Source organism: Natrix helvetica (genome assembly GCF_964273705.1).
Source record: "Natrix helvetica genome assembly, chromosome: 2".
NCBI lineage: Eukaryota > Metazoa > Chordata > Lepidosauria > Squamata > Natricidae > Natrix > Natrix helvetica.
The window spans coordinates 211,878,036-212,099,230 of NC_138552.1; the positions used below are offsets into that span (position 1 = coordinate 211,878,036).

General features: G+C 41.8%; 2 protein-coding genes across 10 annotated transcripts; one reads left to right on the forward strand and one right to left on the reverse strand.

Annotated features, from left to right (window-relative positions):
* Nucleotides 1-20,927: 20,927 nt before the first annotated feature.
* Nucleotides 20,928-141,223, forward strand: MAP3K4 (mitogen-activated protein kinase kinase kinase 4). Of its 5 annotated transcripts, none has more exons than XM_081943457.1 (27): nt 20,928-21,336; nt 78,620-78,810; nt 82,684-84,071; nt 93,724-93,966; nt 104,216-104,359; nt 106,180-106,337; nt 107,671-107,787; nt 108,441-108,540; nt 108,627-108,710; nt 109,445-109,711; nt 110,604-110,753; nt 112,327-112,488; nt 114,042-114,175; nt 116,119-116,197; nt 116,993-117,071; nt 119,032-119,128; nt 120,630-120,746; nt 121,952-122,052; nt 127,208-127,288; nt 129,510-129,701; nt 130,750-130,820; nt 131,201-131,317; nt 132,850-133,009; nt 134,364-134,486; nt 138,043-138,149; nt 139,642-139,821; nt 140,660-141,223. In XM_081943457.1, exons 2-27 carry the CDS (start codon nt 78,741-78,743, stop codon nt 140,678-140,680), a joined length of 4,542 nt encoding a protein of 1,513 aa, XP_081799583.1. In that variant the 5' UTR covers nt 20,928-21,336; nt 78,620-78,740; the 3' UTR covers nt 140,681-141,223. The 5 variants fall into 5 exon arrangements, with proteins under 5 accessions (XP_081799583.1, XP_081799579.1, XP_081799580.1 ...); XM_081943453.1 differs by lacking the exon at nt 20,928-21,336 and adding an exon at nt 43,099-43,733; XM_081943454.1 differs by lacking the exon at nt 20,928-21,336 and adding an exon at nt 43,099-43,733 and having other exon boundaries at nt 116,993-117,059.
* A 3,483-nt stretch (nt 141,224-144,706) lies between these two features.
* Nucleotides 144,707-212,143, reverse strand: AGPAT4 (1-acylglycerol-3-phosphate O-acyltransferase 4). 5 transcript variants are annotated; one of them, XM_081943370.1, is made up of 10 exons: nt 211,732-211,870; nt 210,683-210,861; nt 189,299-189,541; nt 177,600-177,763; nt 167,458-167,619; nt 161,717-161,870; nt 160,860-160,962; nt 160,297-160,372; nt 159,707-159,905; nt 144,707-145,142 (listed from the first exon to the last, which is right to left on the reverse strand). In XM_081943370.1, the coding sequence occupies exons 3-10, from the start codon at nt 189,474-189,476 to the stop codon at nt 145,051-145,053; spliced, it is 1,128 nt and encodes a 375-aa protein (XP_081799496.1). In that variant the 5' UTR covers nt 189,477-189,541; nt 210,683-210,861; nt 211,732-211,870; the 3' UTR covers nt 144,707-145,050. The 5 variants fall into 5 exon arrangements, with proteins under 5 accessions (XP_081799496.1, XP_081799498.1, XP_081799497.1 ...); XM_081943374.1 differs by lacking the exon at nt 144,707-145,142 and adding an exon at nt 154,942-155,065; XM_081943372.1 differs by lacking the exon at nt 210,683-210,861 and having other exon boundaries at nt 211,858-212,143.
* Nucleotides 212,144-221,195: the final 9,052 nt, after the last annotated feature.

A 221,195-nucleotide genomic window follows, 5' to 3' on the forward strand; every position in this document is an offset into this window, starting at 1 on the left:
CCTAGTACAGAAAAGATTAAATCATGATTGTTAGCCATTGTTGAAATTCCCCCTTTAAGAAACCATGTCTTCTCATAGAATCTTTTCAGCTAAACATATATCTAACTTTTCTTAACAATCAAAACTTGATTTTCAATCCCCAATGTAATCCTGAACATTCCATTAGAAAGCGGTTCTCTGAGGATGGGCTCCAGCACATTCAGAAGCTCAGAAGACTAAACTTCTGGTCCTAGGGACCGACCCAGATTGGATCTTGCAACATTATCCTGGGATATATATATTTGCCTTCATTCATAATCCCAGACTCCCTAAGTATAAGATTTTCTCTAAGTGGGTTTCTCTAAAGTTGTATAGATATCTAGGAAAGGATTAACCTCGATAGAGCAGAAGAGACTAGAATACTTAACATCTTATTCAGAGTACAGAACAACAGAGTTGGAAGAGACCTTGGAGATCTTCTAATCCAACCCCCTGCTCAGGCAGGAAATCCTATACTATTTCAGACAAATCTCTTGTTAACAATGTCCAATGTTGGAGCAATCACAACTTCTGGAGGCAAGTTGCTCAGGCAGGAAATCCTATACCATTTCAGACAAATCTCTTGTTAACAATGTCCAATGTTGGAGCAATCACAACTTCTGGAGGCAAGTTGTTCCACTCATTAATTGTTCTAATTCTCAGGAAATTTCTCCTTAGTTCTTGGTTGCTTCTCTCCTAGATTATTTATTTATTTATTTATTATTCATATTTATAGACCGCCCCCTCTCCCGAAAGGGACTCGGGGCGGTGTACAGTCACTAAAATACGTTATAAAATACATGCAAAACAGTTAAATAATTAAATAAGTAGGTAGGTGGAGGAGGTTGCAGACTGTACATGGAATAATAAATATTAAATATAATATATAGTATAATAAAAACTTTTAAAACCCCAAACCCAATTAAAATGAATAAATCCCCGGGAGGTAAAACTAAGAAAGTGCCAGGCCAGCTGATTGAAATAGGTGAGTCTTTAACTTTTGCCGGAAGGAACGGAGGTCGGTGGTAGTTCGAATGTCAGGGGGGAGGTCATTCCAGAGGGTTGGGCCCATCACAGAGAAGGATCTACTCCTAGGTGTCGCCCGCTGGCATTGACCAGCAGACGGCACCAGGAGGAGCCCCTCTCTGTGTGAGCGGATAGGCCGCAGGGACGTGTGTGGTAGGATGCGATCCTGCAGGTAACTAGGCCCACTGCCATGGAGCGCTTTAAAGATGGTGATCAATACCTTGAAACGCACCCGAAAGGCCACAGGTAGCCAGTGCAGCTCGCGCAGGAGAGGTGTTACGTGGGAGTAACGTGTACTTCCCATAATAACCCGCGCGGCTGCGTTCTGAACTAGCTGCAGTCTCCGGATGCGTCCCAAGGGAAGCCCCATGTAGAGAGCATTGCAGTAGTCCAGGCGAGACGTCACCAGCGCATGAGTGACCGTGCGCAGGGCACTCCGGTCCAGTAGGGGGCGCAATTGGCGCACCAGGCGAACCTGGTGGAACGCCCCCCTCGCCACGGCTGCCACATGGTCCTCCATTGACAGCCGGGCATCAAGGAGGACGCCCAAATTGCGCGCCCGCTCCACAGGGGACAATTGTTCGCCCCCTATGGCCAGCGATGGAGTCAGCTGGCTGAACCGAGGCGCCTGTAACCACAGCCACTCGGTCTTGGAGGGGTTGAGTTTAAGTCTGTTGTCCCCCATCCAGACCCCGACGGCTTCCAAACACCGGGACATCACTTCGACAGCCTCGTTGGGGTGGTTTGGGGTTGAAATATACAGCTGAGTATCATCAGCGTAGAGATGGTACTCAACCCCAAAACCACGGATGATCTCACTCAGCGGCTTCACATATGCGTTGAACAGGAGAGGCGAGAGAACAGACCCCTGTGGCACCCCACAAGTGAGTGGCCTCAGGGACGATCTCTGCCCCCCTGTCAACACACATTGCTTCCGGTCGGAGAGGTAGGAGCCGAACCACCGCAAAACGGTGCCTCCGACTCCCATCCCCTCCAACCGGCGCAATAGGATACCATGGTCGATGGTATCAAAAGCCGCCGAGAGGTCTAATAGGACCAGGATAGAGGAGCAGCCCCTATCTCTGGCCCTCCAGAGATCATCGACCAACGCGACCAAGGCTGTCTCAGTGCTGTGCCCGGGTCGGAAGCCGGACTGGCGTGGGTCTAGATAGTCGGATTCGTCTAGGTGTCGCGGGAGCTGCTGCGCCACCACATTCTCGACAACCTTCGCCAGAAAGGGAAGGTTGGAGACTGGACGATAGTTAGCTAGCTCCGTTGGGTCGAGCGCAGGCCTCTTGAGCAAGGGTCTCACCACCGCCTCTTTCAAGGCGGTTGGTAAGTATCCCTCGCTCAGTGAGGCGCTCACCAGGCCCAGGAGCCAGCCTCGTGTCACCTCCCAGGCTGCCAGTACCAGCCAGGAGGGGCACGGGTCCGTTAAACAAGTGGTGGGTCGCAGCCGTCCACGCAGCCTGTCCAAATCCTCGGGGGCAACAGAGTCAAACTCCTCCCAGAATGGTCTCTCAAGACTCGCTGTTGGCGGCTCGTCTGGTCCACTGACGGAGGTCCACCCGCTCCGGATCTGATCGATTTTGTCCTGAAGATATTCCCCAAACTCCTCTGCTCTACCCTGTAAGGGTGTCTCCCGCGCCCCCTGCGATAAGAGGGAGCGAGTCACCCTAAACAGGGCGGCAGGGCGGTTATCCGCGGACGCAATAAGAGCAGCACAATATCTACGTTTGGCCGCTCTTATTGCCACAAGGTAAGTCCGCAAATAGGCTCTTACCTGTGTTCGGTCAGATTCGGAGCGCGAGGATCTCCACCTGCTCTCTAGACGTCTCCTGTGGCGCTTCATCACCCTGAGCTCCTCAGTGAACCAAGGAGCCCGGGTGGGTCGATGCCGCAGGAGAGGTCGCAACGGCGCAACCCGGTCCAAGGCCCCAGTCGTCGCCCTATTCCAGGCAGTCACTAGGTCCTCGGAACGGGAGCGGGACAAGGCTACAGGTATTGGCCCAAGCTTCGTCAGGAATCTATCAGATTCCATCAGGTGCCTGGGGCGGTACCAGTTTATAGAGTCTGGTTCCGCCTCCTCGCGGTGGGGGATAGCGCCAGGGAAGTCCAGCCGGAGGGATGAGTGGTCTGACCATGACAGGGGCGTGATAACTAAATCCCCTATTCCCAGATCACTCGTCCACTGTTCAGATACAAAAATGAGGTCCAGTGTGTGGCCCCCTTCGTGAGTGGGGCCCTGAACTAATTGGGTCAGGTCCATGGCCGTCATGGAAGCCATGAACTCCCGAGCCACCTCGGAAGCCGCTCCCGTTGACGGCAAGTTGAAGTCCCCCATGACCAGAAGTCTGGGAGTCTCAACTGCCGTCGCTGAGATTAGCTCGAGGAGCTCGGGCAGGGCTGCTGATGCATAGCGAGGAGCCAAGTATACAATCAGCAAGCCCCACTTTAGTTTTCATTCATTGCTTCTTGTCCTACCTTCAGATGCTTTGGAGAATAGTTTGACTCCCTCTTCTTTGTGGCAACCCCTTAGATATTGGAACACTGCTATCATGTACCCCTAGTCCTTCTTTTCATTAAACTAGACATACATGATCCCTGCAACCGTTCTTTATATATTTTAGCCTCCAGTCCCTTAATCATCTTTGTTGTTAGCTTCTTTCTAAGACCTCTTTGCATGCTATCTTTTTATTTAACAACACATCAATGTTCATCTGAAGTCTGGAACTAGTAACATGCTAACAGTGCACTGCACGTTAAGGATGCTTTGGCTTGTAAATAGGAAGGAGCTCATACTAATGCTGCCTTTGTGGACCTGTTGATCTGGTCATGTTTGCCCTCTTTGGTACACAGAGATTTACCTAGAATAGTGTGTTTATTGGAGATCGCTCAAGGTGTCCCTTTAGTTAGCATAGTGATTAAATTGTAATCGGCCACAGAACACATTTAAGCAGCAGTGTACCACTGAAGTTTTCCTCTCATGTGACCACATGTTACCTACTAGCATAAAAGCATTTTGGTTAATGCTTTTTTCTATAAATTTTGATCATTCTTGAATGTTGGGGCAAGTCGCAAAATTGCAACTTTGAAATCATTGACAAAATTATTTACAAAACTGATGAAACACCCAGAAGCAAGGAGTGATATAGAAAGGATTGGACAAAGGCCAAACTCCTGATCATTCCTGTGTCTTTCTCTGAAGCTTTTCCTACTTGAATCCATTTTGTCACTTGATAAAAAGTGGACAAATTGCTTGAATCTGATCACAATAGAATAAAATGGAGCGATTTCTTTCTGCAATTTAAAATTATATTTCTAATAATGAATTGATAAACCCAAAGATGGAAATTCTTTGCTGTCACAATATGCTGATGGCTCATGTCCAGCTTACAATCAACTATTAATCCAAGGCCTGTTTTAGGCATGCTATTGCCAAGCCAAGGATCCCCCCATGATTTCAGTGTCCTAAGTGAATAATTTTGCATTTGCATGGTGCGTTTTAGTCTGTTGACTTCAAGTTTTATTTCTGACTTGGCAACCCATTTTTATCATTTGTAAGTTTGAGAGGCATTCCCTCCCCATTTCATCCCAGCTGTTAATAAAAAAAAAAGGAGTAGTTCAGAGCCAAGGATTGAACTTCATGGAAGTCCATTATTCTCTACATCTTTTCCACTTGGTTAAGGATAGACTCTGTTGCAGTTCTATAGCTGCATTAATGCACAATCCGCTAGTCCTTAAGTGGGTAGAAAAGTATACTAGCCTAAAATTTACTGTTCAAATTAGCCAAATCTCAGTAATAAAGCTGGCCTTAAAGATATTAATACAGGATAAGTTAACAAAAGTGACTGGTAGATTCTCCTAGATTCATTTTCCCTTCTCACCAAACAATACTTGCCAATTGGAAAGATAATCACCAATTGCTCAGGGGAGAAGAGGCAGGAATAGGTTGAGATGGGCAAATAAAGGAAGGTACTTAGGATGGCTGATTTAGAAACCCTCAAAGGTTCTTTTGGACTAAGAAATATAAAGTGGTGAGGGAAGATCAGGAGGAAGATACAGCCCTGTTGTAGGGGGGAGGGGGTATCTGAGGTGATACTGATAATTGTCTCTTGCTTGTCTGTCCTTCTGGGGCAGCTGGCTGCAGTAAAGTCTTGGGGTGGCTTATGTGGGTCCAAGGAAGGCAAGATGGATAACAAAGGGAATCAAGGGAACAAAAGGCTGCCTCTCTCCATCTTTGGTCTTTCGTCTACTCAGGAATGCAGGGAATATAGCCTGCCAGTTCTATGTGGAATCCAAGTTATATTGGGGAGGTGAGTGAAACCAAGTCACAAAGCATCCTCGCTGGTAGCTGATCCTCATTAAGGGACAACCCATGTCAAGAACATATTTGTGGGGCCTGCCTGTCTGGTGCAGTGACCTGCCAGCCACATTTCTTCCATGGTCCAATTAATCCAGTGCACTTGCACATCGGGCCATTAATTATTAAAGCACTTCCATGGGGCTTTGCAGTCAGAAGTAGGCTTGATTGGCATTGCACTCAATGGGTCTTGCTTCCCAACAAGGACAGGCTGCCTGAGGCTGCATTCTGTTACATGTTTATCTAGCAGTAAGCTTGGTGAAAGAACTGGAGCTACCTGTTCAATAGGTGTTTTCCTTCCCCTTACACAATTGTTGCCAACGATATGTGAATGTATGTCACGCACAACTTCTCTCTCCCCCTCACTCTTACACACAGAAATGCAGAATACTAGTGTGCTAATGGCAGTTCACTCAAAAGTTTTCTCTCTCTCTCTCTTTCCAAATTCACGATGCTTATTTGCTGCATCAAGGAAGCAAACTGGGTGTGGATTTTTAGTTCAGGCTTTTTTTCATCTTCAGCAAGTACTGTGTCCTGTTTCGTTTCCTGGGATTACTGGATTCCTCAGAAAGATTCTTTTCTACTTCTTTCATAGCCTTGGCTAAAGAACTGTAGTCTTCTGCAGAATTGTACAATCAAGGAAATGGAAAACATTTGCAGATTGCTGGGAGTATTTTCTTCACACAGAAACAAAATCGAGGTGTGCTCCAGAATAACAGAAGTCAGCATTGGAAGGGACCTTGGAGGTCTTCTAGTCCAATCCCCTGCTCAAGCAGGAGACCCTATACATTTAAGAGAAGTGGCTGTCCAGTCTCTTCTTAAAAGCTTCCAGTGATGGAGCACCCACAACGTTTGGAGGTAAGCCATTCCATTGGTTAATTGTTCTCACTGTTAGGAAATTTCTCCTTAGTTCTAGGTTCCTTCTCTCCACTACATATTTAGGGATGGAAGGGAATACAGATATTTGCCATTTTTAAAAAATCAATATCACCTTGAAAACAAATGTAGAATGGTGTTTAGTTTCCATCCGTTGTTTCTTATCTTGACTTCTGGGTTTCTTTCTTACCCCTCCTTCTTTCCCGCTGTTTAACTTAATGCTTCTTGTGTTCCTTCTTCAAGGTCACCTCTGTATTGTATTCTACAGAGGCTAGGCCTTTTGTAATCTATTAGGAGGGAAATTGCTTGAAAATACTTATGCTAGAGAAAATATATTAAAAATATGTTTATGAGGAGAAGTTGAAATAGTGATTTCGGTCCAGTTACAACTTCTTTCAGCTCAAGCTACCCCACAACCTTGATGATGTGAGGAAAAGTAGAAGGAATGACCATTGTCTTACCTGAAGGGTCGTTTTCAGGGCGCTGCGAAGGAGAGTCCAAGCAAGGGTTAAATACAGCCAATCTGCCCAGAACTGAATTGAAACTTTAAACCACGCCTCTGGTGCTGATTATCTTCAGATTTTTTCAATGAAGACGTGGAACTGTTGTGCGCTGAAAAGTCCAACAATGTAAACAAGTCAATAAGAAAAACCAAACCAACTGGAACCGTAAACGTTCGAACTGTCACCAGCGGAGCCAGACCCCTGGGGGGGTGGACTCTCCTTCGCAGCGCCCTGAAAACGACCCTTCGGGTAAGACAATGGTCATTTTCCAGGGCACTGCTCTGGGAGTCCAAGCGAGTGACATGCCCAAGCTAATTGTCACTAGGGCGGGAAGCAGCAGCATTCAGAGTCTCTCCGCTGGTGTGAATGCCTTGGAGAACTCGCCTCCCAAATGCCCCTTCCACTGATGCAAAACTGTCCAACTTATAATTTTGGACAAATGGAGACAAAGAAGTCCAGGTAGCCGCCTTGCAAATTTCCTCAATCGGTGCCTGGGTCGCCCAGGCTGCCGTGGTGGTGGCGCTCCTAGTAGAATGTGCTGTAATGTGGTGAGGCACAGGTTTGGACTGCAGGACATGAGCAAGGGTGATGCAGGCCCTCAGCCACCCTCCGATCGTAGAGGAGGACACTTTCCTGCCCAGGGAAGCCGGCTGGAATGATATAAAGAGTGATTCAGATCGTCGAAACCCTGCCGTGTGCTTGATGTACCTGCGAAGCATCCTACGCACATCTAGCAAGTGCCAGCGTTTCTCCCTCGGATGTCTAGGATGCGGACAAAAGTCCGGGAGAACAACCTCCTGGGCTTGGTGGAACCAGGAGTTGATTTTGGGGATGAACGACGGGTCCAGCCTGAGAATTACCCTGTCTTGTCGAATCAAGCATAAGTCCTCTCTGACGGACAGGGCAGCGAACTCCGAAATACGTCGAGCTGAGGTGATGGCGACCAAAAATGCTGTCTTAAATGTCAGATGTTTGAGACTGGCAGTTCTGAGTGGTTCAAATGTGGGGCCAATAAGGGCACGTAGAACTACATTGAGGTCCCAGGATGGATATCTGTGAACCACTGGGGGGCTCAGGTTAGTTGCGCCCCTGAGGAAACTGCGAATGGTAGGATGCCGGCCGAGCGAGGAATGTCCATCAGGAACCAGAATGGTTGAAATTGCCACCGCCTGATGCCATAGAGTGTTAGGCACCAGGCCTTTGTCCAAACCATCTTGTAGGAAGTCCAGGATGACAGGGACCGAGGCTGAGGAGGCTGAAGATCCACGAGCAGTGCACCAGCTGGTGAAGGCTCTCCAGGTAGCGTCATAGATCCGGGTCGTGGATGGACGCCTGGAGGCTTGGATGGTGCAGATCACTTTGGCTGAGAAACTGCCTCTGCTCTCAGGAGATCCCTCTCAAGTGCCAGATGGCTAGTTGCAGCCACTGGGGCTCCGGATGTTGAAGAGCCCCCTGGCTGAGGGAGGTCTCCTGCGGAAGGATCCGCCATGGTGGTTCGACAGAGGCTCACCAGGTCCGCAAACCAGGTTCTCCTGGGCCAGAACGGTGCCACCAGCAGTACCTCCGCTGCCTCCGACAGGATCTTCCGGATGACTCTGGGAAGTAGAAGTAACGGAGGGAAGGCGTACAGTAGTCCCCGTGGCCAAGGGCAGTGCAAGGCATTGGCTCCTTTGGCATGCAGGTCGTGGAACCTCGTGAAAAACCTGCATGTTGGATGCGGTGGCGAACAGGTCTACCTGCGGACGGGCAAACCTCTGGGACAATTGCTGGAACAAGTGCGGATGCAGGGGCCACTCCGAGTGGTCGACCGTGGCCTTGCTCAGCCAGTCCGCCTGTAGGGACAGGAGGTGTTTCTCCACCCACCGTCCTAGGATTTCAGCCTCTGACATCAAGGATTTGGAGCGAGTGCCCCCTTGGTGGATGATGTGCGCCTTTGTCGCAACGTTGTTGGTCAGTATCCACACGTGGCGCCCTTGTATGCTGGTCTGGAACTGGCGGAGGGCCAACCTGATTGCCCTCAGCTCCAGCCAGTTGATGCTGTGAGCAGCCTCGGAAGGAGACCACCTGCCCTGCACCAATTGACTGTGGCAATGAGCTCCCCAGCCGTAAAGGCTGGCATCCGTCGTGATGGTGAGATGGACGGGTTCTTTGAAGGGGAACCCCTTTGTCAGGGCAGGGGACAACTACCACCTGAGGGAACGCCGTACCTCTAAGGAGACCGGGATTAGCCTCGTCGAGCTGCTTTCGTTGGCCCTTTGGTAAGGGAGCAGGAGCCACTGGAGCGGCCAGGAGTGGAGTCTTGCCCAAGGCAGGATGGACAGGCACGAGATCATCTAGCCTAGAAGCTGAGACAGCTGAACCACCTTGGCCAGGGGTGACCGCTGCACTTGTGCGACCCTCTCCCTGAGGCTGGTCACCCTCTCCGGAGATAGGAAGACCCAGCAGGAGATGGTGTCGATGATGGCCCCTAGATGTTGTAGTCTGGTTGTCGGAAGAAGATGACTTTTCTCCAGGTTTATGGAGAACCTGTGGTCTTGAAGCACCTGGATGGTGTACTCCAGGTCTCTGGTTGCCTGTTGGTGGGAGGACGACTGGATGAGGACATCGTCCAGGTAGCAGTGCAGTCTTATTGGATGGGATCTGAGGAAGGCCACCACCGCCGCGAGGATCTTTGTAAATGTCCTGGGCGCCGATGATAGCCCGAACGACAAGGCTCAATACTGGTAGTGGCGGCCTGCATAAGTGAATCTCAGGTATCGGCGGTGGGCTTTGCGGATGGGTATGTGGAGGTAGGCCTCTTTGAGGTCTATGGATGTCAATATATCCCCCGGCCTGATGCATCCCAGGATGGACTGGAGGGATTGCATTTTGAACCTCCGATAGGTTACATGATAGTTTAATCTTTTTAGGTCCAATATTCCCATCCACCCCGGAATTTTTGGGAACCATGAACAGGATTGAGTAAAATCCTGTCCCCTCCTGACCCGCCGGAACAGCCTCTAGGGCCCTGATATCTGTGAGATGCCTGATTTCCTGTTCCATGAGGGACCGTTTGACTGGGCATGAAGGGGAGGGGGAGGGAGAGGAACTCCAAGGTGAGGCCCATGTGGATCGTTTGCAGGACCCACTGGTCCGACGTGATCTGCTCCCACTTGGCGTGAAATAACTGGAGACGCCCTCCTAAGGGAGCTGATCATTGATAGTAATTTGTATCTCCTGAAGGGGCGTGAACCAGACCCCCCCTAAAGGGGCGTTTGGAGTAGTGTTGCTGGCAACCTCTGTCACGAAAGGACTGATGGTCTTGGGACCGATCGGATTGCTGGGGATATGCCCGATGAAATGGGGCAGAGCTAGTGGAAGGCTCAGTGTTCTGAAAGGGCTGCCTCCTGTAGGAGTTGAGACCCTTCCAATCGGACTTCTCGTTGACCGATGGCATCACCTTCTTCTTGCCCTTGTTTTCTACTAGGACAGGATCCAGGACCTCCCCGAAGAGCTTGTCCCCTTTAAAGGGGGCTGTGACAAGCTTCCACTTGGAGCGCATATCCACGTTCCAGTGTCTCAGCCACAAGAGGTGTTTGGTGGTGACATTAGACGCTAGGGCTCGAGAGACAAACTTGGGAGCTCTCAGGGTGGCATCGGCAGTGTACTCCGTGGCTGCCATGATCTTGAGGATATCCTGCCTCAACTTGGTGTCCTTGGCCGGAATTTTTCTCAGCAACTGCCTCAACCAAAGCAGGGCTGCCCTGGAAAGGAAGGAGGCTGAGGCAGATGACTTAATCGCCCATGCTGCCGCCTGGTGAGTTTTGTGGCAAGCAGTCTCGGACCTCTTGTCCTCAGCTTGAGCCCCTCTAATAAGTCAGGGGGGAGAACAGACGTAGAGGTGAGTGCCGCCACAGGGGGATCAATTGGAGATAGCTTAAGCAAATCCTCCAGGCTGGGATCTACCGTATAAAGCTTCTTATCATTGTTGCTGGGGGTAGCCATGGTAGCAGGCTGCGCCCATTGCTTTTGAACCATGTTGAGGAATAGTTTGGGAACTGGGACTATCTCCTGGGCCGACACAGTTTCTTCAAAAAGGTCCCCAGATAGATCATCTGGGTCTTGGGCCGTCGGAGCCGAGGGGGTAGACCCCATGTGGGTCGCTACCTTAGCTTTATCCAGGATGGTTTTGAAGTTGGTCAATTTAAATAGACCCGAAAAGGTAGGCTTTTCGGAATTACCACCTTCATCCCCCGAGAACTCGGGTTCCTGCCTAGGTAATAAGTCTTCCTCCTCTTCCCAGGCCGAATCCTCCAATGCTAGGGAGGAATGGGGGGACTGAGGAGGCTGGGAGATGGATGTAATACTGGGAGCTGCCTGGGGCTCCAGATGGCAGGTCTTGCGAGTGCGTTTGCCTCTCTGATGCATGCCCGCTTCAATGCCCTGGGAAATAGCCCTGTTGATGACCTCTTGCATTTCCACTGAAAGGTTGGGCCCTTGGTCCTCAACTGGGCAAAGCCTGGGGCCGGGCCTGGGTGGTGGCAGTTGCGGTGCCAAGGGCTCCACGGGAGCTGGCCCCTCCTCCAGGTCCCGAGGACAGGCGAAGGTCGGCCTGATCCGCCATCGAGGGGCCTGGTGAAACTGCCATGGGCGAGAATTCCTGGCCTTCCCCTTTGCTATTGGAGATAGGTTGAGCCTGGGCAAGGGCAACCTCTCCGGAGGATTCCTGAGAGTCCACCAACTGGGAAGCTTGGGCCTGTTGCTGGGCCTTGGAAAATTGTTTTTCTAGGGCCTTCTGACGGCGTATGGCATCCTTATCCTGCCCTGATCCCTGCTTAGGCCCGGGTTTGGAATAAGGTTTGTTGCCTCTGATGGCCTCCGTGGCAGCCTTGCCAGCCTGCCTAGTGAATGCTTTGGAGGAAACCCCCATTGGTTCAGAGTTTTCTGGGGTCTGATCTGCCATGGCGTTAATAAAGGGCCTTAAACAAGACAGGTAGGGAGCCACATCCACTCACCACCTCACAGTAGCCCACCGCAAGCCAAAATGATCAGGAAGAGACACAGAAGGTTGCAGGAAGAGATTCAGCCAGGCAGGGTTATGGCGTGAGCAAATCCAGCTCCCAGCGCCTGCAGGAAGTAAGGGTTGCGATCCGGGCTACCACAAGCACTTGCCGCTTCAGTCCGAAAGGCTAGGGGCCCAGATCGCCGGTCTAACCGGTCAATGAGGTCTCCAAACGGCTCCTGCTATGAGTCAGGCATCAGCAGCTGCAGTCATGCGGTTAAATCGAAATCTAAAATGAAATAGGCAGCTCCAAATGGAGGTTGGAACTCCCTGCCGCCTCTCCAGATGTTTTAAAGTTGCCGCTAATGCTTAGGAGAGCCCTGAGGGGCCGCGCCGAATGCCGGCTTGTAAAAAGCACAGATGACGACAACGGAGCTCTCAGCGGAGATTTCCTCCCACAGCAGGGTTGCTGTGGCGGCGCTGGCGTCGGCAGTCCGACCCACGCGCTTCCCCAACAGCTGTCTGTGACCCTGCGGGGCCCGTGCAAGATCGGGACACCGGGAGGACCAAGGGGTGAGAGAGAAGCCAAATTGGGATTTAAAGTAAATTTCTCTCAACAAGCCTGCTCCAAAGTAAAGAACACGATATTTTCCTTTCAGTAATATAATTGAGAGTCCAAGCAATCTATCTAGAATTGAAGAGAAACTCAAAGCTTGTCCACTGGGCTAACTGAATTGAAAAAAAACTGAAGATAATCAGCACTAGAGGCGTGGTTTAAAGTTTCAATTCAGTTCTGGGCAGATTGGCTGTATTTAACCCTTGCTTGGACTCTCCAGAGCAGCGCCCTGGAAAAGGAGTATTACATGTGCTGTCTTGAGTTCCTGTGCAGCAGTTGGAATATAAATCTAATAAAACCAATAAAGCAATGTACTTGAAGATTGATACAAATTTTCATGTGTGTATTTTCTTTGCTGGCTTTGCAAATTAATGAAGGAAAGACGTAAAGCCTAAACAATGGATTCACCCATCCACAATGTGAGCCATTTGGGTAATTACAGTATGTTATTGTGATTCTAAACAAGTGACATGCAGAGAACGATTTAAGAGCATATCTATTTGTGCATCACACTAGTTCATTGAGAATTTTAGAATGGAGTTTGCCAGCATTCATCTAACTTAGGGAGGAGTTAAGTTTTACATAAGCTGAAAATATCACTATTGTACGTACATGACACATTTTTGAATACCAGTCATCCACAACATATATTTTGACATGAATGAAATTCCTCCCATTTTTAGGGAATAATCAAACTTAAGAGTTAACTGGGAAGGCTTTGACTCAAGTCTTATTCATTCTCCTTGAGTGATCTTGGGCACATCGAAACTCATTCTGAAGATGATCATGGAAGTCAAAAGAGACATTTTGCACCTTAAGCCTGAAATTTATGATTATAATTATACATGACATTTTAGTCATTCCTTAGGTAAGCTTTCATTCAACATACAGTGTCCATTTGGATAATTTATTCTCTATTATATAAAATGTATTATGGATCTAATTGCACAATATGTTTTTAAAATCAAGTATTACTTGATTTGGGAAAGCTACTATGTAAACTAATTATATAATTCATATATATTTAATTATGAACATGAGTATTGAAGTCCCACTCCAAAATTCAGATTCTGTAATTCTGCATATTACATTAGAGCAATTCATTTTTTTTCTATACTATCTTTGCAATTAACATTTCATATTATGATATATTATAATCTTCACCATTTAAGCAAGAAAAGAAAACCAATTTACTCAATTAAATGGTCAAAAAGTGTAAATCTTATTAAGATACCTTCTGGGTTGAGATTGGACAATTGAAACAGCACTTTTACTCACTTTATTTATCAAAGAGTTTTCTTTTTACCTTTTTGTTCTTCACTCTAGGTTGAATTATTGATCAATTATTGATATTGCTGTTCTTTATCTCCACTCAAATTCTAATTCAGTTTTATACACTACCAACTCAAATGAATAACAAAAGAAAGAACACAAGTATTTGGACTTGACGTTGTTATTAAAACTTGGTCTTTTTGATCGTCTAAAATTACATTTAATTTACACAAAAGTAGATAAGTTATCACTCTCCAAATTGTTTAATAATTTGTATAGATGTCAACCAAACAGGTCTATAACTTCCTGGGTCCTTATGCTTTCCTTTCTTGAAAGTGGGTGGCAGTGGTGATGATCAATATTTGCTCTGGTCAGGTTTTCTGACACCTCCCAGTCTTTTACAAGTGTTCAAAATTTTCCAAGAGCTGTTCTGTAATATGCTAGGCTTGTTAAATGCCCTCGGATGTAACCTATTTGCCCCTATAGATACAATACAATACAATAACATAGCAGAGTTGGAAGGGACCTTGGAGGTCTTCTAGTCCAACCCCCTGCCTAGGCAGGAAACCCTATACTGTTTCAGACAAATGGCTATCCAACATCTTCTTAAAGACTTCCAGTGTTGGGGCATTCACAACTTCCGGAGGCAAGCTGTCTCACTGATTAATTGTTCTAACTGTCAGAAAATTTCTCATCAGTTCTAAGTTGCTTCTCTCCTTGATTAGTTTCCACCCATTGCTTCTTGTTCTACCCTCAGGTGCCTTGGAGAATAGTTTGACTCCCTCTTCTTTGTGGCAACCCCTGAGATATTGGAACACTGCTATCATGTCTCCCCTAGTCCTTCTTTTCCACATTTTTTTTATTTTTAAAGATAAAAGACAACATTAACTTTTTTTCATCCATTACATACAGCATGTCTTTTGGTTACAAGTGTTTTTGCATCCATATTTTCAATTACATATACAATCACAGATTTTCCATCTAATATAACCAAAAACCACACTTTCATTGTACAGCATATATTCAATTACGATTAATATTTCTTTCTTTTCAATAAACTTAATTCTCTTACATTTTGATTGTCTGCTTAATAACAACGTACCTTTATGTAATCATTATCTCATTTTAAATATTTTTACAGTATAAAATAATTTACCAAGTGTTTATATTTATATATCTATCACTATTTTCAACAGGATATCTATAGTATGCACTTAGAGTTATACATTATATTACCAATCCTCTATCAAATGTACATAAATTCGTTATTATCTTTGTCCTTCATTTTATAACAAAAGATTCTAAATTATTCATATATCTGTCAGTGTTTCATTGTATCATTATTAGGCTATTTAACAACTTTGTTGTATTCTCACTTTTCTCCTTCAATTAAAACATAAGTAAAACATTTTTCATTTCCAGGTACTTTTTTCCAGCCACTGATAAAACAAATCCCATATCTTATAAAATTGCTCATCTTCTTGTTCTCTAATTTCAAATGTCAATTTGCTCATTTCAGCACACTCCATTATCTTTCAAATAACTTCTTCCTGTTTTGGTATCATTTCATTTTTCCAGTTTTTTTGCAAATACAATTCTAGCTGCTGTTAAAATGTTTACAATTAAATATTTTAAGTCTTTGTTATAAATTTCTGGTATGATTCCCAATAAAAAGAACTCTGGTTTAAGGCCTATGTGTTTGTGTATCATTTTCTCCAACCACAGGTGGATTTTAGTCCAGTATCTTTTAGCTTCAATACAAGTCCACCATATGTGGTAGTATGAACCCGGTATCTGATGACATTTCCAACACTTTTCCGATTTATTCTTGGACATTCTTGCAATTCTCGTTGGGGATAGATGCCACCTGTAAAACATCTTATACAAATTTTCTCTATATGCAGTTGACATTGTCATTTTATAATTTTGAGACCACAATTTCTGCCATTTCTCCAAATCTAGCCCATGCCCAAAGTTTTCCCCCCAAGCTATCATAGTTTCTTTAACTTGTTCCTCTTGTAATTTAGTCTCTAATAAATATCCATATAGTTTTTAAATTACTTTTTCATCAGTACCTGTTAAAATTTTATCTAACTCAGTCATTTCATTGTAAAGACCTTTTGATTTTCTATCTTCATTATATCTAAATTGTATCTGTAGATATGAATACCAATTCATTTCTATTCCTTCTTGTTTCAACTCTTGAATAGATTTGAGTTCACCCTCTGTATTCAATATTTCAACATATCTAACTGTTTGTTCCTTTTTATATATTATTGGATATGAAAATGTTTCAATAGTTGATATCCAGGCTGGAGTTTTTAAGTAGTGTAATCTTTTAACCTTTCCCCAATTTAATAACAAGACCTCCCTTATATAACCCTAGTCCTTCTTTTCATTAAACTAGATATACCCAGTTCCTGCAACCGTTCTTCATATGTTTTGGTCTCCAGTCCCCTAATCATCTTTGTTGCTCTTCTCTACACTCTTTCCAGAATCTCCACATCCTTTCTACATCGTGGCGACCAAAACTGAATGCAGTATTCCAAGTGTGGCCTTACCAAGGCATTATAAAGTGGTATTAACACTTCACGTGATCTTGATTCTATCCCTCTGTTGATGCAGCCTAGAACCGTGTTGGCTTTTTTGGCAGCTGCTGCACACTGCTGATTACATACTAGTTGGCATTTTAATTCTGAAATGTGCTGTTTGCCATTAACCATCTCCTGAAAGACCTAAAAACTGGGATAAATGACCATCCCCAAATAGCAAACCTATTGGGGAGAACAACTCTATCCAAAATAGGTTCCACACTGTTCCCAAGTTTTCCTTTCCACAGCCCTTCTCGCTTTCCTGGATTTAATTTCAACATTCCTCCTCACCCAGTCCTTAATGAGTTTAATCAGATGCCATGGTTGACTACACTTTAAAAAATAGCAAATTGCATTATTCCAACCCATAGCGTCTGGACTGTTTGTCTCCTAGAGTATCTACAACATATGCGTGGCCCCATCTGGTAAAGTTGGGGTGGTCCAGATTCCATCTATTAAAGAATGCCACATATCAGGACCTCCTCTATAGCAGCTCCTCCTGTCTGAAATGACATTCTCCAAAACTGAAACTGCCCAATCATACAGACATTTCTAAGAGCCCTAAAACCTGGTTTTGGTGAGGATAACTGATATCTCGTACTTCTTTCTCTTGTCGCCCTCTAGATTTCTTTCCTGTTCCATCATTGTTTTTTTTGTCTTCTGCTGTTTTTGTGTTTTCAACCACATGGACAAGTCTGTGCAGTTTCTTGGCAACATTACAGAAGTGGTTTGCCACTTCCTTTTTCCATAACTTTTTATTTTTTATTTTCCCATAGTCTTGGAATATCTTGTGGTCTCCCAACTGGTAATGCTTTTTCAGGATTATCGAGTGCTAAATAGTGTTACTTTTGTGCTTTTGTATTGTTCTGGCTAGTAATTTCTATATTCTACTGCCTGCATTGTACTTTATTGCACAATATTTGCCTATTTTAGGCTGTGTTGATCTTTAGATCTATTGCAGAAGTTTAATAGCAGTGTTATGATGTTTATCAAATCTGCAACATTAGAATATTTGTTTTATAATGCATCTAGTATAATAATTAAAGAAATTTCAAGATAACACAGTTCCGGTATTATATATCTACTAGTATCCGTGTATATACAAGAAAACTGGTGGTAATTTTAATTACCTTCTAACATTTTGGATTCTGATTTGACCAGAGGAAATAAGGCTAACATGTTTCAAAATATATGCAAAAATCTAGTAACTAAACCAAAATGGCACCTTAGTAGTGAATTTTTGAAGCAACATGCCAATTGTCTCACATTCATTCATGTTCCTACCCATGAAGATGTCATTGCCAAATGTCCATTATAAGTTCCACCTGTTCGTACTTGCATCATGGCATTGCACATAAATACATATGTTTGTCACAATCCATGTTTTGTCACTTGCCCTGCCAGGGTAAAGCTGCAGACATAGTGAATTTACATGAACAATTTGTCTCATTTCCATGCAAATGTGCAGAGGCAAGCCTACATTGGTTACATACTGTTCAACTCTGGATTCTGAAATATATTTTTTTTCTAGAACTGCTCAGCATTCTCCAGTAAAACTGCTCTTGGAAGGAAAAATTCTCTTGCAAGGATGGCTTTAAACCAATTTAATGAAATGTGCGGCTGACAAGCCACAAAAGTCTCTAAAATACCAGCAGATGGAAAGCTGTTCTTAACTGCAGTCATTTTTATGTGAAAGCCAGACTGTAATCCACAAGTATACAAATAGCAGGTTTGCAATGAGAAAATAGAGCTTGGTCATATAAGAGAATGTTCACTTAGCCAGAGGCAGATTAGTGGTATCATTGCTTTATCATTTTACCAGACATAACGTTGCCTAGAGGTCTCCTGAAAGTCAATCCTCAGTTGATCTTACTTTAAATTACAGCTAGTGCTTAAATCAGAAAACTCAAAAACCTTTAACAACTCCAATGGTAAATGGCAAATAAACACATAACCCAGATCCAATTGGACAATCTCAAATTACAACTGGGTGGAAGCCATTCTATCAAAATGCAATTCCAAGAAAGTGTTAATGTTTTCCGCAAATTCTCCAGGGATCCAAAGAATAGAATAGAATTCTTTATTGGCCAAGTGTGATTGGACACACAAGGAATTTGTCTTTGGTGCATATACTCTCAATGTACTCTCAATGTACATAAGGAGAATAAAATACATTTATCAAGAATAAAAAGATACAACACTTAGTGATAGTCAAGGTTATTAATAAGCTATCAAATCATACTAGAAAACAAATAAAACAATATAAATTGAAAGATACAAGCAACATGGTTATAGTCATAAGTGGAGAGAGATAGATACTAGGAAGGAAGAGAAGAATAATAGCAATACATTCTTAGTAAATTATTGACAATGTTGTGGAAATTATTTGTTTAAAAGAGTGATGGCATTAGGGAAAAACTGTCCTTGTGTCTAGTTGTTCTGGTGTGCAGTGCCCTATAGCGTCATTTTGAGAAGTTGAAACAATTTATGTCCAGGATGTAAGGGTTCAAGCATTCTTGAAGAGTAAAAGAAAATTATTCCACATTCACTGAAACATTTTATTTGCAGCAAGTTATTTTTCCCATTGTGCCAAAGAACCAAAAAATTGCAAAGTGAGCTCTATCAGTGTCACATGTAAAAAAGAGTGACTCCCCCCCCCCCCACCATATCCTGTGGGTGGCTCTGATTAACAGAAGAACAGGGAACACAGTGGTCCCCAAATATTAAAGTAAGTAGATGCAGTCTGCAGATGGTCCCTCCAGACTGAGTGGGTCTAAAATCCAAGGGACCATTTTTGATCATATTCCTGTCTGTGGGAGGTGGCTTAATGGAAAGTACCTGGCTTAGTATTGGTTCTTGCAATGAGTCATAAAACAAAATAAGTCTATAAGCCATTCTACTGAAGTGATGACATTCTCAGCCATTATTTCTATGGCTCCCTTCCCCCTTCAGGCTAACAATGTTGCCAATATCAATAACTGAATAGTACCGGTAATGAATGATGATTTATAATCCTTAAATGCCTGGTTCATGCAATAAGCTAACCCAAAACCATATATTAGCTTAGCTGCTTGTAGAAATGAGATCATAATTCAACACTACTCAAGATCATTAAACTCAACTAGTGACTAACCTGTATAATATCAGGATCTATTCACAAGTTATCTACTCCTAATACCTTTTGGGCATTAAACACAAGCATTTATTTAATCATTTATAAAATGTAGGTCCCATGTTTTCAGTTTTTTCCTTTTAATCAATTTTGGTATATTTCACATCAAGCCAGCCCCATCTTGGCACATGTTCCATAATCCTAGAAACCATGTCCAATGTCTTTGGCGATTATGGTAGAGTACAGGTAGTCCTTGACTTATGACCACAATTGAGCTCAAAATTTATTTTGCTAGGCGGAAAATTTGTTAAGTGAGTTTTCCTCATTTTACTACTTTTCTTGCCATTTTTGTTAAGTCAATCACTGCAGTTGTATGCCAAGATGTATATGGCTTGGTGTGAAATGTACTAAGATTGATTCGAAGGGGAAAAAATGAAAATGGTGAGAATTACATTTTATAAATTAGTAACGTTGTTACTAATCAAATCTGGCTTCTTTATTGACTTTGCTGGTCAGAAGGTCACAAAATGTGATTCCATAACCCCAGGACGCTGCGACCGTCATAAATAGGAACTCGTTTTCAAGCATCTGAATGTAAATCACATGACCATGGGGATGCTGTAATGGTCATAAGTGTGAAAAATCGCCATAAGGTACTTTTTTTAGTGCTGTTGTAAGTTTGAACGGTCACTAAATGAACTGTTGTAAGTTGAAGACTACCTATAGCAAGCTGTAGAATGTTACCCCTGTTGTACAATCTGAGGCTTTGGCAAGGTGACTTATCGTGGATCTACTGCATTAAAAAATATGGTTTCCAAACTGTCTAGAAAAACGTATTAAATACTCCACTCAATTACTACATTACCTTCTGCTAGAGAAGCAGCTCAGGTCAATCACAGGTAAAGGTAGTCCTCAACTTGTGATCACAATTGAGCCCAAAATTTATGTTGCTCTGTGAAAAATTTGCTAAGTGAATTTGTCCCCTTTTACGACTTTTCTTGCCACACTTGTTAAGCGAATCAATCATTAAATTAGTAACATGGTTGTTAAACGAATCTGGGTTCTCCATTGACTTTGCGTGTCAGAAGGTTGCAAAATGACTCTTGAACACTGCAGCCGTCATAACTGGGAGTCAGTTGGCAAGCACCTGAATGTAAATCGTGTGTCCATGGAGATGCTGCAACGGTCGTACGTGCGAAAGATGGTCACAAGTCACTCTTTTCAGTGCGGGTGTAACTTCGAATGGTCACTAAATGAACTGTTGTAAGTCGAGGCCTGCCTGTATTTAGATCCAACCTCCGTCCGTCTGTCTGTCCGTCCGTCCATCCATCCCTCTGCAACAGGGCTGCGCTTTGAAGAGCGCCCAAAAGAGGGCAGCCTTCTCTAAGCGCCCGTTGGCCTCTTTTTCCAAAATCATCCCATCGGCGGGAGATGCTACGATTTGGAGAAGCCTCTCCCTCGGGGCCGCGCCTTCTCCAGCGGCGCCTCACGCTGGCAACCCGGTTGCTCGATCGCCTCCTTTCCGCCAAAACAAGAAGCGGAAGGAAAAGGAAGGAGCCCCAAAGTGGCCGCGGCTTTTCTCCCGCCCTGGAAGACGCGAGGTAGGAGGTGCTGAATTGCGCAACCCCTCGGCTCAGCCAGAGAAGCCGCTGCCTTCCGACCGAGGCCGCATGGAAACATCGCGGGCGACTTTTCTCCATTGTTCTCCGGTCTTTCCCGAACGGGAAGACTATGGGTGTAAAGCCAACGCGGCAGCGGGTTTCCAGCAGCTCTTCTGATCCTCGGTGGAAAACTGGATGATTAATGGATGCAAGTTAAGGCGTATTTTACTTTCGTCATCCCTCTGTAATTGGTTTCTTGGGAAGAAGCGGCCCGCAAGAAAAGTTTTTTACTCTTTTAATACTCCGGGGATCCTCGCCGTCCCGTAAAGACTTGGGCTGCTACCCTAAACGCGCTGGATTTGCAACTTTCGAGGAAGGTAGGCAAAGGAGATTTGGCTGCTTGTAATGTAGGCAGCAATCCCGTGGAGATACCCCATTGCGTCCAGTGACACATTCCTGTATATATATATATATATATTTATTTATTAAGAATTTGGAACAGAAGTTAAAGCGAACAAGAACTAATGCAAAGTTTAAAATGAAAGAGTCAAGGAAAAAGTCGCAAAAAGACAAATTAGAAGTCACTTTGGATTTCGTTTACAGCAGGTATAATTTACAAATACAAAACTACCTCTAACTATGGTTATGAAAACAAACACCCTTTTTTTTCTATTGATTTTTTGACTAATCATCAAAAATGCAAGTTGTCAATTCATCTCTTTCCCCTTGCATCTGTCTACTTTCAAGGAAGAGGGCTCCTTGCTCTGTCCATCAACAGGCATTTTAGCCATGCCACTTTTCTTGGCATTACTGTTTTCCTCCTTCCTTCCTTCCTTCCTTCCTTCCTTCCTTCCTTCCTTCCTTCCTTCCTTCCTTCCTTCCTTCCTTCCTTCTTTCTTTCTTTGGAAAAATTGTTGTGTTGGGGAATAGGTAAGAGTTCACAGGTGAAAGGGAATATCCCTTAGGCCAATTGTCAGGTAAAAGCTTTTTCTGGCATACCCTCCCCATCATGTACTTGTCACTTTATGCCATGACTCATCCCTTATGATGGCTCTTGGCAACAGAATAGTTTCTGCAGAGGCCATTGTAGGAAAACCTTTGTTTTAATAGGTAATGAATGTATCAGCCCTTAAATACAGAAAGGGCATAGCAACAGCTTCAATTTGATTTTCCAGAAATATGTTATCTGTAAAGCTGCTTATATATATGTATGTTTGTGTGTGTGTTTGTGTGTATTTCATAAGGGAAGCATTTGCATATCAAACGTTGCTGAACTAAAACCCATAAGCTAATTATGAACCATTTTGAGTAAGTATGCTGTGAATTTAGTCCAAACCTAGGTACCTTTTTTCTGGGAGTTCCTGGGGTTTATTTTAAGATTATTTGCTCCAAAAGTAGACTTGCACTTTAAAGATAAATTGTTGTGGATTTGCTGAGGATTTGGTGCTATTTTTATTTGGCTGCTGAGCATATTAAAATCTAGCTTGACTTTCTTTTGTGTAAGCATAACACATATAAGCAGTATTGTAGGTGTAGAGCAGGGGTGTCAAACACACATCGTCACAGCGGCATCACGTGACTTATAGGGCCTTTCCCCCCTTTGCTAAATCGGGCGGGGGCATGGCCACCATGTGACGCATCCGGCCTGTGGGGCGTGAGTTTGACAGCCCTTGTGTAGAGTCTTTTTTTCATAAAGATAATTGAATGGAGTTTCTAACAATGTGCAGGATTATAGTCTGGTCCCATTGATACTTTTTTCAGTAAAGTTCCACTTTGTTCAATAAAACTTGCTTCTTGGTAAATGGGAATGTCCATAGGACTGAAACTGTACTGTGCACAAATATTTTAGAAGTTGCAGAATTTAAATCTTATTTTAAACACAGAGAGAGCTGGTTAAGGATATGATGCTTCTAATAGTCAGTTCTAGCATACAGATGTTATCAGCAAAGTTAAATTACCTTTACATAAACACATATTTACATGTCCAGATTAGATTGCTAGGTGCCTGGATTACTTTGAGAACAAAGGAAGGCTGGGCTGTGTATTTGGTATTAAATCTTGTTTGGCACTTGGAAGAAGTGATAGGTAATTGTTAAGATGATGAATTTGGATCATTATACATTTTATACCTAGGTTTGCTGCATTTAATTCTATTTATCACATTTGTAACCATCCAACTACTGAGTTTCTAGAAGATGCACGTTTTGAATTGGATGTCTTCTAATCCATATGTCATTCTTGTTATGCTCTGTCTTTACATTGCAAAGATAATTTGCTGTGGCTGGCTGTGATCATTTGCTGCGGCTAATAGGATCTCGTATATCACTCAAGAGTTCTTAGGAAAGGGTCAAAAAGTCATATGCAGCTGACAGGAGGTCTTGAAGATTGATCTCCTGGCATACTCAAAAGCCCACTGTTCATTTACTCCAGCACATCATATAGTTTACTCTAATTGGACAAGATCTGTGTATATGTGCTGGATTCAAAGATCATGCTAAGCTGTGGTTTGTTTTAACCATGGTTTTATGAAAAACTCCAGTTTATATATACTGCCCCATGATAAACAGAGGTTCACAAATCATGCTGAGCCCAAACCAAAAGTCCACGTAACAGTTCAGCATGAAACCAGCTACTGCTGCAACCATGGTGGAACTATATTATGTATTCAAGAACTATGGTTGCTGAAAATTTGTGGTTAATACACATACTGGAATACCACATTAAGTGGAGCAATATTTGCTTCTGATGGGTTGGGAGGTGTTTCTGCAGAAAAGCTGTCATTTACCATAACTCAGGTATGTATGAACTTTATGTAACAATTGTTGAATAATTTTCTAAAGCAGCCTAATTATGGACTAGATAGCTGAAACTGAACAATGTTCTATTAATTCAACTCATACTTTAGTATGATTTAGTGTGATGGCTTCGTCAAAAAACCATTGTTAGCAAATAAATGTATTAAATTCCTGGTGACCAAGTTCTCATCCTCTGAGGAAAAGTTGAAAGTGTTAGATATAATTAGCTAGGACAAAAAGGCAGTGTGATAAGTTTATGTTGAAGATAGCACAGATTTTATTTTTCCCACATTTTGGTAATAAAGCCCAAGCCAGTCTGATGAGAGAAAACTTGATTTGTTGAGTTTCTATCTTATTTTGGTAGCACAAATATATTGCTATAGTAACCTAGGAGACTCAGGTCGGTGAGTAAATTAACATACCTTGTACTACATAGCATGTGAGAAAGATAAGATATGGCAATGAAGTAGTACTGAATGTAAAAAAAAAAAAGCTAGCCAGAACATAACTGTTAAAAGGAAAATAAAAATCTATATGTAGACTTATATTTTTGTCCCATGAAATAAATATGAAGCAATCATTGGACATGTAAAAATGCAATCCTCCACATTCTCTGAAGCAAGTATAGTATGTTATCAGGATGTAAATGAATAAAGGCTTTCTTGAATCAAGCTGAATTCCTGGCGACATTTATGTTGGTTTCTCAGCTGCAGTATAGAAAATGTTCCATTCATTGCAAATTAGATGTCCTTCATCACATGAACTTAAAACTATTTCCCATTCTTTCCCCAAATAGCTGACATTTTATTCTACTCAGTGGAAAGAACCCTGGGTTCTTTGTAGGAGGTGGAAAAATGCAAAGGGAAACTAGAGAAATTGGACTTTAAGACCACAAGACTGATTTCCTCTCGCTTGCAGAAACCCAGATGTAATGTTTTTGAAAAGGTTTTTTAAAACATATCCTCCTCTCTGCCTGTTTTCAAGCATCACAATTATTGCTAAACAGTACAATATTGACCCTTTTGAAGATTAACGGATACTTCTCAAAGTGGGTTAAACCACAAAGAAGTCACTGTTTCATTCTTGCAGATTTCCAAATTGCAGCCTCTTCTTTGTGGATGTATACTCTGTTAAATACAAGAACAGAACAAGATAAAGGATTTGTGTCTGTAATTAAGCTTATTGTACAAGCTCATGCCTGTTATGAAACTGCTAGTCCTTGGTTTTTTAGTCTTCATCCTGTTTTTGACTACTGCACTGTGCGTCCTGCACCTCCTTCCCCTTTCTTTAATTTTCCTGACATCTGGAACAGCTTTTTCTTCATGTTGTTTAGTTCTTGTGTTGTTTAGTTCTTTTTCCATTTTTATAAAAGCTGTGTTAGTTCCCTTAGACTCAGTAATTGAGCAAAGGCTCAAAGATACAAGCAGCCTAAAATTCCACATCTTAATACAAATACATCCAGTAGAATATCCTAAGAAACAAAGCATAAATGAAAAATTAATATATACACATGTTGTTTCTATGCAGTCTAAATTTATTAGCACTTCTACAGGATTTGTAGATTGATTACAGAGAAAAACAAGCCTCTTCAATTTGGATGTCATTTTGTAGCAGCTTAATTAAAAATCCTGATTGCCGTTTAGAGCCCCGTCCCCTGAATATGAAGTTGGTAAAGAGGAACAGCTTCTTGCCTGTGATAGTACCAAAGTCCCGCTAAAATTAAACTTGTGTTTTGCTTCTGCCCAATTTCTTCCCTTATTTCCAACTAGTGTATTCTGTGATTTCTGAAGTTTCAGGATATCGATTTTTAAAATGGGATCCTTCTGAGGCTGAGTTCACTTGAACCCACCTTATTACCTTAATATATGGGTTCTTGTTGCCTAATGTTGCACAAAAATATTGATTGTAATCTTTTCCCCTACTTCAGATCATATTCATGTTTTAAGTTTTCAGCATTAAAATGATTACAATATGAACCTCGAGAACTGAGGTTTGGAAACAGAGACATGCTTGTTTATATTCACGGGATTTGGGAATTGGATTGATAACACATTCGGCATGTAGAGCATGCAACTGGATTCATAGTATACTTCACTTGGTATGTAGAGTTCAAGCACCCTTTCCATTCCATTTTAAGTGAGAAATTTTCAGTGAGATAGGCCTGCAGCATAGGATTTCATTTAACATTAGTCTTCAATCACACAACGGGAGATCTTGGTACTTAGACCCAGCCGAGACACCTACCTAATATGGAGCCAGCATTTGTGAGCCATACTGTCAGTGGTGCCCTTGAAACAAATGCTCTTTAAATTACTTTTGTAAGTCGCCTAGAGGCACTGAGAGTGAGTTGGGCGGCCGTATAAATGTTCTTAAATAAATAAACTTTGGACAGTTGTTCCTGAGTCCTGTTCTACCTCTTATGGGGCGCAGTGGTTAGAATGCATTATTGCAGGCTACTTCTGCTGCCTGCCTGCTGTTTAACAGTTCGATTCTCACCGGATCAAAGCTGACTCATCCTTTCGAGATTGGTAAAATGAGGAGCCAGATTGTTGGGGGCAATAGGCTGACTCTGTAAACTGCTTAGAGAGGGCTGTAAAGCACTGTGAAGCTATATATATATAAGTCTAAGTGCTATTGCTGCGTACCCACTCCAGGTCAGGAACAGATGAACCTGTCTTGTACAACATTGGACAATTTAGCTCAGGTTCTCCCTGACCCTGCCTTCCATCCATCTCATATTAATGTTCTCCATCAGTGGTCAGGTTGGGTATTGGTGACAGGAGCTGTAGAGTCCATGGTGGTCTCTTGAGTTTGCTTGCTTGCTTGCAGGCATTTCATTACGCAAACGAAATGCACTAATGCGTGTGCATTTCCTCAGAAAAGAAAAAAAGTCTAAACCTAATTGCTGAACTGAAAAGTAATGCTCTGAAAATAAATAATAATAATAATAATATCCAAGCAATGCACACAATATGGTAAAGCTATTCATGAAACAATGTGAAGTTTAGACAATTTGTTTCCTTTAAGACATTGTATTGTATTGTTACAGTCCTGTATATTTTATCCTTTCTAAAATGTAAACATCAATGTAAATTGATGTTTACATTTTAGAAAGGATAAAATATACAGGATAGTTATAGTTATTTTCAGGTGGCTCAAACAAGAACACACCAATCACTCAAATTTGCTTTTACTTGTGATTATTTGTACAGGTAGCCCCTAACTTACGATCACAATTGAGCTCAAAACGTCTGTTGCTAAGTGAAATAGTCTGCCCTGATAGTCTTCTGATATATTGATATTGTAACACCAAGAATTCCCAACCAGCATGACTATCTGTTAACAGTCCCAAAACAACTGGAAAATACCAGATAGGTGCAGGCTAAGCTAGAAATATGGGAAATCTGTCAGGGAGGGAAGAGGATACACCAGTTGTTAATGTTATGGCAATACAACTGCATGAGCTGTTCTTTTCTTATGTAGGTTGCCTCTTTGGTGTTTGCATGAGTCATTACTCTAGACTTGCCTTCTTCCAGTCAGGAGGCATGCCCAGATCAGTGATTCATCCCAACATGTTGGAGGTAAGAACATGGGAAGCTGAACTGGAGTTGTTCAGACAAACTCTCTATTTAATCCATAATTTGTTTTATCTGACTGACAAAAGCTTTTTGCATTAACTGTTTGGAGAAAAAGTGAAGAGTAGGTGTATCTCCCCAAATTTCACCATTGCTGAGGGTCTTGGATTGTTTGCTTGAGGTTCCTAAAGCAATAATTCATCTTGCTCTAAGTAGTAAGATGCATATGTTCCTTTTGCCTATATTCTTCGCATACAGAGCCTGTCATTAGGTACTAGATTCTTTTTGTTTGGTTTATATTTTGTACAGGGAAGAGAACTTCTAAGAAAGTTGATGTAATGTTACAGACCTCTGTCTGTTTGTGATTAGGTATTCCCACATAATTTCTTTTGAGAAAGAGAGAGGTAGGGATTGCATAAAGACAGGGTTTGTTTAACTGGGGTTTGTTGAATAAACCGTGACTGGCTGTAATCACACATTATGTTAAACCATAAATTTTGGTTAGCAGTGCGCAAAATGGCTGGGTTCACCCAAACCAGTCTCTCTTTCCCCTCCCCACCCTCTCTCATACAGCCACCCATATCCCCAAGGCCAACTCTAGGGAGCACAAAACAAAATAGTTTACAATAGAATAGAATATCAGTGGCTTACGGTTGAACTAGGGTTGAATCCTTAGTGCTCTCTGAGTTTGGTTATTTGCTTGCAGATGTTACGTTATCCAACTAGATAACTTCATCAGTGCTAGTGAGTGTGGAGTTTGCTCGCTGTTTATATACAGTCGTCAGTGTTGATGGAAGTGTGGTTTTGCTCCTTAGTAGTTCCCTGATTGGGATATTGTTTTCTGCTTGATGGTCTAAGCTACAATATAGCTTAATATGTGAATCCAGTGGTATTTGTAACTACTTTTTATTTAATATAAATCATAGCAGCTGGAGTATTTAGAAAGTATTGTCCTTATTGTATTTGTTTTCCTTTCTTTAATAAAGAGGCGAGGAACATATACTGGTCATTAAAAGAAGAGCTTGATCTTCAAGTTGATACCTATTTAACTGGAAGCCTTAACTCTTAACTCTTGGTTGGTGGCTTTTTAGAAATGAAATAAACTTGCCCTGCATGTGATGCCTTTTGCCCAGAAAAGGAATAAAGGAAAGCAAGGAAATGAGAGAGCAAAGTGTGTATCTGGATGTGACTCTAGCTGGTAGGAGGAAACATTCAGATCAATCCATGTTTTATATCTATGACAGCCATTTTATGAATGGGCAGGTTTCCTTCCATAAGCTATTTTATGAAAGCACCACAACTTGATCCCAAAATATCAAATATTCCCATTAGTCGAGAAAGGTCTGGAGCCCTAGTGGAAGCTTCTACTGCTCCAGATTTCTCTTATTTATAAACACATTTCCTTCTGCTTTTAAAACTCGTTCAAAAATGTACTATTATGATAAAAGCTACTGCTTCTAGAGTTGGACTAGAAAGATACAATCATATTAGCATCCTGGAAAATAGCGTTGAACAGAGGTGAGGAAAAGCTGGTCTGCAAAGCAGGAAGACCAAATTTAAATCCTTTCCCAATCCACATGGAAGCTTTGATAGCTTCTGCCTCTAAGGTTGGAAGGATCAAATAAGGGGGCAGATTCAGATCCCTTCTAGTAGTCCCCAAACATCTGCTTAACTAGTTGCGAGAGGAGGGAAATTCTACATGGCACCAAAGACAGAATAAGCTCCCCCCCCCCCCCCAATTTCAGCAGCACAAGCCCAATAAGACTCTGAATGTGGTGGCATCTCCGTTTTTCAGCTGCCGACCGAATCACTTAAGTCCAAGTAAAATCAGTGGTGTTTTAGTAGCAAAATTGTGACCAGGGCTTCAGTCTTTGGGTGGAATTGGGTTCCTTGAAGTCTACCCTTCCTGGAAGAAAAGTTAGAATGCTTATGCCCTAAATAAAATATGGAATTTTAGACTTTGTATAATCTTTTCAATTTATATAGATTTTAATCAGATTTTAAGAAATTTGGGGGAAAAAAGTATAATTTCTGTTCTGTTGTTTAGAGCTGAGCAGTTTGTCATAAAGAGGTTGATCCAAAGGTTAGGGCAGCTAAACTTAGACTGACTCTATCTTAAAATCCCTAATTAGGGAGTTGGATGATAAATAGTTGCATGACCTCATGCAGCCATGAAATAGTTATGTAACTTTGGCACAGAACTTTGCAACCAATCATATCTTATGCCTATTATAGACAGGTTTGTCAGCAATCTTTTTCTCACTGCTAGAAGGATAACACTGGTCCTCTTTAAAATGGTTGTTGAACCCAAGTGAGTATGAATGATGAATGAGTGATGAATGTACATGGAGACTCCTCAAGAGTTTGGTGAGATTTTCCAGAATAATTAGACCAGCTTCTTTTAAATTAGGGTTTCTGTCACTACCATTCTCTCAACTGATTTAATTTTATTGCTCATTTATATACAGATAGATTATTACTGATATTATTTGCCTTTCCACTAAATGTCCATGGTGATTTATAAAACTGTTAAAATGTATTCTTTTTTTAAAAAGAGGAAATTAAAATAAGTTTATCTTTCTCAGACTCTGAAATCAGTTTTATTTGTTTTTGAGAGATAATGAGTGGTTTAGATAGTTTACTCATGGTATGTATCATTGTAAGATCTCAGTTGGAAAGTTTGAAGCTTTGTTTCAAAAACTTCAGCTTTTCTGAATTGGATTCTTCATTGTAGTGATTGTATTTCTGAAATCTCAGCTTTGATGGTCTGAGGTGTAGGAAGAACAGTAGTTTTATGAAGTCAATTCTCAAATGATAGAAATTAGTGTCTTCTGTTCACTGGCTTTTATGACTGAGATCCACAAAGCTCCATTTTAGCTCCAATCTTGCTTAGCATCCTTTGGAAATGATTGCCTAGATTTGATCTTCAATGATGTAAGGATGCTGGTAATAAAAGGTGAGAGAGGCATGCTTAGTTATCCTACAATGGGACATTTCAATTATCCTGGCATCTGGTGAAAATCTAATTCTGATAAGACTTATGTGTCCAATAAATTCTTATCCTCTCTCGTCAGAAAAGGCAAGAAAAAAACAGAATCTGCTATCTTTTTTAAAGTAAATTTGGTAATGGTCAGTGGTGATAAGACAGAGCTTCTTTATTCTTATTGTTTATCTGTCTTTTCTCAGTAGGGAAAATAGTGCCTAGTTCACTGTTGTGCCCTTGAGGAAAGGAAGGATATTGAGCTTAAGCTAAACAAGGAAGAGGGTAAGAGAGATTTTTGCTAATTTAAACTAATTTATCTTTCTCAGACTCTGAAATCAGTTTTATTTGTTTCAACCCAGGATATTGAATGAACTAGCAGACGTGATTATAGAATTGCTGTTAGGAATTGTTGAGAATGTGTTAGATTGGCAAGGTCCCAGAAGGTTGGGAAGAGCAAATGTTGTCCACATTTTCAAGAAAGGAAAATATAGACCCATGATTTTATATCTATACTGGGCAAGATCCTCAAACGGATTATTAAAAAGCATTTGTGAGCTCTTGTGTAGGCATGCTGCAATTAACAGAAGACAGTCTGGGTTTCTCATAAACAAATCTTGCCAGACTAACTTCACCTCTTTATTTGTTAAGTACAGTAATTTAGTAGAGCATGAAATCCATGGACACAATACATCTAGATCTCAGTAAAGCCTTTGACAGTCTTTTGCAAAACTCTTTGTTAATAAAATGGGAAAATAAGAGCTAGAGAGAAGATTCAGAAAGATCCAAAACAGGTTGGAACAGTGTGCTGAAATGAAGACCTTGCTGACCACAAATTAAACATGAGCCAATGGTATAAAGCAGCTGCCAGGAAGACAAATATTATTGCAGGATATATTAATAGGAGCATAATGTCCAGATCATGGAAGAAATTGTTCAGTTCAATTGCTCAATCTGCCCTTATCAGACCCTATTTGAAACATTTTGCTCAATTCTGGGCACCACAATTTAATAATAACCATGATAGATTAAAACAAGTTCCGAAAAGGACAGTCAAAATGGATCTTGAAAATAAATCTTAGGCGAAATTGTGAAAGAGTCTGAAGATGTTTAACTTACAGAAAGGACTAAGGGCCGATATGATAGTAGTCTTCAAATACCTGAAGGATTACCACACAGATGAGGTAGTGGATTTATTCTCTATTGCCCCTAGAGAGTTGAACCAGAGACCACAAGGAAGGAGTTTCAGGCTAGATATCAGGAGGAACTTCCTGCCTCTACAAGCTGTTAACCAGTTGGACACACTGACATATGAAGTGGTGAGTTCTCCTTCATTGGAAGTTTTCAATCTATTATAGCTTTATATTGTTTATGTTTTATATTAAATATATTGTAAGCCACCAAGAGTCCAGTTAGAATGAGGTGGTGTATTCATTGCAAATAAATGAATAAAGATGTTGTAGTGCAGTGGTGGGAAATGATGGCCCCTTTATAACTTGTGGACTTCAACTCCCTTCCACTCGAGTGGATCCTACAGAGAAGAGACAATAACCACCAAGGTTCCTTCCGTACTCATATTTGTCTGTCTGTCTGTCTGTCTGTCTGTCTGTCTGTCTCTCCCCTCTCTCCCTCTCATATTTCTGAGTCTAGACATTTGGTGGACATCCTGTTAGCTTACCAGGATCAGTGGGAAGACTAAAAACCCAAACTTAGATTATTCAATTTACTAAATGTTCTCTTAGGATTTATAGCCAACCTGGAAATGAATTTTCAGTTTGTTGTGGCTTCAGTTTGCACTTCTCCCTAAATAAAAGGTTTACAGAGTGGAAATGTGCCAGTGTCTAGCTTTGCCCTTGCATAACCATGTAGCAGCAATTTCCCATTACTTTTGCATAAATTCAGTTACTGTGTTGACTATTTTCCTGGTAAAACAGAGGTTGCCTTGGTAACTTCTTGCTTAAATGACTTCAATACATTCTCTGTAAAGATGCATTGGAAAAAAGCTGATATTTTTGGTGGGAGCTTCTTTTGAACTTCAATTGATGCAAAATGAAGATTTGCATCTTCACAGCACTAAATCTTTCTGGATGACCTTTTGAATTTAGGCAGTTTTCTCATAGTGATTTTGCGTCAATGGCAGGAAACTCTTCTGCCCCAGGAGTTGTTTCCTTTCTTGATTTTTAATAGAAAATTTGTCAAAACGGAAGGATTTGCTCCATCTTTTTGCTCTCACTGAAAACTTCTTAATTCTCTTTTAATCATCTTCAGTGCTGTGAAAAAGCGCTGTGCAATTAAGAAGGTAGACAGACTCTCCCTATCCCAGATTTTAGCATGGTTGCTGACTACCAACATCCAATAATTCCTTGAGCTGACAGTGGAATTAATATGTGATTTAAGACATCGTGTTATGGTGCTGAATAATCTTACAGCTGAGCTGCACAGCCTGCTTATCATGATTTGTAACATTCAAATCAAAGACAAAATATTTTGGTAGTCTCTTATGTTTTTTCTCCCTAGACATTTATTGCATATTTATTCTTTCTTAGAATTTGTCAAGGGATCTAGAGTTCGTAATTTTCCACATAGAGTCTTTCCAACTTTTTTCATGTTCCGAGAGTGGAAAGTGGGGGATGCTAAACAGAATATGTGTTCAGTAAGTTTGGACAGTCATCTTTTGAAAATACTCCTTATATCCCTTCCTGTTATTCCCTTGTGCGGATTTTGACCTTAATAAGCTCACAGTGGTTATCAAATCAGTATGTCAAGGTTTAAGGAAGGTCCCAAATCAGCGAACAGACAACAAATGACTATGTGAATACAAAAATAAAAGCAAACTGTACTGTTATAGATGAACATGCAGGTCCTTTTAATATAAAGAAACCTTAGCCACTTTCAGCAGTTCATACATAGACTGGCAAATGCTGTGATAAGTAACTCTTGTTAAATGAATTAGTTACAATGAGTGGAGCTTCATCCTTTCTGGATATGCCTTCCTGTACTGAAGCCAGTGTGAGCTGTGAGTGTGGTATTTGGATTCAAATGTTTTTCAGGTACGAATCTTATAGAGGATCTAGGACCAATTACAGGTAGTCTGTGACTTACCATCACAATTGAGTTTTCTGTTGCTAAGCAAAGCAGTTAAGTGACTTTGGCTAATTTTACAATCTTTCTTGCTGTTGCCACAGTGAATCATGGCGGTTGTTATATTAACAACACGGTTGTTAAGTGAATCTATCTTCCCCATTGACTTGGCTTGTCAGAAGGTCGCAAAAGGTGATCACATGACCCTGGGACACTGCAACCATCATAAATACATGCCAGTTGCCAAGCAAGCGAATTTTGATCGCTTGACCATGGAGATGCGGCAATAATTGTAAGTGTGAAAAACAGTCATAAGTTACTTTTCTCCATAGTGAGGGGGAGGAGAATCCGGACTGGGTTAACCTTGTCCTCTCATTGATTGGACTGAGTCAGATAAGCTCTTTGGGCATGCCTACTGGTACCCAGTTTGTTTGCTTGTTTTGTTTGTTTGCTTTTATTGGATTTATATGCCGCCCTTCTCCCAAAGGACTCAGGGCGGCGTACAACATTAAAAAACACACATCCCCAAAGTTAAAAAGAAATTAAATACATATCCAAAAAAAACCAAACCGAATTTATAAGACAATACATTTAAAAATGAGTTAAAATTAACAGGCCAGGCCGGCTTGCTGGAAAAGCCAACTTTTTAGGGCGCGTCGGAAGGACCGGAGGTCAGGGATTATGCAAAGCTCCGGGGGCAGCTCATTCCAGAGGGAAGGCGCTCCCACAGAGAAGGCTCTCCCCCTGGGGGTCACCAGCCGACGGCACCCTGAGGAGGCCAACTCTGTGGGATCATACTGGACGGTGGGAGGCTACTGGTGGCAGAAGGTGGTCTCGCAGGTACCCTGGGCCTAAGCCATGGAGCGCTTTAAAGGTCATAATTAATACCTTGAATCGCACCTGGAAAACAACCGGCAACCAGTGCAGGCCGCCTAAAAGGGGTGTAACATGGGAGCACCTAGGTACCCCCATGACAACCCATGCGGCCGCATTCTGGACCAGCTGAAGCCTCTGGGTGCTCTTCAAGGGCAGCCCCATGTAGAGAGCATTGCAGTAGTCCAGGCGAGAAAGGACGAGGGCACGAGTGACTGTGCACAGAGCATCCCCATCCAGGAAGGGGCGCAACTGACGTACCAGGCAAACCTGGTAAAAGGCCCCCCTGGTCACAGCCGTCAGGTGTTCTTCTAAACTAAGCCGCGTATCCAGGGAGGAGAGAACAGAAAAGGAATTCTGTTTATATTTAGTTATAAATAGAATTTTACCCACCTCTTTCAATTATCTGGCCTGGCTCAATCGTAATTATTCTTATTCCTCCTAACTGTTTTTAAATTGTATTTTAAACGTTAAATCTTAATTTTATATCGGGTTTTTACAATTGGGGTATCTTAATGCGGGTCTTTTAACTGTCTATATGATGTAAATTGTTTACCTCCTCCGAGTCCGTGTTTTGTGTATCTGTATGTATGTTCTGTATGTACGCCTATGTGTTTTATATATTTTCTGTGTCTTATATGCCCCATTGTACGCCGCCCCGAGTCCTACTTGGAAAGGGAGCGGCTAATAAATTCAAATTTATTATTATTATTATTACTGTATTTTTTGGAGTATAGGAAGCACCTATACTTATACACTTATCCGTCTTATACACTGTATACAGCATTTTTTGTCTCCCAAAACCCTGCCACCTTCACCAAAATGGCCGTGCATAGCCTTTAGGAGGCTTCCAGAGTGCTCCTGGGGGCTGGGGAGGGGAGAAATTAGTGAAAAATGGGCCGTTTTTTGCTCAATTTTGCCGCCCAGCCCCAAGGAGCACTCTATAAGCCTCCTAAAGGCTATATATGCCTCTTTTTTGACAAAAAAACAGGCTGTTTTTTGCTCGTTTTGGGGGGCCCCAATCAAAAGAGCACTCTACAAGCCTCCTAAAGGCTATTCATGCCATTGGGGGGGGGGGGGAAACGGGCCCGTTTTGTGAAAAACTGGCTGTTTTTGGGAGGTCTGCAGAGTTGAACAACTTTTTTTTTTAATTTGACTCTTTAAAATCTTGGTGCATCTTATACTCCAGTGCATCTTATACTACGAAAAATATGGTACCTATCTCCATCCATTGAACTATCCATTTTTTTCCTTCCTCTTTATCTCAACTCATTCATGCTTCTTATTCTCTCTCTCTCTCTCTCTCTCTCTCCTAAAAGTTTAAGGTCTTGTCAGCAAAGCTTTGGAATCAGATCTTTGATATTTATAGCATAACGTTTACATGACTTTATCTGCCAATAAAAATTAGAAACAGCTATTATATAAGAAGGCAAGATGTACTGTAATTTATAATAGCTTTTCAAGACAGGAAGTAGAGGCAAATTCTTCAGCTGGCAGAAGAGAAAATGAAGCTCAAGAATTCTCTGACCTTATGGTACTATGTTTTAAAGTCTCCCAGAATAGCAGTGACTTAATAGCACCCAGATTTGAAGTGGAGTAAGGTGAAGGTGTTAAGACAAAAATATCTTTTCTGTCAAAGGTTTTTAATGTAGGCTGAGATAAAATTTTGCAGGTATGGCAACAATAAGCTTTCAGAAAGAATGTGTTACAGCAGAAATGCCTAATTGAAGAAAGATGTATTTATTCATTGAGAGAGAGACAGAGAGAGACAGAGACAGAGACAGAGAGAGCGAGAGACAGAGACAGAGACAGAGAGAATAGCTTAAATAACTGCAGGTGTTTAATAAATAGAAAGGACTATTAAAAATAATAATACAGGTTGTCCTTGACTTACATCCATTCATTTGTAAGTGTTAGAACAGCATTGAAAAAAATGACATGACCAATTCTTGCAATTTCGACTGTTGTTAACATCCCCATAGTCGTATGATCAAAATTTGGGCACTTAGCAACCGGTATTTATTTACAATGGATGCAGAGTCCTGGACCACGTGATCTCCATTTGCCACCTTCCCAGCAGACTTCCAACAAGCAAAAATCAGTGGGGGAAGCTGGATTTACTTAATGACCATGTGGATTCATATAACAACTGCAGTGATTTGTTTAGCAACTGTGGCAAAAAAATAGTAAAACCAGGTACGACTCACTAAGTCGTAACAATTGTAAAACGATTTTATGACTTTGCAGTGGCCATTAAGCAAACCCATTGTTTGCCATAGTGCAGTTTTGCTGGAAACCAGAAGTAAGTGTAAAACACAGTCGTGAGACCGGGGGTGGTGATGGTGGTGGACGACACGACGACACTGCAGCCAGCCATAAATGTAGCCATGTTGCTGATGTCTGAAGTGGGGTCATGTGACTGTGATGGGGGTGTGGCTGTCAGAATTTGGATCCTGGTCATAGGTCTGCCTTTTCAGGTAAGTCATACCTGAGTGGTCATAAATCAAGGACTACTTTGTATATGATATTGCTTTATAGAATGGACCTGCAGAATGTCTATTTTGCTGGATCTAGTAGGATGGACAAGATTACAGTTAATCCTTGACTTGCATCCATTGGGGTAGTGACAACTTGAAGTTACAGTGGCAAGGAAAAACGTGACCTATGACTGGTTTTCACACTTTAGGACTCTTGCAGCATCCTCATGGTCACCTGGATCAAAATTCAGATGCTTAGCAAGGGGTTCATTTTTTATGTCGGTTGCAATGTCCCGAGGTCATGTTGGTCATCTTTTGCGGCCTGACAAGCAAAGTCCATGGGGAAGCCGATTCACTTAACAACCATGTTACTAACGTAACAACTGCAGTGATCCACTTAACAACTGTAGCAACGAAGTTCATAAAATGAGACAAAATTCACTTAACTGTCACACTTAACAATAGAACATTTGGGCTCAATTGTGGCCTTTGGTGACTACCTGTATTGAAAAGAAGAGGTAACCTGGCTATGTGCCATGTGGATAATAACAAGCAGATAGAATTGTATCTGGAAGGCTACTGGAAGCCAGGGCAGCTGGATGGTAGTGTCACATGGGTGAACCTTGCCCAATGGTGCGTATGTCACGGCTTTCTGCTGAAGAAGCTTCTGAATGTTTTAGGTCATTCCCACGTAGAGTCCATTGCTGAAGGGCAAATGGGAAGTGACTAAGCATCATATATTGTTAAATGATTTTAATGATAGGTAAATTTGTTTTAATTATATTAAGTTTTATATCATATTCTGCAGTTCGCATTTTGTTGTAAAACGCTTGGTGGGTTCGGAAAAGCAGAAAAGTGGGTTATCTATTTAATAATAAATAAATACATTGAGGCGGCAGTTTATGGTATTCCAGATATTTCTGGACTGCAATTTCCGTACTTCTTAACCTAGTTGCAATGCTGACTGAACTTTAGAAGAGTCAAAGGCCAATTATATCCTGAGGGCAACTCATCAGCTGTCCCTGCTGATTACATACACACACACATGGCTTGCCACCAAAACCAATGTGAACTGTTGCTATCTGGTCAGAGAACATTGTGTGACACTGAGCATAGTCGGTCCTTGGGCTTACTTGCCTTTTTTATTTAAAAAAAAAAAGAATAGTGCCATTTGAACCGTTTCAAAACATGCATTGGATGTATTATCTTGCTATTCCACCAAGTCAAAATGATACATTTATTTCCAAAATTGAAGAAAGAACTGGGACCTCACAACAAAACAACACACCAATCACTAGTGTCTATGGAGATTCTCAGGTATCCAGGCCATGGTTGTCCCTAAGGTGCTTTTGAAAAGGCAACTGGACTTTGTTTTTTTCCTTTGAAGACATTTCACTTCTCATCCAAGCAGCTTCTTCAGTTCTTGACTGAATGGTGGAGGATGGAAGGATTTATATTCCTTGCAGTCATCTGGAAAACTTGAAGATTTATCTGTGCCCTCAGGGTCACCTGAATGGTGCAAATGGGTGTGGAATCTTCTTGGAACTGTGGAAAGGACTGTGTTGCAAACAGGAGATAGGAGGTGTCATATCCCCCCCCCCCTCTGTTGAGAGAGGGTTGTCAGGGCTACACATGCGTGTTGAGATAATTGAAAAAACAAAGGGTACCTTCACAAGTCTGCATGTGATGTTTGTGGTGTTCCTAGACCTGTCCCGCTTCTATGAGGTCTCCCAATATAGTATCTGCTACACAGGCAAGCCCCTTGAGATACAGTTCAAGATGAAGAAAACTCATGGAGGACAAGGAAACTCGCTTTTGATTTCTTCAGAGTTTAAGGATGGACCTGTTTTCTACTGGTGGGAAACACTGTTTTACTGCCCCCAGTGGTTAAGTCGCTGTTACATTATTTTTCTGTTCTGCTGTTTTAATACTGTACTCTGAGCAGTCATATATAGTGCTTAGACTACGTTGCAGTTAACTGTGATGACAAAACACCTTTTAAATGCCAATGGTTCAATGCCATTGTCAACCTCTGTTATGTCGGTGGCTAAGAGTGCCTGCGCACCTTTTCGCGGTTGCCACACATGGGGAAGGGGGAAAAGCCCTGTCACTTGAGAGGGCCTGTCATGAAAGGGATGGTGGGGAGGGACTCAAGGGAAAGGGACCCAAATCCAACAAGAGACATCGGAGGAGCGACGGCTAAGGCGTGAATACTGAAGACACGAAGGGTGATTGCCGGTGTTCCAGAACACCTGAGAGGGTGGGAAGTTCTGGTCCTTCATAATCTGCTGGATGGCAGACGCTCATAGCACCAACGTAGACTCACTTCGTGCTGAGATTCTGTGCCGGAATAAAGGAATGTGACTCTGCTTGCTGTGTGGCCTCCTAATTCGGTGAGGCTCAAGAGCTTGGAACCGTGACAGCTATTTCTTTGAAGTGTCTTAGGCAGCTGGAGGCTGCATTGATTGTCCCATCTGTTTTTCAGGCCCGCTGTGGGGAACATGACTGGGGATTGAAACTGTTTCTCAGAATGGTGGCAGAATTGGATGAGAACAAAAACAGGATTTCTTTTTTTCCTTCTTCAGGTAGTTGTTGACTTACGGCCACAATTAAACCCAAAATTTCTCTTCCTAAGTGAAACATTTGTTAAGTGAACGTTGCCCTATTTTACAACCTTTCTTGCCACAGTTGTTAAGTGAATCATTTCAGTTATTAAGTTAGTAATATCATTAAGTGAAACTAGCTTCCCCATTGACTGCTTGTCAGGAGGTCGCAAAAGGTGATCACCTGACCCAAGGACACTGCAACGGTCATAAATATGAGTCGGTTGCCAAGCATTTGAATTTCGATCATGTGACCATGGGGATGCTGCAATGGTCGTGTGAAAAATGGTCATAAGTCACTTTTTTCAGTGTCATCGTAACTTTGAACGGTCACTAAATGAATTGTTTTAAGTTGAGGACTGTATTTTTGATGGCTCTGGCCAGAGTCGAGGAGTACCTGAATTCAATTATCTCCAATTCTCCGAGATAAATCCCTGCAGTTTTCTTGGCGAGATTTTTCAGAAATGTTTGCTATTTCCTTCTTCCTAAGACTGAGAGAAAGTGATTGGCACAATCACCTAGCTGGCTTAGTGCCTAAGGCAAAACTAGAATCACAGTCTCCCAGATTCCAGTCTGATGCCTTAACCACTACACCAAATTGATAGGAATATCTACTCTTAAATTTAATGTTAAAAAAGATGAGAATTTTAGAAATAAAAGGGCAACCGGTCTGCATGCAAATTAAAGAGCATGTCCATTATCTCTTTCCTGTTCTCCCAATACACAATTGGCATGTTATGTTGAAACCTGATTCATCAGGTTTAATCACTACTGTTGGGGATTCCCCAGAACCACCCTTTTACTTTTTTCTAACTTTTTTTTTGAACTTCTGAAAGCAATGAGTGGATGTCCCACCTCTTTTTGCTGCTTTGCATTGCTTCAGTAGAGCTTTCTACCTCAAGTGATTTTGGTCAGTCACTTTGCATCCAGGATTGTTGCTGTGGGGAAAATTAAAAAGAGGAAGAGTACTTATACTTATACTACCTTGTGCTTAGGACAGAAAGACAGGATATTCTTCTAAAAAAATTCATTAAAATGAAATAGAATAATCTGTCAATTGCTGTAGTGACTAGAATATTGATCATAAATCATGGTTCACTTAGTTGAAATCCATGTTTATCTTTAAGCTTTTTGAATAACCCAACTACCATTTATTTTCCCTAAATTCAATTTACACACACCCATTTTGCTCATTTGTCTAACCCTGTAGTTCTTTCTAAGAATGTTTGATGGATTTTAAAATGTCAGCACTGCTTTAATATGTTTGCGTAGAGCAGTAATTGTTTACTGATTTGTTTTTAGATACCAAACTGCCAGAATAACACACGACATAGATTTTTTCCAAAATAACTATGTGTTGACCTATAACAACATTACACTTTATTTTATAATTAACTGCTGGCACAGAGAAGTACATTGAAGCTCACTACACAACTGTTTCATAATGACACATTAGGAAGGCATGAAATGTTAGTGGCTGATATAGTGTTTGAACCTTGGCAGAAAGCAGGCATACCATGAGCTAATCCCTGGATAAAACTTCTGATCAATGGTTTTACTAGCAAAGAATAACTTCGGTCTAGAGTCTTTTTAGTTTTACAACTTTGTATCCACCTTTCACTTTCATCTTGTCCTCAGCTGAACTTCCTGTGTTTTAGAGTAACTTACCTATGAGTATTTGGCATTTCCTCTCCAAGACGGAGCAGCTACGAGGTCCCTTCTGGGAGTGATAGTAAATCTTAATCCTTTGATTTTAGCATCAACTGGAAACAGCTTCTGATCTAATAATTTGTTTAATGAGCCATTACCCTGGTAGGGTATTCACAGTGGTTTATACAAAAATAATAACTATAATGAGTTACTACAATAGGAACTTCTTTCCCTGCCTTTTGAAGCTACCCTTCAGGAAAACAGGAAGCTCCTTATACCAATGGATTTTGGTAAACCATAATATGGCTTGGACAGTTATAGCTAAGCATATAGTTTGGTTAATGACTTAGTAGTTATGAACTAAGCTATTGTCTTGTTCAACAAATTATGATTAAAATAAACGATGTCTTTATATGCTGTATACATTAATAATGTTATGTAATTCAGTTTAGCTAACATGAACAGACATAATTTTGCAGGGATGCTGGCTAAAGTTGCTCTTATTCTCCCCAATCCTTCTTACAAATAATACATTTGAGAATCTGATTATAGTAGTAGATTTGCGTAAGCTTAGACAGTACGTGTACACACGTATTTTGTTTGTTTGTTTCAGGTTTATTTATATTTATATGAACATTCAATCCTTGCTGTGCAATAAGGATGAAAGACTGAAAGTTTCCATTAGTTTGACTTTTCTAATGTAAAATGAAAGTAATAAAATTAATAATTGCATTGATGTAAATAAAGAGGCAGTCATGCTTTTTTGCAAAAGATTTGTGAATTACTTTTTTCTACTGCCTATAAAAAGGGACACTTTTTTCATTAGAAAGATTATTATGATCTACTTAATGGATTTCACATTAAACCAAATTTCAATCTCAACTGATAGACATGCCATATAGTAAGTTTTTTTTTAAAAGCCCAAACTTGTAGAAATTGAGAGTACAAGGCAATATTCTTAAAGGTGAGATGAATACAAGGCAAAGGAAATACAATACAAGGAAAAAGGCATTTGATTGGATCCTATTAGAGAGCCAATTTATTGTAGTGTAGTGTTTTGGCATTTGGGATTAGAAATAGAGACTCGGGTTCTAGTTTAATCTCAGTTACAGGCACTCATTGGGTGACTTTTGGCCAATTATACTATCTTTGTCCAGCCTACCTCATAGGATTGCAATTGTGGAATAAAAGGGACACAGCCTTTCCCTACCTTGACTTAAAATATAAAAATAATAGTGGTGGGATAAAAAGTCTTTTAAAAAGAATGCATTAGTAACATTAACTAAGAAGTATTCCTTTGCATAAAAACAAAAATTTCCCATTTCACCATTATATCAAAGGTGTTAATCATGTATGCACTGCACTTCTGTTTATAGTTTACACTTCTGTTTACAGAAAAAGGCTTTTGAAAAAAGCAAGGATAAAAAACCTCATTGTATGCTCATTCCAAGGATTGCATGATTTCATTTGTATTCATCTTGAGGCCAATACTTTGTGTGTTCCTGTGCATAAAGAGATTTTTAATCCCTGTTGGACTATATATGCACTTTACTTTTTCTCTGTCTGGTTAAATTTAGTGTCTGCAATACGATTTTTAAATCCGGGGCCAAGATTGGGTTTACAGTTCCAATATATTCGAAGGATATCAGGTTGGGAAAGTGCAATAACTCCTGCAGTAACAGGATAAATTTTCATGATCACAAGAGATAACCAGGGACTGTTTGCTTGTTCAATATAAATTTTATACTTGTGCAGTATTAAAAAAGCCTTAAATGTGCATTTATTTTTTGAAACATCAAACATGGGATGTTTGATGGTAGTTTAGATCCGATAATCGAATGGGAATCATAAGACACAGATCTACGTAATATTGAGCGGCGTTTTTCGGTTTTACACTAAAAAGAAAACCCCACTGCGTCCAAGCAGGTAACTTATCCAGCGGGATCAATGAGTAAGCCTTGCTGAGGTCAGTGACGCTGCCTCCGAGTAAATGAGGCAAGCATTGATTTGCAAGGATATGACGCTTACCTGATTTTTTCTCCCCCACTGCTGTCCTCCAATAAATGAATAATTAAAGTCCCCATCTCCTGTCTATGCCACTTATTCTACTTTTAGCCTTACCTGGCTCTCCTTATCCCTGAGATAAGGAAAGCCTTCCCGGACAGGAGCCCAGCCAGCAAGCAGCACGCGGCTGCAACAGCAATCCTTCGGTAGGCATTGCGCACGGCGGAGCTGCAATCCGGGATTTGCAAAAGGAAGGAATTCCGAGCGAAGAAGAGAGGTCCGGTCCTCCTCCTCCTCCTAGACGCGCGCCTCCTCGTCTCCACTCCTGCATGGGACGTTCCCTTCCTCTTCCTTCCGGGTGGCGTCCCGTTCCACTTGCCGCTCCGAGGAGCGAATGAGAGCGCCTGTGGAGGGCTTTGTCCCTAGACGCTCTCCGTACGAGCGATGCTCCCGGCTTCGCTCCTCTTGGAGCCTCTTTCCAAGATGGCGGCTGCACGGCCAGCTCGGCGCGGTTGGGTCTCTGCAGCCGGGTCGTGAGTGAGCGAGTGGGTGACATCGCTTCTTTTTGTCGGTCGGCTGCCCCCCCGCGCTCCTTCGCTCTGGTCGCCTGGCCGGGCTGCGGAAGAGCTCCTGCGGGTTGCCATGCCTGCCCTGGTGCACGCATGAAAGACGCCGTCGCCGCCTCCGTCAGAGCCATGGAGGAGCCAAAGCCGGAGTGCAGCTGCTCGGCAAGCAGGTCAGATTCGGACGGGGCTGCCAAAAATTAATGCATTAGCAAGAGAGAAAGTTGCTCGGGTTTTTCCCCCTCCTCCCTTTCCTACAGCTGCCTCGCCTGCCTTTTCAGTAACTTTTTCTTTCTGTGGCTTCCGCCTGTCTTGCTGTTTCTGCAAGAGGGGTTGCTTTTTTTAGATGCTCTTTTTTGGTAGAGTAGACTAGCCCTTTTGCCAACCCAAAAGCACCCTGTTACCATTGCTCTGCGTTCAGCCAAGAGGGTTGCTGTGAGTCGGTTTTTGCAGAACGTAAAATCTTATTTTTGCCTTTGCAGAACAGGAATTCCAAAATAGGCAGTTACTTATTACCCTCTTGCAACGAATATTGGCTGTATGCATTGAAATGCATTGAAACCAGTACTTTTTACCTTCCCCGGAAGATCTTTTTCAGGCTCGTTTTTGCATTGTTCATACGGTAAATAACATTTCAACATGCCACAGCCCCATCCTGTGTGAGCTTATTCAGAAGTTCAGTGGGTCATAGTCTAAAGGCAGCATGCAACAGATCAAGGGTGTAGTTCTTGTGCTCTTTTAGCATGAAAATCCCTCAATCTCTCCTCTATTTTTTCTTTACAAGGGGAAATTTTGAAGCCAATATATTTTCTAGCGGTTGTTGCAGGCATGCTGCAACAGGGATAATTATACCAAGGGAAGGGGGTGCAGGTTTCCTTTAAAAATATGAAATGTGTGTTGCAGTATAGATTGCATAAATGCATTTAAATGAATTCTTCAGCCCAAAATGCTACTGAGGAAATAGATTCAGATGTGAACATTTGGACAAAGGAAAAAGGTCTTCGTTATTTTGAAATTCATTTCATTGATGCAATAAATTGGATGCTTATGTTACAAAAACTCAAATGTACTAAATTTAGTAGTACTAAAAATATACTACTTTGTGCACAGCCACATGTGTAATGATTAAGGATAGGAATAGTGGCTTGTCATAGGCAGCTTAGGGAATTTCCATGAGTGGCTAGGTAAATTAACATGAGTCTGTAGTATTTAATCTTAGAATCAGTTATTTGTACCAAAAATTGATAAGATAACCTTTTGTTACATCACAAACCAGAACTTCAGTAACATTAAGATATGGATTATGGATTCTGGAATCTAATTGTGAACTCCATGTGATCATTTCTTTGTACTGTACTGTACTGCATTGCATAACTAATGTACATTAGTGGGAATTGGTCTTGGGAAGTGAGAATGAAAATTATTTCATGGCTCTGATACTTCCAGTTGACTGTTAAAGTGCTACATTAATCTTTGTAATTCCCAAGCAATTATTTTTCTCACTTGGATAACATCCTGTTGATTCATGTTACTTCTCACCAGCAGGTACTCAGGAAATGCCTTCTTTTAAGAATCCAGCATTGTATGTACACTGTCAGTACAGGATGGATTATAAAATAAGTAGTTACATTTTGACAAAAGAAAGAAAGATGAACCCCTTGTATGTATGGCTTATCTGTGTATCTCTTCATCAGAGAGCCGTTGCTGCACTCAATTTTGGACAATTTTCATCCACTTGTCCAATCTTCCCTTAGTTATTGTGAAGGTGACTGTGCATGCAGCATGCACAGGAGTTTGAAGGAAATAGATTGTCTGAACCCATTTCAGTTGGGTTTCAGACTAGCATATCTTACAAACACAGCATCAGTCCTATTTGCTGATATCCTTTGATGGAGCTGGGATGAGGATGATGCATCTTTCCTGACTATCTGCTTTCTCAGTGGTTTTTGATACTATCAATCGCAGTATGCTTCTGGACTGTCCAAGTGGAATGGGTGTGGGGAGAGGTCTCTTGCACCAGAGGGTGTGTATTCATTATCCCTTTGATTAAACAGTAAACATTTATCAGGACCCAGGAAACATTCTTTTTCTATCAAAGCATCTGCCCTCTGGAACTGCAATGTCCTCCCCTTCAATTTACCTGAATTCCACCTTGATTATGTTCAAGAGATCTTTAAAAACCTGGCTGTTTTCCCAGACCTTGGGTTAGTGTGGATTTTGGAAGAAGGATTTTGTCTGAGGAACTGTTTTTTTTTTTCTTGATTCACATAGCTTGTGTTCTTTTTGTTTGATTGCTGCATTGCCTTTTAACATTTGCAAACCACATAAAGTCCTTTGGAGTTAGGCAGCGTGTCAACCAATCAGTTTAATGCTAGCTCAGTGCTGGTGTCCTACTTTATCAAGTGCTGAAAAGGAAGCATTTTTTTCTGATAGATTGGATCTACTTAGCCTGTTGCTGCTGAAATTTCTGATGTTGAGTGATTGAAAGAGATGCAAATATTTAATCTGTCGAGAATAGTACGTCAGGTTGTTTTCAAATCTATCTTCTTATGAGGGAAGGAAATGTTGTTGTGCCAAAGTTTCACAAACCTATGAGAAAGAATGTGTAATGTATGCCCAGCACTGCATGCAGTCCAATAAATCCATATGTGGAGATTCCCTGAACCTCTCCCCCAGTTCTCTGCAAACTGTAATCTCTATCATGATTGTAAAAACAGCCAGCTACATAAGGAATGACAATGTTAACTGTAATCAGATAATTTAATTTCATTCCATTTGAATAGAAATTAAATTGTATTAACTTATTACCTTGTTCCATTCACCTTTTTTTGTCTTAACTCTTATCATGTTTTGATTAACCCTCACCCCAAGCACACTAAAGAGGAATTTGCATATCCTTATTTTATGATTGTGCTTTTATTTTTATTAATCACAACGGGAATTAAAAATAGGTAGAAGAGAAATAGCTGTAGGGTTTTCAGACCTAATATTCAGCAGCTGTGGCATTGTTTATTTTGCTTGGGTTTTGCTTTGGAAGGGGCACTTTAGAGTGTTTGTGAGTACAAATACAGCACCTGGCTGCACCTTGTTAAAGGAGACTTCTCTGTTTCAAGAATTTCACAGCAGTAGACAATCCTGTAGAGAGACTATTTCAGTGAGTCACAAAAGAGTGCTATGGTCATGATTCTGCACATGCTGAAGCATTACACAGCCTATTAGACAGTGCAATCTTGCATATTGTGCTTCAGAAACAAATTTCACTGAAATACTCTTAGTTACTAACACAGAGAATCCCAACTTTAGTGAGGTGAGTGAAGTAGGACAGTATTTTCATATAAAAATTTATATAGTATTGGATCACTTTGCAGACTTTTGCTAAACCAGGATTCTTATTTTCATTGTAGATCAGGCAAGTTCTGAGAAACTCATAAGCGTGTGAAAAGCCCATAAGAGAATATGAGGGCAGCAGGACAAAATTCAACAATGTTTATTGACATATTGTCTCACAATATGGATTGGCCACAATTATCATCGCCAGGAACCATTGATAAACCTTTGTGAACTAAATTCAGCTTATGACATATTTTGTGCGAGTAATTTCCATAGATTAATCAGTTGTTGTGTGAAGAAGTGTTTTTTGTCCATGACTATTATACATCAGTTGGATAGGATGATTCAGGATTCTAATATTAGTGCACCTGGTCCACAAAAGATTTGTGCAACAGTGCTTACTTTTTCAGAGAAGCTGGCTGGTAAGAGAGCAAGATGCTATTGCTTAGAAACTTCCTAGCAGTTACTCAATGATTATTTCGCAGATGAGAAAGACTAGTCTTGGAAACTAATTTCATGTTTCTCAACTGGCTTAGTTCCTAAACATTTGGAGCCTGATAAATCATGAAACTATAATCGATGCTTGTGTAACTACAAATTGCGAATGTAAATGTATGGGTGTTTAGACTTATATAATAATACAAAAACAATCTGTAACGAAATACTGATCATCCTGCATACAAGGTGATTTGTTTTCATGGTGGACAATACTGGCACAAATTATGGACAAACTTTTGAATTTTTCTTTAATTAAATTATTTATTATTTATTTATTTGGTTTATATTGTAACCTATCTTATGTATTAAAAGTCTGGGTTTCTTACAAAGACAACAATAAAGAAGACAATAGAACCAGTATCCAAAGTTCCTGGCACTCTGAAAACAAATTATCCTCCATACAATAGCATTTAAATTGATTGGAAGCTATCCTCACCCTAACCCTATGATTGGGGAAGAGTGAGCCTACTCTTCAAGCTTTCTGGAAGGCTAGGAGGGTAAGCTGCCTGCAGGAACTTAGTGTTGAAGATCTTCTACAGAACTGAAGCTGCTCTAGAGGAGATATACTTCCTACCAGATGTCATTTAAGGTAATGAACCTAGAGTATTTCTATCCCATCTGATGTGGTAAACGAGCAGATACTCCCAGGGAGAGGCAGTCCTGCAAATAGTTTGGCCCTATGTCATTCAGGCTTTTAAAGTTGATAAGCAGCACCTTGCATTGTAGCTGGAAAGAAACTGGAAGCACGTGCAGCTCATGCAGCAGCAGCATAGTATGAGTTAACCATGAGTGCCTGCCCATAAGTGTGCCTACCACTGCATTCTGACCCACTGTAACTTTCAGATCGACTGCAAGGGCAGCCCATGTATAGCACATTGCAATAATGTCAATGGGAAGTAACTAGTGCATGACTGGCTATGAACGAAGTCTGCTAGGAAATGGCACAGTTAGCGCAAAAGATTAATCTATGCAAAGACTCCCTTGGTGGTGGCTGCCACCTGTTCTTCAAACTTACAATAAGAGTCCCAGAGGGTCCCCAAAATATACAAGCTCTGTCCAGGAAGTGCCATCCTATCAAGAGTCAAAGATGACCCCTTATTAGATCCGAGACAGCAAAAACCTAGAGTCTGCCATGATCGGACATTAAGGGATCCTCTCCATCCAGACCCTCTCACAGCCTCCAGCTATTGGGACAATGTTTTAATAAGTATCATTTGGTTGGCCAGACGTGCAGATTGGTAACATCCTCATACTGAAAATACTGCACCAAATGTCATTGAATGACCTTCCCCAGTGGTCTCATGTAGATATTAAAGAGAAATCCAAGCCCCGAGGCACACCACATCATAAGGGTCTAGGGCTACATGCCAGGCCAATGTAAGTTGTGAAAGAGGTGGGCTTTATTCTGAACTAGCTGATAACCCAGCATTGCCTTGGTATTTATTTATAGGGGGAAAATGTCTAGAGTAGACCAAATGTAATTTCTAATGTTGGACTTTCCCTCTTACCAGAGGGAGCCCCCTTGTGGAGTACTGTGAAGCCGTTACCATGGCAACTCCACTGTGCTGTACAATAGAAGCCATTTTAAGGCACAACAGGCTGTATCTTAATAGAACACACCCACTCACGGGCGGTGTTAGGGGTGTCTTACCCCCACAGTGTTTATTTCCAGAGAAAACTGTCTATATATATAGAACTGTGTACCAAGTTTGGTTGAAATTGCTCAAGGCGTTCCAAAGTTATGCTGGAACATATACTCTCTCTCTCTCTCTCTCTCTCTCTCTCTCTCTCTCTCTCTTTCTCTCTCTCTATCCATCCATCCATCCATCTATCCATCTATCTATCTATCTATGAAGAATATTAGCCTGGCATTAAGTAGTAACAAGTGGAGTTCAGAGCAGCCCAAATTGAAGGTCTTTAGGATGAGCATTGGTGGTTGGAATATAGTACTGGTCTTAAACACTGTCTCTTGCCATTCCTCCTCATGACCATCTCTACAGTATCTGCACATCTTCCCGTTGCCAAGCCTAAAGGGCATATCCAACCCAAGAGAAACAGAATATAGCAAAGACCTAATTACCAGCACTTATCTAAATTGTTCAGCACCTACACCACCAAATCCTATTCCACTCCACTTTAAGCAAAATAGTTGATTTAGGTGAGGGGGACCTAGGCTATGTGTATGGAAACCATGGCAATGGACTCGGTGGTGGGTTTTTTGTTTTTGTTTTTGTATAAAATTATATTTTGTATGTTTTCTATTAGTTGTGTGATTTGGATATGGGTGGTTTAGCAACAACGTGTTGAACTGAATAGGCATTTGATCTGACCCTGTAAGATATAGTATTTAAAAGAACTGTATTTAAAATGATATTTTAAATGTATATTAATAATCTGCTTTAGAAGTTGAGTATTTTCTATACTATGGACATTGTTTTTCCAAGAAGACATTAATGATAGTTGGGATGTTTGTATAGTTATAGTTTAGGGCAGATATTTCTGAAGAATTCACGAACATTCATATTCCAAAACGATTGCTAGCATTCTTCTTGACTGTCCAAAAAGTACTTATATGTGATGTTAGCAAATGAAATATTTTCTACCATTCTCAAACATAAACTCTTCAATATTATATCCATATTCTAATATGTATACATTTGGAATGTCTGATTAGGAGTGTGCTCCCGTTACTTGTCCCAGCTTCGGCCAACCTAGCAGTTCGAAAGCATGTAAAAATGCAAGTAGAAAAATAGGTACCACCTTTGGTGGGAAGGCAACCGCATTCCATGCGCCTTCGGCATTTAGTCATGTGGGCCACATAACCACGGAGACTTTTTTTCGGACAGCGCTGGCTCTTCAGCTTTGAAACGGAGATGAGCACCGCCCCTAGAGTCGGGAACGACTAGCACATATGTGAAAGGGGAACCTTTATCTTTTAAACTAGAATGATGGAACATAATGTATTATGCCCATTAAATAGTAGACTGAAAATTTTAATAGCTTTGGAAGTTGACCTTTAGAATTTACATATTTAAATATATATAATTAGAGGTTGTCAAATGCTTTACAGTTCAAGTTTTTATTAAAATATCTCAATGCATCCCCCTCCTCCTTGCCTTCAGTATCTCATTGTTACTTATATCCTTACACAACGAGTTCAGTGTTGGCATTAGCCCATTAAATAAGACATTCAACTCATCCAGTTTCTGTTCATTCCTTCTGGACTGCTTCTCTGAAGCAGTAGCCAAAGAAATGGCTGTCATCCTAATGCTCCAGAGAAGGAATGGGGGTGTAGGAGGCTTGGTGGTTTAGTTTTGCATGCTCAAAATATTTTGGATGTCCTGATCATAACGCTCAACTGCTAGGATGATTTCCACCCACTTCTTCATATTATTCAAGTCAGAAAGTGATGTGTCTTAGCACGCATGTTGCAGTAATAAAAATATGGAAGTCTCTCATCCAGGATCTGCCAGTAGGACAAAGATAGCCTGTTTTGGCCGTTTATGTATATGGCTGGATAAATCTCAAGAAGATCACAGAGAGGGAAAAAAGAATGGGACATCTGATGCTCAAATATATAAATATATTTTTTCTTATATTTGAACTCACTGTTAAAGTTGGCACCTTGTGTCTGCACCAGGTGTTTTCAGTTCTACAATTAGATTGCATAAATGTTTATAGAAGTGTTAAAGATGGCTTTCTGCAACATCTTGTGTCCTGTTTCTTGTTCTGCTGGGTGAGTGCTTACCTGAGTTTAGTACTTGGTTGATGAACAGTTTTAAGAGCATATTATTATTTTCCGTCTGTACAGGGAGGATTAGAGTTAGGTTTACATTTGTAAATATTAAACTAGAACAGCATCCCTTTACATTTTGAACTTAAGTACAAAGTAATTTTTAGTAGATGTTCTAACATTTCTTATTAGTCCATGCTATACTTACCTGAAATGATGACAGGTTTAACACTTTTGCTATGACCAAATATCATGGGGTTTATTCATCACAAATTATTACTGGTCACTAATCTACTTCACATGTAGAAGCACTCAAAGGAAGATATAGATATGATAAATAAAATGTGTGCACAGATATTAACCAAGCATGTTCAATAGGAATATGTATTCAGGATAATGTCATATGTAAAACACTGGCAATTATATTAACTGATAATATTAAATATTGTCAGGGACTGTTTAGATATAAAAGCTTTACTGTGACAACAGATTTGTATGATATAGGTGTTGAGAGTTCTGTAAGAACTTCAGCTTCATTGACATCACTACTTTTTACACATTGTTTTCAAGTGTCATTTTTATTTTCTAATTTTCAGTTGATGAATATTTGGTCATATTCATATACAATAAATAAATAAAGATGATCTTAAACCATCTTTGAATTGTAACATAGAAAATCAGGATATAAATAGTATTTGTTTATAATTTACTTGGCTGATGTGCAGTTCTAGTCATACCTGACTAAGTGGTTTATGTAGATCTACTACTACCGTAGTAATAGTTAAATAACTTTTAAAATACCTATAACAGTAAAATCCCAACATGGAATACTGATTTGCATGTATGGATTTGTTCTTAAGAGGAACAGAACACAAAACTACAAAACTCAGAACCTAACATTTGGTGAAAAGCTAGTTCTTGGGAGTTTTGAAAAAATTCAGGAGAATTGGAGCCTGTCTGATGTCGGCAGGGCAATGATCAAAAAAAGGTCCAAATCCAAGATTTCAAATTTAGATGCTACGAGATGGAATCTAGAAAGAGTCTTCTATTTTTTAAATGGCTTGGTTGGTAGAAAACCCTGCGAGTTGATAATCTAATACATACCCAGATCCCAAACAGTGGTGGGTTCTGGATCCCGTTGCAACCGGTATGGTGCAATGGGGCCAAGTGTCCACCACATGCACGCGCGCAACACGCGCATGCGTACTTACCGCCTGTGATGCTCCAGCTGCTTGGCGCAGCATTAGCCAGGTGCTGTGCGATCAGCTCAAATACAGGTAAGGTGGGCGGATGGGCCCTCCGGAGCACTGTACCGGAATGGTACCTGGTGCTCCGAGCAGGCACCGGTACGTTGTATCCCACCACTGGTCCCAAACCATAAAAGCTTTTAAAAGTGAGAACAGGTACCTTACATTTTACTAGCAAACATGCAACCACTTCAGCTCTTAAAGCAGAGATGTTTCATGGCCAGATTGTTTAGTGCTTACAACTGCTTGAGCTGATGCATTCTGGAGCATTTGGAATCACTAAAGTGATCCCGTGCAGCTTCCATTGGAGTAATCCAAACAGGAGGGGACCAGGGCCTCCTGTTCCAGAGAAGAGAGGTTCAGTCAGACTCAGATTTGCTGTTCCTTTTTGGCCAGCAGCACTCTAGATGTCTCTTTTGTCAACCTTTTTGTATTATTCAAGTAAATCAAGGAGCAGCTGCAGATTGGATAAAGAGGAGAGGCTACTTGGGTATCTTGCTGCCTTATTATTTCAAGCTTAGCAGAACTGCCAATCATGCTCCTGAAACCTTTTCCAGTACCCTATGAAGACCAAAGAGGTTCATTAGGAACCCGAGGCAGACCAATCAAACAGGTCTTCCCTCCTTGCAGAGGCTTGTGACACCAGATTTTTCATGGTAGCCATGAAATTTCAAGTTGCCTAAGAAGGCAGCTGGAAATCCCCTAGCACCATTGGTTTAGGCACGGCAGGGGTGGGGAATTATGGCCCTTGTATGACTTGTGGACTTTAACATCTGCTGGCTCAGGAATCCTGGGAGTTGAAGTACACAAGTCATACAAGGGCCATAGTACCCCAACTCTAGTTTAGGGAAACATTCTACCAACATCAAGATCTTCGTCTTAACAGCTCAGCAAGGGACGATGTTGCATAGTCAGTTGCCACCCATCTCTTGCCTAAGGTTTATGACTAGTGCTAGACCTGAAACCCCAAAGATCACAGTTCTAATGGGCACAATATCCTAATATCTAAACTATATGCAATCTATATTGAGTATAGCTCTTGTAGTGTATTTAGAACTTGTCTGATCTTGGAATTGATCTGAAAATTAATCTTAATTTTAATTAGCGTGCTCCATATTTGGCATGTTAAATAATGGATGGCCTGTGAAAAGAATTAAGATAATTATTTTCCTGGAAAAGTAGGTCCATGGATTCCTTAAGTTGGATTGCTTTAAAGATCCGAGGGACAAGCATTCTGTCTTTGTTCACTGGAGTCTGTTTTGTCCATGTAAGATCATTATTGCCAGTTGACTCCATGCTGTTGCCTAATAGGTATTTGCTTTGTGTGGTTACCTTACTTGTTTTCATGTATATTAATTCAGTGTCAAAGCTATTTATATTGTTATGTAACCTAGAAATATTGGCCTTTGTGGAATGTTTACTATGATTTGGTGACAGTACAATCTCTTGTCTCTGTTTAGGGAAATGTTTTGGGTGAATGGCAACAGAAATTCATATTGAAGAGCAAAATTCCGAGATGGAATTACAATTGTAAAAGTTGATTACATAGAATTGCATATACATTAAAATGACTTGTGTACTTTGTAATCCATGACTGCTTGTATAGATTATATTAAAAAAGCACTGATAAACTTTTCGTATGAAATTGCAAAGTATATAGAAGAAGAATGAATGGTCATATTTCTAGAATGTTTATTTCTTGTACTTTTAAACTTCTCAGTAATAGGGTTCTCTGTATCTCATAATTTAGCCCCAATCCAATATATTTTGTGTTTATGTGAGGGGTGTGTGTAATAGTAAAATCAACATGTGCGCACCTTGGACTTCCGGTTCCGGCGGCTAGGGCGACAGGCAAGCCTTTGCCTGCTCCCGCTCTCCCGGTGGGCTTCCCCCGCTTCTGGGGGGGCACAGGACGCCCCGGAGAGGCGTCCTGCCGAGGGAACGGCTCGCGGAGGGTCCTGGCGTCGTCGGCAGCTGGCGGGGGCTTCTCCGCTTCGTTCTAGGCATCGGGGAGCAGTTTTGGAGGGCGCGCGTGCTTTTCCTGTGCACCGCTTGGAGAGTCCAAGCAATGGGTTAATTCACTCTGGTTGCCCTGGATACTGAGGAACTTTTTTTCTCCCTTTAACCACACCTCCTCGTGTGATTACTGCCAGAATAATTTTCCTCATGCCCAGATCGGATGTATTTTTGAGTTCAGGCTATTAATCCTTGGCTTGGACTCTCCTAAAAATTTGGAAAACCTTTTCCTCTTCAAAACGAACTTTTCTCCCTGCTTTTTATTCTTCTACAATCAACATAAGCTATCTAGGAGGCCAGGAGGTAAGCGTGTGTGGGGGAGGTTGTTTCTCCACAGCCTCGCACTTTTGCAGGCTTGGAAACTTGCCGCTTGCTCCCAGAGCGCGGCAACAGCGGCGAAGGGGTTTTTTTCTTTGTTTTTTGGTCGGTTCCCTCCCCGGTTGTTATTTTCCGGCCTAGTTTTTTCGTTTTTTTGACTTCCCTGCGTTTTTTTACACCCCTCAGCCCCCGCGGAGCTACGAGCGGCCCGGATTGATCCTGGCTGCCGCTCTCCTCTCCGCCCAGCTCCTCGCTGTTGCGGCGGCCATTTTTAGGCGCGAAAAGTTCGCGCCTTTAATTTTAGGCCTCTGCCGCTCAGCCACGCTCCTGCAGGAGGCCGCTTGGTGGCTACAGGGCCTCGCCGGGCCCGCCCAACGGACCCTCGGCCACCACTCACTGGACATCAGCGGCGCTGGTAATTTGGCCACCACGTGTCCTTTGCACCGGCACAGGGAAGGATTTTCTTTATCCTTAAGATCTGGCCAGGCCTTCGCCTTTTTTTAAGCTCTAGTCTCCTGGCCTACTGACTTCCCTGCCTCTCCTGCAAGGGTTACTGCAGCCTGGGCTGCAGGCCCACCTCATAGCTCAGCCTCCTGGGTGTCCTCCTCCCATTTGGCTACTGGTGTTAGGCTGAAATGGATTTATTAATTTTTCCTATACCTGTATTATTAATCATAATTGTCTTTTTTCTTTAGGCCTTTCAGTGTAGCCAGTCGAATTCCGCTGCAGCCCACCCGTTTGCCTGTGTTTTCTGCATCATCCTTGTGCGGTCATTGGCATGGAGCTCCCTCCATCAGGTTCCGTTGAGGCTAGATCCGGCCCCTCTCAGGCCCCTAGCAAGGATCCCCCTTCCAGTAGGGGTGGGAGTGTGGGCAAGGGCATCTCAGGGGACACCCATAGGCACCCTGTCAAGGCCCCGACTGCAGCCGAAACCAAGGACGCTGAGAGACGCCAGCGGGCCCTTGATAAACAATTTGAGAAGGCCCGGCGCCAGGCTGGGATATCTTGGCATTGCTGAATGAGGAGGTAGAGTCTCAGGATCTGTCCCCGGACAGATCACTGGCGGAGCCAACTTCTCCTGCCCCGTCCTGGTCATATGAGCAGGACCCAGTCCCAGAGGGTCACACCAGGGCTCCCCCGGCTGGGGGTTCTCCCTACCATCTCCAAGACCCCAGGGACCCGGGATCAGATTCTGATCAGGAGCCCGAGCTGTCACCGCGCGTGCAGGCTTTGGTCGATCGTGCTATCGCCAGAGGCATTGCTGAGGGCCTCCAAAAGCGCTCCCCTCCCCCTTCGGGGCCAGGGACCACTTCCCGGGGCCCGGCGGCCCCTCCTCCAGCCAAGCGTGCCCGCCATCCGTCCCTTGAGTCATCCGTGGTCAGCGAAACCTCCGCCATCGCGGACGCTGACCAGGACGGCCTGGAGCTATCTGAAGACGAGGGCCTCCCCCCGGACGCCCCTGCCTTTTCCGGACTTTTCAAACCCACTCTCTTTAAGTCCATTCTCCGTAAGGCCAAACTAGCTACCAGGGTAGGGATTAAACCTAAGCCGGTCCAACCTTCGGCCGATGCTGTTCCCGAAAATCCCAATGCGGCCATGTTCGACGTCCCGGCCCCCCAACAGGAGCTGGTCCCGGTTCCGGGTTTATTCCTGGACGTAATCCAACGCCAGTGGGCCCAACCAGCCACCTTGTCTTCCCCCAGCGGGGCAGACAGGAAACTTTACTCTATGGACCCCACCTTGGAAGACCTTTTGGTTCTCCCAGCCGTGGAACCACCTATCACTGCCCTGACCTCCAACTCTTCCCTCCCAGCAGAACTGCTGGATGGGCTCAAGGCGGAGGATAAGAAGGCGGAGAGGGTGTGCCATAAGGCCCACCTGGCGGCTGCCTGGGCCATTAAAGCCTCCTCTTCCGCCTCCTTTTTTAACAGGGCCTCCGTTATATGGCTAAGGGAACTGTTGACCAAACTCCCGGCAGGAGACTTGCGCCTCCGCCAGGATATTTCAAAAATTATTGTGGCCCCCCAATATGCGGCGGACGCATCCCTTAACGCCTCTAAATTTGCTTCTAGAGCCTTGGCGGCCAACGTCACCTCACGCCGCCTGATCTGGCTCCGCCACTGGCAGGCGGACCAGAAGCATAAGTGGAAGCTGGCCTCAGCCCCCTTTAAGGGCGCCAAATTATTTGGGGAGGCGCTTGAGCCTCTCCTCATTGAATCCAAAGATAAAAGGAAGATTTTGCCTTCCACCACGAAAAAGCAGGACCGCAAGTCCGCTCCATACCCCAGGAGGCAGCCCTTTCGTGCCCCTGAACCCTCTACCTCTACTTCCTTCTCCCCGCCCTACCGACCGGCCGGTCAGTCAGGGGACAGGTTCCAGGACAGGTCCTCCTTTAAGGACAGAGGTAGACAACAATTCGGTTTCCGTAAATCCAACCGCGGAGGTGCCTCTAACAGGCCCTTCCGCAAATCTAAGTGACTGCCCGGGCCCGTCACCCATAGGGGGGCGCCTCCAGCTATTCGCCCACCATTGGGTCCAGACCACGGAGGACGCCTGGGTCCTCCATATCGTGAGGGAGGGCCTATCCCTAGAATTCCTATTCCCCCCTCCCCGGAACTTCATCCGGTGTCCCACTCCTTCCTGTCCTCTGAAGAGGGAGCTTATGAACCAGGAGATTCGCCATCTCCTGGAGATAGACGCGATAGAGCAGGTTCCCCCCGACCAGGAAAGGAAGGGGTTCTACTCCATCCTCTTCCTGGTACCAAAGAACTCGGGGGGCTGGAGGGCCATCTTGGACCTGAAGAACCTCAACAGGCACATTGCCTACCGGAGGTTCAAGATGCAGTCCCTCCAGTCCATCCTGTCGGGGATCCGTCAGGGAGACCTCCTTACCTCTATCGACCTCAAGGAGGCTTACCTACACATCCCCATCCGTCCCCAGCACAGGAGGTTCCTGCGCTTTTTTTATGCCGGCAGGCATTTTCAATACCGGGCCCTTCCCTTCGGCCTGTCGTCGGCCCCCAGGACCTTCACCAAGGTCCTGGCGGTTGTAGCAGCCCAACTGAGGCGCAGACCCATAAGGCTCCAGTGCTACCTGGACGACATCCTGATCCAGTCGTCGTCCAGGCAGCAGGCCTTGCGGGACCTCCGCATCACAATGAGAACCCTGAGGAGCCACGGTTTTTCCCTAAATCTGAAGAAAAGCCATCTGGTTCCCACCACCAGACTTATCCACCTGGGGGCGGTCATAGACACTTCCCTGTGCAGGGTCTTCCTATCCCAGGACAGGCTAGACAGCTTAGTGGCCATGACCCGCAAGGTGATGCTCGCGAGACAGGTACCGATCGTCCTCCTGTCACAGCTGTTGGGAAAAATGATCTCTTCCATCTCGATCGTCCCATGGGCTCGCCTTCACTCCAGAGCTCTCCAATGGCTCCTCCTTCCTCACCAGAGGGCCGCAAGGAGCAACTCGAATCGACTGGTGAGCGTTCCCCCAGCAGTGAAGAGATCGCTCCGATGGTGGACGTCCCCTGCACTCCTCAAGGGCCACCTGTTCATGGAGCCCAACCGGTTAGTGGTCACCACAGACGCAAGCCTCGCCGGCTGGGGGGCACACATGGGTCATCTAGTGGTGCAAGGCAAATGGTCACTCGCAGAGAGCTCCTGCAGCATCAATCTTCTGGAACTGCGTGCGGCCCGCCTGGCACTCCGGCATTTTCGCCAGGACATTCTCCATCAACATGTCCTATTGATGACGGACAATGTGGCCACCAAGGCCCACATAAACCGCCAGGGGGGCACCAGATCCAAGACGTTGATGAAGGAAGCGGAATCCCTGGGGCGCTGGGCGGAGAGGCATCTGGCATCTCTTCGCTCCGACCACATTTCGGGAGTCGACAACACCCAGGCGGACTGGCTGAGCAGGACCACCATAGACCCGGCAGAGTGGAAACTGGATCCGGCTCTGTTTCGCCAGCTGTCCCGCAGGTTCGGCACCCCCGTGGTCGACCTATTCGCATCCAGGGAAAATGCTCAACTTCGCCGCTATTTCTCCCGCTTCCAGTTCCCGGGGGCGGAAGGGACGGATGCCCTTCGCTCTCCTTGGCCCCGGGGCCTACTTTATGCCTTTCCTCCGCTGCCCCTGATTCCACAAGTCATCCACAGGATCATCGCGGAGGAGGCGGAGGTGCTCCTCGTGGCCCCGCACTGGCCCCGTCGTTCGTGGTTCGCCGACCTGGTCAGCCTCTCCCTGTCACCTCCGTGGAAGATTCCTCCAGGCCAAGTCTCCCTCAGCCAGGGGGCCGTAACTCATCCAGAGCCCCAATGGCTACAATTGGCCGTCTGGCACTTGAGGGGGACCAGCTGAGGCGCGAGGGCTTCTCAGGGGAGGTAATACACACCATTCAGGCAGCTAGGCGACCATCAACCACTCGAATCTACGATGCCTCGTGGGCCTCCTTCGCCAAATGGTGCGACACCTTACGCTTGGATCCGGTGACGGCTCCGGTCTCCCGCGTCCTGGACTTCCTTGCCAAGGGCCTCGCTCCAAATACCCTTCGACGACAGGTGGCGGCCCTCTCCACCGTTTGGGCTGGTGACCCAGTCTTGCCCCTTAGCAAGGTGCCCAGGGTCCGTTCCTTCCTCAAGGGAGCTTGTAACTTACGACCTCCCACGGTCCACCGTTACCCCACCTGGCAGCTGTCCGTGGTTCTGCAGGCGCTCACCGCTCCACCCTTCGAGCCTCTCAGTACTACGTCGCTGCGTCATCTTACACTAAAGACGGCATTCCTCATCGCCGTGACGTCAGCTCGTCGTATTTCAGAACTGGCAGCCCTGTCAGTTCGCCAGGACCTATGTACCGTCCACCCAGATAGGGTGGTGTTGAGACTGGACCCTACCTTTATTCCAAAGGTTAATACTTGGTTTCATAGAACGCAAGAAATTGTGATTCCTGATTTCTGTCCGAGACCGTCACATCCCAGGGAACGACAGTGGCACATGTTGGACGTGAGAAGGGCGCTGAAAACGTACATCGCCCGCACCTCCGAATTCCGGAAGTCGGAGTCTTTATTCGTGTCATTTCATCCAGGTTCCCTGGGCAAGAAAATCTCCTCTTCCACTGTTGGCAGGTGGCTGCGCGCCTGCATCGCCCTGGCCTACGAAAGTCAGTCCAGATCGGTGCCCCGAGGCATCACTGCGCACTCCACTCGCAGCGCGGCTACCACTGCGGCCTGGGCCACCCAGGCATCAATACTAGACATTTGTAAGGCGGCTACGTGGTCCTCCCCGTCGCCCTTCATCCGTCATTACAAACTGGACGTTTACGCCTCGGCTGAGGCGTCCTTTGGCAGGAGGGTACTTCAAGGGGTCGTGTCTTCGACCGAATCCCGGGACTCTGACTCTGCCCACCCAATCGGACAATAACTTGGGTATGTCCCATTGCTTGGACTCTCCAAGCGGTGCACAGGAAAATGACCATTGGCTTACCTGAAGGGTCCTTTTCTGTGCACCGCGGGAGAGTCCAACCCACCCTGGTCTTCGGCCCGGAGATTCTTTCCTCTTTTTTCAACTGAACACTCCTTGGACGCCTTCGCTCCATCCTCTCGACAGATTGACCTTTCGGAAATTTATTCTGGCAGTAATCACACGAGGAGGTGTGGTTAAAGGGAGAAAAAAAGTTCCTCAGTATCCAGGGCAACCAGAGTGAATTAACCCATTGCTTGGACTCTCCCGCGGTGCACAGAAAAGGACCCTTCAGGTAAGCCAATGGTCAGTCTCGCTCCATGCCGATCGGAGAACGCACTCTTGAACGAAGCAGCGGCAGTATGGTGAGAGGCTTCCTTTCTTCATTCCCTCTCTTTTGAATTGATGGACTTTTCAGCACTTTTAAAAAGTTAAACTTTCGGATCCTTGCTAGAGGTGCGGCTAGAGGGAGGGGGATTTCCCCCCCTCCCTTGGACAAGCGGCTTGAGAAGATTTTGCTTTCACCCCCAGGGGAAGGAGGAGGGGGGAGAGCCAACTAATGATGCCTCACCCCCATAAAAGTGACTTTCATTGGACTTAGCTCCAGAACTTATGGGTGAACTGAGAACTTTCTGAATTTTTAAAATTTTATTATGCCTCTGAGCCCAAAGCTGGCAGGGCAAGATGGCACACTTCCGTTGTCTTCATGAACTGTGAAACCTGACTCCACCTTTAAAATTCAGGCTTCCGGTCTTTGTCTCCGAGTCACCCAGAGGAATCTCTTGTGGATTGTTATTTTCTGAACTCTTTGGAGAAAAAACTTTCATCTATCGCTAGAGTGACTAAAGAAACTCCCACCTGTTTGGATCCTCTGCCTTCTGAATTCGCCTGCCTGCTCTACTTCTCCAGCTGCCCAGTTTCTACTCTGACTGATCTCCTTGCTTCATAAACCATGTCTCCAAAAAGACCACCTCCTGGAAAGCCTGGCTTTGCTACTTCTGCCCCAACGTCTGCAACGTCTAGTCCAGCTACACAGTCAAAGATAACAGAACTGATGCAACCCAAGACTACAGAGATAGACTTTCAACAAATGCTTCAACAAATTTTACAGGGCCAGGAGGAAATTAAGAAACAGTTAAGGGAAATGAAAGATGAAATTAAAGAGAATCAAGCCCAAATCTTTAAGAACTCACAGAGACTGGACCTTGTGGAGGGTGGGGTGGCGGAGGCGAAAGGGGGGGTAGAGGCTTTACAGAAGGGGAACAAAGAACTTGACATCCAACAAATGAAAACAGAGTTTGAGAGAATGTCCTTTTATCTTAGATTTCAAAATGTAATAGAAGCAGATGGGGAAAATATAAGGGACATTATGACTAATATTTTAGCTGAATACATACACAAAGATAAACAGCAGATGGAATGGGAGATAGACCTAGCCTATAGAGTGAATTCAGCATATGCCAGAACACATAATGTACCCAGGGAGGTTCATATTAAATTCCTTAGGAAAACCACAAGAGATGAAATTCTGGGTGTACAAAGGGGGCAAACACTGACATACCACGACAGGGAGATAACCATTCTAAAGCAGATTCCCAAAAAAATTAGGGAAAAAAGGAAAAGCTATTCGCAATTGGCGAATAAATTATACCAGAAGGGGGTGTGGTTTAGATGGTTGATGCCTGAAGGTATGCTGATATTCTGGGAGGAGACAAGAATCAGAATCAACACACCCATAGAGGCACAGGCCTTTATGGAAAAAAATAAAGCGAACCTAGAAAAAACAGAAGACACTACAACGGTCATACAGGACACGGGAGGGGCCGGAGCTCTGCCAGCGGGGGTGAAGGGGCAACACCAAGAAAGCTCAGATCACAAAAATGAATAAGAAAACCACAATGTTATAAACAGACCGAAAGTAATAATGAATTTATAACTAGACTATATATTATAACTATATAAACTGATTGAAAATTATTTTTTCTAGAATTAATATGCTGATTTTTTATGATTATGTATTAAGGTTTGATATTTTGATGTAACCTAGGAGTCTGGAGGGAGGGGGCGTCTGCCACACTTGCAACTGCCAAAATTTGTAACCATTCCACTTACCCTTTTCCGCATAAATGTTTTTAAAAAACCAATAAAACTTTTTGAAAAAAAAAACATGTGCGCACCTTAGTTGCATTGCAACTGGATATGAATTTGCTTGAAATATTCCTATATGAAATTCAGCAATTGTCACACAGAGAAGATAATTTTCTTTAAAGGATATCTTTTTTTTTGTACAGTTCATAAAAGCCAGTTTCTAAATAAATGATTTTATCAACCCAGTAAAATATGTTTCAATCAGTAAAATTTAAATTTATGTATATTGAACTTTTATCATTTTGTTTTGTTCATTTTGGACTTGTTTCATCTTACCTGACTTCCTGTATGTTTGAAGTTCAAATAGTTAAATTACTTTCCCTTTCAATTAGAAACAGCCATCAGGTTTAGAAAATAGTTGAAGTATATATGAATTATATACAACTGCAAAAGCTCTAAGAATAGTATAATCAATACTAAGTTAATTAGTGGGCATGGAATACTAATTAACTGCTAGAAGAGTTAAAAAAGTAAACTGGTTGGACATAGGCCATTCTTTTTCTATTTTTATTTCTATTCTATTGTGGCAGGCAGCACAGCTGACTGGCATGACAGATTCGTCTACATCAGTTTTCAGTTGCAGATCTACTTTCTTCCATATTGCACTAATGATCTAGTAATCACAGCAGCTGGTAATATATAGCTGAACTTGAAAAGCAAAGCAAACTTGGGCCAGGTTAATAGTTGGTTTTTTTTTAATAGGGTGACATTCAATTAAAATGTCCTTTAACAAAACATCCCAATAATATGATTGCTGCTAAAAAGGTTGTGCTTTGAAATCCTCTCTTCTTGTCTTGTAAATAATATTGGTTACTCTTCAGTGGGCAATAGAAGTTCATGGTGTTAAAGATGACTCTACAGCATTAGTGAAACAAAGAGCAGTCTGCCCTGTCCGCTTTTAAGGAGTGTCAGGAAGAGACCTAGAGGGGTGAGGAACATCTGGTGGTGAAAGGAATTTGAGAAATGCACCCAGCGGTTCTGCTTCCCTTGAAGTTGTATTTGATATTCTGCTTTGTGGATTATGAATTGATACAGCTGTAATTCCTTTCAATTGGATTTATAGAGGAGGGGGTGAGCAGTTGTTGCTCATGTAACACCTGAAGCTTTTGTGTTAAAAGAATTTGAGGGTGAAACATTGTTTCTTATAATTTGCTCTTTTTTTTTTTGCAGTTTTAGCTGTAAATCCTACCAGCTTTTTCATAATTCCCAGATCTGTTGACTCAAAATATTAAATATGCTCACAACAACAGAAGAAACGGAAACCAGTGAAAAACCAGTTGCTGGTTTTACTGACGAGTTGGTTCTTTCTTACAGAGGAGACCTTAATTGAAGATTGCCATTGCCCCTGGGTTGCTAGGAAAGCTCTTCTTTAGGCCTCTTTTTTAACCAGGAAAAATGTTTTCCTGGTCACTGAACCTCTGGTCACTAAAGAACTTAGAAACATTAAGACTTAGAAACAATGCTAAATTTCACTTTTCCCTTAGTATCAATATTAAGTTCCATCTCAGGTGGGTTTTTTTTAAAGTTTGTGGACCTAACGGCAAGGACTTTCTTATTTTTATTACTTTGCAAAGTGGATCTGGACGCCTTTTGGCTGAAGCATGAACATAAAGGTTTGAAAAGAAGAAATAATTTTATAATGAAGTTCAAACTATGTTGAAAATCTATTAAGGACCAATTTTGTATTTATCAGTTTATAATTGTACTTATCAGACAGAACTAAGAGTTCTGATGTTTTTGAGAACATGAGTTTCCAGAAATGCTAAATGCTTCATTTTTTTAAATTGGTGATCTCAAAGGCTCAGAAATCTGTTAAATATTTAAATAGCTTAAGAATTCTGTTTAGGACATGAATTTAGGACACTGTTCTTTTCCTCAGCAGAAAGTACAAGTGGTCCTCCGTTAATGACCATTTGCTTAGGGACTATTCAAAGTTACAATGATATTGAACAAGAAGGCTTATCCTTGGTCTTCAAAATTGCAACTGTTGAGTGTTCCTGTGGTCATGTGATCACAATTTGGGTGCTTGTCAATCAGCTAACAACTACAGTGGTCACAGCATCTCACAGTTACATGATCACTGTTTGGGACCTTCATTGCCAGCTTCTGACAGCCAATGGACAAGCAAGTAGAGGTTGTAAATGACACATGACATTGAGTCTTAATGATTCACACAATGAAACACAACTGGAACTGCTAGAACTGCCATTGTAAGTTGGTGCAGTCACATAATGTTGCACTTTACAACTATGTCACTTAGCAGTGGAGTTACCAGTCCCAATTATCTTAAATACCTTACTCCCAATTGCTTTAGGAATATGCACTACATTTTTACTGACTTTTTTTATTTTACCATATCATGTTCTGAGTCTTTCAAACACTCAAAAAATTGTTTCACATGCGTGTACAAAGTGGCTTTGGCTCTGGGTTAGTCTTGATTCCTGACTACTGCCTACACAAGTCCCTGCAGTTTTTGTGGCAACATTTTGGAAGTGGTTTGCCATTGCCTTCTTCCTAAGTTTAAGAAAGAGTGACTGTCCCTAAATCACCCAGCTGGTTTTGTGGCTAAGGCAGGGCAAAGACTCAACCTTCTGGTTTCTAATCTGATACCTTGAAATATTACACCAAGCTGATTTGTCAGTAATACAATAAATTCAATTGCCTCAAGAATTTTTTTTTATCTTATCTATCTTGGACAAGGGAAACTTCCTTCCTTCCTTCCATCTATCCAGCCATCCACTTTTCCTCTTAAAATGATTAAAGATTAATTAACAGTGATTAAAATGCAGAAATTTTGAGAATCTTTGAGGAAAGAGATATATCTTCTCAGATTTTTCACACCTAAAGAATACGGGCGCTAAATGTAACCGCCACAAAAAACCATTGTATAATCTGCCATTGGTGGATTAGAAAGCCTTCCTCTCAATACCTTGGAATAAAGGAACAGTTCAGAAGAAGTCTTGCAGATTTGGGCAGACAGTGTTTTTTAGATTTTCAAACACTATATCCATGATGGCGAACCTATGGCACACGTGTCAGAGGTGGCACACAGAGCCCTCTCTGGGCATGTGCGCTGTCACCAGCTGCTCTTCTGGTTTCTGGCATATGCATGCGTATTGGCCAGTTCTTCAGGTTACCAGGCACGCAAAGACCAGCTGGCGGGCGCACATACGCCCGTTGAAATCTACCAGCATGCGCACTAGCCAGATGGTCTTTGGGTTTTCAGCGCATGTGTGGGTGCACACACGTTTTCTGGAATGAGGGACAGGGGTCTCCAGTAGATGGTATTATCATGCCCAATTGGCCATAACACTGGGATGAAGCTGAAGCCATGCCTCTGTGCTCCACCCTTGACTTCCAGTTTCATCTCAGTCCGGCCAGAAACGAGACACATAATATTTGATCTCCTGATATTACCATTGCTGGACCCTCGTTGCATTGCAGCCTCTTTAGGAATTGCTCTCTTCTTCTGCCAGTAAGTTGCCTGGCTGGGGCTTTCTTTTACTGGCCTCCAGGGACAGTATTTTACTTCCTGAGGGCTGGGAAGGCTCGGGCGACATTGCAGATGCCGTTTGGAACTGCGCCAGCCACAAGGCTGCAGCCCTTGTGCCTGGGCAATCGGGAGGCTTGAGGGCTCGGGATTTCCAACTCCACAGCCTCTCGTTGCTCCAACTTGCTTCCGATTGCTTCAGCGGCAGGGATTGAGCTGCGGCGGCACTGGGAAGAGTGCAAATGCTTTGTGAGGCTGCGAGGTGAGCAGCGAAACGGTGCGTGGGCGCCTCGAGCTGAGACAAGTCCCTGAAGCCCGCCGAGCTCGGTGCTGGCATTGGGGCTGCGTGGGAGGTGAAAAGACGGCCGTTCTTTTTACTTTTTTTCCTTTGCATTGCTGCAGCCAAAGAGTGAAGCGAAGAGAGCTTCGAGGAGGCTTCACTTGGAGGACCATGAGTATTGCCACGTGGCAAGTGGTGGAGGACGTGCGAAGGTCCCCTTCTCCCTCACCTTCCCCTGGGGAGGGCCCCTCTCCAAGCAGCACCCCACAGCCTCGGCTAGGGCTCAAAAGGTGGCTGCTTCTTCTCGTCCCTCACATGCCACCCAGAGGGATGAGCTTAGGAGACACAAGGCCCTATCTAAGATCTTTTCCAGGGTAGAAAAATTAAGGGCCCAGCAGGGCAGGCTAAGTGCTTCTCCTTCTCACTCCAGATCTCCATTGGGGGGTGCACCTCAGCCAGTCCTCCCCCCAGGTTCTCCAGATTCCCTGGGGAGGTTTTTTGGGGAGGTTTCCTCTTCACCACCTCTTTCCCTGGAAGACCAGGATCTGGATTTGGAGGATTCCTGTATGCAAGTCGACCCCAGTGGGGATCAGGCCTTGCCTAGGCCTGTCCTGGCTCCCCAGGCTGGGGCAGCTCAGGATCCATTGAATTCCTGCTGGGATTCATTGGATGTGGATGATCTTCCCAGGGGGTTGCAGAGTCTTATTGAGAGGGCCATTTCTTCTGGCATTGCTGCTGGCTTACAGTAGCAGGCCGCTCGGTCCTTACAATCGGATCAGGACAAGACCCCCAGCCCCAGCTCCTCTCAGGCATGTCCTCCCTCCACTTCAGTGAACCGCCCCGTGTCTCCTTCCCTGGCTAGTGAAGGGTCAGTATCAGGGGATAAGGCCCAGAGGGACCCTGACCTGTCTGAGGATGAGGATGATTCCATGCTGGATCCTCCGGCTTTCACTGATCTTTTTCCGCCAAATTTATTCCGATCCCTCCTGCGCAAGGCGCGTTCCACTGCACAGGTTGTTGAGGGTGAGGAAGCTAAGGAGGGAGCTAAGGAAGGGGTTACAGTGAAGAAGCTTCAAGGTCCTGTTTTCTCTGAACCCAAGGCTGCTAAGGAGGAGATCCCTGCTCCTTACCTGCTTCTGGAGGTGGTGAAGAAGCAATGGGAGAAACCTGCAGCTTTTCCCAACCCTGGCAGTAATGATAGACGTTTTTACAATATTGAGCCAGATTTTTCCCAGGCCTTACAGCTTCCCACTGTGGACCCACCCGTGGTCGCTTTGGCATCTCCTACTTCCCTGGTGGCCAAGGATGTATCTGACAACCGGAAGGCAGATGACAGGAAGGCGGAGATGACACTGAGGAAGATGTTCCAGTCTGCGGCCTGGGCCATCAAGGCAGTGGCGTCGGCTTCGTTCTTCAACCGCACGGCTATCCTGTGGATAGAGAAGATTGCATCCCCCCGGAAGGTGTACGTCTTCACCAAGTCTTGGCTCCTGGGTTGACAGGCGGACAACAAGTCAAAGTGGCAAATGGTGTCAGCTGACTACACAGGGGGGGGGGCTCCCTCTTCGGAGTCTTGATTGACCCGCTCCTCGTGGAGGACAAGAATAAGAAAAAGGTCCTACCCACTTCGGCCAAGAAGGCGGAGCAAAAGTCTACACCATTCTACCGCTAGCCCTTGTATCGACCTCAGGAGCAGGAAGCTCAGCAGAGCAGGTACTCTTCCCCCAGGTTGGAGAGACAGCCCGAGATAAGTTACAATAGGGATAGGTCTCGCTTCCAACAGCAGAGTTAGCACCCCTTCTGAGGGTGTGTGTAAATGCCCTTACCGCCAGGGCAAATAGGTCGTCTTTGACCCCACACATTGCTACAGTGGAATTGGTCCCTACGGACCAGGTGGGTCAGGGGTTCTACTCGAATCTGTTTCTTGTGCCGAAGTCTTTGGGGGGTTGGAGAGCTATTCTGGATTGAAGCTTTTGAACCAATATTTAGTTTAAGTTCAAGATGGCCTCCCTTAAGTCCATACTGGCAGGCATACAGGAGGGTGACTGCAAGTTCAAGATGGCAAGTTCAAGACTGCAAGTTCAAGATGGCCTCCCTTAAGTCCATACTGGCAGGCATACAGGAGGGTGACTTCATGGCATCTATAGATCTCAAGGAGGCCTATCTCCATATCCCCATCTTCCCAGAGCATAGACTGTTCCTCTGGTAATCTCATCTGGGGCGCCATTATCAATACAGGGCTCTGCCATTTGGTCAGCACCCAGGTCTTTCACCAAGGTGCTGGCAGTGGTGGCGGCATATTTAAGGGCTTTTCCCATTAGGCTACATTGCTACCTGGATGACATCCTCGCTCAGGGGGCGTCACCGGCTCAGATAAGAGCGGACCTTGTGCAGGTCATTGACACCCTTCAAAGTTTGGGGTTTTTGGTTAACTTTGAGAAAAGCTTCCTCATCCTGTCCACTAGGATCCTCCATTTTGAGGCGGTTATAGAGTACTGTTCAGGAAAGGTTTTCCTCTCCTCGAACCACAGGTCCAGTTTGGTTGATAAAGTTAAGCAGGTCCGTAGGGACCGTTACGTTCCCATAGCCCTTTTCTCCAGCTTGTTGGAGAAGCTCATATCCTGCATCAAGGTAGTGCTGTGGGCGCGGCTGCACGCCAGGACTTTGCAGTGGCGACTCCTGCTGTTCCAGAGGGCCAACACCAGCAGCTCGATGGCCAAGGTCGAGGCCACCCCTCAGGTGCTGATTTCCCTCAAGTGGTGGCTGTCCCCAGCCTTGCTCAAGGGGTACAACTTCAGGGACCAGGAGCGCTTTGTCCTCACCACGGTCGCCAGTCTGTTCAGCTGGGGGGCAACCCTGGGCTCTCAGCTGGCGCAGGGCTGGTGGTCATGGAAGGACCTCCGGCACAATATCAATTGGTTGGCGCTCCGGGCGGTCCATCTGGCACTTCGGCACTTCCGGGGCTCCGTCAAGAGTCGTCACATCCTAATCTTGACCAACAATGTGGCAGCGAAGGCCCACATCAATCGGCAGGGTGGCACAAGTTCCAAGGCAATGCGCGCAGAGGCGATGTCGCTGAGCAACTGGGCGGAGAGGCACCTGCGATCTATCCAGGCAGAGCACATCACAGGCGTCGACAACCATCAGGGTGACTGGTTGAGTCAGGAGATGGTGGACAACGGAGAGGGGAGTCTCCCCCTGGAGTTTTTCCGGAGCATCTGCCAGAAGTTCAGGCGACCGGTGGTGGACCTCTTTGCTACTCCATTCAACACACAGCTTCCCCGGTTCTTCTCTCGGTTCCCAGCTCGGGGAACAGAGGGGGTCGACGCTCTTCACACAAGGTGGCCAGAAGGGCTCTTGTATGCTTTTCCTCCCTTTCCCCTCATTCCCGGGGTCATTTAGAAGCTAGTCAGGGAGCAGGCGGATCTCATCCTGGTAACACCAGTGGCACCGCTTGGATGTCTGGTGGGCCTTACGTATTTATTTGAAGCAAATGGCTTCCTTCCGGAGGTCGGAGGCGCTATTTTTGTCCTTTCAGCATTTGTCGCTGGGAAAACGGGTCACCTCTTCTACCATTAGCCTTTGAATCCGTTTGGCTATTGTCCTGGCATATGAGTCTCAGAGGTTGCCTGTGCCAACCGGTATTTTGGCACATTCTACCAGGAGCGCAGCCACCTCAGCTGCTTGGGCCTCTCAGGCTCCAAAAGACAACATTTGCAGAGCATTGACGTGGGCTTCCCCATTGCCATTTATTCGCCATTACAGGTTGGATGCATTCACATCGACTGATGCAGCGTTCGGGCGTAGGGTGCTTCAGCAGGTCCTCGCAGATCATTAGTTCCCCGCCCATGGGACTATAGCTTTGGTAGATCCCATCTACTGGAGACTCCTGTTCCTCACTTTGGAAAATGGCAGTTGGTCTTACCTGAAGTTCTATTTTAGGAGTTGGGACCGGAGGCTCCAGTTCCCGCCCTAGATAGCTAGTTGTCAGGTGGGGTGGGAGTTTCTCCTTTGTGCCTTGTTTTCAGGTCTCGGGAGAATTCACTTCATCCCAGTCTCGTGGCCAATTGGGTGTGATAATACCATCTACTGGTATTACTGCTACCACATTTTTCACTAATTGCAATTTTAAAGAATAGCCCCAGTGATATATATTTGTAGAGAGCAAAGGAAGAAGGAAAGTGGAAATATCCTTATTTTCAGAAGTACATCATCAAAAATAAACTGATTCTTAATCCAGTTTCCTATTTAACTAATGATCAGTTAAGTGTGGCTTAAGTCCAGTCCCCAAAATTAGTTTGAGAAAATGTCTTAGACCAGGGTCTGCAACCTTAAACACTCAAGAGCCATTTGGACCTGTTTCCCACAGAAAATAAAACACTGGGAGCCACAAATCCTAAGTGGGCATGGCAAACTCAATGTCACTCCCTCTCACACTGTCGCATGACACCCTCCCCCCAACCATGTGTACCCAGCCGGTCATTAGGGCAGAGAACCGGTTGTTAAAAAACACCCAGAACCGAAAACCCTTTTGACCTCCCCCCCCCTCTCTCTGTGTCTCTCTCTCCCCCTCTCTATCTTCGCCCTCTGTGTGTGTGTGTGTGTGTGTGTGTGTGTGTGTATCTCTGCCTGCCTGCCTGCCTGCCTGCCTGTCTGTCCGTCCCCCCTCTATCCATCTCCTCTCTCTGTATCTCTCTCTCTCTCTGTGTCTCTCTCTCTGTGTCTGTCTTTCTCTGGCTGGCTGTGGTTGCGAGAGGAGAAGGAGCAGGGGGGAGGAGGGTCACCCAAAGAAAAGCCTTTGCCGCGGCTTGCGCTTGTTCCTCAGCCAGCCCGGATTTCCAAAAAGTTGCCAAGAAGAAAGAAAAGGAGTAGCGAAGAGCCCCAGGAGAGCTTGCCGGTTTGGGCCAGCCTTGGCTTTCCAAGAGAGAGAGAGACGAGAAAGATGGGGAGGGGAGAATGACTGATGGATGAGCGTCATTGGCGAGGATGCTCTGGCTTTCTCCCCCTTTCCGTCGTCCCATCCTTCTGGATCCCATTCCCACCCCGCCAGCCCTCATGTTAGCGAAGCCAGCATCTGTTGCAGCCAGGTCGGGCCAGTATCTCGGGGAAGAGAGCAGGTTTCGTGTCTTCCCAAGCACCGAGGCACGGCTAGCACCAACAAGGGCTGGAAGAAGCTCTAGCAAGAGTGAGAATCAGCCCCAGCTGCTTCTCCATCCCCCACCGTTGCCCTTACCTTCTCAGACCAGGCAAGGAGTGCCTGGAAGAGGAGGGCGAAGGGAGGATCCAGCCAGTGGTGGGATCATCCGACAGGGAGCCACAGCAGGGGGCCCAAAGAGCCAAATGTGGCTTCAAAGCTGCAAGTTGCAGACACCTTAATTCACCTAAAGATAAAGTGAGAAAGAGGTAGAGCACAAGATGTTGGTCTGTCTACCATATAGATACAACAATACACAACAATAAAAGTCAGAATAGGATATAACCAATTATTGGATAAGTTTTCCTTAATCCATTCAATCTAAGAAACAGCTGCAATTGGCACAGCTGTAATTGTGCAGATATTCTGCTTTCTATAGTTGCTATTTGTGAATCAAATGACAGCCGCTCATCAAGGGCATTTCTAGATGGAAAACCTGCTCTTTCAGATGGAGCTGCAATTCCATCAAAAAGATAAGATAAATCTCAGTCCAATTTCTTATTTAACCAAGAGTGTTGATTTAATTTCAGCTTCATCCAACTCATTAGAGAAGTTAGTGCACATTTTGGAAAACAGATTAGCTCCTTGAAGTTGAAGGGTAGCTGTAGCAGGCTTGAGTATTACCTTACAAAGCTTTGAATTATTTTTCTTTGTGATTTTATGTTGGTATTTGCTACTCTATGGGAGCCAAGCTGAATTCTATATCCCAATCAACAGCTTAGGCATTAAACAATGGAGCCCTAGTGGCACAGTTCTACAACCACACTCAATCTTTCCAGGTAGAGCAAACGGCTAATTATATTGAAAGTTCCTGAGATGAAAATTAACAGGGCTTTACTTTCCACATTTAGTTTCTAGCATAGATTACAGTATCATATTCTGGCTGAAAGTCCAGTTGAGATGGGTTCAAATAATTCATTATCAACATGCATCTGGAGTTATGCTTTTCCAAGAAATAGAATATTTGACTATAGGTTGTAATTGCACGATACTCTTGGAGTTAATCAAGGAGTTAATTTTGATATATATAACAACAGAAACAGTTTCAAGTGACTTAGAGATCTTTTGATCCAAACAGCTCTCAGCTGAAAACAGCCACAAAAATCCATGCAATGAACTAGAGAGAAAGAATCTCTGTGGCTTGCAGACCTTAACGGGTGGGTTTCAATTTTTTTTACTACCAGTTCTGCGGGTGTGGCTAGGTGGAGGACAAGTGACTGAGTGGGCGAGGTCACCTTGATATCACTCACCCATGCACACGCACACGCAGTCACGTGCCCCCCCACCTATCCACAGAACCGCAAAATTGCACACAGCAAAAAATTATGTTTTGCTAGCTGGGAGGCTGGCAAAGAAGCCTCACTTTCCTCGCTGCCACGGCTCTCAGAGGAAGGAGGCAGAGATGCTGGCCTGGTGCTTGCTTCCCTTACCGCTCACTGCCGCTCATCCCTTGTCCACTTTCCTGGCAAGCCACCCAACTAAGCAGGACAGGCGGGGCCCAGGCTGCAGCCAGCGAGGAGGGGGCAGTAAGGGAAGCAAGGCAAGTCCCATGCTGGCGTCTCTGCCTCTTTCCTCTGAGAGCTAGCATGGGGCTCCCTTCCACTCTGTTCGCCCATCTGTAGCTGCCCACACTCTGGCCTGTCCACTCCTCCTGCCTTTCCTCCTCCTCCCATCAATGCTTCCACAGCTCTTGGAGAAAGGAGGCAGAGATGCTGGCCTGGTGCTTGCTTCCCTTACCTCTCAACACCGCTCACCCCCTCGCCGCTTTCCTAGCCAGCCGCCCAACTAAGCAGGGCAAGCGAGGCCCGGACTGCAGCCAGCGAGGAGGGGGCAGTAAGGGAAGTAAGGCCCATTCCAGCATCTCTGCCTCCTTCCTCCGAGAACCGGCGTGGGACTCGCTTCTGCGCCGCTCGCCTATCCGTGGCCGGCCGAGCTCCAGCCTGCCTGCTCCCCCTGCAGGAGCGAGAAAGTGGTGTGAGAGGTTTGGCTTGATGGCCCGTTTTGTCTCGAAAGGGGGAGAAAGAGGGTGGAAGCAGGAAGACATCTCATTGACTACTTTCAACCGCCTCTCCCTGGGGAATTCTGCATGGATGCGCCTGATGGCGGTGGCAGTTGAACTGGCCTTAGCTCTCCGCCATCCCGGAACTGCGCAGCACAGGATCAACAATACGGCGGGATGTTCTTTCGGCGGCGGGAGAAGGAAGAAACTGTTGCAGAAGGGTAGGCGGTGCACATGTGCAGCAGTCTCAGGACATCCGCCTGGTGCTCTCCTGGAGCACTTTCTTCCTTCTCCCGCCACTGAAAGAGTATCCTGCTGTCCGTTGGTGCCGCCACAGTTGATCCAGCCAGGGAACACCCCTCTCCCCCCGAAGGCAGCGTGTGCTTTGCTACAGCCAGGCGTGTCCACACAGGAGAACTCCCAGCACGGCGTTGTTCTGGGATGGTGGAATATTCTTTCGGCAGAGCTGCAAAGCAGAGACTGGGCAGGGCGGGGCGAGCGAGCAGTGACCATGAAACCGGTTCGGGGGTGTGGCCAGGCTGCCATTACTACCGGTTCAGAAAGGTATGCTAGATTTTTACTACTTATTCGGGTGAACCGGACCGAACCGGTAGAAACCCACCTCTGCACCTTAAATAGGAGGAACATTAAATTAAATGTAGCAGAATAAGCAAAATAGTATACTGTAGTTAATTAACATTCCACATGCATTACATTATCCATAGCACCATCCTCAGCAGGAGAAATAAAAATTATCAGCTTCCAATGGTATCCCAGAATAGGCAAATTATAATTGGCTTTGCAAAAGTAATAGGGACAGAGATCTTAGAGGTTAGATCTGATCTCAGGATCCCTGCAGATAAGATTCCTTAAGGGATAGGGACCAGAAAAAGTATCTTCCTCCAGATTTCAAAAGAGGAAGAGTGACCACCAAAAGAGACAATACTGGCAAGGCTAAAGTGTTGTATTGGAGCATGTTGTCCTCTGTAATTTTGAAAATGTAAGCAAAATACATTTCATTCCCATTCTTGCATATTTTAGCATTGTATTGGGTTGAGTAGCCAAGTTTGGAATAAAAGATAATTTGCTGAATGTCTATTCTCATTCTGGGTTAATTGGTAATTCCTTTAGAACTGACATCTTTGTATTCCAGATACATTTTTCTCCCTGATTCATTAGTTTGACAGATGGTGACATTACAAATCAGTGCTTTTACCTCGTACATAAAACAACTTGCTCTTTTAGCTATTTTTCTTGGCTTAAACTTAACAATATTTCAAATGTCAGTAGTGATATTTTGCAAGGATTATATAGTCATTTACCAGTTAAGATTACATTAAAGTTGGTTCTTAGGGGAGAGTTTTTTCCTCCCTGTTTATTAGCACTATTTAAAAATATATATTAAAACTGTCTAGACAAACTAACAATGTTTTCTCTCTGTCAGTCAAAAGATAAGTAATTTAAACATTTGTTGCAGTATTTCCTTCAGCTAAATAGCTCTTGTTCATTCTATTTTTTAAAAATGGATGTTAAATGCATAATAAATTGTTCCTTATTTTTGTTGAAATTCTGCTTTTGGATAATTTCATTGGATCATTGGATAAATTGGAAGTTTATTAATTTGAGGTGATTATTTTACTGAAAGATTCAATAATGCCATTTATATTACTAAATGTGAAGACCTTGTTTGTATCCTGTTTTGATTGCATTTTAATCTCGTTTAAAATTCTGTAACTACTTGGTGTGATGTAGTAAATATTTATAGCTTCATAGCTCTTGTAGTGGGAGAGCCTAGTATTGTCTCTCAGAAATTAACATCTTGTTTTAACTTAAATATATGGAATGTGTCAAACAATCATTGGTACTTACCTGAACGTCAATTCTAATGATGAGAGAGGGAGGTACTGCCAATGGGCTATCATCAATCCTGATTGGTCCATAGACTGAGATAAAATTGTTGCAGCCATGCCTCTACTCCTTCTGCCCAGTTTCCTCGAGGTTGTAGGGAATAAACCTGTTAAGCAAATGTCACAACAAAGAAAGAAACAACTCCTCCCCCAAGCTGCTACTCTACTTAGGGTGGGAAGGTAGCACCTCCCTCTCATCATTAGAATCGACGTTCATGTAAGTACCAACCATTGTTCTCAATGATGAGCAGAGGGAGGTGCTACCAGTGGGATGTACCAAAGCTAGCGTCCATAGGGGAGGGAAGAATTATAAATTGGTAGCGCCTGATGGAGCCACTACTTACTGCAACACTCTTTGGCCGAATGATGCTTCAGCTGACGCGTAAGTGTCCAATCTGTAGTGTCGAATAAATGAAGTAGAAGTCACCCAAGAAGCTGCCCTACAGATATTTTCAAATGGCGCTCTAGTCGCCCATGCCACCGTGGTGGCCGCACTGTGAGTAGAATGTGCAGTAATTCCCTGAGGAGGACTTTTGCCCTTAGCTACATAGGCCAAGGAAATCACTTTCCTTAACCACCTACCTATCATGTTAGATGTCACCCGAGCACCTTGCATGGATGGCTCGAAGGACACCAGAAGAACTTCTGATTTACGGAATGAAGCTGTTCCCCTGAGATAAATTCTCAATGCCCTACAGACATCAAGCCTGTGCCAGAGGCTAGGATGAGATGGAGCAGGACAAAAGTTGGACAACACTATCTCTTGTGCCCTATGAAACGGGGTATTAAGTTTGGGTAGAAAGGCAGGATCTAACCTTAGTGTCACCTTATCCTGGTGGAAAATGCATAGATCATTATGTGAGGACAGAGCCCCAATATCTGAGATGCGTCTAGCCGATGTTATAGCAATTAAGTCACTTTTAGAGTTAGGAATTGAAGGGATACCGAGCGAATCAGTTCAAAAGGTGTTTCAGTCACAGCCTGTAGAACCAAAGGTAAGTCCCATGTGGGGAATCCGGAGGGGCAATATTGGCAGCCCCTTTCAAGAACCTCCTAACTAAAGGAAGATGAGATAGGGGAACCTGACCCTCACCTGGTAGAATGGTGGAAAGTGCCGCCGTTTGGTGACGTAAGATATTGTACATCAACCCTTTGTCTAACCCAGCTTGCAAGAAGTCTAAAATTTGCGGCACAGGCACGTCCTCTGTCCTAATGGATGTCGCCTCACACCACTGTACAAACGCTGATCACGTAGCGTTATATATTCTAGTGGTCGAAGGTTGCCTGGCTGCTTCTAAGGTGGAAATAACCTTAGCAGACATCTGGGCCCTACTCAAAATGTCGCTTTCAAGTGCCAGGCAGTTAGTTTTAGCCATTGAGGCTCTGGATGAATCAACACCCCCTGGCACAAGCAAATCTCCAAGGTGGAGGTATTCTGACAGTTGGACCAAGTCCGCATACCACGGCCTCCTGCGCCAATCCGGCGCTAATAGAATTATCTCCGCCCCCACTGACACTATCTTCCTGTTGGTCCTTGGAAGAAGGGGAAGGGGAGGGAAAGCGTATAGAAGGCCTGACGGCCATCGGTATCTGAGCGCATCCATGTCCTCGGCTCCTCAAATCTCGTCAGTTAAGAGTTACAAACAGATCTATCACTGGAGTCCCGAATCTGTGGCAAATACGCTGAAATATGTCCGGGTGAAGCTGCCATTCCACGTGGTCTACTGTGGCTCAGCTGAGCCAGTCCGCCTGGTGATTGACAGTCCCGGAAATGTGATCCACTACTATCAATATGACATGAGTCTCCGCCCACGAGGTTGTGTGCCTCTGTCCACAGAGCCCTGGAATGAGTCCCACCTTGCCTGTTTACATGTGCCTTTGTGGCGATATTGTCGGTGAGAAGTAACAAGTGTTTGTGATGCATGTTGTGCTGGAAATGCTGGAGAGCGAGACATGCCGCCTTGAGCTCTAGATAGTTGATATTGTGGCGCAAATCTGTCTTTGTCCAATGGCCTTGTGCCATCTTTGAGCCCATCAATGCTGCCCAGCTGAAGGAACTTGCATCCGTAGTCACGGTTACTCTCTGTGGCTCTCTGAACTGTGACCCCCAGTTGAGTGCCGTCATCACAGGTAGCCTTCTTCCAAAGATTCTGCTTCTTTCAAAGCACCAAAGAGTTTTCTATGCTACCTAGTCTAATTCAGAGGGCAAAGTATGTACCGTACTACATATTAAGCTGTTTCATACTGAATCAGAATGTTCTTCTGCATAACCCTGTATTATGTGTGCTGACTGCAACTGGACGTGAGTAGGTTTTGTGCCAAGGCTTTTTACTACGAAATCATTTTAATGAGGATATGGATTCCATAATTTGAAATCTGGGTTTTCTACACTGAACAAGTAATCCTCTACTTACAACAGTTTGTTTAGTGACCATTAGAAGTTATAATGGCAGTGAAAAAAGTGTCTTATCACTTTTCTCAAATGACCATGGCAGCATACCATGGTCACACAATCAGAATTCAGATGCTTAGCAATTGACTCGTATTTATGACAGTTGCAGTGTCCTGGGGTCATGTTGTCCACCTTTTGTGACCTTCTGACAAGCAAAGTCAATAAGGAAGCCAGATTCAGTTAACAACTATGTTACTAACTTAATAACAGGAGCGATTCACTTAACAACTGTGGCAAGAAAGGTCACAAAATGAATAACTGTCTCACTTAGCAACAGAAATTTTGGGCCCATTTGTGGTTGTAAGTCGAGGACTATCTGTATTCTTAACTTCGAAGGATCCTTGAAGTTCATCTGATCCAATACCAACCCATCTAGAGGTTTAAGTATTATAACATTTGTGCTGAGTAACCATTATGCTTCCATTGAAAACATATAAAGTGATTCCAGTGTTTTCTGATATAGGCTATTCCAGTATTAAACAGTATAATGAAGATGTTTCATGATGTTTAATGAAAGTAGTCTTTTTGGTATTGTGAATTTATTGCTTAAGTCCGGTTTAAGTAGAGATAGTCCTTGATTTACGACTGCAAGTGAGCCTGCAATTATTTTACTGTCATAATACTTATTAAACAGGTCATCAGGCAATGATCACGATAGATTTTAAGACCTTTTATGCAGTGTTTGCTAAATGAATGCGGTGATGTTAACTGTTAACTGATCACAGGGGTTACTTTAAAAAAATCAATTCAATCTACAAGGTTTTTCAACTGAAGACATAAAAGTGATGCACTAGTAACTGAGGGAAAAAAATACTGCTTTAAGGGAGCTGCTATATATCTCACTGGAGTGGCAACGGTGCAGAAAGATCATGACACTTAGATGAAAGCATTTAAATTGGGGTGGGATTCTTCCCCCCTCCCCTTTGAGGTGGGATGGGGATTGTAAACCTATAATTCCTAATTTCTTTCATTGTTTATACTTAGGCAAGAGTGCAGATTTGAAGATGCAACTTGCAAGATATCCGAATGTGATACTGAAGACTTATCGGATGAAGCAAATACTGAAACTTTCTATGGAACCTCCCCTCCTAGCACACCACGGCAGATGAAACGCCTGTCAACAAAACATCTGAAAAGTAACGTTGGGAAACTTAACAACCGTTCTGCCTTGAAAGGTATGCAAGAATTTTTCAGGATTGCAAAAAGTAAAGCAGTCAGCAGTGAGTAACTTGGTATTCTGCTTGAAATCTACTGTCGTTTTCCCAGTATATTTATTATATTAGACAAATGAGAGCTTTCGTCCAATGCAGTGAAAATTGAGAAATGAACGGTTTCTATGGGGGGAGAGGAGGGAGAATCAAGTCTCTTCCTTTCTGCTGAATGTGCAGAAATCTTCCATTCCCCTTTTTCATTTGATGAAGAATGAATAGCCAAGCCATGGAGCCTACTGTTCTGCCACTCCTGATACAGAATGGCTAAGCGTTAGTGGGAAGATCAAAGGGCCTCAGATTTCTGTCTCATCACCTGCTCTTTTGCAATACAACTGGCACAGAAGAGCAGCAGGATTAAGAGGGTTAATTCGTTACAAAGTATATTAAAAGCAATTAGAAATGGGAAGAAAATAGCATTGTGGATAGTCAGCTTTTCCCAAGGTTGTCTCGTTGTCTATTTAGCTTGGTATTATCTGTTCTGACAGGCAGTAATTGTTCAAAGTTGTCTGATACAGAGACAGGACATTTTTACCACACTGAACTATTTAACTGTTTTATCTTTATTAAGCAAGGCAGGTGCTCTATAGTTCTGCATGGGTTTATGTAAGCAAGTTAGTGCAGAGAGAAATCATGTATCTTGAATGCGTGTACATTATTTTGACAAATATGCATGACTATTGCCATGGAAATAAAATCATCTACTGACCACTATTGAAATTTTGTCAAGAAAACTGCAGGGATGTATCCAGGAATCAGACATGACTTGAAGGCACTAAAAAAAAGTAAAAATGTTGTTATGTCAGTCTATATGTACTATAATAGTACTGGCAATATATTTATTGTAAAATATATGAATATTGTCAAAAACTAGAAATATTCCTCAAGCTATGCAAGCTGTGTAGCAGAATTTCAGGTGTAGTAAAATTATAAATATTAAATAATTCTCTTTTTCTTCTGCTTTTTTAATTGTAGATGAGATTTATAAAAAGTATAACTTTAAAAGTATTCCACATTTTATCATTCTTAAAATAACTCTTAAAATAGGTCAGTGTTATACCGGTATTATCCCAAGAGCATGGCTACTTGCTAAGATTTAAACTAGCTTTGTCCACCTAAGTATTCGTAACCCTTAGCACCTTAGTTGTTAAGATAGTAATAAAAGCATTTTGTTGATCAGATACATTTATATGGGTTTACAAGGTATTATGTACATTACTTGTTTGTAACTCTTACACAACTGCTAAACATTCTAAATATAGGGAAAAATGAGTGTAGGAATGAGTTTATGCTTTTGCATTCAAAATTTGGAATAAATTACTAGTAAAATTTCCATCATCCCCGCGTCTCAATAATAATGAAAAGACAAACATGTATAATTGTGTCCCTGCTCAGAATTATATTAATAGTTTCTTTAAATACTCGATCGATAAAACCGCTATTTTTGCAATAAGATTAATGCAAAAAAATGTATTTATTAAATTGCATTTATAAAAACCTAATTTTTCAAGGACAGCATACCATTCATTAAAAACATAGTTCAAATGTTTGAGTGGAAGTTAAAATATACAAGAAGATAAGCAAGAAAAGCGATGTTGAAGTAATTAGTAGTTCCTAAGCAACATACATACATACATATACACACACACACACATACATACATACATACATATACATATATACATACATACATACACATACATACATACACACACACACACACACACACACACACACACAAAATGTTCACAGTTTTCCCTCAGAAAAGTTGCAGTCAGAATTTTCACTTCTATATGTTGTGTTAACTTTCTGATTGTTTTAGGGGTCTGTGTCATATAAATTACATAATAGTAAACTGAATGGAAAGCTATAAGGTCCATAGTTGGAATACATTACCATTACCAGCCTATGTTGGTAAAATACACTTTGTACCACAGAGGACACTTGGGTCTTTAGTGACCAAAAGAATACTCAAACTGTGAAACTGATCTTTTAAGGGTTGTAGATCACTTTCCAGAATAAGGTGACCATTGCTCACCTGGATAAACTTATCTGCTCTTAGCATTTCCATCTTGTCCAGAAATGCTGCATGGACAGACAGAAGTTGTTAGCCTTTATCCAGCCCATTACTGTGGCCAGCACTGAATTAATATTTCTACTTCACCTGGAGCTAATGAAAACAGATGACTGTGTGCCCTCAGCAAAGTGGTGACATTTCTCCAAATGATCTCACTCAGCAGCTTCATGTAGATTTTAAACAGCATTGGGGATAAAATGCAACCTTGCAGAATCCCGCAGCACCATTTTCAGGAGATGGCTATGCTGTACAAGCAGGGCCATGCATAGAGTTCCCTTTCATCTAACTTGGAAAACCTCTCAGAAAAACATCATGATCAATATTTCAAAAGCCCACTCAAAGGTTTAACAGAATCATCAGAGTTACCCTCCATGTTCTTTCTTTCAGCTAAGAGAGATTAAGATAAGGGTTATTACACCAGCATCAGGCTTAAACTAACCAAAATGGATCTACAAAATCGATCTGTTGCTCAAGTATCTTTCTCAGGAAGGATGTTGCTTACATCAATTTTATTGAAATTATGCATCAATGAAATTAGTTTTACAACCTCACAGTTTTGCCTTTTAGAGCTTATGCAATAGTGTATACGTTTTAAAAAAGATTTAATCAGGAGTTTTAAGAAAAAAATGTGATTCCTCTCCATTCCATCAAGGCTTATGCTCTGAAGACTTCTATTTAGTCACTGGTTCCATCTGCTATGTATAGTAAAAGAGATAATTTTAATGAGAAGTCACTTCTTAGGGTTACAATTAGTACAACTGAATGTTTCCATTAGCCCTGTTACTTTAAAAGCGCCACAATATAATTATGATGCCCTTAGGTACAAAATGACTCAGAGTGCCTTGAATTTTGAGTGAAGTATGTTTCAAAGAGCTCTTTGGTGTGGTTATCATTTATTGCTACTTACACATTCATGGAAATTTCTAAAATGCATGTTTTTTTCATTCTCATGTTAGATTTTGGTTTAAGTTGAATGACTAGGAAGGCATAATGAAGAGGTACAGAAATTAAGATAACTAAATCAGATAATTGAGGTTTATCTCATTGTTTAAAAACAGCAGTAATACAAAAAACCTGAAGTTTTAAGTAAAAAGTTAATTTGGCATGTGGTTTTGTAATGACAGGAACCTAATAATTCAAAGTTTCAAACGTGGCCACAGATAACTTTACATGTAATTACTGAAGCATCAGTGTGTTATGGTTGGATGAGTGGGATATGACTATCCTGTTGCCATTCTCATAACTACTAAGACGTTTTATCATCTTAATTTGTGGGCACAGCTAAGTACCAGGTAACAATCTGTACTATATAGATATCGTAGGAAGGCAGATGGAGAATGATGTCGTATGTCTTATGACATCATCACATAAATTGTGCACATTCTGTACTGTACACCATCTGCATCATGATTTGACTGAGCCAAATTACATAATTTGCATAATTCACATGATGTTGCGATGTTTGACATCAATGTGGTTTCTTACTGGATGCCTGTGTTCCAGTGTTTCATAAATTTATGACGCTAGTCATAAAAACATGGGCAGGGTATTTGAGTGGCATTTGAATTATGTGTGATATCTATTTGGTTTTGAACCTTTTAAATAATTTTAAGGGACTGTCATGAATGTGTTGTATTTATCATACAACAAAACTGAACACTTATGGAATGGAAGAAATAGATAAAATTAGTATAAAGTAGGTTTTTTTTAAAGCATGTTTTTCTTTTGATGTGAAAACAATGTGTTTCATGTTATGATTTCAGAGAAAATGAGCTTACCCAACCAACTGCCTCACAAAGATAATATTAAAATCTCCGAGAACTCAGAAGAACACAGCTATAAGCAGGGGAAAAAGATCCGAGCCACCCTAAGGACAACTGAGAGAGATCACAAGAAAAACGTACAGTGTTCGTTCATGTTGGACTCGGTTAGTGGGTCCTTACCAAAAAAGTCGATTCCGGATGTTGATCTCAATAAGCCTTACCTCAGCCTTGGCTGCAGCAATGCTAAGCCTCCAGTATCTGTACCCGTGCCTATAGCCAAAACTACACGCCAGACGTCTCGTACCGATTACCCAGCAGACCGCTTAAAATTTTTTGAGACCCTGCGGCTATTGCTAAAGCTTACCTCAGTTTCCAAGAAAAAGGACAAAGAGCAGAAAGGCCAGGAAAGCACTTCCTCTGTTGAATTAAACCGATCCAATGAATTAATCTGGCTTGAACTGCAGGCATGGCATGCAGGGCGGACTATTAAGGACCAAGACTTCTATTTGTACACAGCTCGTCAAGCCATCCCTGATATTATCAATGAAATTTTTACTTTCAAGGTAAACTATCGGAACCTCTCCTGTGTGGGAAATGGAGCTAGTCTTAATGGTACGTCGGCAAGACAGTGTAAAGCAGCCCATGGAGCTAATGTAATGGGCTACTCAAGCTATCACGAGCACCTCCATCGCCAGCGGGTCTCTTTTGAACAGGTAAAGCGGATAATGGAGCTGCTAGAATATGTAGAAGCACTTTATCCATCTCTGAAGGCCCTTCAAAGTGACTATGAAAAATATGCTGCAAGAGATTTTCAGGACAGGGTGCAGGCACTTTGTCTTTGGTTAAACATTACAAAAGATTTAAACCAGAAACTAAGGATTATGGGGACTGTTTTGGGCATCAAGAATCTTTCTGTCATTGGCTGGCCAGTGTTTGAAATCCCTTCTCCTCGTTCATTCAGGGACAATGATCCAGAGGATGAAGTTTACGATGAAGACGAGGATGATGATAGGGTAACCTCAGGTGCATGCACAGAGGAAAGTGAAGATGAAGAACAAATCTCTAAGGAGAATGTGGAGGAACTCAGACAAGCCATCCGGAATAATCTTGCCAATAAGGAAAATTTTGACTTTGAGGCACAGGTCCATTTGTCAAGGAAGCTTGATAGGCTTGAATCTGAAGATGACTCAACCTGCTGGGCAGTTACAGAGTGCAGCAGAGAGATAGACTGCGGCACACATTGTACGACCTCTATTTATAGGCCATTTGTAGATAAAGCACTGAAACAGATGGGGTTAAGGAAACTCATTTTAAGACTTCACAAGTTAATGCATGGCTCCTTGCAGAGAGCCCGAATGGCATTGATAAAGAATGATCAGCAGCTGGAGGTAGGTTTGGGGAGGCGGGTGGAATGGATGATGCTCAGCCAATAGTCCTTTTAAGCAATGTTTTTTTCCCAAAATGTTTTTCTATGTAAAAATGTGCTTGAAACATGCTAAACCATGTTGACATGCTTTAATAATGGTTACATTATCAGGTGAAACATAATATAATATATATGTGGACTTTCCTTGTCAATTCTGTATCTAGCACTACAAAAAGGCCACAACACAGTCTATACAGGTAGTCCTTGACTTACAGCCATTCATTTAGTGACTGTCGAAATTACAATGGCACTTTAAAAAGTGATGACCACTTTCCACACTTAACAGCCGTTGCAGCAGCTTCTTCGTCACATGATCGTAATTTGGGAGCTTTTCAGCTGGCCTGTATTTATGACAACTGTTGCACTGTTGCAGAGTTATGATCACTAGTTGTAACTTTCCTAGCCAGGTTCTGACAACATCAATGGAGGAACCCAGATTCACAATGCCTGCATGATTCACTTAACAACTACTGTTGTGGCAGAAAAGGTTGTAAAAGGGGGCAAAACTCACTTAATAACTGCCTTTCTTAGCAACATAAATTTTGGGCTCAGTTGTCATAAGTTGAGGACTACTGTATCAATTTCCTGAAGTTAAATGTTAGTGGGAATGCCCTACATCAAGGGTTGCAACCCCTGGTCTGTGGACCAGCACTGGTCTGCAGCATGCCAGAAACCGGTCTGTGCAAACAAGCAAAGCCTCATTCACGGGTTGCAGGCAACACACAAACCACGCCCCTCCAGTCCACAGAAAAACTCCACAGAATCAATCTCTGGTGCCCCAGAGGTTGTGGGCTGCTGCACTACATATTCAATTTCTCCCATTCTCTTCCTCCTTTCTTAGTGATGATACTAATGGCCCTATAACATGGGACGGGCCTTATTGGAGTAATAATGGCCAAGTGCTAGAAATGAAAGTTTCTTCACAGAATATTATGGAAGCTACTTTATTGTTTCTTATATGATTTTGATTGTGGAAGAAAGGATATTCTTTAGACTGGAATGTAATTTTATACAAAATGAAAAAAAAAAGTTCCAATCCTTCTGAAATTTAGGGAATAAAAATTACCAGGAAATCCTGCGAGAGCTAAGATACCATAAACTGAATATTTTAAATACATTTAAATTCAAAATAATTAATACAAAAACATTATGCATTACTGTACTTACATTCTGCTCTTCCTCCAAGTAGTTCTAGAAGCCTGTCTGCTTTTTTCCTATCCTGTTTATTATCACAAGAATTTTGTGATTATGCTGGATGAGAGTAGCTAACCAAAATCATCCAGTTTTAATGATTTACAGGAGTATTGAATTTCTGATATCCTAGTCTTGCCTTGCACGCTTAACCCCCAAAAACCCATCCTCATTTATTAAATTTCTTTTGGGTTTGCATGTTTCAGAAGTACTCCAGCATCTAACCTACGGTTGGATGAGTAAAAGATGCATTCAAATATTACATTGGTGTCAGATTCCTGGAAATAATTTTGATGTGGGAGAAGCCTGACAGTTTTTTTCTTGTTATGATAAAATCAAATATTCATTTGTATTTTATAATTTACATGGTTATCATATAAAGATCCATATACTGTATTTTTCGCTCCCTAAGACACACTTTTTTGTCTCCCAAAAGTGGGTGGAAATGTCTGTGCATCTTATGGAATGAATATTGCCGAAGCCCCGCCCACCCACCAGCCCCCACCCGCCGGCCGTTTTTGGCCTCTTCGTGCTTTGTTTTTGACCTCTGCATGCCCTGTTTTCAGCCTCTGTATGGCCCATTTCAAGGCCTAAAACAGGGCACACCGAAGCTGAAAACAGGATATACAGAGGTCAAAAACAGGGCTCACGAAGACTGAAAGTGGGATGTGCGGAGGTTGAAAATGAGACGCCAGGAGGCTAAAGACGGGATACAAGGAGCTTGAAAACAGGAGTGTGTCTCATGGTCAGGTGCGTCTTATGGAGCAAAAATTTGGTATATGATTGTTTTATTATACCATGTCTCTCAAATTTGTTTTTTTTTTAAAGTTTAATAATCACTGTGTAATTTAAAATCAACCATAAAGTAGAATTATGCTACTGAAATTATCCTAAAGCAAATAGTGTCTTGAAGCAGGATTTTTAACCTCTGAATGTTGTAGGTGGATTAAAATGCTGCTACCTTTCTATGTAAATTCTTCCATAGACATAACAATTTGATTGTTTTTCCTGGTATCTGATCTACTTCACTGCAGATTTTGATAATGTGGATAAAGATAATGATTGTTTTAACTTTTAAGTGGTTTTTAACAGAGTGTTAAATTACTGTCTTATTTTTATAAGGAATTGCAAATATTTAGGAAAATGTTATATGGGATCTGAAGAAGACAATTGAAAAAGCAAAGACTGGGTTTGTTTGTTTTTAGAAAAGGTTTTAACTGGGTCTATATTGCAGAATAATTAATTATTAGTTCCTGGGACTGGGGTAAAACCTACTTTTATTTAAATTTTTAGACATGATAGTTGAAGAAGATTCTAAACCAGGTAAGCCTGCTTCTCTTTTTCTATAGCATTCTCTATATATATTTTCATTCCCTCAACGAATGGAAGTGCTGGCCAATGAAAAGTAGGTTAGGAGCTAAGTAAAGTTGGGGATAGTTAGGATGAGAGCCCCACCCTCCCCTCAGGCTGTAGGCTCAACTGGGCAGCAAGAAAACATCCCAGAAGAAAACTGAGGGATACCGTAGGCCATACATATCAGGCCCAACTGAAGGGAAACTTTTCCTTTGCTTGATGTTTTGCATATGCTTCAGTTATATGCATGGTGATGAATACCTGGTATATGAACTTTACATTTGATCAATAGTTTGGTTCCTACTATTATGGAGTAGGATGTGAAAACTGGCAAGAGCTTTCTTCATATTAATCCTTATCATTAACATCTGGCATCCTGGGACATGTGCTGGAGCCTCAATGGCTCACCTCCGCAGAATTTCCCTGAACTGTCCAGTATTCTGGTTCACTGGTTTCTTGTTTTAATTTTCCCATTGTGCTATATAATGATACCATCCCAATCCAGAGAGAAAATATCAGCTACCAGCTGCCTCTGTGGCTCTCTTATGTAGACCCAAGAAAGACAATCCTAGAGACGTTTAGACATTGCTGGTATTTTAATAATCTATTTTCCTGTGCACTGCTTGGAGAATCCAAGCAATGGGTTAAATCAGTCTGGTTGCCCTAGGACCGAGGAATCTTTTTCCTTGGCCACGCCTCCTGGGGTTGCTTGGTCCAAGAATTTTTCCTCAGTCTGCCCATTCAGGAACTGTTTTTGTGAGCTCCAGCTTAATTTATCCAAGGATTGGACTCTCCTACTACTTATTCCTTTTTTTAATGTTTCCTTCTTGTCCTTATTTGTACTTTTTACCCCCTATTAGTGTGGGCTATTTAGATTTAATTTTTTCTTCGTCATTCCTATTTACTCTCCGTTATTGGCTTGCTCCTTGAGACTCAGAGGTAGGCGTGGTGGTGGTGGGTGCTCCGCTTGCCGTGCCGCCTTTAGACGGCAGTAGAGAGCTGCCGAATCAGCTTTAAAGTGCAGCAGGGCGGCAAGGCTGCTGGCGGTTTGCTTTGTTGTTGTTTTTTGCGGTTTTCTTGCCTTTGGGAAGGTGCAGCCTGCCGCGGAGAGGTGTGCAGCCACTTTTAAACCCTCGGCTGCCATCTTCTCTTCCTCCATCCTCGCACCGGAGCAGCAGCCATTTTGGAAAGGCTTAATTTCGCGCCTTTTTAAACTGGATTTTTACCGCTCAGCCACGCTTCAGCAGATAGCTGCAGGGTTGTTAGCTGGCCCTGTTTAGGGTTTCCAGCTGGATCACTGCCACCCACAACGTCTCCCCAAGCGACACTGGTGTCTTGGCCACCTGGTGGTCATACACCGGCACAGAGAGGGCTGCTCATTTATTTCCACTGACTCTCCCTGCTTTATCTGCCTGGTCTTGCAACCTCGGCTGCTTTTCCACCTTCTCACCTCCTGTTTGAGTGGCTGGATTTTCATTGGACTCATTTGCAGAGCCCCAGCTTTCTCTTCTGGCATTTTTTTCATGCACTGTTCAAGATTGCTCAATACATGCTGGTCATCAGCTCCAGTGTCAGCCGCCAGAGTCTCCATCACCACCTGATCTCCACCTGCCTTGGCCTTCTTGACTGAAGATTGTGCCACCAAGCTGTGGAGCAACCTGGCCCATCTGCCTCCCTTGACGGTAGACCAGGTCCCTCACAGACCCCTAGCAAGGGAACTTCTGCAGGCAAGGGCAAGGAAGGGCAGGATGGTCAGTCAGAATAATCATCCCTATAAAGCGCCTTCCACGGTGGTGACTAGGAATGCTGAGAGGCGGCAGCGGGATCTCGACAAGCAGTTCGAGAAGGCCCAGCGCCAGGCAGCAAGGGAGGCCCCTCAACCCACTCCTCTAGTTGAGCCCTTCTTCCACCCTCAAGGGGGGGATCACCTGTCCGTGATTGATGAGGTGGTGGAGTCCCAGGATTTATCCCCGGATAGGTCTCTGGAAGACCCGGGTTCTCCTACACCTTCGTATGTTTCTGACTCAGGGCCTGCTCTCGTGGGGCCCAACCCTGGGGGGGGGGGGTTTACTGGATCTACCCTTGCCCAACAGGGTCCTCCTTCTTCCAGGGACATGGTTGGGCTGGACACTGGCTTAGCTCAGGAACCCGAGTTATCTGTCCACATGCAGGCGGTTGTCGCCCAAGCCATCTCTCAAGGCATAGCCGAGGGGATGCAGAGAAGGGATCAATTGCTTGTTGTTCCCAGTACTTCTCAGTCCAGGCCAGAGGCTCCCCCTACTGCCAGGCGGGTCTGTCATCCTTCTCTGGAATCCTCGGCGCTCAGCGAGGCTTCCGTTTTGGAGGACCCAGATCAGGAGAAGCAGGAGCTCTCGGAGGATGAGGACCTTCCTCTGGATGCCCCTGCTTTCTCAGGGCTCTTTAAGTCTAGCTTATTTAAGTCCATCTTGCACAAGGCTAAGAAGTGGCCAAGTGGGTACCAAACCTAAGACCGTGCAGTGATCTTCTTACTCCACCCTGGTTAATCCCAATGCAAGCATGTTTAATGTTCAGGCCCCTCAGCAAGAGCTGGTTCCGGTTCCCAATCTCTTTATGGATGTCATTCAGCGACAATGGGTCCAGCCTGGTTCCCTGGCCACGCCCAGTGGTGGGGACAAAAAACTGTATTCAGTAGATCCCGCATTGGAAGACATTCTGGTCCTACCATCTGTGGACTCTCCTATAGCAGCCCTCACTTCTAATTTGATCCTTCCTGCCGACCTGTTAGAAGGCCTCAAGGCGGAGGACAAAAAAGCGGAGAAGGCTTGCCACAAGCCTCATCAGGGGGCAGCCTGGGCCATTAAGGGGTCTTCCTCCGCATCCTTTTTCAACAGGGCTTCTATCATTTGGCTCCTTGAGCTTCAGGCTAAACTACTGGCAGGAGACACATCTTTGCCAGGACATAACCAAAATTATTGCAGTGTCCCAATACTCGGCTGATGCTTCCCTTAATGCGGTGATGTCCCGCCGCCTTGTGTGGCTTCGACACTGACAGGTGGATCAGAAGAACAAGTGGAAATTGGCTTCTGCTCCATTTAATGGGACCAAATTGTTTGGGGAGGTCCTAGACCTCTTCTTGATCAAATCTAAGGATAAGCAGAAAGTTCTGCCTACCTTGAACAAGAAACAGGACTATAAATCCGCCCCCTATTTCAAGAGGCAGTCGTTTTGTTCCAATGAGCCTGCAAGATCCTCTTCCTCGAACAGACCAGTCAGTCAGTCAAGAGATAGGTCCCAGGACAGGCAGTCCTTTCGGGATAGGTGTAGGCAGCAGTTCAACTACCGCAGGTCCAACCGCGGCAGGGCTTCCAACAGACCCTTCTGCAAATCCAAGTGACCATCAATGGTCCCCTCCCATTGGGGGTTGGCTTCAACTGTTCGCCCCCCCCCCATGGGAACTGACCACGGAGGATGCCTGGGTCCTCGAGACCATCAGGGAGGGACTTTTGTTAGAATTCCTCTCTCAACCCCCTCAGAATTTCATTCGCTGCCCAACCCCTCTTGCCCTCTCAAGAGGGAGCTCATGACCCAGGAAATTCACCATCTCCTGGAGATCAATGCCATGGAGCAGGTTACACTCGACCAGGAAGGCAAGGGGTTTTATTCCATTCTCTTCCTGGTACCCAAGAACTCAGGGGGGGTGGAGGGCTATCTTGGACCTCAAGAATCTCAACCGTCACATTGCATACAGGAGGTTCAAGATGCAATCCCTGCAGACTATCCTAGCAGGGATCTGCCAGGGGGACCTCCTGACGTCCATCAACTTAAAGGAGGCTTATCTACATATCCCTATTCGGCCACAACACCGAAGGTTCCTGCAGTTTTTCTACGCCGACCGACACTATCAGTACTTCCATTCGGCTTGTGGTCGGCACCCAGGGCCTTCACAAAAGTTCTGTCAGTGGTTGCAGTGCACCTCAGGCGCAGGCCCATAAGACTACAATATTACCTGGATGACATTCTCATCCAATCGTCGTCCAGGAAACAGGCCTTACGGGACCTCTGCATCACCATTAGGTCTCTCCGGAGTCACGGGTTCTCTTTGAACCTGGAAAATTTCACTCCAACTACCAACCTTCTCCACCCGGGGGCAGTGATAGACACCTCAACTTGCAGGGTGTTCCTTTCCCAGGACAGGATAGACAATTTAGTATCCCTGTCCCACAAGGTTCTGAGCTTGAAGCGAGTGTTTGTGCTACTCCTCTCATAACTGTTGGGGAAGATGATCTCTTGCATCTCGGTCATCCCCTGGGCACGGCTCCCTTCCAGAGAGTTGCAGTGGCTTCTCCTGCCCCATCAGAGAGCCAACAGGAGCAACTTATCCATGACGGTGTGGCTTCCCCCGACCATGAAGAGATATCTCAAGGCAATCAACAGCTCTACTGAAGGGACACCTGTTCAAGGAACCTGTGAGAGTGGTCATCACGACAGACGCCAGCCTTGTTGGCTGGGGGGCGCACATGGGACATCGCGTAACTCAGGGCAAGTAGTCGCCAGCTGAAGCAGCTTGCAACATCAACTTTTTGGAACTGCAGGCAGCGAGTCTCACCCTGTGACATTTTCACCAGGACATTCTGCATCAGCACTTCCTCCTGATGATGGACAATGTGGCCACCAAGGCACATATAAATCTCCAGGGCGGCACCAGGTCCAGGAAACTGATGGCAGAGGCGGAGGCCCTGAGCAGGTGGGGGGAGCATCACGTTGCATCCATTCACTCCGACCACATCTCGGGAGTGGACAACACTCAGGCGGACTGGTTGAGCAGGACCATAGACAATGCAGAGTGGCGATTGGATCCAGTCCTATTCCGCCAGTTGTCTCGCAGATTTGGCACCTCCATGATCGACCTGTTCGCCACCCGAGAGAACACGCAACTCCAACGCTTCTCCCGCTTCCATTTTCTGGGGGCGGGGAGGACGGCTGCCCTTCGATGCAGGTAGCCTCAGGGACTGCTGTACACCCTCCCTCCTCTCCCGCTGTTACCACAGGTGATCTGCAAAATCATCGCGGAGAGGGCGGAGGTACTCCTTGTAGCACCCCACTAGCCTCGGAGGTCCTGGTACGCCAACCTTGTCAGCCTGTCGGTGTCCACTCCATGGTGAATCCCTCAAGACCAGATCTCCCTCATCCAGGGGGCCATTGTCCACCTTGGACCCCCAGTGGCTCCAGCTGGCCGTCTGGCACTTGAGGGGACTTCCTGAGGAGAGAGGGCCTGTCGGAGGAGGTGGTACGTACCATCCAGGCGTCCAGGCATCCTTCAACGACTAGGATCTACGACTCCACCTGGTCCACCTTCGCCAAGTGGTGTGACAACCTCCAGCTTGATCCAGTCACTGCACCTGTTTTTCGCGTACTGGACTTTCTACACCATTCGTCGTCAGATGGCGGCACTATCCACCGTTTGGTCCGGTGATCCGACCCAGTCCCTCAGCAAAATATCAAGGGTTCACTGTTTCCTTAAGGGCGCCTTCAACTTACACCCTCTGGTGGTTCACCGTTACCCTACCTGGCAGTTATCGATGGTCCTACACACGCTTACTTCACCGCCCTTCGAGCCTCTATGTACAACTTCACTTCGACACCTCACCTTAAAGACTGCCTTTCTTGTTGCAATAACATCTGCGAGGCGCATATCAGAGCTGGTGGCTCTATCGGTCCGGGAGGACCTTTGTGTCATTCATCCGGACAGAGTCGTACTGTGTCTGGACCCTGCCTTCATCCAAAGATCAACACCTGGTTCCACAGGGCACAAGAAGTCATCTTACCAAACTTTTGCTCGTTCCCCAACCACCCAAGGGAAAGTGTTTGGCATAAGTTGGATGTCAGACGGGCCCACTTCCGCAGGTCAGAGGCCCTCTATTGTGTCGTTCCAACCAGCTTCCTTGGGTAAGAAGGTGACAACTTCTACGGTTGGCAGGTGGCTGAGAGCATGCATTGCAGCTGCATATGAATATCAGTCCAGAGCAGTACCTCGACACATTACCGCTCATTCCACAAGGAGCGCTGCCACCACCTGGGCAGCGCAGCCTGGGCTACCCAGGCTACCATTGACGACATCTGCAGAGCGGCTACCTGGTCTTCACCATCGCCCTTTGTCAGGAACTATAAATTGGACATGTATGCATCGTCCGAAGCTTCGTTCAGCAGGCGGGTTCTCCAGGCGGTTGTTTCCACGACCGAATCCCGGGACTGACCTTCTGCCCGCCTTAGTGACATATAACTTGGGTATGTCCCGCTGCTTGGATTCTCAAGCAGTGCACAGGAAAATGACCATTGGCTTACCTGAAGAGTCCTTTTCTGTGCACTGCGGGAGAATCCAACCCACCCTGGCTCCTCCGTCCAGGGATTTGTGACAATTGTGTCAACTTGGACTTTCCTTTACTGCTTCATCACGCTTCCAGACTTCACAGGTTCCAGACCTTGTCAAAATTCTGGGGCCAAGCAACACCAGGAGGCGTGGCCAAGGAAAAAGATTCCTCAGTCCTAGGGCAACCAGACTGATTTAACCCGTTGCTTGGACTCTCCCGCAGTGCACAGAAAAGGACCCTTCAGGTAAGCCAATGGTCATTCCTTTATCTCATTGGCATTTTAGTTTTCCATGGATTTCTGTTAAAAACAATTTTCCTTGGGTAATGCTGCCAGATGTGTTTCTTGTAAATCTAGCAACCATGCTGGTTATTCATCATTGCTACAAGCCTAATTACTCCTATGTTGCTACTTTTCTGGAGCAACCAGTTGTTTAGTCCCAATCTAACTCCCATGCTTGCATCACAAGGGATTTTTTTTTATTGGAGGAGGAGAGGTAAGCATACTTTGAATATCAGCATCTATGCTGTATGGCCTAGAAACCTTTCTTGAAACATTTATCTGCAAGGATAGGATGCAGTTTAAAAAGAAGGTGGTTTTGCTTCATGTATTTTCAGAAGTTCTTTTCAAAGTTAATATGTGGTTTATAAAAATGCACTGTTCCAAAGAAGAGAAGAAATTAATTGCCAAATTCTCTCTCTCTGTCTTTTATTTGCTGTTAGTTTTCTGAATACCCAGATCCCATTTTACGTTCAGATTATGTGCAGTTGTCAAATTCTCCGGCTTCTTCAGATCAGAAATGCAGTACTGTATCATGGGAAGAGTTGAAATCTATGGATTTGCCATCTTTTGAACCTGCCTTTCTGGTTCTTTGCCGAGTTCTTCTCAATGTTATCCACGAGTGTCTCAAATTAAGATTGGAACAGCAGCCTGCTGGGGAGCCCTCCCTCCTGAGTATTAAGCAGGTTTGCCTGTCATATTTTATTTCATTTTATTCTGTAATATTAAGGTGGTGGCAGGTAAAAATGTATCTTCACAATTCTCTGCTCTAGCAGAGATGCTGCTCACAAGATAATGAGCGAGAATATTGCTTGCGACAAATACTCATTGCTTACAAATAATTTATTTCATCAACAGCGAAAAAATGATGTCTTGTGCAACTTATAAATTGTCAACAGATGATAAGCACTTCGGGAGAATAGTTATGTGGTGATGGTTTTTATGTTTTGAAAAGAGAGAGGACAGAGAGGATTCTTCAGAAGGCATAAAAACAATCTCTCTTTCCCCCCCCCCCAAATTAAATAAAACGGCTTCTTAGTGAAACCATTTCTAAGTTTGGAGAATTTATGCTGTAATGCTAAATGAAGATGTACATGCTGCATAATGTTTACAAATTTCAACGTAGTATATACAAATATATATTTATAAATGATTGACTAATTTATATATTTATAAATAGTTGACTAATTAAGAGCTAATCCTATTTCCTCCGCCTCACGGCTCACTCCTCCATCTTTGGGGTAATGATTTTATTTTGTCTAGTGTTGTTATTCTGTAAGCCAACCAAAGTTGTTTGAAACGAGATGGGTGGCAAATAAATTTAATAGTAATAAAAATTAAAAATAAATACTGTATTTTTTGGACTATAAAACACACCGGTGTATAAGATGCACCAAGATTTCGAAGAGGTAAGTAAGAAAAAAAAGTTTTTCCCTTCCCTCAGCCCCAGCAGCCTTCGGCTTCAGCAGGGCTGAGGGAAGGGGAAAAAGGCTGTTTTTCGCAAAAACGGGGGCATTTTTGCATTGCCCCAGCCCTGCTGAAGCCTGCAGAAGGCTGCTGGGGGCTGAGGAAAGGCAAACAAGCCTCAATTTTTGCAAAAAATGTCCCATTTTTCGCAAAAATGGCATGTGGGGAAGGGGCTGAGGAAGGCCAAAAATGGCTGTGTTCAGTATACAGGTAAAACTCAAAAAATTAGAATATCATACAAAAGTTCATTTATTTCAGTAATGCAACTTAAAAGGTGAAACTAATATATGAGATAGACTCATTACATGCAAAGCAAGATAGTTCAAGCTGTGATTTGTCCTAATTGTGAGGATTATGGCTTTCAGCTCATGAAAACCCCAAATCCACCATCTCAGAAAAATAGAATATTACATGCAATCAAAAAAACAAGGATTGTACATAGAACAATATCGGACCTCTGAAAAGTATAAGCATGCATATGTACTCAGTACCTGGTTTGGGCCCCTTTTGCAGCAATTACTGCCTCAATGTGGCATGGCATGGAAGCTATCAGCCTGTGGCACTGTTGAGGTGTTATGGAAGACCAGGATGCTTCAATAGCGGCTTTCAGCTCTTCTGCATTGTTCGGTCTCATGTCTCTCATCTTTCTCTTAGCAATGCCCCATAGATTCTCTATGGGGTTCAGGTCAGGCAAGTTTACTGGCCAATCAAGCACAGTAATCCCACGGTCATTGAACCAGGTTTTGGTGCTTTTGGCAGTGTGGGCATGTGCCAAGTCCTGCTGGAAAATGAAGTCAGCATCCCCATAAAGCTTGTCTGCGGAAGGAAGCATTAAGTGCTCCAAAATCTCCTGGTAGATGAGACGGCTGTGTTGACCCTGGACTTAATGAAGCACAGTGGACCAACACCAGCAGATGACATGGCTCCCCAAATCAACACAGACTGTGGAAACTTCACATTGGATTTCAAGCATCTTGCAGGGTGTGCCTCTCCATTCTTCCTCCATACTCTGGGTCCTTGGTTTCCAAATGAAAGTTGCTCTCATCAGAAAAGAGGACTTTGGACCACTGAGCAACAGACCAGGTCTGTTTTTCTTTAGCCCAGGTAAGACGCTTCTGACGTTGTTTGTTGTTCAGGAGCGGCTTGACAAGAGGAATATGACATTTGAAGCCCATGTCCAGGATCCGTCTGTGTGTGGCGGCTCTTGATGCACTGACTCCAACCTCAGTCCACTCGTTGTGAAAGTCCCCAACATTTTTGAATGGCCTTTTCCTGACAATCCTCTTCAGGCTGTGGTCATCCCTGCTGCTTGTGCACTTTTTTCTTCCACACTTTTCCCTTCCACATAACTTTCTATTAATGTGCTTTGATACAGCACTTTGGGAACATCCAACTTCCTTTGCAATTACCTTTTGAGGCTTTCCGTCCTTATGGAGGATGTCAATGATAGTTTTCTGCACAACTGTCAGGTCACCAGTCTTTCCCATGATTGTGATTCCTACTGAACCAGACGGAGAGACCATTTAAAGGCTCAGGAACCCTTTGTAGGTGTTATGGCTTATTTAGCTGATTAGAGTGGGACACTTTGAGCCTAGAATATTGCATCTTTTCACAATATTCTAATTTTCTGAGATTGTGGATTTGGGGATTTCATGAGCTGTAAGCCATAATCATCACAATTATGACAAATCACGGCTTGAACTATCTTGCTTTGCATGTAATGAGTCTATCTCATATATTAGTTTCACCTTTTAAGTTGCATTACTGAAATAAATGAACTTTTGCACGATATTCTAATTTTTCAAGCTTCACCTGTATAAGATGCACTAACATTTCCACGCTCTTTGTGGGGGGGGGGGAGGTGTGTCTTATACTCTGAAAAATACGGTATCTATTATTTTTCCTGGGCGCTTTTTGGAGAGTCCAAGCATGGGTTAATTACAGCCAATCTGCCCAGGACTGAATTGAAACTTTAAGCCATGACTCTGGTGCTGAATATTCTTCAGATTTTTCAATTCAGTCAGCCCAGTGGATGCGCTTCGAGTTTTTCTTCATTCCTATTATTTGTTTGGACTCTCTGTTCCTTTCACCTTTAATTTTTTTTCCCTTTCCTTCTACTTGGATCTTTGTGAGTAGGTTTGGTGAGTTATTTTCCCCTTTAATTCCCTGGAATCTCACCACTTTCAGCCTCTCCAGTGTCCTGGGCTCGCTCGGGCGCCGTGAGGCTACAGGCAACTGTTGGTGGAGGCGCGTGGGTCGGAGTCCTGCCGCCAGTGTGATCGCAGCAATTCCGCTGCGATCTTTCTCCCCGCTAAGGCTTTTGTTGCTTCCGACTACGTTTCTAAAGGAGCCGGCGGTTGCGCGGAGCCTCAGGGCTCTCCAGTGAGTGCGGGTGGCCATTTTAGGGAGGACAAAAGTGGTGGCCACCATTTCATTTCACCCAGTTTTGCTGCAAAAATTCCCACAGCTGCCTGATTGCCTGTCTCTTGCAGGTTGCCACCATGAGCCTTCCTGACTGGTCGTTCCGGCGGGTTTTGCTTTCATTAACCAATGCAACAAAGACTGCTGAGCCTTGATTGCGCTGCCTTCAGTGTCTCTTCGCTAGAGTGCTAAGGCACCTTTCCCAACTGTAAGGTGGTGAGTGGGGGGAAGTCCTATTCTTGGCCCTTGCATCCCACACTCAGCCATGGCAGAAAAGGCCCCTGAGGATCCACAGCCAGTCCCATCCACCAGCAAGGCCTGTACCAGACAAGCTGGCAAGGCAGCCAGGGAGGCCATTAGAGCAAGCAAGCCCTATTCTAGGCAGGGGACCAAGCAGGATTCAGGCCTAGAGACGCCAGAGGGACTTGGAAAAACAATTCTCCAGGGCCCAGCAACAAGCCCAGTCTTCCAGGCCGGCTTCCACTGGGGATCATCCACCAGAGGTCCAACCTAGACAAGGGAATGTGGTGTCTGAAAGTGAGGATGATGGTCAGGAATTTTGCTCTGCAGCTTCCATTGCCATGGCGGGCTCTCCAGGGCCCTCAATGGCCGACCGAGCCGATTTATTTGCATGCCCCTCTGACCCTGAGGAAGAGTCGGTCCCGGTGGGTCCTTTTGCACCCCAGCAACCGGTTATTCAGGCCCCATCTAGGGAACGCCCTCTGGAAGATCAGGGACCAGACCTAATCAGAAATCAGATTAGGAACACAAATTGAAATAGGGAAGAAAATGGTAAGTGAGCACCTGTCTACCCTAGACGAGTTCAAATCACCAGGACCGGATGGATTACACCCCAGGGTTCTGAAGGAACTAGCAGATGAGATCTCAGAACCACTGAATATATCTTTCAGAGATCCTGGAACACCGGGGAACTACCAGAGGACTGAAAAAGAGCTGATGTGGTTCCCATCTTCAAAAAAGGGAAAAAAATAGATCCAGGAAACTACAGACCTATCAGCCTGACCTCAATACCAAGAAAGATTCTGGAAAATATAATCAAGCAACGAATTTGCGAACACCTAGAAGCAAACAAAATAATAGCCAAAAGCCAACATGGGTTTGTCAAAAACAGATCATGCCAGACTAATCTTATTGCATTCTTTGATAATGTGACAAAATTAGTGGACCAGAGGAATGCCGTCGATATAGTTTACTTGGACTTCAGTAAGGCATTTGATAAGGTAGACCATAACCTACTACTAGATAAGGTAGAAGAATGTGGGTTAGACAGCATCACCCCCAGATGGATTCGTAACTGGCTGACCAACTGCACTCAACGTATAGTCCTCAATGGAACTGCATCTACATGGAGGGAAGTATGCAGTGGAGTACCCCAAGGCTCTGTTTTGGGCCCAGAACTCTTCAACATCTTCATCAATGATTTGGATGAGGGAATAAATGGGGAACTCATCAAATTTGCAGATGACACCAAGCTGGCAGGAATAGCTAACACTCCAGAAGATAGGCTTAAGATACAGAAGGATCTTGACAAACTTGAACATTGGGCACTATCTAATAAAATGAAATTCAATGGTGAAAAGAGTAAGGTTCTACATTTAGGCAACAAAAACGGAATGCACAGGTACAGTATAGATGGTACCTTGCTCAGTAGTAGTAACTGTGAAAGGGATCTTGAAATCCTAGTGGACAACCATTTAAATATGAGCCAGTAGTGTGCAGCAGCAGCCAAAAAAGCCAACACAGTTCTAGGTTGCATAAACAGAGGGATAGAATCAAGATCACGTGAAGTGTTAATACCACTTTATAATGCCTTGGTAAGACCACACTTGGAATACTGCATTCAGTTCTGGTCGTCACGATGTAGAAAAGATGTGGAGACTCTGGAGAGAGTGCAGAGAAGAGCAACAAAGGGGACTGGAGACTAAAACATATGAAGAACGGTTGTAGGAACTGGGTATGTTTAGTTTAAGAGAAAGAAGGACTAGGGGAGACATGATAGCAGTGTTCCAATATCTCAGGGGTTGCCACAAAGAAGAGGGAGTCAAACTATTCTCCAAGGCAGTTAGAACAATTAATCAGTGGAACAGCTTGCCTACAGAAGTTGTGAATGCCCCAACACTGGAAGTCTTTAAGAAGATGTTGGATAGCCATCTGTCTGAAACAGTATAGGGTTTCCTGCCTAGGCAGGGGGTTGGACTAGAAGACCTCCAAGGTCCCTTCCAACTCTACTATTGTATTACTGTATTATTGTATTATCCGTAGAGATGCAGGATGTCATTGCCAGGGCCATTTCTCAGGGGATAGAGGCCAGCATGCTGCAGTGAGCCAAGCACCCATGCAAATCCTGGCCGCTCGTGGCTCCAGAGCCTGTTCAGGAGGTTTCTCAGGCTCAGCAACCTCAATCCCCACACTCCTCCCTTGCTAGTGAGAATTCGGACTGGGAGGAGGACATTACTCCGGGTCCTGAGCCCGAATTCTCCAGGGATGAGGCTGCTGTTTCAGACAAACTTGTCTTTTCTGGCTTGTTCAAGCATGCTCATTTCAAGACTATTTTGAACAAGGCTAAAGCCTCGATCCATTTGGGTATCAGCACCCCTGCCCCAGTTGTTCCCACTCCCAAGAACCTCAGCGAGGGATTCTTTGAGGAGCCGGAACCAACACAGGAAATTGTGCCAGTTCCAAAATTATTTCTAAATGTAGTGCAAAAGCAATGGGCACAGCCTGGTACTCTTGCTACACCAAGGGGTAATGAAAGAAGTTGTACACAGTAGATGCGAGTCTTGAGGACCTGCTGAAACTGCCTCCCATGGATGTGCCAGTGGGGGCACTCATTTCCTCCTCGGTGCTCCCCCCCGAGCTGTTAGAAGGGCTCAAGGCGGAGGACAAGAGGGCCAAAAATGCCTGCCATAAGACTCAACAGATAGCAGCTTGGGCCATTAAGACTTCTGCTTCTGCTTCCTTCCTGTCCAGGGTAGCACTATTATGGTTAAGGCAGCTTCTTGCTAAGCTTCCGACCAGGGATACCAAATTGAGGCAGGACGTTAACAAAATCATTGTGGCCACAGAGTACACTGCTGACGCCACATTAAACGCTGCCAAATTTGCATCCCAATCCCTAGTTTCTAATGTCACCACTCAGTGCCTGTTATGGCTAGGACATTGGAACGTGGATATGCGCTCCAAGTGGAAGCTTGCTTCTGCCCCCTTCAAAGGGGGGCAAGTTGTTTGGGGAGGCCCTTGATCCTGTCCTCATTGAAAATAAGGACAAAAAGAAGGTCATGCCTTTGGTTAATAAGAAGTCTGATCGCAAAGGACCCCAATCCTACAGGAGGCAGCCCTTTCGAAACACGGAACAGTTGGTTCTTTCCAACGTTCCTTTAACCAGGGCATAGATAGGTCTCATGACCGTCAGCCCTTTCGTGACAGAGGCCGCCAACAATCCTCCTTTAAACGTCCCTATCGCGGAGGGTCCAGTTCCAAACCCTTCAGACAATATAAATGACCATCAGCGGATGGCTCCCATCGGAGGGCGTCTACAATTGTTCCACGCCCAATGGGAGCAGATCACGTCAGACCAGTGGGTCCTTCAAACAATCCGCATAGGTCTGACGTTAGAGTTCATATCCATTCCTCCTCGTCATTTCATTCGATGCCCGACTTCCACTTCCCCAGTCAGGAAGGCTCTCATGGAACAGGATATCCTTCATCTAAGGGAAATCAGGGCCATAGAACTGGTTCCATCAGGCCAGGAAGGGACAGGATATTACTCCATCCTCTTCCTTGTTCCAAAGAACTCCGGGAGGTGGAGGGGGATACTAGATCTCAAAAACTTAAACTGACACATAGCTTACAGGAGGTTCAAGATGCAGTCCCTTCAGTTAATACTGGGCTGCATCAGGCCGGGAGATCTCTTAACATCGATAGATCTCAAAGAGTCCTATCTACACATTCCCTTTCGCAAGACTCACTGCAGGTTCCTGTGATACTTTTATGCAGGCCACCACTACCAGTACAGAGCCCTGCCATTCAGCCTGTCATCGGCTTCTCGGAACTTCACGAAGATCCTGGCTGCAGTGGCGGCCTTCCTAAGTGCTCGTCCAGTGTGACTGCATTGCTACCTGGACGATGTCCTCATCCAGTCCTCGTCATGACAACAAGCGGTGCAGGACCTACAACACACGCTACAAACCCTCCAATGGCATGGGTTCTCCATCAACACAGAAAAAAGTAATCTAACATGGACCACCAGGCTGCAGCACCTCGGCTCCGTCATCAACACCAGGAGCTGTCAGTTCTCCCTGTCTCCGGAACGGCTGGTGAGCATCAGAGATCTGGTGCGACATGTATAACGGTCGTCGCACGCATCAATTGTTCAGTTGTCCCAACTCCTGGGTAAAATGATTTCATGCCTGTCGATAGTGCCTTAGACATGCCTCCATTCCTGACATCTGCAATGGCTCCTCCTGCCCTACCAGAGGGCCAACCAGAGCAACTCTCAACATCTGATTCCGGTCTCACCAAAGGTACCCCAGTCCTTCCAGTGATGGCTGCCCCCCCCCCCCGCTCTGGCGAAGAGCATCCTCTTCAAGGAGCCAGACCATCTCACCATCACGACAGATGCCAGCCTCTTCGGCTGGGGTGCTCATCTCCACAACCAGATGGTTGTCAGCCGAGGCATCACACAGCATCAACTGGTTGGAGTTGAGAGCATTCACTTCTATGACTGCATCAGGGGGTGTCACGTGGGAATCCTAACGGACAATGTGACCACAAAGGCGCACATAAACCGCCTAGGGGGCACTCACTCCAGGTCCCTGATGGCGGAGACCAAGCTCCTGGGAAGGTGGGCAGAAAAACACCTGTGCTTGATCCAAGCGGAGCATATCTCCAAGGTGAACAAAATCCAAGCGGACTGCCTCAGCAAGGCCACGGTTGACCACTCGGAGTGGTGCCTGCACCCAGACTTGTTTCACCATCTGTCCCTGAGGTTTGGCCGTCCTCTAGTCGACCTGTTCGCCACCCCGGAGAGCATGCACCATCCCAGGTTCTCCGCCAGGTTTCACACCCCGCAAGCCTAGGAGGTCAATGCACTTCACTGTCCGTGGCCACCGAGACTGCTGTACGTGTTTCCTCCAACTCTTCTCCCCAGGGTGATCCGGAAGATCCTGTCGGAGGAAGCGGAGATCCTGCTTGTGGCTCCCTGTTGGCCCAGAAGAACCTGGTTTGCCGACCTGGTGAGTGTCTCCGTCAACCCACCTTGGTGGATTCCCCAACACGAGGTCTCTCTCTGCCAGGGGGCGCTTCAACATCTAGAGCCCTAGTGGCTACAACTAGCCGTCTGGCACTTGAGAGGAACCTCCTAAGTCAGGGTAGATTGTCCACCAAGATCATTCACACCATTCAGGGCTGGCTCCTAACACGCTCAGGCGACAGGTAGCAGCCTTGTCCACCATTCTGGCAGTGGATGAACACTCGTCCCTCGGTCGCCATCCCATAATCCGCAGCTTCCTGCGGGGTGCAACCAACTTGAGGCCCCTGGTCATCCACAGATACCCATCCTGAGTTCTTAACGTAGTGTTACGGACCCTCATTGCTCCACCCTTTGAACCTCTCCGGTCTGCCAGCCTCAAACATCTGACATTCAAAACCACTATTTTGATTGCCATCACCTCTGCCCAATACATTTCTGAATTGGCAGCGCTGTCAATTCGAGAGGACTTGTGCCTGATACAACCTGATAGAGTAATCCTACGTTTGGACCCGGCATTTATCCCCAAGATCAACTCCTGGTTTTACCAGGCCCAGGAGGTCATCCTCACGGATTTTTATTCACACCCCAAACATTCTAAAGAAAATACCACAAGGTATCGTCTCCTACCATCGGATGTTGGTTGTGGGCCTGCATTACATTGGCCCACGTTCTTCAATCCACACCGGTGCCATGCCATATCACCACACATTCAACAAGAAGCGCCACCACCACGGCGGCCTGGGCAACCCAGGCACCAATAGAGGGAGATTTGCAGAGCAGCGATGTGGACTTCCTTGTCTCTCTTTGTTCGCAACTACAAATTGGACAAATTTGCTTCAGTGGAGGGGGCGTTTGGGAGGCGAGTTCTTCAGGGCATTCATACCATCAGAGAGACGCTGCAAGCTCCTGCTTCACGCCCCAGTGACACTTAGCTTGGGTATGTCCCATGCTTGGACTCTCCATGCAGCGCCCAGGAAAATGACCATTGGCTTACCTGAAGGGTCGTTTTCTGGGCACTGCGAAGGAGAGTCCAACCCCACCCACAGTCTATCTCCACTATTTGACGTCTGACCTTGATCTGGACTTGTCGCAGTATACTGACTTTGTGGTATTCGTTCTTGGACTTCTCAGCGTGCAACGTGCATGCCTTCATTGAGAAAATCTGAAGAATAGTCAGCACCAGAGGCGCGGCTTAAAGTTTCAATTCAGTCCTGGGCAGATTGGCTGTAATTAACCCATGCTTTGACTCTCCTTCGCAGCGCCCAGAAAACGACCTTTCAGGTAAGCCAATGGTCATTCTATGTCATTCAGCAATAAAAAATATTTAGGCTGATAACAAAAATGGCCTTTTGATATAGATGGTACCAATAATCCACAATCAGTATCCTCCAAGAAAAAAAAATAAACATATCGCTTTGGTCTTAAATGAAAACTACCGTTATTCAGTATTCAAGCAAATATGGGAAAAAATGCAGACGGTAGAGGGATAATAGTACTTGCCAAATTTCATGAGACAAAACATTACAGCAAGAGGCCATGTGAAGATGGAAAATGGATGACAGGGGGACTTAGATTCATATCCTGCAGACATCAGCTGTTCTACCAAATGGGGTTTTATTTTGCATCACCCTTTTTGTGGGGTGTTTGTCTCATGTACCAGCAGATCTTAAGAGGACAGATATTTATAGAATTTGCTCTTTAGAAACATCTTTGCATTTTGCAGCATGAAAACACCAGATTGATCGGTGTACTATTTATGGACTGTTCTCTTGCAGCTAGTGCGCGAGTGTAGAGAGGTTCTAAAAGGTGGCCTCCTGATGAAGCAATATTACCAGTTTATGTTACGCGAGGTTGTGGATGACCTTCAGAACCACTGCAACATCGACTCTTTCGAAGAAGACTTGCAGAAGATGTTAACGGTAAATAACTATTCAGTGTTAATATCTGATGATTCAAGTACCGTTTGGTTATTTTTAGATTACTTCAATTAACAAAAAGCTTTCCTAGCCTGTAAAAACCTTCATTTTGTATTTCAACCAATACTCTGATCATTGCCTATTCCGTAGGCTACCTGAGCCCATCAATGAGCTAGCGAAGCAGGACTACCCGAAAATAAATTTCCTATTAGTGCTTCTTATATATTTGAAGCATACCCTTTGTACCATACCCTGAGACTGCAGATCTGAAGAGAGATATATTCTGCCTTCTTCCCTTTGTCTAAGAGTCTTTAAAGTTTGCTTGTTTATATTTAGTCAATATATTTATAGCCACCCTGTTGAAAACAGTCAAGGTAAATATATTAACATTAGGGATCAAACAGTCATAAAATGCAATAAATGATGACAGATTGCGCCACGGATATACAACCATTGTAAAACTCGAACCAGACAGGTTGACAAATTTGATGATGTACTTATGAGACTAGGTCTTCCAAGCCTTAAAAAAATGGAAGCAGGATCAAGACCATCTGGGGCTCAGAAGGAAATACTGTTTCAAAGGGAGGGCACAGTGACAAAAAGCATGGTTAGAATGTCTATGGAGATTCTCAGTCATCCAGGTTATGTTGTCCCAAAGGTACTTTTTAAAGAGGCAACTGGACTGTCTGGTTTTTCTTTGAAGACTTTTTGCTTGTCAAGAGAGCTGAAGAAGCTTCTTCAATGAGAAGTGGATTATCTTCAAAGAAAATCCAGTTGCCCCTTGAAAAATCACCTTTGGGACATGGTTAGAACCATGTATGCTTTCTAGCAGGAAGTACCTTGTGATGAGGGTAACATGACCCCATCCAAAAAGACCAACTGCAGGGAGCTTACTCTTTGTTGATATTCCTGGCCCTGCGGAATTGAAGGAACACATATTATCTTCTAACATCTGCCAGGATAACTAGGCCCACAGAGAAAGAGATGTATTTTTCTCCCAGGCAAGAAACTGATAATTCTTGCTTCAGTTTTCAAAGTGTAGCTCTTGACAGTAATAAGTCTTATTTGTATGAGTCACCAGTAGACTCTCTTTTTGGTGTTAAAAGCCACAGGTATGTTGAAGGTATATTTAATACACGTTATGGTAGACCAGTGCTGTTGATTGAATTAAGTACAGGTAGTCCTCAACTTACGACCACAATTGAGCACAAAATTTCTGTTGTTAAGAGAGACATTTGTTGAGTTGTGCCCCATTTGATGACCTTTTTGCCATAGTTGTTAGGCAAATCACTGCAGTTGATAAGTAACATGGTTGTTAAGTGAATCTGGATTCCGCGTTGATTTTGCTTGGCGAAACGTGAACACATGAACTTGGGACACAGCAATAGTCATAAATGTGGGTCAGTTGTCAAGCATCTGACTTTTGATTATATGATCGTGGGGCTGCTACAAAGGCTGCTACAAATGATCATGTCACCTTTTCAGAGCTGTTTGTAACTTTGAATGGTCACACAATGAACTCTTGTAAGTTGAGGACTACCTGTACACAATTCCTTAGGTGAAAGTACCCCTTTCCCAAACCAATGAGGCCTCTCTTGAGGTTTCCAGTAGTTTTTGAGGAATTCTGTCTCTTGATTGGCATGGAGGTTGGGGACTATAATTCTGCTCCGGGAAGATGAGAATTGATAAAAGGGTTGTTGATTGGAGAGAGGAGAATTGTAAGCAACGTTCCGTTTTATAAATCTAACATGATACTATGGATGAGGATTTGTCTTTGCTCTTTAAATGGCTTTCCCTACTCTTTCTTTCCTCTGGGTTTCAAGGTTTATTTTAATTACATGCGAGGCTGGATCCAAATGCTACAGCAGTTACCTCAGGCATCTCATAGTTTGAAGAATCTTTTGGAAGAAGAATGGAATTTCACCAAAGAAATAACGCCTTATATACGAGGAGGTGAAGCTCAAGCTGGAAAACTATTCTGGTAGAATTGCATTATTACTATGAATGTTCTGTCTGTTTATATTGATTTACTTTCTTTCAATAAGTGAAAATTCATACCTTTGAAAAATAGTCCCCATTTAAAATTTCTGGGATTTATTTTAAAGTCCAAACGACTTTTTAACACTATATTTCCATTAACAATTGTAATATTTTTTTAATGTTGCTTAACTTTTATATTCTGTCAAATTGAAAGTTGATCTTTTGAATGATAACTAACACTTCTAGTTTGATATTAATTTTACTTGAATAATTTTAATGGAAGCCAATTATTTATTCAAAATATGTTTACTTACTGTTTAGCTCTGTTCTTGGTGCTAATTTTCCCCCCCACACACACTCTTCCACATGTCAAATAGACTCATTAAAGTATGGCCAAGAAATTTGCCTATCCAGGAGTGTTGATTTTCATTTCCTGCTCTTTTCCAAAACATTTATCCTATGTTTTGGCACAGAAATATCTTATGGAGAAAATACTAGGTTGCCATGTTATTCTTTTGCAAATTAAACAAAGTTACAGGGCAGAGTCTGTAATTTATTGCAGAGGTCTCCAGGTTTGGCAATATGCCATCTGAGTAATTCTGGGAGTTGAAGTCCACAAGTCTTAAAGCTGCCAAGTTTGTACCTTGATCTATTGCTTCCTGGAATGCAAATCTGGCACATGACTTTTATATCTGCTTATGTGTGCTGTATTTAGCAATGTACAGAAACTATGTCTAATTATATATAGCTGTGATGAAAATTCGTAATGATAAATTAAATTCAGGTACTAAACGTGGTGGCAGTTTTCTTATCTATCTATCTTAGCTATCTATCTATCTATCTATCTATCTATCTATCTATCTATCATCTATCTATCTATCTATCTAAAAACTTCAACCCACTTGAAATCAGGATCAGAAATATTTGATTTTCTCTGACAGCTTTATTTGCATCTTAGATAAATAAATGAAAAAAGGATATTAATCTTTTATTTGATAAATGTATCTTTAATTTAGCGTTTACTCCCCTGTTCACTCTTTTTTTTAGTTCAAATTACCTCCCCAAATAAGATGGGGAAAAATAAGATGGGAGGAATTTAAATATCATATACTTATATCGGAATTACTGCATTGCCTTGTAGTGCAGAGATGCAGAACGTGGCTTTGCAGAACCCTAATTTCCAGAGCCTGAGTCAGTCTGGGTTGAGAAATGTTAGGTTTTGCACTGAGCAATGTTTGGAGGGCCAGTGTTCCTTTATCTCTATTATAGTTCCAGGAAAGGAACTTTTTGGTGCGTAAACTTTCTCGGAAGTGACTGTTTTATTTTGGTTGTAGTGACATCGCAGGACTACTATTAAAATCAACAGGAATCTTTTTGGACTCTGGCTTACAAGAGAGCTGTAATGAATTTTGGGCTAGTGCTGATGACAGTGCTGCTTCAGATGAAATCAGGTATTCCTCCTCGAAAAATATTCATATATGAATAAAGCACTATTGTTGATACTGATTAAAGTTAATGAGGAATATAGTCAAGATGAGGAGAACAATTTTTGTGCAGCACACCTAGATAATAAGTGATTGCATCATTGGGATATTGTGCTTTCAGTGATTCCAGTTAGGTTCATTCTCGGCTGATATTATTTCATTATCAATTGCTGTTGTGTTTGGTTGTAATTCTATGTGTGCCACTTAGAGTCATAATTTTGAGATTGGCAGCTATTTCAATAGGTATAATCAATACAATCCTTGCTTAGCGACTGCCTGCTTTAGTAACTGCTAATACGTCAATGATCTAAAGTAACTCTACAACTATTCTTTACATGTACGACCTTTTGGGGACTGCAAAGCAAAAGAAAACTGAAGTAAGAACATAAGCAAAGCTGCTGTTTCCCTGATGATTATTTTGTTTCATGAGTGTGTTGCCAGTCCCAGTTGTGATAACTAAGAACTGCCTGCAAATAAAGTATATACTTTAGCAATCGTAATTGCATTTTTAGTTTCTTGTTTGCACATAGTTGCTTTCTGATCTTCACTTACATGCTCTTTTCCAACTTGGAATATTGAAACGAAAGGTATAGTGAATGCATTTTGTTTGATTTTTGTAGGAGGTCTGTTATAGAAACCAGCCGGGCATTGAAAGAGCTCTTTCATGAAGCTAGAGAGAGAGCATCGAAAGCTCTTGGCTTTGCCAAGAGATTAAGAAAGGTAAACAAATTAGACCAAATCCAGTTGCAATTACATGCTAAGCCGTACATTTGTAACAAAATGTACTTTTCTCACCATATTTGTAGGACCTTGAAATAGCAGCGGCGTTCACATTATCTGCCTCTGTGAGGGATTTCCTTGCTGCTCTGAAAGCACAGAAGTACACAAAGGTAAAAATCAGTCAGGGGGACGTAGCATGGGAATATTAATGAAAGGAGTCCCTGAGCTTACTCAGAAATTCAGATACAAGGGATGTCAGTTTAAAGAAAGAGGGAGGGAGAAGAGGGAGTCAAGCTATTCTCCAAAGCATCTGAAGGCAGGATAAGAAGCAATGGGTGGAAACTAATCAAGGAGAGAAGCAATTTAGAACTAAGGAGAAATTTCATGACAGTTAGAACAATTAATCAGTGGAACAGCTTGCCTCCAGAAGTTGTGAATGCCCCAACACTGGAAGTCTTTAAGAAGATGTTGGATAGCCATCTGTCTGAAATGGTATAGGGTTTCCTGCCTAGGCAGGGGGTTGGACTAGAAGACCTCCAAGGTCCCTTCCAACTCTGTTATTCTAAATTCTAAATATACTTAATGGGAAGACAAATGTTTGCTGTTTCTAGATACTTACTAAGGCTAGATTGCTAGCAACCAGGTAATGACAATATAAACTATTTTGCAAATGGAATTGTCCCAGTTCAGAGGGACTCCCATTATTAATTCTCCGAAAACTTTTTGCAGATCAAAGAAACAAAAGCAGTCTGTGTTGGAGGTTGGGGGAGGGGGGGTTGAGTGGTTACAAATCTGTTTTATTTGCATAGATAATGCATTTGTTTTGACCTCTCCAACAAACAGAGAACATTTTGAAAATGGGATATGATCTCCTTATTAACTGTTTCAACCATTTGTTTTACAGGTACAAATTCCTGGGCTTGAAAATTTACAAATCTTCATGCCAGATACTTTTGCACAGGAAAAACCTCTTATCTTGCAGTTGCTTAATGCAGCTGCTGGAAAGGATTGCTCGAAAGATTCTGATGAGGTTGCAGGGGAATCATTTTTACTGATGACAAAATACAGTGAAAAAGACCAAGAATTTGATGACAGCTGGAGCACTTGGGAAGGCCAGCCAATCAAAATAGTTCCTCAAGTAGAAACTATTGATACACTGAGAAGTATGCAGGTAAAGTCTTTCTGTGTTAGCTAAAACAGGACTCAAATGCTGGGTGATTCTTAATGTGTTCTAAATCAGGGGATCTCCAACCATGCCAACTTTACAACTTGTGGACTTCAACTCCCAGAACCCAGCATGCACTGGCTGAGGAATTCTTGGAGTTGAAGTCCACAAGTCATAAAGTTGCCAAGGTTGGAGACCCCTGTTCTAAATTACATCTGAAATACTACTACAATAAGGTCCCGGGTATTTAATAATGTGGGTTTCCCTTGTTAGGTATTCTAAACACAATATTGAGTCAAGGTACTGGACTAGAAACCAGGAGACAGTGAATTCTAGCCTTTCTTTTGGCACAAAGCCAGCTGGGCGAATTTGGGCCAGTCACACACTCTTCACCCCTAGAAAAGAAGTCACAGCAAACCATTTCTGAAAAGCGTTGGCAATCTGCAGGGATTTATCTAGGCTGTTGCCTAGCAGGTGTGATCTGAAGGCACAAATAAAAGTTGTGTAGCATTTTCATGTTGTAAACAAACCTTTCATCTTCTTTAATTTCCCCAAGAAACAACAGACATAAATGTAATTAAAATTCCATTGTGAGTGACGGCCTTTTGACAAATGGGATAATGAACACATTTTTTTTAGCACAAAAGATTCTCATTCCTCTATTAACAACTTCCAGTAAATATTTGGACAAACCCTTTGCATAGAAACCGGCTTCTATTTATAAAATTGCACCTAATTGATCATAATGAGAGAAGCCTTTAATAAATCCAAATATGTAACTGATTCTCATTAAGTTGGTTAATTTTCTGGGAAGAAAAGTTCCATCCTTGGAATATTTAGAGTGCATCGAATAATTTGAGTCCTATTTTCAGCAACACTGTGTTCCCTTCTGTTCTAGGTTGACAACCTCCTCCTTGTGGTAATGCAACCGGTTCATCTTGTGAGCCAGAGAAAAGCCTTTCAGCAGTTATTTGAAGGATTGATCTCTTTGCAGCAGGAGCAAACTTCCAGCCAACCAGTAATTGCCAAAGCTTTGCAACAGTTGAAGGTACAGCGCTTTCTAATTTAGAATCTCCTAGGCCAGGAGCGCACAGCTATGGCCCTTTTACAACTTGTGGACTTCAGCTTCCAGAATTCCAGAGTTTAGGTCCACAGGTGGTTAAAGGGACCGTAGTTGCCCAGTCTTGGTCTTGGCTGTTTATTCTAATTCATTTATCATTTCAAAATGTATAATAAGCCAGTTGCTTTCCATAGAAAGTCAACAAGGCAATATTTGCCCTGAAGTTTTACAGATTGATATTTGTAATTCTATAATTTTTTTAGGTTGAGACCTTATGAATTTGGATTAGGGATTTGCAAATAAGTGACATACTGTATGGATGGATGTACTGGTTGCATGTACTGATTACGCAGCAGAGCTGTCTATATTTTGATATATATTCAAAACATTTCCATAAGTGCTGCATAATAAGAAGTGGTAACAGAATCTTTTTTTTTAAAAAAAAACTCTATATCTGTGGTGAGTTCCGGATCCTGTTGCAACCGGTACGGTGCAACGGGGCCTGGCTTCACCCACATGCACACACATACAGCGTGCGCATGCGTCCTTACCTTGTGACGCTCCAGCTGCTCGGTAGAGCGTCGCGCAGGCACCGTATGCTCTGTGCGTAGAAGCGCCAAAGAGCTCCAATACAGGTAAGGAGCTCGGATGGGCGGGTGGGCCCTCCGGAGCACCGTACCGGAATGGTACCCAGTGCTCCCAGCAGGCACTAGTATGCCCGTACTGGGGCGTACCGCCTGCAACCGACCACTGCTCTATATGTATCTTTGAGGAGTTATGAGCAGGTTCCTAACATGACTGAAAATATACATAAATATAATTATGAAGTGTGTGTGCAAGAAACATAAAAATGTTGTGTCCGCAATTCATTGTCTGATGTATCTGCCAAAAGAATACATGCCATATTATTGATGATTTTTTTTTTTAGTTGTTAATATATTTTTACACAGTTCAACCGAAATAATGCCATTAATTTCAATGAGGCTAATTCCAGGTAAATGTATACAGGTAGCCCTTGACTTACAACCAGAATTGTTACAACAATTTCAGTCATAAGTCATGACAGTGATAAATTGAGGCACCTAAGTGATGGCACCTGGTTTTACAACCAGTTTTACAGCAGTTGTTAAGTAAATAACATGATCATAGGTCCAAATCAGACATAAGTGTCAACCCATCCTCCTAAATGGGCATTTTCCCCAAAAAAACTGGCAAATTGAGTGACTGCAGGACACTACAACTACAGTCAATAAAATACCAGTCATAAATATGATGCAGGGGAGCTGAGTGGCATTTTACAATGGCCAGAAGTACTTTATTGATTGTAAAGCACCCTTTCCTGTCGTACCTCCGGACAGCTGTTAAATAACTGGCTGTAAGTTGAGGTCTACCTGCATAGGATTGCAATACTACCCCTCAATTCTAGATTAATTATCTAAATAGCAAAGATGTAGGCATTTATGTTTATTAGTAGGATTGTTATGTTTATGTAAATTCCAGCCGAATTATGTGTCTTTACATTCCAAACATATCTGCCGAGCTTTTTTTCTGTATTTTCCAGAGTGATGCTTTGCACCTGTGCAATAAGATCAGCAGCGCAATCGATAGAGTTGATCATATGTTCACTTCTGAATTTGATGCTGAACTTGATGAATCAGAATCTTCCACCCTACAGCAATATTATAGAGAAGCCATGATTCAGTGTTACAATTTCGGCTTTGAGGTAGGTCCAGGAGAAATTTCTTTTGCCTTTTCAGAAAAAAAAAGGAAGTTGTATATTTTAACTAAACACTGGCAAACTGTTACTTCACCTCAAGTTATTTATAGCTATTACATGCAAATCAACATACAGGAAAAATAAGAGCTAAGAGAATATGATAGTTAAGGTGACAGGCTGGAATTGAGAAATCTCAGGTTCTATCTGGATGATCACTGGATGATTGGGGTTGATCACTCTTTCTCAGCCTAACCTACCTCAGAGGGTGGTTGTTTTGAGGGAAAATAAGCATGAATTGAAGAGATCTATTTTTGTCTAGTGGTTAAGGCTAGCAAGCAGTAGACTGTGAGTTTGAGTCCCACCTTAGCCACGAAAGCCAACTCGGTGATCTTGGACCAGTTAGTCCCTGTCAGCCCAACTCACCTCACAGGGTTGTTGTTATTATGGGGAAAATAGGAGGAAGGTGTTCGCTACCTTGACTTATTTGTAAAAAATATAAAGGCACAGGATACAAATTAAATAAATGCTATGCACATTATCCTAATCTCTACAAAAGGCAGAATACAAATCTAATGTATAAACAGAATATTTATCATGATCAAAATACATTCTTTTTTGAAAACCAAAGCTGGTTTTTTTTTGTTGTTGTTGTTGTACACAATACAGTGTTGTATATTATGTGCATGACAAGAAGGACCAATCTTGCCTGCTTTGACAGAGGCTGCTGCATTTTTGGAATAAATTGTTGATTTTTCGGTTATTTTCTGTAAAAGCAATCCGTTCCAACGGTGCTTATAGTACGGGCCGTGTGCTTTCAAACTTGTTTGTTGTTTGATTGTTAATTAAAGGTATGTCCCACCTGTTTCTTTAGGTGCTCAGGACAGACTTCAAAGCACTCCTTCCTCCTATTTTTACCCATAACAAAGACTCTGTGAGGAAGGTTGGGCTGAGAGAAAGAATGCTTAGCCCAAAGTCATCCTTCCACGGCTGAGGGAGAACTTAGAGCTTGTCTCTCCACTCCCCATCTCCAGTCCAAACCCTCAAGCACTGCATCACGTTGGCTGTCTCTTTTGTTATTTGTTTATGAGAAGGTTCTAGAAGTAGGTCCCAATAGTTCCTAATTTTTCTAGTAAGATGCAGACCTGTATAATATTTGCAGTTTCATCTTATCTCAGATCAGTTCTGGGTAGCAGGATGAGACTTCTTTCAGGTAAAAAATTGGGAGATATGTCCTAATCACATTTGGATGCTGTCCCCAATCTTTTTTTTTCCTGGGAGATGCCATTACCTGTCAATCATAGAGGTCTTCCTTTGCCTTCAGAGCAAGGTACCTCCCAAATGCACCCATCACCATTGCAATTGAGTCTATCCATCTTGCTGCTGGTCACCATCTTCTTGTCTTTCCTTCCACCTTTTCTAGAATTTTCCAAAGAGTTTGATCTTTGGATAATGTGTCCAGAGTTGGATAATTTTTGCCTGATTGCTCTTTAGTTGTACCATTAGCCTATTCTAGCCATTGTATGCTCATTATCTGGACTGATCATTTAAATCTATTACAGTATCACAAAGAAGTCATCCGACTAATGTCTGGAGAATTTAGACAGAAAATAGGAGACCAGTATATCAGTTTTGCAAGAAAATGGATGAATTATGTCCTTACTAAATGTGAGAGTGGACGAGGCACCAGACCCAGGTAATGACAAAGTAGATAGTTTTTAAATGTTTTCTATCCCTTTCATTTCTGTGAAATGTGTATCTTAAACACAGAAGAGAATTGCTGTCTAGCAATTGATTTAATTAGTATTGATTAAATTATTAAATAACAATTAATGCAGTGCCCATGCATTAAATAAACACTGCAGTTTAGAATGTAGTCACTATTGCCTCAGATAAAAGTATACTTGAACTTCATGACTTCTGTGGGAAGTGACCGTAAAGTTGAAAGCATATTGTGGCATTGTAGTTTTTAGCTGTCCTTACTATGAGAACGTCCTTTCTAATATACTTATTTTGAAAAATAATTGTTATGACTGGAGATATCGTGGAATTGATGGGGTGGGGCTAATACGTCTGGAGGAGGAAGAATAGATAAGTGTCTCCTTGCCTGATTCTAATCAGATTGTGGTTTCCAACTGCAACAATTTGTTCTAAGATATTCAGCACCTTACATGGAATAAAGAGCATACTTTGCTTGCTTGCTTTGTATACTGCTTATTCCCAAAGTGGCTAACAATTACATTCATTACATAGATTACAGTAACCTTGAAAAGAATGGATAAGTTGGCATACAATATAAACAAAATTAATAACAAACGTGTCAAAAAAAGTACACATAATTATGTGCCTACCAATTTCTTACCGCCTGCCGCCTGCCTGCCTGCCTGAAATACCTAGGTATAAGTTGCTCTCCCGAAACCAAGGACAGAATGAGTAAATCAGATCTCTGTGTGGCAGAGTTCCAATGCATGGAGGTAGAAAGCCAAAATGTTAATCCACCTTCCAAAATCCAATCAGGTTGCATTTTGTATTTGGCCTGATTGAATGGGCAGATGAACCTGAGGCCTGGGGGGGGGTGTATTCCCACAGATAACCCATTCAATGTCGTGGGGAATTAAAGGTCATAATATCAACACATTTGAATTGTAGCCAGAAGCCCAATGGCAACCAGTGCAGCTTTCCAAACAGCTGGGTCACCCGAGCATAAATGGGGTACACCCGTCACTGCCACATATACCAGTTGCTGCTTGCAAATGCTTTTCCAGGGCAGCCTCACATAAAGCATGCTGCAGTACTCCTAGCAGGAGGTGATTAAGGCATGAATAAGTCAGTATATTTAAAGCACAAAATGGCAAATTGACTTATATCCAAGGCCCACTGTGTTTTCAGGGTTGAGCTCTATTCTGGTTCTTTGTTTTCTCAGTCCAAATTCAGCAGTTTTCCCCATTTTGTTTGGAGGGGTTTTTTGATCATTTTTGCCGAATTTTATTTTTCATCTGAAAAAGGACGTTAGAAAAACTTGAGGGACCACCTGATTTCTTTTTGTAAAGCATCTTTAATTAAACATGTGGAGGTTACTGCACTGTTTCTTATTAATAGTAGCTTTGAAGTAGCTTTGGGTACGCAACCTTGAATTAACCCTATTACTTAAATTATAAATACTTGAAAGGCAAGCATAACAGAGAATTATTATAGGCGGTACTCAACTTATAACTGGTTGCTTAATGATCATTCAAAGTTATGATGGCTTCGGAATGGGTGCCTTACACTGGCAAGGGTACATTTCAGGGGCTTTTCAACCAGTTCAATTTATGGCTGGTTGCAGCATCCTGCAGTCATGTAATTTGCTGGCTTCTGATTTTTAAAAAATCTCATTTGGGAGAATGGGTTCATTTAATGGCATGTGATTTGCTTAATGACCATGTAATTCAGATGTACAACTGTGATTTGTGTAAAAACTGCCGTAAATTCAGTAAAAAAAACCAAACTGGTCCAGTCATGTGAATGCCTTGACTTATGACCACAATTACGACCAAAGTTCTGGTCCCAGTTGCGGTCAAAAGTTGAGAATTACCTGTGTTCTCAATACATAGAATTTTTGGTACAAACGTCAACCAGTAATTTCTTTCTGTTGGACAGGTGGGCAACACAGGGGTTTGATTTCCTTCAAGCCATTGAACCAGCCTTTATTTCTGCTCTGCCTGAAGATGAGTTCTTGGTATGCTTATTATTATTATTATTATTATTATTATTATTATTATTATTATTATTATTATTATTATTATTTATTAGACTTGTTAGCCGCTCCCTCTCCACGAAGGGACTCAGGGCGGCGTACAATAAATAAATCACATGTTACATGATTAGACATTACACGGTTAGACATTACACGGAGGAGGTATAAAATCCCAACAATTGTTACAATACATAAAACAACACTAATAATAAGGTTAAAAATTAAAATACCCCGATTTAAAATTTTAAAATGTAAAAAGTTTATAATTGCCAGGAGGATTAGAGATAGAACTATAGTTGAGCCAGGCCAGCTAGTTGGAAAAGGTGGGTCTTGAGTTTTGTACGGAAGGAGCGGAGGTCGGTAGTAATCCTAATGTCGGGGGGGAGGTCATTCCAGAGGGCTGGGCCCATCACAGAGAAGGCCCTATTCCTGGGCGCCGCCCTTTGGCACTGCTTAGTGGACGGCACCCGGAGGAGTCCCTCTCTGTGAGAGCGGATTGGTCGTAGGGATGTATGGGGCAGGATGCGATCCCGCAAGTAACTAGCTGTTAATTAATCATACATTTCAAGTGGATAAACACATTGCTAACTATATAAAACCAGTAGCTGTCCTACTAAAAAGGATTTGAATAGTTTATCCTTATTTATTAATTAATGGCTTAATTTACATTAAATTAACAATGGGTTCCCAATCTCTTCATTTCTCGTGATTTGAAGATACAGCAGTATAACTTTCAATGTTTTTTTTTCCTGTGTTCTCCCCCTCCCCCCTCCCCAGAGTTTGCAGTCATTGATGAATGAATGTATTGGCCATGTTATCGGAAAGCCTCACAGTCCTGTTACAGGTTTGTACCTTGGTAAGGCAGCAGTTGTAGTCTCTTCTATGGAATTTTGAAGTTAATGGCTTATAAAAATGGGATATGATCTAAGTTATTTGGAAATTAAATAAACACTTATTTAGTCACAGTTACAAGAATGCTAACAATATTAGCAGCTTTTAAGTATGAGATGTCCCAGATTATATATTTAAAAATAGAAGCAAAAAAGAGAAGACTAAATGGCAAAGATGCAAAGCAAGTATCTAACTGGACAGAGTTTTTCCCCCGAATTAGACATTTTATTAGAATGACATTAGGCAGGGAGCCGTGTTGCTTTTCCAGAGAACAGGCATTCCAGACATAGCAGCTGAGAAGGCCCTGTTGCACATTCCTGTCAAATGAGTCCTGGAAATCAAGATATGCAGCTGGGTCTTTCCAGATGATCTCAAAGAGTGGGAAGTTTCACATAGGAAGGAGTGGCGTTTTAGGAATCCTGGCCCCCAAATTGTTCAAAGCTCTAACAGTTTTTACAATGAGTCTGAAACTAAAGGCCCAGCGGATAACAATGGAGTCACATGTTTTGGATAACTCCTTGCAGCCTGTAGCTTTGCCGCTGTATTTTTTCTACTCATTGAAGTTTTTGGATCCTCTTCAAAGACTTCCGCCTGTGGGCATATTATTGCAGTGTTTTATTTGCCTTAACATGGAGCTGAAGCATTTGTAATCAAGGGGAACAGACTAGAATGTGATTTCTTACAGTTGTCATTGCAAGTACCAAAACCCAGATGTTTAGCTACCGCTATGCATTTCTTTCACAGGGTCCTATCTGAGATTCCTTAATTTTGAGTTGTGTACATTATGCCTTACAAACTGAAGTAGAGCCTATTGACTGCCTATTACAACATTCCAAGAGACTGGCAAACTACCCATTTTTCTCCTGTTATAGTTGACAAGAGTGGGGGGGGGGAATTATACCATTCTGCCGATTGATTTCATTGGGGTACAAGCCTATATGATTAAGCCTGGAATCTCATCTGCAGACTGCAGCATGTATTTCTCAACTGGGTATAGCTTTCTCTGAAGGAAATGAGTTGCTTATGTTGAAACATGACAGCATGTCTGCATCTATATGGCTGTAGAAAAGAACTATTCCACTACAAGTAATCCTTGTTTAGTGACTACAATTGTTCAAAGTTACAACTTTGATTAAAAAGGCAACTTTACAACCAATCCTCTCATTTACGATGCTTGTAAAGGAAAAGAAAAGCTGAATTAAGATTGTATGCACAGTCACGGTTTCACTTAGCAACCACTTTGATTGAATTGCCAGTCCCATGAGGGTTACCTGTGATATTAAAATGCATTTGTTCATCAAAGATGGGCCTGAAAAGTGAGTCGGTTCAAACCAATCCAGGTTAATTGTGAAAATTATGCCTACAGGCAAGTTAAATAGCAGGTAACAGCAGCTGGCCAATCTTGTCTGGGCTTGTAACCATGTAAAGAAACCACTTCTGGGTTGTTGCCTAGAAGACTTCTTAGTTATGTCTCTGTAGCCCTGAAGACATTTGAGCCAAATTATCAAGGTTGGAATTGGCTTATGACTTAAACTATATTGCCAAAAGTATTCGCTCACCCATCCACATAATCAGACTCAGTTGTGAGCGAATACTTTGGGCAATATAGTGTACTTTTTACTTCTACCTGCTTCTTTTTTTTCTGGTGAATTTTTGTGCCGAATGACTTCAACATAAATTATGCTGTTTTTGCTGCTCAATTTAGTAGCCTATTTATTTTGAGCTGACTTGATTATTACGGTTTATTTTAGTAGTTTGGTAGACACGTTTGAAGACAAAACCATGAACTGTTTAAAAACAGTTACAAAATCAGTGAATTCCAGTGCATTCTCTCATTTTTGACAAGTTTATTATAATCCAATGGTTTAAAGTGTGATGTGATGTTCCTTGTTCCCACACAAGTGTTCTTCTCTTTTTGCTTGCAGCTATTCATCGGAATAGCCCTCGCCCTGTGAAAGTACCCCGATGCCATAGTGATCCCCCAAATCCTCACCTCATCATCCCAACACCTGAAGGGTTCAGGTATGTAAAGCCTTATCCCAAACTTCCATTAACTTACGGAATACAAAAATGAAGTTTTTAAAGCAGTTCCAGCAATATTATCCTCTAGCTATCCTTCCTCCCCTTCTACATTGAAGCTCAGTCTTTGCATTCCTGGGGAAAACACAGTTTTCTCTCCACCCTTTGTAAAGACAGGGATCGTATCCTGCCCCATACATCCCTTCGGCCGATTCGCTCTCACAGAGAGGGACTCCTCCGGGTGCCGTCCACTAGGCAATGCCAGCGGGCGACGCCCAGGAGTAGGGCCTTTTCTGTGATGGGCCCGACCCTTTGGAATGACCTCCCCCCGGATATCAGGACTACCACCGACCTCCGCTCCTTCCGAAGGAAACTAAAGACCCACCTGTTCAATTTAGCCAGCCTGGCCTAATTCCTAATTCCCAATTTTAGTCCCTCAAGCCTGCATTTTTTAAATTTTCTAGGGGTATGCTTTTAGTTGTTTTTAACTTTTACTTTTTCTGTACAGTTGTATGAGGTTTAATTCGTTTTTAAGGGTATAGGATATTTGTCTTTTGTATTCGTTTTAATGAGACACCTGTACACCGCCCCAAGTCCCTTCGGGGAGAGGGGGCGGTCTATAAATCCTGAAAAATAAATAAAATAAATAAGACTTGCTCTTCTCTGTAGCGTGTGCAGCATGCCTGTCTGTAGTGGAATTGCACCTTTGACATTGCTGAATGACAAGCTGAGAAGTAATTTAGTTCTTCCTCTCCCTGTGCTGATTGTTAAATTAAAGAACACTTTGTATTGCTGCTTTTTTGTTTCTCCGTGGTACAAGGTCTGTAAGGCAGTCAGAACGAAGCAACTCTTCCTTTTTCTACTCCTATACATAACCGAGCTCTGTGGTACATTTTCCGCAGCCGTCTTTCCTTCCTTTCTGAATGCTCAGTCTTGAGGTGATCAAGAAAAGAATCATCAATCAATCAGTCTGCCAGACTACATTTTTTAATGCGGCCGAGAGAACATGCCTTTGGTGCTGTTTACTAAAATTTACTAAAAATGCCCACTTTTTAAAAATTGCCAAGGAACTGAGATCCAGAAGATAAGCTTTGGTGGTATCGCATTACCTTCTGTTTCTTAAAAATAAACGTGTGTGGATTTGTCTATGACATGGTGGCCTCCATGTTTTGTTGTTAGTGAAACTTAGTTCAATGCAACTAAGAGCCCTGTTTTGTTGTTGCTAATTGAATGCACGTCCATAAATTAAAACCCCAAGTGACTTCTGAAGTGGCCCATGATCTTTGTTACCTTTTTTTCTTTCTTTCTTTCTAATTTTGCCCTCAGCACTTGATGTTCAGAAATCTTTCTCCTGGGTTAGAAGCCAAGTTTTATAAATTTTTACAAGAGTTTTGGTTTCCAGGCTGCCGTTTTGAGTCATCTTACATTTTTTTTTAAAAAAATCCATTTTAAAATGAGAGCCAGAACTTTTTTTTTTTCCCTGAAGCTTTTCTTCTCACTGCAGCACAAGGAATATCCCAGGTGATGTACGGAACCATTGCGGCCCTGCTTTCAGTCGCCCCACTCCTGTTGGGAGTGACTCAACTCAGCCAAAACCCGTCAGCAGTGCAAATGACCTCAGGTAGCTCCACTCCCCAGTGTAGCAGACTCATACGCTTCTTCATGCCACTCATACAAATCATGTGTGCACTTAGACCCCCCAGTAGTTCCTCTTGGTTCCATTGTGTATTCCCCATGACTGACTTTTGCTTCCATTCAGGGTATGAAATTCTTAAACGACATATTTGATAATGCATGTTTTGTTTAAAGAAAAAGTTTGAATTATTTAATTCTCTTTAATGCATGCAGTTCATGTTATCTAGCCTTTCTGCATCTGTGTAGTTCCACCTGTGAGTCAAGTCATATGAATTTAGACCAATGATACAGCCAGAACAAATCCATAGATATAAACACATTTGAGATATGACCAGGAGCACATATACATGGTGTTATATACATGCACTTGCAAACTGGTAGTAAAACCAATGCTTTACCATTCCATTTCCTAAAACTGCAGTTTGTGTATCTGTCAATTAAAACTCTCTTCAAAAAGCTGACCTATGGTAAAGATTTTAGTCACCAATTTCTTAGGAGATTATTGATTTTTTAAAATCACGCATAGGGCTACTTAATATTTACATTGGTATATGCCAGCTCTTTTTGCATTTAGTTTCATTGACTCTTAACATTAAAAGCAGCATTTGTTTAAAAACAATAGCAGTTTTTTTAAATAAAAGCCCTTGATTCAGGATAAGGGATACAGTTATATGGATATATACCAGGGGTCAGCAACCTTAAACACTCAAAGAGCCACAAAGGTCCTAACCAGAAGCTCCCCCATTCAATTCTGGAGCCGACCGAAAGTCCAGTTCCCCCCTCTTCTTAACGCGGCATCCTTTTTCCTCTACCTGTCCTAACCCAAAGCCCTAACAATTGTGGAACCGACCAGAAAACCCGCCTCTTGCCATACAGTCACCTCTTGGCATGCCGTGCTCCCCCCCCCCCCAGCAATCAGAAGTTCCGTTAAAAATTGTGGTGCTGACCGGCAACGGAGCCGCAGCAGAGGGATGAAAGAGCCACATGTGGCTCCAGAGCCGCGGGTTGTTGACCCTTGATACATACTATCCATATTTAGCTTGCTTTTTTAAACTATAGCTTTGGTTAACACAACCAGCCACAGCTGAGTTCTTACTTGCATTTTTAGTTTCTTGCCACATCAGAAATGAGGGGGGGGGGGGAGTCCTGATCAATAAAACAGCTGCATTTTTTTTGTTTAAAAAAACCCAGAGGCTCCAGTGTTCCTGAAAATGATCGCCTGGCTTCAATTGCTGCTGAACTACAGTTTAGATCACTAAGCCGACATTCAAGTCCCACAGAAGAACGAGAAGGTGCTATTATAATGATGATTGTATATGAATACTATTTCCCCTAAAATATATTTATCATATCCTGGTAAGGCTTCTGCTTAACTTTTAGTTTGGTATCCTTACTCTGATATAATTATGGAGATTTTGATAATATAGAGTCAGGTTTTGAAAACATTTAGAATGGCTTTTTGTTATTAATTCCACTCTTGAAATTTATTTGTATGACACTTTCATTTGAAGCTGCCTAAACTTCAACATTGGTAGCTATAACAATAGTTATAACAACTATCCGACCACAAATAAAATCACTTGAGGATCTATAAGTTTGAGGACGGAAGAGTTAATTAGCTGGTGGAAAAGAAAGTTTGAAATTGGTTTCCCTAGGACAGTGGTGGGCAACCTTTTTTTTCAACTGAGCCAAATCTCGCCAAAACCACGATTGAGATTTATTTGGAGAGCCGCATTTTTAAAACCGAAAATACATAGGATGGTACACTGTTTTTAGTTTCAATAAGTTTTTATTGAGAATATTCTGCATGCAAGTATCCACATAGGTCGGGAGGATACAAATAACACAACTAATAAAACAAAAACTTTAGAACGATATTATTTATCGATTAAATATTATTAAATTCCGTAAAATTTGCCTTACAATGTAGAGAAAATTACATCCTGACAATGACTGACAAAGTCACAACCACTAATGTGAACATTGGCCTTGCATTTCCTTGGATAGTTTGAGTAAGTCAGGTTTGTATGTTGTTGATTTTAATTTCATCTCTCTCTCCCACTTTCTTTCTTTTTTTCTTTTTCTCTCTCTCTCTCTCTCTGGCTCTTTGACTCTCTCTCCCTCCCTCCCTCTCTGTCTCCCTCTGTCATTTTCTCTGGGTGTCTATCTGTCTGTCTCTCTCTCTCTCTCTCCTCCTTCCCCCATCTCTGTCACTCTCTGTGTGTGTGTCTGTCTGTCTCTCACTCTGTGTGTGTGTGTGTGTGTGTGTGTCTGTCTCTCCCTCTGTGTCTCTCCCCTCCCTTCCTCTCTCTGTCACTCTGTGTATGTGGGTGTGTCTGTCTCTCACTCATTCACTTAATCACTCACTCTGTGTGTGTCTCTCTCTCTGTCTGTCTATCTTTCTCTCCCTCCCTCCCCCTCTCTGTCTGTCTGTGTGTGTGTGTGTGTGTCTGCCAGTCTCTCTCTGATTCCCTCCCTCACTCCCTCTCTCTGTTCCTCTCTGTTTGTCTGTCTCATTCACACACACACACACACACACACACACACACACACTGTGGTCACCTTGTTGAGTGTGTTTCAAATGTGATTGGAACACTCAACAAGGTGACCACTGTGTGTGTGTGTGTGTGTGTGTGTGTGTGTGTGTGAATGAGACAGACAGACAGACAGAGGAACAGAGAGAGGGAGTGAGGGAGGGAATCAGAGAGAGACTGACAGAGACGAATCAGAGACGTACTTTTAACTACCTGGCAGCGGCGTTTTGCCTTGGGGGGCTCCTCAGAACTTCCCAAGACTTCGGAGGGAAGTTTACAGCCCTCCCATGGAACGCTTCGGAGGGAAGCTTCTTCAAAAGCCCGGGCGATTGACAACAAGTCTCCCAGGCTTTAATTTGCCGAGCTGTGTGCACGCGCCTGTTTTCCACCGCGTGGAGCAGCGGCGAGATTCTGGGCGGCGAGCGATGATTCCAGGGGCCATCCGGGAAGATGAGGAACGCGAGAGGGGACCCTGCCCCCCCACTGATGGCCCCCGGAATCATCGCTCGCCGCGCAGAATCTCGCCGCTGCTCCACGCCGTGGAAAACAGGCGCGCGCGTACAGCTCGGCAAATTACAGCCTGGGAGACTTGTCGCTTGCAGAAGCTTCCCTCCGAAGCCCGAGAGGAGGGAGGGGTGCGGGCGCCCGGCATACAGAAGAGCCGCATTAAAATGTGTAAAGAGCCACATTTGGCTCGCGAGCCGCGGCTTGCCGACCACTGCCCTAGGAGATAGTCTTTCTGGGATATGTATGGACTGGTGTTGAGAAAACTGCTACAAACTTGTTGGTAAACACATTAAATTAAATGTCTATGGGGATTCTCAGTTGTGGAGGTCATTGTTGTGCCAAAGGTGTTTTCTTTCAAAAGGAAAGTGGACTTTCTTGTTTTGCCTCACTGAACATCTGCAAGGAATAGAAATCCTTCCATTCTCCACCATTCAGTCAGAACTGAAGAAGCTTCTTGGATGAAAAGCAAAACATCTTCAAGCAAAACTGGAAAGTCCAGTTGCCGTTTGAAAGAAAGCACCTTTGGGTGCTTTAAAGTAAAATTCCCAAGGAAAGCATTCACTAGGAACCCATCACTCAAAGAGCATCCTCTTTAAGACAATAAGTAATTAAAGTAAGCTACCTTTGCCCCAAAGTTGCTTTTACAAGAGGCAACTGGACTGTGTGGGTTTTCTTTGAAGACGTTTCGCTTCTCATCCAAGAAGCTTCTTCAGCTCTGACTGGATGGTGGGGAATAGAATGGTGGGGAATAGAAGCTTCCATATCCCCACCATCCAGTCAGAACTGAAGAAGCTTCTTGGATGAGAAGCGAAACGTCTTCAAAGAAAACCCACACAGTCCAGTTGCCTCTTGAAAAAGCACCCTTGGGACAACCATGACCTGGATGACTGAGAATCTTCATAGACATTAAGCTACCTTTGTTTCTTGGGTTGCATCATTTCCCTTTCTGCACATAAATATACAGGCGAAACATGTTTATAAAGCAAATTGCAGTCATGGACTTTAAAGGAATGGAAGAGCCTTTACTGCAATTTACTGCATACGTAAATTCCAATAAGGTGCAGATTTGGAAGAGCTCAAACACATATTTTTGGTGTGTTAAGTCAATATTAGTACCCACCTTTTCTAAAATCTTGGTTTACTTGCATCGTCTCCAGAGAGGGAGAAAAAGAGATGCTTGGGTACTATCTTTGGCGTTCTGTTTTCTCAGGTTTACAGAAAGTTGGGTAATTGCAACAGTACAATAGAGTGGAGAGATAGGTTGAAAGGTGTGCCCTCACTGAATTTCTTATATAAGAATTTCCTGTTTCATTTAAAGGGATTGATATGGACCAAAAGTATGCATATGCCAGGGGTGTCCAAACTTGGCAACTTTAAGACTTGTGGACTTCAACTCCCAGAATTCCCCAGCCAGCCATGCTAACCATAACTTAATGGCCTCCGGCTGTTTTTAAATACTGCATTCCTGTCTGCCGTCCAATGGATATACTACATACTTATAAGTATGATAGAAATTATAGTCCAGTACAGCTAGATAGCACAGTTTTGGGGGAATCATACAAATATAGGAAAATGGTAACCTAAATGTATAATAAATTACCTGACTTAAATATAATCTAGAAAATTGCCCATCGTTGGATAACTTGTATTTTTGTATGACCCTTCCAAGTAATTTGATATAACTATTCAAGCATGAAATGTAAACCAATTGTTTTATTTCTTATGTAAATCAAGATTCGGTTATTCAAAACAAGACAGTTTGCTTTGTTGAATCTATTAAATTCTGTATGGGATAATTAGGCACAGTTGCTTGAATTTCTTAGTGGTTATGAGCGCATAAGCCCTAAATATCCAATTGAGCCTAATAGCTTCAAATAAATAAATAAAGGCATTTTAAATATTGGGTAAAGGTCCAGAGTTCACCAGATATCACCAAACCTTTTTTGCTTCCTTTAGGATTGCTCGTTCAGATCTTTAAATAAGCACATGAGATCTTGGCCCAGGCAGGCATTGTAGTCACTTTTTTCCTGGAAGTGAAGTAGTGAAAGTACTTCAAGTAGTTTCTTGTTGCAAAAATTAGCACAAATTTCCTTTCCAGGTTTTTAACTTCCCAATCTAGTGCCCTTAGAAAAGCTTTTTGTGTAGAGGACACTGTTCTTCTTCTCTTCCTCCACCCCCACCTCCAATTTGCCTGGATCTGTCAGGCAGCAAAGAGATATGGTAGCTGGGAGCCTGGCACCTGCTTTTGCACCAAGACTAAGGAGGCGGGGTTGTGAAGAGAGCTGTGAACAAACCCGATTTTTCAAGGGGGCTGCCTTTCTAGGTTGTATTCTTTGGGTTTCCCTTTTGCCGCTCAGGCACCATTAAGGAACTGTTAATCCAGGTGGAAGGGATCCCCACCCCTCCTCGCCCAATGGGCCGTTCCCGGTCGAGCGCAACAGCGGCCGTTCAGCAGCTCCCACGTGTCTTTCTCTCTCACTGAAGAGAAGAAGCGAGCCGACTGCCGCTCCTTGGGCCCAGCAGCTCTACGTGGTCGCCGGTCAGAGGGAAGGGGAAAAAAATAAAGCGCAGAGAGATATGTTTTGTCCTGCCCTGCTGTTTAGAGGGGTAGAGAAAAGCGGATTTGAGATCGATAAAAGGCTTACCCTTAGGATGATCGAGCCCCCACGCATCATATTTTTGCTCTCCCCAGCCCCTGGAAGTACTTTGCAGGCCTCCCAAACTCTCTGCATGCCTCAGTTTTCAGAGGGTTTGGGAGGCCTGCAGAGTGCTCTGAGGGAGCCGGGAAGGCAAAAACCTTTTTTAAAAATTTGCCTCTTCAAAATCTTGGTGCGTCTTATACTCCGAAAAATACGGTACAATGGCACTGAAAAAAAGTGAGTTATGAACATTTTTCACACGTAGCATCTCTCATCGGCTCAGGTTTGACTCATCTTTCCATCTTTCCGAAGTCGATAAAATGTGGACCCAGATTGTTGAAGGCAATAGGCTGACAGTCTAAACTGCTTAGAGAGGGCTGTAAAACACCATGAAGTGATACATAAGTGCTATTGCCGTTGCTCTGGTCATGTGAACAGAATATGAATGCTTGTCAACTGGTTCATATTTATGATGTTAGCAATGTCCCAGGGTCATGGGATCATCTTTTGTGACCTTGGGTCAACCAAAGTCAATGGGGAAGCCAGATTCACCTAACAACCATGTTGTTAACCTAACAACTGCAGTGTGTCATGCCACTTCTTGCTAATTGCGGCAAGAAAAGTTATAAAATGGGGCAAAATTCACTTCACAATTGTCTTGCTTAGCAACAGAAATTTGAGCTTAATTGTGATCATAAGTCAAGGACCACCTGTATTTTTTAGTCAGGGTATGAACATTCAAACTCCATCTCTTTTTTTTTCTACAGAGCCATCTTATCCAAAAGGTGATACAAGTGGAACAGCCCGACGAAGTTGGGAGCTTCGGACTCTTATCAATCAGACCAAAGGTGATAAAAAGAGTTTGTTATTTTGACAAGAAATGTATTTCAAACTGCCCTTTCATAGTAGTTGTCATTTAGTATTTCTCTCAAAGGTTATTTTTCTTACAGTTCCATCCAACTACATTCATATTATTGGTTCTTGAACAAACCAAGCTTGTTCTTTTATTTCCTCCTTCAAACATATCCTTATATTTATCCATATTCTAGATAGTTTCAATATGGAATAGGAAGCCTTTGTCCTCCAATGTTACTTCCCGGTAACAAGAGTCACACGGCCAGTGATGACAGATACAGGGTCAAAATCATCTAGATGCCCTGGCCCTGTTATATGGGATATAAAAGGAGGATTAAATCGGTGTCAGTTCCTACATTCTTCTTGCTAGTAACCATCCATGGAGCGTGTCACCTTTGTTCAGTACAAATACCTCCACATACATATAAATATTTGGAAACCAGTGTGGTATAGTGGCTAAGGTGAAGGACTAGGAGCAGAGAGACCCAGGTTTCAATCACCCCCTAGGCATAAGATGGTTAGGTGACTTTGCTCACTCACCCAGTCACCCACTCACTCGCTCACCTACCTGGTTTAGGAAATTGAATCAACCATCCTGTATTGGACCAGTATGTTAGATTGTGGTCTGGTGTGTGTGTGGGGGGGGGGGGGGATAATACCTGAATGCACACAGGAGGCACAATCACCAGACAATGTTGGTTGCTGCTCCAATCTAAGCCTTCCTTGCTTCCACCTCCTAATCATGTGACTAAAGTGGGATTATGCAGCCTACTTGTGTTTCTCAGTGCAGGCATAGACACAGACATGCAGAGAAGTAAGGTGGGGGAATAAAAACACCCAGATGCAAAAGGTTGCAAAGAAGGACAGTTGTGGGAATTAGGTATGTTTAGTCTAAGTGAAAAGAAGGACTAGGGGTGGCCTGATAGCTAGGTTCCAATATTTAAGGGGCTGCCATAAAGAAGATGGGGTCGACTTGTTTTCCAAAGCATCAGAAGGCAGGATAAGAAGCAATGGATGGAACCTAATCAAGGAGAGAAGGATCCTGGAATTAAGGAGAAACTTTCTAATAGTGGGAACATCAACCAGTGGCAGCAAAGGCAACAATCACTTTTATCTTTTAAGAAGATTAAATCCACATACATATAAATATTTGCCTGAAATAATATAAGGTCTCCTGCTTAAGCAGGGGGTTATACTAGTAGACCTCCAAGGTCCCTTCCAACTATGATGAGGAGGATGTAGTAAATCCAATTCCTTCTATCCTGCTAAGTGGTGGTGGGGTGTGTGTGAAAGTAATCTAGGAACCATGGCTGCATGCCCAGTTTTTACAACTGAATGTATACATGAATTTGAATCCCTGGGGAGGGATGAGAAGTAATTATCTTATAAATATTCTAAATATATACCCTTAATAAAATCAACTTTTTTATTCTAAACCTTTAGAATATTTAGACCATTCACCAGTATTGCCTCTCTAATAGTTTTCATGCTGCTTTAATGGTATAGGTCAGGATGGCGAACCTTTTTTGGCTTGCGTGCCACAAGTGGGGGGAGGGCAGGGGGGGTCGAGTGCGGGTGTGCAGCACCCATAATGCAACGTGTGATCCCCCCAGTGCGCATGTGCGCAAAACGCGCGACCCCCCCATTTTTACATTTTTTTTTGCCCTCCCCATGCTCCAGGGGCTTTATAGGAGCCTGGGGAGGGCGAAAAGAGCCTCCCCCGACCCCCCGGAGGCCCTCCAGAGGTTTCAGGGACTGTCCAGAGGCTTCCCTGAAGCCTTCGGAGCGCTTAAAACCACCCTCCGAGCAAACCGGAAGTGACTTCCGGGTTGCTCGGAGGGTCGTTTTAAGCACTCCGAAGGCATCAGGGAAGCCTCGGACGGTCCCTGAAGCCTTCGGAACGCTTAAAACGACCCTCCGAGCAACCCGGAAGCCTCCAGGGGGGGGCGGGGGAGGCTCTTTTCGCCCTCCCCAGGCTCCTATAAAGCCTCTGGAGCCTGGGGAAGGCGAAAAATAGCTTTTTAAAAGGTGAACTCAGTTGGCCAGCGCGCGCATGCGTGCTGGCCAGGTGACAGGGCAGCGCCTCGCGTGCCCTGACAAATGGCTCCGCGTGCCACTTGTGGCACATGTGCCATAGGTTTGCCATCACGGGTATAGGTAAATAACTGCAGTTCATTCCTAATCAATGCTTTTGCTTATTCTATTTGTTTCTAGACACTGCTTCCAGGCAGGGACCTATGGAAGCAGTTCAGAAATCTGTCCAGCTGTTTGAAGAAAAGAGGTACTGGGAAATGAGACGGAAAAACATCATTGGCCAAGTTTGTGACACTCCCAAATCCTATGATAACGTCATGCATGTAGGCTTAAGAAAAGTCACTTTTAAGTGGCAGAGAGGAAACAAAATTGGTAAGTTTCTAGGGAACTACCGCTTGATATTTCAGTTAATGGAGGGAGTTACATTTATGCTTTTAACCCAGAAATGTCATTCATGTGTCTTCCTGCACATTTAATTTTTACCTGGCTCAAGGACTTTGCCTTTGTCAACCTGTGCGTTTATAATTACTGGTTTGTTTAAAAAGCCATGATGGAGTAAAGCACACTAAATCCAGAATATTCTGTAAGTTGTTGCAGGTGATTTGGAAGTAAAATCTGTCCCGTAATGCAACTGTGTAAAGCGAGGTACTTCAGGTTAAATGACATATATTTTATCTAGAAATTACTACCTTTGGAATTGGGTGGAATAGATCAGGAGCAGAGTTGGGTTCCTACCAGTTTGGACCGGTGAAATTGCATGCACACCGAACCAGTTGTAATGCCAGCAGCAACCCACCCCTGGTCAGGAGCTAGGTCTGTGATGGCGAACCTGTGGCACCTGTGCCAGAAGTGGCATGCAGAGCCCTCTCTCTGTGCAGGTTCCATTGCATGCATGCATGCCAGACAGCTGATCCGGTGCACATGCATGAAGCGGCCAGCGGCTATCTTTTAGGTTCATGTGTGCGCCGGAACCCAGAAGAGAGCAGCTGGCCACTACATGCATACACACCAGACCAGCTGTCTGGCGCGCGTGTGCGCAGCGGAACCCAAAAGTGTAGCTGGCCGCCATGCACATGTGCACCGGCCAGCTCTTCTCGTCCGGGTTCCGGTGCTCCGGTGTGTGTGCGTTCCAGTTTCGGCACTCAGAGCCAAAAAGGTTAACTATCACGGAGCTAGGTGATGGTGTTAATATGCACGCTTCATAACAGAGCTATCATATGTGATATTCTGCTCTTTCTGTTTAAATGCCTCTGCGTTAATTAGATTGCTCATTCCTAAAGTATTCAAGGCACCTAACAAAAGAATCCACAGATATTTGGGTAAATATTCTGTACAAAATGATGTATGACTGACTTATACTGAGAAGACGTAAAACATTTTCAGAGTGCTTAGATTTCTTTTTTATATTACAATTCTGCAGGGGAAGGCCAATATGGAAAAGTGTATACCTGTATCAGCGTTGACACTGGTGAATTGATGGCAATGAAAGAAGTAAGCAATATGCTTGTAAAACAGTTTTATATGTTTATATTTTTTTGTTTGTGCAATTTAGTTAATTATTCAAATGGCAACTTTTTAAATTAAGTCATTTACTGTGAGAGAATGCCTTTTTCCTACCAACATATCTGCTTCTTAGTATCAGAAGGAGAGGCATCCCATTGTATTCAACCTAGAATGAAAGCATGGGGGAAATTACAAGATTAGAAGCGGAGAGATTTCTATATTATCTGTACAGATCTGTGATTGTTCTTACTCATTCTGTGTGATAGAATAAACAGATTTCTGTGTGGTTTCAGCATTGCTTTTCTCTAGTCTTTTTTTTCCTGTGAGCTTGGTTTGCAACACTCATGAAATATAATGTCTTTTTGCAGATAAGATTTCAACCCAATGATCACAAAACGATAAAAGAAACGGCAGATGAATTGAAAATTTTTGAAGGCATTAAGCATCCTAATCTGGTCCGCTACTTTGGTGTAGAACTTCATAGGGTAAGGAGACGATAGTCACTGAGTTTTGCAGTTAACATAGAGTATAAATAAAGTTTTTAAGCTATGAATCTGTGTTTCGTTTTGTTTGTGGCAATAAGTATCTGTAGATGGTTCCAGGATTACATTTGCTATTTAGGAAGCAAATTAAACGTGTGAGAAGCATGGTCCAATTTCCCAACAAAGAGCAGTGGATTTAGTTAAAGGATTCATAAGGGTTGATCTCTTAACCTTCATCTATTGTAATTTCTTTATCCCAAAGGTATTGCTAGTTGACAAAAGGGAAAATCCAGATGTAGCTTATATATTCATGTTACCTTTCTTCCTTTCAAAATTATTAGAAAATTGAAACGGTTAGCAATTAAAACTGGAGAACAGTGAAGACAAAAAAGGATTTTGTTTGGCCTTTCTATAATTGGTTTTTGCACTGGGACTTCCAGGGAAGAAATGGCAAACCGAAGATTAGATTGGTAAAAGTGGAGCCTACAACCACAGTGGAAGAAAGAGCTGGCAAGTAGGCCAACTCTTTGTAATCCTTCTTTGGACAGAAGCAAGCTTGAAATTTCCCACAAATTCTCCAGGCAGTTATTCCTCACGAGGAGTCCATAGGTACCTTGCAGGGCCAGGGTGAGAATGGTCGGTGGGCGTGGCCAGCTCAATGTCACTCATGTTGGGGGCGCCTGTGGTGGCCCGAACGCTCTGCCAGTGCCAAGACGCTCTCCCAAGCTCTGGTTTTGGCTGTGACAGCCTCCTGCAACCCTCTGCCAGCAAAAATGGAGTTTGGGAGTGCTGCTTGCAGCCCTCACAAACTCCGTTTTCAGCTGCGACGGCCTCCTGCATCCTCTGCCAGCGGAAACAGAATTGAGGAGGGCCACACACAACCTCCATTTTCACTGGCAGAGGCACTGCAGGCCAGTCCTTCACTGTTTCCAGGGCGGCCCCATGAACCAGATCTCAGCACCCCGTGGGCTGAATCCAGCCCCTGGACCTTGAGTTTGACACCCCTGCTCTAATGTAATCAGCCCATTGCAAGATGAAGCCTTCTTTCCTGAAGATTATGGAGTGTAACCTGCCAAGTGTGTGTTGGTAGAGCACAGTTTTTCCTTGTCTAGGGTTGTGAGTGAACAGCTGGGAAGCTTCTGAGTCTGAGGGAGAACTAAGAACTCCTAGCTTCTCCTGTGTGCTGCTTGGGGAATCCAAGCATGGGTTAACTTTGTCCATTAGCCTAGAGACTGAGTTATGTAAATTAGATGACCACGCCTCCTCTGCCTGGAAGAGTCAGTTTTTTAACTCAGTCCAACCTGAAGAGACGTATATCTAATAACTTCTAGACTAATTGACAAGGTTAATCAGGATTTCTGGAACTCCTCCATGCCTGGATTCTTCATTTTTGAACTCTCCAGTGTCTTTAACTACACTAAAGTAGCTCTCATATTTCACATTCAGAACTCATTGGACCATGCCTATAAACAGAGAACTGCATTCTACCTAGTGGGGATGTCCACTTCTTAAACTTCTTTGCACCTCAATTACAGGAAGAAATGTACATCTTCATGGAGTATTGTGACGAGGGGACCCTGGAAGAAGTGTCAAGGCTGGGCCTCCAGGAGCATGTTATTAGACTCTACACAAAGCAGATCACAACTGCCATCAATGTGTTACACGAACATGGTATAGTGCATCGAGATATTAAAGGTAGAGATTTATTTAGATTTCTCTCTTACTTTGGATTGCCTAACAGACTTTTGTTTAAAGCCACATGTAGATGATATACATTTTAGAAATCAATTGCTTCGAATAACATGCTGCATGATTTTCAGCCTTTTCCAGTTCCTCTTCTCCACAGTTGATGTTTTAAGAGAGGTTTGCTTGCTTGCCAGCCAGAATTGATGGCTCATTGTACCTTTGACAGTTGTGATCAATATTTATAGATAAAGAGAACAGAAAGTTATTAGGAAATAACAGAAAATGTTGACGCTTCCCACTGAATCTTGAAGGGAGCCTTTGGACTGTGACCATGCTTTGCTGATAAACGAAATCTCTTGTCAGGACACAAATGGGGACACATTACAACAATAATGACATCAGCGTACACAAAAGAAAATATTACATGCTGACGTTTAGGAGATTGTTTAGGGACAAAGAAGCAGCAGGCAGTTATGCTTGACTACATGATATTAGTGGTTGTTTTTCACCATTAGCTGAAGCAGTGAGACAGACTGCCCGAATGCTGCTCAGTTTCTGCTTCTCCTACTCTTGAAAACCATTTTCAGTTTCCATAGCAATGTACTTAGGAGGCATCCTGCCAATGGAAGCTCTTCCTCCCTTTCAGAGCTTCAGCTGGAGTAGAAAAATAGGAACAACTGCTATCAGTCTTGTGGGATCAGGGATTATGCAGACAAATGAGAGGTTTTCTTCCCAACTCTTCCTTGTGCTTAGAGATCATGAAAGGGATATAAAACGGAATACCCCCATCTTTTATTTGGAGAATGCAGGAATGCTGCATCAGAAATAAGATTCAGATAAATGAATAAAAGGAAATGCGTGCGATTCCCCCATCCTTGATTGCATGCAGGATATTTATAGGAATATATAAGGAAGAATACAGGTAGTCCTCAACTTATGACCACAATTGTGCCCAAAATTTAGGTTGCTAAGTGAGAAATTTGTTAAGTGAATCTGGTTTCCCCATTGGCTTTGCTTGACTCTAGGACACTGCAACCGTCATAAATGTGAATCAATTGCCAAGCATCTGAATTTTGATCACATGACCATGCAGTGATCATAAGTGTGAAAAATGGTCATGCCACTTTTTTTTCAGTGGCGTAATTTCAAACGGCCACTAAACAAACTGTTGTAAGTTGAGGACTACCTGTATTAACTGTCCAGATATTTATAATGCATGGACATTTATAGTTGAGCCTGATTGTTCTGAAGCAATTTGGAGCTAAAATCTTCTGTAATGTTTAATTATGAAATTTCATTCATTCATTCATTCATTCTATCTTATCTATTTATCTATCTATCTATTTATTTTTTTGGCTTTTAGGAGCAAACATCTTTCTTACATCATCAGGATTGATAAAGCTGGGAGATTTTGGCTGCTCGGTAAAATTAAAGAATAATACCCAGACAATGCCTGGAGAAGTGAATAGTACTCTGGGAACTGCTGGTAAGGAAGAACATACAATGAAATCTCTCTCTATAACACCGTCTAGTGGCCATTGAAATTCTCTACTGTATGCTATTGAATTCATGCCTTGATTTTATAATGAGAATGTTACGTTCTGATCTACAACAAAAGTATCCATCCTCCATTCCAAGTACTGGCTTAGCGGCTCTTTAGGTTTACAAGATTGGTCAACATTGCTTAAAGTCCCGCCACCTTCTGGAATATCAGTGTCACTACACAGCTATAAAACTAAATCAAAAATCAAATCTTCAGACTGCATTACCCGGATTGTCTAAACTGTGCACATCAGCAAAGTACTCATCAATATTACCTGTTGCTATTATTATCTTTGCTACTTTGCAAAGAGATTTTACAGGGATGTTTTACCTGTTTGGATCCAGAACAGAAAAGGTGTTTTGGAAGGGCTATGCGTCCACTTGGTGCACCTGTAAGCCAGTTCTTAAACCCCAGCTTTTCCTTGCTCTCACTAAAGCTGTGTGCAGCGTTAGAAAAATAGGCTTATGCATTATGAAGACTGTAACTGGGTATGATGGGTATTGCACCTTGTTGATAATTCAGATCAAATGTGAATTTTCCTCCGATGGCATGATTGCTGTGCATGGAGTGGGGGAAAAATGCAGGGATTCTCAAAGAAAGCCTGGACTTGGGTAGTGAACCACATCCACATCACAGTCCAAAGCTACGGTATTTTTCGGAGTATAAGATGCTCCAAAGTATAAGACACACCTAGCTTTTAGGGAGGAAAACAAGGGGAAAATATCTGCCTCTGCCTCCCAGCAATTTGCAACAAACAGCAAACAGTACAGACAATATACACTGTTTGTAGCGTTATATTTCAGATTATACTTGTACAGATGCTGTTAAAATTGATGTGCTTTCTGGAAATATAGTTATTCTCTGCTATTTAAAAGAATAGCATTTTTTAAAACAATAGCACTGGGCCTCTTCGGATCAAGCATTTACAGTATTTAAAAAAGCTTAACTTTGTTAAGTTGTCTAGAACACTGGTTCCCAAAGTGGGCGGTACCGCCCCCTGTGGGCGGTGAGATGGCTTAGGGGGGTGGTAAGAGGCAAGGGGGGCGGCAAAGGAGTGCTGGAGGTGGCCTCCTCTAGCGAGCCATTCAGAACCAGTTTGCACACTCCCCCCACCCATCCAGAAGCTGCTCAATCGCTTGCTCCCCCCGTCCATCTGCACTATGCTAGTCCTGCCCACTCACTGATTGGCTGGCTCACCAATCGCCTCACCCACCTCTAAGAGCCCTATCTAAACCCAGTTATCTTTTTTTCTGCTTGGCTTTCTATAGATAGGGCTCTTAGAGGTGGGTGGGACGATTGGTGAGCCAGCCAATCAGTGAGTGCAGGGCTAGCATAGTGCGGACAGGAGGGGGGAGCGAGTGATCAAAGGGAGGCCACTTCGCCTCCCTTCGCTCCCACTTTGTCTTGATGAGGTCGCTGCAGCTGCGGGCGCGGACGGACGGAGGTAGCCAGAGCGGCGGGGAAGCCCGGGGGAGTTTTGGTTACAGAAAGAAATTTCTGATCGCTATCCTGCACTATGGACAGTGGTTAAGAAGCTCCTTGTTGCATTTCCAACGTCATGTTTGGTGGAACATGGCTTCAGTGTGGTCATCCAACTTCTCTCCAAGCAAAGAAAATGACTCCAGATTACTAAATGTGGTGATTTAAGACTCCTGCTAAGTGACTTAAAACCAGACATTGGGAAACTGGTATCACTTCATCAAGCCCATCCATCACATTAAGAATTTACTGAACAGTGAAGTAGTTACTAAATTTTACTAAGTTACTAGTTACTAAGGTTCTTGATAAATGACTATCAGACTTTGAAAACCTGTTATCACTGGATCATGTTCAACAATTTTGTTGAATTAACTAACTACAAAGGTTTTTAAATTGGATTTTGAATAAATGTGCAACTAATTGTTACAGTTTTGAATTTTACTGTTACTATCTTTATTCCTTCATGCAAACCGCCCAGTCACATGACTCCCCCAGCCACACCCATCAAGCCACGCCTACAGAACCGGTCGTAAAAAAAATTGAATTCCACCACTGGGTGGGGGGCACTGAGGATCAGTTTGTAGCACCAAGGGGGCGGTGGACTGAAAAAGTTTGGCGAACCACTGGTGTAGAATAATAATAAAGCAGTCTTTAAAAAATAAGTCTAATAATTTGAATTCTATAGGCATCTATAGTTAGTGACTTACCTCCTTGCAAAAAACAGCCTGATTAGCACAAGAAAAAAAAATCTGCCTCTGCCTCCCAGCAATTTGCCTCCTGGAGCAAACAGCAAGTTTCACTTTCAATTTCTCCCGATCATCAGCTGTTTCAGGCTGCAGGGATTGATATAGCCTATTGAAGCCTCTGCAAGCCCCCGTTTATGCAAGGAGATAAATTGCTGGGAGGCAGAGGCCACAGGGTGGGCCTTTATACATTCAGTATAAAGACACATCCAAATTTTCACCCTCTCTTAGAGGGGAAAAAGGTGCATCTTATACTCCAAAAAATACAGTACTTTTCTTCATTTGGACCCAAGTAGCTGTGCACTACTAAGGCTTTACAATATTAACTTCTAGCTTTGTACTAGAGACATACGGGTGCGTTTTGTACTAGAGACATACGGGTGCGTTTCGGGTGCGTTTCAAGGTGTTGATTGTCATCTTCAAAGCGCTCCATGGCTCAGGACCTAGTTATTTGCGGGATCGCATTCTACCCCATACATCCCTGCGACCAATCCGCTCTCACAGAGAGGGCCTCCTCCGAGTACCATCCGCTAAACAGTGCGGGCGGGCGGGCGGTGCCTAGGAGTAGGGCCTTCTCTGTGATGGGCCCAACCCTCTGGAACGACCTCCCCCCCGATATTAGAACCACCTCTGATCTCCGCTCCTTCCGCAAGAAACTCAAGACCCACCTGTTTCGAGTAGCAGGTCTGGCCTAATTACAACCATAATCGTAACTGCATTTAACATCTATTCAAACCTTCCTGGATGGCTTTTTAAATTTTATATTGGGGTTTTAACGGGTTTTAAAATTGTTCTTAATATTTAAATTGGTTTTGGGATTTTATAACAGACCGTGTGTGTGAGTTGTTTATGTTTCATGTCTTATGTCTTATGTCATTTTTATTGTTTTGATTATGAATGGTCTGTACACCGCCCCGAGTCCCTACGGGGAGAGGGGGCGGTCTATAAATTAAATAAACTAAACTAAACATACAACTGTGTGTGAAACTATTTCCCTTGCACTGGAGTGAGTGGGGCACCTGTTGCTCTTTCTTAAAGAAAAGGTATCTTGGAAAGGCATAATAAGATTGGTGGAAATGCTTCTAAAGCAAGCACAATGTCTATGTTAAATTTACATAGAATAGCTGAAGATTGTGCTTTATACTTAGTAACTTTGTAGCACAGATGGGTAGCTTACAACTGGTCTTGCTTTGGTTTCTTGGACAAATCCTTTTGTTGTGAAGCCTCCTGTTCTTTTTGTTGCATAAACTCATGTGTCCCTTTGTGTTTTTTCAAAGCATACATGGCTCCTGAAGTGATCACGAGAGCTAAAGGAGAAGGCCACGGGCGAGCAGCAGACATTTGGAGCCTTGGATGTGTTGTGATTGAAATGGTCACAGGGAAGGTAAGTCTCCTATATGACATTCAATCAGTTTGGTTACTGAGGACGCCCTGCGGATGATCTAAAACCGTGATGGCATGCGCATGACGGAATGCGGAAGAGCAGCTGGCTGCTCCAACTGCCGAAACTGGAGCGCACATATGCGACAGAACCTGGAAGGGCAGCTGGCTGCTCTGAGTGCCAAGAGTGGAGTGCATGTGTGTCACAGAATCCGGAAGAGCAACTGGACGCTCTGAGTGCCAAAACTGGAGCGTGCGCACGAGCGTCGCAGTGCCAGAACCTGAAAGAGAGCAGCTGGCAGGTGTGCATGTGCGTGGCAGCCACCTGCTCTCTTCCGGGTTCCAGCACGCGCATACATACATACATACATGCATGCACTCCAGTTTCAGCACTTGGTGCCGAAAAGTTTAACCATCACTGATCTAAAACATGCCATTATTGGATTTCTGGGAAATTAAAGAACTTGAACTTTGCTCGGTTAAAAATGACTGGCAAGAGAAGAATTAATTTTGACTGAAAAACTGAGCATACTTTCCTCAGCTTAATCAAAAGAACTATTCAACTGCATAAAATCTATTTATTAAAGTTGAAGTATGACAGAATTTTGTCCTTGCAACATCATTTTGTTCGTTTATATTTTTGAGCATAGTTAAAGAACTCTGGAAGTCTTCGCAGACTTCTGCTATCTCCAAATAGGGAGCTAAGCTAGTTTCCAGATTTCAGATAAGTCAACATTGTAAATGAAGTCCAACTGGTATAAGTGCTGCTTGGGAACATTGATGCATTGCTTGGTTATTAATGGAATAGAGAGATAACATATTTTTGGAGTATAGGACATACCGGAGTATAAGACACATCCTAATTTTTGGAGAGAAAAACAGGAAAAAAAAGTTTCTGCCTCTGCCTACCAGCATCCATCAGCTGTAATTTGGCTAGCATCCTTGCAGCAAACAGCAAATGTCCTGGCCAGGTTCAGCAGCCTGATTCAGTAGGAGCAGCTGATTGAAGGGTGGAATACCCCCCCCCCCAACCAGCTGTACCAGGCTGCAGGGATTGCCACAGACCATCTCCGCCTGTGTTCCTCGCATTTTCAGGTGGTTCCAAGAGGCGGGGATCTTTACTATGCTGCTCATCAAAATCCAAGTGGAAGTGAGGATCCCCGCCTCCTGGAACCGCCTGAAAATGCGATGCATAGAGCAGGTGGGTGGGGCTACATTTGGAGTATAAGACACACCCAGATTTTCACCCTCTTTTTTGGGGGGGGGGGGGGAAGGTGCGTCTTATACTCCGAAAAATATGGTAGCTAAATCTTGCCCATTGATTGGGATTGTCTGCAACTCCATGTGCTTATTTGTGAATCTTTATACTCAGGGTTATTTGTTATGTTTATCAGAGGTTATTGTTATCAAAAAAAGAAATTCATCAAGTAACTCACCACAATGTATACACAATGAGAAATTTAATTTCTCAACCTAACATTCCTGCTTTGTTACAGAGACCCTGGCATGAATTTGAACACAACTTTCAGATTATGTACAGAGTAGGGATGGGTCATAAGCCTCCAATTCCTGAAAAGATAAGTCCAGAAGGAAAAGGTTTCCTTTCACATTGCCTGGAGAGTGAGCCAAAGATGAGATGGACAGCTAGCCAGCTCCTCGATCATTCGTTTGTCAAGGTTAGTTAAGTTTGACTATTCTGGTTAGTAACTGTGGGGGTCTTATTACACAAGAGTAACTGTTTCAATTAAAGAAGCTTGTGGATTTTAGTTCTAGTCTTCATTAGCAATTACTACACGTTTTTCTTTTAGTCTCATCAGAAGAACTGACACAGCATAAATAATTCAGTAGTACAGAACACCTAACTAACTGGGAGATAAAGACATTGCTTGTATTTGCAGAGTTTTCCCCTATTGGCAACTTCCAAATGATTAGGCTTTGCATGCATTGGGGCAAGGCACAATGCACAAAATTGAGATAGGGGCACAGTTGGGAGAGCATAGTTTCTCTGCCGGGCTAAGCATCTTGAAAAGCAAAATTATCCTAACCCTAACCAGTTATGCTCCACGTCCATAACTTGCTGGAGGTGGATGGGTGAGGGCATGAAGGACATTGGCTGGAATCCAGATCAGCAGAATTCCAAAATGCGATATTTGGCTTAATCCAGGGGTATCCAACCTTGGAAACTTCAATACTTGTTGACTTCAACTGCCAGATTTCTTATCGGTGGCCATGCTGACAGTAGAATTCTGGGAGTTGAAGTCTATACCTAGAAATGGCCAAGGTTGGGAGACACTATCCAACAGCATCATTTGTGCAGTTTTCACACCTTAGAGGATCAATCACTTTTCTTGAAAAGAATGATATAATTTTGTCTACATAGTTACAGTAGATCTTACCTGAACTACAGTGTAAGATACCTCATCTGAAGGAGTCACTGTTAGGGAAGGAGAAGCATACCTTTAAAAGAAAAGTCTAATAGGGCTAATTATCTGCTCTCTCTGTATTACCACCCAGGTGTGCACAGATGAAGAATGAAGCTATGCACATGGTTGCCTGTACTCGGGTGAAGTATTTTTGAATCACTACTATATGTAATATTTACATTTGGACTGTGTTGAGACACAGGAATATGACTCAAGGCCTAACATGACTGAAGACTGCACAAGTGACAGGCGTCACTTTTACTGCTGCTGCTGTTTGTTTCCCTTGGCACCTGTTGTTCCCCTGGCAGCCCCCATGAGTTTAAAGAAGCTGCATGTTTCAGTGAAAGTGCCATTACTACTGTATAATGGACCATGAACTTATTTTTGTCCTTTCTCTGTTTCTCAGATGACTGAGAACTGTAATGTTAATATGTAGGATTTTTGAACTTTTAGGTTCAAAAACAAAGTTAGTGTTATATCAGGCAGTCTGAACCTTATTTTTAATCTCCTGTTTGTTGAGTGCACTGACTGTGAACTTCTACTTTTCTGTGTTTTTTTTTTGTTTCTGTTTTTTATTGGCCAGCTTGATTTGTTATGCAGATGTTGATTGAAGAAATTTAAAAGCTTTTTCTCAATAAATGGTTTATTTTAGGAAGTCTTTTGTTTCCTATTTTGTTTAAAGCCGATACTTAAATGGCTTTATCACTCTCAGGAGTCTTATGTGAGGGTTGAACTTGTGTTTCAATGGTATAGGTATTTAAGCTAAAGTTTGGATAGGCTTTTCATAATTTTAGGGAAGGTAAGTAGCATCCTTACTATTGCTCACAGGTATGTGCTTATATGTTGCCACCAAAGCTCAGTTGAAGTGTGAATCCATATCTTTAAATGTAACTGATGTGTAGGAATCAGTTAAGTTGCTCATCTGCAGTTATAGTCTTCAGTGACATATCAGGCTATGGTTTTAATTCCTTACTACTACTATGGTAGCTCATCAAACCAAAGTTCAGAGTTGCAAGTGTCATGATAATAAATAGTTCTTTTTAAATAGTTCAGTGGCTCATTTCCCTGACAAAGTACCAATTTTCAAATTCATCTCATAAAGTGGTTAATGGCTAAGAGTAGCTAAGTTGCATCTGATTATCAAAGCAAAAGTCTAGCAAAGAAGATTCTAATTCAATTCATGCACATTTGGCTACCATTATAAGGGCTTAAACTTAATGTTCGCAGTTCTCTCACACAGGCGGCTGAATTGCTAAATTCTAACCTTTGCTTTTTAACTCCTGCACTTGTTTAAATCAGATGTGGCTTTTCCCTGTATAATATCCATATTTACAGTTCTTTTAAAGACACATGCATGTGTCAAACCTTGATATAGTATGCTTATATTTAGCACTGATTTCTCAGCACCCTCCTATTTTGTTAATGATGTGCTGAAAAATACATTTACAATCTCACATCTAAGTATACTGCTATTTTAGCAACAATCAAGCTATACAGAGGCATTCATAACAGTATCCTCAAAACCAGAAAATTTGCCCCATTACAACACAAGTTGGTTTAGGTTTACTGCGGATCTTCTTTGGCATTTGGATATTACGATGACATTTGGGTCAAAAGTTGATTAAAACATGGCATCTAGGGTCAGTTCCCTTTTTTAGATTATGAGCAATGTTTGTCAGAGAAGCACTAAATGTTTTAATTTTGCTTACATTATACTCCTCCTTTTGCATTTCATTTGGTTCTGGAAGTCAAAATAAATTAAAGAGCAATAAGACACAGCCTTGTAAACTAACGTAATCCTGCTGTACATGAAATAAATTTTCTGTTTCCAAGAAATACATCAAAAACAACACTAGGCAGGAAGATCCACTTGGTATTCTGATCAACATTATCCATTGAAAAGAAACATTCAACAAGAGATTCTTTTTTCAAGTAAACTTTGAAAAGTTGTAAATATAAAGGTGGGTAATCATAAGTCCATTAGAGTAATAAATAAACGAGTGAAGTAATGGATTGAATGCAGCAGTAAAATGAAGCATTTTGGAGATCACTAGTTTAGCATAATGGAAAAGGGAAACTGAACGAGGGAATTTTAAGACATTATCTTAAATGTCCCCATACTACATGAAGTCCTTGACATTTAGATCGTTGCTTGAAAACCACTTACAGGTAGTCCTCAACTTAGGACTATATGTCTGTTGCTAAGAGAGAGAATTGTTAAGTGAGTTTTGTGACCTTTCTTGCCACAGTTAAGTGAATCCCTACAGTTACGTTAGTAACAGTTGTTTAGCGAATCTAGCTTCCTTACTGACTTTGCTTGTCAGAAAGTGGCAAAAGGTGATCACCCTGGGACACTGAAACCATCATATATATCAGTCAATTGCCAAGCGGTTTTGATAACATGACCATGGAGAAGCTGCAGTGGTTGTAAGTGTGAAAAACAGCCATAAGTCATTTTTTTCAGTACCCTTGTATCTTCAATCAAATGAAATGTTGTAAGTTGAGGACTAACTTATATCAGGAATGAACTTACCTGCATACAGGTCCACTGGATTAATTGTAACAGACATGTTGAAAGCAACATGGCTAAGATAAAAGGGCAAGCTAACCAAAAGAATCTGTTGCTTGGAGTCTGCTATAAATCGTCAAAGCTGTCAGAAGAGAAGCAGGAATGATGTTTCAAAAAAAAAAAGAAATGGTTTTGATGAAAGGTTTCAACTGTCCAGATATCTGCTAACAGGACTCATTCTGCCAAATATATCAGCTAAATTCTTGTGTTGCTGGTAATTTTCTCTTTCAAAAGTACAAAGGTGTTTCTGTTATCTTGGATTTGGTCTTTGTTAACAGGTTCACTGAGTATTTTTAAATGGTTGGGTCATTGGGACACTAACTACTAAAAACGGTCTATCTCAAACAATGGATTTTAGAATGCAAAACAAACCATTGTAGTATAAAAGTTGGTTTGTTACTTACGCCACAGAACTATACACTTTTGTTTACAAATGAAAATAGCAAGTTTGCAAATTTATTTGGTCTAAATCAAACAATCTACATTAGGGTCTGGTGTAATATATTATTAGAATATGATAAACTCCACAGGGAGACAGAATAGCAGCAGTGCAGATCTATATATATCAAAGGGGCCAGAGTACTATCCAAGCTGAGATAAATATTGTCAATATTCTAATATAAATTATTTTCATGGTCAATATCTATATACTAGGAACACAGCCAATTTTAACACCTGTATTTAAACTTGAAATGGGGATTCTAGAAAAGGCAGGCCGTGTAATTTACTGTCTAATTTGGAAAGTAGTATTAAAGGTAATACTGTGCATAAGGAAATCGAATTTTAATGAATAAGAGTTTATAGAAATAACTTTTCTCACTAATGTTTTGAGTTCATTGATGTATGAATAACTGCATTGTGCTGCATATTGATATAAATGGACTTTCAAACTACTTTACCTTCACTACAAAATTGGTATTAAAGAGGCAGTCTCTTATAGATTCATAATGATTAAAGAACAAGTAAAAAAAGTAAAATTGTTTTTTGTAGTAGAATGCAAGAAATAGATTTCTTTAGGATATGTAATTGTGACTGGAAATGTTAAACCTTTCCGAATATAATAAAGGATTGAGAATGAATACTTGGAGCCAAGCGTGCAAAGGAATTAAACAAATGCAAATAAAAAAATGGAATTGCAAAATAAAAGAAGTACATTCACTTCACTTTCTGAAGTGAATTGAAAACAAACTGGTAATACAAGTGTCTTGGCAAACTGAAAACAAATGTTAGGAGGAAAGTTGTCTTATTTTTATCAGGCTGGCCAGAAGATAAATATTTGGATAGTGCTAAGTAGCTCAGTGAAAGTACTACTCAAGAATCACTCATTGGTTAAAACAATTACTTCCACAAAAATAAATTATAGAAGTGAAACTAAACAAATAAAAATGCATTTGGAATACAGATTTCATAACAAGTATCTGGGCTTTCCAGAAGCAGCTTATTGGTCACAATTGGGAAATAGGCCACCAGGCTAAAAAGAACAAAAGTAAAATCGTTCTTATTTTTGTTAGTTAAATATATAAAATACTCATTTTTGTCATCTTATAGGAAAGTAAATTTTATTTCATATTTTAATCCATTAAAGGTTTATTCAGAAAAAAAGAATATTCATTCACTTATTTGCTTCCTTCCTATACTATGTCTGCATATTTTCCCTTCCTTAATTTTAAAAAAAGAACGGTTTCTTTGGAAAATCTGAATTAAAAAAAGTATAGAAAAAAAATAAAATGAATTGCAGAATATTGACTCTTGTTGCCAGCTGGAGCAGGGAAGGAGATGGATAGAGAAGAGACGTGACTTCAGGGAAGTCATGAGCTCTCTATAACAGATTCCGGGTCTTCATGATTGAAGACAGATGTGCACAGCAGTTCACAAGCTTGTTCCTTTTGGGTACGAAGCAGTCTCTGGAGATTTCACTTTTGCTTCTCCTTGTGTTCATAGTTGCCGTAAGTTGAACCTTTGTTAATTTCTGTTAGTCCTATCATCCATCGAACACCAACCGAAACTGAATTTTTTAAAAAAGAGGATATGTTAAAAACAGAGAAAAAAGGAGAAAACTAATAGCAAATTTGCTCTCATAAATGAGAGCATATACAAACTTTATATTGCCCTATTAGTAGTCTGCCATGTTCTGGAAAGAAAGAGAATTAGTCAGCCTTTGGGATATCATGCGAGAAATAAATGCTTTTCCTCTGTAGTTTTAAAAATATTCTAGGAGAAAAGGTAGGCACAAAGACACACTGATGTTTGTCAGATACTTTGTTTAACTAGACCACTTGTGTCAAACCTGCGGCATCACGTTGCTTCAAGTGGTAATTCATGTTTTTTCCCTTTGTATAAGTATAATCTTTATTGTCATTGTACTTAAATACAGCGAAATTGGTACTTAAATACAACGAAATTGTGGAGCTGGGGTGGGCGTGGCCTGCATGTGACGCGTCCAGCCGTCAGTTTGACACCCCTGAACTAGGCAGATTGCTGTACAGTACTGTCCATTTTATCTCCTTAAAACTATATCACCGATTTAAAGTCATTTATATATCCCTTATTGGAAATGGTTTTTGTGTGGTAATTGGTTAAAACAATACACCAATTTCTCCAATTTCTCTCTTTTTTTAAAATAAGAAAAACCCTGATTGGTGGTGTCAGGAAACCAGAAGCCAGGTCAGAGTTCAGAAAACACTTGAGTATTTATTCCATGTAACCTATATATAAGAATCTGATCTACTAATGGTCAAGGGAGATTGGTGCCAGATAAGAGTCAATGGACTTGTGGGGGTGGCTGGACTTGGATCTTTTTTGGGGGTGTAGTGACTCCAGACTGACAATACTAAGACGGTACTTGACCCAGGCCTTGGGGTCAGCCTGGTCATCTTACAACTGGCTAGTTTTGGGGCATTAAAATGCTATATGTGCCATTCAAAAGTCTCCTGAACATCAAAGGGTGTCAGCCTCTGCTTCGCTATTTGTTTTCGGCTGCCATTGAAACGAGGAGAGGGGGCAGGTATTTGGGAGGGGAAGATTTGGTACATTTGTTACTCCCTCAGCAACCAAGAAAGAAACCACTTAACTCCATTTTGCAGAATTAAGAGTACTTTTACTGGTTATGAAAAGATAGCAGCTAAGCAAAGCAAGATCTGAGGCAAAAGCGCGCGAAATCATACATATCAATGTGACCAACCCCCTCCCCCTGGTAACCCTCATCCCAGTGTCCAATCTGCAAATCCCTTAGGTGTCATGTGAGTTCCATCTTCAAAGAGCATCATCAGGTTGGTATGCAGGACAGTTGGCCTTGACCGACACCAAGCACTAATTTCCAGCATGCGCAGTAGACGGTGAGACCAAAACTCTCTTTTTACAATCTCTCCTGTACTAAAACTTCCGCTCCCAAATACCAGCTCCCCCTCCCCATTTCAATGGCAGCCGAAAGCAAATAGCGAAACACAGGCTGACATCAATAGTAATAAATCAATACAATAAAATATTAGTTGCAGAGAGCACAAATGCTGTCATCATTCCTCCACCCCAAATATATATTCACTTGCTACCGAATAGTATGGACTATGTAACGAAAATTCTTTGTGATATTAGAAAGACTGATTCATTGGAGCTTAACAGTTTTGCAACAGGCTATTAAACAATCATATAACCACACTTCCAAAGCAGATTAACCAACCACCAAATACATCATTTCGTGAAGACACTCTGCAGCTCCAGCTAGGGAAATCCAAGAATTTGACAAATAAGATATCTAATGATTCCCATTATATCAAAATAGTTATGAATGAGCAAAGTTAAAGCTACATTGGTCATAAAACTAAGAACTCAAAGCACAAACTAGTGTAATTCCACATGTGACATAACTCCTTTTGCATATTATATGCCAGTGATGGCGAACCTTTTTTGGCTCGCGTGCCACAAGTGGGGGGAGCGCAGGGGGGTCGAGTGCGGGCGTGCCGCACCCATAATGCAACGTGCGACCCCCCCCAGTGCGCATGCGCGCACAATGCGTGACCCCCCATTTTTACATGTTTTTTTGCCCTCCCTAGGCTCCAGGGGCTTTATAGGAGCCTGGGGAGGGCGAAAAGAGCCTCCCCCGACCCCCCAGAGGCCCTCCGGAGGCTTCAGGGACTGTCCTGAAGCTTCCCTTAAGCCTTCGGAGCGCTTAAAACCACCCTCCGAGCAACCCGGAAGTCAAAAGGTGAACCCAGCTGACAGGGCAGCGCCTCGCGTGCCCTGATAAATGGCTCCGCGTGCCACTTGTGGCACGCGTGCCATAGGTTTGCCATCACGGTTATATGCTATATATGGCTTACTGAGCTGGACAACATTTTGTTTGCAGAACTTGACTGCTGCTTCATTTCTTTCCAAATGGACCTTGTATATGACAATAGCTTTCTGTGATTATTACTGGCCATTAAGCCATGTCCTAAATGGAAAAGGTACTTTGTGGTAGCGGTAGTCCATGCAGTTTCAGGTTAACATAAAAATGTAATGTCTCCTCCACTTTTACACATAATTTACGTTTTCAAGTCAACTTAGTTGTGGAAAATACAGCTATGGTGTATTACTGTTTTCTGTTTAACTGGAACCTCAGTAATAACCAAGAGAGAGAAAGTAGTACTGTAAGTTCAGTTTTCACAACATCTCATCCCATCTCTGTTTCTCTAATGGACCTGAGTGATGGACTCAGTCCGGGGTCAGCTCAAACAATTTCACTTACTGGCGTCTAGCCGCCTTCAAGGTTCTTAACCATTAGACTCCTAGCAGAGGCCTAGAAAGGAGGAGAAAGAAAGAAAGAGAGAGAGAAAGAGAAAGGAAACACATGCGCAGGAACGGATGCACCGTTCAATTGAAACTGTAAGCTCATGCACTTATATAAAGGACATTGTGTTGAGCTGACTGTTGCAGAAATTATTGAAAAGAATCCATACTCTAGTATAAGACACTATACCTCATTTTTAAAGGGTATGGGACTGGTCCTCATTTACTGACTGCCTTGCTTAACAGCCATTTCAAGTTACAGAGATTGAGGAAAAACCTGCTTTGTGATCACTCCTTCCATTTACAGTCACTCCAACATCCTGTCATGTGATTGTCATTTGGATCCTTTGCAATCCTCACACACATTTACAACAATCACAACATCCTGCTGTCACATAATTGTCATGTGTGAGCTTCACAACTGTCTTCCAACAAGCAGAATTAAGGGAGAACATAGAAGTGAAATCACAAGCCATTAATTGAGATGTAATGTCTTGCTCACTGTCCACGGTGATTGCTTAATGGTGGGAGAGAGACTGTAAGTCACAAGATTATTTTGCTTAGAGACCAGGACACTCAGTAACAAGTTTCCAGTCCCAAGTATTGTGAATAAGCAAGCCCTATTTGTACTTTCTATTCAGTTATGTTACTAATCCAGAACCCATTTTAATTCTTGCTGCAAATAGATAACGAAGAGGGACAGGAATAGTTTAGAGAACTATGTGTGAGAGACAGGTGTGCATGGTAAAGAACTCATCTCAAAATGTCTTAAATATATGACCAAATTCTGTACAATGTTGTGATAATGCTTCTAATAATTAGCCAATTTCATGTACAGGTGAAATTGAACTAGACAAATTCTGTATTAATAAAGGAGAATATCTGTAGCTCAGGATTGAAAGAAGGGGTCTTTACTGCTCTTTGAGCTGGTTTTTTTTGGCAGATGTTTCATTCATTACTGATGATATTACCTAGTGTGGGCAATGAAACGTCTGCTAGAAAACAACCAAGCTCAGAATTCTATATTTTTGAACAGCAGCTAAATAAGGCTAATATACTGGCAGTTACCTGGAAAATGAAAACTATGGAAAATAAACATCAGAGGAAACAAATATACTTGAGATTGTGATAGCAGCCACTAGCACTCATCATTCAGAGATGTCATCAATCAATTATATATGGGGCTTCCCTATAGAGGATACCTTGGGTGAATGTGCAGAATCCCCTTCATATATGCTACAGTGCATACTTCAACATGTACAGAGGAAAACTTCATGCTGGTGAGAGAAAAGGCTGTTGATGTGGCCCGATAGTGGGCGAGTGTCATTTAGTTTTAATTCTATTTATTTCACATACTTTTATATGTACTATATTTCTATGACCTATTTTATGCTTATTTTATATGCTCAACGTTGAACATTATACGTCTACAATTTGACGGTGCTTCTGACACAAATGAAGAATCAAATGAAGAATCAATTATCCTAACTCTTCTAATTGACGAAGTTCTCCCTCTGCTGGATGGTTTCTTGTAAATTCTTGTGAAACATTCCATGTTTACCGCAATTGTGCAGCACTCCAGCAGACACCCAGCTGCGCTCGATGGAGGTTGCGCAGGCCGTTCACATTATAAACAGCTATGGAACGCGGGCGGGTAGGTGGGCCAAACGAGCCACCGTATCGGTACAGTGGCCGCTGCTCCTGGCTACTACTGGTCCATCTGTACTAGTCCGTACCGCCCGAAACCCACCACTGCTTCTCACCAATGTGGTTAAATTCCTCATAATGCCTTTGTGGCTGAAGAGAGGAATAACTTCTATTAATGTACAAAAAGCAACTTTTATAACTTCCCTCATCTACTTTTTGAACCTAGCACATCATCTAGAAGAGCTCAAATTGAAAATCTATTGACACAATAGCAAAGAAGGCCCTAAGAAACCAAAACACTTTTCGGTCACAGAAGCCATGGAAATGTGTTAAGATTTATATCCTGTCCAGGATGTCAACTGGACAGGCATTCTATTCATTCTTTACAGGATGAGAGAGGTAGGATTGTACAAGAGGAAGAGGTTGATTTGTTGAACTGCTATGTCTGAGGAAAGTCGAATCTAGATATCCTTGTCCTAATCTAAGTCAACATCTTAACCACACCACCACACCGGATCTCTCAAATGGCCACTATTCTGCTAGATAGAATAAAGTGGAGTGATACAAATTAGCTAAAAAGAGAAGATAACACTTGTCTATGCAGGAGTTTATTTAAATCGATGTAACCTCAAATGTCCTTTATATAAAGTATATGCTCAAACCAAATCCCTCTTTACCAAATGTCTCATTAGGGCAGCATGTTGCATATCCCACTGTAACAATAAAGTACTACTTAAAGACCATAATGAAGTAAAGTCCATCATTATTCAACTCCTGGCTACCCAAAGCAAGTTGCTTTTTCAAAACTGAATCTCTGGGATTGAAATAGTTTATGCAAATTACTCCCCCGGAAGAACCAGATGAGATTTAAATCTCAAATTAAATTTTAACCATCTACCATGCTGTAATTCAACATCTGGACTTCAATGCTACTTTGGGATGCATGTATATTAAAGATGGTTTCCTTATATTGAACGAGGAAGAGTGTAATAGTATTTTGCACCTCTGTTTCAAACATTGTTATAATAGCTCCTTTCACATTATGCTAACAATTATATCTAAGTGGTCATCTTAATAGTTTTCAGAAAATAATTTGGGTTGCAGAGTTGAAATAATACTACATATAAGTTCATTTCTTAAAATTACTTCTATCATGAAATTAGTTCCAAGATTCATCTGACATTCTATTGGTTAGTAACTGACAGTGATAACATTCAACAGGTTTCTCAATTATCTGTAGAATGTATTTCAGTATTAATTATATAATAATTTATATTAAAACACTCCTATTCAGCATGGTTAAAGTTGTCTTATACTCATTTAGTTTAGCAAATAATGTCTCCATTTTGAGGACAAGACGGCTGGTGATGTTTGCTATTATCAGTTTTAATTGTTTCTGTCATGTTATAGCAATAGCAATAGCACTTAGACTTCTATACCGCTTCATAGTGCTTTTACAGCCCTCTCTAAGCAGTTTACAGAGTCAGCATATTCCCCAACAATCTGGACCCTCATTTTACCCACCTCTGAGAGATGGAAGGCCGAGTCAACCTTGAGCTGGTGAGATTTGAACTGCCAAATTGCAGCTAGCAGTCAGCTGCAGGGCTGCACTCTAACCACTGCGCCACCTCAGCTCCCTATGTTATGATAAACTATTTGTATTTTAACCATTCCAGATAATAAACATTATCTGGACATTAGGAACATTAGAAATGTAATCTCAAAATCAATTAACCTGGGGTAGTGTTTAAGATGAGAAAAATATTTTTCAGAGCTTCTTTAAATTAAATAAGAATTTTGTAACAAATGTGTTTGACAATGCTAGATTATGGTAACCAGATTTACTATCATTATACACATTTCTTCATAGTATGATATGAGTAAGTAACTAGATATTTCCAGCTCTCCAAACAGTAATAATTTCTATTGAAATTAAAGTATTTGTTTAAAGTGTGCCGGTGACATTTCTGTGTTTATTTTGCAGCAGACCCGGCTGGTTCATATAAAATAGCTTTTATATTTATTGTGATATTTGTGCTATGTGCAAAGATTCAGTGATTAAAATCCACATTTGCTTGAAAGTTTAAAAACTCAACATTTTTATAATGGTTTCAAATAAACTGCATGCAAAAAATATGCAGCATGCATGCAACCAATGTCAGAATTGTTGTGATGTTTCACTGTAACCAACAACAATTTTCCTTTTAAAAATTGAGTTCTCTGTTTTAGAAAATCAATATTAAAGTTTAGCCTGGATGATTACAAAATGAATAATATTCTTAATATCTTTTCCATCACAAAAATTGGTGGGGTGCAGCCTCTCCCATTACATTAGCCATACAGTAGTTGTCATGCAGTTTTGATCTCTCATTATTTTCTGCATTTATTTTTTTAAGATCAGCTCATTCTCTTGTCTGTTAAATGTTTATGTTGGAAACATTTCATAACATTTTAAGTTCCTCTTACCATTCAATATTCAAAACCAACATTATGATTTCCTTCTTCAAAAAGAGCAAAGCTCTTTCTGACAGATAGTTCAGGAAGCAACCAAACTTTCGCTGCTGATGCAACGTTGCATCAAAAATGTAAGAATTTCTGTTCCATCTCTTAATGGAAGGGGGCAAAGAGCAGGACAGGATGTAAACCTTTGGAGAGATACAATAATAATCACAACGCCTCTGTGTCATGGAGCAAATATGGTCCAAAACTTCGTTTCTGTTATTTCCATATACAAATGCTGATTCATTTCATTTAGTCAGTATGAAGCTGACTAAAAGTGTACCTGTTTCGATAAAAGTATCCTCCAAATTCTTTGCCTTCAACATGTGGGTCAAGACCCTAGTTATGTAGTAGGATGAGTACACAATCTTTAGAATTGTGGCATATGCTTGTAGCAACTGAGTTGGCTAATCGGAGTTGACTAACATACCCACAATACAATTAGGACACACACACACACACACACATATAGCTCTGTGTTTGTGTGTGTGTGTTTCAGCATAACTCTGAAACTCCTTGAGCAATTTCAATCAAACTTGAAAAAATACTGTGGGGGACTTCCGGTTCCGGCGGCTACGGCGACGGGCAAGAACTTTGCCCGCTCCCGCTCTTCGGTGGGCTTCCCCCGTCTTCGGGGGGGGCACAGGACGCCCCGGAGAGGCGCCCTGCCGAAGGAGCGGCTCGCGGAAGGCTCTGGCACCGGCGGCGGCTTCTCCGCTTTGCTCCAGGCACCGGGGAGCAGTTTTGGAGGGCGCGCCTGCGTCTCGCCCCATGCTGATCGGAGAACGTAAAACTGAAGGAAGCAGCGGCGGTGCGGTGAGATGCTTCCTCTCTTCATCCCCTTACTTTTGAGCTAATGGACTTTTCAGTAATTTTAAAAGTTAATCTTTCGGATTTATTCTTGGAGGAGCGGCTAGAGGGGAGGGGGATTTCCCCCCCCCCTTGGACAAGCGGCTTGTAAAAATTCTGCTCTCGCCCCCAGGGGAAGGAGGAGGGGGGAGAGCCAACTAATGATGCCTCACCCCAGTAAAAGTGTTTTTCATGGGACTTAGTTCCAGAACTTATTGATGACCTGAGAATTTTCTGAACTTTTAAAATTTTTCCTATGCCTCTGAGCCCAAAGCTGGCAGGGCAAGATGGCACACTTCCGTTGTCTTCATGAACTGTGAAACCTGACTCCACCTTTAAAATTCAGGCTTCCGGTCTTTGTCTCCGTGTCACCCAGAGGAATCTCTTGTGGATTGTTATTTCCTGAACTCTTTGGAGAAAAAACTTTCATCTATTGCTAGATTGACTAAAGAAACTCCCACCTGTTTGGATCCTCTGCCTTCTGGACTCATCTGCCTGCTCTACTTCTCCAGCTGCCCAGTCTCTACACTGACTGATCTCTTTGTTTTATAAACCATGTCTCCAAAAAGACCACCCCCTGGAAAACCTGGCTTTGCTACTTCTGCACCGACATCTGCAACATCCAGTCCTGCCACACAGTCAAAGATTACAGAACTGATGCAACCTAAGAGTACAGAGATGGATTTGCAACAAATGCTCCAGCAACTCATACAGGGCCAGGAAGAAATTAAGAAACAATTAAAAGAAATGAAGGAAGAAATTAAAGAGAATCAAGTCCAAATTTATAAGAACTCACAGAGACTGGACCTTGTGGAGGGTGGGGTGGCGGAGGCGAGGGGGGGGGTAGAGGCTTTACAGAAGGGAAACAAAGAACTTGATATCCAACAAATGAAAACAGAGTTTGAGAGAATGTCCTTTTATCTTAGATTTCAAAATGTAATAGAAGCAGATGGGGAAAATATAAGGGACATTATGACTAATATTTTAGCTGAATACATACACAAAGATAAACAGCAGATGGAATGGGAGATAGATCTGGTCTATAGAGTGAATTCAGCATATGCCAGAACACACAATGTACCCAGGGAGGTTCATATTAAATTCCTTAGGAAAAGCACAAGAGATGAAATTCTGGGTGTACAAAGGGGGCAAACATTGACATATCATGACAGGGAGATAACCATCCTGAAGCAGATCCCCCAAAAAATTAGGGAGAAAAGGAAAAACTATTCGCAATTGGCGAATAAACTATACCAGAAGGGGGTGTGGTTTAGATGGTTGATGCCTGAAGGTATGCTGATATTCTGGGAGGAGACAAGAATCAGAATCAATACACCCATAGAGGCACAGGCCTTTATGGAAAAAAATAAAGCGAACCTAGAAAAAACAGAAGACACCACAATGGTCACACAGGACACGGGAGGGGCCGGAGCTCTGCCAGCGGGGGGTGAAGGGGCAACACCAAGAAAGCTCAGATCACAAAAATGAATAAGAAAACCACAATGTTATAAACAGACCGAAAGTAATAATGAAATTATATCTAGACTTTATATCATAACTATATAAACTGATTGGAAACTATTTTTTCTAGAATTAATATGCTGATTTTTTATGATTATGTATTAATGTTTTATATTTAGATGTATCCTATGAGTTTGGAGGGAGGGGGCGTCTGCCACACTTGCAACTGCCAAAATTTGTAACCATTCCACTTACCCTTTTCCTTATAAATGTTTTAAAAAACCAATAAAACTTTTTGAAAAAAAAGAAAAAAGAAAAAATACTGTGGGGTAAGACACCCCAACACCCCGCGGGGTGTGTGTTCTGTTAAGATACAATATGTTGTGCCTTAAAATGGCTTCTACCGTACTGCCATAAAATAGCATCTACTGTCAGCACAGTGGAGTTGCCATGGTAATGGCTTCACAGTACTCCACAAGGGGGCTCCCTTTGGTAAGGGAGAAAATCCAACATTAGAAATTATGTTTGGTCCGGACATTTTCCCCCTTTAAATAAATACCCGGACAACACCAGGTTATAAATTAGTTGTATGTAAATAAGCCCTGCCTTAATGCAAGTATTCCTCTGTACTATCTCACATCAGTCTTTGCCATTTCTTAGTCCAAACACCTTAAATGTTGAATACCCGGTTCAATATTCAGGAACTGCCTGTAGGGAGAAAACATATTTATTCTACACTCCACATATGAACATAGTGATAAGTATTTTGCAGAAATGAAGGATCTGATACTTGTTCCCCTTATTCTTAAAAAGCATGTTAGGCTGATGGGGCTAGACAGAAACGTTATTAATATATATATAAACTAATACACCTTTAAAGAGTAAAAAAAATATATAGAAAGCGCAGAAAAGATAAATAATATAGTAAAGAAAAAGAAAATATATAAAGAAATGATTTTCCTATCATCACAAGTATAAACAGTTTTAATAATTTATCATCTTATCAACTTCTCTTAAATATAACAAACTACTTTCTTCCCGTGTTCCTTCTCTTATCTATAAATAAATTTCTTTATGCCACTTTGTTCAGTCCTGGTCAGCAGAAGTCCATTTAGGGTTACCAGAGATAACAATTATCTATTTTAACCTTGATCAAATAAACCAATGGAAAAAATAATAAGACAAAAAACACTATCTCCTGCATCCTAAATACATAGGCATAAATTGGTCAATGTATAAAACTAGTGCAGAATGTAGGTTACTTTGATGCAGTCATTTCAGTCTTTAGATCAGGTGCAAAACTATGGACAGAAATCACAGTAGAGTTTGTAGGGACCAGATTATATAAGCTATAGCGAGGACAAGCCTTATATCTTTTTTCTCTGACAGCCCCAAATTATTGCAATGCCCCCTTCTGCCTCTTAATGTAGAAAAATAAAATTTGGGCTATAGAAAATACAGCTTGACTTATGATCACAATTGAGCCCAAATTTTCTGTGATTAAGTGAGACCGCTCATAAGTGAGTTTTGCCCCATTTTACGACCTTCCTTGCCACAGTTGTTAACTGAATCACTTTAGTCAGTAACCTGGTTGTTAAGTGAAACTGGCTTCCCCATTGACTTTGCTTGCCAAAAGGTTGCAAAAGGGGATCACATGATCCCGTGACACTGCAACCATCATAAATATGAATCAGTTGCCAAGCAACTAAATTTTGATCATGTGATCATGGGAATGCTTCAAAGGTTGTGACTGTGAAAAATAGTCATAAGTTACTTTTTTCAGTGCCATTGTAACTTTGAACGGTCACTAAATGAAGTGTTGGAAGTCGAGGATTATCTGTACCAGTGGTGGGATACGCCCGGTACACCCCGGTACATGTGTACCGGTGCCTGCCGGGAGCACTGGGTACCGTTCCGGTATGGTGCTTTGGAGGCCCACCCCCCCGCCCGTGCTCCTTATTGGCATTTGAGCTGTTCAGGGCTTCCGTGCATAGAGCGTACGGTGCCTGTGCAACGCTCCGCCGAGCAGCTGGGAGATCACGGAGCGTCGCAGGAGGTAAGTGCTCATGCGCGCGCTGCGTGTGTTCATGTGGTGGACGCCCAGCCTGGTTGCACCGGGATCTGGAGCCCACCACTGATCTGTACTGTCAGGTTAGTGCCAAATCACATTACATTACCTGGATATTTGCAATAGTTGACTTTATGAGAGACAAACCAAAGATATTCATTATTAAAATATTGTCATGCAACAGAAATAAAACAGACTTAGAAAAAAATGGCTATACAAAGTGAGAGGAAGAGAGAGAATATGCATCCTAGAAGCCCTGAAAGGGGCCCAAAGGAAGAACTGTAAACCAATGACACCAGGAAAACTACAGCATGATTCTGAAGGCTCTGCTTCAGTTTTCTTCCATCCACTCCAATTACTCATTCAATTCTATAACTGATACAAAAAATAAACTATGTCTAATATTTGGCATATAGTATTCAAGTTAAAGGGACCTGGTGGCTCAGTGGCTAAGATGCTGAGCTTGTCGATCAAAAAGGTCAGCAGTTCGGTGGTTCGAATCCCTAGTGCCGCCTAACAGAGTGAGCTCCCGCTATTTGTCCCAGCTTCTGCCAATCTAGCAGTTCAAAAGCATGCAAAAAGGCAAGTAGAAAAATAGGAACCACCTTTGGTGAGAAGGTAGCAGAGTTCCGTGAGCCTTCGGCGTATAGTCATGCCGGCCACATGACCCTGGAGATGTCTTCAGACAGCGCTGGCTCTTCGGCTTTGAAACAGAGATGAGCACTGCCCCCTATGCACCCTAGAGTTGTGAACGACTAGCACATATGTGCGAGGGGAACCTTTATCTTTACCTTATTCCTTCTTTAAATGCCTTAATCAATATTTGGAAGAAGTGCTGGGGACCTGATAGAAGCACAGAATCCCTACTAATTAAAGCAGCCAATTCTTTATTTCAGGCTTTGACAATCTGAGCCTGAATAGACGTGTTTGCTTTAATTAGTAGCATTATCCAAAATTCATGCATAGCTCTGGTGATCAACAAGGAATTCCACACATAATAAAAGAAGAAACAATCTATTTTGCTGCAGTTTTGGGCTGTCCTCATCTATTCCTAACTTAGTTCTTTGTAGAGTTTCCTAAAGTGCACATTTGATCATTAAGCTCAGCAACAAGTAATGAAGTAATAGGTAGGTCTTATCTAAGGATTTTGCTTTCCATAATGATAGTTCTCCTGCTTTAGATGAAGAGGCTGTGAGAAACATATAAGCTATAGGTTTCTCAGTCTTAATAACTTTAAAGATGTGTGGATCTCAATTCCCAAAATTCTCGTAATAGCTGTTTAGAAACTGCTCTAGTGGGAAAGACAATAAAGAGAACACAAAGTGGAGGATTTCAAGACCACATTCCAGATAATTTGTAAATGGGAACTTGCCCTCATACACTTGCTGCTTTTCTACTCATATAGTCCTACCATTTCTTATTCAACGTTGCTTGGAAACATAGGTGTTACTTAATGGGAAACAAGCATTATCAGAACCAATTGCCCATCTATTATCATTCATGCTCCATCCAGAATTTCATGAGAACAATAATAAAACAACATATACTCTTGCTAGACAATGATGCACTTTCAGTTTATAACAATTTGGCTACAAAATAAAAGTAGAATGTTGAGCAAGATCAGTTCTTAAGCATAATTCATCCATCCATCCATCTCCAATCAATCAAATCTTTATAGTTGCCCATCTCATCAGAAGCAACTCTGGACAATGCACAACAATCATATAAAAACAGATTTAAAAGCCCACAGATGTGGAAAAAAACTATATTAAGAAACAAAGAGCATAAAAAACAAATATACAACCCCCTATGCAGAGAGAGAATAAAAATGGCCATCTTAACAATGGAACCATCCAAGCATATCTCAGGTTCACTTGTGAGCCATAGGCCTCGTAATATAACCAAGTGTTGAGGTCCTTCAGGAATGTCAAAAAGATGAAGCTAATTAATTTTGAGGGAAAACTGTTCCTTAAGGTAGGGGCCATGGCAGAGAAGGCACTTCTTCTGGGATTTACCATATGTAGTTTCATTACAGAAGGGATCTGAAGCAGGTGTCTTCTGCCAGATGATGGGTCAGGCAGATTAAATTTTGGAGACAAGACCCCTCAAGCAACCCAGCCCCATACCATGAGTGGCTTTCAAGCTCAAAATCAGAATCTTGAATTGGACCCAGAAACAATCTGGCAACCAATGCAGCTCAGCTACAAGACCAATGTGGTCTTGTAGAGGTAAATACAACTGCTTTTACCATTGCATTTTGTTCCAGCTGAAGCTTCTGGACACTTTTCATGGGCAGCCCCTTGTAGAACACATTACAGTAACAGTTGATTAAGACATGAGTGACTCAGCAGAGCATTGATCAAAGAGTTAAATTGGCAGTGGGAAGTTTGCACCCCCAGACTTGCAAGATTGATGTTAGCCCTCCCTGGTAAATCAGACAGGAAACATAATTAGATGAACTAATTCTATTGTACTGTAAGGCTACATTAACAGCATCTTGTAAGTCTAAAGATGTACACTATATATTCACGCTGCCACCTAAGCAACTGGGGAAGTAGGGTGGGCTCTTCCTAAGTTTCCTTTTCTGACCATTAAGCCACTGGAGCTCCTCCTTCTCACTTTGTTGTTTCCAGTCAGTATCTCATCACACACACCCCAGGGGCATCCACACATTCAGAGTACAGGAACATGAAACTGGAATAAGGCAATGGACCTACAGACTCCAAATGCAACCTGCTCCCTGTCTGGCACCATACATAATAGGCATAGGGAGACATGATCCCCCCTCATCCCCAAAGGCCACATCAATCCAGGCTCCCCAGCTCCAGAAGCAGTGGATCTCCCACTGTCCGCTATTCCATTCATCCCAGGGAGGAAAATCCAGGTGCCTTGAGGCGCCATAAGGGTATTTTTAAGAAAGAAAGAAAATGTCAGAAAGAGAAAAGTTAGATGGTTCTGAGAAACAATAAGCCACACATTTGAAAATCTGCTAGCTTTAAACATTTTTTCTGCCTTTTTTATTCATTATTTCCTAGTGCAGTTCCAACGCAGTTATGTAAACTTCTAAAAAACCAAATAATGTGTAGGACAACAGCCCAGTGAAATTTTAGATCACCAAATTCTCCTCTGGCTTCAGAGTTAAATTGAGGTTACCAAACCCCAACCTTGCTCCTCCCACTCAAATTCATCTACCCACCTTAGATGCTGAGGGCAGAGGTTTTGGTAGGGTTGTAAAGAGGGCCTTTCTCATAGATGCAGCCTTGGGGCTGGAAACAACTCACCTGCAACCAAGACAGAGGCTACAGTGGCAAGTGTCAGGTATGAGCCACTGCTAATCATGTTGATGAGCAGCTTGAATAAAGGGTAGAGTAGCAACAAGGCCCAGAAAAGCCCATTCAAGAGAGGCCGTAGCCGCCGAGGAAGCACAACGGGGATCCCTGGATAGCTTCCTGTCCTGTAGTATTCTTCTTGGAAGACATCCTAGTCAGAACAATATGGGAAAGAGCTGGTTACCTGCTAAATTCATCACCGCAAGAAGGAAGTGTGATTTCTCTCCCTATTTCTGGTGCTTCTGTTCCTCTAGAGAGGGTACCATAGAAGACATAAGCCTGATGTTATTGAATACATTTTTCCTCCACCCACCAAATTGCCATTGTATTATCTACAAAATCTACAGAGTCAATCAGTTCTTCTCTTTAAGAAAATTAAGCAATCACTTTCAGATTTCAGGAATGGAAATTTGTAACAACTGAACAGCGAGAGCAGGGGTAAGCAATTAATTTTCCCAAGGGGCCACATGAGAGACTGGGATTGTTGTGGAGGGGCATCTCAAGTCTTACTCATCACTAGAATGGTTAAATAATAAACCAACCTTTTCTTGATAGAGTTTGTAAAGCCAGTCCGAACACTCCTGGTAGCCTTCCGGAATCTCCTCTAATGGAATCCGCCTAGAAATATTGAAGAAGATAGCACAGGATGGACAGAAGAATTAAAAACAAACCATATAACCACCCTGCTTACTTTAATTTATGGTGGCATGTAAGCAACAAGATTTGGGTGTAAAAAAATACAAGTTATTAGTGTTTCAATATAAAGCTTTTTTCTTCTTCTTCTTCTATTCAATCGTGTCCAATTCTTACAGACTGCTTGGATTAGTCCCTGCAGTTTTCTTTGCAAGGTTTTTCAGAAGTGGCTTGCCATGGTTTTTTTCCTAGGGCTAAGAGGACTAGAACTCAGAATCTCCCAGTTTCTAGCCTGATGCCTTCATCACTATACCAAACTGGCTCTCCTAATATAAAGATATAATAATAGGCTCTATTATTATAAAGAATTTTAGAACTCAATTCAAAATGCCTTGGAGGCATTTTCACCAGAGTTCCTTTTGGATTGCTATTACACTATGCCTTTTAAAGACATTAAGAAAAAAGCACTTGCCTTACGTAAAAATCTGCATGGTATTTCTTCCCATGTAAAATTCCAAGCAGTGTTGGATTTTCATTATTTCTGAAGTTCAGTGTAGTATCATATACAGCTGAAACTAGAATAGGGAACATAAAAACATGGTGATGGCTCTCAGAGGTATCAAAACATATCACAATCCTGTGAACACCATGTAAGCTCAGGTTATCAAAATGAGGAGCTTTGGCAGTTAAGAGGAAAAATAATTGTTATAGTTTAGTACCAAATACAAACAAGGTTACAAAAAGGCTGTGAAGACATAGCCAGATTTTGTTGTGTTCCAAGAAAATAGAACAGAAGTTCAAAGTCTAACCCAGCCATAAAAAGACAACTTTATGTTGTTTTAATAGACTGGTTCAAATGTCAACCCAACCATCCCTGGTGCACTTTATGGGAGTCTACTTTAGCAGAAGAGGGTTTTCAAACCAAGCTTTTAAATGCTAGTGGATCCCAAAGTTGCTAATCACATCTTATTAAATGAACAAAGCAGCAAATTATAATTGTTAAGAAGCACTGACATAGCTTATTTTCTCCTGCTGCAAAGGAAGGAATTAAGGGATTGGAGCTATATGTGGCTAAATCTCATACCTCAATTAAATCAAGATATTAGCATCTAAATAAGATTAGTGAGACTTGAAGAAAGACTTAAAGGAAGATATTGTTTAGATATCATCATCCCTCAACAGAACTATTTCAGAACATCGCAATCAAAAGTTGATGTCAGCTTGCTTCATTTCCAAATGCCGGTTTAACTAAAACGTACATCTGATTGCAAACAGATATATTACCAATTAAAATGATGTCTTAGATGTGTTGGTTATCTTATTCCTTACCTACATTTCTCAAACATTGGACGGTGATTGCAAATCCTTTGGTTCGCGGGAGGAGGTGATGTTTGAGCTTTGGCAAGCCTTTAGCTTCAGCCACCTGCATGCTGATTTCATGTTTTTGCTCAGTAAATCTTGTCCCTTCACAGTGAATCAAAAACTGAAGAGAAGAAGAAGAAAGGAAACTGAAGAGATATATTGGGGGTGTGGGAGGAAGAAGTACATTTCTTTATGGAATACTGCATGCCAATGCATGGGGCACAGAGGAAAACAAAAGACCACTTCTATACATTAATATATACATTAATCACAACACTGCGATAAATCTCAAATACACACATTTTTCTTAGAACCAAAACATATTGACCCAGAAGGTCGTCAATTTAGGAAGAGAAATCTGCAAGGTCATTCATTTTTTACTACAGATTTTAGCTGGTAAGGCCTTTTTGCAAAAACAATTAACATACAGTTTTAGCATCACAATGTTCTTTTTTTGAGTACCAGTAGCTGCTTTCTCTCTTGTACAAAGAACACAGCCTTTTCCTGTTTGAGCTATTTTAAAAATACAAAGACTATATTGCTATCAGCACTATTTTGAGCACGAGTAGTTGCAACAGGTTAAAGTTATGCATTAAGGAGCATTTCACCAGAAACATTTATCAATTCCTATTTAGACTCTCCTATCTGATTCAGCAGCAGTCACAGAACGCAGCATTGTAGCAGAAATAGCTAAGTATATTCTCCTGAATGATGGTTGAGAGCAATATTGGTTGCATTCTGAAGATCAAATTACATTTTACATTTGGAGGGGAAGTATTGCGTCTGCAGATAACCGCCCTGCCGCCCTGTTTCGGGTGACCCGCTCTCTCTTGTTTGAGAGACCACGGGGAGCCCCACTACAGGGCAGAGCAGAGGAGTTTGGGAAATATCTACAGGACAAAGTCGCTCAAATCCGGATGGGATGGGCCCCTTTCAGTGGTTCAGTAGAGACGCCCGTGGCGAGTCTTGAGGGACCGCTTTGGGAGGAGTTTGACTCGGTTGCCATCGAGGATTTGGACAGGTTGCGTGGACGTCTGCGACCCACCACATGTTTATTGGACCCGTGTCCCTCCTGGCTTGTACTGGCATCCTGGGAGGTTACGCGCGACTGGCTCCTTGGCCTGGTGAACGCCTCGCTGGGTGAGGGGTCTCTACCGGCCGCCTTGAAAGAGGCGGTGGTGAGGCCCCTGCTCAAGAAGCCTTCCCTGGACCCAACGGACCTAGTCAATTATCGTCCAGTCTCCAACCTTCCTTTTTTAGCGAAGGTGGTAGAGAGTGTGGTGGTACAGCAGTTCCCACGTCACCTGGAGGAAAATGATTATCTAGACCCGCGCCAGTCCGGCTTCCGACCCGGGCACAGCACGGAGACGGCCTTGGTCGCATTGGTTGATGATCTCTGGAGGGCCAGAGATAGGGGTTGTTCCTCTATCCTGGTCCTATTAGATCTCTCGGCGGCGTTCGATACCATCGACCATGGTATCCTGTTGCACCGGCTAGAGGGGCTAGGAGTCAGGGGCACCGTTTTACGGTGGTTTGGCTCCTACCTCTCTGATCGGACGCAACGTGTGTTGGCAGGGGAGCAGAGTTCGACCCGGAGGCCACTCACATGTGGAGTGCCACAGGGATCGGTGCTCTCGCCTCTCCTGTTCAACACATATATGAAACCGCTGGGCGAGATCATCCGTGGTTTTGGGGTGGGATATCATCTGTATGCTGATGATACTCAGCTATACATTTCCACCCCGAACCACCCCAATGAGGCCGTCGAAATGATGTCCCGGTGTCTGGAGGCCGTACGGGTCTGGATGGATGGCAACCGACTAAAACTCAACCCTTCCAAGACGGAGTGTCTGTGGCTTCCGGCCTCCCGGTTCAACCAGGTGCTTCCATCTCTGGCCATCGGGGGCGTCCAACTAGCCCCCATGGAACAGGTGCGCAATTTGGGCGTCCTCCTGGATGCCCGGCTGTCCATGGATGATCATGTAACAGCCGTGGCAAGGGGGGCGTTCCATCAGGTTCGCCTGATGCGCCAATTGCGCCCCTTATTGGACCGGGATGCCCTACGCACAGTCACCCATGCGCTAGTGACGTCTCGCCTGGATTACTGCAATGCTCTCTACATGGGGCTTCCCTTGAGATGCACTCGGAGACTACAGTTGGTCCAGAACGCGGCCGCGCGGGTGATTATGGGGAGGACTAGATACTCCCCTGTAACACCTCTCCTGCGCGAGCTGCACTGGCTTCCTGTGGTCTACCGAGTGCGTTTCAAGGTTTTGATTATGATCTTTAAAGCGCTTCATGGCACAGGGCCTAGTTATATGCAGGATCGCATCCTGCCCCACACATCCCTACGACCAATTCGCTCACACAGAGAGGGACTTCTCCGGGTGCCGTCCGCCAAACAGTGCCGGGGGGCGACACCCAGGAGCAGAGCCTTCTCTGTGATGGGCCCAGCCCTGTGGAATGACCTCCCCCGTGACATCAGGATTACTTCCGATCTCCGCTCCTTCCGTGTACAGCTGAAGACCCACCTCTTTCAATTATCTGGCCTGGCTCAATCGTAATTTCTCTTATTCCTCCTAACTGTTTTTTAAATTGTCTTTAAATATTAATTCTTAATTGCATATTGGGTTTTTACAATTGGGGTATTTTAATGCTGATTTTTAACTGTCTAAATGATGAAATTTGTTACCTCCTCCGTGTATGCGTGTATGTGTGTTTTGTATTTATGTACGTTTATGTGCTGTTATATATCTTCTATGTTTTATGCTCCATTGTACGCCGCCCCGAGTCCTACTTGGAAAGGGAGCGGCTAATAAATCCAAATTATTATTATTATTATTATTATTATTATTATTATTATTATTATTATTATTATTATTATTATTATTATTATTATTATTATTATAAGAGTCGCCTTATCAGTGAGATGGGAGACATATGAAATTATTAATAAATAAATAAATGTGGGGGCTCCTCGTTTGAATCATGGTGGCCCTATTCAACCTTCATTGGATGCCAATATAGGAAGGGCTGAATTAGAGGGATAAAATGTGCAGAGCAAGGGTGGGTAATTGATTTTCCCAGGGGGTCACATTAGAAACTGGGACTGTTGTGGAGGGCTGAACCAAAAGGGCTGTGCAGGTGTGTTGGTATACAAGCATGTACATACATAAATTGAAAATAAAACAGCAGTCGCCTTCAAAATAAAAGTAATTCATGCAGGCTGGACGGGGGGACATTCAAAGGGCTGGATGTGGTTTGGGAGCTATATAATGTCCATGTTTGGATATATATATATACACAGATACATACATACATACATACATACATACACATACACATGTAGATTTTCACGGGTGTAGGTATGCTGGTTTTGTTGTATTCGGGTCTTTTCCCGTGTAAGGTTGAGATTGTCTTTGCAACGTTTCGGCAGGATCTCACCTGCCATCTTCAAGCGTGGATTCATCAAACTGAATTGATGAATGGAAAAGTGGCAACTCTCTATCTTAGAAAATGAGACTGTATACTCTAAAGAACACAAGTTCCCACCCAGATCCTCCATGCAGTATCTAATGTGTAAAAGCCAAATGCAGGTTTAACAGCCAATGCAAGTTTAATAACAGACTGAATCCAGTCCGTATTGCACTCTAGGTTAGACCAGCAGTCAATCTTTTCGCTTGTCAGAAGGTCACAAAATGGGATCACATGACTCCGGGACATTGCAAGCATCATAAATATGAACCTGTTGTCAAGCATCCAAATGTAAATCACGTGACCACGGGGATCCTACAATGGTTGTAAGTGTGAAAAATGGTCATAAATCACCTTTTTCGGTGACATTGTAACTTTGAGCTGTTGTATCTTGAATCTACCTACATTTGTATGGTAGCCTTGGCCAGCTGGACAGGGAAACATTTACCTTTACTTTTTATTGTCACTTTAAATCAAATCATCATTCCAGCCAAACACCTTAAGAGTGGGCAGTACACAATGGTGGGATACGACTGGTACGCCCTGGTACGGGTGTACCGGTGCCTGCTGGGAGCACCAGGTACCGTTTCGGTACGGTGCTCTGGAGGGCCCACCCGCCTGCCCTCCTTACCTGTATTTGAGCCAATCGGAGCTTACGCGCACAGAGAGTAAAGTGCCTGTGCGACGCTCCGCCGAGCAGCTGGAGCATCGCAGAACTGTTGTGGAGCATCACGCGTGGTAAGTACGCATGCATGCGCTGCACATGTGCTGTGCACATGCATGCGGTGGATGCCCAGCCCCGTTGCACCGTACCAGTTGCAAGGGAATCCGGAACCCACCACTGGCAGTACAAGTAGTCTTCCACTTAAAACAGTTCATTTAAGTGATTGTTCGAAGTTACAATGACATTGAAAAAAGTGAGTTCTAACCGTTTTTCGCACCTATAACCATTGTAGAACCCCATGATCCCATGATTAGATACTTTGTAACTGACTCCCATTTGTGGCAGTTGCAGTATCCCAGGGTCATATGATCAATTTTTTGTGACTTTCTGATCAACAAAGTCAATGGAGAAGCCACATTCACTTCACAACTGTGTTAGTAACTTAACAACTGCAGTGTTTCACTTAACAATTGTGGCAAATAAGGTCATAAAATGAAGCAAAACTCATTTAACAACTGATGCATTTAGCAACATAAATTTTGAGCTCAATTGTGGTTATAAGCTGAGGACTGCCTATAAGTGCTTTTCAAGTAGCAATCTAAATCTCTACAGATATTCTCGACTTACTATCACAATTGACCCCCAAATTTCTGTAATTAAGTGAGACATTTGTTAAGTGAGTTTTGCTCTGCTTTACAACATTTATTGTCACTGTTGTTAAGTGAATTGCTGCAGTTGTTGAATTAGTAACACAGTTGTTAAGTAAATCAGGCTTCCCCATTTATTTTGCACAAAAGGTGATCACATGACCCTGAGATACTGTAACTGTCATAAATATGAATCTTGATGACCAAATGACCATAGGGATCAAATGACCATAGGGATGATGCAAAGGTCATAACAGTGAAAAGTGGTCGTAAGTCATTTTTTCCATTTTGTTGTAACATCACTAAGCAGTCACTAAATGAACTGTTGTGATTTAAGGACTACCTGTATTCCATGGGGAGGGGGGACCCCTTTCACCTGACAAACAGTATAAAAATGCAACCATATAAATTTTTACAAAATACACAAGCTGCCCTGGATTTAACCAGGTTTTTGAATAGATATGTCGAGGCATGCACAATAAAACCTACATAGGCCAATATCAGTTTGAAAGAGCAGTACTAAAATAACATCAAGCCAATCTTCCAGAATGTCAACAGAAATAAATCATGAGCCCAAATTAGAAATAAATCATGAATCCACATGTATTGTTTTGAGTGTTTGTTTCCAGCCTATGCAGGTTTTTGCCTCTCCCCCTTATGCCTACGACTTCCTAATAGTCAGGCCCAATTTCCTCCATTCTCATTTTTCAGTGAATGAATAAGTAATTATTCCACTTTTGACTCCACCTGCACTCTCTCTTAATGGAAAAATGAAAATGAAATGACTATCTCATCTCCTTTTCTTAATTTGTAACATTAATAGAACATATTTTATTTTATTCAGGTTCAGAGAGTATTTTAGCCTTATGCCTGCCAGGCTTTCTAAAAATGCAATTGTGATGCTTGACAGGAATGTTTCATACCCAGAAGAGTTCAGGATAATCTCGGAGATTGAGCAGGCTGCGCATGACAGTTTCCCGATCCTCCTCCCATTTTCGCTTGCAGAACACCATCTCTAGGAAGTACCACATCCAGCCAATGATCGGCAGGTAGGAAAGTTCTTTCTTGGCAAAGACTTTGGAACTCTATAAAACATACAGAAAAGAGGCTGAGTAACAAACCCAAATTATTTGGATAGATATTGGTATGCTATGACAAGAAGGGTTGCAATTGGATGAAGTACAACTGGCTCCCAATGGCTTTGGAAAATAACATATAAGAATGTACGCTACTTAAAAGCATATACATATACCTACCATGTTTCCCCAAAAATAAAACAGGGTCTTATTTTCTTTTGACCCCCCCCCCCCCAAATAAGCACTTGGCCTTATTTTGGGGGAGGTCTTATTATTATTTTTGAGGTGCAGGAGGCAATGAGCATGGTCACCTCATGGCTGCTGCTGTGTTGCAATATTTTCAGGGAGGGCTTATTTTAATGCAGGCAATCAAAAGCCCGACTGAGCTTATTATCTGGGGAGGTCTTATTTTCAGGGAAACAGCGTATATACCGTATTTTTCGCCCTATAAGACGCTCCGGAATATAAGACGCACCCAATTTTAAAGGAGGAAAATCTAGAAAAAAAAGATTCTTAACCAAATACTGTAGTAAAATATTTTATATCAACTGTATAAAGTTAACAGCAGTTTAAGAACAATTTTATGCCTGCCCCATTTTTAGATGACCCAGGTGGCTACATTCGGCGTATAAGACGCACCCAGATTTTCACCCTCTTTTTTGGAGTAAAAAAGTGTGTCTTATAGGGCGAAAAATATGGTACTACTTATAATCCTGTAAGTAGCCTAGTAGCATATGACTTTTTCAAGACAGCAAAATCTACCGGGTGATCAATGAAAATTCCAGTTCCTGAGTTATTTCTTTACATGGCAGCCATACTGAAAAGTTTTCCTTTGGTTGCCTGGTATTGGTGTGGTGGAAGAATCATAAAGAAAACTAGAATCGAACCAGATGGAGGAAGGAATAAGAAGCATTAACATACTGTATACTCATTAATGTTTACTTCTGTCTTTTCATCAACTTTTAAGAATGAGTTACAAACAACTTAACACAAAATCAACCAATTTAATACCTCCACTGTTTTAGTACAAGTTCTAGCACAAATGTTGCTTTATCACCTTCTGAAATTTCATGTTTCATTGCATAGTTAATATTCCCCTTTTTATGAATCTAATATTCCAGCAATTAATTCTTACTACTTTTAGCAAATTTACTCTCAATTCAACTTTTACATGGCCTATTTCATAAGGCAAATGCTGTCCCTTCATAGAGAAGTAAGGGGGAAACTATTATATAGATATTTTATATAATATAAAACATATATTATATACATTATGAATGAACTTAAAAAGGCCTAACGTGAACATAATGATTTCCAAATAAAGGACGTGAAAGTTTTTAAAAATGTATTGACTTGAGCTTCAGTAGGGTCAAGACTATGTTTAGGGGGGGAAATTGCATTAGAGAACCGTGTACAAAATTTGAGAACTTCTTTGCATCAAGACTATCACTAAAGGTGATCAGCTTTCCAGATTGATGTTAAAAACAAGTTTAAGGTAGGCTGAAGTTATCAGGACAATTAAGCATTATCCTTGCAGTAGCTTGCATCATGCTGATCTAAGATCTTTTATTCAGCAGCAGAATACCATGTCAACATTGTACCAACTGCTGTTCAGTAGAAAACAGTGTCTTTATTGTAGAACTCCAAATTGTGATTCAAGGTACTCTTTGTTCTATTTTCATTCTGGGCATTTGGTTTCTATTTTGTTATTAGAAAGCTTTATACTTATCTGTCAAATGGCATTCAAAAGTAAGAGCAAACACAATTTTTCAGCTATGGAAAAGTAAACATTTTATTACCTAAATGAAAGGGAGCAACTTCATTGTAGTATGTCAACCTTTATAATGCTTTTTAACCTTATACCCTACAAAATACTCTTAAAGGTAAAGGTTCATTCCTGACTCTAGGGGGTGGTGCTCATCACCGTTTCAAAGCCGAAGAGCCAGTGCTGCCTAAAGACGTCTCCGTGGTCATGTGGCCAGCATGACTAAATGCTGAAGGCGCATGGAACGCTGTTACCTTCCCACCAAAGGTGGTTCCTATTTTTCTACTTGCATTTTTACGTGCTTTCGAACTGCTAGGTTGGCAGAATCTGGGACAAGTAACGGGAGCTCACTCTGTTACATGACGCTAGAGATTCAAACTGCCAAACTACCGATCTTTCTGATCGACAAGCTCAGCGTCTTAGCCACTGAGCCACTGTGTCCCTACTCTTAATATAGTCTAATGACATGTTTTGCTGAGTGGCAGGGCAGTTGTCAGTACCGAGGCAATTGGTTCTTTTGGATCCAATGACAAAGAACACTCCAGTAAACGAAGGAAGTTTAAACTTTATTCTTAACCCAAAGAAATAAATTTAAAAGCATATCATAAAAGCATACATACCAAGCAAGATGATACCCAACAATACCCTCCTTAATAACAGCAGAGATATCCACTGGCAGCCCAATACTTAAAGGACAGAACTAGACTTTTTTTAAATTAAAACCTGGCATCATGAACTTCATAGCCCTGCGTCTATGGTTACGGGACTGAAAGACCTGACCTTGACCGGATAGCACATGATTAAAAAATCTGAGACTTTCACAGTTAAGAGAAACTTTACCATTATGTGAAGGTTTCCCTCCCCCACGTTAGCTCATCAGAGTTAGCTCCAAACCTCTAGACTTTTCTTGGTGTGAAGAAGAAATCAAAATATGCCACTAAATGCCTTGAAATAACAATGCTGTTCCTCATTGCCACGACACAATATCAATGGTTTGATTCAACATTTTGAATCATAAGGATCAGTCAACTACAAAGGATGAGACTCATTCTGAAAAACGTGAGAAAAATGATAATGCCACACATTAACAATTCAATATTTAGGACGCCACTTTCGACCACTTGTTAGAGAGTACATTGACTTCTTTCCTTCTTGGGAGTACAAAATGTAAGTAAAAGAGAGAAATGTACATCTGCCTTTCTTGGAAGAACAACAGATAATTGGAAAGTAAATTAACTTAAATGCAAATACATGGATCTAGACCCTGATGATGAAAAACAATTATAAAAAGAACAGAATCCTACACCTCACATATTTTCCTTAATTCTGTTCACATGAAATCAAGCAGATCTATTCGTCAAAATTGAGACAAAGCTCCAGATAATATATTTAATTTTATTTACATAGTAGAATAATCCTGCTTCAAATTACCTCTAACTATTAGTATACTAAAAGAGTTCAGTGATGAAAAAGAATCTAAATTCTGTCGCTTGAAAAGAAAATCAGAAACACACGTTGTGGATTCTTATTTTAAAATTAATGCATACTACAGGAGCAGTAATAGGATTTAATTCCTTTAGCTGCATATGCATTCAAGGGCACTGAATGTCCTTGCTGATGCATTACCTGGATTCTAGTTACTGTCATAATTGGTTGCCTTGGCAAGAGCCAAATCCGCCCAACTTCCATGAAAGTGACACATACGGGTTTTGACACTATCTCTGATGTTATGAATGCTGGTACCCTTTAATACTACTATACTGGCATTTCAAAGCATTTCTTTTGTTGCGTCAACACTTTTCTAATGCTAAGGACAACACTTCCTTAGCTGATTTTATTTTTCAAGCTTAAAAGCAGGGAAAAATTGGTAAATACTTTATCACTGGTTATACAACAAAAGGCGTTATTTGGCATTATTATCCTGTCCTTCAATGCTGGTATTTCAGGATGGTTCACAGCTGAAGATTAAAACTGAACAATAAATTCGGCTGAAACAGAATATGAAGAACACGAGAATTTAAAAAAAGGAGAATAAGCACAAAAACCTGATTTCTGGATATTTTCATTGTGCCATCAAGCCCAATCCTCTGCCTAGTATGTGAATTCACATTAAAGCAAATTAAAGATGTATGTCTGTCCTTTGTTTGAAACTGTCTGATGAAGGGGAGGTGACCATCTCTCTGAATAGGTGGTTTCACTAGTGAACTGTTCTTACTTTTAAGGAATGTTTTTCTAACATTCAATCAGAAACTCTGATTTTGGAATGTATACCCATTATTCCATTACCTGTGTTCTGCAATGAGTAAGAACAGATTTTAACCATGTGATACTTCCCAGACAGGGGTGGGTTCCGGATTCTTTTACTGTGCAGGTTCGCTCAGGGATAGGGTTCGGGGGCGCATGCGCAGTAGTAAAAAAATGCTTATGCGCATGTGCAGAAGCAAAAAACAAGATGGTGGCACCTGTGGCGCATGTGCAGAAGCAAAAAACAAGATGGTAGCACCATAGGCGGTTCGGAGGCGTGGGCAGCCAAGTTACTACCTACTCAGCTGAACCGGTCCAAACCTGTAGGAACCCACCTCTGTTCCAAGTATGTGAACACTGCTGTCATTCCTTTCATTCAGTCACCTTTTCTCTAAGGTAAACATACCCAGCTCCCCTTCAGAGGAGACCATTTTGGTCTGAATATTTAAACTGCAACCCCCAAAATGGAAACAGTACTCAATATGGTCTTTGACCAATGAAGAATGTCATTTAACAATTATTTCATTTAACTGAAATGAAAACCCCAAAACGGAAACAGTACTCAAGATGGTCTTTGACCAATGAAGAATGTCATTTAACAATTATTTCTCATCATTTAGATAATTTACTTTGGTTGATGCAACCTCAAGTTTTGTTTGTCTTTTTTGACTGCACAGTTTGCTCATTTTCAAGTTGCAACTAGTTGGTATTCAAGCATATTTTTCTGAAATACAATTGCTAAGGCGCATATTTCCCATTCTACACTTCATTTTATTTTTATTTCTGTTATTCGGCCCATTTCTCTACTCTAATTTTATTTCTGTTTTCTATGGTAATAGTCAATTTTGTGTTACCTACACGTTTAATAAGCATTCCCTACACCTCCATCAAAATAATAAAAAGGAACAATAGCAAAGAACCAAGTAGATAAACGTTTTAAATACCTTTCTCCAATTTGATCAGGAATCATTGATGCACTAATATTTGGGCCAGCAATTTGTCCATTTAATCCTCATGTTATGTAATCTATTTTATAATCATCAATTAATCAAGACATATATCTATTAAGTAAGTTGTCTAGTCAAAAGAAAAGCTTATTTTAGCAAGATTGTCTGTGGTTTTCTTTATCCTCCCTATTGTTGTTTTTGAAGATAGGGGCATTTGCCCTCTTCTACCATTTGGCACTTCACCATTTCTCAAAGATAATGCACATCAATATAGCCAGCCCATAAACAAGTTCTTCCATTATCCTAAAATGTAATTATCACTGATTCAAGATACAGTGAAATTTCCTTGTACTGTTCTACTCTTTTTGTTCCTTTGGGAAAAAAATTAAGTTCTTCAATTGCTGCATTCCAGTCAAGGAAGTCATTATTATTCCATTATTACCTCTTCAATCAGCCCCGCTCCTCCTCATCCTCACATTTCTATACTCCATGTTCTTTGCTTTTGAGTCTTATTTTAATTATTAAGCCCATGGTTGAAGAAGGCATATTTGAGCAACATTTCCATTTTGCAAAGTGTGAACAAGTTTTTATCTAAGCTCTTTCCTTCGGGGTCTTTGTTACTAACCTCTACACTCTTAACTGTCTTGGCCCAAATACATTCTTACTATTCCTTGTGAAGACAACCCCTTTCAGGATAACCCATTACATCACTTTTACACACAGACCCCCAAATCTTTTGATAGGTTCTGTAAGTTTTTCTCTCATATTCCAGATCTTCTGGTGGGGAGCACATATAATGAGCTGAAAGACTGGTTGGTAGAGATTTGTTTAAGATCCTAGTAGCAAACAACTTCCAACCACCACAGCTCTTCCTTTAGTCTTGCAGAACATAGTTGTATCTCTGCCTTTTAAGGATCCAATGTCCTGTCTCCTGTTCTGCAGTGTTTCTCTCTTCTTCTAAATGCTCAGAGTCTGTTTCACTGCAAGAACCTGAAAACTGTTTCTAGGGTGCAGCAAATGCAGAGTATTAATAAAGGAGAATATTTGTAGCTCAGGTTTGACATGAGGGGTCCTTGGTGCTCTCTGAGCTTGCTTGTTTTCTTGCAGATGTTTCATAACCAAACTAGGTAACATCATCAGTGCTAGTAAGGAGTGCTAGTGATGTTACTTAGTTTGCATAATGAAACGTCTCCAAGAAAACAAGCAAGCTCAGAAAGCACCAAGGATCCCTCAAATGCAGAGTATGTTAGATACCTCTTGCTTCTATCTGGGTTTGTTTGATTATCTTCTGAGCAAATTTTTTCCCACTGCAAGTCTTCTGTTAAAGTCTTTAATTGAAGTAATAAATCACTGAAGGATGACAATTCCGTACTCCATTATGACCTTTTCCCTCAAGGGAACGCTATAAGCTTGCATTGGCTGCAAAACATGTCATCTTATTTTTATGCTGCCAGACAATACCTCAAGTACTGTGAATCACAACTAAAGATTCCCTTCATGTTCATTTATGAGAACAAAAAAATATTTTTTCTTGTGCTACTCTCAAACTTACCAAATACACCATTGAAAATACACTGCCTAACAAAATCCCTACTCATACAATGAGCTGATACATGATAAACTATAATACCATTTTCAAGTCACTCTGTAGCGTGTAATAACATATTCTTCATTTACATCTCATAACACTTTACCCACATTTTCATTGGTTAAGACATCGAAGATGTGATTGATTTTGTTGTGATTTAGTATGATATATAAATCAAACCCAAAATATAAACTACAGTTTACAATGTACAAGATATGAGATCAGACATCACAATAAGTCAAAAACAAACTAGGTTATCACTTAACCTGATCAGCATGATGTCTATTATAAATTTAATGTGGATAATTTACTCTAAATTATGCCTTTTTTTGTATTTTTCAATTCAATTTGCAACCATTTTTGAATTAGAGTAGCTAGGTTTTTTTTTGCACAACTTAAAATAATTCACAGCTGGAATTTTATTGTTGCTTCGTAATCTGCTGCCTTAAAATGCATAAAATGCAATAGGAACAAAAATAGGATCATTCTTACTTTTCATGTCCTGGTTTCCATCCTGAAAACACATTGTAATTCTCTCCTCCCTTGAAACCCATGGAAATTACACTATATTTTAAAAAAATGCTGAGATCCCCTTGTTATAGCAAATTAGAAATATAATAGAAGTGGAAAGATAGATAACCCCAGCCAATAGTAATAATATTCCAACCACATGGCGGCACAGTGGTTAGAATGCAGTATTGCAGGCTAACTGTGCCTACAACCTGGAATTCAATCCTGACAGGCTCAAGTTTGACTCAGTCTTCTATGCTTCCGAGGTCAGTAAAATGAGGACCCAGATTGTTGGAGGCAATATGCTGATTCTGTAAACTAGTGAAAGAGGGCTGTAAAGCACTATGAAACGGTACATAGGTCTAACTTCTATTGCAAATAGTGGTGGTATAATAGTAGTAACTAGTAATTATTAAGAATTATTATGGCCATTTATACCAAAAGAATATGGGTGGCTTACAATTTCAAACTATACAATGGAAAGACAAATGCAATCATCAAACAATTACACAGTATGGCTGCATAAAAGAGAATCAAAGAAAGATTAATTTTCTGCTCCGTGTTCTCTAATTTTATTTCACTTTTAAAATCAGCCTCTCACTACAGGATAACTCAATACTCATTTCAAATAAAATGTTTTGGTAAACATACCCCAATATTTCTCCCTTGAATGAGAGCAATGTTAATGTCTTAACCTTTTACTACTAAAAGTGGGATATGGACGTAATATTATTATTTAATATTATTATTATATCAGTTGCATTCCATAGCACAGATAGAATTAATATTTATTTAAAAATTAGTAAGGGGTTTTTCCTTAATAGCAACATGAAAGGTGATCACTATCTTATACTTTCTTTGACTGATTATTGACATGTGAACCTAGAACATGAAGAAGAACCTTCATGGCAATTATATAAGAGACCATTTAATATATTTATTTCAATTTCTTCTTCAGCAAAATCCTAAAAAAATGTATTATTCTAATGCTACTCAAATTATATAAATTTAAAATAGTAGTAAGCTTAGTCATTATATTTGACCTATTATTTGCCATTTTACACGTTAATTGGTAAAGAGTCATAGAGAGGTTTCCCAAAAAATTAATTTTTTGGGAAATTACTCCAGGCAATCTTAAATATATGGAGTTATTATTACCACAAACAATTGATATAATAGATAGTTATACAATACAATAGCAAAGTTGGAAGGGACCTTGGAGGTCCAACCGCCTACCTAGGCAGGAACCCTATACTGTTCCAGACAAATGGCGATCCAACATCTTCTTAAAGACTTCCAGTGTTGGGGCATTCACAACTTCTGGAGGCAACTTGTTCCACTGATAAATTGTTCTAACTGTCAGGACATTTGTCTTCAGTTCTAATTTGCTTCTCTCCTTGATTAGTTTCCGCCCATTGCTTCTTGTTCTACACTCAGGTGCTTTGGAGAATAGTTTGACTCCCTCTTCTTTGTGGCAACCCCTGAGATATTGGAACACTGCTATCATGTCTCCCCTACTCTTTCTTTTCATTAAACTAGACATACCCAGTTCCTGCAACCGTTCTTCATATGTTTTAGTCTCCAGTCCCCTAATCATCTTTGGTGCTCTTCTCTGCACTCTTTCTAGAATCTCCACATCTTTTCTACATCGTGGAAACCAAAACTGAATGCAGTATTCCAGGTGTGGCCTTACCAAGGCATTATAAAGTGGCATTAACACTTCACGTGATCTTGATTCTATCCCTCTGTTTATGTAGCCTAGAACTGTTTTTTGGCAGCTGCTGCACACTGCTGGCTCGTATTTAAATGGTTGACCACTAGGACTAACAATTACTACTATTAAGCAAGGTACCACCTATAATGTACCTGTGCATTTCGTTTTTCTTGCTTAAATGTAGAACCTTACTCTTTTCACCATTGAATTTCATTTTATTAAATAGTGCCCAATGTTCAAGTTTGTCAAGATCCTTCTGTATCTTAAGCCTATCTTCTGGAGTGTTGGCTATTCCTGCCAGCTTGGTGTCATCTGCAAATTTGATGAGTTCCCCATTTATTCCCTCATCCAAATCATTGATGAAGATATTGAAGAGTACTGGGCCCAAAACAGAGCCTTGGGGTACTCCACTGCATACTTCCCTTCATGTAGATGCAGTTCCATTGAGGACTACACGTTGAGTGCGGTTGCTCAGCCAGTTACGAATCCATCTAGTGGTGATGCTGTCTAACCCACATTCTTCTACTTTATCTAGTAGTAGGTTATGGTCAATCTTATCAAATGCCTTACTGAAGTCCAAGTAAACTATATCGACCGCATTCCTTTGGTCCACTAATTTTGTCACATTGTCAAAGAATGCAATAAGATTAGTCTGGCATGATCTTTTTTTGACAAACCCATGTTGGCTTTTGGCTGTTATTTTGTTTATTTCTAGGTGTTCACTAATTCATTGCTTGATTATCTTTTCCAGAATCTTTCCTGGTATTGAGGTCAGGCTGATAGGTCTGTAGTTTCCTGGATCTATTTTTTTCCTTTCTTTTGAAGAAAACATAATCATATAATCACCTTCAGCACAGATTTAGAGCACAACTTAAGCCTAGGCCAACCTTTCTTATCACTTGATATAAAATCTGCAATTACAATAATTCTACTGAAATTTTTATACTGAAGACAGTTTTGAAACCCAAACCTTAACCAAGAAAGCATTCAATGGCAGTAGACTTTTGTTAAGTGACTGACCAACTCTAATTGTTGAACATGGGCTCTACAGATCTACTAGACACTATAAGAGTTTCTTTATCCTCCAAATTGCTTCAGTGTTTTAAAGCTAAGAGAATAAAAAATTGAAATATTGAAGAGACATAAATAAATACCAAACCAAATTGACCATGAAAGCAGGTGTCACATTGGAGAGTGAAAAACATGTTAATAAAAACTCACCCCCAGAACCCCAAATTTATCACAACAGCTTAAACCACAGACGAAGTCGATTTCAAAGTTGTGATTAAGGATGACGATGGCATTCTCCTCCCCAATCTTTGCTTGTTGATCCACATGGAGGGTACAAGTAGTGCCTGACCACCATTCCAGCAATGTCACCAACTCTGGAACAAATAATAACAAATGATTAAATAGACATAGTATCTCTGCACTTAAATAAACAGTTGCTTTACTATTGCAATAAGCATGTCATTTCAATATTCCTTCTGTTGTGCTTATGGTCGCCTGAGGTTGGGGAGGGGAGAAATGTGGACTTTTTAATATTGGGAGACTTAAGCAGCAAATTGTGTGCTTTATGCACAGCATTTGGGACTCAAATTGGATTGTCAGCTTTCCAGCTGATGGATGGGAGGGAGGGGGGAGGGAAGGAGGAGGGAAGGAAGGAAGGAAGGAAGGAAGGAAGGAAGGAAGGAAGGAAGGAAGGAAGGAAGGAACGAAGGGAGGGAGGAAGGGAGGAAGGAAGGAAGGAAAAAGAACTTTGCCTATTTTTCTAAAGGTAAAAGATAAAGCCTCCTTCAAGTCCAGGTTGATTCTTGGCAATTTGACCCACAATCTTCTTTGCACCAATATTTGCTACTGCCTTTTTAAAAACTTTCCAGAGTTGGTTACAACCCTGGTAAAGAAATGAAGGGAAACAAAGTGACAACTTCGATCATTCAAAAGCTTCAATCTGATAAAATATGGTAGTTTGAAGTCAAGTGAAGGATCTCTGGGCTTCCATGCCTCCTTTTCAATGAATTGCCTTTGGCATCAAGAAGCAGTTTTCTTCTTCCCTGTGACTAATGGGAGAGAACAGCAATTTTGTGTGTCAGCTACTGCCACAACAAAAATTAAAAGTTTAGTAAGTTTTTAGCACTGGATTTTAAGTCTCCTTAGAATTTTCCACTGTGAATCAAATATTGGTGACATCATAATCACTATGAATCATCATGCATTGTCATCCCCATTCCTTTACTTTGTACATCTCAAAATGTACATCATGCTCCTACCTTCCATTTTGCCACTTCCTAGTCTGTACTAACAGTTTGCTCCTTCTCATTACCCACAATAATCTAATTGACCCTACAAATCACTCTACTCATTCAAATGCATTTTTGCTTCTGATTAAGGTGAACAGAAGAGAACAGATGAAAATTCAGTCTGATTGATAATGACAGGTATGTTTTAGTTTGTATAGGGTATATGAAAATTTACCATTCATGGTTGACTATTGTTCAGGTAACTAATAAATCATGAAAACAGCATCAACAACCTGGTAATATAACAGTAGCATTACAGCAAAGCATTGTGACTCAGATGTTCCAGGAAAAATAAAGCTCTACATCCAAAGTCATAAGAACTGATGCCCATGGACAATTAAGGTGACCTTCTCCCAAGACCCATTTGCAGAGGCACTGAGCCTAGAAAAAGAGGTGGCACTCAGGTCATCTCTGTCAAGTATATATTTGCATCCTGCTAACAGAGGCACAATAATTTAAAAAGGATAAGATGGTTTAAAGGTAAAATCTTATTAACTATTACGTTAACATATCCACCACTGGGCTGTTTCAGAAATTAGACTCAAACATCTGCATAGTCCTCCCATGTGTTGAATGAATTATTGAGCTGAACTCTTGATATCAGTTCATTTCCATTGGTCAGAGCACATTTATGAAAAGCTGAAAATAGAACAAAGTATCCTGCAAAAGACAGACTCCTTTCCTTTATCAATGATGAACTGCGGTGCAGGGTAAGATTATTAAAAAAAACAAAAAACAGTTCAATCTGAACACACAGCAGGCCTTGCAGCAGGAGCAAAATTAAAACATAACATTTCATGGTTCAGTCAAATGCACATTAAGCTAAAAAAGAATCAAAATAATTAGATTTGAGGCCATAAAATATGAAAATCAAGAACAGTGACTAGGCAGCTTTAAAACCTCCTTAAAACACCAAGAGAACTGAAGAACAAAATTCAGTGCTCAAGGGCATATTTAAAATGATTTTGAAATCATGTGTTGCCAGGCTTTAGACTGATAAGAGTCCCTTATTGGATGTGTCACATCTCACTTTGTCTGTGATTTGTATTGTATAGAACAGTGGTGGCTAACTTTATCCAGACCCAGAACCCCCAAAATGCAATGCCCCCCACATGTGAACCCGCATATGCATGGCAGGGACCAAAAAACAGCTGGCCGGCAGGAGGAATGTGCATGCGCAATGGAGCTGAGCTGGGGTGGCGGCTCACGTGCCCACAGAGAAGGTGCACACATGCCATAGGTTCGCCATCATGGGTATAGAATATCTGGATCCCCATTTGTTCTGTTTTGTATTGTTTTTGTATTATTTATTATTTAGCATTATTGGCTGAGGAATTCTGTGTCAGGCACAAAGAATCAGGATCAATCATAAGGTTGCAGCATAGAACATTTATTCAAGTCTATACACAAGAATCTGGTCAACTAAAGTTCAAGACAAAATTGGCATCAGATAAGGGTAAAAGGAATTCAGGAGTGCTTGTGGGAATGTAAGACTCTAAACTAATTATTGCATTATTTGACAAAGTGACAAAACTAGTGGACCATAGGAATGCTGTTGATATAATTTGCTTGGACTTCAGTAAGGCATTTGATAAGGTAGACCATAACCCACTACTAGATAAAGTAGAAAAATGTGGGTTGGACAGAATCACCACCAGATGGATTTGCAACTGGCTGACCAACCACACTCAACGTGTAGTTCTCAATGGAACTGCATCTACATGGAGGGAGGTATGCAGTGGAGTACCCCAAGGCTCTGTTTTAGGCCCAGTACTCTTCAACATCTTCATCAATGATTTGGATGAGGGAATAAATGGGGAACTCATCAAATTTGCAGATGACACCAAGCTGGCAGGAATAGCCAACACTCCAGAAGATAGGCTTAAGATACAGAAGGATCTTGACAAACTTGACATTGGACACTATCTAATAAAATGAAATTCAAGGGTGAAAAAAGTAAGGTTCTACATTTAGGGAAGAAAAACAAAATGCACAGGTACAATATATGTCAGTGATGGCTAACCTTTTTTTGGATCACGTGCCAAAAGCGGGGGGAGCGCAGGGGGGTTATGCAGGGGCATGCCACACTCATAATGAGCTCCCCCCTCCGCTTTTGGTGTGCTTTTTTCACCATCCCCCTGCTCCAGAGGCTTTCTAGGAGCCTGGGGAGGGCAAAAACAGCCTCCCCTTCCCCCCTCCGGAGGCCCTCTGGAGGATTCAAGAAGTTCCCTGAAGCCCCTGGAGGGCGAAAAACGGTCCTACGGACAAACCGGAAGTGACTTCCGTTTTGCCTGGAGTTCCGTTTTTTCCCCCCTCTGGAGCCTTCAAAGGCTTCCCTAAAGCCTCCAGAGCGTGAAAAACGGCCCAATGAGCAAACCGGAAATCAGTTCCCAAACTTCAGGTTTGTACGATGGGTGGTTTTTCGGCCTACTGAGGGCAGAAAATGGCCAAAAAAAGGCCAAAGTCAGCTGGCCTGTGTGCACATGCGCACTGGAACTGACAGGGCAATGCTTGGCATGCCCTAACAAATGGCTCCGCATGCCACCTGTGGCATATTCGCCATCATGGGTATATGTGGTACCTTGCTCAACAGTAGTAACTGTGAATGGGATCTTGGAGTCCTAGTGGACAGCCATTTAAATATGAGCCAGCAGTGTGCAGCAGCTGCCAAAAAAGGCAACACAGTTTTAAGCTGCATAAACAGAGAGATAGAATCAAGATCACGTGAAATGTTAATACCACTTTATAATGCCTTGGTAAGGCCACACTTGGAATACTGCATCCAGTTTTGGTTGCCACGATGTAAAAAAGATGTGAAGATTCTAGAAAGAGTGCAAAGAAGAGCAACAAAGATGATTAGGGGACTGGAGGCTAAAACATATGAAGAACAGTTGCAGGAACCGGATATGTCTAGTTTAAAGAAAAGAAGGACTAGGGGAGACATGATAGCAGTGTTCCAATATCTCAGGGGTTGCCACAAAGAAGAGGGAGTCAAGCTATTCTCCAAGGCACCTGAGTGCAGAACAAGAAAGCAATGGGTGGAAACTAATCAAGGAGAGAAGCAACTTAGAACTGAGGAGAAATGTCCTGACAGTTAGAACAATTTATCAGTGGAACAACTTGCCTTCAGAAGTTGTGAATGCTTCTACAGTGGAAGTTTTAAAAAAGATATTGGATAATCATTTGTCTGAAATGGTGTTGGGTTTCCTGCCTAGGCAGGGGGTTGGACTAGAAGACCTCCAAGATCCCTTCCACTCTGTTATTCTATTCTATTCTAATAACAAATCTTGACACCTTCCCCCAGCTCTGCTCTTCTCCTTACATTCTGTGAGTTGAAGTCCACACAATTTTACCACTGCCATTTGAAAAACCCTGCTCTAACAAAATGTTCTCTAAGAGCAACTCATTAACTGAAGCAGTTGCTATTGCTGTTCAACCTGCATATCCATTTAACTTTTATACTCTTTCAGACCTCTCTGGTGCATTGACATTTCATTTTTTTCTAGTTTAGAATTCAAACTGGCTCAGCTTTTCACTTCGGGACTGACCTGCTGGCCATTTTTCTGTGACTCCTTTTAGATCTCAGGCTAAGTATGCTTTTATCCTTCCCTAATCCCACTCAGAACAGAGGAAAGAAGAGAATTAAATATGTTGCCACTGTTGCAAATTAAATTCATTATATTAACATCAAAAAATTTAAGTTGCAGTCTATTCAATGTGACACTCAATTTTCATTAATGTATTCTCAGGAAAATTCATCCAATGTCAGAAAAAAATATTTTCAAAAATGGTATCCGCTTGATAGATGAGAGATAGATGATAGTTATAGACAGATAAGACAGACAGACAGACAGACAGACAGACAGACAGACAGACAGACAGACAGACAGACAGACAGACAAGAGAAGGGATTCATCTAGATAAAATATTCTTCAGCATATTTGCCTGAGCATCAGCATTCTTCTAAGAAAAATTACTACTTTGTGCTACAAATATTTCTAATTTGGTGTTTTGTTTTTAAGCATCTAGTGAGAATTTAATCCTCTATTTGGCATTCTATCCAAAACAAAACTAGCAAAACAAATACTGCAGCATGCAATGTTTCTATGCAAGGTACCAGACAACCAATCTTACCTTCCTCCACAATATCACAATTCATTTTCTTCCCATCTGTTTTTCCAGGGCTATCCCAAAGTCAATCAACATTCTGTGCCTTCCTTCCGACTTTAGCTTTCTTTTCTTAAGCATTTTTGTATGATGACATCTTTCATGTCTTAGGCATGAAAGCCAACTGGTGACTTTGGGCCAGTCACTCTCTCTCAGCCCTACCACCTCACAGGGATGCTGAATGTTTGTCATCTTGACTTATTTATAAAAACAATAAAGGCAAGATAAAAATAAATAAATAAATAAATCTTGAGGTTCCCCAATACCTCTGTTTTGTGTGCATATACACAAGCGATGGCGAACCTTTTTTGGCTCGCGTGCCACAAGTGGGGGGAGCACAGGGGGGTCGTGTGCGGGCATGCCACACCCATAATGCAACACATGACCCCCCAGTGCGCATGCGCGCACAACGCATGAAAACCCCCCCATTTTTACATGCTTTTTTCGCCCTCCCCAGGCTCCAGAGGCTTTATAGGAGCCTGGGTAGGGCGAAAAGAGCCTCCCCCGCCCCCCCCGGAGGCTTCAGGGACCGTCCGAATGGTCCTCCGGACGGTCCCTGAAGCCTTCGGAACGCTTAAAACGACCCTCCGAGCAACCCGGAAGTCACTTCCGGTTTGCTCGGAGGGTGGTTTTAAGCGCTCCGAAGGCATCAGGGAAGCCTCCGGACGGTCCCTGAAACCTCCGGGGGGGGGCGCCTCGCGTGCCCTGACAAATGGCTCCATAGGTTCACCATCACTGATATATACCATTCATGATATAAAGGTAAAACTAACAGTCTGAATCTTGGAAAAAATGACAGATGCTGTTTTTGTATTTAGAAATTCAAATTTTGATGGCCTGAATTTTTTTGAATCATAAACATCACTTGGTAATTTTAATTGGAGGGAAATTCTCCTTGCATTCCCCGAGTCTCAATATTCTCTTTCAGTCTTGGAAGGACAAATATAGAGAAGAAAATGTCAATGTCCATCTCAATTTTTTTCTCAACCATGGAAAGCTAGAGGGAAGATAGGAGTTTTCCATCCATTCCCACAAAGTGTTCACTGGAATATCAAAGGTATAATCACTACTGCTTGATTTCTTGGAGACTCCTATCTCATAGCCATCCAGAGTAAAAGGAAGGAATTGTCCATTAAATTCTTTGTGGATCAATAAGCTCTATCCTTGATACCGAGATGCAATGAATGAATTAAAGGAATCACATGTTAATTCACATTTTGCATAAGAATGCAAAGAGATATCCCTCTTGAAATGGGTGGGGACAAATTTTACTATTTGTTTTCTCTGCATCACAGACCCAAAGCTATTTGTTCAGCTTGGATGGTTCTGTGTCTTATCCAAGCAAAAAATAGACACAGAAGAATATCTTAATTTGAACGATCCCTTTCTGTTATATAACATGGCCAATCCTAGTGCAGATTGTAAAAGTACAACATGAGATCTTATTTATATGTGGATCTTCCTCTTCTTTCACAATGTTACTATTTGTTTCATTAATCATTCTGTCTTGAACTGTTTACATTCTTCAGTGGAGTGTTACATATTGATATTGCTTTATTGAACTTGCCACAAGACAGATGTTCTTTCCCTTTCCTCATAAGTAGGTTTGACTATGTCTTATTTGAACCCAGTTAATGGGGAATTTGGGAGGCATGATGGCCCATTAAAGAAGCTGAGATTGTCATTGGTTCAAGACCCAAGGGTTGTGCAATGGGACACACTTCAGTAACTTGCCCCAGCTGCTGCCCACCCAGTAGTTCGAAAGCATGCAAATGTAAGTAGCTAAATAGGTACCATCTCTGTTTTCACCTTCTGAGAAATGGACCTCTTTGAAGTGGCAAAGGAACTGACAATCAAAACAAAATAACGTTGTTTCAATTTGGAGGTTTTAAAATTACTTCAAAATTATTTACAGCATCAGAGCCTCTTTCCCCAAAATACATTCCAAGTAACAATACAACTTAAAATGTTGCATGGCTGGTACCTCCACAATTTTACGAGTTGTGTAAAATCTGCAGAGTTGATGGGGATGAGAGATTATGTGTAACCTGATTAGCAATGAGCTAAAATATACAGTCATTACTTTCAACAGTAAGGTTCTTTATAGTAAAAGACAGTGAAATTCATTTGTGCCACAATGTTCTTGTCAATCAACAATAAATTTTTAAGGGACTGCTACAACAGAACAAAAGGAGCTCTAAATTTCTCTTTTCAATTAAAAAAAACAGGGAAAGAAGAAATTAAATTGTATCAGCAATGTACTGGAACTTGTACAACCATTACTTCCTTATTTATTTATTTTGCTTTACTAATTCTATTCACTCTATTGATAACCAATAAAATGAAAATAAATGAAAGGAGCAGACGAAAAAAAGAATTCAATTAGTCAATGAAACATAAGATTAGTAGGTTCAGATTACTCAGTAATCTTAGAGCCATATTAATTGCAAATCTCTTGGGCTCATGTCTACTGACAATTGTTTATGCCAAGTACCTTCACTATTATCCAGGAAGAAAACAGCATACAGCAGAGCTTCCCACAAACAGTATCTATTGCAGTGTGCAGCTATAACAAATGTAAGTAAATAAATGACAGCAAAAGTGTCACATTGTAGTTAGAAAAATAAAACTGGAGAATTTGGATAGCCTTGTCTTCTTTTTAAAATATACCCTACATCACGGTTGTCAAACTCGCCACGTCATGTTGTTGTCATATGAGGTTTCATGACATTTCCCCATTTGCGAAGCTGGAATGGGCATCGCTTATGCCTGATGCATCCAGCCCGCCTGCCGCCAGTTTGACATGCCTCCCCTAGATGTATACTTCAATCATCACCTCAATATATCTACAGAGCTCTTCCATAGCTGAACCAATTCCAACAACAAGAGCAATGCTGGGCCTGTGACGATGGCAATTTTCTGACAGTGAAAATTTCACCCCATGACTTTGCCTCCTGCTCTTGCATCACTTCCTTTCTCCAAAGTCAAGTCAGCTATGGTGTTTTGCCACTATTTTATTTTTATTTGAATAGAGAAATAGCACTGAAGCTCCCACTCTACGATGTGATTCCATGAAAACAAAAACAAATAGGGGGCAGGGAAGCACTGTCTGGATGCTTCTTCTACTGGTCAGTTAATGTCAGCACTGCTCAGCTCGTAGCGGGTACTAGAAAGTTGCAAAAACAGCATCAGTGATGGCACTCACAGGTCTTCTGAACTTGAATGATTCTGCAACTTTGTGCTTAACTGGTCGCTATGTGGCTGTATACTTAGACTATTATTGCAACCACATAACTCTTTGTGCTATTACTGCATTCAAAATTTTTACAAAATGACTAAGAAAAGTCAAGATGATTTATTATAACATCTTTCCTAAACATTTATTCTTCTGCAACAAATCAAAATACCTGCTTGTGATCAGAGAGAAAACTTTGAAAACTATACATGAACTTAATCCCAAACTCTTGGCTAGGTAGCTCACATACTTGCCATACACAATTAAGTGTCAGTGTTTGGTTCCCTATCAATATGCAAGGTTGTAAATTCTAGCTTCTTTTAGAGCAAGCCATATCTCTGCTTTTGAACTGGTCTGGGCAGAATGATTCCCTACAATATAAATCATCATATTTGCAAGAACACAGAATTTTCCAGAGACCTGGATTATTATTACAATCCATACAAATGAGAAAAGACTAAAATTTCAGTTGTAAAATGCTTCTTAAAATATAAACTGATAGCACAACATTATGTATGTTTAATCAGAATTAAATCTCAGTGAATTCATCTTCTTCTAGGTTAGCAAACATGGGATTATAGCTTAAACATTCTTGATTCAGATACATTTTATACTAGATAATTTGAAAGGGTTATAAAATATTTCAATCAGATAAAAATGACTCATTTTCTTTAAAAATGATTTATTCCGATATTTGTTAGGGGAAGAAGGATTTATGATTCTTGTCCTAATTTCTGTAATTGTTAAAATAAAAAAAAAACCTTGAAGCACAGCATAAATAGTTTGTTATTCTCTCCAGGGACAGAGTTAGCATAAAATCTACCTCCTCTGAACCATCTCTCCTCATTAGTGATTACCCTTTCTTATTAACAAAGTCTTTATTAATAAGTATACATCCCTAGGGAGGCTCACCAGGCCCATTTGCTGGCTTGACAAGCAAAGCAGAATAATAAAAGGATGCATTTAAATTCATAAAAAAACATATTGCCATAGTGCTCACTTCTTTTAGTTTCAGTTGAATACTGGTTTTTAGGAGGGCAAGGGAAGCGGAGATGATATGAGAAGTAGAAACTATGGTTGGCCCTTTTAGTTTAGGGGAACTAAGCTCCCCTAAACTCCGCTGAAAATATTATCTAGCATGGTAATGAAATGTTTGGAAACCAACCCACAAGCTCGAAGACTAAAACTTCACCCTCACAAACATATATTTAAGTCCTAATTTTTTAAAAAATCAGACCAAAAAAACCCCAGAGTCTGTAAAACACAAGGAATTTTCAAAGGAAAATTACACCAAGACCATGGTGGATGTTATTGGATTTTCTTAAGTAATACTTATTCTACAAGTAATCCTCGACTTATAGCTACAATTGGAACTTGAACTGCCATCACTAAGCAATATGGTCATTAAATGAGTTGCACTTGATTTTACAACTTTTCTGCCAGTGTTATTTGTTCAGTGTATCACTGTGGTCATTAAGTGGGTTTGCTTGTAAGAAGCCCCAGGATGGTAATACATGACAATTATGTGACCTTGGGACATTCCGACTATGGTAAATGTATGCTGATTGCCAAGCACCTGGATTTTGATCATGTGATCACAGGGACACTGCAATGTTTCAGTGTGAAGACAAGTTGTAAATGTGAGGATCAGTCTTAAATCACTTTTTTGATGCCTTTGGAACTTCGACAGTTTGTTAAGTCATAAGTTGAGGGCTACCTGTATTTACTATCATTAATACTGCTTCTAAGCAGTTATGGGAAGATTTATATCCTGAAAGCAGGATGCAAATAATGACAATGTATGTAAGCAATTATAAAAAGAAGGGAGAGGAAAAAATACTACTTTGGCCAACTGAAACTAATGTTTATGAAGAAAAGGGATTACATGCCTTAAGAATAATGTATTGTATTCATTCCATATTTAAAGGACTATACACTCCCTATACACAAAGAGAAGAAATGGATATAGCTGAGTGAGAGCCATACCATTAATGAAATTCAACACTGATTCTACTCATCCTGTTCAAGAAAACAGAGAAGAATTATCAGCAGGAACAGCAGACAATTTTGACCAAATAGCAAGGGCAGACTATCACTTTGGGGGTGGAGACACATTGGAAAGTTTGAGAACATGTGGTGGGGTATGTTACCTTAGGATGCTCTCTATATTTTTAATGGGACTTTTGTGAATCCCCCCAATCATTGCTGGAAATAAATATGATGATAGAGGCTGAACTTTGCTTGAAGCAGACCTCTCTCTCTCTTTCAAGGAGAAAGCAGTGAGTTAGATAATTTAATAAGGAAAATTCTGGGGACATGTTGTTGCTTGTCAGAAAGATTAAGGGGTTGTGAAACAATACATAGACAATGAACTAAGTTTTCAGGGAGAAGCTGTGATAAAGTCAAGGAACAATAACTGTTAACCAATCAAGAGAAACTCTATAACAACAGTTCAAAGTTAAGCCGGTGCTGAAAAAAGTGACTTACAACCAGCCCTTAGAACCATTGCAGTGTTTCCATGAACGCATGATCAAAATTTGGGTGGTTGACCACCAGCATGTATTTACAATGACTGCAGCATTTTGGAATCACATGACCACCATTTGTGATCTTCCCAGGGGGCTTCTGACAATCAAAATCAATGGGGAAAATCGAATTCATTTAACAACCATGATTTGCTGAATGAACACAGCAGAAAGATCATAAAAGCCGGGCACAACTCTCTTAACATCGTTTAGTGATGGAAGTGTTTGTCCCAATTGTATTCTTAAATTAAGGATTACCTGCACTGCAAAAGAAGCAATTAAAAACACTTGACTGCACGTGTTTCAGTGTTGATTATTCTTGTTTTTTTAGAAAAAATATACATGAATTTGGAGGTCCCCCTCCATGAAAAACACTGCCTCAAAAAAGTTCTGCAGTATCTATATTATTCTGCTAGTGCACCATCTATCTGTGTAGCTACCTTTGTCATATTTCTCAATAATTTACTTTAGAGCAGCTGAACTCACATTAGTACAGTATATGAAGTATAGGTCCAAGGAAAGAGAATTTGCAGGGGAAAAAAAACAAAACACAAATTCCTTATTAATATGTGTTCTTCCAGGACTGCATTTCTAAAAGTGTTTCAGTAAAACATCTTTTTTCACATTTAAAATCTGTCTGCTCTAAATAACACTATTTATTAAACCAAAGGTAAGAATATAAAAACATCTTACGGCTTGAAAGAGAATATGACAGCTTGCAGTTGATTTTTCTGAAAAGTTGCTTGTTGAGTGGCCAGAGAATTAGCGTGAAGAGTTGAATGAAGTTGATTATCAGTCCTGATGCTATAAATACATAACTCAAAATAAGATGACAAATGAATTGAGACTTCAGAAATCCAATGATGTCCATGGTTTAAGGCAGCAAGGCAAATCTTCCAGAAAAGAAGAAAACAGTGCTCAAATTTGGATAGGTAACTGTAGAAAGACAAGAGAACCGTAACATTAGAAATAATCCACATGGAGTCTCTGCATTGCTTTCCTAATCATTTTACTTTAAATTGCCCTCCCCTAAATACACTATTACTTCTATCTTAAAGTAATTTAAAGAAATGTACGAAAACACGTACCATGAAATAAACACCTGTGTGTAAAGCTAATATGAAGAAGGAATGTGCAAAAAAAAAACCAGGAATATACCATAGCTGCTTGCTCAAACTCCTCGCCTTTCTTTTTTCTTTTTAATAAAAAGGGTGTTGGTACTTACCTGATACGCCTCTTCTCATAGCGGGGGAGGAATATCCAGGATGGGTTGACCTTGTCCTATCTTGATTGGACTGAGTCAGATAAGCTCTTTTAGCCACGCCTTGGTCACCAGGCTCCACCCAGTTATCGGCGAAGAACTCTATCCAACTCGCTGTGTCATCCATTCTAAACTTTTAGTTTCAAACCTTTATCTATTACTTCAACAGAACAGTTCAACAAACAACATAACAATTTCGCAACGTACCCATATCAGGGAGGGGCTGGATACTCCTCCCCCACTATGAGAAGAGGCGTAACAGATACCAACCCCCTTTCTCCATAGTGAGGGGGAGGAGTCTCCAGGATGGGACATACCAAAGCCTACACGTCCCTAGGGAGGTTTACACATTTGAGTATATGCCCAAACTTATGCCTGGTGAGACCTCCCCCGCCTTGTGAACAGTCTGCAACACCCTACGTCCAAAAGAGGCTTCCGCAGAAGCAAAGGAGTCCAACTTGTAATGCCTCACGAATGGTGAGGGGGAGGACCCCCTGGCTGCCCTACAGATCTCAGAAAGTGAGGCTTGCGTGGCCCAGGCCGCCAAAGTGGCCGCGCTCTGAGTAGAACGCACTGTGATAGAACTTGGTGTCTGCCGACCCCGTGCCTGATAGGCAGAAGCCATACAAGTTCTTAACCACCTGCCTATTGTGGTGGAGGTCACTTTGTTCCCCAGGGAGCCCCGCTGGAAGGAAGCAAAAGGGACTTCCGACTTCCTGTTCGGCTGGTTCTTCTGAGGTAAATCCTCAGAGCCCTCCTCACGTCCAAGGTGTGCCATTTCCTCTCTAATGGGTGAGAAGGGTCCAGGCAGAAATGTGCAATATCAGCTCCTGCGAGCGATGGAAACAAGAACACACCTTGGGAATGAAGGAGGGGTCCAACCTGGTACTACCCTGTCCTGGTGGAACACGCAGAGATCTTCCCTGGTAGACAGAGCCTGCAGTTCGGATATCCTCCTGGCGGAGGTGATGTCCACCAAAAAGGCCACCTTAAGTGTCCGGAACTTCAGAGAGACAGTACGTAATGGTTCAAACGGAGGGCCTGTCAGAGCGTCCAACACCCTGTGTAAGTCCCAGGAAGGGTACCTATGCAGCATGTGCAGTTTAAGATTGGAGGCCCCCTTGAGGAACCGCCTGACCATCGGATGGTGAGTCCGTGTCTGAGATCTTCCACCCAGGAGTACCGATGAAATGGCCGAGACCTGTCTCCTAAATGTGTTGGGAGCCAACCCTCTGTCCAGCCCCGCCTGGAGGAAGTCCAGAACTTGTGCAACAGTGGCCCAGACCAGATCAAGGCCCCTAGAGATGCACCATGTTGAAAGGGCCTGACATGTAGTGCCATAAATGCGCTCCGTGGAGGGTCTGCTAGCTGCCTAGATAGTCTGTATAACTCTGGGGGAGGAAGATCTTCCCTCAGGGTGCTCTGCTCAATTGCCAAGCGGTTAGCTGGAGCCACTGAGGGTCCGGATGTTCCAGTGACCCCTGACTGAGGGAGATCCTCTCCTGGAAGGTTCTCCAGGGCCTGTCCACCAAGAGGAATTGGAGATCGGCAAACCAAGGCCTTCGGGGCCAGTGTGGGGCAATCAGCATCACCTCCGCCCCCTCCCGCAAGAATCCTTGTATGACCCTAGGGATCAAGGGTAAGGGTGGATAGGCATAGAGGAGCCCCCGAGGCCATCGGAGAGCGTCTACCCCCTCCGCCCCCCCATGTCCGGTACCTGGAGTAAAACCTCGGGAGCTGGACGTTGAGAGGGGTGGCGAATAGGTAGACCTCTGGTCGTCCTAAGCGCTCTGCCAGCTCCTCGACGATTGCTGGCTGCAGCTTCCACTCCGAATTGTCCACCTTGTTACAGTTGCCCTCAGCGAATGCTGTCTAAGATCATAGGCTATCTGAGGTGCTACTGCAAATTCTCATAGTTGGACCTCCATTCTGAATTTGTGGTGGGTTCCGGAATGGGGACCGGCCTGTCTGACCCTTCTGCCATGACTAGAAGGGTGCTATGATTCTATGACTAGGATTAGCTCGATTTTTTTTAAATATTATGAAGTCTTTGAGTTCAATTCACTTGTCGGTCCCTAGAGTGCATAGCAAAACTTTGTAGATGCAGACGCAGTTTGCTGGTCAGCCACTAGACTGTGTGTAAAGTTGACGTGAGGAAAGCTAAGGTTCACAATGAAGAAAGGCTTGCCCCAAAGGTAAAAAAATTAACGAAGAAAGGCTTCTTCCAACATGTTAAAAACCAGAAAAAGATTAGGGGAACAATTGGTCCATTGCTGAGAGAAGGTGGAAAGAAGTGACCAGCAATAGGGAGAAAGCAGACTATTTAACTCATTTTTTGCATCATTCTTTACACAAAGGGATAAAACAGTCGAACCTATCAAAAACAGCACTACAAAAATCAGATTAGAAACACAAGATGGAATAGGGAAGAAAATGGTAAGTGAGCACCTGTCTACCCTAGAAGAGTTCCAATCACCAGGACCGGATGGATTACACCCCAGAGTTCTGAAGGAACTGGCAGATGAGATCTCCGAACAACTGAACTATATCTTTCAGAGATCCTGATGCACCGGGGAATTACCAGAGGATTGCTGATGTGGTTCCCATCTTCAGAAAGGGAGAAAAACAGATCCAGAGAACTACAGACCTATCAGCCTGACCTCACTACCAGGAAGATTCTGGAAAGAATAATCAAGTAACGAAGTAGCGAACACTTAGAAGCAAACAAAGTAATAGCCAAAAGCCAACATGGGTTTGCCAAACCAGATCATGCCAACCTAATCTTATTGCATTCTTTGGTAATGTGACAAATTTAGTGGACCAAGGGAATGCCGTTGATAGTACTTGGACTTCAGTAAGGCCTCTGATAAGGTAGACCATAACCTACTACTAGACAAAGTAGAAGAATGTGGGTTAGACAGCATCACACCAGATGGATTCGTAACTGGTTGACCAACCGTCCTCAACATGTAGTCCTCAATGGAACTGCAACTTCATGGAGGGAAGTATGCAGTGGAGTACCCCAAGGCTCTGTTTTAGGCCCAGTACTCTTCAACTTCTTCATCAATGATTTGGATGAGGGTTTTAGGTATGTAAGCTAACTTGGGTTAGCAATATATAAGCCATGATAGTAATACTGTTTCTTTAAGTACCGCTGTAAATGTGATTGGATGCTGTTACCTCAAACGGCCATAATATGGAGCCAGAATGACTGTTAGCTCTCTGTTTGCTGATTGGTGGGGGAACTCATCAAATTTGCAGATGACACCAAGCTGGCAGGAATAGCCAACACTCCAGAAGATAGACTAAAGATACAGGATCTTGACCCACTTGAACATTGGGCACTATCTAATAAAATGAAATTCAAAGGTGAAAAGAGTAAGGTTCTACATTTAGGCAACAAAAATGAAATGCACAGGTACAGTATAGGTAGTACCTTGCTCAACAGTAGTAACTATGAAAGGGATCTTGGAGTCCTAGTGGACAGCCATTTAAATATGAGCCAGCAGTGTGCAGCTGCTGCCAAAAAAGCCAACACAGTTCTAGGCTGCATCAACAGAGGGATAGAATCAAGATCACGTGAAGTGTTAATACCACTTTATAATGCCTTGGTAAGGCCACACTTGGAAAACTACATCCAGTTTTGGTCGCCACAATGTAGAAAAGATGAGGAGACTCAAGAAAGAGTGCAGAAAAGGGCCACAAGGATGATTAGGGGACTGGAGACTAAAAAATATGAAGAACGGTTGAAGGAACTGGGTATGTCTAGTTTGATGAAAAGGACTAGGGAAGACATGATAGCAGTGTTCCAATATCTCAGGGGTTGCCACAAAGAAGAGGGAGTCAAACTATTCTCCAAAGCACCTGAGGGTAGAACAAGAAGCAATGGGTGGAAACTAATCAAGGAGAGAAGCAACTTAGAACTGAGGAGAAATTTCCTGACAGTTAGAACAATTAATCAGTGGAACAGCTTGCCTCCAGAAGTTGTGAATGCCCCAACACTGGAAGTCTTTAAGAAGATGTTGGATAGCCATTTGTTTGAAATGGTATAGGGTTCTCTGCTTAGGCCAGGGGTTAGACAGCATCCCTTCCAACTCTGCTATTGTATTGTATTGAATAGAGATTTTGCATCTTTGCTTACAAAATTACATAATGCCAGTTTGGAGACTCTTCAGCCCCTCCAGTGGGGCTGCCTGCTTTAGAAGGGAGGACTTGATTCCTGCCTGTGTCCTCCAAGCTGCAGGGGGCCGCTATCTTGGGCCATGTGGGGCCTCTCCTCTGCCTTCTTTTCAAATGGCTCTGCGGGGCAAATACAATAGCCCTGCTCTCAGGACTTTGAAACAAAAAACAAACAAAAAACAAACTGCTTGTGTTGCTAATAGCTGGCTCTCACCTGTGGCCTCCTACTGTTAACAGCCGATTGCTGAGAGCCTTCTGCCCCTCCTCCCTTTCTTTTCTCTTCCTTAAAGGGGAAGTTTTTTTTCCTTAAAGGGAAGACCTTCTTAGGGGAAGCCTCGCAATTATCTGAGCCTGAGCCTCCTTGCCCTGTCTGGGCTTCTCTGGCTAGGCAGGCCCTCAGAAGAGGATTGGGCAGGGCTTGCATAATCATGATAGCAAGGAGCCAGAACACAGGAGGGCAAAGGCAAAAGGAATTCTCACCTGGAGGAAGGGGTCCCCTTCTGCAGCCTTGCCAGATGAAGAGAAACCTGGTAATCTTTTCTCAGGTTGGGGGGGGGGTTGTTTTTTCCTGCTGCTGGCCTTGTGGCAGATGCCTTTCCTACTTGGAGGTAGGCTTGGGGGGGGGTGATCTACCACCTGCCTCTTTAGTCTCCTTGATGGAGTGGCTTTTGCTTGCCTCCCCCGCCCTCGGCTAATTCCTCTGCGATGGTCTCTAACCTTTTTAAGGACTCCTCAGTGCGTCCGGTGGTTGCTGCTGCAGGGCTGAGAGCTCGGCCAGCCTCCTCTGAGCTGCTGGGGACTGCCATCTTGGACCACGTGGTTTCAAAATGGCCCCCGGCTCCAAATTCAAAAGGCTCCTTTTTGCTGGAGCACATGGAAATGGCTTGTGCCTTTGTAGGCTGCCATGCTGCTGGGGGGGGGGTCTCTCTCTCGCCTCTCCCTGCCTCCTGCAGCTCTTTCTGAGCTTCTCCTGCTCTCACCTTGTTCTCTGGTGATCACTGCCAGCGCAGGCACTCTGGGGCATTTTAAAATGCAGCGGTTCGTTGCTCAACCCCTGAGGGGAGCGGGGGAGCGCTCCGGCACCCTTAGAGCCTCCTTGGGGGTTGCCCATGCTGCAGGGGCCTCTGCGGAGCTCGCTTGCCTGTCTTTGGTGAGAGTCCTCACTTAGCACCCTGAGTCTCACTCTGTGACCTGGGCTGCGTGCCGCCTTAGCAGTTGCTGCACGGGCTTTCTACCCCCACAGGGGGTTTCCTCAACCTCTGGTGACTGATCAGGCAGCGTGGAGGCAATTCCGATCGCTTTTGCAGCAATTTAAAATTTCCTTTAAGTTTCTTCAGGATCTCATGATGAACACAGCCGTCCATAGATAGACTGAGTCGATAACTGGGTGGAGTCTGGTGACCAAGGCATGGCTAAAAGAGCTTATCAGACTCAGTCCAATCAAAAGAGGACAAGGTCAACCCATCTTGGAGACTCCTCCCCCTCACTATGGAGAATTTTTATTTTCAGACAAACACAAACACACAACACATATAACATAAAGCAGCAATGGCGAACCTTTTTTGGCTCGCATGCCACAAGTGGGTGGAGCGCAGGGGGGTTGTGTGTGGGCATGCCGCACCCACAATGCAATGTGCGATCCCCCCAGTGCGCATGCTCGCACAACGCGCAACCCCCCCCCCATTTTTACATGCTTTTTTTCGCCCTCCCCAGGATCCAGGGGCTTTATAGGAGCCTGGGGAGGGCGAAAATAGCCTCTCCCGCCCCCCGCCGGAGGCCCTCCGGAGGCTTCAGGGACCGTCCGGAGGTTTCCCTGAAGCCTTCGGAGCGCTTAAAACCACCCTCCGAGCAAACCGGAAGTGACTTCCGGGTTGCTCTGAGGATCATTTTAAGCGTTCCGAAGGCTTTAGGGAAGCCTCCGGATGGTCCCTGAAGCCTCCGGGGGTGGGGCGGGGGAGGCTCTTTTTGCCCTCCTCAGGCTCCTATAAAGGCTCTGGAGCCTGGGGAAGGTGAAAAATAGATTTTAAAAAGGTGAACTCAGCTGGCCAGCGCCTCGCGTGCCCTGACAAATGGCTCCGCGTGCCACTTGTGGCACGCGTGCCTTAGGTTCGCCATCACTGACATAAAGCCTCTTCAACTACCCAGTGTGTCAATTGGTTACAAGGTCTTTCTGTGTCCTTTCCATAGTCATCACTTCAATTTTATCAAAATTCACATATTGACAATCAAGATATCTTTGTATACAATGTTATTATGCTTCCTCCTATTCTGAGTCATTCTATCATTTTAGCATTGATAACAATCACTAATAATTTTCAATTCCATGTTTTCCCCCATTAGTATCATCAATCTAATATACGTGTATACAAATTGTTATAATGATTAAACATCCATTAAGCCAGCTATTATTACATCCTTTCAACATAAGGCATATTAAATTTGAAGTAACTTTATCTTATGACATTTTATTACATCATCCTGAAATCATCCAATGATATTACATCTTTATATTCTATTCTATATAAAATTGTTTATCTTTTATAAAAAGGCCTTTCAACATCATCTCCATAATCCTCATTTACAGTATTGTATAAAATTTCACATTATCAATCTAGTACATATAAATGCTTTATCATTATTAATCATTTATTTGACTATAGCTATTATTACGTTGTACATAGCACTCAAATTTTAACTACATTTAACTAAAATTTATTGTGACATTTCATTTCATCATCCTGTATCCTTCCAGAGATAGTGCAGTCCAATATCTCTTGCCATTTGTAAAGTCTGTATTCTAAGTGTTTTCTTGATAAGTCTTATGTGGACTTCTCTTAAGAACTTGTTGTTCATTGCATGTCTTATAAGAATTCGAAACCCTCTATCTGCTCTTTTTATCAGCTTAACTTTTGTTATCATTAGTGCTTCTGCCGAGATTACTCTCATTATTTCTGCCAAATTTTCCTCTCCTTTCTTCATCTATTTCCTGACATCTGAAATAAAGTTCCGGTTCATCGATTTCTCCTTTCCGTATTTCACACTTGTCATTTCACTCCACTCTCAGTTTGCTGTCAGTGTCAACACTTTTCTTATCACTTACATATGTCTCTGTTATTTTTTCAGCTCTATCCTCAAACTTCATCACTGTCCCCATACTTTCTGTATTTTGATCTATAATTTCAAGTCTCTTTTCAATTATCTCTGTAATTATTAAAACTTTTTGAATTTCTAAAAAAAATCTTTGCAAAGTTAGTGCCTTTTCTTCTTCACGTTGTGCCATTTTCCAAGTTATAAACACTGCCAAAACATCTGAGACTTTTTAGGTCAAACAAATTCAGTGAAGTTTTTCAAATCAAAGCTTTCTCTTTCCTTCAAAGGAACACCTATATAAACAAAACGTTTTCCACTGAGCCTTTCAGTAAATAAAGCTTATAGCTTTATCAGATATTGCCAAGCCTCTAGCCACTAGATGGCAGTGTTACCTCTTTTCCATCTGTTTCTGCCTCTCTCTGTAAACACTGCACATTGCATTATGAGTGCGGCATGCCTGCACACGACCCCTCTGCGCTCCCCCCACTTATCGCACGTGAGCCAAAAAAGGTTTGCCATCGATGCCCTATCGTATTTTCAGGGAAACACGGTAGGTCCAAAAAGACCGTCCAGGAACAGAGATATCGACAGCAATCCTGGAATCCCAAGATTGAATGTCATGTCGTTGCGATGTCAAGCCTCGCCTTTCTATAGAACTCAACATTTTAATTTAAAAATATGATATTTGTTAATAGTTTTTTAAAAAGTATCTTATTCACAGAAGCATTAAGTACAGGGCTTGTAAAAGCTTGGGAAGCGTGATTTGATTTTTAAAAAAAAACATTTCAGAATGTGCTTCTTTGCTGCCAAGATCATACAAAACATGCTAACCTTCAGTGTTATTTGGAAAATTATAGGTTACTTCTGACAGCTTTTTTAAAAAATTGACAAATCATTTAAAATTTACTGACATAAAGGTTCTAAAATTTCTAGATGCTTCTATTACTCTTTCCAAGCAATAAAAAATAAATATTTTGTATTCCTTTTCCACTTTAACTCAGGGAATTTTTCAAAAACTTACATATGCTCTTTGACCAAAGCATAAGATCCTGTTATTGCTATTATTAACCCTTCGCCTATATTGCAAGGTCATATACATACATACATACATACATACATACATACATATACATATACACATATACTAGTGCTACATGAACAAATCAATAGAAAAGCTTCTGAATGTCTGTTGCTACGTCAACTCTTAGTGACTGATGAAACCAGACTATGCTGTTTTCTTGCAACATTCCTAAGGTTAAGAGAGAACAATTGGCAAAGTCACCCAGGTGACTTTCAAGCCTTAAGAACAGTATCCCAGCTTCTAATCCAGTGCCTATGAGGACTATTCAAAAATTCACCCTTGTGAATGCTATGTCTATCTCATCTGTGAGTCTAGCACTAGCATTCAACCCCAAACACATGTCAGAGAGTTTTACAAATGTTTTCCCTGAGTTGCATAAATTCAAGTCTACATGACTTTATGATACCTATAGAAAGTGAATAAATAAACATCATAATGCCAGAAAATCAACACACATTTAAAAGAAAACTGAATTGTGTGATAGCTTAGTTCTTTTAAAGTAATTTATTAATTAATAGTGCTCTATCCTAATTCAGAACTATCAGAGAAACTTTCAGGATAGTTCAAGTTTACTTTCTCAGGTGCCTCTACAATTCTTTGAAATTGTGAAACCGATTTACTTTCTGAAGCAAAACACAGAAGTTGCCCAAATTATGAGGCTGCATGGTACGGTTTAGGAATCTGGTAAGCCTACCTATAAAAGACTGAAGTAGTAAAAAGAAATGCATCGGAGTAAAAAGGGATAACTACTGAAATCAGAATACTATTTATTCCTTTACTATATTCAGTATTTGGTACTGAATATGATTTATAGACAGACTACCTCAGATTATTTTTGGGCAATTATTATTTGCAGAAATCAGCCTTCCCACTTATTTAGTGTCATAAATTAAGAGGAGGAATAAAGATGCAAACTGTTCAGGAGCTGCAAACAAGAGAAGCATTTGCCATAGTTCTCAATAACTTTTTTTAAAAAATAGCTGGGCATCCAATTAGCGATCCCGATCTTTTCACTTTTTTGTTTTATTTCACCTCATTGCTGAACCAAACTTTCCTAGAACCAATATAATGAATATGTTCTCTTCCCATATTATGCACATAATATGTTACAATATATTGGTTACATATTGTTTTTCACATAATAGTCACATCCAAAGAATAAATCAGACAAGGTACGGATGCTCTAGAGCAGTGTTGGTGAACCTTTTCAGGACAGAGTGTTGAAATGGCAGCATGTGTGCGTGCGGGAACACTGGAAACTGGAAGAGTAGCTCCCCAGCACTTATGCACACGGCAAAATGCTGAGCTTCTGTTTTCCAACGCACATATGTGCGCCGGCCACCTGTTCTTCCAGTTGCTGACACGCATGCATGTGCGAAGACCAGCTGGCCAGTGGGCATGTGCACGCTGGAAACCAGAAGCTCAGAAACATGCGTGCTGGGGAACTGCTTGTCTGGTTTCCAGCACTTCTGTGTGTGTGAAGACCAGCTGGAATCCAGAAAAGCAATGGGCGATGGCTGGCGTACCTGGAGAGATGGCTCTGCGTGCCACATAGGTTCGCCATTATGGCTCTAGAGTCTAGACCCCTTTCCTGAAATCTTGCCACATACTGAGACCTCCGAAGTGTGTCTTTTCTGTGGCTGCTCCTACATTGCGGAATATCCCTCCCCCATGTGATTTGGTAAGGCCCCCATCCTCATTAAGATCTGGCTTTTTACCAAGGCTAAGATTGTAAAGATAGAATGAGAACAACTGGAGCTTGCTTCAGGGTATCCCAAAGGGGACGATTAAAGTACAGGGTTTTTCTTTTTATCACTTTGTTGGTTTACTGTTTTATGACTGTTTTATAGCCATTGGTTTTATTGATGCTGTGAGCAGCCCAGAGTTGCTTAAGATGGGCAGCAATATAAATCCTTTAAATAAATAAACAATATGTTATTAAAAAATACCTAGTTGCTAAAATGATGAGAATGTCATTTTCTAATATTACCAGGGATGCTGTAGGGTGCATTTCTGGTACGTATGAAGTCAAGAGTTTCCTAAAATAGGAAAGCTAAAATCAAGTCAAGTGAAGTATTTGTGGAAATCCAATGTAAATAGTTGGGCAGGAATTGGCAGAGATTTAAAGTTATAAGCATGCAATAGGAACAAAAATGCCAAAAGCACTTAATCTTCATCTGCATTTTGAAGAGTTTGAAGCAGAAGATAAGGTTTGAAAAAAGAAAGATAACAGAGACCAGGTACTGCACTGCTCCAACTCATGTTATTTTCTTCTACTGACCATACTAATAAGACAACACAAGAAAAAATAGTTCCATCATTAATTGCTAACATTTTAGGAATTGAATACTTCATGTGCATGAATGCCATAAATCAGATTTGGATTGATGGAGTACAATCTCTGACTAAAACTTAGAGACATGATATTAGTGTTCCAATATCTCAGGGGTTGCCACAAAGAAGAGGGAGTCAAGTTGTTCTCCAAGGCACCTGAGGGTAGAACAAGAAGCAATGGGTGGAAACTAATCAAGGAGAGAAGCAACTTAGAACTGAGGAGAAATTTCCTGACAGTTAGAACAATTAATCAGTGGAACAGCTTGCCTCCAGAAGTTGTGAATGCCCCAACACTGGAAGTCTTTAAGATGTTGGATAGCCATTTGTCTGAAACAGTATAGGGTTTCCTGCCTAGGCAGGGGGTTGGACTAGAAGACCTCCAAGGTCCCTTCCAACTCTGCTATTGTATTATATGTTTGATGAGTGACATGGTATGTGACATGGTATTGCATGTGAATCAAATTTAATAGAAAATTAAGCCAGCCAAGCAATGATTTTAAACACTCCCAATTTATATCACAGGAATATAACTCATAGAGGTAGTCCTCGATTTACAACCACAATTGAGCCCAAAATTTATGCTGCTAGCACAGAAATTTGTTAAGTGAGTTTTGTCCCACTTTACCACCTTTCTTGCCACATTTGTTAAGTGAATTACTGCGTTGTTAAGTTAGTAACACAGTTGTTAGGTAAATCTAGCTTCCCCATTGACCTTGGCAGAACCCTGGGTCTCTGCATCCATCATAAATATGAGTCAGTTGCCAAACATCCAAATATAAATCATGTGATCCTAGGGCTGCTGCAACAGTTGTAAGTGTGAAAAATGGTCATAACTCCCTTCAGTGCAGTTGTAACTTCAAATGGTCACTAAACGAACTGTTGTAAGTCAAGGACTATCTGTAGTTGATTCTACAGGAAGGTATGCTATATTTCTATTAGACATAAACTTACATTTTTCTTGAGAAGAAGATTGGTTATGCTTTCTGATAGTAGAGTAGGTAGGAGATATAGTTGCATTATTCAGAACAAATTACCAGCAGAAAGATTACATGTTTCACATAAATGAACAGTGAAGTGATAGAATAGTAGTAAATACATACTTAAAAAGCTTAATTTGGCAGCTCAGGAAGGAAAACTTTCGAAACTTTCCAAAGAAATTACAGCAAAAATATAAAGAGCTTTAATTTTCTTTAAAAACTCACATACAGCAAAAAGCTTCCAGAGACTGTAAACTATCAGAATGATAATGAAGAGGAAGGAAGGATTTTTAAAAAGCTTGACAATAAATATTTAGGCACACCAAATATTTGCTCTGTCCAAACAACAAAGGATAAAAGGAAATGAACTGGAAAGAGCACTGAAAGTAATATTATCTTATTTTTTGGCAGTCATTCACAATGTGCACAAATACTTATTGTGGAGTTTTCATATAATGGTTCCATGCTAAAAGTATTATTGATAGAGCACTTCTGAAGTATTTGCTTCATTCTCTGGGGAGGGGGGTGCACAAGTAATCCTAGAATTATATCCATAATAAGACCCTGGTAATTACACTTAGAACTCATGAAAGTTGTAAATCAGGACGTAATGTGACTGGGGCAAATTTGTGACCTTTTTTTGTGGCAGTCATTAAAATTTTGGCCTTTTTATTGTTTACAATGGAGTGGCTTTTGCTGGAAATTGCAAGATGTGGTCATGTGACGGCAGGGCTCTGCAAATGGTCATAAATGCAGGCTGATTGCTGAACTCACAAAATGTGGTCATATGAGAACTACAAAACCGGCCTGTAGATAGCTTCTGTCATAACTTCGAACGGTTGCTAAATGAGCAGTCGTAAGCCAAGGACTGCCTATATTTAGTTATCAGTCTGCATCATTTGATGCAAACGACTGAAGCTTACTCTTCCCTATATCACTAAAGGGTACAAATAGTCCTGTATGAGGTTCCTTAAATAAGCAGGATCTATAACATGACCTCTGTACTTACAGCACTTTTATTTTTATATCTACTCAGAGGCCCATGATTGCAAGCTATGAAAGTGCAGTCTTTTATAACTTAAAAACTGTAGTGGCTGAATCACCAAAAATGAATCGACCTTCATTTATCTTGTCTACAGTGCTGGCCACACCAAAAGCCAAACCTCGTAAAGTAATGAGACATTGTTTGAGATGTCCTTTTGTGACAGCTAATGTGGAATTTATAAGGAAGACAAAGCTACATAGTATGTGGTGCAGATTTCAAGTTGGTTCATTACAGATTCCTGGCCATCCTGTTTTAAATAATTTGTTGAATGAATGTAGACAGAGCAGAACCAGGATTTCTCCAGCCTTTCACAAGTGTTGCTACACGTAAACAAACATGACTCCTGTTTTGCCTTGGGAAAACTCCCATCATGAGTTGTATTCTTATTAAAATCTGCATAAAGTATGCAAGGCTCCCTTCCAATTAGACTGGACATTTACATAATAGGAACAAAATTACCTGTCTGCTAGATATTATCATAAAATTTATGAAAAAAATAAATAAATTCACAGCGTCGGTCATTGTAATTTGCAGATCAACTATATCCACTTTCAAACAATCAATCAGACTAGCCAATCAATCAATCAATCAATCAGAATAGACCTGGAAGGGACCTTGGAGGTCTTCTAGTCCTCTGCTCAAGCAGGAGACCCTATCCCATTTCAAACAAGTAACTGTCTAGTCTCTTCTTAAAAACCTCCAGTGATGGAAGCACCCAACATCAAGCTGTTCCAAGCTGGTTAATTGTTCTCATGTTAATTGTTCTGACTCACATTGTTAACTATCAGTCCAGAGGAAGAAAAATTTAAACATGGGAGAATAATCTGTGTAGTTGTCAAGTTCTTGATTGTTCCACTTCCACAAAAAGCAAAATTCTTTCATAGTTGTTGTACCTCAGAGGTAAACAGTCACATAAATCTCAGCACATGGATCACAGCCAATCCTTGACTTACTACTATTCATTTAGTGACTCTTCAAAGTTACAACAGACTGAAAAAGGTGAATTGTGATCATTTTTCACACTTATGACGGTTGCAGTATTCCCCTGGTCACATGTAAAAGTCGAATGTTTGGCAACTGGCATGCATTTGAGTGGCTCGGGGTCATGTGATCACCTTTTCTGATCTTATGACAAGCCAAGTCAAAGAGGAAGCCAGATTAGATTAGATTTATTAGATTTATAAAACCGCTCCCTCTCCCCAAAGGGACTCGGGGCGGTGTACAGTAAAAGGTCAAAACGTCATGGACATGTACATTTACATAGACATATAGCGTATTACATGGAAGGAGGCATAAAAACTTACAAATCAAATCAATTTCATAAAATCTACACAATAATAATAGAATTAAAATAACATTAAAAACTACCCCAAAATTTAAAATAAACTGCCAGGAGGATTAGAGGATAAAACTATAATTGAGCCAGGCCGGCTAGTTGGAACAGGTGGATCTTGAGTTTCTTGCGGAAGGAGCGGAGATCGGTGATGGTCCTGATATCGGGGGGGAGGTCATTCCAGAGGGCTGGGCCCATCACAGAGATTCACTTAACAACTGCATTACTAACTTAACAAAGTGAAGTGATTCACTTAACAACTGTGGCAATAAAGGTTGCAAAATGGGGCAAAACTAACCTAACAACTGTCTTATTTAGCAACAGAAATTTTGCGCTCAATTGACATAAGTCAAAGTCTACCTGTATTTTCCCACATTAGAATGAAACTGATTTCCCATATTCCCAAAGTGGAGGCTTTCTCAGCTTCTTACACGTCCTTCATGAGCTAATGGGAGTCTTCTTTTCATTGATTAAAAAAAAAGAGAGAAATATTCTACTGATTAAAAGAAAAAAGTTTTTTTCTGCTAAACGTGCAAAAGTAGGAAAGATAAGAACTCATTGGACCTCATAAAATATGTCAGCTTGCTACCTCTTCTTAATGGGGCTGAGAAGATGAGAAGAGCAGTTCAAAGAGTAGGAATGTCAGTCCACCAAACAATGAGGTGTTTCTTAAGCAGGGCCGGATTTTCCTATAGGCTAACTAGGCTTCAGCCTAGGGCCTCAAGATCAAGAGGGGCCTTTTATTTTTATTTATTATCCGTGCCACATTTTTTATAAAGGTTAGTACCAATTACAACATGTTTCATTTAATATATTGATATATATCACAGTAATGATGTATTTTATTATCTCTCATGTAATTTACAAACTTAAAAATGGGAGGTGAAAGGGCCCTATAAGTGGAATAGCCTAGGGCCTCTTTTCATCTAAATCCGGCCCTGTTCTTAAGGCAATGATATATTCTTTCTCTAAGTTCTTGAAAAAACTTCCAAAATTGTCTTGGTAAATGTTTATCCCAAAAGTGGGTAAAAAGACTAAAAATCCAGAGAGTAAAAATTCATATTCTTTCAAATTAAATTAGATTTTTAAATAAAAAAAGTAATGACCAAATTGTCATTTTCTCCTTCAATACAAAAGTTTGTTCTCAGAAACCTAGAAAATCAAATCACTGGAACTGTCATACTCATGCATTTAAGTTAAACTGAACATTCAGCAATTGCAAATCTCAGTAACGAATATAAAATCTTCAGAAATGTTGACTCAAATACAGAGTTATTAATTGAAAAGAGAAGAAACAAATGTATCTATATACATAAGAAATATTTTAGCAGTTTTTAAAGATACATAGTTCTTGTGGCCCAGCAGGATCCAGTTGAGCTGCTGATGGACTCGGATAGCGAGGAACCATATGAGTCTGCCCTGGACGATGTGGAGGACCCTGTGCAGGGTTCAGACTCAGAGCAGGGACCAGAGAGGCTGGTTGGCCACCAGGAGGCGCCTGAGGCATGGAGCAGTGGGGAGGATCAAAGACAGTTTGTCCCTGATGCTAGATTGAGAAGGGCTGATAAATGGAAGCAGCCACTCTGTAGGCACTCACAGAAGATGATTAAGCACAGGTGGTTGTGGATTGCCCCCTCCCAAGAGAGATTATAGGTAAGGCGTTGGGAGGGGACATTTGCAGGAAACAACCGTTCGAATTAGTAGTTAAGAAAATCTATCTGTGTATTCTAGCCGTGTCTGTTCGGTTGGACTATCTGCGTTGCTTCATTTGAATTATCTGGGTTGCTCTATTGAACATGAGTTGTCTGGGCCCTCAGCCAAAGGATTTGTTATCTCAGTAATTAAACAGTGGCAAACAGCCAAGCCTGTGTGCTGGTTTATTCACAGGCGTGGGGGGGGGGGGGTAGTCAGAACACATAGTTATGTAGTCACTTTATAGAAAATAGTACATAAATGTTGGCTTGCCCATAAAAATACATCAAGGTTAGTGATGGCTAACCTTTTTGTTGTCGAGTGCCAAAAGCATGCAAGCATGACATCCCATGCACTTGCCCGCGCCCATAATGGAATGCATGCATGACACCCCCTTGTGCGCCCCGCCCCCTGTGCATATGTGACCCCCCCATGACCCCCAAAAAATTAGCTGGCTGGCGGGAGGCATGCACAATGGAGCTGAGCTGGGATGATGCATCACGTGCCCAGAGAGGGCTATTCATGCCATAGGTTCGACATCACAGAAAACAGTTGGATTTTACTCGAACAATGAACATCCGCTGTTAAAGAAATCCAGATATTAAATTCTCTTAATCAATATTTGCATAATTGTATAACTGATATTTTGAAATTGTTTGAAATTGTTCACATCAGTTTAGATAATTTTGTAATTCAAAAGAAGTGATTTCAAAATTAGCTGCCATTTAGAATTAAAGGATACTCATTCCACCAATCGTTAATTAAACTAAGGCTTTACAGTACTATTATGTTCTGTTGATGTGATTTGAAACAGAGATATAAGCTACTGAATTCTGAGAAAGATAGGATCATTTAATTTTTGCCTGCTTGGGAGAAAGATATACATTTGAAAACAAAAGAAACACTCACTTATGTAATGAACTAAAATTAAATAATGAGGTCCTTGGTTTTAAAATAATTATTGGCAAATATTTCTCAACTGCATTAAGTTAAATACCAATTTAACCAACACACATCCTCCATGATTAAATCAGATATATGAGAAATTCTATGTTTATCATTATTTTTTCAATGTATATTATAGACAGGTTTATCAACCATCTAAAAGTGCTGCCATATCATAATGTTGTTTCCTATTCAAGCATGATGCTGACAAATCAGGTTTTTCTCTATGATGCATTTGTGCCTGATTTTTATTTGAAGCCCACTAAATATTAGCTTATGTAGCATAATTTATACCTTTAAAAGTACAAATGCTAAAAGTAGTTCCTAACCCTCAAATCTGATGAACACAATCCTAATACACCTTCAGGAATCAGTATACCAAAGGAAACAAAAGCAATTCTATTTAATCCGAATTTTAGGATTTTGCAAGGAAGTAGTAGGTGAGGACAAAGACATCTAAATAATAACAACAGAAAAAGAGAAGATATGTAGCTCAGGGTTGAACTGTGGAGTCTTAAATGTCTGCAAGCAAGCAAGCACCGACGACTCCACACTTAGATAAATTCTGGAAGTTGTGGAACATAAATCTGCTCACAGAAAGAGCACATTAGATCTCCCCATTGGTAGTATATTGCAGTGACATTATTTCAAAATTATCCCATGAGATGCCAACTAGCATGCATTAAAATACTCCAAATTAACCAAAAGTATGGTCCAAAGTATATCCTACGATGCAGCAGGTTAAATATATCTACAGTCAGACTAAGGAAGCTAAAATGGAAATAGAAATTGGGTGTGTGTATGATGTAGAGAGATTTTTTTAAAGCATTATAAGTAAAGTGGATGGAGTATAATCTGGAATCTAATTGACAAAAGAAATGATTTGGATCGGTAGACTATGCTACCTCTTTGAATGTGTACATAAAATTTTATAAATGCACTCTTTCCCCCTCTGATGTTGATATTGGTCTGCACTGAATGTAAAAAAAACCCTATAAATTTAATACTACGCACTCTCTCCACATCAGATAGGCACAGCAAAACTCTTCCATAAACTATTGAGAATTAGTTTGCACAGTGGTCACTGTAGTGCTGTTTTGTTGTTAACACTAGGTGGACTGCTTTTAACAACAAAGTACAAAAGAGACTACTTTATGCATGTTTGTAGCAGAAAGGAAAGCACTTCTATATGCTAGGTTAGAGAGTATTTCATAGTTTTTCTACTAATATGTTCTTTCCTAATTTTTTTTACTATTATTTTTTTCAACTGGAATTTTCCCATCTCTCAAACTAAGAACTTATCTCCTTTTGCAAGAACCACAGTGTCATCCTCTAGAAAAGCTAAAATCTTTTCTTCTGCATATAAGTAAATGTTACATTTATCATCTCTTTTCTTAGCTGTCACTAACTACTTATTCACCACCAGAACAGAACCAATGAAAGTCAAAGACTGAAATCTGATAGGAGAAGGAAGGAAAGAAGGCAAAGCAAAGAGAAGCCATAAGTTAACATCCAAACTCAGTATTTCATAATGGTGGAAGGAAGGGGGGACAATAATGTCCTTCCAGTATAATTAATTCCTAGATGATGATATAGAAAGGTGGTCATTGTTATTTTCTTGTAACAATACTACATCTAGAATATCTGACTTCTAAGTCTAGACTTAGAGCCTTGGATTCCCCAACAGTCTTTCATTTGAATACTAATCACACCTGAACTTAAGTTTCTTCCAGATTAGCAGTAGACAAAAATTTTTAGAAGCTACCCTTATGCAATTAAGTCACTCACAGGTCAGGGTGTTCTGGAGGCCTGGTACTCGAGGGTCATAAAAACAGTTCTTTCAGCAATTGCTTTCAACAATTGCAATTGTTAAAAAATTAAAAATCAATAACTGAGTTTCTCAATCCTAAAAAGCAACATAAGACATTTGAGTCCTAACCTAAAATCATCTAAAAGCTTCTCAAATTATTTACATGAGCATAATTGCACTTTAGGCTTCATGCACATTGGTCATAGGAGGAGTTAACCATACATAGGATAAAAATATCAATATCCCATTAGTTTAGTGACTAATTGGAATATAAATGGGCTGTTCCTCAAAAATTTGGCTCCAATGAGATAAGCAAATGAGTCCTCAAAATTAAGGAATTAGAAGTAAAAACCCTTCAAGTTAATGGGTTTTTAATCCACACACACACAGAAGTCTTGCAGCAATAATTATTTCAGAAAGAAAGGAAAGAATATTACGTAGAGAGTGACGAGGGAGAGAGAAGTGGGGGGAGGAGAAAGAGGGGTGGGGTGGGAGAGAGATTCTAGAATTTCTAGAATTATTGATGAAAACTGGGAATTTAAGTCCCCATATCTCAAGGCTATCTGGTTTATAAAAAGTTGCTCAAACATTTCAGATTTGTAGTGAACCAAGTATACAGATCCAGTTGAAACACAGTCGCTCAGTTCAGAAGACTGAAACAATTACCTATCTTTTAGCTTTAACTAACCACTGCTGCATAGGAATAGTACATCTGAAGAGTGTGTTATTAAAATATCTAGTTTTCAGTAGGATACACAGCATACCACAGTACTTAGTAATATTATAAAACCTTGTAATAAAACCTATTGAGAAAGCTACTTTTATTATCTATTTAAATTAGTTTCTACTCTATTTTCCTATACAACACATTCTAAGTCACTACATAATATGGCATTCATATTTCAATGCCATTGTTACACAACAGGCATTACATTCAGCTATGTTATTCTTGTTAAGTTTACATTAGAATCTGGGCTGTCCATCTACACAAGCCACCTAGGTAACTAATTCTGAAAGCTTTCCAAGAATACACTTTGCACATTGATGCACACTGATGCTGCCAAGCATAGTAGGAATCCAGTGTAATTGTTTTCCTTCACCTGTACTCCAATGCAATTAGTTGTTTGCATCTTTCCTGCTTGCTTAAGTTAAATGCTTCTGATCAAAAGCATTTTCCAAAACTGAGGAGCAAACACAGACGCTATCTTGAATCACAAGGGGCAGATTCCACCTGCAAGCAGAAACTTAATTTAAAAAGACCAGTCGTTCTTAGCTCAGCTCTTCCATCAATTAATTTCTGCCTGAAAAGAACCAAATGTTCTGCAAATGTTTTGGCTGCAACACCTGAGCGAACAGATGCGGTATTTCATCCAAGCATCTGCCAGCAGCCTTAAGGTAAGACGCAAGAGATATCAACACTTCCACCATCACACAACTTCTGATGGTTAGCTAGCAGTCGCCATCATCACTTTGATTTTCACAACTTCCCCAATACCTGGCTATATTTCATTAGCAACTGCTCATTACTTTAGGCAACATCCTGTCCTCCTCGGAAAGTAAAGCCTATTCAGGAGAGCATCTGCAACCTAGAATATCACAAACCTCTGTTTCCTAGGCAACCCCTCCCCTCCCCCACCTTCTCCTTGTGCTTGGGGAGACAGAGCAGAAAGGAAGCAACGCGCGCGCACAGGCTGGAAACCTTGCACAAATATATGCATCCCAATGCCCCAGGGGCCTCGCTTAAGGGCCGTATGAGGTTTCCTGCAAAAATCTCGACAGCGATTCTTCTTCTTTTCGGCGGTGACCATGGAAACGGTAACGGGGGAGAAATCTGTTGCACGACCCCAGAAAGAGAGAGAGAGAGAGAAGCAGCAGGTACCCCGGACACTTCTCGCTCCGCTTCTTGTCCTTTCCTCACAAAGAGAGGGGGGGGGGTTGAGTCGGGGGGAAGGACATGATTGTGATTTTCGGTTTCCCTCCCCCCCTTTTTTTTAGTAAAACCGGAATCGAAGGACTTCTCTCTCTTTTGGGGGTGCCGGGGGGGGGGGTGAAAGGGAAACCGAAAATCACAATCATGTCCTTCCCCCCGACTCAAAAATCAAGGCACTGCTCCCGACCCCCTCCCCGCTTATCTTTCACTCCCCCCCCCGCACCCCTCCGCTCTTCCCTCCACTCTCAAACAACTAGACGCTTCCGTACTTTTTAAAGGCGACGTCCCAAGCTGAGGAAAGAGGGGGCGAAAGGGTGTGTTTGTGTGTGGGGGGAGGGAGAGAGAGAAACCCCCAAAACAAATAATAGGCGTGCAAAGGGGAAGGTTCCCTGCAACTCACAGCAAGAAAATCCACGCGCGCCTCGGGTTCACCCGCCGCTGACAACGATGCTCCGAAGAAGTCGAGCGCCAGCCCGCCAATCGCCGCTTCTTCGCCCAAGCCTGGAATCAACCAACAAGGGACGGAGCCGGGGGGGGGGGGGGAGAAGGGGAAGCGAAGCTCCACCCACGGAGCGGCTCCTTCAAAATCAATGTTAATTTTTTAAAACACACACATTATTTACTATATGTGTATGTATATGTACATAATGTTATATACATTTGTATATATAAAGAGAGTCATTAGCTGAGGTTTTACACACACAGGTATTATGTATATTTATATACATAATACACACGTGTGTGTATGCATATATCATCTATAGACATTAGCTATTACATATGCACACACACACACACGCACACACATATATAGTATATTTGTTTTCGTAGATTTTCACGGGTGCAGGTATGCTGGTCTGGTTGTATTTGGGTCTTTTCCTGTGTATTACACGGGAAAAGACCCGAATACAACAAGACCAGCATATATATATTATAATTTATATAAATATAATATTTATACATATATTTAAAATATATAGTATATTATACTATATTTTTTAAAAAATATAGTATAGTATATAAATATGTTATATAAATATATGTATATATTTTTAAAAAATATAGTATAGTATGTGTGTGTGTATCTATTTAATATAAATATATGTATATATTTTAAAAAAATATAGTGTATAGTGTATGTATGTATGTGTGTGTATATATATATATATATATATATATATGTATGTATGTATTTAATGTAAATATATGTATATATTTTTATTTTTATTTATCAGTACAAATATAAAACAAAACATATATATATTTAATGTAAATATATGTATATATATTTAATGTAAATATATGTATATATATTTAATGTAAATATATGTATATATTTTTAAAAAATATAGTACAGTATGTATACGTGTATTTATATAAATATAATATATGTATATATATTTTAAAAATATAGTATAGTATTTATGCGTGTATATATAGAGTAAAAACCTCCTTTGACGTCTCTCTCCCCACCGCTTGTCACTTCCTTCGAAATCTTGCCGGGGGAGGAAGAGCGGCGTATGACTCGACACTCGTCCAGCAACGCCCGATTATTGAGGAAGACGCCGCCCTCACCTCGCCCTCCGCCGCCGCCGGCTTGGCTTTCCCCGAAGACCGAAACCGACGGCTGAACAAAAGCTCTCGGGAGATCAGCGTTTCCTTCCCGCTTTTTCTTTGAGCGAAAGAGATGAGGAGAAACTCTCTCCACACACACACATACGCTCGCGCGCGCGCGCGCATATCCCTTTCGGGCTTTTTTCAAGCTGAGGCCCCGGGGGTTCATTTGAAAAGAACCCCGAGCGCGAATGGCGAAGGACCCCGGGAGCGCTTCTTCTGCCAAACGCCGCCTTTGGGGGGTTACTTTTATTCCCGGAGATTACGGCAGGAAACAGGTTGCGATTTCCATACCGTTTTCTCCCGGTTGTAAATGAACGGGAGCTGATAGTGGTTAGCTAGCTGTTGGCTAACCTTTTTGCCTCGTTTGTCTGAGCAAGGGGCTGGCCGGAGCCTGAGGCTATTTATCTGGGAATGAATTTGTGGCTCACGCACAAGTAAAAAGGAGGGTCGGTTGGACTAGAACAGCCTCAAATCCTTTCCAGCGCTGTTATTTTGTATCACCTTAAGAAGAAAAAGATTTTCCTTCATCCTCATAAAAGGTGAGGATATGTTAATGCCTGTTGCAAATGGATGGAAACGGGCCTTGCCTTCTTCTTTAATGCATCCCACGCTTTGGAAGGGTGGGAGAAACACATAAGTTTCCTGCCTGAGAAGTTCTCTTTTAATAAAAAAAGGAAGCAGTGGAGGGGGATGAATCTCCCCTTCCATTCACATATATTTTCTTTTCATGTGCTTCAATAACAAGATATGGCTTAGGATTTCAAACACAACTTCACCCATCTTAAAGTTTCACTCTTCTCTTGATTTGCTGCACTGGTGTAGCTTCTGGTGTTAGCCTTTCTACCAAACACTACATGCTAAAGGAAGGAACTGAAACTGCTATTTTTCACAGTTCAGAAATGGAAACAAAGACTAACCTGCAACAAAAGTTCAAAAGTCTGAACCAATTTAACCAATACTAAGTGATTCAACAAGAAAGATGTAGAAACCCTGAATAATAAGTGTGTACAATACTGTGTCCCAGCTTCTGCCAACCTAGCAGTTCGAAAGCACATAAAAATGCAAGTAGAAAAATAGGGACTACATTTGGTGGGAAGGTAACAGTGTTCTGTGGGCCCTCAGCATTTAGTCATGCCAGCCACATGACCACGGAGACGTCTTTGGACAGCACAGGCTCTTCGGGTTTGAGCAAATGAGCACCACCCCCTGGAGTTGGGAACGACTCACATATATGCGTGAGGGGAACCATCTACCTTTATCTTACAATACTGTGTAACAAACAGAAAATTAAAGGAGAATATTTGTAGCTCAGGGTTGACAAGAAGATCCTTGGATGCTTTCTGAACTTAGTTTTTCTTGCAGACATTTGATTACCCAAGCATCATTCAGTAGTAGTAGGGAGTGGGGTTTGCTCTCAGTTTATACCCTACTGGCTTGCCCTGTCAGTGTTGGTTGGAGTGAACAGAAATTTAATAATTTTGGAGCAATCTGTATGTGAATGTGTTTACATGTAGCATACCATTACTGCAAATTGATGCAATGCTACAGTAGACCCAATGAGTAGGTATGTAGGAAATGTATGAAGCAACTATAGAGGAATGGAAGACCTACACATACACTAATTGAGAAACAAGTACCTACCAACATGTAGCAGAGAGGATGTTGTTCCTTTGAAACAGACCAATTACGTATCACATCTCAGACTCAAGATGACACAGAACAACTGGATGTGCAGTCAACATCTGAAATGTGAACACTACCAATCCCATTAGCAGAATAGTTGATATGAGGCATAAGATCATGGATAAACTAACCATAGTCAGTCCTTGAGACCGGTTACCAAGGATCAATGGAGAAATACAATCATATACCAATAGAGCTCTCACAACATTATCATCTAGATAATATCAAAGAATACATCTGTACATATTACCCAAAGCTGAACTGCTGAGAAAATGTCTGAGGCAGCAGCAGATATAAGATCAAGCGTATGAAGTATCGTGGCAAGAAGAGCCTGCGTGGAATATGCCATCAACAGAGAACTAAGTGGCTAACATTGGAAAATCCTATCAACAGCTAGAAAGGGCTGTCTTTCATACATTAAACATTATTTGCTAATCATAGGAATTAATGACAATTTAAAAACATGAATGAATGCATAAGCTATTGACTAGTTCTATTAATTTTATTGTAAGCAAATATATAATTACATACATACATGAAAATCACATACTCAGAGTATGTTATTTAAATAAATGACAATAAATGATAGAACTATAATCTTTAGAGGAGTAATCACATTAATCTAAGAAAAAATAACAGATGTAAAAAGTTAAAGGCACGATAAACCTGTTGGCCTTCATACTGCTACATCACTTAACTTTTTCACTTGCACTCAAATGAGTATCAGAGTATAGCATGAACTGAGCAAAAATGTTTACTGACCTCATCAAATGTGACCAAAATCTGATGGGATTATCAGACACATCTACTTGAACAGATCTACTATTTGGGCATTTATAAAAAGAACATCAGTAATCTTTTAAAAATCCTCCCCTCCTTTCCAGTTCTAGAAAAAGTGAACAGCCCAGGTCCATTAACTAAGAAAATGTGAACTAGCGATTACAAAACCTTTTACCTATATCTCATTCATATTAATCTATCTTGCTGAATGCTGACATGTTTAGAACTCCTGTAAATACACATTACTATATTGTGTTATTTACAGTTTACATTATGCCCCACTTCAACTCTTCCACCTTATAAGCAATTCTACACTGTGTGGTTAATATCATGTAGTACTAAAAGCAACTTGGCAGCTCAAAGCCTGCATGTGGACAAAGTTTTTATTTGTTTTACTCAGAGACTGTCTTCTTTGTGGCATTAAGTTGGGACTTGTCTAAACATTCCATACAGTAAGTCATAGGCTCTGACAATAATACAATCCATGATGAATAGTTTCTAAAACATGCAATGGTACAACAAGAGTTGCCTTGTGGCGAGATGGGTGGCAAATAAATTTATAAAATAAATAAATAAATACATAAAAAAACACATTAAGGCTTATCAATGAGCCTAGTCATATACTAAATTAAACTATTTTGCAACCCCCATTAATGCCTTTTGCCCATATCTGACTTTATTTTTACCTGTTGCTCTCTTCTGTTAATTCTTTATTTATTATACTTTAAACCAGATATGCCCAGCCCACATACCATATGCAGTCCTGGACAGCTAGTAATACAGACCCACAAAACCCTAAACTTTTAACATTATTATGTGATTTATATAATGTACATTAACTATATTATATATTTTACAAGCAGCCCAAGAAAATTCCTCTTCACGCAGGGCAGCCCAGGTAATCCAAAAAGATTAGAAACCCATGCTTTAAACCTTGCTTTAAACAGACATTTACTTGGCATAGTTTGGGCAATTATTACTCTGTTAGGTGATCTTCAATTTTTAGCATTTATATTGGAATGCGTACATTTGATTTGTATTTGCTGTAAAAACATCAGTAATTCTAAGAGAAAAATAGAATCCCTTTGCAAAAGAAAATATATAAATATATTTTAAATAAATATGGTTTTTATTGTTCATGGTCTCCTTGTTTCTATATGGGAGTTTTTTTTGTTTCTCACAATATCTGACATATGTAAAATATATAAATATATTTTAAATATATATGTTTTTTATTGTTCATGGTCTCCTTGTTTCTATATGTGAGTTTTTTGTTTCTCACAATATCTGACAAGGCAAGCTATACAAACTTTTTGGCTAAATATGCAGGATTGAATACTGTAGGGTGTAATGCCTGAAGATTTCTCTCTTCACCTCTTTATGTTTTTTCTTTGTTTTGAAAGAAAACAGGCAGTAAACATCCATGTGGAAGATTGGAGTCTTCACCCTTTTAAATTCACGGGCATTCTGCCATTCATTTACACAGAGCTAAGATTTCATTCATCAATAATAATTGGAAGACACTGTTCCTTAAATAATTTATCTACTATGAATTGCAGGTATGGCAATTCTCTGTAATTTGTGGCTCAAGGTCATAGTATAGTTGCTCAAATGATACTTTAAATTTGACTAAATCAATGTGATGAGAGTGTTGGGGGAAAAAGAAATTTGAAATAACAACTGCTGGTATATGAATGTGCAAAGAATGGAAAACAAGTGGAACTATATTCTTTGGTAGAGTTGTTGCAACCACAGGAAAGCAGTACATTTAATGAAATGAAAGCAGATGGCTGAAGCATAGCAGCTATGCCAGCTGCTGACAAGAGGAATGAAAACCCAATCTAATTGGATTTATATGGAGGGAAAAGAGCAACTGGTACAAGAAATACGTTTTATCTTTTGAATTATTCAGAATTCAAAGCATAAGGTCCCCAAGGATCAGTTGTGTTGGTTACCTCACTCTTCTATATCAATATAAGTTAATTTTTTCCTCTTATTTAAATGTATATGTAATCATCCAAACTAGGTGAAAAGGGTTTATCTGATTTACAGCATTGAAATAAATATATTAGGGACCAATGCAGCTGATCCATATCGTAAATATGGAGAACCCATCAACTGTAGTGTCCATGGGGCAGTCTCAATGCTTCTTACATTTCGGCAGAATTGTTATAGGCGAAATTCACTAAGATATATAACCCAACACTGCACTTCATCTACAGTCAGTCTTTATAAGACACTTGTCCTACACATGCAGTTTTTCTGATGTTTGAATAGTCCACTTCTAATCACCCTGGAATGAGGGGAATTAGACTGACCATAGGGTGAAATTTTAATCCTAAATGGTGCAATCAGTATCACTAATTGATTTTGCTGGATAAAAGGAATTCTGGGGAAGATGTGACGAATTGAAGACAGACGACCATAGCGAAATGAAGAGCCAGAGATTAGACTAGGTCTTCATAATTCTTCTCTGAACAAGGAGAAGACTTTAGAATCACCCACAAAGGCTCCAAACACTTGCTCTGCATGAGGAGACCACGACAGCAGTTTTGGGTGGATTTGAAACTGGGCGGCAAGGCAGTAGCCACCATGCTAGTCTCTACCTTTTTTTCCCCTTTTTTTCTTTACTTCAGATTAGTTTTTACTTTTTTAATTTTAATGGTTAATAACATGACTATATCAAAAAATATTTTGCTAATAAATGCCTTCCAGAAAATATCCCTAGACTACAAATATAAAGAAAATATCCCTAGACCAGTGTTTTTCAACCTTGGCGACTTTAAGTCCTGTGGACTTCAACTCCCAGAATTCCCCAGCCAGCTATGCTGGCTGGGGGATTCTGGGAGTTGAAGTCTACAGGACTTAAAGTCGCCAAGGTTGAAAAACACTGCCCTAGACTACAAATATAAAGAAAATATCCCTAGACTACAAATATAAATACTAAACGTACATGATTGAGGGTGCTTCAAGAGAGTTACTACATTTTTACAACCACAAGTTGTAAGTTCGAAACCGGTTCCAATGAGAATATTAATTGAGGAGTCTTTGCATAGCTCCAAGGTCTTCATTTTTGCATGACCAATTCCATTGTATACATGATGTACAATGACAATAAAGGCTATACTATATCTTACATTGCAGTATTCACTCCAGAGCCAGTGTGATTTATTTGTGCCTGAACTACTATATTGTATAGCATGTTTGGTGTAGTGGTTAAGGCACCTGGCTTGAAACAGGAAGACCACAAGTATGTATGAGCATGAATTTGGAACTCATTTTGCTTCAGGATTGCATATCTTCTCTCTACAGTTGCTGTGTGATCCTTGGAAACACTGCAGTGACTTTAAGGTACCGCAGACAAACACTATGTTTAGGATAAGATGCTACAAACATGCTAGCACACTATCTTTTCAACAGCAGCCTGGTGCAAGTTACTCCTCATTTAGTAACCACAATTTGGATTGGCAGCTCTGTCATTAGGAGAAACTGGTAAATCACTTAATGACGGTGACTGTGCTTTCTTTTTTTCCACTCCCCCATCCTTTGGAATACTCACCTGACCCACCTGCTCAAAAACCATTAGACTAATCAGGTATACCTTCTGCTCTTGTTTGCCTCCTAACCACTTTGGAAAGTTCACCCTGGCACTGGATAATTAACAAGAAGGAAATTGATGTTTGCATTTGCATTCATTAGAGAGGAAGGGATTTGTAGAGAGTAAGCAGGCCCGCAATGAAGAATGTAGACCGAAAGGAAAACTCTGGGCTGGCAAGTAGGGGCATGCTACACAATTAACCCAGGGGATTGCCCCTAATGTGCCTGCTTGCTTTCATGTCATTGCTTCCTCTTTAATGTCTTCACCCTGCAAGATCAGGTGCAAGGCAATGTGTACTGACTGTGATCTCAGGTGACTGAAAAAAACTGCCACCAAGTCATAAATGTAGTCATTGGTCTTAAGGTTGTTTTTTTTCAGCACCATTGCAACTTTGAATGGACTAACCAAGGATTACCTGTATTGAAATGCAACAAGTGAATGGTCTATTTACAACCAGGAACATTAATCTAAGAATGATTGCTTCTTTCACTGCAAAATGAAACAATAAACTTGCTGAAAATATGAGTGGGTTGCTAGCATTTTATTGTCGCCTATGATCGAAGGGGGGGATGAAAGTATCCATTATTTTATTTATGGCTAACAAGGCCGAAAGCAAGTTACAAACATAATCTAAGCCTCACAGTGGATAAAACAATTTAACAAGTACAATATTTAATAAATATTATATAATAGCCTTAAAGCCCCAGCTTAGTGAATTGTTATTAAAAGCCCTATTTTTATATCCATAGTTAAAAATCTAACTGTTGTCATTGTAATTTTAATATTTTCAGATGCAAGTAAAAATTTTACATGCTCAGAAGTATCTTTTCCTGATTTGGATTTTAGAATTGGCCAAACAGCTTCCTGCTGAAAACTCTGGGAAATATTGAATAATACAAAGTCAAACAATACTTTGGCAATTAATTCCTGTACTGAATTATCCCATAGTCTTTGCTTGATAAAATTTATTGCTGGTGACATACCCCTATCAGAATCAATGCCAATCTGATTAATCTTTTGAGTCAGGTGTTTAAACCACATTTCTACAAAGGATTCATTTGGTATTTCTTGAAACAATCCTTCCTTGTCTCTCTCTCTCTCTTTCTCTTGTTATCAAAGAGGATTGCTGAATTTCCAGGAGAATAACAAAATTTGGAACACAGTTTGGGAAACTTAAAAGAGGTCTTTAAAATGTTAACAGAACCAAATGTTGGGCTAAATTAGAGATTTTGGTTCCCAACAGACATCTTACATCAATCAGGCACTATAAATTACATGCAGCAGAAAAAAATCAGTGATGATTTGTTCCTGACCTGTTGCTTCTAATCTTTCAAAATTTCCCCCATTGCCTCTGTAATTGATTCTATCTACCTTGCTGTTGGTCATTCTCTCCTTTCATCTTTCCCAGCATTAGAACCTTCTATAGATAGGTAGCTAGGTTTTCTGATTAATGTGTCTGAAGTAGGATAATTAGAACTTGGCCATTTATGCCTTGAGTAAGATCTTTAAGTTAATTTGCTCAGTGTTCTATTTGTAGGTTTTCCTGGTTCTCTACAGTATTCTCAGTAACACCAGAATTCAAAAACGTCAGAACTCTTCCTATCTATTTCTTCAAAGTCTAACTTTCACGTCCATTGAGTGCATAGGGAATATTGCTCGTACTATTCTAATTGTTGTAGGTCTATAGACACCTCATGGCATCTGTATCTCTTTCCCAACAACTTTAGGGATCTAGTCTGCATCGTATTTCTTGACTTTGTTTTTTTACTGTTGGTAGTTGGTGCTGAAAAATAGAAGCTATCCACTACTTCAATACTTTCATTGCCAAGTCTAAGGCTGTTTTGTCTATCTGTTGATCTTAGTTGGGTCTTCTTTAATTTTACAAATAGTCTTCAACTTATAAACACAATTGAGCCTTGAATTATATGGTTGTAAGTTGTAGTGATTGTTAAGTGAGGCACGGACATGACCATCCCACTTAACAACTATTCCAGCTCTCCCCATTGTGGTCGTTAAATGGAGCATGAAGTGCCTTGGAGAGGCAGGCCCTGGGAGGCATACCCACATTGCAGCTCACATATAGCCTTCCAGGACCTCCCCCAACTCCTGAAGAGCCCCTTCCACAGCTTCCTGCTGGATCCAACACCCTTGCGTCCCCTTTGCCCCATCTTCCCTCATTCCATTTACCTTTCCCAAAGATTGTCTTTATCAAGAAGAAGAAGCCAATCCACCATGCCGTTTTCCTAAACAGAGACAATGTGGTGCCATCCTGAAAACAGGTGCCATTTTGGAAGTGATCACTATTCTTGGATCCTGTGATTTTGTGAATTGTGGACACTCTCAAAGTGGTACATTTTCAGGATGGCACTATGTGGCCCCTGTATGGGAATTATGGTTGTCTGCTTTTCTTTCCATAAGGTGATCTCTGGAGATTTGCCTTTTGGAAAGGGAGGCAGCCTATAAAAAGTTTATTTTGTGTTATCCTGAGGTAGGCACCATTTTGGGAGTGGCCATAATTCTCCGATCTGGGATAGGCAGATGTTGTTTGATTTTGTATATCTGCAATAGATAAACAATACCTTTTCTTCCAGTAATCTTGCAGCCTTGGTTGCTCAATCAACAGTCCTAAATTTGTTCACCCATTTGTACCAGATGTCCTGGGGTCATGTGATCCCCTTTTGCGACCTTCTGACAAGCAAAGTCAATGGGGAAGCCAGATTCAATTAACAACTGTGTTCCTGACTTAACAACTGCAGTGATTCACTTAACAAAACTATTTTGGGTTATAAGATAAAGGATAGCAGATGGGGAAATGATTCCAAACTCTTCTTCTGTCTGATGTTTTGCTGATATTTATCACGGGCTTGGGTTTGAAAACATGAGCCTGTTGCTACGTCTAGTTCTACCCTAAGATTTGTGTCCGTTGTATTTTGTCAAGGTAGGTGCGTATAACATTTGGCAGGCATGAAGAATTATCTCTACATTAAGTACAGGTAGTCCTGCTCCACCTCCACCAGAAAACAAAATTCTTTCATAGTTGTTTTACCACAGAGGTTAGGATAAAGTCATATAAATCTCAGCACATGGATCACAGCTAATCCTTGACTTACTACTATTCATTTAGTGACTCTTCAAAGTTACAACGGCATTGAAAAAAGTGATGTGATCATTTTTCACACTGATGTTGCAGTATTCCCGTGGTCACATGATCAAAATTTGGATGTTTGGCAGCCAA

Excerpts from the sequence above, each read along its gene's own strand:
- AGPAT4 (XM_081943372.1), bottom strand. The coding sequence starts at position 189,476 with ATGGACATCATTGGATTTCTGAAGTCTCAATTCATTTGTCATCTTATT. Across the intron at positions 177,764-189,298 it reads GTCATATTCTCTTTCAAGCC|AGTTGGTGACATTGCTGGAA; the intron begins GTAAGATGTTTT and ends TATTTGTTCCAG. Across the intron at positions 161,871-167,457 it reads ATTATCCTGAACTCTTCTGG|TTTTTGATTCACTGTGAAGG; the intron begins GTATGAAACATT and ends TCTTCTCTTCAG.
- MAP3K4 (XM_081943453.1), top strand. The coding sequence starts at position 43,660 with ATGAAAGACGCCGTCGCCGCCTCCGTCAGAGCCATGGAGGAGCCAAAG. Across the intron at positions 78,811-82,683 it reads CAACCGTTCTGCCTTGAAAG|AGAAAATGAGCTTACCCAAC; the intron begins GTATGCAAGAAT and ends TTATGATTTCAG. Across the intron at positions 108,711-109,444 it reads AAGCACAGAAGTACACAAAG|GTACAAATTCCTGGGCTTGA; the intron begins GTAAAAATCAGT and ends TTTGTTTTACAG.